This window comes from Thunnus thynnus, chromosome 24, assembly GCF_963924715.1.
Source record: "Thunnus thynnus chromosome 24, fThuThy2.1, whole genome shotgun sequence".
In the NCBI taxonomy this organism is placed as follows: domain Eukaryota; kingdom Metazoa; phylum Chordata; class Actinopteri; order Scombriformes; family Scombridae; genus Thunnus; species Thunnus thynnus.
The window spans coordinates 15,170,290-15,414,786 of NC_089540.1; the positions used below are offsets into that span (position 1 = coordinate 15,170,290).

General features: G+C 34.9%; 3 protein-coding genes and 4 long non-coding RNA genes across 8 annotated transcripts; 6 read left to right on the plus strand and 1 right to left on the minus strand.

Moving 5' to 3' along the window:
• Window positions 1-1,486: 1,486 nt before the first annotated feature.
• LOC137177281 (uncharacterized) lies at window positions 1,487-229,080 on the plus strand. Of its 2 annotated transcripts, XM_067583468.1 has the most exons (16): window positions 1,487-1,641; window positions 1,874-1,961; window positions 3,458-3,607; window positions 5,630-5,755; window positions 28,395-28,549; window positions 29,683-29,776; window positions 50,545-50,637; window positions 59,868-59,954; window positions 60,115-60,198; window positions 104,668-104,754; window positions 141,997-142,074; window positions 151,259-151,345; window positions 217,069-217,155; window positions 217,773-217,859; window positions 228,079-228,140; window positions 228,250-229,080. In XM_067583468.1, the coding sequence occupies exons 1-16, from the start codon at window positions 1,525-1,527 to the stop codon at window positions 228,370-228,372; spliced, it is 1,605 nt and encodes a 534-aa protein (XP_067439569.1). In that variant the 5' UTR covers window positions 1,487-1,524; the 3' UTR covers window positions 228,373-229,080. The 2 variants fall into 2 exon arrangements, 1 of the variants encoding a protein (XP_067439569.1); XR_010926048.1 differs by lacking the exons at window positions 1,487-1,641; window positions 1,874-1,961; window positions 5,630-5,755; ... (8 more) ...; window positions 228,079-228,140; window positions 228,250-229,080 and adding exons at window positions 24,640-25,018; window positions 25,251-25,338; window positions 26,839-26,988; ... (6 more) ...; window positions 34,413-34,517; window positions 35,004-35,027 and having other exon boundaries at window positions 3,490-3,607.
• LOC137177284 (uncharacterized) lies at window positions 81,577-97,571 on the plus strand. The gene is made up of 10 exons (XM_067583471.1): window positions 81,577-81,731; window positions 88,341-88,434; window positions 88,725-88,829; window positions 89,403-89,498; window positions 89,626-89,835; window positions 95,138-95,236; window positions 96,187-96,273; window positions 96,931-97,029; window positions 97,154-97,174; window positions 97,456-97,571. The coding sequence occupies exons 1-10, from the start codon at window positions 81,615-81,617 to the stop codon at window positions 97,554-97,556; spliced, it is 1,029 nt and encodes a 342-aa protein (XP_067439572.1). The 5' UTR covers window positions 81,577-81,614; the 3' UTR covers window positions 97,557-97,571.
• On the plus strand, window positions 126,402-135,553 carry LOC137177293 (uncharacterized). The gene is made up of 3 exons (XR_010926055.1): window positions 126,402-126,426; window positions 130,265-130,288; window positions 135,207-135,553. It is a non-coding gene; the product is annotated as an uncharacterized lncRNA (long non-coding RNA).
• On the plus strand, window positions 147,276-149,859 carry LOC137177289 (uncharacterized). Its single transcript, XR_010926051.1, has 3 exons — window positions 147,276-147,739; window positions 148,205-148,274; window positions 148,365-149,859. It is a non-coding gene; the product is annotated as an uncharacterized lncRNA (long non-coding RNA).
• On the plus strand, window positions 161,497-173,240 carry LOC137177452 (V-set and immunoglobulin domain-containing protein 1-like). Its single transcript, XM_067583791.1, has 11 exons — window positions 161,497-161,826; window positions 162,113-162,245; window positions 164,790-164,854; window positions 169,835-169,990; window positions 170,706-170,831; window positions 170,924-171,078; window positions 172,175-172,268; window positions 172,558-172,662; window positions 172,761-172,856; window positions 172,983-173,075; window positions 173,230-173,240. The coding sequence occupies exons 3-11, from the start codon at window positions 164,809-164,811 to the stop codon at window positions 173,238-173,240; spliced, it is 882 nt and encodes a 293-aa protein (XP_067439892.1). The 5' UTR covers window positions 161,497-161,826; window positions 162,113-162,245; window positions 164,790-164,808.
• On the minus strand, window positions 181,128-182,584 carry LOC137177292 (uncharacterized). The gene is made up of 3 exons (XR_010926054.1): window positions 182,196-182,584; window positions 182,056-182,117; window positions 181,128-181,261 (listed from the first exon to the last, which is right to left on the minus strand). It is a non-coding gene; the product is annotated as an uncharacterized lncRNA (long non-coding RNA).
• Window positions 223,111-225,517, plus strand: LOC137176992 (uncharacterized). Its single transcript, XR_010925918.1, has 3 exons — window positions 223,111-223,462; window positions 223,861-223,930; window positions 224,021-225,517. It is a non-coding gene; the product is annotated as an uncharacterized lncRNA (long non-coding RNA).
• Window positions 229,081-244,497: the final 15,417 nt, after the last annotated feature.

Consider the following 244,497-nt stretch of genomic DNA (forward strand, 5'->3'; position numbering starts at 1 on the left):
GACACCCTCAGGTTAGATAGAGTCTAGTTTCTGTTTACCACATGTACACATTTACATGAACTGTGACAACAGAAATGTATATTTGAACAAACACTTATATTTGCTAAAAAAACAACATTATAGTGTGTTAAATGTTAAATACTGCTATAAATGCTAAACAGGAGGCTTTAAGTAAAGTTTTACTGCTTATTATTTTGAGTATTTCTATTTTATGTTACTTTATGCTCCACTACATTTTAGAGGTAAATATTGTCCTTTGTACTTTACTTTTTACTTAGTTTTTACTAAAACTAGAACAGGACACACTTGATTAAAGAAAAAATACATTTCAGTGATTAAACAGAGAAATTTGCACTCACTTGTATTTATTTTATTTTGCAGGAGAACCACTCTACGGGAAAATAGGTGACAAAGCTGTTCTCACACCAGCCTCTGTAGTGAATCCTATCACCAGTATAGAGTGGAAACATGGACCTGATCTTGCCATGGAGTGGTATGGAGGCGAGACTTTCTCCTACCGACACTTCAAAGGTACCACTTTAATCTAAATCAAGCTGTTTGGTAGCCAGAGATCAATGATTTTATACATTAGTTTGAAGTTTTTGACAAATAGTTTGAAGATTTTAACAAATTTAGGTTGAGATTTTGGTTTAAATTAGGATTCTTAATATTTTCTGTTGTAAATTAATTACATTTTAAGGAATTCTTTTACAGTATTTAATAGGTTTATCCCAGATTTTGGCTAAATTAATGGATTATATTATAATAGAGGGGTTTTGAATGTGTTTTCTGCATGAATTGAGTTTTTTAAAGGAGTATAACCCATTAAACCTGACAAATTAATACTGACCCTGAATTTTCACCTTTAGTAAAGTATTGAGGCCCTTTAAAGATATACTGTTAAATAAGGTTCACTTTCATGTGTTTTGGTAAAAAAAAAAAAGCCCTTAAATTGTGCAGATTATCCCCAAATATCTGAATATTTTGCAATCCAAAGATTTATTCATTAATTATCCCTGTAAAACCCAATTGAATACCTTAATTACATAATTATCAATGGGTAAATGAATGGAATTATGGTTATAAAAAAGGGATTCACTTGCTTTTTCAGTGAGAAAGTATGAAATTATGAGTTGTATGAAAATCAACTGTTCTACAAACATTTTTAGTGTTTTAAAGTGCATATTTCTCCAGCTGCCCACTCTTAAGTGACCAATGACTAAAAATCCCTGTTTAGAAGCTAAACCTGTGCGTTTTCGCAGATCGTGGTTTGCTGAACATTTCAAATGGAGCGCTGACGATCACAGGACTGACTCCAGACGACAGCGGCAACTACACAGTAGAGATCAACAACAAAGTCACCAGCAAGACTCAACTCCTGGTTATCTGTAAGTGGAGGAATTGTGTATGAAGTTTGTCTTAGTTTATCAAAACGGCCCTAAATTCAAAGGAAATATCTTTTTGTTTTGTTTTCTATCAGCTCCTGTCTCTAAACCCACCCTCTCCTTATGGTGTGAACCTGAGATGACCTACTGTGTCCTCACCTGTAATGGCAACACCACAGGTGCTGAACCAGTCACCTACAGGTGGACGTCAGGTGATATAACGTGGTCTTCAACCAAGGAGCAGAATATAACAAAGGTAAACACAGGATAATGATGTTTGTGTGTCTCATCAGTAACAGATAAATCATGTTGCAAGAATAAACCAGAATCTAGTCTTTAAATTGATTCACATATTCAGGCATCAGTTGGTGACCAGCTTATTGTTGATAATCTGGACAAACTGTAAAAAGACAAAGTGAGCTCCTCAAACAATCTGTATGTTTGGTTTATGAACTTTCAGCTAATATTGTTTTTCTCCCAATTTCTAGGAAGACAATGAGCTGTGGTTCAGCTGTGGGTTTGAAAAACCAGTCAGCTCAAGCAGCAGTGAAATAGTCTTCAACCCCTTCATGGAAAGTGAGTTTATCACACCAACAAATATCTGCTGTAACACATTTAATGTATTAATGTATCTTACTGTTTTTCCTAAACATGACAATGTACAATGTACACATTTACATGAACTGTGAAACCAGGAAATGTATATTTGAAGTCTATCATAACTGTGAATATTTGGCTGTGAACAGTTTTATAAATCCGGTTTAAGGAATAGTGATGTGATGAGGGGTCATAAGGTATTTGTAAAGAGTTTTAAAGAGATATTTGTCCCCTAAATTTAGAAATGGACTAGAATCAGTGGTGGATATTAGCTGAGGTGCTTGGGTAACACTTAAAGTCCCCCTATTTAGCATTAATTAGATGTATATGAACATTTATAAACATTTAATAAATGTTCATAACACACTATAATGTAGTTGTAAGTATATGTTAAAAGGACGGGTTCACATTTCAAGTCTGTCTTAAAACAACAGTCAGGAGCCCAAATGAACATTGACACATGTTTTTCTTGCTGTAATCATTCCTCCTGTTCATACTGACCATTAGAAGATCCCTTCATAATGCACTTACAATGGAAGTAATGGGGACAAAATCCACAGTCCTCCTTCTGTGCAAAAATGTATTTAAAAGTTTATCTGAAGCTAATATGAAGCTTCAGCGTCCAAATGAGTCAAATCAAGTAGATATCTTTCAACGTTTCAGTCTTTTTAGTGCCAAAGTTCCTCTTTTTGTTACTATACTTCCACCACAGCTCAACAGGGAAACACTGTCTGAGGAAACACAAAGAGGGAATTTTTAGCTAAAAAGACTGTAAATGTGTCAGATATCCACTTGATATGACTAACTCAGACTGCTGAAGCCTCATATAAGCTTCACATCAACTTTTAAATGACTGTGTGGACACACTGTGGATTTTGGTCTCCATCACTTACATTGAAAGCACATTTGAAGGATCTTTTAATATCCAGTATGAACAGGAGGAATGATTACAGCGAGGAAAACCTCTTTCACTGTTCATATGGACACCTGACTGTTGTTTTAAGACACACTCGAAAAACTGTTAACCTGTCCTTTAAATGTTTATTAATGTACAATATTTGTCAGCAATTATAACTTCTCCTATGAAGGCATATTTTATATTATTATAACTGTTTTACTAAATTGTCTTTATCTGACCACAGTTATAGATCCCACATGAGGAGTTACAATCATTAACAAACACTTATATTTGCTAAAAAACAACATCATAGTGTGTTAAATGTTAAATACTGCTGTAAATGCTAAACAGGAGGCTTTAAGTAAAGTTTTACTGCTTGTTATTTTGAGTATTTCTATTTTATTCTACTTTATGCTCCACTACATTTTAGAGGAAAATATTGTTCTTTGTACTTTACTTTTTACTTAGTTTTTACTAAAACTAGAGCAGGACACACTTGATTAAAGAAAAAAATACATTTCAGTAATTAAACAGAGAAATTTGAATTCACTTGTATTTAATTTATTTTATTTTGCAGAAGAACCACTCTATGTGGAAATAGATGAGAAAGCTGTTCTCACAGCAGACTCTGAAGAGTATGTCATCACCAGCATAGTGTGGAAACATGGAGCTGATCTTGCCATGGAGTGGGATGGAGGCGAGACTTTCTCCTACCGACAATTCAAAGGTACCACTTTAATCTGAATCAAGCTGTTTGGTAGCCAGAGATCAATGATTTTATACATTAGTTTGAAGTTTTTGATACATTTAGGTTGAGATTTGGTTTAAATCAGTAGTCTAAATATTTTCTGTTGTAAATTAATTATATTTCAAAGAATTCTTATACAGTATTTAATAGGTTTATCCCAGATTTTGGCTAAATTAATTAATTTTATTACAATACAGTATTTTAATGTATTTTCTGCATGGATTGAGTTTTTTTTTTTTTTTAAAGAAGTATAAGACATTAAGTTTGACAAATACAATCACTGTAATGTAATCCTTAAATTTACACCTTTAAATTAAAATATTAAGGCCTACTAAAGGTGTACTGTTAAGTAAGGTTCACTTTGTGCAGATAATCCCAAATTATCTGAATATGTTGCAATCTATAGATTTATTCATTCATTATCCCTGTGAAACCCAATTAAATACCTTAATTACATAATAATCAGTGGGTAAATTAATGCAATTAAGGTTACTAGTGCAGTGCTTGTTCAAAATGTGCATGTTCAGAACAGGCTGATTTCTCAATACCTAGACAGAGTTGTGACCGACTACTAAACACCTCTCATGCAGGCTATTGGTAGATGCTACAATTTACCGAGGCTCCCTAAATGCCTCACATGCAGAATATCTGGAGACTGAAGTTGATTTGATGAACTGTAGTGCCCGTTCAAAACGTGCCTTAGACATCCTGCACTATGTCTTGAACATACATACAAAGTTTCCGTGTGTGAAGAACAGGAATAAAAAAATAAAAACTTTTTCAATTCATTCTCTATGGTAGCAAATGCAATTGTGCCCATCTGAGCGTCCATGGGCATGTTGGTCCTAAAATAAGGTGTGGTCAGGTGCATTGCTATCTTGAGGCAGCAGAAAGCAATTGACCAACAAAAACTTGGTCTGAAGTCAATGGCGCAGTGTTTCACTGTTATTTTAAGTGTTATCAGGATAGTAATATGCGCCTGCAGGCGGGTGCACAATGTACACTCTGCTTGTTACACACATGGACGCGCAGCAGTGCATAAACATGCAAAAGATAACAAATAAAAGGATTACAATGTGAAAGATTATTATTGTGTACATCAACATATTTTAAAAAATGCACGTGATACTGGCTAGTCAGAGCATTTATCAGAATTAGCAGAATCACAGTAATGACGGATGAAACGATTTTAAAGAAACCAAAGCTGTAACTAAAATAATAAACCTTTTCAAAAAACAAACTTTGCTTTTGAAATTTAAACTGGTGGTCTGGGGCCACGGGAGGGTCCATGAGCAGCAGGGGTCAGTGTGCTCGTTATGAATCATGCGCTTTCACTTCACGCACAAGCAGATCCGTTTTCTCTGCAGAAAAACGCTCATTCTTACTACTTAGCAAATGCACCATTATAATAGCAATCCACCAAGCTGCAAGTGCACCAGGCTTTTAAAGGCAATCAAAGATGACACTCTGGTTTATTGCATGTTACACCCAAAATGCACCCATGATTAATTAAGAGACTAAGTACAACACTAAATGCACCTGCGCCATGCAATTCAGGCTGTGCGCTTAGAACATTAAAATAGGGCCGTAAGTCTCTTAAACATTTTCAAGTCATTATCACTACTGATGTAATACCACCTCCGACCACAATGTGGGTTGCAATGGCAGAGTGGTGTTGTCGGTATTTCTGCTCGTTGACTCCATGGGCAGAAGAAGAAGCAAATCAACGTTATCAGCATTATTTATGAGGTATTTTTGTATATTTCTCGCGAAGGACAAACCCACGTACATACATACAGAAATTCCTTGCTTTATATAGAGAGATAAAGACTTGTATTAAAATCAGCTGTTCTACAAACATTTTTAGTGTTTTAAAGTGCATATTTTTCCAGCTGCCCACTCTTAAGTGACCAACACTGGAAATAAGTGGCTCTAGCTGACAACATACTGTAAGACGACGAAAAATCCCTGTTTAGAAGCTAAACCTGTGCATTTTTGCAGATCGTGGTTCGCTGGACACTTCAAATGGAGCGCTGACGATCACAGGACTGACTCCAGACGACAGCGGCAACTACACAGTAGAGATCAACAACAAAGTCACCAGCAAGACTGAACTCCTGGTTATCTGTAAGTGGAGGAATTGTGTATGAAGTTTGTCTTAGTTTATCAAAACGGCCCTAAATTCAAAGGAAATGTCTTTTTGTTTTGTTTTCTATCAGCTCCTGTCTCTACACCCACCCTCTCCGAATGGTGTTCGATGACTTACTGTGTCCTCACCTGTAATGGCGACACCGCAGGCGCTGAACCAGTCACCTACTGGTGGACGTCAGGTGACATGAAGTGGTCTTCAACCAAGGAGCACAAAATAACAATGGTATACACAGGATAATGATGTTTGTGTGTCTCATCAGTAACAGATAAATCATGTTGAAAGAATAAACCAGAATCTAGTCTTTAAATTGATTCACATATTCAGGCATCAGTTGGTGACCAGCTGAGGCAGAATCCAGGCTGTGCAGTTTAGGATATTCAGACAGTTTAGAATATTTCTGAAATTAGCTTTAACTATATCTGGTATATTAAATATGTTTTGCATTGTCCCTGGCAAATAAACAATATATAACTAAATAAACTGAACAGCAACATGAACAAACCTGCAGAAAATAAAGATGTCAGATCATGGAAAGGGCCAGACTTGTCTCTGTAAAGTCATAAAAAGTGACAACAAGAGCTGCATTTGGATACAAGGTTGGACATTTTTATTTTTATCCAATTAACAGGCAACTGTTGAGATAATCTAATATTTTATATGAATGTCGTAGTTTCACAAAACATTCAAAGATATTTCGTTACAAGTTTAAACCTTCAGCATTCAGACATTTTTAAAACTCTGAATATCTCCACATGTGTCATGGCAATAGTAATAAAGCATCACATTAATTAACTTATAAATTAACTTATTAATCCCTATATTTATTGTACAGTTAGATATTACTATTTCGGTGACACTTTTGGTCCTCTATACACCAGATGTGGCAATTACAGTGTTTTTGTCTCTCTTTTGTTTCCCATACAGTCTTGCATGTGATAAACATGTGATATTAGAAAACTTGACAGGTTTCTCTGTTAATTACTTTATATCTATTTGTGATACAGAGAAAAAAATCAAAAAGATGTTAGAGATTGCCCAAATAATGTTTTAGTATTCTACCAAATCATACTAGTATACTATAATTTATACTGGATAAATCAGTGTTGCTGATGTGCTAAATAGCGGATTACAGCATATATAGTGAAAAACTGATGACTAAATGATTAAGTGGCCACATCATTGTGTTGTCTCTGATGTTATTGTTGGTAATCTGGACATACTGTAAAAAGACAAAGTGAGCTCCTCAAAAGATTTGTATGTTTGGATTATGAGATTTCAGCTAATATTGTTTTTCTTCCATTTTCTAGCTGGAAAAGGAGCTGTGGTTCAGCTGGTTCAGCTGTGCGTTTGAAAACCCAGTCAGCAACATCATCAACAGTGAAGAAGTCTTCAACCCCTTCATAAGTGAGTTATCACACCAACAAATATCTGCTGTAACACATTAAATATATTAATGCATCTTACTGTTTTTACTAAACATGACAATGTACTCAATGCCCTCATAGGAGTTACAAAACATATTCTAACAGCATTAAATGACTAAATGACGAGCTTTGAGCTCATTATTTTTCTGTATTGGGTCACCTCAGAGTGCATTATCAAAGATGGGATCAGCTAACGACATTAGAATATAATACAGTGTCCTTGTAAACCATTTGTTGTTTTAATTATTTATTCTTTCATTTTTTTTGTAGGGAATCAGCTCATCGCCATAGCAATATTATTTCTGGCTGTGTGCATCATCATCATCACTTTCAGTCACAAAGGCATCATCAATTTCAGTGTGAAATGGATAAAACGTAAGAAGTCACAAAACATTGTATTTATTTGATACACTAAATATACTGTATTTTAGTGGTTTGATATAAATCAAATCTTTGACTTGAATTTACATTCTTTATATTTCTTTAGGTGTGGTATATTAATATTTCTGTAAATTTGACTGATAATGTTAATCTAGTTGTGCATCATACATATTCAAGTTCTTTCAAGAGTGTGATTCTACCAACAATATTAGTCCTGATGATGTATTTTCATGCTAAGAGACAGGAAGTTTCTATCCTCATTCAAACATCCACAACTACAACCAACACCAAGAGATTCTCTCCAGATGTTTCATCAATCTGCATAAAAGGATGTTTCAGGGTCGACTTGTTGTCTTAGTGATAAAAGCTCATAACAAATAACTGCAACATCACTACTATTATGCACTATTAATGCATCTTACTGTTTTTACTAAACATGACAATGTACTCGATGTCCTCATAGGAGTTACAAAACATGATCTAACAGCATTAAATGACTAAATGACGAGCTTTGAGTTTATTATTTTTCTGTATTGGGTCACCTCAGAGTGCATTATCAAAGATGTGATCAGCTAACAACATTAGAATACAATACAGTGTCCTTGTAAACCATTTGTTGTTTTAATTATTTATTCTTTCATTTTTTTCGTAGAGAATCTGACATGGATGTACATCCTGATAGCAGTATTATTATTTATTCCGACTGTGTGCATCATCATCATCTTCTTTTTAAATTATAAAGACAAAGAAGGTAAGAAGTCACAAAATATTGTATTTATTTTGATGCATTAAATAAACTGTATTTTGGTGGTTTGATATAAATCAAATCTTTGACTTGAATTTACATTCTTTATATTTCTTTAGGTGTGGTATATTAATATTTATGTAAATTTGACTGATAATGTTAATCTAGTTGTGCATCATACATATTCAAGTTCTTTCAAGAGTGTGATTCTACCAACAATATTAGTCCTGATGATGTATTTTCATGCTAAGAGACAGGAAGTTTCTATCCTCATGCAAACATCCACAACCACAACCAATACCAAGAGATTCTCTCCAGATGTTTGATGAATCTGCATAAAAGGATGTTTCAGGGTCGACTTGTTGTCTTAGTGGTTAAAGCTCATAACAAATAACTGCAACATCACTACTATTATGCACTATTAATGCATCTCACTGTTTTTACTAAACATGACAATGTACTCGATGTCCTCATAGGAGTTACAAAACATGATCTAACAGCATTAAATGACTAAATGACGAGCTTTGAGTTTATTATTTTTCTGTATTGGGTCACCTCAGAGTGCATTATCAAAGATGGGATCAGCTAACGACATTAGAATACAATACAGTGTCCTTGTAAACCATTTGTTGTTTTAATTATTTATTCTTTAATTTTTTGTAGTGGATCTGACATGGATGTACATCCTGATAGCAGTATTATTATTTATTCCAACTGTGTGCATCATCATCACCATCTATTTTAAATACAAACGCAGAAAAGGTAAGAAGTCACAAATATTGTATTTATTGTGATGCATTAAATATACTGTATTTTGGTCTGATATAAATCAAATCTTTGACTTGAATTTACATTCTTTATATTTCTTTAGGTGTGGTATATTAATATTTATGTAATTTAGACTGATAATGTTAATCTAGTTGTGCATCATACATATTCAAGTTCTTTCAAGAGTGTGATTCTACCAACAATATTAGTCCTGATGATGTATTTTCATGCTAAGAGACAGGAAGTTTCTATCCTCATGCAAACATCCACAACCACAACCAACACCAAGAGATTCTCTCCAGATGTTTGATGAATCTGCATAAAAGGATGTTTCAGGGTCGACTTGTTGTCTTAGTGGTTAAAGCTCATAACAAATAACTGCAACATCACTACTATTATGCACTATTAATGCATCTTACTGTTTTTACTAAACATGACAATGTACTAAATGTCCTCATAGGAGTTACAAAACATGTTCTAACAGCATTAAATGACTAAATGACGAGCTTTGAGTTTATTATTTTTCTGTATTGGGTCACCTCAGAGTGCATTATCAAAGATGGGATCAGCTAACGACATTAGAATACAATACAGTGTCCTTGTAAACCATTTGTTGTTTTAATTATTTATTCTTTCATTTTTTGTAGAGGATCTGACAATGATGATGAACTTCATATCAATATGTATGCTGGTTGGGTGCATCATCCTCATCTGTATCATATTAAAAGGCAGAAAAGGTATAGTCACAAAACATTGTATTTATTTTGATGCACTAAATATACTGTATTTTGGTCTGATATAAATCAAATCTTTGACTTGAATTTACATTCTTTATATTTCTTTAGGTGTGGTATATTAATATTTCTGTAAATGTGACTGATAATGTTAATCTAGTTGTGCATCATACATATTTAAGTTCTTTCAAGAGTGTGATTCTACCAACAATATTAGTCCTGATGATGTATTTTCATGCTAAGAGACAGGAAGTTTCTATCCTCATGCAAACATCCACAACCACAACCAACACCAAGAGATTCTCTCCAGATGTTTGATGAATCTGCATAAAAGGATGTTTCAGGGTCGACTTGTTGTCTTAGTGGTTAAAGCTCATAACAAATAACTGCAACATCACTACTATTATGCACTATTAATGCATCTTACTGTTTTTTACTAAATATGACAATGTACTCGTGTCCTCATAGGAGTTACAAAACATGTTCTAACAGCATTAAATGACTAAATGAAGAGCTTTGAGTTTATTATTTTTCTGTATTGGGTCACCTCAGAGTGCATTATCAAAGATGGGATCAACTAACGACATTAGAATACAATACAGTGTCTTTGTAAACCATTTGTTGTTTTAATTATTTATTCTTTCATTTTTTTTGTAGAGGACCTGACATGGATGTTCAACTTCATACCACTATGTATGCTGGTTGGGTTCACCATCATCATCATCTATTTAATCATCTTTTTCAGACGCAAAAGGAGAGAACGTAAGAAGTCACAAAATATATTTATTTTGATGCACTAAATATTCTGTATTTTGGTGGTTTGATATAAATCAAATCTGTCTCAGGATGTTTCAGGGTCGACTTGTTGCCTTAGTGGTTAAAGCTCATAACAAATAACTGCAACATCACTACCTTTCATGTCTCCATCTGCACTACTGAAGGCAAAAATGTTAATTAAGTGAGCTTACTTTGACTGTAAAATCACTTAGTGTCTCAAAACGCTTTACAAACAAAAAAAGCATTTCATGGCTTTTTTTTTTTACAGAAAGCTGTAAATAAGGAACAAAAATCTGAAACAAGGTAGCAATTACACAATTAAATTGTTGTAAAATAATAGTTTTCAGTCTGAATTTAATGGGTTAAGACGCTGACCATGAACCGCAGTATATCTCAGATCAGACACTTTTCATGTCTTCATATATTTAATGGAAATATGCCAACGATTAGTTTACTTTTTAGTGTAAAATCATAAAAAAAGAAAGAAGACAATTACAGAAAGAGAAAATAATAACAACATAAATTATATTAAACATACATGATACTATTCAGTTATAGGAGTGGCAAAAATTGGATTTAAGAGGTGATTGATTGATGTTCTCCATCTCTCTCTCCCCCCGTCCCTCATTTTCTGTCATCTCTTCACTGATACTAATCAATAATCAATAAAAGCATAGAATGTTCAAAAAATTAATACTTACATAAAATCTGAATGGTGTAATCTTTGGAATAATGAGATAACCTGCATCCTGTGATGTGAGTGTTCGTGGGGGAATGTGAGGTCTGAGAAGTTTTGACAGGTCAGGAGGTAATAGGTAGCAGTTTGTAGTTTGACTTGAATGAAACCGTAAACCAGTGAATCAGAAGAATTGTAGCAGCTGCATTTTGGACTTGTTGGATCTTTTTAATAATACAGAATACAAGACCTGAATGACCATGAATGAAAATTTCTGTGTTAGAAATGGGTGAACTTGGACGATGTGTCAGAGGTGGAAGAAAACTACTTTAGTGATGTTGCTGATGTGTCCCTCAAATCTAAGATAAATGAAATGATAGGACTTCTTTATCTCTTCTGCTTAGTGGCAACATCAGAAGACAACTTCCTAATCAGAGCTGAAAATGTAAAGTAGAGGTTCATTGATAAACACACTGAAAGGCACCAGAGACAGTCTGCCTTTCTGTATCTGTATGTCTGAAGTCTTTGAAGCCATAAAAAAGCCTTGAAGGTTCGATATTTAAAAGGTCAAGACCAGGCGAGTCTTCAGCTGTACTGCAGAGACTGTGTGTTGTCACTAAACTAAAACGTATGACTCATTACATTTTCTTTGGCTGATTCTTCCTCACCTCTGACAACATTGTCAGAGTATTAGGAAAACCCATCTCTCATGACTCTACACATATTGTCCACTCTGTTGATACTATTAATATTGTTATATTTGTTAATGAGAAGCTGTGTTTGTAAAGGCCACCTTCAACATCTGTAATTAATTCAGGTATTTAATCTCTACAACTTTCTCAACTAAACAAAACCACCAGATAAAAGAGCAGTTATGAATGTTACAAATGTATTATTAATACCCATGTTGCACAAGTTTGACATTCACAAAAGAAAATATAACTTATAAAACCTAATTATGAAACAAAACATGATTAATGAAGAATTCCAGTGAGTTAACACACATTTATTCATCTTCAATACAGGAGCTGCTGAAAGGAAATTGCAAGGTAAGATAGAACATTTTCACATTGTTCACGTATTTGTCTTTATTTACTCATTTTAGAGTATTTAACATGACAATATTTTAAATAATGTTCTGTTTTCATGCATCCAGCACTTAAAAGTAATTAATATCTAAACTTTTACAAGCAAAAACCAGTGTTTCAAATGCATTCAATGTACTTTTTAAAATAAATTGCTGAATTTGTTCATTTGTAGCATTAAAGATTATTTTTGCTGGTCATTAGTTTAATCAGTTATAACAGTTAAATAACTGTTTACATAACAGGTTAATTGTAGAGATTTGGAGATGTAGCAAATACACTCGATGAAGATGAATCTTCGGTTTACCTGGTTTAACTGTATTTTGGTAATGTCTGTCTGGTTTTATGATTATCTATTTTCTCCACAATTTTAACCAACAGTGTTTCACATAGGTGTGTCCACATGCAGTTTCACTATATGTGATTGTAACTAGAACTTACACTGTGTGACAGATTATTATTTTCTATTTATAAAGCAGAGCAGGGGAATGACAGACATATTTTTTGCACATACATAGCAGTTCCACAGTCAAATTATAAGTCAGTAACAATATAACAAGATAGATCGTGTAACTAATAATACCAATAAATAAATAAAATTTTACAAAAATATACATTTTTTTCCAGAAGAGAAGTCGTTTTTGTGCTTTTTGAAAAATTGATGCAAAATGAGTGATTAACATGAAGACACATGACACAGGACAAGACAAGAGGGACAAACAACAAAACAACAACAAAAAACTGGATTAAAACTCTTAGATTTTCTTATTGTAATACACACACATATGTGTGTTTTTTGTGCTTTTTCAATTTCGTAGATCACTAAGGGATGTATAAAAGTTTTCCACATCAATTGAAAAAAAATCTCAAATTGGACACATTGTTAGTTGTTGTTGATTTAGTAATGTGATGTTTTCCTAACAGACAAATGAAGTTTTACAGTCATCAATCATACTGCTGTTAGTTTTAACAGATAAAATTAAAACATGTATTCTGACAAATAGATTTATTTGCAACTAAATACTGACAAAGACATATCTGACCAACATTTGTTTGAAGAGCAGCAGTTAAAAAACTTCTAATATGGATTCACTGTGTGATAGATGCATCATGGTTGTAACAATTCTTTATTTATTTCACAGAGGCGACAGAAATGCTTCCACCTGTCCAGCAACCATCCCCCCAGGACCCGACATCTGTTGTGGTCCAAGATACCAGCAATGGAAGTGGTGAGTAAAATATTATCATACCAAATATAAATGATAGCCAAAACCCTGAGAGTAAGAACAACTGATTTTTTTTCAAGAGAAAGGTATTGATTTCCATATTGAGGGTTATGAGTTAGCTTCATTATATCAATAGAACCAACAAGAGGGGACGGGGTGCAGCTCTGTATGTGAACAGTGACCTGAAAGTTCAAGAAAATGTATAAAAGAATAATTAGACAATATGAAGTTGTCAGGTTATGGGTTTCCTTAATTCATGGTGAATTATTGTGTTTGGCTTTTGATTCTTTTTTTCTCATGTTACTGTTAAGTATTGGTTGTTAAGTAACTGTAATTGACAGACCATCTACTTCTGTTGTTTATTTATATTTTGAGTAAGGGGCAGGAAAAAATATTTTCCTCTCCGTGCTCCTTAGTGTCTGTGTCCCTTCTGGCCAAAGCTGTGTTCAACTTGTTTGGATAAACAAATATACAATACAATGTGTGCCCTCTCACGAAAATCAAATGCCCGTCCTATTGATTTGCTCTAGTGCTGCATCTGAACATATATATAACAAATATAGAGTTTTATGCAGGGATCTCCCCACAGCTGCGTCTCCCCATTGAGAGTTGCTGTGTGCATTTACGCACGAGGCACAGCAGCATAATTTCATTGATTATTTAAATTACTGACACGCTGACAGGATCGGTCAGGATCTAATGTTAGTTCTGTGTTCTTCTACACATCCAAAAGGTGAGCTGTTACACACACAGTCCAGGTTAATAGAGTGAAAGTGTTCCTGAGCTCATTATGTTTAGCAGCGCAGTAAAACTAAAAACTGTAGTTATCAACTTGACAGGAAAGAAGAAATTATTCAGCAACTTTTAGCTTCTGAAATATTTTTCTAGACAGACAAGTGAAAAACAAGTTAGTTTCTGGTTTTGGTTTAATTTCTATTCCAATTTTTGATTTGATGAGGAAAACAGGAAAAAATGGGAGGTGGATTACGTTTTTTTAATTCACATGAAAAATGGAAAAACAAAGTAATGCATTTATCCTGTTATCAAACGAGTTGAACTCAGCTTTGGACCAGGAGGCAGCAATGCATGTCCCCTTAGCGTTTACACTGCTAAACTGCCCAGGCCATGGATGTATAAAGAGAACTGGATACAGCGTCGGAGGCATTCAGCCCATTCATTCCTATGAAAGTTGCTCAGTGGCGCATGAAGCCAAAAAAAATCGAAATATGAAAGTACCTGGATCTTCCGCATTGTGCGGCCCATAGAGCATGCGCACTAGTGACTTTCGCCGGCCAAGCCGGCCACTTCCGGTTTAGCCCTCCGGCTGACTTGAATGGGGATAAAACAATTCAATCATGCGGCTCTTCTAGGCTTTTGAAATGTGATCAGACTGAACGGATTTAATTCTGATAGTGAGACAAGTCATTTCGCGGGGGTTGTGACGATCAGAAAAAATGTATTCGCTGATTTACCGACGTCTCTTTCACAATGTAAGTCTGTGGGAAAAAGTCTTTTTGTGCCAGTGTGCATCACGTGACGTTGTAATTACACGGTTTGGCCGCTTTGTCAAATTGGCTTCAAAGCCCTGCGCTCTTCCTGTATCCAGTTCTCTTTATACATCCATGGCCCAGACCCTCTAAATGTAGTCTGAGTGATCGGACCTCAATGCATCCTGGGTGCGTTCACACCTGTACTTAGGGCTGTCCACTTGTGATCGGATCATCTGAGACACATGTGAACTCCAGGTGTAAACAGGGCCTTAGTGTCTCAATACATTTTACAAACAAAAAAAAGTACATGTTCGACAAAACAAAAACTAACATATTTTTATGGCTTTTGTAGCCTACAGAAAACTGTAAATAAGGAACAAAAATCCAGGATTAATCCACTATTTCCTGCGGCGGGAGGAACAGACTAACAAGTTACCTGTGAAAACACCCCCGTTGTTTTCACAACTTTGAACTCGCCCAACATAATGGAGACTGCTGGGTCTAACTGCACTCAACGTTTACCGAACGTTTACTGAATCAGTGTTTCTCCTATAATTATGAAAACGAGAACCCCCGCCAGGCCAAAAAAAAAATTTTTAATGTCAAAAATAACGCCAAATATCCATTAATTTGTTTGGGAGTCTCTGTGCAGCACTTTTCTGAAACGTGAGTCAACCTCTGCGTCGTTACCTGGGAAACTGTTGGTAGTGTAACTCCATTTAGGAATAGGATAGACAGGCGTCGTATATTTGCTCAGCGAGTGGGAAAGAGCGAGAGGCAGGAAAGTGACGGTGGATGCAAGTGGAGCAGAGGAAAATGTTAGCAGTAAAACTTTTAGATTTTCTTATTGTAATATGTACCAATGTGTGTGTGTTTTTTTTGTGTTTTTTCTATTTTGGAGATCACCAAGGGATGCATAAAAGTTTTTCACATCAACTGAAAAAAGTGGACACATTGTTAGTTATTCTTGATTTAGTAATGTGATGTTTTCCTAACAGACAAATGAAGTTATAAAACCTCCTAGACTGTAAAACAAATACATTTTCCTGAACTATTTTAATAATTTATGAACAGTTATGAACGAGAGTTTGTGTGACTGTGTGACAGGTGTATTGTAGTCATGACAATTCTTTTATCATTTGACAGAGAGGTGAACAACAAGTCCAGAAAACCAGGACAGAAGTTCAGGGTTTCATCACTGAATGTAACTGCTTTGGGCTGATCCTTCCCAACAGATGTGATTACAAGCACTTTTAAATGCTGACAGCTGTGAGCAGGACTGTGTGAAATACCTGCAGCCAGGTGGAGGTTTGTGGTTGTGCATCTATAAATCAATTCATTAAGTTGGCAATGGTTATATATCAATATAATATCAGTACCAACTGAGCATTTGGTGGCACAATATTAAGACTCAGGCCTTGTCACTGTAAAGATGTCAGTTTTTTTTGTAGAGAAATACACTCGAAAATACAGAACAATTTTATTCCTATGATGTAAAATGTCAGGTTTTTAGATGTAACATGCTGCTGCTGCTGACGATGATGATGATGATGATAATGATGTTGATGATGATGTCAGCACTTGTGTTTTGTTTCTCCTTATAAAGTGTCTGTCTTTGCTTTCTATGGGCCTTACTATTCTTTATCTGCCCACCAGAGGTCCCCACACAGCCACACACTTTGTGGATCTTGTATTGTTTCTATGAACTTTTCTATGAAAAGATCTGAATACTTCTTCCACCACTGGGAGAGGCTGAGAAGGTAAAAGGCCAGTCACTGGTCTGTAGTGGGAGGAGGAGAGGGAGATTAGGTGGCAGCTCGATGTGAGGCTGCACATTTTCTTTGTGTTTTCTTTTGCTTCAACTCAAGTTATTTTTGTAGAATTTCCTGGGGTTCATTTTTGACTTCATTCATTAATAGTTTTGTCCATAAACACAGTGGTTTGAGATGAGCTGTTGCTCAAATAGCCTAAAGTCTGATCTTACAATATGACAAAAGTGACACCACACCTACAGTATAGATGTTCCACAGTTCTTTGTCACAGCGTCACTCAATACACTGTCACATAACAGCACGGCTGTGTTTCAGAGCCTTTTTCTCACTTAAAGGTCATCGTCTGCAGCTGTTGTATCTGTTCGTACTGTTAAAACACCTTCTATACATACTGTGTATTAGCTGGTTAGAACAGTGGATCTGTTCAGGTTCAGCCAATAATAACTCTGTGAACAGTCAAAATAAGATGTGAGTGACAAAGTAGTGCACTATATTGACTCCTGAATCATTTCTCACTATTGTAAAGTCTTAATTGGAATTACTTGTATATTTGTATAGTATATAATTACTTGTATAATTCACGTGAATTATTTTAGGTTTAATGTTTTTCATTGCTTGATCATAGTTTGAGCTTCATGGATACAAAGATTGTATAATGAGGGTAATTGGTTTTCATCCAAGTTATTTATGTCTCCAAGTGGTTTATTTGTGGGAAAATTTGATCTTTTCTTTTTTAAGTTATGAAAAATGTGTTAACCTCTTTTTCTAATTTTTTCCCATTTTTTATAAATTCAACGTTCAGTTCAGTAGAGGCAAGACAACAGTTGCTATGACTAAATGAAAATATATGTATAGATAATAAACCTGTATGCTGGCCTCTATTTTTATTTAATCACTTTTATATATATCACTGAATGATTTATTGGATGTTTAAAAAAATGGGGCTATATGTACAAGCCATTGCTATATGCAGCTATTATCCACAATCTCTTCAAAAACTCTCAGGATAATTTAGGTCTTTGTTGTTTGTTTGTTTTTGTAAAATAAAATAAAATTTTAAAAAGTCTGTTCTCAGTGTTTGTGCACTGGAGTCTTCAAGTTTCTACATCACGCTTGTTCAGAGAAACTTTCCTCCTTCAGCAGATGAATGTGAAAACAAACTCTGTACAGAGAAGAAAGCAACATCCAACTGAAGGAACAAGAAGAAAAACTTTTTTTGAGTGGAGGAAGACTTTTTAACAAATTAGTCAAAGTGCTTCAGAAATTTATTTTTATTCAGAGCACATTTTCTTTTACAGTAAATACAAACATAAAAAGGCATCTAAGCAGCTTCAGATGTTGGATCTCAACTTGGTGTGATGATGAAATGTAATTTGGTCAGATACAAGTGACAGTAAGTAGCCTAGCGCTAAAAGTTAAATAAATCTAAGGTTTTTAAAATTTCATGACATATTCTGTGATCTTGTTTAACCCATCATGAAAAGTTAGTAAAATGTAGGATGTGATATGAATATGAATATGTGCTTGATCAAGATGATAGCCTACTTGAAAGAGTAGTAACATGGAAACTAAACATCAGTGACATCACTCCTCTAATGTGAATATGACGACATGCATGGATGTTCAAAGAGATTACTAGCAACTTCAAAATTTACAACATCTTCATTCAAATGCTGCAGACAGTGGATGTTATATACAGGAAAGGTCTCCACGTAGAATTGCACAGCATTGTCGACAAAGGGTTTCAGCAAATCCCTGGCATAGTTGAGGTATGCTTCTCTCTGATCTGGATCTGACTGTAATAATATTGACATACCAACTGTCAGACACATGTAATTGGTCAAGTTGGCCTTCAGGGAGTCTCAAAGGATAACTGGGCCTGTGAACAGAAGGAATTGATGAAATCCTGTAGCACTTGTTTCAGAAACTCTACCAGTTATATTTATTTTGTTTTTTAATTTTTAGTCCCAGTAGCACTCCACTAAGAACAGATCACTGCTTTTGTTGACATGTTTATCATCTAATTTAGAAATGTTCTACTGTGTGGGGATTATTGTAGGATTCCAGCACGCAGTGGAGGCAAATATATCAAAAATGAAACGTAGCGCACACATATTACACTTCATTTGAATTGTTCTCTCCATGCATACACGGTGGGAGGGACTAAGACGCGAGGAAAAGACGCAAATGAGGGAAATGTCGATGGAATTTCAGAAATTCGGGATGTACCAAGGGCAACTTCCTGCGGGAGAGAGGACTGATGGAAAAAGTTAAATAGTCGGGACCTTGGAGGAGCTGACCGACTCCAGAGGATGACCGTAATGCAACTACATGGATGCCAACTACCGTTAAACGTCGAAGAAGAAGAAGAAGACGAAGAAGACGACTTCCTGTTTTCTCAACAAGTTCCGTTGTTGAATGGATAAACCCAAGTCAACAAAAAACTAACTCATGGTAAGGTCTCCAATACGTTAACGTTAGTTCACTCTTGCCGTTAACGTTACCCTTTTTAAAGTCCGTGTTTATTTTATTAGCAACTAGCCTGCATGTTTAACTTTATTTTAGTAATCTGTACCAGACTACATAACCTTACAGAACATATCAATTGTAACTTTATGACACTGAGAAGAGGATAGTTACATGAATTTCCGCTTTTCAGGCTGCCTTCATAGATGTGAACACTGCCTCATAAGCAACTTTGTATAGCATTTTGCAAGAGTAGTTTGTATTAAACACATCTTGTAAACCCAGAGATTCACATGGTTCACTGACATCTCCAAGAATCTACTGTGAACTACCTTCAAACACAGGATGACCAACTCATGGACAGCCAGATATTTAATTAAACACATGGAGTGTGTTAGCCTTATTCCTTCTGTCATATAGCTAGACTGTCTGCATCTTCTTTTTTAAATTGTCATAATTAATATATCTGCACGGTCAAACAAGGGGGACACACAGGCAAAAGTGACTTTGTATATTTGTAGTGTGTTCTAAGTTGTACTCAAAGGAAAGAAGGACTACACTCATAACTCCTATGCAGTCTTTTTATTTTAAGATCAGCATTTCAACACATCGTACTTTGTTCAGGAGGTTTGAGCTGAGAAAATAAATAAACTGAGACCAACAAATGTCTGTTTAAATGGAATGTGTTTGTTTTTAGCAGGAACATTGAAAATATCATTGATGGTATTACAGTTCATGCAAAAGATCTCAACTAATGAGAGAACATGAACGTCAGCCAGTAGAGTTCACTGTTAATCCAACATTCAGACCAACTCTACAACATGAATATAAAACATTAATGACAGAGTTTTAAAGTGAAATTGTGGTCAACAGGGCTGATGTCAGATAAGCTATGATCATTTTAACAGGATGGAAATATATTTGGCTGCTCACTCTGAAGACACCTCAAAACCTCTTCTTGAGATAGCAGCTATGTTTGATGATGCAAATAATGAAACACAGTGTTTAATATCTTATTGTTATGTGTTACCAAATCAGGTTTAGTGATCTTTCTAAGAGTAAGAGACATTATTTATGCCAGCCTGTTGACCAAAATACTTGATATCCGACAGTCAGTTGCTGTGACCTTGTTGGTTTTTCTGTCTTGTGGGACACTGCAGAGTTCAGAGTTGTGATTGGACACACAACCGTTGTTGTGGTGGAAAACAGAAGAAGTCACTTTCAATCTCATACACTGCAGTGTTTAGCAGAGCCCCGTCCACACAAGTTTAGTTCACCTCTGGGTCACAATATTCTGGTGATTATTTCAACTATTGTAGGAACTTAATTCTTTGTGGTTCAGAATTCACAGCCAAGTTTATTTATCAACATTATTTATAGATTTTATTCTATATTTTATTTGGAGTATTTATGTGTTTGTATGGTTTTTTTTTTATGTCAACAAACAAAATTGTTTGCCCCTAGTGGGATTAATAAAGTTGATTGATTGATTGATTGATTTAATGTTACTTCACAGTCTCCTCAGTGGTTCATGTATTGGACTCAGTGTGAGTAGTGACAGCACAATGAACACCAGAAACGGTTGAGCCAGTCTATGGGTTGATCATAAAAACGAAATCATTTGAAAAAATAAGTATCAATATAGCAGAAATAATGAGGTTAAACTATGAGTTGTGTTAGTCGAACTGCTAAAAATATATTTATATATAAATGTTGATATTTATGAACATCATGTAGTTTTAATACGTTTTATAATGTTAATAATTGAATAACTTTTGCACATCATGGGATCATTCAAGTTTCAAACACGTGCATTTACTATAACATGAAAACATTACTGAATCTCACATTAGCCTGTGCAGTTTGGTATGTTATTGATATGGGCTGAACACACCTCCACAATGATTATAATTAATAACTGTCTGTTTTTACACCACATTAGGGGCCCACTAATGCGCTATCATTCACATTTATTACTTTATGATATTTCTGATGAGTCAACAGCACTAGGGGTCCATTACAAACCCTTTACTGGAATCTTCATGAGTGTAAACTATAGGATGTTAATTAATTAAGCATATTTTATTGAAGTTTGGCATTCATCTTTTCTTTTACTGCGTCAACACTGGCTGAGTGGCCGAGATAAACGTTATCATGTTTTGGTCGTGGTGTCCTCTGTGACCCTACGAGCCCACAAACTCCCACAAACTTTCCTCAAGATCATGCTGCGGCTGCAGCTGGATATACTCTCAGCGGAAAGCTTTCCTACTTTCTAAATACATTTTTAATCTCTATATACTTTAAATATTTTAAAATATCAACAGAATCACCGTCAATTTACGTGTCTTACTTCTACTTGAGCCTAACTGATAAACTGGAAAATGTTCTCAGTTAGGTTTCACTTTCTGTTCTGGATCTTAGTGACAGCCAACGGTAAGTTTTGGATAATTAAACTATTATTATTGTTATAACATGTTGAGAAAGTTATAATATCATGGTATATTTCTGTGCATGTGTTATATTTTTCGGCTTCAATTTAAATTTTGTGACCACACCCTCACCACCAGGTTACACAGATAAGTGATTCTCAAAGTGTGGTCCGGGGATCCCCAACGGTCCTTGAGGAGGTTTCAGGGGGTTCACAGCAAAAAGTGCAATCATTTATTTTCACTATAAATACATCCATTAGGTGACAGTGACAGCATGTATGACTATTTTGGTAATGGGTTTCATACACTTTCTGTAATAAAAAATCTAAAAGCAAAAATCTTATCAAATGAGAGTTTGTGGTCTAATTTGTGTCAGTTTAGGGCTCCCTGATGTAAGAAAGTTTAAGAAACACTGACAGTCTAATTTCTGTTTACCAACACATGCCCACATCTACATTAACTGATAATAAATGTATATTTGTTGTTAAATTTGGTTTTTAACAGTTTTATAAGTCTTTTTAATTTATACATATACAAACTAAGGAGTAGTGAAGTGATGAGGGGTCAAAAGGCATTTGTAAAGAGATTTAAAAGAGATATTTGTCCCCTAAAATTGGAAGTGGACTAGAATCAGTGATAAAAAAAAAAAAAAGATCTGAGGCGCTTGGGTAACACTGTAAGTCACCCTATTTAGCATTAATAAGATGTATATAAACATTTAATAAATGTTTATAACACACTATAATGTAGTTGTAAGTATATGTTAAAAGAATGGATTCACATTTCAAGTCTATCTTAAAACAACAGTCAGGAGCCCAAATGAACATGTAAACATGTTTTTCTTGCTGTAATCATTCCTCCTAACTTCCTATGACTAACTCAGACTGCTGAAGCCTCATATAAGCTTCACATCAACTTTTAAATGACTGTGTGGACACACTGTGGATTTTGGCCTCCATCACTTAAAATGAAAGCACATTTAAAGATCTTTTAATATCCAGTATGAACAGGAGGAATGATTACAGCGAGGAAAACCTCTTTCACTGTTCATATGGACACCTGACTGTTGTTTTAACACAGAGTTGAAAAACTGTTAACCTATCCTTTAAGTGTTTATTAATGTACAATATTTGTCAGCAATCATAATTTCTCCTATGAAGACATATTTTATATTATTATAACTGTTTTATTAAATTGTCTTTATCTGATTACATTATGGATCCCACATGAGGAGTTACAATCATTAACAAACACTTATATTTGCTAAAAATGACATCATAGTGTGTTAAATGTTAAATACTGCTGTAAATGCTAAACAGGAGGCTTTAAGTAAAGTTTTACTGCTTGTTATTTTGAGTATTTCTATTTTATGTTACTTTATGCTCCACTACATTTTAGAGGAAAATATTGTACTTTGTACTTTACTTTTTACTTAGTTTTTACTAAAACTGGAGCAGGACACATTTGATTAAAGAAAAAATACATTTCAGTAATTAAACAGAGAAATTTTCACTCGCTTGTATTTATTTGATTTTATTTTGCAGGAGAACCACTCTACGGGAGAATAGGTGACGAAGCTGTTCTCACACCAGCCTCTGTAGTGAATCCCATCACCAGTATAGAGTGGAAACATGGACCTGATCTTGCCATGGAGTGGTATGGAGGCGAGACTACCGCCTACCGACACTTCAAAGGTACCACTTTAATCTAAATCAAACTGTTGGGTAGCGAGAGATCAAGTTTAAAGATTTTGACAAATTTAGGTTAGGATTTTGGTTTAAATTAGGGGTCTTTAATATTTTCTGTTGTAAATTAATTATATTTCAAGGAATTCGTATATAGTATTTAAAAGGTTTATCCCAGGTCCGGGTATCATCGGATAATTCGTAATTCATTTGTAATTCAAAAATCAAAAAACGGTAAATCTGTTATTTGTTTCAAAACAAAATCAAAAAACCGTTTTTGGTGGTGAATACGCCAGCAACGGTCGCTGAGGATCATGGGTAGGCTAATGTAGTCGCTTCCGCTATCATACAAAACTGACAAAAATACTTGATTTCTAAACCAAAATCGTACGGTCTTTTGAATGTGGTTTTCTGGATTTTCGTTGGGAAACAAAAAAGGAATAGATCACGTGATTTCGTTTTTCCTTTTTGGTTTAAAATGAAAAAAGGAAAAACCCCTGTGACTTCTGTTTTTGGTTTCAAACGCAAAAACAAATTAGCTTGATGTCCGCAGACCTGCCTGATATTCAATCCAAAAAGGAATAACGATAAAACGAATCGGCAAAAACCAAAAACGGGCCGGGTTAGACTGGTTTTTCGTTATTTGATTCTGACACCAAAAACATTTTTTTGTTTTTTGTTTTGAAACAAATAACAGATTTACCGTTTTTTGGTTTTTGAAATGAATTACGAATTATCCGATGATACCCGGACCTATAATCCATTAAATTTGACAAATACAACTAATACTGACCCTGAATTTTCACCTTTAATACAGTATTGAGGCCCTTTAAAGAAAAAGCCCTTACATTATGCAAATTAGCCCCAAATATCTGAATATGTTGCAATCCAAAGATTTATTCATTCATTATCCCTGTAAAACCCAATTAAATACCTTAATTACATAATTATCAAAGGGTTAATGAATGGAATTAGCATTACAAAAAGGGATTCACTTGCTTTTTTTGTGGGAAATCAAAACTAGAGATTTTTTGTATGAAAATCAGCTGTTCTACAAACATTTTTAGTTTTTTTAAGTGCATATTTCTCCAGCTGCCCACTCTTAAGTGACCAACACTGGAAATAAGTGGCTCTAGCTGACAACATACTGTAAGACAACTAAAAATCCCTGTTTAGAAGCTAAACCTGTGCGTTTTTGCAGATCGTGGTAGGCTGAACACTTTAACTGGAGCGCTGACGATCACAGGACTGACTCCAGATGACAGCGGCAACTACACAGTAGAGATCAACAACAAAGTCACCAGCAAGACTCAACTCCTGGTTATCTGTAATTGGAGGAATTGTGTATGAAGTTTCTCTTAGTTTATCAAAACGGCCCTAAATTCAACGGAAATATCTTTTTCTTTTGTTTTCTATCAGCTCCTGTCTCTAAACCCACCCTCTCCGTATGGTGTGAACCTGAGATGACCTACTGTGTCCTCACTTGTAATGGCGACACCACAGACGCTGAACTGATCACCTACAGGTGGACGTCAGGTGATATAACGTGGTCTTCAAACAAGGAGCACAATATAACAATGGTAAACACAGGATAATGATGTTTGTGTGTCTGATCAGTAACAGATAAATCATGTTGCAAGAATAAACCAGAATCTAGTCTTTAAATTGATTCACATATTCAGGCATCAGTTGGTGACCAGTTTATTGTTGATAATCTGGACAAACCATAAAAATGCAAAGTGAGTTCCTTAAAAAATCTGTATGTTTGGTTTATGAACTTTCAGCTAATATTGTTTTTCTCCCAATTTTTAGGAAGATGATGAGCTGTGGTTCAGCTGTGCGTTTGAAAACCCAGTCAGCTCAAGCAGCAGTGAAAAAGTCTTCAACCCCTTCATGGAAAGTGAGTTATCACACCAACAAATATCTGCTGTAACACATTTAATGTATTAATGTATCTTACTGTTTTTCCTAAACATGACAATTTACACTGTACACATTTACATGAACTGTGGAACCAGGAAATGTATATTTGAAGTCTATCATAACTGTGAATATTTGGCTGTGAACAGTTTTATAAATCTGGTTTAAGGAATAGTGATGTGATGAGGGGTCATAAGGTATTTGTAAAGAGTTTTAAAGAGATATTTGTCCCCTAAATTTAGAAATAGATTAGAATCGGTGAAAATTAGTTGAGGTTGGGTAACACTTTAAGTCCCCCTATTTAGCATTAATTAGATATATATGAAAATTTATAAATATAAACTTTAATAAATGTTTATACACATCATAATGTAGTTGTAAGTATATGTTAAAAGGACGGATTCACATTTCAAGTCTGTTTTAAAACAACAGTCAGGAGCCCAAATGAAACGTGTATTTCTTGCTGTAATCATTCCTCCTGTTCATACTGACCATTAGAAGATCCCTTCATAATGCACTTACAATGGAAGTGATGGAGGACAAAATCCACAGACCTCCATCTGTGCAAAAATGTATTTAAAAGTTTATCTGAAGCTAATATGAAGCTTCAGCGTCCAAATGAGTCAAATCAAATAGATATCTTTCAACGTTACAGTCTTTTTAGTGCCAAAGTTCCTCTTTTTGTTACTATACTTCCACCACAGCTCAACAGGGAAACACTGTCTGAGGAAACACAAAGAGGGAATCTGATGTTAAAAAGACTGTAAATGTGTCAGATATCCACTTGATATGACTAACTCAGACTGCTGAAGCCTCATATAAGCTTCACATCAACTTTTAAATGCATTTTTGCACAAAATAACACTGTGGATTTTGGTCTCCATCACTTACACTGAAAGCACATTTGAAGGATCTTTTAATATCCAGTATGAACAGGAGGAATGATTACAGCAAGGAAAACCTCTTTCACTGTTCATGTGGACACCTGACTGTTGTTTGAAGACACAGTTGAAAAATTGTGAACCTGTCCTTTAAGTGTTTATTAATGTACAATATTTGTCAGCAATCATAACTTCTCCTATGAAGACATATTTTATATTATTATAATTGTTTTACTAAATTGTCTTTATCTGACTACAGTTATGGATTCCACATGAGGAGTTACAATCATTGACAAATACATTAACAAACACTTATATTTGCTAAAAATGACATCATAGTGTGTTAAATGTTAAATACTGCTGTAAATGCTAAACAGGAGGCTTTAAATAAAGTTTTACTGCTTGTTATTTTGAGTATTTCTATTTTATGTTACTTTATGCTGCACTACATTTTAGAGGTAAATTTTGTACTTTGTACTTTACTTTCTACTTAACTTTTACTAAAACTGGAGCAGGACACACTTGATTAAAAAAATACATTTCAGTAATTAAACAGAGAAATTTGCATTCAGTTGTGTTTACTTTATTTTATTTTACAGAAGAACCACTCTACAGGAAAATAGGTGATGAAGCTGTTCTCACACCAGACTCTGTAGAGAATCCCATCACCAGCATAGTGTGGAAACATGGACCTGATCTTGCCATGGAGTGGTATGGAGGCGAGACTTTCTCCTACCGACACTTCAAAGGTTTAAGGTTTAACTTTAATCTAAATCAAGCTGTTTGGTAGCCAGAGATCAATGATTTTATACATTAGTTTGAAGTTTTTGATACATTTAGGTTGAGATTTTGGTTTAAATTAGGGGTCTAAATATTTTCTGTTGTAAATTAATTATATTTTAAGGAATTCTTTTACAGTATTTAATAGTTTTATCCCAGATTTTGGCTAAATTATTGAATTGTATTATAATAGAGGGGTTTTAATGTATTTTCTGCTTTTTTAAAAAGAAAAATTGTATTTGACAAGTACAATTACTGTAATGTAATCCTTTAAATTAAAATATGTTAAATAAGGTTCACTTTCATGTGTTTTGGTCAAAATAACTAAATATCTGAGCATGTTACAATCTATAGATTTATTCATTCATTATCCCTGTGAAACCCAATTAAATATCTTAATTACATAATAATCAATGGGTAAATTAATGGAATTAGGTTACTAGTGCAGTGCCTGTTCAAAATGTGCATGTTTGGAATGGGTTGATTCTCAATACCTAGAGAAGTTGTACCTGTCCCCTGAACGGTAATTGGTATACACTACAATTTACAGACGCTCCCTAAATGCCTAAGGTGCAGGCTATTGGTAGACTCTACAGTTTGTCAATGTTCCCTAAATGGCTCACACACAGGCTATCAGTAGGTGCTATAATTTACCCATGTTGCCTAAACACCTCACATGCAGCCTATTGGTAGACTCTACAATTTACTGATGCTCCCTTAACACCTCACACAAAGAATATTTGGAGACTGAAGTTGATCATATGAACTGTAGTAATCATTCAACACGTGCCTGAGACATCCTGCATTATGTCTTGAACACACATACAGTTCTCGCATGTTAGGAACAGGAATAGAACTTAACTTTCTAAACTTTTTCAATTCATTCTCTGGTGGTTCTTATCACTACTGATGTAATCCCACCTCAGACCACAATGTGGGTTGCAAAGGCAGAGTGGCGCTGTCCTAGACTTAAAACTAGACCTTTTATTGTATGAAAATCAGCTGTTCTACAAACATTTTTAGTGTTTTAAAGTGCATAACTCTCCAGCTGCCCACTCTTAAGTGACCAACACTGGAAATAAGTGATTCTTACTGACAACATACTGTAAGATGACGAAAAATCCCTGTTTAGAAGCTAAACTTGTGTATTTTTGCAGATCGTGGTAGGCTGAGCACTTTAACTGGAGCGTTGACAATCACAGGATTGACTTCAGATGACAGCGACAACTACACAGTAGAGATCAACAACAAAGTCACCAGCAAGACTAAACTCCTGGTTATCTGTAAGTGGAAGAATTGTGTATGAAGTTTGTCCTACTTTATCAAAACGGCCCTAAATTCAAAGGAAATGTCTTTTTGTTTCGTTTTCTATCAGCTCCTGTCTCTAAACCCACCGTCTCCGATTGGTGTGCGATGACCTACTGTGTCCTCACCTGTAATGGCGACACCACCGGTGCTGAACCAGTCACCTACTGGTGGACATCAGGTGACACGACGTGGTCTTCAACCAAGGAGCAGAAAATAACAATGGTATGCACAGAATAATGATGTTTGTGTGTTTGTCATCAGTAACAGATAAATCATGTTGCAAGAATAAACCAGAATCTAGTCTTTAAATTGATTCACATATTCAGGCATCAGTTGGTGACCAGCTGAGGCAGAATCCAGGCTGTGCAGTTTAGGATATTCAGACAGTTTAGAATATTTCTGAAATTAGCTTAAATTATATCTGGTATATTAAATATGTTTTGCATTGTCTCTGGTAAATAAACAATATATAATTAAATAAACTGAACAAAAACATGAACAAACCTGCAGAAAATAAAGATGTCAGATCATGGAAAGGGCCAGACTTGTCTCTGTAAAGTCATAAAAAGTGACAACAAGAGCTGCATTTGGATACAAGGTTGAACATTTTTATTTTTATCCAATTAACAGGCAACTGTTGAGATAATCTAATATTTTATATGAATGTCGTAGTTTCACAAAACATTCAAAGATATTTCACTACAAGTTTAAACCTTCAGTGTTCAAACATTTTTAAAACTCTTTTAAATTTTTTTAGTATCTCCACAAGTGTCATGGCAATAATAATAAAGCATCACATTAAGTCATTTGTAAATTGATTTATTAATTCCTGTAGTTATTGATACAATTCGATATTAATAAATGAAATGATTTATTACTTTTTATGTGACACTTTTGGTCCTCTATACACCAGATGTGGCTATTTCATCATTTTTGTATCTTTTTTGTTTCCCATACAGTTTTGTGTGCGTAAAAAATGTGATATTAGAAAACTTGACAGGTTTCTCTGTTAATTACTTTATAGCTATTTGTGATACAGAGAAAAATTTAAAAAGATGTTAGAGATTGCCCAAATAAGGTTTTAGTATTGTACCAAAGCATACTAGTATACTATAATTTTTACTGGATAATTCAGTCCTGCAGATGTGCTAAATCGTGGATTACAGCGTATATAGTGAAAGCTAATGACTGAATGACTAAGTGGCCACATCACTTTTTTATTACCAACAATAACATCCCTGATGTTATTGTTGGTAATCTGGACATACTGTAAAAAGACAAAGTGAGCTCCTCAAAAGATCTGTATGTTTGGACTATGAGTTTTTAGCTAATAATGTTTTTCTCCCAATTTCTAGGTGGAAAAGGAGCTGTGGTTGAGCTGGTTCAGCTGTGCATTTGAAAACCCAGTCAGCATCAACAGCAGTGAAAAAGTCTTCAACCCCTTTATAAGTGAGTTATCACACCAACAAATATCTGCTGTAACACATTTAATGTATTAATGCATCTTACTGTTTTTACTAAACATGACAATGTACTCAATGTCCTCATAGGAGTTACAAAACATGTTCTAACAGGCATTAAATGACTAAATGATGAGCTTTGAGTTTATTATTTTTCTGTATTGGGTCACCTCAGAGTGCATTATCAAAGATGGGATCAGCTAACCACATTAGAATACAATACAGTGTCCTTGTAAACCATTTTTTGTTTTAATTATTTATTCATTCATTTTTTTGTAGGGAATCAGCTCATCTTCATGGCAATATTATTACTGGTTGTCTGCATCATCATCATCACTTTCAGACACAAAGGCATCATCAATTTCAGTTGCAAATGGATAGATGGTAAGAAGTCACAAAATATTGTATTTATTTTGATGCACTAAATAAACTGTATTTTTGTGGTTTGATATAAATCAAAGCTTTGACTTGAATTTACATTCTTTAACTTAAATGACTAAATGACGAACTTTGAGTTTATTATTTTTCTGTATTGGGTCACCTCAGAGTGCATTATCAAAGATGGGATCAGCTAACGGCATTAGAATACAATACAGTGTCCTTATAAACCATTTGTTGTTTTAATTATTTATTCTTTCATTTTTTTGTAGGAGTTTTGAAATGGACGTTCATCTACATATTAGTGTGTATTCTGGTTGTATTCAACATCATCCTAATCTTTGATTTTAACTACAAAGGCAGAAAAGGTAAGAAGTCACAAAATATTGTATTTATTTTGATACACTAAATAAACTGTATTTTGGTGGTCTGATATAAATCAAATCTTTGACTTGAATTTACATTCTTTATATTTCTTTAGGTGTGGTATATTAATATTTCTGTAAATTTGACTGATAATGTTAATCTAGTTGTGCATCATACATATTCAAGTTCTTTCAAGAGTGTGATTCTACCAACAATATTAGTCCTGATGATGTATTTTCATGCTAAGAGACAGGAAGTTTCTATCCTCATGCAAACATCCACAACCACAACCAACACCAAGAGATTCTCTCCAGATGTTTGATGAATCTGCATAAAAGGATGTTTCAGGGTCGACTTGTTGTCTTAGTGGTTAAAGCTCATAACAAGTATCTGCAACATCACTACTATTATGCATTATTAATGCATCTTACTGTTTTTCCTAAACATGACAGTGTACTCAGTGCCCTCATCGGAGTTACAAAACATGTTCTAACAGCATTAAATGACTAAATGATGAGTTTTGAGTTTATTATTTTTCTGTATTGGGTCACCTCAGAGTGCATTATCAAAGATGGGATCAGCTAAAGACATTGAAATACAATACAGTGTCCTTGTAAACCATTTGTTGTTTTAATATTTAGTCCTTCATTTTTTGTAGAGGATCTGACAGTGATTATCATCGTAACAGCAGTATTTGGAGTGATTCTGGTTGGATGCATCATGATCATCATCTATTTGAGATACAAAGCCGGAGACTATTTTGCACAGACATTTATAAAAGGTAAGAAGTCACAAAATATTGTATTTATTTTGATGTACTAAATAAACGGTCTTTTGGTGGTTTGATATAAATTAAATCTTTGACTTGAATTTACATTCTTTATATGTCTTTAGGTGTGGTATATTAATATTTATGTAAATTTGACTGATAATGTTAATCTAGTTGTGCATCATACATATTCAAGTTCTTTCAAGAGTGTGATTCTGCCAACAATATTAGTCCTGATGATGTATTTTCATGCTAAGAGACAGGAAGTTTCTATCCTCATGCAAACATCCACAACCAATACCAAGAGATTCTCTCCAGATGTTTGATGAATCTGCATAAAAGAATGTGTTGTGGGAAATCTTCAGATGGGCCAATAAATCTTCAGGTCACCCATAACTTAGTATTAAACTCGAAACTTATAAGAGAAAGACTCAAAGAAATACACTGGAAACTGGTAGAGTTCAATGTGAATAGGTTTACTCTGCATAAAGAAAAATACAAAGCAAACCGAGGCCTTGATCCCGAGATAAAGAACCTAATGAATAATCATAAAACATTAAATTATATACCTCTCATAACCCCTCCTAATGTGGAGCTTATTTTCTAAACCCCACCTTGCTTGATCTTAACACTTTGATAATAATCCAGACATGACTCAGCTTCAGAAAACAATGGTGTCTCACAATTCTCTAACATGTATCAGTTGTACTTGGCCTCTTCCTCATTTGTCTCAATACATATGGCCTAGCAGCCTTCGCTCATTACACACAGGAGATTAAAATGGTATATTACTGATCCTCCCCTTTTGTATTACCTTGGGAACTATCTCTTATTGACGTAAATGTTATCTCTGCACAATTACTGGCCTATTCATGGAAGGGCAGTTTTCCACCACAGATGTTTCAGGGTCGACTTGTTGTCTTAGTGGCTAAAGCTCATAACAAATAACTGCAACATCACTACTATTATGCACTCTTAATGCATCTTACTGTTTTTACTAAACATGACAGTGTTCTCAGTGCCCTCATAGGAGTTACAAAACATGTTCTAATAGGCATTAAATGACTAAATGATGTGCTCTGAGTTTATTATTTTTCTGTATTGGGTCACCTCAGAGTGCATTATCAAAGATGAGATCAGCTAACAACATTGAAATACAATACAGTGTCCTTGTAAACATTTGTTGCTTTAATTATTTATTCTTTCATTTTTTTGTAGAGGATCTGAAAAGGATGTTCTTCTTAATACTAGTATTATTTCTGGATATATTCAACATTATCATCAATTTAATATATGAAGGCAGAAGAGGTAAGAAGTCACAAAATATTTCATTTATTTACTTTGATATAAATCAAATCTTTCACTTGAATTTACATTCTTTATATTTCATTAGGTGTGGTATATTCATATTTATGTAAATTTAACTGATAATGTTAATCTAGTTGTGCATCATACATATTCAAGTTCTTTCAAGAGTGTGATTCTACCAACAATATTAGTCCTGATGATGTATTTTCATGTTAAGAGACAGGAAGTTTCTATCCTCATGCAAACATCCACAACCACAACCAACACCAAGAGATTCTCTCCAGATGTTTCATGAATCTGCATAAAAGGATGTTTCAGGGTCGACTTGTTGTCTTAGTGGTTAAAGCTCATAACAAATAACTGCAACATCACTACTATTATGCACTATTAATGCATCTTACTGTTTTTACTAAACATGACAATGTGCTCAATGTCCTCATAGGAGTTACAAAACATGTTCTAACAGCATTAAATGACTAAATGACGAGCTTTGACTTTATTATTATCTGTATTGGGTCACCTCAGAGTGCATTATCAAAGATGGGATCAGCTAACGACATTAGAATACAATACAGTGTCTTTGTAAACCATTTTTTGTTTTAATTATTTATTCTTTCATCTTTTGTAGAGGATCTGACATGGATGATCATCTTAACAGCAGTATTTGAAGTGATTCTGGTTGTGTGCATCATCATCATCATCTATTTAATATACAAAGAAAGAAACTGTAAGAAGTCACAAAATATTTTTTTTATTTATTTTGGTTTGATATAAATCAAATCTTTGACTTGAATTTACATTCTTTATATTTCTTTAGGTGTGGTATATTAATATTTATGTAAATTTGACTGATAATGTTAATCTAGTTGTGCATCATACATATTCAAGTTCTTTCAAGAGTGTGATTCTACCAACAATATTAGTCCTGATGATGTATTTTCATGTTAAGAGACACGAAGTTTCTATCCTCATGCAAACATCCACATCCACAACCACAACCAATACCAAGAGATTCTCTCAAGATGTTTCATGAATCTGCAATCCTCTGCAGGCTCCACTTCACTCAGCTGCCCGTCTGCTTCTTCCCACTTTAACCTGAATAACAAACCGGGGCTCAGTGTTCTGGTTGGATCGACATAGAGAGCTGGGGCAAATATTAGTTGGGAGCAGCAGGTCTGAGTGAAATGGAGCCTGTGGAGGAAACACTGGAACCATCAGGGTGAAACAGTCCATTGAAGTGCTGCTATCTTTGGCTGCACAGACAGGAAAAAACTTGAAACTTTGTGGTGCATTACCGCCACCTTCTGCTCCGGAGTGTGGACCAGAGATTAAACCCTACACATTAATCCTGTCTGTCTAATAAACTCAAAGAAAACTCTACTGCTCCACCCACTTGGCAAGTTCATTAAAGTTTTAACGCTGAGCTCCTGAACTCCAGTCTTCTTGATCATACTTAATACAATCTATACTTGCATGCACAATAATCTCCTCAGCCAGCTGGAAAAAAATATGTTCTTATATCGATATCGGCAAAAAAATCTGATATCGTGCATCCCTACTATTAATGCATCTTACTGTTTTTACTAAACATGACAATGTACTCAATGTCCTCATAGGAGTTACAAAACATGTTCTAACAGCATTAAATGACTGAATGATGAGCTTTGAGTTTATTATTTTTCTGTATTGGGTCACCTCAGAGTGCATTATCAAAGATGGGATCAGCTAACGACATTAGAATACAATACAGTGTCTTTGTAAACCATTTGTTGTTTTAATTAATTATTCTTTCATTTTTTTGTAGAGGATCTGACATGGATGTTCAACTTCATACCAATATGTATGCTGGTTGGGTTCACCATCATCATCATCTATTTAATCATCTTTTTCAGACGCAAAAGGAGAGAACGTAAGAAGTCACAAAATATATTTATTTTGATGCACTAAATATTCTGTATTTTAGTGGTCTGATATAAATCAGATGTGTTTCTAGATGTTTCAGGGTCGATTTGTTGTCTTAGTGGTTAAATCTCATAACAAATAACTGCAACATCACTACCTTTCATGTCTCCATCTACACTACTGAAGGCAAAAATGTTAATTAAGTGAGCTTACTTTGACTGTAAAATCACTCAGCGTCTCAGTACATTTTGCAAACAAAAAAGTACATGTTCAACAACAACAAAAAATGATACATTTTATGGCTTTTTTACAAAAAGCTGTAAATAAGGGAAAAAAATGGAACAAGGTCGCAATTACACAATTAAATTGTAGAAAAATAACAGGTTTCAGTCTGGATTTAATGGATCAAGGCACCAACCGTGAGATCAGACAATTTTCATGTCTCAATCTATTTAATGGAAATATAACACACACTTATTTATTTTCAATACAGGAGCTGCTGAAAGGAGATGGCAAGGTAAGAACATTTTCAAATTGTTCACCTATTTGTCTTTAATAATTTTAGAGTTTGTAACATGACAATATTATATAATATATATAATATATAAGTCTCAAATTAGACACATTCTTAGTTGTTGTTGATTTAGTAATGTGATGTTTTCCTAACAGACAAATTAAGTTTTACAGTCATCAATCAGCAGCAGTTAAAAAACTTCTAATATGGATTCACTGTGTGATAGATGCATCATGGTTGTGACTATTCTTTATTTATTTCACAGAGTTCCTACAATGGTTGGATAAAGGTAATAACAACTTTTTCTTTTTTCTTGAACCGAAGAATTCTAGCAGCTGCATTTTGGACTTGTTGGATCTTTTTAATAGTACAGAATACAAGACCTGAATGACCATGAATGAGAATTTCTGCATCTGACTGTGTTAGAAATGGGTGAACTTGGACGATGTGTCAGAGGTGGAAGAAAGCTACTTTAGTGATGTTGCTGATGTGTCCCTCAAATCTAAGATAAATGAAATTACAGGACTTCTTTATCTCTTCTGCTTAGTGGCAACATCAGAAGACAACTTCCTAATCAGAGCTGAAAATGTAAAGTAGAGGTTCATTGATAAACACACTGAAAGGCACCAGAGACAGTCTGCCTTTCTGTATCTGTATGTCTGAAGTCTTTGAAGCCATAAAAAAGTCTTGAAGGTTCGATATTTAAAAGGTCAAGACCAGGCGAGTCTTCAGCTGTACTGCAGAGACTGTGTGTTGTCACTAAACTAAAACGTATGACTCATTACATTTTCTTTGGCTGATTCTTCCTCACCTCTGAGAACATTGTCAGAGTATTAGGAAAACCCATCTCTCATGACTCTACACATATTGTCCACTCTGTTAATACTATTAATATTGTTATATTTGTTAATGAGAACCTGTGTTTGTAAAGGTTTAATGAAGAATTCCAGTGAGTTAACACACACTTATTCATCTTCAATACAGGAGAAGCAGCTGAAAAGTCATGCCAAGGTAAGATAGAACATTTTCACATTGGTCACCTATTTGTCTTTAATAATTTTAGAGTTTTTAATATGACAATATTTTAAATAATCTTCTGTTTTCATGCATCCAGCACTTAAAAAGTAATTAATATCTAAACTTTTACAATCAAAAACAAAATGCATTCAATGTACTTTTTTTTAAATTGCTGAATTTTAAAAATGAATTAAATAAAAAAAGTCTCAAATTGGACACATTTTTAGTTGTTGTTGATTTAGTAATGTGATGTTTTCCTAACAGACAAATGAAGTTTTACAGTCATCAATCATACTGCTGTTAGTTTTAACAGATAAAAATAAAACATGTATTCTGACAAATTTTTGAAAGATTTATTTGCAACTAAATACTGACAAAGACATATCCGACCAACATTTGTTTGAATAGCAGCAGTTAAAAAACTTCTAATATTGACAATTCTTCATTTTATTTCACAGAGGTGCTGGAAAGGTTGAAAAAGGGTAAGAACAACAATTTTTGTTTTTTTTGTTAGTCTGACTTGAATGAAACCGTAAACCAGTGAATCAGAAGAATTGTAGCAGCTGCATTTTGGACTTGTTGGATCTTTTTAATAGTACAGAATACAAGACCTGAATGACCATGAATGAGAATTTCTGCATCTGACTGTGTTAGAAATGGGTGAACTTGTGTGATGTGTCAGAGGTGGAAGAAAGCTACTTTAGTGATGTTGCTGATGTGTCCCTCAAATCTAAGATAAATGAAATTACAGGACTTCTTTATCTCTTCTTGCACTGTGACAGATTATTATCTTCTATTTATAAAGCAGAGCAGGGGAATGACAGACACATTTTTTACACATACATAGCAGTTCCAAGTTTTAGAGTCATCAATCATACTGCTGTTAGTTTTAACAGATAAAATTAAAACATGTATTCTGACAAATAGGTTTATTTGCTACTAAATACTGGCAAAGACATATCTGACCAACATTTGTTTGAATAGCAGCAGTTAAAAAACTTCTAATATGGATTCACTGTGTGATAGATGCATCATGGTTGTGACAATTCTTTATTCATTTCACAGAGTTCCAAGAAAGGTTGAATAAAGGTAATAACAACTTTTTGTTTTTTCTTGAACTGTTATAACTGCAGTAAACTAGAAGTTTCACTGTCTGACAGATGTATTGTGGTTGTGACAATTCTTTTAACATTTAATACTGATCTCAACAATTTCTGAGGTCCATAAAACATCCACCCAGGACCTTTACTTTTTCACAAAAGTAAACGTAACTTATAAAAGCTAATTATGAAACAAAACATGATTAATGAAGAATTCCAGTGAGTTAACACACACTTATTCATCTTCAATACAGGAGAAACTACTGAAAGGAGATGGCAAGGTAAGATAGAACATTTTCACATTGGTCACCTATTTGTCTTTAATAATTTTAGAGTTTTTAACATGACAATATTTTAAATAATGTTCTGTTTTCATGCATCCATTTTAAAAATCAATTAAATAAAAAAGTCTCAAATTTGTTGTTGATTTAGTAATGTGATGTTTTCCTAACAGACAAATGAAGTTTTACAGTCATCAATCATACTGCTGTTAGTTTTAACAGAAAACTAACTATTCTTTATTCATTTCACAGAGTATCTTGAATGGATGAAAAAGAGTAAGAGGAACTATCTTTTCTCTTGAACCGTTATAACTGCAGTAAACTAGAAGTTTCACTGTCTGACAGATGTATTGTGGTTGTGACAATTCTTTTATCATTCAATAGTAAAGTCAACAATTTCTGAGGTCCATAAAACATCCACCCAGGACCCGACATCTGTTGTGACCCATGATACCAGCAATGAAACTGGTGAGTGAAACATCGATCACATAACAGCAACAAATGTTTCATTTGTGAGTAAGAAACATGAATGTATAATAAGAGCTGGATATGGCTGTGCCACTCAGCTTTGCATTTCGATATGGTCGAAATCTTATTATTATAATATTATTTGTTTATGTTCTGAATATTTAGGCTAAGGTTATGTTCTTCTCTTGAGAAAACTGTAAAATAACCTGAATTTCTATTAGGATTTGGCACTTAAAATTGGAGAAAAACAACTTGCTAGCATCTTGCTTGTTCATGTTTTTCTGTTGATGCTCTTCTCATTAAGAAATAGAAATAGGAGAATGAACAAAGGTCCACCTAGAAGGAGACGAAGCTCAGGAGGACGAGCTGGAAAAACTCTCATCAGCTTGATGCTGGTTCGATCCTCTTTAATGGACTGCTCTCAGTCGTTGCTCTTGATCTTCTTCCTGTTAGAATAAATAGTAGGACAAACTGTATATAACTGTACTGACAGGGAGCTCAGTAGGATGAGCAGAAACACCTGACTTGGTTCCATCCTTCAGTGTTGATCTTCTACTCAATAAACTAAAGAAACAGGAGAATGAACACTTGACCTCATAAAGAGGAATAGCTCAGGAGGAAGAGCAGGTTCCTAAATGAACACCTGAGTAATCAGATGTTGGTTTGATTCTTGATGCAGGATCTTTCTTAAAACAAATGAAACAGGAGGACGAACACACTGATGTTTGTCAGGAAGAATAGCTCAAAAGGATCAGCTGATTACATGATGGAGTCATGAAAGACTTAATGTTGGTTCAAATCCTTGTTTGTGCTGCTTTCATTCTTTACTGTTGATCTTCTTCTCAGAAGAAACACAAACAGGAGAACGAGCACACAGCTGTTTGTAGGTAGATATAGCTCAGTAGGATGAGTTCCTGCAAATACTGCATCAGTGTAATGTTGGTTCGATTCCCGTCTGAGGACAAATGTTGTTGTTGTCAAAACTAAAGCAAAGTCTTTAAAAAAGATTGCAGAGTCCATATACTGCCCCCTGCAGGCTGCTCTAAGTCAGTGTGTCAATAAAAACAATTGATCTCTGGCAAGTGGAATTGGCTGATAATCAATCAACAAAGTGACACACACATATAATAACATGTATGTTTCTAAACTGACTATAGTATGATTAAAAAGAACAACTAATTGAACAAGACAAAACCAATAAATACATTAAAAAAAAACCAAATTGAACAAGAACCAACACCCACCCCCCCAATTAAGAGAGCAGAAACAGAGAAGAAAGAAAGAAAGAAAAGAAAAGAAAAAAACCAACAACCCATAATTGTGTTTATAGGTAAACAGCTACTTACTGTTATTATGTATGTATGTGTGTGTTTAAGTAAGTAAGTTACTTGGCAAAACTCTTCCAACATTTTTAAAAACATTCGTCTCAACTTCAGTGAAATGTCAGCTGCTTGTGCTTTCCTGTCCCATAACCTCCTGTTGATCCAGGTCCTGGCAACGGGCAAAGACCTTAATGACGCCAGTGAAATGTCCCGCCTACAAACGTAAAAGAAAAATGACTTCTATTCAATTGTCATATATTTAATGCCTCTACCAAAATGGCCTGTGTTGAACAAAAATATTATAAATGTGCATATTATTATAACTATTTAGTTAATTACTTGTTTATTAAAATTATGATAGAATCAAAGCAGAAATTTGTAAGACATTCATTCAGAAATATTTTTGCTGGGAAGCCCTGCAGCCTGGTGGTTGAACCATTCTTCTAAAACCACATTACAAAGTGGATAAAATTAGGGATGTCACAAGAATCAATACATAGATACCATAAACACATAGGTATCAAATCAAACCAGCAGTTATTTTTTCAGCAGTAATTATACTAATACCAATGGTTTTAGTCATCATTTGTATCAACACTTCACTCTATAAGTCAGATATAGCCAGAGTGTGTTTGTTTAAATGTTGAAACACTTCAAGTTTCAGTCGTACTTACAAGATTGCAAACCAGAATGAGGGCACATAATCACACAGCTGTATTTGTTGTTACAGCATCACGTCATTTGAAATGACTGTTTTTGGGTTGCTTTGCTTTCTACTTGAAGGCTACAGGCATGCATGCGCGTTTTTAAAGGGACAGCCAGTGCCACCCCTACAATCTGATTGGCCACCTCCGATACCACCTCAAAATTTCTGCCACATCATTGGCTCCAAAAAGAGGTCCAATTGTATGGAAGTCTGAGATAATGACCCTACTTCTCTCTTGATTTATTACCTCAGTAAACAGTTTCCTAATGAGTCTGTGGTCTCTAGTTTCAAGTCTTCTTCAATACAACATGATGTTCATTTTGTAAATTATGGTCCGTTTAGTGTGAAATAGACAATAAAGCAGGGTATGCTTAAGGCCTAAATATGTTCTGAATAAATTTTGTGAATATGATATTGCTGCTTAGTATCATAGAGTAGCTATTTCTTATCTCTCCACAGGAACATTGGTGAAGTTCCTATCAACAAAAACAGGGAACCAGTCCCCCTCCAGGTCCTGATCCTGATGAATGTGAGTTCATTGCATCCTAATAATACTGATGACATATGCCTTATCCTCTAAAAATCATCATGACAATATGTTCCCTGTTGTTTATTTTTTCTTAACAGGTCCATCAACTTCCACCATCTCCAGCACTTTAGCAACAGCAACACCACCATCCATAACTAAGGAGTTTATTTTTTACTTTTTACATTTGGAACAACTAACTTAATCAGACACTGAAAAAATAATCACCCCGGTGAACATGCCCAATGTAAAGAAGAAAAATCTTTTTTATTATTAGTTATTTTAATAGTTAACATACATTTGAATTTCAATATTCCATTAAAAAAGTTGCAAAAACATTTGTGTATGCTGTCAATTATAGTTCTTGGAAAGAAAGTAAATATATAAAGAAAGAAAGAAAATCTTATTAAATTCTTATAAAGAAAGAAAATCAGAATCGGTAAAAATTGGAATTGGCAGGTCAGACTTTTGAAAAAAAAAAAATCAGAAATCTGAATCGGTGGAGAAAACTGCAATTAGTGCATCTCTACTTCAAATATACATTTCCTGTTGTCCCAGTTCATGTCAATGTGGGCATATAACGGAAACGAGACTCTATCTAACCTGGGGATGTCGTCACAAAAAGTGACTTCACCAAAAAATATATCACAAAACATGCACAGAAATATACCATGATATTATAATTTTCTCAACATGTCAGTTAAAAAAATTATAACAGTTATAACAGTTTAATTATCCAAAACTTACCCTTGGCTGTCACTGCGGTCCAGAACATAAAGTAAAACAGCAACATCGTCCTGCTCTCAGTTAGGTTTAAATAGAAGCATGACACGTAAATTCACGGTGAGTCTGTTCAGTTCAAGTATATAGAAATTTATAAATGTATTAAGAAGGTTAAAAGGTAGGAAATGTTGCCACTGACAACAGAAGTTAAGGAAGAAGAAGGAAGTGAAAGAAGCAGAAGAACAACAACAGGAAGTGGTTCACCTACATGACAAGCTTCTGACTGAGCGGCTGTCATTTTACTTAAATTTTATTAAATATTTCAGTCACTCTGTAAGTTGCTGTCATAAAGAGAAGTTCAATTTCCTTAAAAGAGACGTGCTTTGATTTACTGGTGCCACTAAAACAAAAACATGCAGAAAGGAAAAAAAAACTTCCTTTCGCATGTGGTTGCTTGGCAACTGGTCCCAGCCAATAAATCATCCGGTATATAACTCCCCATAAAATGGAGAATTGTCATTTTTACACTGTTTTTTTAACGGATTAAACAAACAACATATGTCATGTCAGTGAGTGAGCTTTACAGGTGTTTAGTAGGCAGAATAATAAAGACAAAATAATATCTGCCATGCTTTGGCAACTGACCAGGAATCATATGTAGGCGGACATTTCTGCCCGGAGCTTAAAGGGAAACTTTGCTGATTTTCAACCAGCGTTGTGTCATAACGATGTGGCTAGTATATGCAACAATGTTTAACTTCCCTCTTTGTCTTTGGTGCTCTGCCAGATGTAAACACACTGCTAGTAGAGTCAGTCAGTCTTGTTGGACAGAATAGCAATCAACACAACTCAATTTACATTTTCCATGTCTGAAAATGAGCAGGGAGAAGAAAAGCTTATTTTGTCTGCCCCTTACTCAAAACTTAAATGATAAATAAGAATAGATGGTCTGTCATTTACAGTTAACCACCAATACTTACAGTAACACGAGAAAAGAATCTAAAGCCAAACACAATAATTCACCATCAACTAAGGAAACCCATTACCTGACTTCATATAGTCTAATTATTCTTCATACATTTTCTTGAACTTTCAAGTCACTGTCCACACACAGAGCCGCACCCCGTCCTCTCTTGTTGGTTCAATTGATATAATGTAGCTAACTAATAACCCTCAATATGGAAATCAATACCTTTCTCTTGATTTAACCACGTCTCAGATAAGACTATCAATTTGAATTTACTTTTAAATATATTAAGATATTCATTGATCTTAGTGAAGTTCTACATTTGACATTTATTAATAAAAATGCATTATCCACTTCAACATTGTAATTAAATTGATCATCAGTATAATATTTACAAGTGTCATTGATAGAATTAAACACATGACTCTCTGGATCGACATCATATATTTTATGCTTTGTATAGTCAGATGTTTATATTTGTAAACCTGCGGAGAATCACACTCCCTGGACATTTGTCTCTGTTTTACAAATCCACACATACCTTTACAGTCCTTTGTTCTTTGATGCAGATCTAGAGAATCAATTAGTGTCTTCAGTGGTGGGTTGTTCGTGCAGTTTGTATGTTTCTTTCTGCTTTAACATTTTTTTGCTGTAATAGAGCCTTGAAATAGTTGATAAAGCTTTTTGTTGTCGGAATTCTTCCAAGATTCCTTAATTGTTTGTGGCGTGATGTATCTCAGTACCTTCTGGCAGCCATCTTGACATGTTAATCAAATTCAGTTAAACAATAATTAGTCTTTATGTATCCACATATATACCAATTCAATGTTTCTCTCTGTATGTAATAAATAGACTGGCTAACCTGATACTTTGAGATTAAACAGCATTGAATTTGTGAATTGAATCATGAAATATTTGACAATATGACAACAAGAGAGAGCAGAAAATCCTTTAAAGGGGCCAGAATTTAATAAGTTACATCTAAATTGCTTTACTTTGATGTAGCCTATCAAGCTAACATTTCAAAGCTTCTGGGGGCTCAACAGAGTTCATTTTTAACAGGAATGTTACCTGCAAGCACCTGTTCAGACTGCTGGTCTGTGGAGAACAGTAACTTCTTGTTGGTCTTCAGACTGGATCGCTCTGATGTTTTCCATGTGCTCTGAACTGGCAGCTTCTCCAGCTTTATACATGGGGCACACCGGCCCCGGAGTGTCCTATCCTGCTAATCAGCCTGTCCTCAGGTACCTGCCCCTAAATTTGGAGTGCACGCTATTCTCACCTTTATGGTAAATGCATTGAAGAGTCAGCGAATTTATTCTGTCAGATGTCTCACTTTCCAAAGACAAGTGTTGCAGTATGAAACTCTTACCTGAAGAGAGGCTCTGACATCTTTATTCTACCCGAGCACATCTAATACAGTACACAGGGTATATTGTACATCCATGGCATATACAGAAAATATATATGGAAATTAGATTAACTGGATTATATTTACTGGAAGCAAAAAGCATGTTATATGTCTCCCTTATAAATTAAAACGTACCATTAAATTATGAGGGATATTACTTTATTATTTGGTTTTGGTTTGCAAGAAAAAAATCCTGACAATGAACCCTGACTACACACTAACCTAAAATCAAGCATTTTCACATTTTCATATCATTCTAGAGACTTTACAGATTAAATGTCCCACATTTGTACCTTGAAACTGTTTCCTTTCTGAAACTGGTAAATGCAAATGATCTTATTACTTTTAATAGACTGTCTGTATATCTGTCAATCTATCTATCTATCTATCTATCTATCTGTCTGTCTGTCTGTCTGTCTGTCTATCTATCTATCTATCTATCTATCTATCTATCTATCTATCTATCTATCTATCTATCTGTTACACTGGCACAGACTGTAACACCTGCTGCGGGTCACTGTCCCACAGCAGCTTACTGATCATCAGGTCACCAAATGTGACAGGTGACAGAAAATAGTGTAACACCTCGTCTATCCCGCCTATTTCCTGGTGCCATTTGCCTAATTTACTTTCACTTTCTCTGACATCTTGACGCAGGTTCTTGAAGGTAAGGTAACTGACAGTTTCCAGCATTTGACACTTCAATGGCTCTTTGTTCATGTTGTTAGCCATATTAGCCTCTCTGGAAACAACACACATCTGCCGTTTGGTTGTTAAAAGTGTCGTTTGGTTGTTAAAAGTGAACTCACAACTAACGGCTGGAATTTCCGCCATCTTGTAGTTGAGTGTCCTTGGGTGGTGTGGCCGTTGAATTGAGTTGATCTTCAGTAATTAAACGCAGTGTTGTTGTTACTGTGTCCCTCCACTTACTGATGACTGACGGTAGGTTTTCCTGCCTGAATCAGCCTGTGGAGGAGGCGGAGATGAGCCGCTGCTCTCCCCGCTGTCTGAGACACTAAATGCGGCTCCGCTCGGCCGGACAGCCGCTGGAGAACAGCTTTGACTTCATGTGTCAACAGGTGAATATAGACCTGTTTATATTTATACTACAGGACTGATGTGGAGACAGAGGGGGAGATTTAACCTGTTAATTTATTACCGTGTTTCCACGTCGTCAAATATCAGAGAGTTAGAAAAAAAACATTTAGTCAAAATGACAGCCGGAAACTGCTGACCTCTCCTTCCTCTCAGGACATTAAAAGACACCATTTTTCAAATGTGTCTTAACACAGCCAGGAGCCCAAATGAACATTGAAATACTTTATTCTTGCCATAATCATCCCTCTTATTCATACTAATCTCTATAAATATCTATTAAATCGTCGATAGTCGATGGGTTCCCGAGATCAGTTCATACTGACCATTAGAAGATCCCTTCATAATGCACTTACGATGTAAGTGATGGGGGACAAAATCCACAGTCCTCCTTCTGTACAAAAATGTATTTAAAAGTTTATCTGAAACTAATATGAAGCTTCATTTGTCGAAATGAGTCAAATCCAGTAGATATCTTTCAACATTACAATGTTTTTGTGCCAAAGTTCCTCTTTTTGTTACTATTCTTCCACCACAGCTTAACAGGGAAACACTGTCCGAGGAAACACAAAGAGGGAATTTTTAGCTAAAAAGACTGTAAATGTGTCAGATATCCACTTGATATGACTAACTCAGACTGCTGAAGCCTCATATAAGCTTCACATCAACTTTTAAATGACTGTGTGGACACACTGTGGATTTTGGCCTCCATCACTTACATTGAAAACACATTTGAATTTGTCTGCTTTTTAAATTAACTGCAGACAAGACAAGCTATAAAGAAAACAGGGGAAATAGTCTATAAAAAGACACATGTAGGATTTCAAAAAAGTTTAAAATAGAAAACAATAAAGATATGAAAATGGAATAAACAGTGAAGATGACAGTAGGTGAAGTGAAAGATATCAATGAATCGTCCCAAATGTAATTTAAGAGAAAAGTTTTGAGCCGTGATTTAAAAGTGAGCAGACCTCCAGTTTTCTGGGAGTTTGTTCAGATATGTGGAGCATAAAAACTAAAGTCCTGTAATAAATTTAACTTTGACATGTTGGTCCGCTCTTTTTTATGATTTAATATTTGCAGTGATATTTGCTGTATAAACAACCACTAAGGGAGCTGCTTCTGGGACACCTCTGAAATGCGCTGCGACGTGTCTGGTGGGATCACCAGCACTGACTAGAGGAGACAGGATCAGCTCCGGCGGCCGCATCACAGCCGGGACGCAATGCAGACGCGCCCGCTGGGATCAAGCCGTCAGTCATAAGCACGTCATGTAGGTAAGATACTTCCTCACTCTCAGCTTCGGCTGTCAGCAGCAAACTTTCCTACTTTTTCACTGTCTGAATACATTTATAAATCTCTATATACTTGAAATATTTTTGAATATCAACAGAATCATCATGAATTTACGTGTTTTACTTCTATTTAAACCTAACCAGATCAGGAAAATGTGGCTGTTTTACTTCCTGTTCTGGACCGCAGTGAGAGCCAGGGGTAAGTTTTGGATAATTGAAACTGTATAATATGATGTTATATTTCTGTGCATGTTTTGTGTTATATTTTTTGGTTTCAATTTTAATTTTGTGACCCCACTCTCAGGTTGGATAGTCTAGTTTCTGTTTACCAATGCACATGCCCACATTTAAATGAAATGTGATAACAAATGTATATTTGAAGTCTATCATAACTGTGAATATTTGGCTGTGAACAGTTGAATAAATCTGGTTTAAGGAATAGTGATGTGATGAGGGGTCATAAGGTATTTGTAAAGAGGTTTTAAAAGGATATTTGTCCCCTAAAATTGAAAATAGAATAGAACCAGTGGTGGAAATTGGCTGAGGCGCTTAACTGTTTTACTATGTTGTTATTCTTTATGTGATTGCACACGAGCATCCAGTTATGGATGCCCACATGAGTAGTTACAACCATTTACAAAAACATTAACAAACACTTACATTTGCTAAAAAAAACGACACAAAGTGTGTTAAATGTTAAATACTGCTGTAAATGCTAAAATCAAGTAAAGTGTTACAACTTGTTATTTTTAGTATTTCTATTTCTTTTTACTTTATGGCTCCACTACATTTACTTGACATTGTTTATTGTAGTTAGTTTACAGATTGTGATGTTACATTTTGAAAAAGCATACTTATAAAATACAATGCATGATGATGGTTTTGAGGGCATCAACCAACTGTTTATTCACTGAATTAAAATGTGCTATACCATCATCGGTATATGAAACGACCTATATCGGGATATGAGATTTTGGTTATAACGCCAAGCGCTAGTGGCAGGCAAACTAGCAGATAAGGCAGGCAGGAGAATCAACTGAAATCAAAGCTAGAAGCATGCACATCGACAAACCATGAATCGATCCAGCAGGGACTGGCTGTCTGTGCAGTCTTCTTGTAGTGGAGTGGTGATCACTTGTTTACAGCCAGGTGTAACGAAGGATGAAGAGAGAGACAGAGCACAGACATGCCCACACCACACTGGGAGGCAGATGAAAAAACACAACAAAAAACAATGTTCCCCTTAAGCCCTAGACATTGAACCCTCACGGACTTAATTGACATCACCTGGTAAGTGCTTGAGTGTGAGAGGCTGCAAGGGCTTGAAAAGGTATAAATAGCAATGGGACAGCACTTTGTTACTGGATCACGTTACCTTGACGATACCAAAACATGTTACGTATAATTGTGGGTTTGAGATTTTTTATTTCACATTCTTTACTTTCTACATGGCCAAGGCACTTAAGATTCAATATTTATTGCCATATCAACGTGATTGATTGGATATTGTCTCAGTGAGTTCACATAAACGAAAACAGAAAATTACAAAAATTGTAAAATCACTCACTCATAAAGCACATAATACATTAAACAAAGTCTAAAACAGAAAGCTAATATCCAACCCATAAAATAATCATGTGCATGACAGTCAAGGAAGGGACCAACTTGAACATCTTCCAGGCTCCTGCTTTACTGAGTGAACGAGAAGTAATTCCCTCAGGCAAAGTCTGCAGAGATGCAGATTTACAGAAAGTGTGCATAAAGGGCTCAAAATGTCTGCCTGAGAGCCCTCATGCACTTGACAATTTGACAGTGGGACAGCCCCGAGCCCTCGCCAACTTAGTGGGAACATGCCTCAAAGTTTGTGAGTGTGGACATTGGGATTGGGCCCAGGGCTAGGCTGGGATCATGACAAGAACATTTAGTTTAGTTTTGTTTTTTCTTCTTTCCTTTCTTACCCTTTGGTTGGGTCTGACCCCTACAGTTTGGGATCCACTGGACTTAACTACCACCACCAATTATTTAATTAACTTAATTTGTTTTTAAAAAGTAATTTGATCCTTCTTTCCTTTCTTTTTTAAGGTGTGTGTGTGTTGTGTCTGGTTGGCACTTTTGCTCCTAGTAATTTAATAAAATTTAAAAATTCAGTTCAATATCAGACCACCATTTAAGTGAGGCCTTCTTACATGCTGACTGATATAAAATCATGTCATTACATTATAGCCTTGACTGTCTCCATCACCTTGTTTGACATATATTTACAAAATAATTGAATAATTTGCTGATAATACTTTTTGACTTAAGCTAAGAAAGTATCTTAATACTTCTTCTACAACTGAATAGAATAGATTATATAACAGTGCAGAAAAAAAGTTTAATAAAAAGAGCAGACGTACACTAAAACTAGAGCAGGACACACTTGATTAAAGAAAAAATACATTTCAGTAATTTAACTGAGAAAACTTGCATTAACTTGTATTTAATTTTATTTTATTTTTCAGAAGAACCACTCTACGGGGAAATAGGTGACAAAGCTGTTCTCACACCAGACTCTGTAGTGAATCCCATCACCAGCATAGTGTGGAAACATGGACCTAGTAATGCCATAGAGTGGCTTCAGTATGAAGACATGACTGTCTCCTACCAGCAATTCAAAGGTACCACTTTGATCTAAATCAAGCTGTTTGGTAGCCAGAGATCAATGATTTAGTGTGACATTTTTGATACATTTAGGTTGAGATTTTGGTTGAAATTAGGGGTCTAAAATATTTTCAGTTGTAAATTAATTATATTTTAAGGAATTCTTTTACAGTATTTAATAGGTTTATCCCAGATTTTGGCTAAATTAATGGATTATATTATAATACAGGCATTTTAAACATGGTTTCTCCATGAATTGAGTTTTTTAAGGAGTATAACCCATTACATCTGACAAATACAATTAATGCTAACCCTGAATTTTCACCTTTATTAAAATATTATGGTCTTATAAAGATATACTGTTAAAGAAGGTATCACTTTCATGTGTTTTTGATCAAAAAAGTCCTTAAATTGTGCAAATAATCCCCAAATATCTGAATATGTTGCAATCTATAGATTTATTCATTCATTATCCCTGTGAAACCCAATTAAATATCTTAATTACATAATAATCAATGGGTAAATGAATGGAATTAGGGTTACTAGTGCAGTGCCTGTTAAAAATGTGCATGTTCAGAACGAGCTGATTTCTCAATACCTAGACAGAGTTGTGCCCGTCCCCTAAATCCCTAACACGCAGCCCATTGGTCGACGCTACAATTTACTGATGCTCTCTAAACACTTCACACGCAGAATATCTGGAACCTGAAGTTGATCAGATGAACTATAGTGCCCATTCAAAACGTGCCTGGTTATAAAAAAGGGATTCACTTGCTTTTTCTGTGGGAAATCAAAACTAGACTTTTTATGTATGAAAATCAGCTGTTCCACAAACATTTTTAGTTTTTTAAAGAGCATATTTCTTCAGCTGCCCACTCTTAAGTGACCAACACTGGAAATAAGTGACTCTAGTTGACAACATACTGTAAGACAACTAAAAATCCCTGTTTAGAAGCTAAACCTGTGCGTTTTTGCAGATCGTGGTAGGCTGAACACTTTAACTGGAGCGCTGACGATCACAGGACTGACTCCAGATGACAGCGGCAACTACACAGTAGAGATCAACAACAAAGTCACCAGCAAGACTCAACTCCTGGTTATCTGTAAGTGGAGGAATTGTGTATGAAGTTTGTCTTAGTTTATCAAAATGGCCCTAAATTCAAAGGAAATATCTTTTTGTTTTGTTTTCTATCAGCTCCTGTCTCTAAACCCACCCTCTCCGTATGGTGTGAACCTGAGATGACCTACTGTGTCCTCACCTGTAATGGCAACACCACAGGTGCTGAACCAGTCACCTATAACTGGACATCAGGTGACATAACGTGGTCTTCAAACAAGGAGCACAAAATAACAAAGGTAAACACAGGATGATTGTGTAATGATGTTTGTGTGTCTCATCAGTAACAGATGAATCATGTTGCAAGAATAAACCAGAATCTAGTCTTTAAATTGATTCACATATTCAGGCATCAGTTGGTGACCAGCTTATTGTTGATAATCTGGACAAACTGTAAAAAGACAAAGTGAGCTCCTCAAAAAATCTGTATGTTTGATTTATGAACTTTCAGCTAATATGTTTTTCTCCCAATTTCTAGGAAGACAATGAGCCGTGGTTCAGCTGTGCATTTGAAAACCCAGTCAGCTTCAACAGCAGTGAAAAAGTCTTCAACCCCTTTATAAGTGAGTTATCACACCAACAAATATCTGCTGTAACACCTTTAATGTATTAATGTATCTTACTGTTTTTACTAAACATGACAATGTACTCAATGTCCTCATAGGAGTTACAAAACATGTTCTAACAGGCATTAAATGACTAAATGATGAGCTTTGAGTTTATTATTTTTCTGTATTGGGTCACCTCAGAGTGCATTATCAAAGATGGGATCAGCTAACGACATTGGAATACAATACAGTGTCCTTGTAAACCATTTGTTGTTTTAATTATTTATTCTTTCATTTTTTGTAGAGGATCTGACATGGATCTACATCATCATAGCAGTATTTACTCTGGTTATGTGCATCATCATCATGATCTATTTCAGATGCAGAAGGAGAACACGTAAGAAGTCACAAAATATTGTATTTATTTTGATGCATTAAATATACTGTATTTTGGTGGTTTGATATAAATCAAATCTTTGACTTGAATTTACATTCTTTATATGTCTTTAGGTGTGGTATATTAATATTTATGTAAATTTGACTGATAATGTTAATCTAGTTGTGCATCATACATATTCAAGTTCTTTCAAGAGTGTGATTCTACCAACAATATTAGTCCTGATGATGTATTTTCATGCTAAGAGACAGGAAGTTTCTATCCTCATGCAAACATCCACAACCACAACCAATACCAAGAGATTCTCTCCAGATGTTTGATGAATCTGCATAAAAGGATGTTTCAGGGTCGACTTGTTGTCTTAGTGGTTAAAGCTCATAACAAGTTACTGCAACATCACTACCTTTCATGTCTCCATCTACACTTCTGAAGGCAAAAATGGGAATTAAGTGAGCTTACTTTGACTGTAAAATCACTTAGTGTCTCAATACATTTTACAAACAAAAAATAATACATTTATGACTTTTGCACAGAAAGCTGTAAATAAGGACCAAAAATCAGTATAAGGTAGCAATTACACAATTAAATTGTAGAAAAATAATAGGTTTCAGTCTGGATTTAATGGGTTAAGACGCCGACCATGAACCACAGTATCTCTTAGATCAGACAATTTTCATGTCTCAATCTATTTAATTAAAATATGCCAATAATTGTACTCAATGCCCTCATAGGAGTTAAACAAAAAACAAGTTTATTTTTTAAGTGTAAAAACACAAAAAAAGAAAGAAGACAATTACAGAAAGAGAAAATAATAACAACATTCATTATATTAAACATACATGATACTATTCAGTTATAGGAGTGGCAAAAACTGGATTTAAGAGGTGAAGCGTCGACCATGAACCACAACGTCCCTGATTCATGTTTGATTAGGAACCTTTATTGATTGTTGTTCTCCATCTCTCTCTCCCCCCGTCCCTCATTTTCTGTCATCTCTCCACTGATACTAATCAATAATCAATAAAAGCAAATGGGTGAACTTTTGCGATGTGACAGAGGTGGAAGAAAACTACTTTAGTGATGTTGCTGATGTGTCCCTCGAATCTAAGATAAATGAAATTACAGGACTTCTTTATCTCTTCTGCTTAGTGGCAACATCAGAAGACAACTTCCTAATCAGAGCTGAAAATGTAAAGTAGAGGTTCATTGATAAACACACTGAAAGGCACCAGAGACAGTCTGCCTTTCTGTATCTGTATGTCTGAAGTCGTTGAAGCCATAAAAAAGCCTTGAAGGTTCGATATTTAAAAGATCAAGACCAGGCGAGTCTTCAGCTGTACTGCAGAGACTGTGTGTTGTCACTAAACTAAAACGTATGACTTATTACATTTTCTTTGGCTGATTCTTCCTCACCTCTGAGAACATTGTCAGAGTATTAGGAAAACCCATCTCTCATGACTCTACACATATTGTCCACTCTGTTAATACTATTAATATTGTTATATTTGTTAATGAGAAGCTGTGTTTGTAAAGGCCACCTTCAACATCTGTAATGAATTCAGGTATTTAATCTCTACAACTTTCTCAACTAAACAAAACCACCAGATAAAAGAGCAGTTATGAATGTTACAAATGTATTATTAATACCCATGTTGCACAAGTTTGACATTCACAAAAGAAAATGTAACTTATAAAAGCTAATTATGAAACAAAACATGATTAATGAAGAATTCCAGTGAGTTAACACACACTTATTCATCTTCAATACAGGAGAAGCTGTTGAAAGAGACTGGCAAGGTAAGATAGAACATTTTCACATTGGTCACCTATTTGTCTTTAATAATTTTAGAGTATTTAACATGACAATATTTTAAATAATGTTCTGTTTTCATGCATCCAGCACTTAAAAGTAATTAATATCTAAACTTTTACAAGCAAAAACCAGTGTTTCAAATGCATTCAATGTACTTTTTTTTTAATTGCTGAATTCTAAAAATCAATTAAATCAAAAAGTCTCAAATTGGACACATTGTTAGTTGTTGTTGATTAGTAATGTGATGTTTTCCTAACAAACAAATTAAGTTTTACAGTCATCAATCATACTGCTGTTAGTTTTAACAGATAAAATTAAAACATATATTCTGACAAAAAGATTTATTTACAACTAAATACTGAGAAAGACATATCTGACCAACATTTGTTTGAATAGCAGCAGTTAAAAAACTTCTAATATGGATTCACTGTGTGATAGATGCATCATGGTTGTGACAATTCTTTATTCATTTCACAGAGACGACAGGAATGCTTACATCTGTTGAAAAAACATCCACCCAGGACCTGACATCTGTTATGATCCAAGATACCAGCAATGGAACTGGTGAGTGATTCTGTGTGGGGGAAATTTTTTTCAGTTTCTCTTTTTGGTTTGTAAAAACTTTATAAAATTTGTTACCACTTTAATTGTTTTATCAGCAGTGTGTGACAGATGCATTGTGACTGTGAAAGTTCTTTTAACTTTTGAACATTTTAACAGAGAGACCAGCAAGTCTTGTAGTTGTGCAAGAAACATCCAACCAGGACACAACATCTACTGTGCCTCCAGAAACCAGTAATGAAACTGGTGAGTGAAATATTTTAATATCCAACAGGTTTGATGGCCAAAGCAATGAAAGCCATTCTCTCGAGTGTTTCCATTTAATGCTACTTTATATTTCATCTCCATTTCAGAGGGAAGTATTATACTTTTTACTCCACTACATTTATCTGACAGCTACAGTTACTGGGTACCTTGTAGATTCCACTTCTACATACAAAAATGTGATCATCTTATAAAATATTACTTATAAGTAGTTGAAATTAGCAGCATAGGGGCCATTTTTCTGCATAAGAAGTACTTTTACTTTTGATACTTTAAGTATATTTTTCTGTGAACATGTTTGTACTTTTACTTAAGTAAAATTTTGACTACAGACTTTTATTTACTGGACTAATGGAGCACTTTTAAAGTGTGATATTACCATGACTACTAAAACATAAGATAACTGAGACTTTCTTCAACTTGCCATCAGAGCTGTCAGGACATTTTTATTTTAATACCCAGAAGTCTAAGATAAACCTTAAACCCCAATGAAGAATTCCAGTGAGTTAACTCACACTTATTCATCTTCAATACAGGAAAAGCTGCAAACGGGACAGTGCAAGGTAAGATAGTACACCAATTTTCACACCAATTAGGCATATGTTATTTACATACAGTGCAGAGTCCAAAGTGTCACAGAAAATCTAAATGGAGGGGGTAAAGGAGAGGCAAAATGACTCAGCGAAGCCAATAGCAAAAGGAAAAGCAGCGAGGAAATGCAAATGGGAAAGGGAATTTCCCTTTTGAATACCTGATTACAAGCTGTATTCTTAATTCAGTTTGTAAATTCAGTTATTTAATTTTCATTTTAAAACTGCATACTCAAATTGATTTTTAAATTCCATTGTTTATTTGGGGATGCATTAATGTAATTTTAAATGTTGTACTTATTAACTGTTTTAAAGTTGAGTTTGTAAATCCCTTTTTAATTTGAACAATTTATTGATGGATAATTGCTTCATTTGTAAATTCTTTTTATAATTCCTCCTTTTATTGCCCACTAAAATGTAAAATAATGAATTACTTTGTAATTTAGTCTATTTATGGATTAATCATTAATTCATTAATTGATTTATAAACTTATTTATAAATTCCTGTTTTTATTTTACAAGTACTTATAATTAATTAATTAATTAAGTGCTTTATTACTATTTCTGTGACCTTTCTGGTCCTCCATATCACACAGTCATCAATCATACTGCTGTTTGTTTTAACAGATAAAAATAAAACATGTATTCTGACAAATAGATTTATTTGCAACTAAATACTGACAAAGACATATCTGACCAACATTTTTTTGAATAGCAGCAGTTAAAAAACTTCTAATATTGATTCACTGTGTGATAGATGCATCATGGTTGTGACAATTCTTTATTCGTTTCACAGAGATGTCAGAAATGCCTACACCTGTCGAAAAAACATCCACCCAGGACCTGGAAACTGCTGAGTCCCCAGATACCAGCAATGAAACTGGTGAGTGAAACATGATCATACTGACCCAGTAAGACCCAGATTATGAAACAACTTTAACTTTTGTTGAATCATTTTGTGTTTTCTTTTGGGTTTGTAAAAACTTTATAAAATTTGTTACCACTTTAACTGTTTTATCAGCAGTGTGTGACAGATTCATTGTGACTGTGACAGTTCTTTTAACTTTTGAACATTTTAACAGAGAGACCAGCAAGTCTTGTAGAAGGAACATCCTCCCAGGATAAAACATCTACTGGGCCTCCAGAAACCAGTAAAGAAACTGGTAAGTGAAATGTTTTAATATCCAACAGGTTTGATGGCCAAAGTCATGACAGTCAGATTTCACCCATTGAAAGCACCAATTATATTCCCCACAGTAACTGCATTTACATTCTTTCTGTACTTAAGCACCATTTTGAGGTACTTTAACTTCACTCGAGTGTTTCCATTTTATGCTACTTTATATTTCATCTCCATTTCAGAGGGAAGTATTGTACTTTTTACTCCACTACATTTATCCGACAGCTACAGTTACTGGGTACCTTGTAGATTCCACTTTTACATACAAAACTGTGATCATCATATAAATTATTTGTTTTAAGTAAATTAGTTGAAACAAGCAGAACTTTGATCCAGAGCAGTAAAATTTTAACACTCACAGGGGCCATTTTTCTGCATAACAAGTACTTTTACTTTTGATACTTTAAGTATATTTTTCTGCTAACATGTTTTTACTTTTACTTAAGTAAAATTTTGACTACAAACTTTTATTGATTGGACTAATGGAGTACTTTTAAAGTGTGATATTAGTATGACTACTGAAACAGAAGATAACTGAGACTTTCTTCAACTTGCTTCATGATGTATTCACTTGGCTCGACTGTAAATCCTCCTAAACTGTAAAACTAATACATTTATCTTGAACTATTTTGATAATTTATAAATGAGAGATTGCACTTTGTGACAGGTGTGTTGTAGTCATGACAATTCTTTATCATTTGACAGAGAGGTCAACAGCAAGTCCAGATGTCCCTGAAACATCCACCCAGGACCAGGAAACTGCTGAGTCACCAGATCCCAGCAATGAAACTGGTGAGAGAAATATTATTGTAACCAGTCGGAATCTATTAAAGGCAAAAATGCCAAGTAAGACAAAGACATTTTTTGAAAAGCAGCAGTTAAAAAACTCTTAATATAGATCCAATGTGTGATAGATGCATCATGGTTGTGATAATTCTTTCACAGAGATGTCAGAAATGCTTCCACCTCTCCAAAATGCATCCACCCAGGACCCGACATCTGTTGTGGTCCAAGATACCAGCAATGGAACTGGTGAGTAAAATATTTTCATAACAAATATAAATGATACCCAAAACCCTGAGAGTAAGAACAACTGATTTTTTTTTCTTGAACCGTTATAACTGCAGTAAACTAGAAGTTTCACTGTCTGACAGATGTATTGTGGTTGTGACAATTCTTTTATCATTAAATAGTGAACTCAACAATACCTGAGATCAATGAAACATCCACCCAGGACCTGGAAACTGCTGAGTCCCCAGATACCAGAAATGAAACTGGTGAGTGAAACATGATCATACTGACCCAGTAAGACCCAGAGTAATAAACAACTGGAACTTTTCTTCAACCATTGTGTGTGGGGGGAATTTTTCAGAGTTTTTTTTTTTTTTTTGGTTTGTAAAAATTTCTAAAATTTGTTACTGTGACAGTTCTTTTAACTTTTTTTAAACTTTTTAACAGAGAGGCCAGCAAGTCCTGTAGTTGTGCAAGAAACATCCTCTCAGGACACAACATCTACTGGGCCTCCAGAAACCAGTAATGAAACTGCTGAGTGAAATATTTTAATATCCAACAGGTTTGATGGCCAAAGCAATGAAAGCCATTCTCTCGAGTGTTTCCATTTAATGCTACTTTATATTTCATCTCCATTTCAGAGGGAAGTATTATACTTTTTACTCCACTACATTTATCTGACAGCTACAGTTACTGGGTACCTTGTAGATTCCACTTCTACATACAAAAATGTGATCATCTTATAAAATATTACTTATAAGTAGTTGAAATTAGCAGCATAGGGGCCATTTTTCTGCATAACAAGTATGACAGATGCATTGTGACTGTGACAGTTCTTTTAACTTTTTAACTTTTTAACAGAGAGGCCAGCAAGTCCTGTAGTTGTGCAAGAAACATCCTCTCAGGACACAACATCTACTGGGCCTCCAGAAACCAGTAAAGAAACTGGTAAGTGAAATGTTTTAATATCCAACAGGATTGATGGCCAAAGCCATGACAGTCAGATTTCACCCGTTGAAAGCACCAATTATATTCCCCACAGTAACTGCATTTACATTCTTTCTGTACTTAAGCACCATTTTGAGGTACTTTAACTTCACTCGAGTGTTTCCATTTTATGCTACTTTATATTTCATCTCCATTTCAGAGGGAAGTATTATACTTTTTACTCCACTACATTTATCTGACAGCTACAGTTACTGGGTACCTTGTAGATTCCACTTTTACGTACAAAAATGTGATCATCATATAAAATATTAGTTATAAGTAGTTGAAATTAGCAGCACTTTGATCCAGAGCAGTTAAATTTTTATTACACACAAATATAACACTCAGAGGGGCCATTTTTTCTGCATAACAAGTACTTTTACTTGTGATACTTTAAGTATATTTTTCTGTGAACATGTTTGTACTTTTATTTAAGTCAAATTTTGACTACAGACTTTTATTGATTGGACTAATGGAGCACTTTTAAAGTGTGATATTAACACAACTACTAAAACAGAAGATAACTGAGACTTTCTTCAACTTCCTTCATGCTGTATTCACTTGGCTTGACTATAAATCCTCCTAGACTGTAAAACAAATATTTTTCATGAACTATTTTAATAGTTTATGTACAGCTATGAACAAGAGATTGTGTGACTGTGTGACAGGTGTGTTGTAGTCATGACTGTTCTTTTATCATTTGACAGAGAGGTCAGCAACAAGTCCAGATGTCCCTGAAACATCCACCCAGGACCAGGAAACTGCTGAGTCACCAGATCCCAGCAATGAAACTGGTGAGAGAAATATTATTGCAACCAGTCGGAATCTATTAAAGGCAAAAATGCTAAATAAGTAAATTTATTTTGAATGTAAAATCACAAAGTATGTCACTTTACAAAAAAGGAAAACTTATAGAACAAACATTAACGTGATGTCAAATATTGGCATCATAACTCTCTGTAAGGCCACAGAGAGTTTGCCAAGTGCAAATCTACAAGCTGCTGCTGAGACAACACACACCGTAACCTCAGTAAAGGTGAGTTAGCTCAGCTGTTAGCATTGCCCCTGTATAACCTAACATTACTCAGCTAACTTTAATATCTAGCTGAAGTCATGCTATTATGAGACGTTTGTCAACAGTTTAATAAGCATGAACTCATTTTGAGATCGTACACAGAGGTGTTATGAAACTGAAGCAGGTTACGTTTAATTTTTGTTGTTGTTACTGTGTGTATTTGATTCATCACAGTTGTAGTCTATCTGGTTCGGGCTCAAGATAGAAGTTATTGTCCACTTGCAAGCCCTTTTCCTGTCAGACACTCTACCACAGGAAGTGAACCTCAGCAGGACTTCAGATGGTGTACAGAACCGCAGCAACATGCATGTTGAAGTCTGTTGTTATCAAGCAGTGACTAAACAGGATGTATGACCTGAGATATAAGTATAATAATGAAAAAGTGTTCATGATAAAACAGAACAAATGAAAACACACATGACGGTACACTAACTCTGAGCTGATCATATAACTCCATAGACAACAACTGTGATGAATCAAATACACACAGTAACAACAACAAAAATTAAACGTAACCTGCTTCAGTTTCATAACACCTCTGTGTACGATCTTGAAATGAGTTCATGCTTATTAAACTTTTGACAAACGTCTCATAATAGCATGACTTCAGCTAGATATTAAAGTTAGCTGAGTAATGTTAGATTATACAGGGGCAATGCTAACAGCTGAGCTAACTCACCTTTACTTGACAAGAACTGAGGACCACAAAGCAACGACTCAAATGCACAACTGAGACACAAAAACAGTTTTCAAAAATCAAAGTCTCTTTACTCGGGCAAAAGGTTTGGTACATGAGAAGGCAGTCAAACACAGGCAGACAAATCTAGAGGAGTAGCCTGAGGCAAGGTCAAAAACTAGCTTAAAGTAATACACTGAGCAAACTAAGTCTAGGAAATGTTGAAGGAAGACAAACTGGCATGAGGGGAATGGAAGAACCAGACTAAATACACTAGGAGACAATGAGACACAGTTGCAACACACCAGGACAGGACAGACGATCACAGTGGTGAGAAACACACAAGGGCAGGAAGTGAATCTCAAACGAGAGGGGGAGTTAGTGATTACAAAATAAAACAGGAAATGCATGAAATAAGAAAACATGACCCAGGAAGCGGAGCGGGACATGACATTACTGAGGTTACGGTGTGTGCTGTCTCTGTAGCAGCTTGTAGATTTGCACTTGGCAAACTCTCCGTGGCCTTATAGAGAGTTATGATGCCAGTATTTGACATCACGTTAATGTTTGTTCTGTAAGTTACTGTAAGTTAATGTTACACATTAAGGAGAGCTAGCACTAGGTAGCTAACGTCTCTGTTTTAGATTATGAGTTTGTGATTGGCGTTAATCATCAATTAGACATGTTATTTACACATATACAACATAGCCAGTCTACATTTGTTAGAATAAAACCCCAGTATCACTACAAACAATCAAACCACTGTCATAACGTGACAGCCTGTACTGACGAGACAGGAGCAGCTGAAAGGAAAAGTTAAAAGGAATAGAAAAAGTAAAAGCTGCAGAGAAATGGAAATGGGAAAGGGAAATGCTCTTTCAAATGCCTGATTAAAAGCTGTATTCTTAATAAAATGAAAACATGTATTCTGACAAATAGATTTATTTGCAACTAAATACTGACAAAGACAAATCTGACCAACATTTTTATGAATAGCAGCAATTAAAGAACTTCTAATATGGATTCACTGTGTGATAGATGCATCATGGTTGTGATAATTCTTTATTTCACAGAGATGTCAGTGTTGCTTCCACCTGTCGAAGTTACATCCACCCAGGACCCGACATCTGTTGTGGTCCAAGATACCAGCAATGGAACTGGTGAGTAAAATATTATCATACCAAATATAAATGATACCCAAAACCCTGAGAGTAAGAACAACTGATTATTTTTCTTGAACTGTTATAACTGCAGTAAACTAGAAGTTTCACTGTCTGACAGATTTAGTGTGGTTGTGACAATTCTTTTATCATTAAATAGTGAACTCAACAATACCTGAGGTCAATGAAACATCCACCCAGGACCTGGAAACTGCTGAGTCCCCAGATACCAGCAATGAAACTGGTGAGTGAAACATGATCATACTGACCCAGTAAGACCCAGAGTAATAAACAACTGGAACTTTTCTTCAACCATTTTGTGTGGGGAATTTTTTTCAGTTTTTCTTTTTGGTTTGTAAAAACTTTAAAAAATTTGTTACCACTTTAACTGTTTTATCAGCAGTGTGTGACAGATGCATTGTGACTGTGACAGTTCTTTTAACTTTTTTTTAACATTTTAACAGAGAGACCAGCAAGTCTTGTAGCTGTGCAAGAAACATCCCTCCAGGACACAACATCTACTGGGCCTCCAGAAACGAGTAATGAAACTGGTGAGTGAAATGTTTTAATATCCAACAGGTTTGATGGCCAAAGCCATGACAGTCAGATTTCACCTGTTGAAAGCACCAATTATATTCCCCACAGTAACTGCATTTACATTCTTTCTGTACTTAAGCACCATTTTGAGGTACTTTAACTTCACTCGAGTGTTTCCATTTAATGCTACTTTATATTTCATCTCCATTTCAGAGGGAAGTATTATACTTTTTACTCCACTACATTAACAAATACATTTTCTTTAACTATTTCATTATTCCACTGTGTTACAGGTGTATTGTAGTCATGATAGTTCCTTTATCGTTTGACAGAGAGGTCAGCAACAAGTCCAGATGTCCCTGAAACATCCACCCAGGACCAGGAAACTGCTGAGTCACCAGATCCCAGCAATGAAACTGGTGAGAGAAATATTATTGCAACCAGTCGGAATCTATTAAAAGCAAAAATGCTAAATAAGTACATTTATTTTGAATGTAAAATCACAAAGTAAAGAAAAAAAAAAGAAAATAATAACATGAAATAATAACAATACACATTTTTAAGATGCATTATACTATTCGCTTAGAGGAGTGGGAAAATCAGATTTAAGAGGTGAAGTGCCAACAGTGAACCTGTTTCGGCAATTTTGCAATTCCACTCTGACAAAGAGACAAAAATCTCTTACAGTATTGTCACACACACACATGGCTCCACCTGTGTTTTTTTCCGGGTTGTTTAAATGGAAACAACCACTCAGCCGTTAGCAAGAAGCAGTGACTTGGGTTTGGTTTAGCAAATTCTCTGCTCACACTCCCAAAGACTAAGATATCTTTGGTTGTACAGATCCCATGAACCTTCTGTTACATTGATAGTAGTTTAGTGTGTAATCAGGTAAGATTCAGAATGATCAAACAGTGGAAATGAAACATGATTACATGTACAGTAATTGTATTCAAACATGTGCAATGAAGATATTCAAACGTGATTATACATGTAGTGTATGTAATGTCCCTCACAATCCCCCCTTAAAATTGAACAACATAAAATTTAAAAGTTACAGTAATAATGAAATAGAGTGAAATAAAAACTAGATCAAAGATAAAACAATGAAAAAAACAAAGATAAATATAATTGATGTGAGATTAAAAAATATATAATATTAATAATAATGAAATAAAAAGACATAATTTTACAGCATTAATAAAATAAAATAAGTGAATAAAATAGTAAAGTAAATAATGTCTATAAATCATTCTTAATCTAAAGCCAGGCTAAAGAGCTTTTAAGTTATATCTGAAGATATCAACACCTCCATCATCTTTGTTAAATATCCACCAAACATCTGAACATGTGATATGTTTTCTTCTTTGTCTCCTTCTCATGTAGAAACCAACGATCAGGTGTGTTTCTGGACAGAGAAGATGCTGAGTCATGAGAAGTGGAGATTAAACCCACTTTAATACAGTACTTATACAAACTTTTTATCTTTCCACTGATAAAAAACTTCTGTATTTTTATTAAGTTGTATCTGTGTGTGTAGAGGAAGCCTTGCAGGAATTACAATGAAGGTGGCTGTTGGAAAGGTGACAGTTGCCACTACAGACATGTTTGCGAGTTCGCCCTGAAAGGAAACTGTCCCAACGGATCCAACTGTCGGCTGAAACACCCCGGAGGTGATTATGGGAAAATAGGAAAAATCCTTCCTATTGTAAAAATAAAGGTCTGGAAAGGGAATGGGTTATATAAGAGGCTTGTCCATTGGATAAAAAGAACAGAAGTTAATGAAATAAACATTTAGAGGTTTTAGACTCTTATTTATGAAGAAAGATAACTACAGTATTACATTCTTAATTCATTTTACAGCAGACAGCAGTGTTGCTGTACCTGAATGTTGTTCAGCAGTACAGAGCTGATAAATGTTAAGTTAGATTACTTAAAGCTGCTGTATGGATTATCTGCTGTTATTAGTGATTGTAAATACAATATTCACTCTCTATTTAACTTTTCTTTTGGTCTCCACCAACTAATAAGAAAAATATTCAGCTAAATGTTCCACTTTATTCACTGAGTCGTCACTAACTTTGTCTGCTGTTACAGTACCTGCTGGGCAGGTAACATATAGAAGGTTTATCAGAGCTTTTAAGAAAAAACAACAATGAGCTAAAAGAGGCGAAAAAAGCTCTAGAGCTGAGAGTAACTGCAGAATTCTTTATAGGTTTGTCATTATGATCGATATCTTTCACATCACACAGTCATTTGATACATTATTCATATAAAAATATAGATTAGTGCAGCTTTAATGCCCCTTAAAAATAAAATAATAATCACTGTTAGTGTTTTTAAATGTTTCATCTTGCTCTATTTCATCAAGCAGGCACCAAACCACAATGGCAGTTTGAGGGAGACAGTGGGACATGGTATGAGTTCATATTCAAGGTAAGTTATCTGCAGAGTGGACTTCATATTTAGCTGAGAAACTTTATTCGTCTGTGAATAATAAATACATTTCAGCATTATTATGATTTGAATGGCCTTTTTTCTGCAGAGGGGCACAACTGAATGTTCAGTAAACAGCGATGAAATCGAGAGGGAGTACCAGAAAAACCCCAAGAGCAAAATGCCCTTCACAGTGAACAGAAACTACTACGAGCTGGACTTTGAAGGTTGAGTTATGCTTTAAATATTGTGATAAGAGAGGGAGGAATTTCCTTGAAAGAACTGCTCTATTTAAACCCAATGAAATATTCATGAATTATTCATTTATCACTGGTAATGTTATTCCTACAAGATGGTGAATTGTATGCTAGCCTGTAGAGAAATTTCCCCTTTTTGCATCTTCAGCAGACCTGGTCTACGCTGTAAAAGACTCTATGTTACACTTAAAGGAATATAATTTCATATTTTTGGAAAATCGTTAGATGAGACGATTGATGTACTACCCTCGTATTAGTGGGGTAAATATGTTCAGCAAGCAGCCTGTTAGCTTAGCTTAGCATTAAGACAAGATGCAGGAAGAAACATTACATAATCACAACTTACACTTTGGGTTTTGTACAAATTAAACTAACAAAATATAATACGGTTTAATTAATGAGCTTTAGAAGTTCAAGTAGGCAGATTTTATCTTCAGACAGAGCCAGGCTAGTTTTATGCTAAGCTAAACTAAGCTAAGCTAGCTGTCTGCTGACTGTAGCTTTTCATTTAGCATACAGACAAGAATGATAACAAGCCTTTCATTTATCTTTCAGAAAGAAATCAAATAAGTGCATTTCCTAACATTTTGAATTATTCCTTGGAGTTAATCAATTGGATGGGGACAACAAACACTATGTCTACTCCACCTATAATAAGAGCCAAATTATCTAGTTCTTTCCATGCCCCTTCTTGTGGACAATGAACAACTAATAAAGAATCTTAGCTATAATATACTGTAACTTCATCTAAAAAGACTCCTGAAACATCACATGGAAAATTCAATTGTTTGATTTTCTTATTTTCCACAGCGAAGATCCAAATCAACCTGACGACAAAGACCAGACGCAGGGTCAGACATGTGTTGTTGTGAGCACCAAAGATTTCAAAGACTTCAAGAAGACAGTTGTGCAATACCTTACTTTAACTGGAAATTCATTTATTTTGTGTGTTTGGAGAATATTTTTTATTTTTGGATTTCAATAGGTTTGGCTCTACTTTGGCCTCTTTATGGGAAATCTAACATTGTGTTTATATAGAGGGGAGTAGACGATACGATTAAACCATCCAGTAGGCTTGGTTTCCATAGGGTTTATATCAAAAGCCTTTGAAGATTACTAAAAATATCCAAATACTGCAAACCTGCGCTGAGATATTGTACTGTACCACTTTGCTTTTTTTTTTTTTTTTTTTTTTTTACAAAATCTCAGTTTGAATTACCATTTCTAATAAGTGATGCCATCATAATTTGATTCGTCTCATAAGACACATACTTACTGCACACTGCCACAGCAGAAGGATGCAAATAATTTATGGTGCCACAGAATTTGAAGAAGAAAATACACAGACATAATATTTAATGTTACATTCATGCTGCAGCATATTTACATGCTGACAAACACATCCCATCAGAAGAGGAACGAGACAAAGATCTCTTACAGTATTAATGCTCAGGGCATGGTTCACAACACAAAGGCACACAGATGAAAAACTCTTCACACCTTTTATACCTCAGAACTCTTCCTTCTTGTCAAGGCTGCTGCTTCTTGTTTCGTTTCTATCTAAGGTACTGTGGCAATCTTGCTACCCTCTGATGCACTATTTTAACCTTGGTCTTTCTAAACAGTTAACAGCAAATTCTCTGCTCACACTCGCAAAGACTGAGATATCTTTGGTTATATACAGTCCATGAACCTTTCTGTTAATATTGAGTAGTTTAGTGTGTGTCAGTCAACATGATGCTGTTTGCTATGTTGATGAGGAAGGATTAACTTACTATGAAGTGAATGTATGATGCTGAAATGTTTTTCTGAATGGTTTAAAATATATGGTACAAAGTGATATGAAGTATTCAGACAGTGACTCTGAAGTGTGAATATTGCCTTTAAAACTAAATATTTCTCCAGTGTAAAAAAAGGTTATTTGCCATTTCAAGTCGAAGTCAAACCTCACCTTAAAAGTCCAGAACAAAGGAACTTGAATTCTTCAAGCTGAAGCGTTGTTTGGAAGCAGAGAGCGATGTTTGAAACTGGTCCTCGACCAGTTCGCTGACCAGTCTGCCAACTAGGAGTTAAACTGGAAAGTCTCTGTCCAGAGCAGCCTGAATGACTTGACTTCTCTTTAGCAGTAGTTACACACCGCTTCATCACCAAGACTCATCTGTAACACGGGCCAATCCGGGTCATAACGGATCACTGTATAATTGCAGTTTGACTCCAGCTGAACCCACATACCTGGACCTGCTGAGACGAAACTTCATGATTCAGGGTTGATGTCGAATAATGTTAAAATTAGAAGATAACTCCTTTAGAGAAGTTGAATTAGTTTTCCCTCCGCATTCCCCATTGTGATATGTTAGCCTCGAGTCACACTTCAAGCCACTATTTCTCAACAATATTGTTTTATTTTTATTATCATTTATTATTTTTATTTATTACTTTATGCTTTATTGTGTGTCAAGACGTTTAGCTTTTAATGAATAAAAATAAATAATGTTTTCATTTATCCCAAGATGATGTGTGATTTCTTTGAGCAACAGTAAACAGAGGTCACTGCTTGGAGAAGAAGCTTCAATTCAAGCTTTAATGTTTCCTCCGGACACTAAAGGTTATTTGTGGAAGGTGGTGCCCAGACGAGGTTTTATATTAATAAAAATATTAATGTTCCAACATGAACAGTGGAAATTAAACATGATTACATGTGTAGTAATTATATTCAAACATGTGCAATGTGGGAGGGGAACCCCAGTCTGTAGGGGCTTGACTGAGTGACGTCACTTCAGCTGTGCTCCAAGATCATAGTGGTTGTTCTGACACTGGCACTGAAATGGTTAGGAAAGAGTAGAGCAGCCAGACTAAATGCACACACAAGATAAACTCTTATATGAATATGTCATTTTGGAAGGAGTAGTAAATTCATGCACTGATCAACAACATCTGTCAACAGAATGTGAGAGAAAAAGTATTATGAAAGGCAAAACATGTCTTATTCCACCACCTGGTTCACACACACACAAAAAGGTGGAGCATAGAAAAACATCACATACAGTATGTACTGTATGAAGGATAACTCTCATCCTTAAAGTATTTTGGTTTAGTTTCTGTGTCTATTAGTGAACCTACATGAACTGAGAGCAGAGCGAGCTTAGTGCCAACACAAGAGGATGAACACCAGGGTTCAGGTAAAGCCTGAAATAATTATAACAAAACATTTCACCAACATTACCTGTGCCATGACACTATTAGGAAATATGTTTAAGTTAAAATGTGTTTCTCTCAAATACTTAGTATGGCTATCATCATTGAATATCTTCATCATCATCATCATCTGACCAGGGCTCAGTGGTCACAACTGTCAGAAGTACAAAATAAATGCAAATACTTAAACTTGAGAACTTGCTGCCAGTAGAAATGTCTCCTGGTCACTCAGTGTCTGAACAGTCCACTTACAAACTGTGGATTAATGGTTATAAATATATATCTGATGTTGGAGGACATCAATTAAAAACAAATTGTGCTGACAGTGGTAAACAACCCTGTTATTATTTGAACTGTAGATATATATATATATATATATATATATATATATATATATATATACAGGGATGACACAACGGCTTCATCAAAGTTTATCTGTAACACATCAAAAAATCAACAACTTGATAAAAACAAGACAGTTTTTGTAAAAAGCCTTTCGTAAAAGCACATTTCTCTTCTACATTGTATTTGTATTTGCTTCATCATACTGTAGACACAGTCAAACAAACATCATCAGCTGACATGTAAACACTTTAAACTGTTAACCTCTGTACCTCTCCCCGACAGAAACACAAGTTATTGTTATTCAATGCATTTACCATAGAGATGAGAATAGGTGTGCACTCAAAATTTAGGGGCGGTTACCTGAGGACAGGCTGATTAGCAGGATGAGACACACCTGGGCCCGGTGTGCCCCATGTATAAAGCCGGAGAAGTTGCCAGCTCAGAGCACGTGGAAAAGACAGGAGTTTGTTGAGAAATTTTTTGTCCTTCAAGAAAAGACAAAACAGTCTGTAGTAAGATAAGAAGTTACTGTTCTCTACAGGTGAGGAGTCTGAACAGGTGCTTGCAGGTAACGTTACTGTTAAAAATTAACTTTGTTGAGCCCTCACAAGCTTTGAAATGTTAGCTTTGTTTTTGATAGACTACATCAAAATAAAGCAGTTTGGATGTGATGAATTCTGGCCTCTGTGAAGGATTTCCTGCTCTCTAGCTGTATTATATCAATGGGACCAACAGGAGGGCTGTGGCTCTGTATGTGGACAATGACTTGAAAGTTCTTAAAATTTCTAAATGTATATTTCAATTTTTCTCATGTTACTGTTAGTATTGGTGGTTAAGTAATTGTAATTAACAGACCATCTATTTCTATTGTTTTATGTTTTCAGTAAGAGGCAGACAAAATAAGATTTTCTTCTAACAATCTGCTTTGTGAATTCTGTATAATGTTTGATAAATCTCTGCCAGTATATCAGGTCTGGACTTGGATTTGATTTCTCTTATTGTAGTTAAAGCTGCACCTGAATCACTGCATATGACTGAGTTGTCTGCTTTATTGTCCTCTATCCACCAAAGTGCACATTAATATTGCCAACATCTCTGCTGTGAATACTGACATCTGATACGTCTGTTTTTAATTCTTAATTCAGGAATGATTACTCCAAACTAACTTCATATGTCTTTATTCTGTAAATATGAACTCCATCCTTGTTGCAGATGAGACTTAACTTCCTTGACTATTTCTCCTGATCTCTATCTTTTGTTATTATTCAGTGAGCATAGATCGATTTCAGGTTCTGGGATTATCCATGATGGTTCAACTGACCAACAGACTGGATGGCACACATTAACATTAATAATACCAATTTCCTCCGCCTTAGACTTTTGCTTATTTCCAAAGTTTGTTTTGGCCTTTCTCTCTTTACTTCCGATTCAAGAGAGGCGATTGAATTTCTGTCCAATTGGTGTCGTCCACTGGGTGGCAGTGCAGGATGACTGGATAGGTGATGTAGGGTTTTGAATTAAAGGGCTCTCCATAAGTTATCACACCAACAAATACCTGCTGGAACACATTTAATGTATTAATGCATCTTACAAAACATGTTCTAACAGGCATTAAATGACTAAATGATGAGCTTTGAGTTTATTATTCTTCTGTATTGGGTCACCTCAGAGTGCATTATCGAAGATGGGATCATCTGCATTTTAATTGTGTGAAGTTTATTTTATCCCTGGAGTGACAGCTGCCAGTGTGGATGATTTTTAACCTCTGATTCCTTCACTGCAGCTCAGAATAACATGAGACAACCATATGATGATAGTTGGAAATAAAATGAATGCTTGTCTTTGACTAAAAAAAAAATCCACACACTGTTAATTGGCTCCATGATTATAAATGCAACATTTCAGTCAGATAGACCTCATCAGTCATTAACTACTTTCCCACTCTTTGCTTCAGTAACAGAAACAGTCTGGCTTTACTTTTTAATTTAAAAAAAAAAGTGTATATATACTTCATTCATGGTTCTGATGATGTTGCTTGTAATTAACAACCTGCTTCTTTCACATGAACGCGCTCGTAATTGGAAAACCCCGAGTTGACTGAGCTAGTTGATAGCAGCTCCTGGTTATCTGGAAGGACAATGTTAGGCTCAGTGAAGCCAGATAACGAAAAGATATCCTGAGTATGTTGAATTCTCTGTAGTACAGGGGCCTGTTTCAGAAAGCAGGTTTTAGGTTTGTTCACCCTGAGTTGAGGGAAACTCTGGGTTTTCAGTTTCAGAAAGAGGGCTAATTTAAACTTGGTGTCAGTTACCGCAGTAACTGACTCTGTGACGTTAACCTGCTCGCTGGCAGGTTTTCTTCAACAAACCCTGAGTTTCTCTCCGTCTCCTCCCTCTTACAGAACCAGACACACTGTTTCATTTCCTCATTCATTCAGTCCGTATCAAAGCGCATTCATTAGCAGAGGTTCACTATCTGTCAGAATCTAAATCCTGGTTGAATATTAGTTTAGTTACTCAAGGATTACCACTTTATATAACTATATATTTACATTTTATAGTATCATCACATCACCAGCACAGGTCCTCCGACAGCTGAAGAGTCCTTAAATCAAAATATATAGTGATTTCTTCTTCATGGTACAAATTGTTCAATAGAAATGGTACACTGCAGGATTCAGAGCGCCTTAAAAACCTCAGAGAAAATCCAGCTTGGTTATGTGTGAAATAGAATATCATTGGTTACTGGAATCATTAGGAATCTTTGTTATAAAAGATGCTAAAAATCAAACTTAAGATCCTTTGTGGTCAAGTTCAGTAACACGCAACAAAGCAAACTGTAGAAGAAATTTTAGAATCAAACTCCAGACTGCTGATTAAGAGGAAAATGTTAATACTTGAGTAACAGATCAGTACTGTCCATCTGGTTTTATACATGTACACATGTAAGGCACAATAGCTTAGGCAGTGCATGCAGTCCTTGGTGTATGTGATGTTTGTAAATCCTAAAATAGTCTGGAAATGCAATAAAAGGTACAGAAGCCTGAATAAGATGAAAGCAAATAAGCTTATGTGAACCATTTTCTTCCAGGATTTAAGGGGTGATTCTGATGAAACTAGCTCAAGGAATAAATTCCACTCGAGCCGTTCAATCACTCATGTTATGAACACAAAACGTTCCTGAATAAACTGAGTTGGGATTAATCTCAAACTGTGACATTTGCACTCCCAAGAATGTCAAGTACAAAACAACAGGAAACCTCCAGCATTTAAAGAACACAGCATAGAAGAAGAAGATCCCACCTCAACCTTTGGTCCTTCTGGTCAAGTAGAAATGGATCTCAGGTGCAGGTTAATTTACTGAGGCCCAGTGGCCCGCTGAATGTCAGCAAGTAAGAATTTAAATCAGGTCAGATTAAAAATACAGACAATAACAGGATATAATAAGATTTTAAATCGTTACTTTCAATCAGTGTCTTTTTTTTGAGAGAAATCAAGGCTCTTCTGTCCACAGTAATTAAAAGAATAAGACTGGTAAAACAATGTGCAGACTATATTTTGCATTCAAAAACAAATTCTCTGTTGTTTATAAGGCATTATATCATTATAGTCTATTTAAATTGGACTGTTGGATTTTTCATACATTTAAAAGTATGATTGTATATTTATACAAACCTTTTATAGGAAATGATGAACTCCTTTGACTTTAAAGGTCAAAACCACATACTTTCAAAAGTGCAACTTAAAGATAAGAGTAAGAAATACTTATTGAATATAACTTCATACTTCAACAGATGTGGAAGAAATACTATTTTGCTTACCTACAATATGTAAATGACACAATAAAACATATATCTTTAATTCAATATTTCACTGCATTTGTTAATAATAAACTTTAAACCATGGAGAGAAGACTGTTAAAATTAATCTAAATGTCAAAAGTTCTTTTAAATAATAGTTGTGTGAAATTACTGATGTGTTAACATGAAAGCAGTGTTTAAAGGTTGTAGCTGCTCAAAGTGAAGATTAGACCTTTACTGTTATTGATTTTACAGCAATGACTCTTATTGTTGTTGTTGTTGAGTGAAAATCTCACATGTCTCACATAACTTTGGGGATTAACCTTATTTGTTTCCCATCGTCACATTTCACTTTGTGGCAACTCAAAATTCGTAGTTAAAATGGTCCAATTTCATCACATCAAACAGCTGGTGTGACAATAATTCTTAAGGCCCGTATGTACATTGAAATAGTTGTTGGTCTCTAATTGTTCCTCCTGTTCATATTTGCCCTGAAATACTGTCAGACTTAAATGTAAATGATGGGAGTCAATTACTCAGTTCCTGAAAAAATGCGTTGTTAAATTCAACTTAGACTAAAATGAAGGTTCAATAGCCTGAGTTAGATAAAATCAAGAGGGTACCCTCCACATTTGCAGCTTTTCAATATGAAATCCCTAAAATGACGAACTTCAAAACACAAGACAAAACAAACCAAAATAATAAAGAAAATGTAAACAACACAAGTTAGACTTCCAGTATATTTTAGACATGGACTTTCAGAACTGTATGTTGGTTTTATGGTTGGTGGAGAGAAGCTGTGGTGCATCACTCTGAAAACTGAATACGTGATAATGCAAGCATATTAGAAATCCAACATGTATGTTTTGTCACGTACTTACCAGTGATACGTGCAGGACTAGTTCTTCTCAAACAAGCTCTAATTTCCTCTGTGGTTTAGTCAAACAGGAAGTCACACTTGACAACATGCCCTGAGAAAGCAAAGAAGAAATCTAGAGAAACAGAAGAAGCAAAGCAATAATCTTTATAAACATTATTACTGTATTTGTTTGTAGATTTCTTCACTCTGTCATTTTCCACTAAGTGAAGACTTATTGTATCTTTGATTTGTATAATCTTAATAAGTACAAATTTTTCTTTTCAATTTTCAGACTGTCAGGATGTTGCATCCACTCATCTTACTTCTCCTATTACAGTCACAGGGTAATTTCAATAAACCATGCTTGAGTAATACATGGATGTGTTTTCATGTGCTGGAAAGCAAAAACACAATTCAGCTTCTGACAAAAAAAGAAAAAAAATCCTTTTTATGTAAGTGCAATGAATGAGATGAGATTAAAAAAAATGTCATGAATGTAATACAGATATCAAAACTAATATTAAATTATAAGAAACTGATCATTAATTCAAGAAGGAAGGCTGGTTAGAGTCTACAGTTAAGCAGCTCTGTGAGGCTGCACTTCACAACACCAAGTGAGGTTTCCAGTGTGAATTCAGTTGAAATTTACAACAGAGATTATAGATCAAAAATATTTTTTGTGCACTTACTAACTGATTAAAAATGAAAATACACAGTTGACAGTTTACTTTAACTATGGCCAGATTAGTCTTGTAGGAGTATTAAAGAACAAGCTGTTGTCCTCCTACAACCTGCATTAGTTAGTACAATATTGACTAATTGAATATTATACTGTTCAGTAGCTTTAACTTGTGTAATTTTAAAATATCACCTGAATAAGTGGTACATGAATACACAACTTTCTTACCAGAACTCCAGAACAGCTCAACAGAGACTTAACATTTAAAAATTAAAGGGAAAAATGTTTAGTAGTGACAGGGTGAAACGGTCTCTTCAGAAAACTGTAATGTTTGAAATGTTGAAAATGTCAGAATCAGTCAATTCTACAATCAGAACAACATGAGAGAAACAGGAGTTCATTCTCACGCTCACTTTTCAAATTTAGTTTCTCTTTCTGTCCGTCTGCAGCTGCTGAGATAAAATGTCACACTGGTTGTTGTTAGAAAAACAGGAAGGTCAAAGATTGAGAAACAGCTTACTGACAGTCACTGACTTCACTTTGCAATGAGAAACTTATGACAGTCTTCAGTGTCTCCATATACAGCATGTTGGCTGAGGACTTTTTTATTCCTTATTCAATGATTACATATTTGTTAGTTTTCTTTTAACTTTTTTGGATTCACCTGACTGATGGACAGTCTTTCAGAGCTTTGATTTTCCATCACACCATTATTTATTAAGACCTGAGCACTGAGTAGTGTGAAGGCCCTGTTGTAATGCAAGGAATTATTGTTTTTTGTCCAAATTAACCACAATTTTCGAAACTTTCCACATGCATCAGAATTGTGAACATTTATATGTTTTATGGGTCTTGGACATGGGTGTTGCAAAATGGCTCGATAGCGCCCCCATGAAATGTTGAATCCCCCACATATAGGTTTCACCTAGATGCACCAAATTTGGAAGGTACATGTATCATGTCCAAACTTTCAAAGAACCTCTTGGAGCCATACCCTAAGCCCAACAGGAAGTCAGCCATTTTGAGTCAAAACGCCTTCAATTTTGGTAGGTTACATCTAAAGACCTTTGCGATACTAAATTGCGAAGCTTTTCGGTTTTCATTGAACACCATTGGCGTGGCGTGCTAATCAATTTGGCCCAAATCATGTTTGGGGCTTTGAACAGGAAGTTGTTGTAACTCAACTTTACATTGTCCAATCCGCCCCAAATTTCTCATGCTTGATAGGAGTCCAAGCCTGAACACATCTACATGTCAATATTGAGTCATAGTCCTAGCGCCACCTACTGACAACAGGAAGTCAGCCTTATGTGACAAACATCCTCCGATTTACATGAAATTTACATGGTGTGGTCTGCACATGATATACAGCAACATGACATATAATTAGTGGGTGTTCTTTAGAGTCACAGGAAGTGATAGTTATCTCCTACATGCAATGTCCAATTTTCATGAAAATGTATATTGATTATATTCTGGTAAATGTATTGCTGCATTAATATTTCACTTATGTAGTATACACAATTTCTAATATGTCATCTCCAGCGCCACAAACTGCACACAGTAAATAATATTTTACCCATTCACAAAGTGTCCGATAATTCTGAAAATTCAGCGCCATCTCAACGGACCTCCAGTAGCGATACGACAGCTGGCGCTCCGTCCGATGCATGTGAGGTGTGAGGGCCCGTTCATCGCTGTCTATGATCTGACTTCCTGGATATTAAATGTTCATGTGCAATTTTCTGTAGTTGTCCCAGTAATATTTGTTGTTAAAGTGTTCTGTAGTAGCATATTACATGACATGGTTAAGCTACATTTGAGTCAAGAAAAAGGTTATAAGTGCAGTTAAAAGAACAATACTTTCCACTTTTATTTTAAGATGTTTGATTTGAAAAAGAACTTAATTCTAATTATAACTATTCTAATTATCTGTTAACTCCTCTTACTCTTTTATCTGTTTCTATCTGCGGATGTATCTTGTTTTTCCCTCTGTATTGAGTGTTTTGTCAGTGATTGTGATTTAACTGTGTACACTCTCAATTTCGGGTGCAAATTCAAGAGGCTTATCTCTGCCCAGTTACCACAGTTGTCAAATCAAGCGCACCTGCAGAGCAGCCGCCTCACAATACACTGATATAACAGCTACATGAGTCTCATATTTTACCTGCAAAACTTGTATTTTAATGCTGTTGTTCATTGTTTGTGATGTAAAAACGTCAGAGAAAGTGCATAATCAGTTGTATTGGTCTCTGGTGCGTTGGTACCACGTCCAGAGTTTGCAGTGTTTTATGAATGTAGTTGTAGAGGTGTTCTACATTGAGTCACTCTAAACGGGTAGAGTTGGTTGCATGTAAGTGTAGTTTCAGTGTCTTGTTTTGTTGTTGACACTTGGAATGTTAATAGTGAGTGTTGAAGCACCGCTGTCTTAATGAAATCGAGCTTCTCCCTTTATGACAGTTACAGAGTGACTGAAACATACAGTAATAAAATATGAAATGACGGCGGCTCGTCAGGTGTCTAGACGGTAACCCTGGATTTGCGAAAGATCTCACGAGAGTGATCCCAAATTCTGATTTTTTTTTTTACTATCACTAACTAAATGTATTTTGTGCCTGAACCTAACCAGAAGTTAACCACAGCGTTGTCACAGCATAAAACATAATTATTTTCTACAATGCACACAATGAAGAAACAACACGTACAAATCTCGCGAGAGATTTGCAAATCTAAGGTAACCATCTAGACCTAGATTCGACCTTGCCCAAGGACACTATAAAACATTTATAGTTTCCTTGATCTTGCCATGGATGGATGTTGCTGTCAGCGGCAACCTTTCCAACTTTTCCACTTTCTGAATACATTTTTAATCTCTATATACTTGAAATATGTTTAAATATCAACAGAATCATTGTGAACTTATGTGTCTTACTTGTATTTAAGCCAAACTGAGAACAAGGAAAATGTGGCTGTTTTACTTTCTGTTCTGGATCACAGTGAGAGTCAGCGCCATTAAGTTTTGGATAATTTTAAATGTTTTTAACTGACATGTTGAGAAAATTTTAATATCATGGTATATTTCTGTGCATGTTTTGTGTTATATTTCAATTTTAATTTTGTGACCACATCCTCTGGTTAAATAGATAGTCCAGCTTCTGTTTATCAATGCACATGCCCACATTTACATTAACTGTGACAACAGCAAAATAGTTAAATATATAAATATTAAATTTATTTTTGAATGTATTTATTCATTTATATATATATTTATTTAGATATTCATGTATTTATTTATTCATTCATATATTAATTTATTTACTTAATTATTCACACATTTATTTATCTATTTATAATTTTTTTTTATTTATACCTTTATTTATCCATGGTGTAACTTGCTGCAGTGAAATAAATAAATTTTTAAAAAATTGACAAGGAAGAACTGAATTGGATATCTGCGATGCATATCCAGACTAGTTGTTAAATGTATCTTAAATTTATTTTTGACTTGTACAATCAACGTTGTCGGTATCTTGAAATACAATTTCTACTAGTAAGAATGTTATTGTGGATCTCTTTAATGATCATTCAGACTACTGAAAATACAGTTTTGACTAGGAAAAACACTATTATGGATATATAAAATGTAATTACAGATAGGAGTGTGGTTCGATTAAATGTTAACGACTTGCCATAACAGACTATAGTGTAGCCTACCTGCTGCGGGTCACTAAATGTGACAGAATATAGAGTTATGACCCGGCTCTTAGGCCATGACAAATAAAGGGAAATACCAACGGATGTACCCAAAATCAATCATTTATCTGTAACACTTCCTCTATTCCCTCATATTTCCTGGTGACATTTACTTTCACTTTTACTTTATCTGACATCGTGACGCAGATTCTTTTCTCCATCTTAAGGTAATGTAACCGACAGTTTCCAATGTTTTACACTTTAATGGCTCTTTGTTCATGTTATTATTAACTACTGTTAAATTAGCTCCTCTATAAACAACAGAAATCTGTCGTTTGGTTGTTAAAAGTGTCGTTTGGAGCTTAATTGTGAACTCACAATTAACGCCTGTAACATTTTCCGCCATTTTGCAGTTGAGTTTGAATGTGTGGAGTAACGTTAACAGTTGAAGTAAACTGATCGTCAGTAGTTCAGCACAGTGTTTTTATTACTGTGTCCCAACACTTTTCAGGTTTTCCTGCCTGAATCAGCCTGTGGAGGAGGCGGAGATGAGCCGCTGCTCTCCCCGCTGTCTGAGACCCTAAATGTGGCTCCGCTCAGCCGGACAGCCGCTGGAGAACAGCTTTGACTTCATGTGTCTACAGGTGAATATAGACCTGTTTATATTTATACTACAGGACTCATGTGGAGACAGAGGGGGAGATTTAACCTGATCATTTATTTCCGTTTTTTCACGTCGTCAAATATTAGACAGAAAAAACATTTAGTCAAAATCACAGATGGAAACCGCTGACCTCTCTCTCCTCTCAGGACAAGGACACAATTTAACAGATGTGTGTTAAAATAGTCCAAATGGAGCCCAAATGAACAGAGAAACCTATTTTTCTTGCTGTAATTATTCTTCCTGTTCATACTGACCATTAGAAGATCCCTTCATAATGACCTTACAATGGAAGTGATGGAGGACAAAATACACAGTCCTCCTTCTGTTCAAAAATGTATTTAAAAGTTTATCTGAAGCTAATATGAAGCTTCAGCGTCCAAATGAGTCAAATCAAGTAGATATCTTTCAACGTTACAGTCTTTTTAGTGCCAAAGTTCTTTTTGTTACTATACTTCCACCACAGCTCAACAGGGAAACACTGTCAGAGGAAACACAAAGAGGGAATCTGATGTTAAAAAGACTGTAAATGTGTCAGATATCCACTTGATATGACTAACTCAGACTGCTGAAGACTCATATAAGCTTCACATCAACTTTTAAATGCAGTTTTGCACAAAATGACTCCGTCACTTATGCTACTTTATGCTCCACTACATTTTACTCCAGTCCATTTATTTGATTGATTGATTTGTTTATTGTAGTTAGTTTACAGATTGTGATTTTACATTTTGAAAAAATCATACATATAAAATCCAATGCAGTGTTAAAGATCAAACCAGTGCTCCTCAACTTGTTTGGCTTGTGACCCCTGTGACCAAAAAGCAGCATCTAGTTGGGACCTCTTTACTTTTCAGATGGTTTCATTTATAGAATTGCTAGTGGGTCCAGAGAGGTAAAATTATACAATATTTCACTGAAAAGCAAATATGAAGCTAGAAAAAACAAATAAACACAGCAGCAGAACATTTAGTTTTTCTCTTTTCTTTCCTTTCTGACCCTTTGGGGGGTCTGAACCCTACAGGTTGGGAACCACTGGACTAAACACCAGCTACTTCATTTTTAAAAAAATATTATGTATTAATTTAATTAAAAGTAATTCTTCCATTGTTTCTTTTTTTAAGATGTGTGTGTTGTGTCTGGTTGACATGTTTTGCTCCTAGTTATGGAGGTTTTATATGGAGGGTTTTAAGGGCTGAAACTAAATATATAAATACATAAATAATATAATGCTTAAATAAATGAATGAATAAATAATTACTTAATAATAATTGTCACCATAAATAAATAAATTACAAATTAAATATGACTTTAAATATAAGTTAAATTTATGTTTGTTTATTTATTTATTTATTCACATGTATATTAATTACTTCATTCATTTATTCACACATTTATTTATCTATTTATAATCTAATTTCATCATTTATATATACTTTTATTTATCCATAGCGTAACTTGCTGCAGCAAAACAAATAAATGTGTCAACTTCATCCATCAAAAGTCAGGGGGCGGGTTAAAGACTCTGATTGGTGAATGAACAGTATTACAGACCAGCAGGATCTGAGATCCTGAATACAGCTTCATTCATTTCTGTGTCAGTCGGGTCAATATCATTCCAATTCATTCAGTGAAGCCGTCAATCTGATCTAATAAAGCACAGGAACTGTAATTTGCCTCCATCTGTTCAGCTACAGCCGACATATCTACTATTGTAACACACAAGATTTAATTTAAATCTGCACCAGGTGCTGCCATCTTGAATTAGGCAAAAGCAGCAGATTCAAGTTCAACCACCAATCACAGGGCAGAGTCCGACCCCCTGACTGCTGATGGATGAAGATGACGCATTTATTTATTTCACTGCAGCAAGTTACTCTATGGATAAATGGAAGTATATATACAGAAAGAAAGAAAGAAAGAAAGTTATAAATAGATAAATAACATTTATATATTTAATGTCTGATTTAATTTGTGATTTATTTGTGGTGATAATTAAGCACTGAATTACACAATTATTTATCTATTCATTTATTTAAGCATTTTGTTGTTATAATTATATATTTACTCATATATTTAAGAATTAGTTATGTAATTATTTATGTGTTTATATATTTAGTTTTGGCCCTTAAAACCCTCCACATCAAAATAGCAGAAGGAAATGTTTTTATTGATTTATTTCTTTTGTTTCACTCTTTCTTCATGTTTGTGTTTTAGAGGCAACAGTAAATCAACAGTTCTGTCTTAAGGAAACTGATCTTCTCTCTTTATGACACTAACTTACAGAGTGACTGAAACATTTAATGAAATATAAATAAAATGACAGCTGCTCAGTCAGAAGTTCGTCATGTATGTGAACCACTTCTTGTTGTTCTGCTGCTTTTACTTCCTCCTTCACTCTCAGCTACAGCTGTCAACAGAAGCCTTTCCTACTTTTTAACTTTCTGAATACATTTATAAATCTATATATACTTTATAAAAATGTTTTTATATGTTTTTAAATATCTTATCTTACTTCTATTGAAGCCCAACTGAGAACAAGAAGATGTTGCTGCTTTACTTTCTATTATGGACCGCAGTGGCAGCCAACAGTAAGTTTTAGATCATTTAAACTGTTTTAACTTTTATAATTTTTTAACTGACATGTTGAGAAAATTATGATATCATGTTATGATTCTGTGCATTGTTTGTGTTATATTTTTTGGTTTCAATTTTAATTTTGTGACGACACCCTCAGGTTAGATAGAGTCTAGTTTCTGTTTACCACATGTACACATTTACATGAACTGTGACAACAGAAATGTATATTTGAAGCCTTTTATAACTGTGAATATTTGGCTGTGAACAGTTTTATAAATCTGGTTTAAGGAATATTGATGTGATGAGGGGTCATAAGGCAGGTAAAGAGGTTTTAAAGGGATATTTGTCCCCTAAATTAGAAATAGACTAGAATCAGTGATGGAAATTAGCTGAGGTGCTTGGGTACCACCTTAAGTCCACCTATTTAGAATTAATAAGATGTATATAAACATTTACAAACATTAATATTTAATGAATGTTTATAACACACTATAATGTAGTTGTAAGTATATGTTAAAAGGACGGATTCACATTTCAAGTCTGTCTTAAAATAACAGTCAGGAGCCCAAATGAACATGTTTTTCTTGCTGTAATCATTCCTCCTGTTCATACTGACCATTAGAAGATCCCTTCATAATGCACTTACAATGGAAGTGATGGAGGACAAAATCCACAGTCCTCCTTCTGTGCAAAAATGTATTTAAAAGTTTATTTGAAGCTAATATGAAGCTTCAACGTCCAAATGAGTCAAATCATTGACTGTCACTGTCCGAGGAAACACAAAGAGGGAATTTGATGTTAAAGACTGTAAATGTGTCAGATATCCACTTGATATGACTAACTCAGACTGATGAAGCCTCATATAAGCTTCACATCAACTTTTAAATGACTGTGTGGACACACTGTGGATTTTGGCCTCCATCACTTACATTGAAAGAACATTTGAAGGATCTTTTAATATCCAGTATGAACAGGAGGAATGATTACAGCGAGGAAAACCTCTTTCACTGTTCATATGGACACCTGACTGTTGTTTTAAGACACAGTTGAAAAACTGTTAACCTGTCCTTTAAATGTTTATTAATGTACAGTATTTGTCAGCAATTATAACTTCTCCTATGAAGACATATTTTATATTATTATAACTGTTTTACTAAATTGTCTTTATCTGATTACAGTTATGGATCCCACATGAGGAGTTACAATCATTGACAAATACATTAACAAACACTTATATTTGCTTTAAAAATTGACATTATAGTGTGTTAAATGTTAAATACTGCTGTAAATGCTAAACAGGAGGCTTTAAATAAAGTTTTACTGCTTGTTATTTTGAATATTTCTATGTTATGTTACTTTATGCTCCACTACATTTTAGAGGAAAATATTGTACTTTGTACTTTACTTTTTATTTAGTTTTTACTAAAACTAGAGCAGGACACACTTGATTAAAGAAAAAATACATTTCAGTAATTAAACAGAGAAATTTGCATTCACTTGTATTTAATTTATTTTATTTTACAGAAGAACCACTCTACGGGAAAATAGGTGACAAAGCTGTTCTCACACCAACCTCTGTAGTGAATCCCATCACCAGTATAGAGTGGAAACATGGACCTGATCTTGCCATGGAGTGGTATGGAGACGAGACTTTCTCCTACCGACACTTCAAAGGTACCACTTTAATCTAAATCAAGCTGTTTGGTAGCCAGAGATCAATGATTTTATACATTAGTTTGAAGATTTTGATACATTTAGGTTGAGATTTTGGTTTAAATTAGGGTTGTTAATATTTTCTCAATTAATGGATTATATTATAATAGATGGGTTTTGAATGTGTTTTCTGCATGAATTGAGTTTTTTTTGAAGGAGTATAACCCATTCAATTTGACAAATACAACTAATACTGACCCTGAATTTTCACCTTTAGTAAAGTATTGAGGCCCTTTAAAGATATACTGTTAAATAAGGTTCACTTTAATGTGTTTTGGTCAGAAAAGCTCTTAAATTGTGCAGATTATCCCGAAATAACTGAATATGTTGCAATCCAAAGATTTATTCATTCATTATCCCTGTAAAACCCAATTAAATACCTTAATTACATAATTATCAATGGGTAAATTAATAGAATTATGGTTATAAAAAAGGGATTCACTTGCTTTTTTGTGGGAAATCAAAACTAGAGATTTTTTGTATGAAAATCAGCTGTTCTACAAACATTTTTAGTGTTTTAAAGTGCATATTTTTCCAGCTGCCCACTCTTAAATGACCAACACTGGAAATAAGTGACTCTAGTTGACAACATAGTGTAAAAAAAAAAATCCCTGTTTAGAAGCTAAACTTGTGCGTTTTTGCAGATCGTGGTTCGCTGAACATTTCAACTGGAGCGCTGACGATCACAGGACTGACTCCTGACGACAGCGGCAACTACACAGTAGAGATCAACAACAAAGTCACCAGCAAGACTCAACTCCTGGTTATCTGTAAGTGGAGGAATTGTGTATGAAGTTTGTCTTAGTTTATCAAAACGGCCCTAAATTCAAAGGAAATGTCTTTTTGTTTTGTTTTCTATCAGCTCCTGTCTCTAAACCCACCCTCTCCTTATGGTGTGAACCTGAGATGACCTACTGTGTCCTCACCTGTAATGGCAACACCACAGGTGTTGAACTGGTCACCTACTGGTGGACATCAGATGTCACAACATGGTCTTCAACCAAGGAGCACAATATAACAAAGGTAAACGCAGGATTATGATGTTTGTGTGTCTCATCAGTAACAGATAAATCATGTTGCAAGAATAAACCAGAATCTAGTCTTTAAATTGATTCACATATTCAGGCATCAGTTGGTGACCAGCTTATTGTTGATAATCTGGACAAACTGTAAAAAGACAAAGTGAGCTCCTCAAAAAATCTGTATGTTTGGTTTATAAACTTTCAGCTAATATTGTTTTTCTTCCAATTTTTAGGAAAACAATGAGCTGTGGTTCAGCTGTGCGTTTGAAAACCCAGTCAGCTTCATCAGCAGTGAAATAGTCTTCAACCCCTTCATGGAAAGTGAGTTATCACACCAACAAATATCTGCTGTAACACATTTAATGTATTAATGTATCTTACTGTTTTTCCTAAACATGACAATGTACAATGTACACATTTACATGAACTGTGGAACCAGGAAATGTATATTTGAAGTCTATCATAACTGTGAATATTTGGCTGTGAACAGTTTTATAAATCTGGTTTAAGGAATAGTGATGTGATGAGGGGTCATAAGGTATTTGTAAAGAGTTTTAAAGGGATATTTGTCCCCTAAATTTAGAAGTAGACTAGAATCAGTGGTGGACATTAGCTGAGGTGCTTGGGTAACACTTTAAGTCAAAGAGGAAAACCTCTTTCACTGTTCATATGGACACCTGACTGTTGTTTTAAGACACAGTGTAAAAACTGTTAACCTGTCCTTTAAGTGTTTATTAATGTACAGTATTTGTCAGCGATTATAACTTCTCCTATGAAGACATATTTTATATTATTATAACTGTTTTACTAAATTGTCTTTATCTGATTACAGTTATGGATCCCACATGAGGAGTTACAATCATTGACAAATACATTAACAAACACTTATATTTGCTAAAAAAAACAACATCATAGTGTGTTAAATGTTAAATACTGCTGTAAATGCTAAACAGGAGGCTTTAAGTAAAGTTTTACTGCTTGTTATTTTGAGTATTTCTATTTTATGTTACTTTATGCTCCACTACATTTTAGAGGAAAATATTGTCCTTTGTACTTTACTTTTTACTTAGTTTTTACTAAAACTAGAGCAGGACACACTTGATTAAAGAAAAAATACATTTTAGAAATTAAACAGAGAAATTTGCATTCACTTGTATTTAATTCATTTTATTTTGCTGAAGAACCACTCTATGTGGAAATAGGTGACGAAGCTGTTCTCACAGCAGACTCTGAAGAGTATGTCATCACCAGCATAGTGTGGAAACATGGACCTGATCTTGCCATGGCGTGGGATGGAGGCGAGACTTTCTCCTCCCAACACTTCAAAGGTACCACTTTAATCTGAATCAAGCTGTTTGGTAGCCAGAGATCAATGATTTTATACATTAGTTTGAAGATTTTGATACATTTAGGTTGAGATTTTGGTTTAAATTAGTAGTCTAAATATTTTCTGTTGTAAATTAATCATATTTTAAGGAATTCTTTTACAATATTTAATAGGTTTATCCCAGATTTTGGCTAAATTAATGAATTTTATTACAATACAGTATTTTCTGCATGGATTAAGTTTTTTTTTTTTTTAAAGAAGTATAAGACATTAAGTTTGACAAATACAATTACTGTAATGTAATCCTTAAATGTACACCTTAAAATTAAAATATTAAGGCCTAGTAAAGGTGTACTGTTAAGTAAGGTTCACTTTATGCAGATAATCCCAAAATATCTGAATATGATGCAATCTATAGATTTATTCATTCATTATCCCTGTGAAACCCAATTAAATACCTTAATTACATAATGGGCAAATGAATAGAATTAGGGTTACTAGTGCAGTGCCTGTTCAAAATGTGCATGTTCAGAACAGGCAGATTTCTCAATACCCAGAGAGAGTTATGCCCGACTACTAAACACCTCTGATGCAGGCTATTGGTAGATGCTACAATTTCCCAACGCTCCCTAAATGCCTCACATGAGGGATATCTGGAGACTGAAGCTGATTGGATGAACTGTAGTGCCTGTTCAAAACGTGCCTGAGACATCCTGCACTTTGTGTTGAACAAACATACAAAGTTTCCGTGTGTGAAGAACAGGAATAAAAAAATAAAAACTTTTTCAATTCATTCTCTGGTAGTTCTTATCACAACGGGTATAGCAAATGCACTTGTGCCCATCTGAGCGCCCATGGGTGTGTTGGTCCTAAAATAAGGTGTGGTCAGGTGCATTGCTATCTTGAGGCAGCAGAAAGCGATTGCGTGATTGACCAACAGAAACCTGGTCTGAAGTCAATGGCGCAGTGTTTCACTGTTATTTTAAGTGTTATCAGGATAGTAATATGCGCCTACAGGCGGGTGCACAATGTACACTCTGCTTGTTACACACATGGACGCGCAGCAGTGCATAAACATGCAAAAGATAACAAATAAAAGGATTACAATGTGAATGATTATTATTGTGTATATTAACATATTTTTAAAAAATACACGTGATACTGGCTAGTCAGAATATTTATCAGAATTAGCAGAATCACAGTAATGACAGATGAAATTGTCTAATTGTTTGACTAAATCGAGGCAATACATGGAGGTATTTAATCAGATCTGTCAGGTTGAAGGTGTCTGTCAAGACCCAGCAAACAGATATCAACAACAGATCAAACACAGATCGACTTTCCTGCTTCATCAATAAATGATGACATGAGGAACACATGAGGAAATAAATGAGGTGAAAACAATGATTCAACTAAAGAAGGAAATAAATCTGGACAGCTTCTAGCTGCTGCCAGCAGCAGGATCAGAACCTTAGAAAGTCCTGACAACTGTGTATGATGATTTTTTACATAATTAAAATGATTTAATTTCTGAACAATATTTAACAAATATTCTTTAACATTTTTGAGATTACAGTGATCAGGTTTCCATACTTTCAGCAGTTAAAACCCTGCTGATTTTATTTGTTACTCCATGACTGAACATAACGATTTTAAAGAAACCAAAGCTGTAACTAAAATAATAAACCTGGTTAAACTGGTGGTCTGGGGCCATGGGAGGGTCCATGAGCAGCAGGGGTCAGTGTGCTCGTTATGGATTGTGCACTTTCACTTCATGCACAAGCAGATCCGTTTCCTCTGCAGAGAAGTGCTCATTCTTACTACTTAGCAAATGCGCCATTATAATAGCAATTCGCCAAGCTGCAAGTGCACCAGGCTATTAAAGGGAATCAGAGATGACACTCTGATTGTACTAAGTACAACCCTAAATGCACTTGCGCCATGCGCTTCAGACTGTGCGCTTAGAACATTAAAATAGGGCCCTAAGTCTCTTAAACATTTTCAAGTCATTATCACTACTGATGTAATACCACCTCCGACCACAATGTGGTTTGCAATGGCAGAGTGGTGTTGTCTGTATTTCTGCTCGTTGACTCCATGGGTAGAAGAAGAAGCGAATCAACATTATCAGCATTATTTATGAGGTATTTTTATATATTTCTCGCGAAGGACAAACCCACATACATACATACAGAAGTTCCTTGCTTTATATAGAGAGATAAAGACTTGTATGAAAATCAGCTGTTCTACAAACATTTTTAGTATTTTAAAGTGCATATTTCTCCAGCTGCCCACTCTTAAGTGACCAACACTGGAAATAAGTGGCTCTAGCTGACAACATGCTGTAAGATGACTAAAAATCCCTGTTTAGAAGCTAAACCTGTGCATTTTTGCAGGTCGTGGTAGACTGAACACTTTAACTGGAGCGCTGACGATCACAGGACTGACTCCAGACGACAGCGGCAGCTACACAGTCGAGATCAACAACAAAGTCACCAGCAAGACTCAACTCCTGGTTATCTGTAAGTGGAGGAATTGTGTGTGAAGTTTGTCTTAGTTTATCAAAACGGCCCTAAATTCAAAGGAAATTTTTTTGGTTTCGTTTTCTATCAGCTCTTGTCTCGAAACCCACCGTCTCTGAATGGTGTACTGGGACCTACTGTGTCTTCACCTGTAATGGCGACACCACAGGTGCTGAACCAGTCACCTACAGGTGGACATCAGGTGCCACAACGTGGTCTTCAACCAAGCAGCACAAAATAACAATGGTAAACACAGGATAATGATGTTTGTGTGTCTCATCAGTAACAGATAAATCATGTTGAAAGAATAAACCAGAATCTAGTTTTTAACTTGATTCACATATTCAGGCATCAGTTGGTGACCAGCTGAGGCAGAATCCAGGCTGTGCAGTTTAGGATATTTAGACAGTTAAACAGACAAATATTTCTGAAATTAGCTTTAACTATATCTGGTATATTAAATGTGTTGTGCATTGTCTCTGGCAAATAAACAATATATAATTAAATAAACTGAACAGCAACATGAACAAACCTGCAGAAAATAAAGATATCAGATCATGGAAAGGGCCAGACTTGTCTCTGTAAAGTCATAAAAAGTGACAACAAGAGCTGCATTTGGATACAAGGTTGGACTTTTTTTTTTTATCCAATTAACAGGCAGCTGTTGAGATAATCTAATATTTTATATGAATGTTGTAGTTTCACAAAACATTCAAAGATATTTTGTTACAAGTTTAAACCTTCAGCATTCAGACATTTTTAAAACTATGTCCACATGTGTCATGGCAATAGTAATAAAGCATCACATTAATTAACTTATAAATTAACTTATTAATCCCTATATTTATTGTACAATTAGATATTAATTAATAAAATGCTTTATTACTATTTCGGTGACACTTTTGGTCCTCTATACACCAGATGTGGCAATTACAGTGTTTTTGTATCTCTTTTGTTTCCCATACAGTCTTACATGTGATAAAAATGTGATATTAGAAAACTTGACAGGTTTCTCTGTTAATTACTTTATATCTATTTGTGATACAAAGAAAAAATCAAAAAGATGTTAGAGATTGCCCAAACAAGGTTTAAGTCAGGGGTCTCAAACTCAAATGACCTGGGGGCCGCTGGAGGCAGAGTCTGGGTGAGTCTGGGCCGCATCAGGTATCCACAAAAAAAGCTTAGCAGGCGCAAAAAAGGCGACTACTACCAGGTTGTTCATTACCCGTCGTGCTTTTGTTGTTGTAAATGTCGTCATAGAAACAAGTGAAAGAAATGGCATCATAAAGAAATATCTTTATAATGTTTATTGTGCAAGGCATTTACTATGGAGTAAAATGTTTTGAAGAATAAATCTCTTTCCACAAATGATTCAGTACGTTTCATTCACCCAAAAGATTTTTTTGAATAATTTGTCTGTGAATGTCACATCATTGCAGAGCAAACGTGGAGAACATGAAGCAGGGACAGTGGGACACCATTATCCCATGATTTGCACCTCCATGGTTTGCAGCCATGGAGGCGTTATTTATTGGCTTTTATTTTCTATAATAACTCCATGGATGCAGCAGCGTTGTCAAATCAAATATGACATGTAGCACAGCAGCATCAGCTGTACGGTGTTTTGTTACACTCTGTATTTATGATCCATGTCGGATAAACATATGTGTGTTCATGAAAACGTATATATTAACTTTTAATTCACTTCACAACCTGGCATTATGTGACAGAAATATGCACATACATTATTATCTGCCAGACTTATAAAGACACAGATACACCTGGTTCTGTTTTTTTAATGTCACACATTGTGGAATCACATGCACGAGCCTCATTTACTGTCACAGTGAGCCAAAAATGGATGTAAAGGTCTTTAAACCTCTGTTTGTACGTCAACAGTTGTGTCCGTTCCGCTCATCAGACCTCAGTGAGAATTACGCACAGGCTCTCCAACAACTGATCATTACGCACGGCTGCTGTGGATGTTTGAAACGACTTTACCCCTAATTCATCACATTTTTCTGCAAACCGTCACCACTGTAAGGTGTCAGTCACCATTATTAAACATCAGAAGAATGATAAATGATTTATTGATAGAGCTCGTGTTGAAACGGACTTTACAAAGTGTTTCAAAACAAAATGAAGTGATCGTTAACAGAGAGATGATGCTGAAATAAACAGAATGATGCTTTCATAAGGTTTAATAATTCACCTTTGAATTTTACTGAAAGCTGTGTAGCAAAAATAACGACACAATCTAGCGTGAGGTGCGCACATTCTCAGTGCACATTCTTCCTGTATAAATAGCATAGTTGTTGTGAAACAGCCATATACCCCTGTGATTGGCAGGTTCGTTCAGCTCCAGCTTGTGCAATAAAGGGACCTTCCACACACAACACAGTAAAGTGCCATTCATATAAAACTCGCGGGCCGCACTAACATTAAACTTTCATATCAAGGTGGGGGCCACAAAATATCAGCCGAGATTGAGACTCATGGTTTAAGTATTCTACCAAATCATACTAGTATACTATAATTTATACTGGATAATTCAGTTTTGCAGACGTGCTAAATAGTGGATTACAGCGTATATAGTGAAAAGCTGATGACTAAATGACTAAGTAGCCACATCACTGTGTTGTCTCTGATGTTATTGTTGATAATCTGGACAGACTGTAAAAAGACAAAGTGAGCTCTTAAAAAAAATTGTATGTTTGGTTTATGAGTTTTCAGCTAATATTGTTTTTCTCCCAATTTCTAGGTGGAAAAGGAGCTGTGGTTGAGCTGGTTGAGCTGTGAGTTTGAAAACCCAGTCAGCAAAATCAGCAGTGAAAAAGTCTTCAACCCCTTTATAAGTGAGTTATCACACCAATAAATATCTGCTGTAACACATTAAATGTATTAATGCATCTTACTGTTTTTCCTAAATATGACAATGTACTCAATGTCCTCATAGGAGTTACAAAACATGTTCTAACAGCATTAAATGACTAAATGACGAGCTTTGAGTTTATTATTTTTCTGTATTGGGTCACCTCAGAGTGCATTATCAAAGATGGGATCAGCTAACGACATTAGAATACAATACAGTGTCCTTGTAAACCATTTGTTGTTTTAATTATTTATTCTTTCATTTTTTTTGTAGGGAATCAGCTCATCGCCATAGCAATATTATTTCTGGCTGTGTGCATCACCATCATCACTTTCAGACACAAAGGCATCATCAATTTCAGTCACATAAGGAGAACACGTAAGAAGTCACAAAATATTGTATTTTGATGCACTAAATATACTGTATTTTGGTGGTTTGATATAAATCAAATCTTTGACTTGAATTTACATTCTTTATATTTCTTTAGGTGTGGTATATTAATATTTATGTAAATTTGACTGATAATGTTAATCTAGTTGTGCATCATACATATTCAAGTTCTTTCAAGAGTGTGATTCTACCAACAATATTAGTCCTGATGATGTATTTTCATGCTAAGAGACAGGAAGTTTCTATCCTCATGCAAACATCCACAACCACAACCAATACCAAGAGATTCTCTCCAGATGTTTGATGAATCAGCATAAAAGGATGTTTCAGGGTCGACTTGTTGTCTTAGTGGTTAAAGCTCATAACAAATAACTGCAACATCACTACTATTATGCACTATTAATGCATCTTACTGTTTTTACTAAACATGACAATGTACTCAATTGAGTCACCTCAGAGTGCATTATCAAAGATGGGATCAGCTAACGACATTAGAATACAATACAGTGTCCTTGTAAACCATTTGTTGTTTTAATTATTTATTCTTTCATTTTTTTGTAGGGGTTTTGAAATGGACGTTCATCTACATATTAGTATGTATTCTGGTTGTATTCAACATCATCCTCATATCCGATTTAAACTTTGAAGGCAGAGAAGGTAAAAAGTCACAAAATATTTTATTTATTTATTTTGGTCTGATATAAATCAAATCTTTGACTTGAAAGAAAAACAGTAAGAATAAAACATTTGTTGTTTTAATTATTTATTCTTTCATTTTTTGTAGGGAATCTGACATGGATGTTCATCTTAATAGCAGTATTTGCAGTGATTCTGGTTGGGGGCATCATCGGCGTCATCTTCTTCTATTTGAAATACAAAGCCGCAGACTATTTCTCATATGCAGAGGAACTGAAAAAGATGTCCATGTTAATACCAGTATTATTTCTGGATATATTCAACATCATCATCAATTTAATATATGAAGGCGGAAAAGGTAAGAAGTCACTAAATATTTCATTTATTTATTTTGATCTGATGTAAATCAAATCTTGAATTTAAAATTCAATTCAATTTTATTTATATAGCACCAAATCACAGCAAACGTCACCTCAGGGCAGTTTTCACATAGAGCAGGTATAGACCATACTCTTTAACTTATAGAGAGAGATCCAACAATTCCCCCCATGATCAAGCACTTGGTGACAGCGGTGAGGAAAAACTCCCTTTTAACAGGAAGAAACCTCAAGCAGAACCCGGCTCTAGGTGGGCGGCCATCTGCTTTGACCGGTTGGGTTGAGAGAGAGAGAAGAGGATGGGGGGGGTGGGGACAGAGAAGCAGAACAACAACAACAACAATAACAATAGATATATGACTAGCAACAACAGCAGGAACAGCTGGAGAATGAGAGCAGAGTGAGAGGAGAATGACATCCCCACGTCAACATGGTCCATAGGGTTTCCTGCGGATGAAAAAGCACAAAGAACTCCAGGGAAGAAGTCAAGTTAGTAACATGCAGTAGTGGTAAAAGAATACATACAGAGGGAGAAGAGGAGAGAGGAGCTCAGTGCATCATGGGAAGTCCCCCGGCAGTCTAGGCCTATAGCACCATAACTATAAGCTTTATCAAAAAGGAGAGTTTTAAGCCCACTCTTAAACATAGAGAGGGTGTCTGCACCCCGGACCGAATCTGGAAGATGGTTCCACAGGAGAGGAGCCTGATAACTGAAGGCTCTGCCTCCCATTCTACTTTTAAAGACTGTAGGAACCACCAGTAAGCCTGCATTCTGGGAGCGCAGTGCTCTAGTGGGATAATACGGTATTATGAGCTCTTCAAGATATGATGGTGCCTGACCATTAAGGGCTTTGTATGTGAGGAGAAGGATTTTAAATTCTATTCTCGGTTTTACTTGAAGCCAGTGCAGCGAAGCTAAGACGGGAGAAATATGATGTCTTTTTCTAGTTTTAGTCAGAACACGTGCAGCTGCGTTCTGGACCAGCTGGAGAGTCTTTAGAGACTTGTTAGGGCAGCCTGATAATAATGAGTTGCAATAATCCAGCCTAGAAGTAACAAATGTGTGGACGAGTTTTTCTGCATCTTTTTGGGACAGGATGTGCCTGATTTTTGTGATATTACGTAAGTGAAAGAAGGCAGTCCTTGAAATGTGTGTTATGTGGGAGTTAAAGGACATATCCTGATCAAAGATAACTCCCAGATTCCTTACGGTGGTGCTGGAGGCCGGGGTAATGCCATCCAGAGTAGCTTTATCATTAGATAATGTGTTTCTAAGGTGTTTAGGGCCAAGCACAATAACTTCAGTTTTATCTGAGTTTAGTAGCAGAAAATTGCAGGTCATCCAGGTCTTTATGTCCTTAAGGCATGCTTGGAGTTTGTTTAACTGATTGGTTTCATCAGGCTTCATTGATAAATATATGTGGATATCATCTGCACAACAATGAAAATTTATGGAGTGTTTCCTAATAATATTACCTTAAGGAAGCATATATAAGGTGAAGAGTATTGGTCCAAACACACAACCTTGTGGAACTCCATGTCTAACTTTTGCCTTCACGGAGGATTCATCATTAACATGTAAAAACTAAAATCAATCTGATAAATAGGACTTAAACCAGCTTAATGCAGTTCCTTTAATGCCATTTAAATGTTCCAGTCTCTGTAATAGGACTTGATGATCAATTGTGACGAATGCAGCACTAAGATCTAACAGGACAAGTATAGAGACAAATCCTTTGTCTGATGCAGTAAGGAGGTCATTTGTGACTTTCACCAGTGCTGTCTCTGTGCTATGATGCGCTCTAAATCCTGACTGAAAATCTTCAAATACACTATGGTTATATAGAAAGTTACATAACTGATTAGAGACTGCTTTCTCAAGGATCTTAGAGAGAAATGGAAGGTTAGATATGGGTCTATTATTGGCTAAAATGCCTGAATCAAGAGTAGGCTTCTTAAGAAGAGGTTTAATTACAGCTACTTTAAAGGACTGTGGTACGTAGCCTGTTACTAAAGACAGATTGATCATATCTAGTAAAGAAGTGCTAACTAAGGGTAAGGCTTCCTTAAGCAGCTTAGTTGGGATGGGGTCTAAGAGACAGGTTGAAGGTTTGGATGAAGAAATCGTTGAAGTTAATTCAAAAAGGTCAATTTGAGAAAAACAGTCCAAATATATGTCAGGATTTACAGCTGTTTCTAAGGTTCCTGTGTTTGTGGATAAATCGGTGCCTGTTGAGGGCAGAGACTGTTGAATTTTGTCTCTGTTAGAATTTTATCATTAAAAAAGCTCATGAAGTCATTACTACTGAGAGCTATAGGAATACACAGATCAATAGAGTTGTGACTCTTTATCAGCTTGGCCAAAGTGCTGAAAAGGAACCTAGGGCTGTTTTTATTCTCTTCTATTAATGATGAGTAGGCGGCTCTGATATTACAGAGGGCCTTTCTATATGTTTTAAGACTATCCTGCCAGACTAAGCCAGATTCTTTTAGTTTGGTGGAACGCCAAATCCTTTCAATTTTTGTAATGTTTGCTTTAATTTGTGGGTTTGGGAGTTAAACCATGGAGCTAACCTCTTATGTTTTATTATTTTCCTTTTTAATGGGGTGATGGAGTCGAGTGTTATTCACAGTGAGCCTGCAGCATTATCAAGATAATCAATTTGGGAGGGACAAAAATAAGCATAGGAGTCCTCTGAAGTATTGAGACATAGCACTGAATTCAATAAAATTTAGCTACAGCACTATCAGATAGACATCTAGTGAAGACATTTTTGTCTAATGGTGTGTAATCCAGTAATAGGAATTCAAAAGTTATCAAGTAATGGTCTAATAAAATAGGATTTTATGGAAAAACTATCAAATGTTCAATTTCGATGCTGTAAATCAGCACAAGATCAAGGGTGTGATTAAGACAGCGAGTGGGTTTATTTACAGTCTGAGAGAAGCCAATTGAGTCTAATAATGAGTTAAACACAGTGATAAGACTATCATTATCAACATCCACATGAATATTAAAGTCACCCACTATAATTACTTTATCTGTATTAAGGACTAAGTTTGATAAAAACTCTGAGAATCCAGAGTATGAGCCAGGAGGACGGTACACTGTAACACATAGAAATAGCTATAAAGTTTTCTAGGTTGGGTGAGAGATATTAAGAACAAGGCTTTCGAATGAGTTATAATTAATTAAATGTAGGTCTAGAGTTGACAATAAGGATTGAGTTGATGATGGCTGCGACTCCTCCTCCTCGGCCAGTGTCTCGAGGAATGTGAGTATTAATATGACTGGGGGGAGTGGATTCATGTAGGCTGACATATTCTTCATGACAGCCAGGTTTCAGTTAGACAAAATAAATCAATATGATGATCTGAGATTAGATCGTTTACTAATACAGCTTTAGATGATAGTGATCTAATGTTTAAGAGTTCGCATTTAATTCTCCCTTTTTTTTTTTTTTTTTTAATTTCAGACGTGGTGTTAATTTGTTTTAGATTTTTATGAATGACTCTTCTTTTGTTTACTTTGGATTTAATTGATTTAAGTGGTCGGGGGACAGACACAGTCTCTATGTGGTTTTGGGTGGGTAACTGTTCTAATGGAAGCGCAGAGAAGCGTGTAGGACTGCAGCTCTGCTTCCTGGTCTCAACTCTGGGTTGTCATGGTTTTGGTCTACTAATAAACTCAGCCATATTTCTAGATATGAGAGGAGCTCCATCCAAAGTGGGATGTATGCCGTCTCTCCTAACCAGACCAGGTTTTCCCCAGAAAACTATCTATGAAGCCCACATCGTTTGCTGGACACCACCTCGACAGCCAGCGGTTGAATGATGACATGCGGCTGTACATGTCATCACCGGTCAGATTAGCGGCTCAGAGAAAACTACGGAGTCCGACATTATCTTCGCATACGTACACACCGACTCAATATTAATTTTGGTGACCTCTGATTGGCGTAATCGGGAGTCGTTATCGCCGACATGACTAACAATCTATACTTACGTTTATTCTTAACCAGCAGTTTTAAATGTGATTCTATGTCGCCCGCTCTGGCCCCAGGAATACATCTGACAATGGCTGTTGGTGTCGCTAACTTCATGTTTCTCACCATGGAGCTGCCAATAATCAGAGTTTGTTTCTCAGCGGGTGTGTCGCTGAGTGGGGAGAACCTGTTTGAAACGCGGACTGGTTGGTGGTGAACTGCGGGCTTCTGCTTAGGACTATGCTTCCTTCTGACAGTCACCCAGCCACCCTGGCATCCGAGCTGCTCAGGAACTACCGGGGGAGTAGGAGCTACGCTAGGTCGGCTCGCACTGGATACTGGGGGCTGGCTAACTACATTAGCTACTGATTAGTTTTCCATGGTGCGGAGTCGCGCTTCCAATTCACTGAGCCTCGTCTCCAGCACTGCAAATAAACTTAATTTATTACACTCACCGTTGTCACTAAAGGAGGCAGAGGAATAGCTAAACATAAGACACACCGAGCAAGAGAGAGCGGGAGAGGGAGAGAGAGACGCCATCGCGAACTGCTGAGCTTAAGTTAGCTGCTATATTAGCTCCTGAGCTAAAATAACCAACAATTGTGCGATTAGCGAGAAAGGTCGCTAAAAGAAAGAAAGAGCTAAGAGTGTTTGTACAGAACTAGCATTTATCCACAGTAATGAGAAATATAGCAAAATCAACTGAATTGAGAGCAGCAACAACGCTATCAGTGAATACAGTCGGCAACCGGAAATGACACATTACGCTTACCGTAGCACGTTAGTTACATTCTTTATATTTCTTTAGGTGTGGTATATTAATATTTAGACTGATAATGTTAATCTAGTTGTGCATCATACATATTCAAGTTCTTTCAAGTGATTCTACCAACAATATTAGTCCTGATGATGTATTTTCATGCTAAGAGACAGGAAGTTTCTATCCTCTTGCAAACATCCACAACCAACACCAAGAGATTCTCTCCAGATGTTTCATGGATCTGCATAAAAGGATGTTTCAGGGTCGACTTGTTGCCTCACTACTATTATGCACTATTAATGCATCTTACTGTTTTTACTAAACATGACAATGTACTCAATGCCCTCATAGGAGTTACAAAACATGTTCTAACAGCATTAAATGACTAAATGACGAGCTTTGAGTTTATTATTTTTCTGTATTGAGTCACCTCAGAGTGCATTATCAAAGATGGATCAGCTAACAACATTGGAATACAATACAATGTCTTTGTAAACTATTTGTTGTTTTAATTATTTATTCTTTCATTTTTTGTAGAGGATCTGACAATGATGATCATCGTAATAGCAGTAGTTGGAGTGATTCTGGTTGGGTTCATCATCATCTGCATCTATTTAATGAAGAAACTCAGACGGTGTAAGAAGTCACAAAATATTTTATTTATTTATTTTGGTTTGATATAAATGAAATCTTTGACTTGAATTTACATTCTTTATATTTCTTTAGGTGTGGTATATTAATATTTCTGTAAATTTAACTGATAATGTTAATCTAGTTGTGCATCATACATATTCAAGTTCTTTCAAGAGTGTGATTCTACCAACAATATTAGTCCTGATGATGTATTTTTATGCTAAGAGACAGGAAGTTTCTATCCTCATGCAAACATCCACAACCAACACCAAGAGATTCTCTCCAGATGTTTCATGAATCTGCATAAAAGGATGTTTCAGGGTCGATTTGTTGTCTTAGTGGTTAAAGCTCATAACAAATAACTGCAACATCACTACTATTATGCACTATTAATGCATCTTACTGTTTTTACTAAACATGACAATGTACTCAATGTCCTCATAGGAGTTACAAAACATGTTCTAACAGCATTAAATGACTAAATGGTAAATGTAAATGGACTGTACTTTTATAGCGCCTTCCTGGTCTTCCGACCACTTAAAGTACGTTTACACTACAAATCACATTCACTTATTCACACACATTCATATGCTGAATGGGTACAGGGGCTACCATGCAAGGTCCCAACCTGCCCATCAGAGGAAATCTTATCATTCACACACTGATGTAACAGCCATCAGGAGCAATTTGGGTTTAAGTATCTTGCCCAATGACACATCGGCATGGGGAATGGAGGAGCTGGGAATTGAACTGCTGATCTTCTGATTATTGGACGACCCGCTCTACCTCCTGAGCAACAGTCGCCCCAAATGATCAGCTTCAAGATTATTATTTTTCTGTATTGGGTCACCTCAGAGTGCATTGTCAAAGACAGGATCAGCTAATAACATTGGAATAAATGTCCTTGTAAACCATTTATTGTTTTAATTATTTATTCACTCATTTTTTTGTAGTCTATCTGATATTGGATCTCATCTATGTGGTTCCTTGTGTTTCGGGTTTGTTCAACATCATCATTTTGATGTACAAAGCCATAAATGGTAAGAAGTCACAAATATTGTATTTATTTTGCTGCATTAAATATTCTGTATTTTGGTGGTTTGATATGAATCAAATCTTTGACTTGAATTTACATTCTTTATATGTCTTTAGGTGTGGTATATTAATATTTCTGTAAATTTGACTGATAATGTTAATCTAGTTGTGCGTCATACATATTCAAGTTCTTTCAAGAGTGTGATTCTACCAACAATATTAGTCCTGATGATGTATTTTCATGCTAAGAGACAGGAAGTTTCTATCCTCATGCAAACATCCACAATCACAACCAACACCAAGAGATTCTCTCCAGATGTTTGATGAATCTGCATAAAAGGATGTTTCAGGGTCGACTTGTTGTCTTAGTGGTTAAAGCTCATAACAAATAACTGCAACATCACTACTATTATGCACTATTAATGCATCTTACTGTTTTTACTAAACATGACAATGTACTCAATGTCCTCATAGGAGTTACAAAACATGTTTTAACAGACATTAAATGACTAAATGACGAGCTTTGAGTTTATTATTTTTCTGTATTGGGTCACCTCAGAGTGCATTATCAAAGATGGGATCAGCTAACGACATTGGAATACAATACAGTGTCCTTGTAAACCATTTGTTGTTTTAATTATTTATTCTTTCATTTTTTGTAGGGTATCTGATATGGATGATCATCTTAACAGCAGTATTTGGAGTGATTCTGGTTGGGGGCATCATCAGCATCATCTATTTAACATACAAAGACATAAAATGTAAGAAGTCACAAGATATTGTATTTATTTTTGATGCATTAAATATACTGTATTCTGGTGGTTTGATATAAATCTAATCTTTGACTTGACTCTGCCTTTCATGTCTCCATCTACACTACTGAAGGTGTCCTCAACACCAAATTATGTGTTATCACACCAACAAATATCTGCTGTAACACATTTAATGTATTAATGCATCTTACTGTTTTTACTAAACATGACAATGTACTCAATGTCCTCATAGGAGTTACAAAACATGTTCTAACAGACATTAAATGACTAAATGACGAGCTTTGAATTTATTATTTTTCTGTATTGGGTCACCTCAGAGTTCATTATCAAAGATGGGATCAGCTAACGACATTAGAATACAATACAGTGTAACTATTTGTTGTTTTAATTATTTATTCTTTCATTTTTTTGTAGGGTATCTGAGATACACGCTCATCTTAATAGTAGTTTGTATTCCAGTTGTGTTCAACATCATCAATTCATTATACAGAGCCATAAGAGGTAAGAAATCTTAAAGTATTGTATTTATTTTGATACACTAAATATTAGGCGTACACAAAAAAATCGATTTACATAAGAATCACGATTCTATCTCTGCCAATTCAGAATCGATTCACATTTTTCAGTCTTGCCACAACGCTGTCTTCCATTTTTTCCTGACATGAGTTAGCTCGCTAAATCCCATAGATGGTGCAACGACGCTGCGCCGGTTTTCGCCCACAGATTTGTGCGGTTGTGGGTTTATTTATTTGTAACTGCTGTGAAACAATCAGAAAAAAACGTTTTATTCCTCTCATTCATCAGCTTTCTCACCACCACAGCTGCAGGGTTGAGCAGAGGTGTGTGGGGATGTTTGTGCTTTAGAACGTAACCGCTGTGAAACAATCAGAAAATAATGTTTTATTGATCTGATTCACCAGCTTCCTCACTAAGGTTACCAGCGCTCCCTCTCTTCATTCACTCTCTAGCTCGCTCGACCACTGCTTCTCTTTCTCTCTCTCTCATCTTTTTGAAATGAGTCGGGAAGCCGTCAGCAAAGACTAACTTTACTTTTAACGTTATCAAACAAAGAGAAGTTTTCTTCCTCTCTTCCCAGTAATGTTTTTGTCATAATGCAGGGTTGTGCAGCATTACAGGTTACTTTTCTCCAAAAGTTGGTTCTGGTTCAACTTTCTCGCTGCAGCCCCCCTGCAGCCCCCTCCCCCGCAGCCTCAGCGTACAACTCGTCAGACTGCCAGCTGGTTTTCTGAGGACGAGAATGAGAAAGTCATTTTATCTCAGTGAAAAACGTCTCCTTGAAATTTATGACAAACTGCCAAAAACAAGCCAACAAGATGCAGCAGTGAAACAAGCGTTTAAACAGCTGTTCTGTATTTTGAAACAGAAAATAAAATTCAGTAAATAGTGAAACTGCCCGTTTCATTACTTTATATTCATGTAATAAATATACAAACGTCAATTAGATGGTAATCTGCATGAGAAATTAAGAAAAAGAAACAAAATCAGTTATAATAATCATCATCTTATAGTGATCAATTTGACCAATTTTATCAGTTTTCTGGTTTACACTTTGCAGCTAAATGTAACAGGCAGCTATTGTTTATTTGATTTTGTTATTTGAAGTATGAATTTAAGTTATTATTTGAAGTTTTGCCCTCAGCAGTTTATCTTTGCAATCATTTTTATTTTTGTATTAAGTATTCATTTGACTCTTTGTCTCAGGGCTGCTTTGGTTTCCTGTTGACTGAGTGAACTAAAGGAAAATAAATGTGACTCAGGGTTGACATTGATAGCAAATGTTTATATTTTACATTGTTCTTTGAGACCTATGAAAGTGTCTCCTGCAGTCAAATGGAAAGAATAACTCAAAACATCAATCTAGAATCAAATCTATGAATGTATTGAATTGAGAATTGATTTTGAATCGAATCGTGAGATTTCCTGAATCATGCACTCATATTAAATAAACTGTATTTTGGTGGTTTGATATAAATCAAATCTTTGACTTGAATTTACATTCTTTATATTTCTTTAGGTGTGGTATATTAATATTTATGTAAATGTGACTGATAATGTTAATCTATCTATTAATGCATCTTACTGTTTTTACTAAACATGACAATGTACTCAATGCCCTCATAGGAGTTACAAAACATGTTCTAACAGCATTAAATGACTAAATGATGAGCTTTGAGTTTATTATTTTTCTGTATTGGGTCACCTCAGAGTGCATTATCAAAGATGGGATCAGCTAACGACATTAGAATACAATACAGTGTCCTTGTAAACAATTTGTTGTTTTAATTATTTATTCTTTCATTTTTTGTAGGGGATCTGAGATTCACGTTCATGTTAACAACAGTTTGTATTTCGGGTGTGTGCAACATCATCATCAATTTCATATACAAAGGCAGAAATGGTAAGAAGTCACAAAATATTGTATTTATTTTGATGCATTAAATAAACTATTTTGGTGGTTTGATATAAATCAAATCTTTGACTTGAATTTACATTCTTTATATTTCTTTAGGTGTGGTATATTAATATTTATGTAAATTTAACTGATAATGTTAATCTAGTTGTGCATCATACATATTCAAGTTCTTTCAAGAGTGTGATTCTACCAACAATATTAGTCCTGATGATGTATTTTCATGCTAAGAGACAGGAAGTTTCTATCCTCATGCAAACATCCACAACCACAACCAACACCAAGAGATTCTCTCCAGATGTTTCATGGATCTGCATAAAAGGATGTTTCAGGGTGGACTTGTTGTCTTAGTGGTTAAAGCTCATAACAAATAACTGCAACATCACTACTATTATGCACTATTAATTAGGGATGCATGATATTATCTTCACGTCATCGGTGTCGGCCCGAATTAAAACTTTTCTGCCGATTTGTTGCCTTCTCCTCCGCCGCCTGACTGTGCTTCCCTCCACGGGGTGTTTCACCCTGATGATCCCGGTGTTTCCTCCGCAGGCTCCACTTCAGTCAGCTGCCCGTCAGACCCGCTGCTTCTTCCCACTTTAACCTGAATAACAAACCGGGACTCGGTGCTCCGGTTGGATCCACATGGAGAGCCGGGGCTAACGTTAGCTGGGAGGCTAGCTGGCTGTGCTTCTCTCCGGCCATGCTAACGTTAGCCCCGGCTCTCCAACCGGAGCACCGAGCCCCGGTTTGTTATTCAGGTTAAAGTGGGATGAAGCAGCGGGTCTGACGGGCAGCTTGAGTGATGTGGAGCCTGCGGAGGAAACATTAGTACCGTCAGGATGTAATAGTCTGCGAAGGAGCTGCTATCTTCGGGTGCACAGATAAGAAAAGAACTTGGCTGAGAGGATGTACCACTCTGTTTGGAAAAAACAAACAAACAAAAACTTTTCTTTTTGGTTTATAATGGCAGTTGGCAACCAGCGTATTAGGCGCATTACTGCCACCCTCTGCCGGAGTGTGGACCAGAGATTAAACCCTACACATTAATCCTGTCTGTCTAATAAACTCAAAGAAAACTCTACTGCTGCACCCACTTGGCAAGTTCATTAAAGTTTTAACGCTGAGCTCCTGAACTCCAGTCTTCTTGATCATACTTAATACAATCTATACTTGCATGCACAATAATCTCCTCAGCCAGCTGGAAAAAAATATGTTCTTATATCGATATCTGCAAAAAAATCTGATATCGTGCATCCCTACTATTAATGCATCTTACTGTTTTTACTGAACATGACAATGTACTCAATGTCCTCATAGGAGTTACAAAACATGTTCTAACAGCATTAAATGACTAAATGATGAGCTTTGAGTTTATTATTTTTCTGTATTGGGTCACCTCAGAGTGCATTATCAAAGATGGGATCAGCTAACGGCATTAGAATACAATACAGTGTCCTTGTAAACCATTTGTTGTTTTAATTATTTATTCTTTCATTTTTTTGTAGAGGATCTCACATGGATGTTCAACTTCATACCACTATGTATGCTGGTTGGGTTCACCATCATCATCATCTATTTAATCATCTTTTTCAGACGCAAAAGGAGAGAACGTAAGAAGTCACAAAATATATTTATTTTGATGCACTAAATATTCTGTATTTTGGTGGTCTGATATGAATCAGATGTGTTTCTAGATGTTTCAGGGTCGACTTGTTGTCTTCATGGTTAAATCTCATAACAAATAACTGCAACATCACTACCTTTCATGTCTCCATCTACACTACTGAAGGCAAAAATGTTAATTAAGTTAGCTTACTTTGACTGTAAACAAAACAAGTACACATTCAACAACAACAAAAAAGCATTTTTATGACTTTTGTTTTTATAGAAAGCTGTAAATAAGGAACAAAAAACAGAACAACACAGCAATTACACAATTAAATTAAAAGGTTTCAGTTTGGATTTAATGGGTTAAGACGCCGTTATTTTTTTATTGTAAAATCACAATAAAAAGAAAAGACAATTACAGAAAGAGAAAATAATAACATGATACATTATATTAAACATACATGATACTATTCAGTTATAGGAGTGGCAAAAATTGGATTTAAGAGGTGAAGCGTCGACCATGAAGCACAACGTCCCTGACAGATATCTATATAAGATACTTAGAATTGCAGCTATGAAACAGATAACAAGGAACTGGCTAAAACCTACTCCACCTCTATTTAACAACTGGAAGGCAAATGTAAACAGTATGTTAGAAATGGAAAGAATAACTCTCAGAATCACAAATCAAGAACAGGAACATTTGAAACGGTGGCATAAATGGATTAATTATGTGAACCACAATTAAACAATACTGATGGTTTCAACCCTGAAGAGTTGGAAGAGTTAATGTCCTTCCTTTTCTTTTTTTCTTTTCTTTGTGTATGTATGTATTATTCAGTTATTTATTTCATTTTATTTCCCCCCTTTTTTCTTTAATATTAATATTTCACACTAAAAAACACATATATATTGTGGGAATGATGTAGGTATGAACAATATCATATGTATAACTCTTACACTCCTGCATAAAGTATAAAAAAGATGAGGTAATAGGTAGCAGTTTGTAGTCTTGACTTGAATGAAACTTTAAACCAGTGAATCAGGAGAATTGCAGCAGCTGCATTTTGGACTTGAAACAAAACATGATTAATGAAGAATTCAGTGAGTTAACACACACTTATTCATCTTCAATACAGGAGCTGCTGAAAGGAAATGGCAAGGTAAGATTTTAAGTATTTAACATGACAATATTTTAAATTATGTTCTATTTTCATGCATCCAGCACTTAAAAGTAATTAATATCTTAACTTTTACAAGCAAAAATCAGTGTTTCAAATGCATTCAATGTACTTTTTTTTTAAATGCTGAATTTTAAATTTTTTTTAAAAATGTTGTTGATTTAGTAATGTGATGTTTTCCTAACAAACAAATGAAGTTTTACAGTCATCAATCATACTGCTGTTAGTTTTAACAGATAAAGTTAAAACATGTATTCTGACAAATAGATTTATTTGCAACTAAATAATGACAAAGACATATCTGACCAACATTTGTTTGAATAGCAGCAGTTAAAAAACTTCTAATATGGATTCACTGTGTGATAGATGCATCATGGTTGTGACAATTCTTTATTCATTTCACAGAGTTCCTCGAGAAGTGGGATAAGAGTAAGAACAACTAATTTATTTTTTCTTGAACTGTTATAACGGCAGTAAACTAGAAGTTTGACTGTCTGACAGATGTATTGTGGTTGCGACAATTCTTTTATCATTTAATACTGATCTCAACAATTTCTGAGGTCCATAAAACATCCACCCAGGACCAGGAAACTCTGGAAACTCTCAATCTATTTGATGGAAATATGTCAATAATTAGTTTATTTCTTAGTATAAAATCACAAAAAAAGAAAGAAGACAATTACAGAAAGAGAAAATAATAACAACATACATTATATTAAACATACATGATACTATTCAGTTATAGGAGTGGCAAAAATTGGATTTAAGAGGTGAAGTGTCGACCATGAACCACAACGTCCCTGATTCATGTTTGATTAGGGACCTTTATTGATTATTGTTCTCCATCTCTCTCTCCCCCCGTCCCTCATTTTCTGTCATCTCTCAACTGATACTAATCAATAATCAATAAAAGCATAGAACAACCAATCAGTTATTAATTAAAATCTGAATGGTTTAATCTTTGGAATAATGAGATAACCTGCATCCTGTGATGTGAGTGTTCGTGGGGGAATGTGAGGTCTGAGAAGTTTTGACAGGTCAGGAGGTAATAGGTAGCAGTTTGTAGTTTGACTTGAATGAAACCGTAAACCAGTGAATCAGAAGAATTGTTGCAGCTGCATTTTGGACTTGTTGGATCTTTTTAATAGTACAGAATACAAGACCTGAATGAGCATGAATGAGAATTTCTGCATCTGACTGTGTTAGAAATGGGTGAACTTGGACGATGTGTCAGAGGTGGAAGAAAACTACTTTAGTGATGTTGCTGATGTTTCCCTCAAATCTAAGATAAATGAAATTACAGGATTTCTTGATCTCTTCTTGCACTGTGACAGATTATTATTTTCTATTTATAAAGCAGAGCAGGGGAATGACAGACATATTTTTTACACATACATAGCAGTTCCACAGTCAAATTATAAGTCAGTAACAATATAACAAGATAGATCATGTAACTAATAATACCAATAAATAAATACAATTTGACAAAACAATTAAAAAACTATTTTTTTTCCAGAAGAGAAGCTGTGTTTTGTGCTTTTTAAAAAACTGATAGAGCAAAATGAGTGATTAACATGAAGACACATGATACAGGACAAGACAAGAGGGACAAACAACAAAACAACAACAAAAAAATGAAACTTTTAGATTTTAGTATTGTAATACACACGCATGTGTGTCTTTTTTTGTGCTTTTTCCATTGGAGATCACTAAGGGATGCATAAAAGCTTCATCATCAATTTTTAAAAAAAAAAGTCTAATTGGACACATTGTTAGTTGTTGTTGATTTAGTAATGTGATGTTTTCCTAACAGACAAATGAAGTTTTACAGTCATCAATCATACTGCTGTTAGTTTTAACAGATAAAATTAAAACATGTATTCTGACAAATAGATTTATTTGCAACTAAATACTGACAAAGACATATCTGACCAACAGTTGTTTGAATAGCAGCAGTTAAAAAACTTCTAATATGGATTCACTGTGTGATAGATGCATCATGGTTGTGACAATTCTTTATTTATTTCACAGAGTATCTTGAAAGGAGGAGAAAGAGTAAGAACAACTAATTTTGTTTTTTCTTGAACCGTTATAACTGCAGTAAACTAGAAGTTTCACTGTCTGACAGATGTATTGTGGTTGTGACAATTCTTTTATCATTTAATAGTGAAGTCAAAAATCTCTGAGATCAATAAAACATCCACCCAGGACCTGGAAACTGCTCAGTCCCCAGATACCAGCAATGAAACTGGTGAGTGAAACATGACTTACTGACCCAGTAAGACCCAGTTTATGAAACAACTGGAACTTTTCTTGAATCGTTTTGTGTTGCATTTTATCAGCAGTGTGTGACAGATGCATTGTGACTGTGACAGTTCTTTTAACTTTGTAACATTTTAACAGAGAGACCAGCAAGTCTTGTAGTTGTGCAAGAAACATCCCCCCAGGACACAACATCTACTGGGCCTCCAGAAACCAGTAAAAAAACTGGTAAGTGAAATGTTTTAATATCCAACAGGTTTGATGGCCAAAGCCATGACAGTCAGATTTCACCCGTTGAAAGCACCAATTATATTCCCCACAGTAACTGCATTTACATTCTTTCTGTACTTAAGCACCATTTTGAGGTACTTTAACTTCACTCGAGTGTTTCCATTTTATGCTACTTTATATTTCATCTCCATTTCAGAGGAAAGTATTATACTTTTTACTCCACTATATTTATCTGACAGCTACAGTTACTGGGTACCTTGTAGATTCCGCTTTTACATACAAATCATGTGATCAGTCAGATCAGGCTATTCTCCTGTCTCAATGTATTTAATGGAAATATGTCAATAATCTGTTATTTTTTTAAGAGTAAAATCACAAAGTGTATAAAGAAAGAAGACAATTACAGAAGAATTATATTAAACATACATGATACTATTCAGTTATAGGAGTGGCAAAAATTGGATTTAAGAGGTGAAGCGTCGACCATGAACCACAACGTCCCTGATTCATGTTTAATTAGGGACCTTTATTGATTGTTGTTCTCCATCTCTCTCTAAATGTAAATGAAATTACAGGACTTCTTTATCTCTTCTGCTCAGTGGCAACATCAGAAGACAACTTCCTAATCAGAGCTGAAAATGTAAAGTAGAGGTTCATTGATAAACACACTGAAAGGCACCAGAGACAGTCTGCCTTTCTGTATCTGTATGTCTAAAGTCTTTGAAGCCATAAAAAAGCCTTGAAGGTTCGATATTTAAAAGGTCAAGACCAGGCGAGTCTTCAGCTGTACTGCACAGACTGTGTGTTGTCACTAAACTAAAACGTATGACTCATTACATTTTCTTTGGCTGATTCTTCCTCACCTCTGACAACATTGTCAGAGTATTAGGAAAACCCATCTCTCATGACTCTACACATATTGTCCACTCTGTTAATACTATTAATATTGTTATATTTGTTAATGAGAAGCTGTGTTTGTAAAGGCCACCTTCAACATCTGTAATTAATTCAGGTATTTAATCTCTACAACTTTCTCAACTAAACAAAACCACCAGATAAAAGAGCAGTTATGAATGTTACAAATGTATTATTAATACCCATGTTGCACAAGTTTGACATTTACAAAAGAAAATGTAACTTATAAAACCTAATTATGAAAGAAAATATGATTAATGAAGAATTCCAGTGAGTTAACACACACTTATTCATCTTCTATACAGGAGAAGGTCTTGAAAGGAAATGGCAAGGTAAGATAGAACATTTTCACATTGTTCACCTATTTGTCTTTAATGATTTTAGAGTATTTAATATGACAATATTTTAAATAATGTTCTGTTTTCATGCATCCAGCACTTAAAAGTAATTAATATCTAAACTTTTACAAGCAAAAACAAAATGCATTCAATGTACTTTTTTTTTTTTTTAATTGCTGAATTTTAAAAGTCAATTAAATAAAAAAGTCTCAAATTGGACACATTGTTAGTTGTTGTTGATTTAGTAATGTGATGTTTTCCTAACAGACAAATGAAGTATTACAGTCATCAATCATACTGCTGTTAGTTTTAACAGATAAAATTAAAACATGTATTCTGACAAATAGATTTATTTGCAACTAAATACTGACAAAGACATATCTGACCAACATTTGTTTGAAAAGCAGCAGTTAAAAAACTTCTACTATGGATTCACTGTGTGATAGATGCATCATGGTTGTGACAATTCTTTATTCATTTAACAGAGATGCTGAAAAAGTTAAAAGAGGGTAAGAACAACTTTTTTTTTTTCTTGAACTGTTATAACTGCAGTAAACTAGAAGTTTGACTGTCTGACAGATGTATTGTGGTTGTGACAATTCTTTTATCATTTAATACTGATCTCAACAATTTCTGAGGTCCATAAAACATCCACCCAGGACCTGGAAACTCTCAATCTATTTAATGGAAATAAGACAATAATTAGTTTATTTTTTAGTGTTAAATCACAAAAAAACAAAGAAGACAATTACAGAAAGAGAAAATAATAACAACATACATTATATTAAACATACATGATACTATTCAGTTATAGGAGTGACAAAAATTGGATTTAAGAGGTGAAGTGTCGACCATGAACCACAACGTCCCTGATTCATGTTTAAGTAGGGACCTTTATTGGTTGTTGTTCTCCATCTCTCTCTCCCCCCGTCCCTCATTTTCTGTCATCTCTTCACTGATACTAATCAATAATCAATAAAAACATAGAATGCCCAAAAAGTTATTACTTAAATAAAATCTGAATGGTTTAATCTTTGGAATAATGAGATAACCTGCATCCTGTGATGTGAGTGTTCGTGGGGGAATGTGAGGTCTGAGGAGTTTCAACAGGTCAGGAGGTAATAGGTAGCAGTTTGTAGTCTGTCACCAAATACAACATTGGGCCATATTCCACACCTTTACTTGAAGAGTTTACCAACTTTTATGTAAACGGTGTCAATCAGATGTATTTGTCTTTTTCTGTGTGGTGTTGTGGTGCACAGATCATTGATCAGTCGATGCATCAGCAGATAGTTTGGTCACACTGTCTAACCATCCTGCAGATAAGGTTTATTTTGAAGACACCACACAGACGGACAAAGCAAATATCAAGGTCAGGAAAATACCAAAGTATCTGTGTGCTGCTTGCGCTGGTCGTTTCACTGTCATGAAAAATAGGGCTCAATGTTGTATTTGGTGGTCAAATTATTTAAACTAGTCTGAACTGGCAACCATCATAGGCTACTCACAGTCCTCTGTGTTCTGATTAGAATTGGATTTAAAGGTCCAACATGTTAGAGTAGACATCATCGCTGTGACTGTAATACCTGGCTTTAGACGTCACCACTTTATTACCATAACACCTGAAAGTGGGGACACAAAGAGTCTCATTGTCCTCCCTGTTCTGGCGCCAGTGTGTTGAGCACTGGACAAGTTCAACTCAGGAGTACAAACTTCTGAGGACAGGAAGACGCTTAATAAAATAAAACAAAATTTAATATAGACTGATCTGTTTGTTTTAATACATTTATATTAATGTAAATGTGGTGATATCTGTACATATAGAGCCCCAGAGGCAGCGCTGCTGTTCTGTCCAGAAAGAACATGAAGCTTCACTGTATGCGGCACAATGCGGCAGCTACAATTAATCTGTGACTCCAACATTTATCTTCCAAGAGGATTATATCGTATATCAAAATGCTACGGAGACATTAGAAACAGCGGTGAATCACCAAAGAGCTGCACAGATCAGTTTTCTCCCCGGGATGACGACGCAGGACTCGGGCTGCCAGCAGCTGAGATGACCGGCTGCTTTCACCCGGCCAGCGGCTCCTCACATCTCCGAAAACGTTGCAGCAGATTTACAAACAGATGTTATTTGAATAAACTGACCACATATTTGGAGCCTACATGGATAATTTCTCGCCTGAAAAAATATTTAATCTTAATAAAGTGAGATATTAACAGTCCTTGATTGAGAATTACAACAGTCTGGCTCAAAATCTCCGCCATGACACCTCGCTCTGGGAAATCCAATCTGCGTCGCACCGCAAGGCACACTGGGTAATGTAGGCCCAGCAAGAGCCCGCCTCCCTACGACAAAACGATGAACTGAAAACTGAAAACTGAAAAAAACTGAAAAAAGAATAAGTAGAAACTGAAACAGGTGACACTTAAAAAATACTGATAGCGTAAAAAAAAAAAATCTGTCACTGAAGAAAGACAGACATGAAGAAAAATCTGAAGATTGACACTGAAAAACATCATCATGCAAAAAATATCAAAATAAAATAAGATAATAAAATTGTAAGATTGTAATTTTTTAATGTCTGTTTTATGTTTTCAGTGGAACTTGTTTCAGTGCCAATGTTTTCTTTTTCAGTTCAGGTTTTGTTTTGAATGCCAAATTATATTTTCAATGCCAAAATGTAAATGTCACTGTTCTGGCCCCATACAAAGACATATCTGACCAAGATTTGTTTGAAAAGCAGCAGTTAAAAAACTTGTAATATGGATTCACTGTGTGATAGATGCATAATGGTTGTGACAATTCTTTATTTATTTCACAGCGTTCCTAGAATGGTTGGATGAGGGTAAGAACAAACTTTTTTTTTTCTTGAACCGTTATAACTGCAGTAAACTAGAAGTTTGACTGTCTAACAGATGTATTGTGGTTGTGACAATTCTTTTATTTCTGAGGTCCATAAAACATCCACCCAGGACCTGGAAACTCTCAATCTACGGCTGAAAATCACAACAGAAAAAAAACAACTTTGCCATGTTCACATATCTCCGCAATTCAAATTAACCACCAGTCGTCTACCCAGAAATGACTGTTGTTGTTAGCGCGACGTCACGGTCTGCAGTTCTAATGACTGGCGGAGTAATATTTTTTAGTGATGAGGCTTTTTTTCATTTGAGCACGACGAGATGTGCTGTCATTCTGATCAGAGCACGTTCTAAATGTCTCGTTGACCAATCAGATTGTTCGGTCGGAGCGATGTGTTGTATAACTGTAATTAATTCAGGTATTTAATCTCTACAACTTTCTCAACCAAACGATAAAAGAATAGTTATGAATGTTACAAATGTATTATTAATACCCATGTTGTAGAAGTTTGACATTCACAAAAGAAAATGTAACTTATAAAACCTAATTATGAAACAAAACATGATTAATGAAGAATTCCAGTGAGTTAACACACACTTATTCATCTTCAATACAGGAGAAGCTGTTGACAGGACACGGCAAGGTAAGATAGAACATTTTCACATTGGTCACATATTTGTCATTAATAATTTTAGAGTATTTAACATGACAATATTTTTAAATAATGTTCTGTTTTCATGCATCCAGCACTTAAAAGTAATTAATATCTAAACTTTTACAAGCAAAAAACAGTGTTTCAAATATATTCAGTGTACTTTTTTTATTTAATTGCTGAATTTAAAAATCAATGTAATAAAAAAGTCTCAAATTGGACACATTGTTAGTTGTTGTTGATTTAGTAATGTGATGTTTTCAGTTAAAAAACTTCTAATATGGATTCACTGTGTGATAGATGCATCATGGTTGTAACAATTCTTTATTCATTTCACAGAGTATATTAAATTGTGGACTGAGGGTAAGACAACATTTTTTTTCTTGAACCGTTATAACTGCAGTAAACTAGAAGTTTGACTGTCTGACAGATGTATTGTGGTTGTGACAATTCTTTTATCATTTAATACTGATCTCAACAATTTCTGAGGTCCATAAAACATCCACCCAGGACCTGGAAACTCTGTTTGTTTGGTATTTAGTATTGATTTGGTATTTAATCTCTACAACTTTCTCAACTAAACAAAACCACCAGATAAAAGAGCAGTTATGAATGTTACAAATGTATTATTAATACCCATGTTGCACAAGTTTGACATTCACAAAAGAAAATGTTACTCAGAATGATTATGAACCAGCAGAATTTGCTGTCAGCTTTTGATGGTGGGTGTTAACCTGCTTCTGTGTTGAAACTGTAAACAACATCATCCTGATTCAGCACAAATATTCACAACATGGTGTGTTTGAGCTCATGATGTTCATTGTTGAGTAACACACAGTCTGTTTACTGGTAAATAAACACAAATTATGAAACAAAACATGATTAATGAAGAATTCCAGTGAGTTAACACACACTTATTCATCTTCAATACAGGCAATAATGATTACTGGAGAACGCAAGGTAAGATCGAACATTTTTCACATTGGTCACCTATTTGTCTTTAATAATATTAGAGTATTTAACATGACAATATTTGAAATAATGTTCTGTTTTCCTGCATCCAGCACTTAAAAGTAATTAATATCTAAACTTTTACAAACAAAAACCAGTGTTTCAAATGCATTCAATGTACTTTTTTAAATAAATTGCTGAATTTGTTCATTTGTAGCTTTCAAGATTCTTTTTAATTTGTCATCAGTTTAATCAGTTATAACAGTTAAATAACTGCTTACATAGCAGATTAATTGTGGAGATGTAGCAACTACACTCAGATTATGCTGAAGATGAATCTTTGGTTTAACTAAATTATATGAACCACTTCATTTAAAGTGAACATTATTAACATAACTGTATTTTGGAAACGTCTATTTGATTTTATGGAGCTACTTTCTCAAAAGTTTTAACCAAAGGTATGTTACATAGTTGTGTCCACATGCAGTTTTAATATATGTCATTATAAGTAGAACTTACACTGTCTGACAAATTCATATTCCTGTTTTTAAAGCAGAGCAGAGGAATGACAGACACATTTTTACACATACATAGCAGTTCCACAGTCAAATTATAAGTCAGTAACAATACAACAAGATAGATCATGTAACTAATAATACCAATAAATAAATAAAATTGAACAAAACGTAACATTTTTTATAGAAGAGAAGCCTTTTTGTGCTTTTTAAAAAATTGATAGTGCAAAATGAGCGATTAATACGAACACATATGACACAGGACAAGACAAGAGGGACAAACAACAAAAAACTGGATTAAAACTTAGATTTTCTTATTGTAATACACACGCATGTGTGTGTTTTTTGTGCTTTTTCAATTTCATAGATCACTAAGGGATGCATAAAAGTTTTCCACATCAATTGAAAAAAGTCTCAAATTGGACACATTGTTAGTTGTTGTTGATTTAGTAATGTGATGTTTTCCTAACAAACAAATGAAGTTTTACAGTCATCAATCATACTGCTGTTAGTTTTAACAGATCAAATTAAAACATGTATTCTGACAAATAGATTTATTTGCAACTAAATACTGACAAAGACACATCTGACCAACATTTGTTTGAATAACAGCAGTTAAAAAACTTCTAATATGGATTCACTGTGTGATAGATGCATCATGGTTGTGACAATTCTTTATTCATTTCACAGCACTGAAAGTAAGGAGGAGACAGGGTAAGAACAACTAATTTTTTTTTCTTTTTCTTAACTGCAGTAAACTAGAAGTTTGACTGTCTGACAGATGTATTGTGGTTGTGACAATTCTTTTATCATTTAATACTGATCTCAACAATTTCTGAGATCCATAAAACATCCACCCAGGACCTGGAAACTCTCAATCTATTTAATGGAAATATGACAATAATTAGTTTATTTTTTAGTGTCAAATCACAAAAAAAGAAAGAAGACAATTACAGAAAGAAAAAATAATAACAACATACATTATATTAAACATAAATGATACTATTCAGTTATAGGAGTGGCAAAAATTGGATTTAAGAGGTGAAGCGTCTACCATAAACCACAACGTCCCTGATTCATGTTTGATTAGGGACCTTTATTGATTGTTGTTCTCCATCTCTCTCTCCCCCCGTCCCTCATTTTCTGTCATCTCTCCACTGATACTAATCAATAATCAATAAAAACATAAATTGCTCAAAAAATTAATACTTACATAAAATGTGAATGGTCTAATCTTTGGAATAATGAGATAACCTGCATCCTGTGATGTGAGTGTACGTGGGGGAATGTGAGGTCTGAGAAGTTTTGACAGGTCAGGAGGTAATAGGTAGCAGTTTGTAGTTTGACTTGAATGAAACCGTAAACCAGTGAATCAGAAGAATTGTAGCAGCTGCATTTTGGACTTGTTGGATCTTTTTAATAGTACAGAATACAAGACCTGAATGAGCATGAATGAGAATTTCTGCATCTGACTGTGTTATAAATGGGTGAACTTGGATGATGTGTCAGAGGTGGAAGAAAACTACATCAGTGATGTTGCTGATGTGTCCCTCAAATCTAAGATAAATGAAATTACAGGACTTCTTTATCTCTTCTGCTTAGTGGCAACATCAGAAGACAACTTCCTAATCAGAGCTGAAAATGTAAAGTAGAGGTTCATTAATAAACACACTGAAAGGCACCAGAGACAGTCTGCCTTTCTGTATCTGTATGTCTGAAGTCTTTGAAGCCATAAAAAGCCTTGAAGGTTCGATATTTAAAAGGTCAAGACCAGGCGAGTCTTCAGCTGTACTGCAGAGACTGTGTGTTGTCACTAAACTAAAACGTATGACTCATTACATTTTCTTTGGCTGATTCTTCCTCACCTCTGACAACATTGTCAGAGTATTAGGAAAACCCATCTCTCATGACTCTACACATATTGTCCACTCTGTTAATACTATTAATATTGTTATATTTGTTAATGAGAAGCTGTGTTTGTAAAGGCCACCTTCAACATCTGTAATTAATTCAGGTATTTAATCTCTACAACTTTCTCAACTAAACAAAACCACCAGATAAAAGAGCAGTTATGAATGTTACAAATGTATTATTAATACCCATGTTGCACAAGTTTGACATTCACAAATGAAAATGTAACTTATAAAACATAATTATGAAACAAAACAAGATTAATGAAGAATTCCACACACTTATTCATCTTCAATACAGGAGCTGCTGAAAGGATATGGCAAGGTAAGATAGAACATTTTCACATTGGTCACCTATTTGTCTTGAATAATTTTAGAGTATTTAACATGACAATATTTGAAATAATGTTCTGTTTTCATGCATCCAGCACTTTAAAGTAATTCATATCTAAACTTTTACAAGCAAAAACCAGTGTTTCAAATGCATTCAATGTACTTTTTTTAATTGCTGAATTTTAAAAATCAATCAAATAAAAAAGTCTCAAATTGGACACATTGTTAGTTGTTGTTGATTTAGTAATGTGATGTTTTCCTAACAGACAAATGAAGTTTTACAGTCATCAATCATACTGCTGTTAGTTTTAACAGATAAAATTAAAACATGTATTCTGACAAATAGATTTATTTGCAACTAAATACTGACAAAGACATATCTGACCAACATTTGTTTGAATTGCAGCAGTTAAAAAACTTCTAATATGGATTCACTGTGTGATAGATGCATCATGGTTGTGACAATTCTTTATTTATTTCACAGAGTATCTAGAATGGAAGAAAAAGGGTAAGAACAACTCATTTTTTTCTTGAACTGTTATAACTGCAGTAAACTAGAAGTTTGACTGTCTGACAGATGTATTGTGGTTGTGACAATTCTTTTATCATTTAATACTGATCTCAACAATTTCTGAGGTCCATAAAACATCCACCCAGGACCTGGAAACTCTCAATATATTTAATGGAAATATGACAATAATTAGTTTATTTTTTAGTGTCAAATCACAAAAAAAGAAAGAAGACAATTCTAGAAAGAGAAAATAATAACAACATACATTATATTAAACATACATGATACTATTCAGTTATAGGAGTGGCAAAAATTGGATTTAAGAGGTGAAGCGTCGACCATGAACCACAACGTCCCTGATTCATGTTTGATTAGGGACCTTTATTGATTGTTGTTCTCCATCTCTCTCTCCCCCCGTCCCTCATTTTCTGTCATCTCTCCACTGATACTAATCAATAATCAATAAAGGCAGAAAACATCCATAAAATGTTTTACTTAAATAAAATGGATGTAATCTTTGGACTAATGAGATAACCTGCATCATGTGTAGCAGTTTTTAGTCTGACCTGAATGAAACCATAAACCAGTGAAACAAGTCAGTGTTACATGTTACAGTTTTTTGGTTATCAGAAGAATTGTAGCAGCTGCATTTTGGACTTGTTGGGTTTTTTTAATAGTACAGAATACAAGACCTGAATGACCATGAATGAGAATTTTTAAATCTGACTGTGTTAGAAATGGGTGAACTTGGACGATGTGTCAGAGGTGGAAGAAAACTACTTTAGTGATGTTGCTGATGTGTCCCTCAAATCTAAGATAAATGAAATTACAGGACGTCTTTATCTCTTCTGCTTAGTGGCAACATCAGTTCAATCAGGAGAGACTCAGTTTTTCATAGAAGTGAATGTTATTTATTGAACATTCATGATAGATGAAAGTGAGAGTCTTTGGTGATTAGACCCCATCGTGAATGTCAACATTTATGAAAGGGGGGAGGTGAAGGCGTGATTAGAATAGGATAACCCCCCAATGGAGTCTAGACACTGGTGGTGGTGATGAATAAAGGGTGCAGATCTTGATGGTGAAGGCAGCGATCTCCTGGTGAACTCAGCCCTGGTGCTGAAGCATGAAGTGGAGAAGATGAGGTGGTGATCAGGAATGAAGAGGAGAGGAGCGAGCTGCTGGAACGCAGCCGTGGAGTTGGATGGGGTGGAGGAGGAGCAACGATCACGCTGAAATGACAACTGACAGCAACAGAGAAGGGAACAGATTTAAAGTTTGACAGCTGAGTTGTGATTGGCAGTTAGAGATCTTGGAGGAATATGATTTGATGACTAGAGTAACGCCCCTAATCAGCTGATTGGACAGCAGGAGAAACAGGGAGAGAGAGAGGAGTTGGAATGAATGAATGGTTAAAGATAGTATTCCTGCCTGAATTTACGCTAAACTCCATTTCAATCAGAAGAGACTCAGTTTTTCATAGAAGTGAATGTTATTTATTGAACATGCATGATAGATTACAGTGAGAGTCTTTGGTGATTAGACCCCATCGTGAATGTCAGCAGATATGAAAGGAGGGAGGTGAAGGATTGATTAGAAAAGGATAATCCCCCAAAGAAAGAGAAATGAGGACATACAAACCTACTCAAATATTTGATCCTTACCTTACCGGCAGGGAAGGATTCTAGTGAGATATGCAAAAGGGAAAATTAGACAGAATGCAGTGATAATAAACGTTCATGACAATGTAAACATTACACTTGAATGAATGGAAGATAAAAGAGTTGATAGAAGAGAGTGAGTTAGTGATCACTAGAAGAGTGGTGGGTGGCGTGAGGTATGGAGACCATGTTCTGATGCACATTTCATAAGGAGGGAAGAGAGAGGATAGCCTGAAAGCAGAGTGAAATGACCCATAGATATGACATAGCACTTTACCATGCACAAGATTTGTTGTATGAGAGGAAGAACTGCTAGCATGATTAGCAATGATAGCAATGAGCTGCGACACCCATAACTCAGGACACCACCACCAGTTATATGTATGACTTACCAGATTATGGCCTAAGAGATCTTTGATTTGCGAGAACAGTGCTGACGTCTGGACGATGAGGATGTGTAGGCAGAGGGTGACCACCGACACAGTTGTAGCAGGGAGGCAGATGAAATACTTTGGATGGGGGTGGAAGTAACCACCACGACCTAAAAGAAAGCCCTGAATAATGCTAATTTAAATGAAAGACAGCGGCAGATGATAAGCTACGATGGAACTGTGTCGCTGCTGCTATTGGATAGATGTGACCAGCAGATGTGAGCAACTGATATCTCGATTGACGACCTTGGCAGGGCGACCAGGGAATAACGAGTAACAGATGCATGAGATGTGAATGCAGGATGATAACACACATGAGAAATAAAATAACAGCCTATGCATGCAAAGATAGTCCTCCTGACTGAACTTATCTAAAGCTCAATACATAGGACAACAAGTGAATGAAGTAAAGATAATGTTTATTCTACCAGATGATAGAGATAATTAAGTCTAAAAGTATTGCACTCAGACTCTACGGGAGATTTTGAGTTGAGGGAGTTGCCCTGAGCAGCAGCAATATAAATCCCCCCAAAATAAAGGGTGCAAGCCCCCACCACTAAAAGAATACACAGCCTGATGTTTTCCCCTAAATAATGCTTACTTACCAAGCAGGAATGAAACAGAACACAGAAACAACACAAACACAGAAATATGTTTTTGAACTAGAGAGATTAAAATCAACAGTGAACCGAACATAAACAGACAAACACCTCCTGTATTGACTAGGTTGGACTGACCTGAAAAGCTACAATATTGAGCTTTAAAATGTTAACATGAAACGTAGGACTGGAAAGGAGGCATGGTTTAATATATGAACAATACCTGATGTTTAAATTGCTTAGAGGCTGTAAAATATGAATTAAAGCATTTAACATCGCTACTGTTGAGACAATCAGAGTGAGCCGACGTCGGGTCGTATGAAGAATGATGCTTCCACTGCTGAAGAACATAATAAATACACTGACAGTGACACAGTGATGTACTGATGAACGTGCTGATACATTTGACTGATGAGTTTGCTTATTGAGAAACTAGTAGCTGTCCTCCTTAGTTGTAGTACCATGATAGCCAGCTAGTCAACATCCATAGTAAAACATATTAGGATGCTCCAAAAATATGCAGACTCGAGGTGTGAGAAGAATGAAAGATTACATGATGTAGGGAGAAGGGCCAACGTCCGCTATGATGGGAGAAGGCCAATGACGATGCAGAGGATAACCAGAAAGCAGGGAAATGATATAAAGGTGCAGATGAGCAAACCGTGATATGAGTAGGCAGTTATTCAGATCATAGTTTGTGGCTCACAGGTAGCATGAGGTGAGGAACTGACGTTACTGTGACGTCACCCACTGGTTTGGAACTGCCGTTTTGAAGCCTCGAGTTTAGAGATTTGACCGTCACCATCTTGGAGTTGACAGTCGCCATGATTGATTTGTGGAGCCAGGAGTGACCATATTTGGACGAGAGGTAGGAGCTGATCATAGCGCTAGCTGCTAGCTTGGTTAGCATGGTGCATACAATCTATGGATAACAGCGATAAACTAATGCTAATGCTAATTTCAGCTGGCGAAAAAAGGCGTATAACCATTGAAATAAGATGTACTCACCAGAGAAACTGAACGTCCGAGTCTTTCGATGGTCTTTTATCACAACCAAACGCTGAACAAAACTTTTTTTAGGGGATCAAATGTTACAATCGACCTTCATGAACTGAAACGCACTGTGAAATAGCAGCAGCTAAACCTATAATCTGTGAACTAGGGTTACGCCATGGTTACGTTACGTAATCAGCGTTGTCACTAGTGGCTACTTGTCAATCACAACGTGGCCACGCTCTAAAGCTGCTTTATCGTCCACTTACTTAAAATGAGACTAGGGCTGTACGATTAATCTAGTTTTATTTTCGATTACGATTTTGGCTTCCAACGATTATGAAAACAAAATAATTGACATAAAACGATTATTGTTTATTATTGTCATCTCGTAATGATGCTCTCGTTTTGTCTTGTGTTGCAAATCTAGCAAACCTCTTTCCTTTACAGCGGTGCGCTTTCGCCCCTAAACGCGTCCGACAGGCGTTGAGCGTCTCCGTCCACAGACTAACCTGCTTCACCAGGCTGACTGACAGCTGAAATTTACTGAACCAAAATAGTTTGCATGTGGGCTCCACGGGAAGAAATCAAGTGTTTGTACTTATCGATTCATTGGTTTTATTTCCTCGCTCACTGTAGCGAGTGAATCTGCCTGTAGTGAAACCGGGGCTAGCCGGTTCTTCCTCCGCAGGCTCCACTTCACTCATCTGCCCGACAGACCCGCTGCTTCTTCGCACTTTCACCTGAATAACAAACCGGGGCTCGGTGCTGCGGTTGGATCCAAACGGAGAGCCAGGGCAAGCTGGGAGGCTAGCGGAGCATTAGCCGCAGCATGATCGGAGGGAAGCACAGTCAGTTAGCCTCTGCTAGCCTCCCAGCTAATGTTAGCTCCGGCTCTCTGTGTGGATCCAACCGCAGCTTCGGGCTTTGAGTTGAAAGCTTGCATGAAAACAATACCTTCAAAAGTTACTACTGGTACACTTACAAGTTCCACATATGTGTTGTTGAACTGCTATTGATAAGTTCATCTGCTGCATCACGTTGCCGTGTGCAGGACTCTATGTGCTCTGTATGGGCTGATTTATATCCTGAGTGCTGTATGCTCTTTCCTCCTACTTCCTCCTGATTAAAGAATTAAGCAGAGATGCAATAGAGAGCGCAGGCACCACACAACAGTATAAAATGCCTGAAGGGCATGTTAGGAAGTTCTACTTTCCCTGCTATGACTATGTGCTGGACTTGTTCACGCAGAACCCGCTGCAGGTGATCGATCAGAATCACGCAGATGTCTTGAATTTGTATGGATTTATTGTCACCATCACAACCACAATCCTTGTACAACAGTCTGATGACTCAGTGGTGCTGTGTAAATTAATATAATAAATCAGAATAAACATGTCAGATATCCACATGAAAGTATAACAGGCTAATGTAGAAATGGTAAACTATATTACTTTCTGAATGTATAAATTTCCACTATACAAGCCAATACAACTGGCAAACAGCTGGTAAATAATGTGGCCATGTATTTAACAGGCATAGCTGAGGCTGAAGCAGCATATTCCCTCTAACAGTGAGTTAATGTCCATCAGCAGTGCAACACCGCCATCTATTGGCCAGTAGTAGACATACATGACATCAATCCGGGGGCTGAACGAGCTGCTAAACTGCACGGGTTGTGCGCGCCCGTTAATTAACGAGCGGACCTACAAGTAGCCGTTCAGTCCGCCATTCTATCGGTAATATAGTAAATATTACACAACAAAACCAAAACATAAAGGCCTAACCTTATGATGGAGGCATGATGTCTATTAACATCTAATAAATGTGGGTAACAGTAGCTGCTAATATGAGGCTACACAGTTGGCAGAATACATGAATATGAGCCCCTTTAGATCGGCTAACGTAGAAACAATTCACCAACGAACAGCAACTATAACAACATGCTCAAACTGGTCACTCACTGTTATTGACAGATGACTGTTAGTACAAAGCAAAGTCCTTAATCCCAAACAGCGTCTGATGTGAGTTCAGGTGGGGGGAGAGAGGGGGCATTATGTAGTGAGATTGTTGCTGCTAAAAAGGGCCTTTTGGACAGAGCAAATACATACTGCAATGCATACGTGACGCGATGCGTATGTACTGACCAATATGCTGAAATACATAACAGAGATGCATTAACTTACTGATGAGCGAGAGAGAAGCCTGTATGACTGAATGAGTTGAACGTGGTGTGTTCGCTTATTTTTTGAAATTCACTTCCTGATTCGCGTGCTGAAATGCCTTGACGGTGATACGTCCACTTGTTAAAAGTCTACATAACCTACTGAATACGCTTATAGCAACGTTGCAAGTTTAAAAGGGGAAAGAAATAAGGTAGTAGCATTATGAATGTTAGAGTTCTGTAGTTTACGAGCGTACCTGAAGTCCCCATACACTGACCAGGTGAAGGAGAGCCAGAGTAGGGGTGGTCTGGTTGAGATTTGACTGAAGTAGAGAGGTTGACTGAGAAACGCTGAAATGAAGCCGGACTCCGCTGGAGAAACTTTGCCGGTCCCTTGTCTTGCGGGGTTCGGAGTGTCGTCTTGAGGAGCTGCAGAGGACAAGCGAGCGGCTTTGAAGCCGCCGCTTGCGTGAGTAACAGAGTGACCTGCTGAATGGTGAATACAGAGTGAGTAGATGAGTGTAAAACGCTATAGCAAGACTGCACATAGTAGTCTGAGAACGTAACTCGCCGATACAACGACCTGCGTGACGACGGAAGCATACAGCAGCATGACCACTGAGTTGCGATGATTGCGCTAAAATGACAACTGACAGCAACAGAAAAGGGAAGTTAGAGATCGTGGAGGAATCTGATTTCATGACTAGAGTAAGCACCCTAATCAGCTGATGTGAAAGCGGGAGAAACAGGGGAGCAAAAGGAGTGGGAATGAGTAAATGGTTAAAGAGAGTCTTCCTGCCGGAGTTTACGCTAAACTCCATAAGACAACTTCCTGATCAGAGCTGAAAATGTAGGCTAAAGTAGAGGTTCATCGATAAACACACTGAAAGGCACCAGAGACAGTCTGCCTTTCTGTATCTGTATGTCTGAAGTCTTTGAAGCCATAAAAAAGTCTTGAAGGTTCGATATTTAAAAGATCAAGACCAGGCGAGTCTTCAGCTGTACTGCAGCGACTGTGTGTTGTCACTAAACTAAAACGTATGACTCATTACATTTTCTTTGGCTGATTCTTCCTCACCTCTGAGAACATTGTCAGAGTATTAGGAAAACCCATCTCTCATGACTCTACACATATTGTCCACTCTGTTAATACTATTAATATTGTTCTATTTGTTAATGAGAAGCTGTGTTTGTAAAGGCCACCTTCAACATCTGTAATTAATTCAGGTATTTAATCTCTACAACTTTCTCAACTAAACAAAACCACCAGATAAAAGAGCAGTTATGAATGTTACAAATGTATTATTAATACCCATGTTGCACAAGTTTGACATTCACAAAAGAAAATATAACTTATAAAACCTAATTATGAAACAAAACATGATTAATGAAGAATTCCAGTGAGTTAACACACACTTATTCATCTTCAATACAGGAGAAGCTGATGAAACAAGATGGCAAGGTAAGATAGAGCATTTTCACATTGGTCACCTATTTGTCTTTAATAATTTTAAAGACATATCTGACCAACATTTGTTTGAATAGCAGCAGTTAAAAAACTTCTAATATGGATTCACTGTGTGATAGATGCATCATGGTTGTGACAATTCTTTATTTATTTCACAGAGTATCTAGAAAGGTTGGATACAGGTAATAACAACTTTTTCTTTCTTGAACCGTTATAACTGCAGTAAACTAGAAGTTTGACTGTCTGACAGATGTATTGTGGTTGTGAGAATTCTTTTATCATTTAATACTGATCTCAACAATTTCTGAGGTCAATAAAACATCCACCCAGGACCTGGAAACTCTCAATCTATTTAATGGAAATATGACAATAATTAGTTTATTTTTCAGTGTCAAATCACAAAAAAACAAAGAAGACAATTACAGAAGAAAAAATAATAACAACATTCATTATATTAAACATACATGATACTATTCAGTTATAGGAGTGGCAAAAATTGGATTTAAGAGGTGAAGCGTCGACCATGAACCACAACGTCCCTGATTCATGTTTAATTAGGGACCTTTATTGATTGTTGTTCTCCATCTCTCTCTAAATGTAAATGAAACTACAGGACTTCTTTATCTCTTCTGCTTAGTGGCAACATCAGAAGACAACTTCCTAATCAGAGCTGAAAATGTAAAGTAGAGGTTCATTGATAAACACACTGAAAGGCACCAGAGACAGTCTGCCTTTCTGTATCTGTATGTCTGAAGTCTTTGAAGCCATAAAAAAAGTCTTGAAGGTTCGATATTTAAAAGGTCAAGACCAGGCGAGTCTTCAGCTGTACTGCAGAGACTGTGTGTTGTCACTAAACTAAAACGTATGACTCATTACATTTTCTTTGGCTGATTCTTCCTCACCTCTGAGAACATTGTCAGAGTATAAGGAAAACCCATCTCTCATGACTCTACACATATTGTCCACTCTGTTAATACTATTAATATTGTTCTATTTGTTAATGAGAAGCTGTGTTTGTAAAGGCCACCTTCAACATCTGTAATGAATTCAGGTATTTAATCTCTACAACTTTCTCAACTAAACAAAACCATCAGATAAAAGAGCAGTTATGAATGTTACAAATGTATTATTAATACCCATGTTGCACAAGTTTGACATTCACAAAAGAAAATGTAACTTATAAAACCTAATTATGAAACAAAACATGATTAATGAAGAATTCCAGTGAGTTAACTCACACTTATTCATCTTCTATACAGGAGAAGCTAAAGAAAGGAAATGGCAAGGTAAGATAGAACATTTTCACATTGGTCACCTATTTGTCTTTAATGATTTTAGAGTATTTAACATGACAATATTTTAAATAATGTTCTGTTTTCATGCATCCAGCATAATTAATATCTAAACTTTTACAAGCAAAAACCAGTGTTTCAAATGCATTCAATGTACTTTTTTTCTAATTGCTGATTTTAAAAGTCAATTAATTAAAAAAGCCTCAGAAGTTAAAAAACTTCTAATATTAGTCTATCTAGTATTTAACATGACAATATTTTAGATAATGTTCTGTTTTCATGCATCCAGCACTTAAAATTAATTAATATATAATCCTTTACAAGCAAAAACCAGTGTTACAAATGCATTCAATGTACTTTTTTTAATTGCTGAATTTTAAAAATCAATGAAATAAAAAAGTCTCAAATTGGACACATTGTTAGTTGTTGTTGATTTAGTAATGTGATGTTTTCCTAACAGACAAATGAAGTTTTACAGTCATCAATCATACTGCTGTTAGTTTTAACAGATAAAATTAAAACATGTTTTCTGACAAGGAGATTTATTTGCAACTAAATACTGACAAAGACATATCTGACCAACATTTGTTTGAATAACAGCAGTTAAAAAACTTCTAATATGGATTCACTGTGTGATAGATGCATCATGGTTGTGACAATTCTTTGTTTATTTCACAGAGTATCTAGAATGGAAGAGAAAGGGTAAGAACAACTAATTTTTTTTTCTTGAACTGTTATAACTGCAGTAAACTAGAAGTTTGACTGTCTGACAGATGTATTGTGGTTGTGACAATTCTTTTATTATTTAATGCTGATCTCAACAATTTCTGAGGTCCATAAAACATCCATCCAGGACCTGGAAACTCAATCTATTTAATGGAAATATGACAATAATTAGTTTATTTTTTAGTGTCAAATCACAAAAAAAGAAAGAAGACAATTACAGAAAGAGAAAATAATAACAACATTCATTATATTAAACATACATGATACTATTCAGTTATAGGAGTGGCAAAAATTGGATTTAAGAGGTGAAGCGTCGACCATGAACCACAACATCCCTGATTCATGTTTGATTAGGGACCTTTATTGATTGTTGTTCTCCATCTCTCTCTAAATGTAAATGAAATTACAGGACTTCTTTATCTCTTCTGCTTAGTGGCAACATCAGAAGACAACTTCCTAATCAGAGCTGAAAATGTAAAGTAGAGGTTCATTGATAAACACACTGAAAGGCACCAGAGACAGTCTGCCTTTCTGTATCTGTATGTCTGAAGTCTTTGAAGCCATAAAAAAGCCTTGAAGGTTCGATATTTAAAAGGTCAAGACCAGGCGAGTCTTCAGCTGTACTGCAGAGACTGTGTGTTGTCACTAAACTAAAACGTATGACTCATTACATTTTCTTTGGCTGATTCTTCCTCACCTCTGAGAACATTGTCAGAGTATTAGGAAAACCCATCTCTCATGACTCTACACATATTGTCCACTCTGTTAATACTATTAATATTGTTCTATTTGTTAATGAGAAGCTGTGTTTGTAAAGGCCACCTTCAACATCTGTAATGAATTCAGGTATTTAATCTCCACAACTTTCCCAACTAAACAAAACCACCAGATAAAAGAGCAGTTATGAATGTTACAAATGTATTATTAATACCCATGTTGCACAAGTTTGACATTCACAAAAGAAAATGTAACTTCTAAAACCTAATTATGAAACAAAACATGATTAATGAAGAATTCCAGTGAGTTAACACACACTTATTCATCTTCTATACAGGAGAAGCTGCTAAAAGGAGATGGAAAGGTAAGATATAACATTTTCACATTGGTCACCTATTTGTCTTTAATAATTTTAGAATATTTAACATGACAATATTTTAAATAATGTTCTGTTTTCATGCATCCAGCACTTAAAAGTAATTAATATCTAAACTTTTACAAGTACAAACCAGTGTTTCAAATGTATTCAATGTACTTTTTTTAATTGCTGAATTTTAAAAAAGCAATTAAATAAAAGAGTCTCAAATTGGACACATTGTTAGTTGTTGTTGATTTAGTAATGTGATGTTTTCTTAACAGACAAATGAAGTTTTACAGTCATCAATCATACTGCTGTTAGTTTTAACAGATAAAATTAAAACATGTATTCTGACAAATAGATTTATTTGCAACTAAATACTGACAAAGACATATCTGACCAACATTTGTTTGAATATCAGCAGTTAAAAAACTTCTAATATGGATTCACTGTGTGATAGATGCATCATGGTTGTGACAATTCTTTATTTATTTCACAGAGCATCTTGAATGGAGGAAAAAGGGTAAGAACAACTAATTTTTTCTTGAACCATTATAACTGCAGTAAACTAGAAGTTTGACTGTCTGACAGATGTATTGTGGTTGTGACAATTCTTTTATCATTTAATACTGATCTCAACTATTTCTGAGGTCCATAAAATATCCACCCAGGACCTGGAAACTCTCAATCTATTTAATGGAAATATGACAATAATTAATTTATTTTTTCGTATCAAATCACAAAAAAAGAAAGAATACAATTACAGAAAGAGAAAATAATAACAACATACATTATATTAAACATACATGATACTATTCAGTTATAGGAGTGGCAAAAATTGGATTTAAGAGGTGAAGCGTCGACCATGAACCACAACGTCCCTGATTCATGTTTGATTAGGGACCTTTATTGATTGTTGTTGTCCATCTCTCTCTAAATGTAAATGAAATTACAGGACTTCTTTATCTCTTCTGCTTAGTGGCAACATCAGAAGACAACTTCCTAATCAGAGCTGAAAATGTAAAGTAGAGGTTCATTGATAAACACACTGAAAGGCACCAGAGACAGTCTGCCTTTCTGTATCTGTATGTCTGAAGTCTTTGAAGCCATAAAAAAGTCTTGAAGGTTCGATATTTAAAAGGTCAAGACCAGGCGAGTCTTCAGCTGTACTGCAGAGACTGTGTGTTGTCACTAAACTAAAACGTATGACTCATTACATTTTCTTTGGCTGATTCTTCCTCACCTCTGAGAACATTGTCAGAGTATAAGGAAAACCCATCTCTCATGACTCTACACATATTGTCCACTCTGTTAATACTATTAATATTGTTCTATTTGTTAATGAGAAGCTGTGTTTGTAAAGGCCACCTTCAACATCTGTAATTAATTCAGGTATTTAATCTCTACAACTTTCTCAACTAAACAAAACCACCAGATAAAAGAGCAGTTATGAATGTTACAAATGTATTATTAATACCCATGTTGCAGAAGTTTGACATTCACAAAAGAAAATGTAACTTATAAAACCTAATTATGAAACAAAACATGATTAATGAAGAATTCCAGTGAGTTAACACACACTTATTCATCTTCAATACAGGAGAAGCTGCTAAAAGGAAATGGCAAGGTAAGATAGAACATTTTCACATTGGTCACCTATTTGTCTTTAATAATTTTAGAGTATTTAACATGACAATATTTTAAATAATGTTCTGTTTTCATGCATCCAGCACTTAAAAGTAATTAATATCTATACTTTTACAAACAAAATCCAGTGTTTCAAATGCATTCAATGCACTTTTTTTTAATTGCTGAATTTTAAAAATTAATTAAATAAAAAAATCCCAAATTGGACACATTGTTAGTTGTTGTTGATTTAGTAATGTGATGTTTTCCTAACAAACAAATGAAGTTTTACAGTCATCAATCATACTGCTGTTAGTTTTAACAGATCAAATTAAAACATGTATTCTAACAAATAGATTTATTTGCAACTAAATACTGACAAAGACATATCTGACCAACATTTGTTTGAATAGCAGCAGTTAAAAAACTTCTAATATGGATTCACTGTGTGATAGATGCATCATGGTTGTGACAATTCTATTATTAATACCCATGTTGCACAAGTTTGACATTCACAAAAGAAAATGTAACTTATAAAACCTAATTATGAAACAAAACATGATTAATGAAGAATTCCAGTGAGTTAACACACACTTATTCGTCTTCAATACAGGAGAAGCTGTTGTAAGATCATGGCAAGGTAAGATAGAACATTTTCACATTGGTCACCTATTTGTCTTTAATAATTTTAGAGTATTTAACATGACAATATTTTAGATAATGTTCTGTTTTCATGCATCCAGCACTTAAAAATAATTAATATATAATCCTTTACAAGCAAAAACCAGTGTTACAAATATATTCAATGTACTTTTTTTTTTTGAAGTTGCTGAATTTTAATAATCAATGAAATAAAAAAGTCTCAAATTGGACACATTGTTAGTTGTTGTTGATTTAGTAATGTGATGTTTTCCTAACAGACAAATGAAGTTTTACAGTCATCAATCATACTGCTGTTAGTTTTAACAGATAAAATTAAAACATGTTTTCTTACAAATAGATTTATTTGCAACTAAATATTGACAAAGACATATCTGACCAACATTTGTTTAAATAGCAGCAGTTAAAAAACTTCTAATATGGATTCACTGTGTGATAGATGCATCATGGTTGTGACAATTCTTTATTCATTTCACAGTGGTTCACAGAAGGTGGAATATGGGTAAGAACAACTAATTTTTTTTTCTTGAACTGTTATAACTGCAGTAAACTAGAAGTTTGACTGTCTGAAAAGAGCAGTTATGAATGTTACAAATGTATTATTAATACATTTGCACAAGTTTGACATTCACAAAAGAAAATGTAACTTATAAAACCTAATTATGAAACAAAACATGATTAATGAAGAATTCCAGTGAGATAACACACACTTATTCATCTTCTATACAGGAGAAGCTGCTGAATGGAGATGGCAAGGTAAGATAGAACATTTTCACATTGGTCACCTATTTGTCTTTAATAATTTTAGAGTATTTAACATGACAATATTTTAAATAATGTTCTGTTTTCATGCATCCAGCACTTCAAAGTAATTAATATCTAAACTTTTACAAGCAAAACCCAGTGTTTCACATGCATTCAATGTACTTTATTAAATTAAAGAAATTGCTGAATTTTAAAAGTCAATGAAATAAAAAGTCTCAAATTGGACACATTGTTAGTTGTTGATTTAGTAATGTGATGTTTTCCTAACAGACAAATGAAGTTTTACAGTCATCAATCATACTGCTGTTAGTTTTAACAGATAAAATTAAAACATGTATTCTGACAATTAGATTTATTTGCAACTAAATACTGACAAAGACATATCTGACCAACATTTGTTTGAATAGCAGCAGTTAAAAAACTTCTAATATGGATTCACTGTGTGATAGATGCATCATGGTTGTGACAATTCTTTATTCATTCTACAGAGTATCTTGAATGGAAGAAAAACGGTAAGAACAACTTTTTTTTTTCTTGAACCGTTATAACTACAGTAAACTAGAAGTTTGACTGTCTGACAGATGTATTGTGGTTGTGACAATTCTTTTATCATTTAATACTGATCTCAGCAATTTCTGAGGTCCATAAAACATCCACCCAGGACCTGGAAACTCTCAATCTATTTAATGGAAATATGACAATAATTAGTTTATTTTTTAATTTTAAACTTCTCAACTAAACAAAACCACCAGATAAAAGAGCAGTTATGAATGTTACAAATGTATTATTAATACCCATGTTGCACAAGTTTGACATTCACAAAAGAAAATGTAACTTATAAAACCTAATTATGAAACAAAACATGATTAATGAAGAATTCCAGTGAGTTAACACACACTTATTCATCTTCAATACAGGAGAAGCTGCTGAAAGGAAATGGCAAGGTAAGATAGAACATTTTCACATTGGTCACCTATTTGTCTTTAATAATTTTAGAGTATTTAACATGACAATATTTTAAATAATGTTCTGTTTTCAAGCATCCAGCACTTAAAAGTAATTAATATCTAAACTTTTACAAAAACCAGTGTTTCAAATGCATTCAGTGTACTTAAATTGCTGAATTTTAAAAGTCAATGAAATAAAAAAGTCTCAAATTGGACACATTGTTAGTTGTTGTTCATTTAATAATGTGATGTTTTCCTAACAGACAAACGAAGTTTTACAGTCATCAATCATACTGCTGTTAGTTTTAACAGATAAAATTAAAACATGTTTTCTGACAAGTAGATTTATTATCAACTAAATACTGACAAAGACATATCTGACCAACATTTGTTTGAATAGCAGCAGTTAAAAAACTTCTAATATGGATTCACTGTGTGATAGATGCATCATGGTTGTGACAATTCTTTATTCATTTCACAGAGTATCTAGAAAGGTTGGATATGGGTAAGAACAACTAATTTTTTCTTTCTTGAACCGTTATAACTGCAGTAAACTAGAAGTTTGACTGTCTGACAGATGTATTGTGGTTGTGACAATTCTTTTATCATTTAACACTGATCTCAATAATTTCTGAGGTCCATAAAACATCCACCCAGGACCTGGAAACTCTCAATCTATTTAATGGAAATATGACAATAATTAGTTTATTTTTTAGTGTCAAATCACAAAAAAAGAAAGAAGACAATTACAGAAAGAGAAAATAATAACAACATTCATTATATTAAACATACATGATACTATTCAGTTATAGGAGTGGCAAAAATTGGATTTAAGAGGTGAAGCGTCGACCATGAACCACAACGTCCCTGATTCATGTTTGATTAGGGACCTTTATTGATTGTTGTTCTCCATCTCTCTCTAAATGTAAATGAAATTACAGGACTTCTTTATCTCTTCTGCTTAGTGGCAACATCAGAAGACAACTTCCTAATCAGAGCTGAAAATGTAAAGTAGAGGTTCATTGATAAACACACTGAAAGGCACCAGAGACAGTCTGCCTTTCTGTATCTGTATGTCTGAAGTCTTTGAAGCCATAAAAAAGTCTTGAAGGTTCGATATTTAAAAGGTCAAGACCAGGCGAGTCTTCAGCTGTACTGCAGAGACTGTGTGTTGTCACTAAACTAAAACGTATGACTCATTACATTTTCTTTGGCTGATTCTTCCTCACCTCTGAGAACATTGTCAGAGTATTAGGAAAACCCATCTCTCATGACTCTACACATATTGTCCACTCTGTTAATACTATTAATATTGTTCTATTTGTTAATGAGAAGCTGTGTTTGTAAAGGCCACCTTCAACATCTGTAATGAATTCAGGTATTTAATCTCTACAACTTTCTCAACTAAACAAAACCACCAGATAAAAGAGCAGTTATGAATGTTACAAATGTATTATTAATACCCATGTTGCACAAGTTTGACATTCACAAAAGAAAATGTAACTTATAAAACCTAATTATGAAACAAAACATGATTAATGAAGAATTCCAGTGAGTTAACACACACTTATTCATCTTCAATACAGGAGAAGCTGCTAAAAGGAAATGGCAAGGTAAGATAGAACATTTTCACATTGGTCACCTATTTGTCTTTAATAATTTTAGAGTATTTAACATGACAATATTTTAAATAATGTTCTGTTTTCATGCATCCAGCACTTAAAAGTAATTAATATCTAAACTTTTACAAGCAAAAACCAGTGTTTCAAATGCATTCAATGTACTTTTTTTTAATTGCTGAATTTTACAAATTAATTAAATAAAAAAATCCCAAATTGGACACATTGTTAGTTGTTGTTGATTTAGTAATGTGATGTTTTCCTAACAAACAAATGAAGTTTTACAGTCATCAATCATACTGCTGTTAGTTTTAACAGATAAAATTAGAACATGTATTCTGACAAATAGATTTATTTGCAACTAAATACTGACAAAGACATATCTGACCAACATTTGTTTGAATAGCAGCAGTTAAAAAACTTGTAATATGGATTCACTGTGTGATAGATGCATCATGGTTGTGACAATTCTTTGTTTATTTCACAGAGTATCTTCAATGGAAGAAAAAGGGTAAGAACAATTTCTTTTTTTTTCTTGAACTGTTATAACTGCAGTAAACTAGAAGTTTGACTGTCTGACAGATGTATTGTGGTTGTGACAATTCTTTTATCATTTAATACTGATCTCAACAATTTCTGAGGTCCATAAAACATCCACCCAGGACCTGGAAACTCTCAATCTATTTAATGGAAATATGACAATAATTAGTTTAATTTTTAGTGTCAAATCACAAAAAAGAAAGAATACAATTACAGAAAGAGAAAATAACAACAACAAACATTATGTTAAACATACATGATACTATTCAGTTATAGGAGTGGCAAAAATTGGATTTAAGAGGTGAAGCGTCGACCATGAACCACAACGTCCCTGATTCATGTTTGATTAGGAACCTTTATTGATTGTTGTTCTCCATCTCTCTCTCCCCCCGTCCCTCATTTTCTGTCATCTCTTCACTGATACTAATCAATAATCAATAAAAGTATAGAACGCCCAAAAAGTTATTATATAAATAAAATCTGAATGGTGTAATCTTTGGAGTAATGAGATAACCTGCATCATGTGTATGCAGCAGTTTATAGTCTGACCCAACAGTCTCACTTCAAAATGTTTAATACCTTCGTTGGTCCACGGTCTAAAACGTATTAGATTCACAGTAACGAGCTTAAAATTGTGAGAGCCCTACGTTCTTTTTTTTGTCCTATTCTTTTTTATTGGACTGCGTCCACGTCACATGACTGTTGAGTTTCTGTCTGCAAAAGAAACAAAATGTCTGACATTTCTTTTATTCTCAGTGGAAAATGCAAGATTTTAGGATAGTTTTGGCATTAAAATGCATTTTGATGACATTTCTAGGAAGAAATATGCATTTTATTTTCATAATCTTTGTTCAGTGAATGTATATGATGTTTAGTTTGTTATTACGAAGGTTGTTTCAGGTCTCACCAGAAAATTTTCTACCGTTGCTATGGTGGTTGCTATGGACCCTGCTGCCACTGAAACCACGTAGTTGCATGTTGTTTGAACCATTGTCTTTGTGTTGTGTAGTTATCTGACCTGTTATGTTATTTGTGTTATGTTATGTAAGTGTTTGATGTTATTTCAATTTTAAAAAGCGTTGAGTCTAGATGGAGAAATGAATTCAATCTGAAATCAAGAATTTAAAGCTTTGCTATTGGCTGACCGGAGTACCAGCCGCCCGGAAGTATTTTCCTTACTGTCAACGTGTCAAGGTTTTCTTTGAATGATATTTTTAACATTTGTCAACAAAAAAAACACAAAAGTTTCCTTGATAACTCAGCAATATGATAGGTTCATGTTAAGGCCATCAGTTTTAATTATTTCTCGTTCGACTCTGAGAAATAAAGGTTTTTTAGTCAGTTTTCAATTGCGGAAGCGGCTTCATTACCCATGAGCCTCATCGACCGTTACCATGGAGACAAACATAGTCAATTTTGTGTTACGCTACAAAACTTTTATTTACCATTATATGCTATTTACTTTTAATTACTGAATTTGTTCCAAACTGATTAAGATTTTTATGTGCAGTTGGTTTATCGATTTCCCCCACCCCATTCTCTCTCACACACACACACACACACACACACACACACACACACACACACACACACACACACACACACTCTTAGTGTGTTTGACTCCTTTTTGGCTAAAATATCTGAAATAAAACAAAATCTTTTTGTTAACATAGATCATCTAGATGCAGTGTAATTACTAGTCTGGCTATACTAGATATTGAATATATTCAGTAGAAATATCTTGTCACGACCCTATTTCACAACTCTACTTTGCACACCGGATGACCTACAACTCTGGTGCTGATTTGTATCAAGCAGCATGGTGCAGCTCAAGGGAATTGTAGTTTTTAAAAAAATCTTAGTGTTTTTCCTAGAATCTGAAGTAATAAATACTGAATTGAGAGCATACTGAGGAATTTAAGGGGATGATAAACACATTTGTGTAAACATATATTAAATATCTCATTGTTAAATGGGTGAAACTTAATTCAAACCATATTTTACTCATATCTGACAGCATCTGTCTACTCACATGATAGCTGAGGTCAAGAGCTCTCTATAACAGGTGGTCCCATGCCTGAAGCCCCTTTTGTTGCTGAATTATACAAACATGCACCAAGGTCAAGGTTCAAAGGTCAGTATTTCAAAGCAGGAGCCATGTAGAATCTTCATACTGACATATGTTACTCTCCAGGTTGAGACCTTTCCAACGATGTCTTTGGTTTATCTCTACGACAAAGTTTTAATTTTCTCATTTCATGGACACAAGCCATCCCAGGCCTAGTTTCAGAGATCACGTTGAAGGCCCAATATGTAAAATAAAGCATTTTGTTTGTTTGTTTGTTTTTTCTTTTTTAGTGGAAATAGTGACCAAAATGAGTCACCTTCAGAGATAACAATACTGCTGACAATCTATTACATTTACTACAGGCTTGGAGGAAGGTCTGCAGTGCTTGGGTTAGGGCTGAAAAGACCAAACCGTTCTCATTCATGCATAGGTTACTAGTCACACAACCCTGGAGATTTTTTGTATCTTTATGATTCTTGGTTTTGGGATTTTATGTCAGCATGACATACAACAGCCCATTCAATCTGTTTTATTTGCCAATACAACTATACAAAGAATCAGTCCTAATGTTTGCTCCCAAAAACACGCAACACAGAAGAATGAAAATATACAAAAGTAAGGTAAAAATAGTAATAATGAAATAAACAAAGTAATATTAAAATTAAATTAAAGTTTTAGAATCTATTTTCAGAATGGAATAATAATAGTTTTGAAATGGGATATAAAACTTGAAATTAAATATTGACTACAAAGGAAATATGGACTGTGCTACATGGACAAAGAAATGAAGTGTATTAAATATATGAAAGTGACAAGAACAAAAATCAAACATGACGTCATAAATAATTAAGTTATGTAACAGTGGTGTTTGAATGCAACGCAGAATATAAAGTCCAGTTTCATAACCCTGTCTTCAATGTTGTACACACACACACACACACACAGACACACAGACACAGACACACACACACAATATGCATTGAAGAAGACTGTATTTTTTTTAAGAAAGATGATTTCATATTAAATATCATCAGCCACACATTCTTGAAAATATAAAATTAAATGAGCAACTTCACATTTTATAATCACAGGCTATAAAAAGCCTCATCTTAACACAGATAGTGGCGTTTCGATTTGGGTTGCGGCGGGAATTTGAAATGGAATGAAGCTTACTGACGGCAGACGGCAGGAGTGGAACGCACCACATCCGCCCACAACACAATGTTCTTCATTAGCCTTCTGCTATTAAAACCTGATAGAAAAATGTTATTTCTCTGAATTGAAGGAGAAATAATTCCAATGGATGGCCTTAAGATAAACCTATCATATTGTTAAGTTATCAAGGACACTTTTGTGTTTTTTGTGTTGATTAAAAATATCATTAAAAGAAAACCTCAACACGGTGACAGTGAGGAAATACTTCCAGGTGGCTGATACTCCAGTCAGCCGATCACAAAGCTTCAAATTCTGGATTTCATATTCAGTTCATTTCTGCGCTGTAAAATCTACGTTTCTATTGAAATAACATCATCAAACAGTAACATAAAATAACACAAATAACAGAACAGCTCAGATAACTACACAACGCAAAGGTTTTACGGGGCCAGAACAGTGACTTTTACATTTTAGCATCGAAAAATAAAATTTGGCATTCAAAACAAAACCTGAAATGAAAAAGAAAACATTGGCATTGAAACACTTGTATTGGAAAACGTTGTATTGGCACTGAAACAAGTTTCACCGCCAGAGCGCAGTGCCATTACGCACGTTGGTTCACTGTGTTTACCTTCATTAAATCGGCTGAAAACGACACCAGGCTCGTGGAACAAATCTCACTCCAAGCTGAAGTCAAAAGTAGCCAGCCCAAACGAGTCGGTGTTACGTGTTTCAATTCTTTGGTTATCAGAAGAATTGTAGCAGCTGCATTTTGGACTTGTTGGATCTTTTTAATAGTACAGAATACAAGACCTGAATGACCATGAATGAGAATTTCTGCATCTGACTGTGTTAGAAATGGGTGAACTTGGACGATGTGTCAGAGGTGGAAGAAAACTACTTTAGTGATGTTGCTGATGTGTCCCTCAAATCTAAGATAAATGAAATTACAGGACTTCTTTATCTCTTCTTGCACTGTGACAGATTATTATTTTCTATTTATAAAGCAGAGCAGGGGAATGACAGACACATTTTTACACATACATAGCAGTTCCACAGTCAAATTATAAGTCAGTAACAATATAACAAGATAGATCATGTAACTAGTAATACCAATAAATAAATAAAATTTGACAAAACATAACATTTTTTCCAGAAAAAGTCTTTTTGTGCTTTTTTTAAAAATTGTTGCAAAACGAGCGATTAATACAAAGACACATGACACAGAACAAGACAAGAGGGACAAACAACAAAACAACAACAAAAAACTGGATTAAAACTTTTAGATTTTCTTATTGCAAAACATACGCATGTGTGTTTTTTGTGCTTTTTCAATTTCGTAGATCACTAAGGGATGCATAAAAGTTTTCTACATCAATTGAAAAAAAAGTGAAATTGGACAGATTGTTAGTTGTTGTTGATTTAGTAATGTGATGTTTTCCTAACAGACAAATGAAGTTTTACAGTCATCAATCATACTGCTGTTAGTTTTAACAGATCAAATTAAAACATGTATTCTGACAAATAGATTTATTTGCAACTAAATACTGACAAAGACATATCTGACCAATATTTGTTTGAATTGCAGCAGTTAAAAAACTTCTAATATGGATTCACTGTGTGATAGATGCATCAAGGTTGTGACAATTCTTTATTCATTTCACAGCATTCCCAGAAAGGTTGGATAAGGGTAAGAACAACTCATTTTTTTTCTTGAACTGTTATAACTGCAGTAAACTAGAAGTTTGACTGTCTGACAGATGTATTGTGGTTGTGACAATTCTTTTATCGTTTAATACTGATCTCAACAATTTCTGAGGTCCATAAAACATCCACCCAGGACCTGGAAACTCTCAATCTATTTAATGGAAATATGACAATAATTAGTTTATTTTTTAGTGTCAAATCACAAAAAAAGAAAGAATACAATTACAGAAAGAGAAAATAATAACAACATACATTATATTAAACATACATGATACTATTCAGTTATAGGAGTGGCAAAAATTGGATTTAAGAGGTGAAGCGTCGACCATGAACCACAACGTCCCTGATTCATGTTTGATTAGGAACCTTTATTGATTGTTGTTCTCCATCTCTCTAAATGTAAATGAAACTACAGGACTTCTTTATCTCTTCTGCTTAGTGGCAACATCAGAAGACAACTTCCTAATCAGAGCTGAAAATGTAAAGTAGAGGTTCATTGATAAACACACTGAAAGGCACCAGAGACAGTCTGCCTTTCTGTATCTGTATGTCTGAAGTCTTTGAAGCCATAAAAAAGTCTTGAAGGTTCGATATTTAAAAGGTCAAGACCAGGCGAGTCTTCAGCTGTACTGCAGAGACTGTGTGTTGTCACTAAACTAAAACGTATGACTCATTACATTTTCTTCGGCTGATTCTTCCTCACCTCTGACAACATTGTCAGAGTATAAGGAAAACCCATCTCTCATGACTCTACACATATTGTCCACTCTGTTAATACTATTAATATTGTTCTATTTGTTAATGAGAAGCTGTGTTTGTAAAGGCCACCTTCAACATCTGTAATGAATTCAGGTATTTAATCTCTACAACTTTCTCAACTAAACAAAACCACCAGATAAAAGAGCAGTTATGAATGTTACAAATGTATTATTAATACCCATGTTGCACAAGTTTGACATTCACAAAAGAAAATGTAACTTATAAAACCTAATTATGAAACAAAACATGATTAATGAAGAATTCCAGTGAGTTAACACACACTTATTCATCTTCAACACAGGAGAAGCTGCTGAAAGGAAATGGCAAGGTAAGATAGAACATTTTCACATTGGTCATCTATTTGTCTTTAATAATTTTAGAGTATTTAACATGACAATATTTTAAATAATGTTCTGTTTTCATGCATCCAGCACTTAAAATTAATTAAAATCTAATCTTTTACATGCAAAAACCAGTGTTTCAAATGCATTCAATATACTTTATTTTTTAAATTGCTAAATTTTAAAAATCAATGAAATAAAAAAGTCTCAAATTGGACAGATTGTTAGTTGTTGTTGATTTAGTAATGTGATGTTTTCCTAACAGACAAATGAAGTTTTACAGTCATCAATCATACTGCTGTTAGTTTTAACAGATCAAATTAAAACATGTATTCTGACAAATAGATTTATTTGCAACTAAATACTGACAAAGACATATCTGACCAACATTTGTTTGAAGAGCAGCAGTTAAAAAACTTCTAATATGGATTCACTGTGTGATAGATGCATCATGGTTGTGACAATTCTTTATTTATTACACAGAGTTCCTAAAAAGGAAGGATCTGGGTAAGAACAACTCTTTTTTTCTTGAACTGTTATAACTGCAGTAAACTAGAAGTTTGATTGTCTGACAGATGTATTGTGGTTGTGACAATTCTTTTATCATTTAATACTGATCTCAACAATTTCTGAGGTCCATAAAACATCCACCCAGGACCTGGAAACTAATGGAAGTATGACAATAATTAGTTTAATTTTTAGTGTTAAATCACAAAAAAGAAAGAAAAACACAGAAAACAGAGGGATGGATGAGAAAAGATGGTTGAGCGGCCTTTGGTTATGGAGGGTAGAAGGGAGGGGCAGGCAAGCTGGAGAGGGGTTGTGTGGCAGTGAGAGGCAGGTGGCTGGGTGCCCTTGGCGTGGGGTGGCTGTAGAACAACAGATGACCAGGTAGACAGGTTGACACTGGGGACCTGAGGGGTGTCATCAAGCTGGCTAAGTGAGAGCTCTGCTTCATCACTGCGGCTTACATGAGTCCCAGCCCAGTAACCATGGTAACTTAGTCAGCAGAACTAGCTGCTCCATGGCAGGTTAATGGTGAAGCTAAATTTAGTTGTGTGTCAAAGAATGTCTGACGGACGGAAACAGACTCTTAAAAGACGGTTCCATCAAGTGTCTTTTCCAACTCGCATCACTTGTCCGTGTTCACAAACATAAAATAGAAGAAAACCCATCTCTCATGACTCTACACATATTGTCCACTCAGTTAATACTATTAATATTGTTATATTTGTTAATGAGAAGCTGTGTTTGTAAAGGCCACCTTCAACATCTGTAATTAATTCAGGTATTTAATCTCTACTCAACTAAACAAAACCACCAGATAAAAGAGCAGTTATGAATGTTACAAATGTATTATTAATACCCATGTTGCACAAGTTTGACATTCACAAAAGAAAATGTAACTTATAAAACCTAATTATGAAACAAAACATGATTAATGAAGAATTCCAGTGAGTTAACACACACTTATTCATCTTCAATACAGGAGAAGCTAAAGAAAGGGAATGGCAAGGTAAGATAGAACATTTTCACATTGGTCACCTATTTGTCTTTAATCATTTTAGAGACAATATTTTAAATAATGTTCTGTTTTCATGCATCCAGCACTTAAAAGTAATTAATATCTAAACTTTTACATAAACCAGTGTTTCAAATGCATTCAATGTACTTTATTTTTTAAATCGCTGAATTTTAAAAATCAATGAAATAAAAAGTCTGAAATTGGACACATTGTTAGTTGTTGTTGATTTAGTAATGTGATGTTTTCCTAACAAACAAATGAAGTTTTATAGTCATCAATCATACTGCTGTTAGTTTTAACAGATAAAATGAAAACATGTATTCTGACAAATAGATGTATTTGCAACTAAATACTGACAAAGACATATCTGACCAACATTTGTTTGAATAGCAGCAGTTAAAAAACTTCTAATATGGATTCACTGTGTGATAGATGCATCATGGTTGTGACAATTCTTTATTTATTTCACAGAGTATCTAGAAAGGAGGAGAAAGAGTAAGAACAACTAATGTTTTGCTTGAACCGTTATAACTGCAGTAAACTAGAAGTTTGACTGTCTGACAGATGTATTGTGGTTGTGACAATTCTTTTATCATTTAATACTGATCTCAGCAATTTCTGAGGTCCATAAAACATCCACCCAGGACCTGGAAACTCTCAATGTATTTAATGCAAATATGACAATAATTAGTTTATTTTTTAGTGTCAAATCACAAAAAAAGAAAGAATACAATTACAGAAAGAGAAAATAATTAGTTTATTTTTTAATTTTAAACTTCTCAACTAAACAAAACCACCAGATAAAAGAGCAGTTATGAATGTTACAAATGTATTATTAATACCCATGTTGCACAAGTTTGACATTCACAAAAGAAAATGTAACTTATAAAACCTAATTATGAAACAAAACATGATTAATGAAGAATTCCAGTGAGTTAACACACACTTATTCATCTTCAATACAGGAGAAGCTAAAGAAAGGAAATGGCAAGGTAAGATAGAACATTTTCACATTGGTCACCTATTTGTCTTTAATCATTTTAGAGTATTTAACATGACAATATTTTAAATAATGTTCTGTTTTCATGCATCCAGCACTTAAAAGTAATTAATATCTAAACTTTTACAAGTAAAAACCAGTGTTTCAAATGCATTCAATGTACTTTTTTTCTAATTGCTGAATTTTAAAAGTCAATTAAATAAAAAAGTCTCAGAAGTTAAAAAACTTCTAATATGGATTCACTGTGTGATAGATGCATCATGGTTGTGACAATTCTTTATTTATTTCACAGAGTATCTAGAAAGGTTGGATAAGGGTAAGAACAACTTTTTCTTCTTGAACTGTTATAACTGCAGTAAACTAGAAGTTTGACTGTCTGACAGATGTATTGTGGTTGTGACAATTCTTTTATCATTTAATACTGATCTCAACAATTTCTGAGGTCCATAAAACATCCACCCAGGACCTGGAAACTCTCAATCTATTTAATGGAAATATGACAATAATTAGTTTATTTTTTAGTGTCAAATCACAAAAAAAGAAAGACAATTACAGAAAGAGAAAATAATAACAAGATACATTATATTAAACATACATGATACTATTCAGTTGTAGGAGTGGCAAAAATTGGATTTAAGAGGTGAAGCGTCGACCATGAACCACAACGTCCCTGATTCATGTTTGATTAGGAACCTTTATTGATTGTTGTTCTCCATCTCTCGTTCCCCCCGTCCCTCATTTTCTGTCACCTCTTCACTGATACTAATCAATAATCAATAAAAGCATAGAACGCCTAAGAATGTATTTCTCAAATAAAATGTGAATGGTGTAATCTTTGGAATACTGAGAAAACCTGCATCCTGTGATGTGAGTGTTCGTGGGGGAATGTGAAGTCTGAGAAGTTTTGACAGGTCAGGAGGTAATAGGTAGCAGTTTGTAGTTTGACTTGAATGAAACCGTAAACCAGTGAATCAGAAGAATTGTAGCAGCTGCATTTTGGACTTGTTGGATCTTTTTAATAGTACAGAATACAAGACCTGAATGACCATGAATGAGAATTTCTGCATCTGACTGTGTTAGAAATGGGTGAACTTGGACGATGTGTCAGAGGTGGAAGAAAACTACTTTAGTGATGTTGCTGATGTGTCCCTCGAATCTAAGATAAATGAAATTACAGGACTTCTTTATCTCTTCTTGCACTGTGACAGATTATTATTTTCAATTTATAAACCAGAGCAGGGGAATGACAGACACAATTTTACACATATGTTACGATCCAGCTCACTAGGGGAAAAGGAAGCAACATAAAACCAGATGTTTTTGGTTTAACAGTTATTTATTGCCGGGAAGGCAGGTGGTTTACAGAAAACACATACACAAAAGGAAAGCTACTAACTGAGGAAGAGGGGCCTGCGGGTGCTGTTCAAATAAAAAAAACAATATAACCAAAAGAGAACTTCTAAATCAGAGCTAAACTAACCAACACAAAGAAAACAACAGAAATAATACCTCACTCTCTAGACCTAGTCTTCAGTGGTTTAGAAAACATAAACACAGTAAGAACAGAACCCCTGCTCCTGATGAGGCAAACAAAGAATCAACTAATGTGTGTGTGTGAGCAATCAGTGGTACATATAACTACACCTGGTCCAGTCCCCAAGCAACAGGCGAGTGTGTCATACTAGTTTCACTACAACTGAAGTCTACATCCACGAGAGGCACAGTTAAACAGCGGGTGCTTCATACTAGTATCACAACAGATATCACACAACAACAAAAGGGCAAAGTGGCGAGCTGTTCCCAGAGTCCCAGCCGCCCGACTGGCAGGCTGGCCAGACATTTATCAGTTCGCCCACGGATTGAAGCCTCGGGATTGGAAGGCTGGCTCCACCAGGGGCCGCTCCAATCAGGACCATTGGAGAGGGCAACCAGGAAGTGGGAGGAGCTTTGGAGACTGGAGACTGCTTGTCATGAAGAAAAAGACGCTAAAGAAAATGACTGCACACATATACACACACAAGGCGAGGATTTGTGGCAGTTGTAACAGCATACATAGCAGTTTCACAGTCAAACTATAAGTCAGTAACAATATAACAAGATAGATTATGTTGTTTATAATACCAATAAACAAATAAAATTTGACAAAACATAACATTTTTTTCCAGAAGAGTAAAAAAAAAAATTGATAGTACAAAATGAGTGATTAATACGAAGACACATGACACAGGACAAGACAAGAGGGACAAACAACAAAACAACAACAAAAAACTGGATTAAAACTTTTAGATTTTCTTATTGTAATACTCACACATGTGTTTTTTTTACTTTTTCAATTTCGTAGATCACTAAGGGATGCATAAAAGTTTTCCACATCAATTTAAATTCAAATTGGACACATTGTTAGTTGTTGTTGATTTAGTAATGTGATGTTTTCCTAACAGACAAATTAAGTTTTACAGTCATCAATCATACTGCTGTTAGTTTTAACAGATGAAATGAAAACATGTATTCTGACAAATAGATTTATTTACAACTAAATACTGACAAAGACATATCTGACCAACATTTGTTTGAATAACAGCAGTTAAAAAACTTCTAATATGGATTCACTGTGTGATAGATGCATCATGGTTGTGACAATTCTTTATTCATTTAACAGAGATGTCAGAAATGCTTCCACCCGTCCAAAATACACCCCCCCAGGACCCGACATCTGTTGTGGTCCAAGATACCAGCAATGGAACTGGTGAGTAAAATATTTTCATACCAAATATAAATGATAGTCAAAACCCTGAGAGTTAGAAGAACTGATTATTTTTTTCTTGAACCGTTATAACTGCAGTAAACTAGAAGTTTCACTGTCTGACAGATGTATTGTGGTTGTGACAATTCTTTTATCATTTGATAGTGATATTTCAATCAGTCAGTCATCAATCATACTGCTGTTAGTTTTAACAGATAATTAAAACATGTATTCTGACAAATAGATTTATTTGCAACTAAATACTGACAAAGACATATCTGACCAACATTTGTTTGAATAGCAGCAGTTAAAAACTTCTAATATGGATTCACTGTGTGATAGATGCATCATGGTTGTGACAATTCTTTATTTATTTCACAGAGATGCTAGAAATGCTTCCATTAACATCCCCCCAGGACACAACATCTACTGTGCCTCCAGAAACCAGTAAAGAAACTGGTAAGTGAAATGTTTTAATATCCAACAGGTTTGACGGCCAAAGCCATGACAGTCAGATTTCACCCGTTGAAAGCACCAATTATATTCCCCACAGTAACTGCATTTACATTCTTTCTGTACTTAAGCACCATTTTGAGGTACTTTAACTTCACTTGAGTGTTTCCATTTTATGCTACTTTATATTTCATCTCCATTTCAGAGGGAAGTATTATACTTTTTACTCCACTACATTTATCTGACAGCTACAGTTACTGGGTACATTGCCCAGATAGCAAAATTGTTGTGGCCCAGATCAGACCAACACCCGACACTTTCTGCACTTTCATCCGGCCCATGTAGTGCATGCAATGATGTCATTTGGGCGATCCGCTCCTGTTTCCCAGCTCTGGGCCATGAGCAAGCCAAATGTCAACCAAGAAAAAACCAGATAAACTAGAACTGGCCCATATCCAGAATACACATAACTGAGAGCACTGCATCTTTACCAAATCATCATCATCATCATCATTTGGGATATTTGGGCCATATTTGCTATTTTACATGTGGGCCATTTCAGGCTCACATTCATTTTGTCCAGGCCAGAAGAAGGCCAGCAGTGCAGCATCATTGCCTGAGATGGCCCACTCCTGTATGCTATCTGGGTGTAGATTTCAATTTTACATGTAAAACATGTGATCATCATATAGATATTTGTTATAAGTAGTTGAAATCAGCAGCACTTTCAACCAGAGCAATAAAATTTTAATTACACATGAATATAACACTCACAGGGGCCATTTTTCTACATAACAAGTACTTTTATTTTTGATAATTAAAGTACATTTTTCTGCTAACATGTTTTTACTTTTATTTAAGTAAGGTTTTGACTACAGACTTTTATTTACTGGACTAATGGAGCACTTTTAAAGTGTAATATGACCACGACTACTAAAAAAGAAGATAACTGAGACTTTCTTCAACTTGTTTCATGCTGTATTCTCTTGGCATTTTAATAGTTTATGAACAGTTTTGAATGAGAGATTGCACTTTGTGACAGGTGTATTGTTGTCATGACAATTGCTTTATCATTTGACAGAGAGGTCAACAAGAAGTCCAGATGTTGCTGAAACATCCACCCAGGACCTGGAAACTGCTGAGTCACCAGATCCCAGGAATGAAACTGGTGAGAGAAATATTATTGTAACCAGTCAGAATGATGCCAAAAGTTACAGCAGCAACAGCAGGAAACTAAAACTCTGTGTGACCTGCATGTCTTAGCTGCATTGTAATTTTGATAATTCTTTTATCATTTTACAGAGAAGTCAGCAATGATTCCTGATGTCCCGGAAACATGCAGGCTGCTGATAGATGAACAGACAGCAGATCCACAAGATGAGGCCCAAAGCTGAAGTACTTGGGGTACCAAAGAACAGATTTGTTGTCTGTCAGGACAGAAGTTCAGGGTTTCATCACTGAATGTAACTGCTTTGGGCTGATCCTTCCCAACAGATGTGACTACAAACAGTGTTAAATGTTGACAGCTATGAGCAGGACTGTGTGAAATACCTGCAGCCAGGTGGAGGTTTGTGGTTGTGCATCTCTAAATTAATTTATTAAGTTGACAGTGGTTACTGTATTTGAGTTATTTTGTTTTATTTCATCCAATTTTGCATTTGGATCTGTTTCATTGTCTCTTTCATGAGCTGTAATTTAGATTTTGAGTGTCTTTAACTTAGATTTAAGTCTAAAAAAGAAAAGAAGAAACTTTAGTTATTTTGTGATGCCTTTGAACTTATATCAATACCAACATGAGCATTTGGTGGCACAATATTAAGACTCAGTGTCACTGTAAAGATGTAATTTTTTATTGTAGAGAAATACACTCGACTATGCAGGATGTGTTAAAACAGCCCAGAAACAAAATAGTTTACAAATGGAAACTGATGTTGTTGTGTGTTGCAGCCTAAACATTTTATCAGATATAATTTATTCTTTGGTCAATCCTTACTTGAAAAGGCTGATTTTTTTTATACTTACTGTATTTTTCATACTTCCAAATGAACTCATACTTCCAAGTAACTCTCGTTACTCTAAGCTTAAGAAAGCTTAGAGCAATGAGAATCCTCTAACCTTCACCAGAGCCAAATTAAATACAGTACATATCCAGCTCATGAGGGTCAGATGATTACTGGCTTCTACAGGAACTTCTGAGGTCAGAGGAACATTTTTAAACTGCTAAGATGTCAAAGAGAAGAAACAAGTTATTGATTGTGGAGGTAAAAACTTCTGCAGATGATCCAGAACATGGCGGCACGTCTGGTCTTCAACCAGCCCAAAACAGCACGTCACCCTGCTGTTCATGTCCCTCCACTGGCTCCCAGTTGCTTCTCACATCAAATTCAAAACCCTGACACTCGCTTATAAAACAGCAACTAAACGGCTCCCACCTACCTGAACTCTCTCATTCAGGTCTACACTCCCTCCTGCTCACTACGCTCTGCCAATGAAAGGCGCCTGGTACCACAACAGGGCTCTAAGTCGCTACTAGACTCTTCTCTTCTGTAGTTCCTCTGTGGTGGAACGAGATACCAAACTCTGTTCAATCTGCAGAGTCCCTCTCAATCTTTAAGAAAAGACTGAAGACCCAGCTCTTTCACAAACACCTCTGCACTTGATGGACTGAAGGAAGAGAGAAAACAAAATAATTAAACAAAAACAAAACAAATCTGCTTCTATGCACTCTATGTCTTGCCTCTGTGCACTGCCTGTTGGCATCTACATCCTATTGGACTCAAACTTAGTTTCATGGTACTTAACTGGTGTTGTTCTCTCCTGACTAGATCCTTGTTTGTGTTGTATCAGCTCTCAGATGTACGTCACTTTGGATTAAAGTGTCTGCTAAATGAAATTGTAAATTGTAAAAAAAAACAGGATGTGTTGAGTCTCTGGAAGGGAACAATTTTATTCCTATAATGTAAAATGTCTCAGGTTTTTAGATGTTGTCACAAGCTGCTGCCCCGGCTGATGATGATGATGATGATGATGTCAGCACTTGTGTTTTGTTTCTTTTCTTGATGCCTTTTATGTTCTGTGTAAAAAACTTTGAATTGTCTTGTTGTTGAAATGTGCTGTACAAATAAACTTGCCTTGTTCTCACAGTATGACATCTTTATTTATGTTTTTTGGTTACAAACAGAGGTAAGTGTACTGTAAGAATATGGGGATCATATTTTGATATTCTATTATAACTAAACATCTTTATTTAAGATTTCAGGGGCAGCGTATTTTAATAGACCAACATCCTCTATCAAATAATGCTCCCACTACAGAATCATTTTATATTACATCACTACTCACTCCATGTATACTGTAAGAATAAGGGGAGAAAGTTGAAATACTCTATTATAACATCTTTATTATTATGACCCCAAAGACAGTAAAATGTTCTATAAATTTTAATTTCATGTGGAGAAATAAAACCTACTATATTTTAAATCCCAGCTAGTTAAAAGGTGGTTTAAAAGCTTTAGATTTTGAGTTGCTTGTCAGAATAAACTGGATTAGGAAATATCTCTCTATGTGGTTTCACATAACAGCAACTCCACGCATTCTGTATGACTAAATAAATCATGATACACTACAAATGTTTGATTTATAAGAAAGCAAAACCTTTTACCAACTATTCACTCACATATAGTATATGTAATGTATAAATGTGTATAAAGTCTCGACAGCAAGGTTACATAGATTGACAGTGGTGCACTATATTGACTCCTGAATCATTTCTCACTATTGTAGTCTTACTTGGAATTATTTGTATATTTGTATAACATATAATTACTTATATTATACACATGAAAATGGTGGTTTAGGTTGAATGTCTTTCATTGCTTGATCATAGTTTGAAAGCTTCAGCGATACAAAGATTGTATAATAACGCTAATTGGTTTTCATCCAAGTTTTTATGTCTCCAAGTGGTTCATTTGTGGGAAAAATTTTATCTTTTTTTTTTTTAATGTTATCTCAACCTTCGGTGAAAAATGTGTTAACCTCTTGTTCTAATTTTTCCCCATTTTTTATAAATTCAGTGTTCAGCTTTGTGTATCAGAACTTTGTTTTTTCTTCTTTCCTCTCCCATTAATCATCTCACGACCCCTCAGATTTATCTGGTGACCCTTTGGAGGGGCCCCAGCCCCTAGGTTGGGAACCACTGGACTAAACTAGTTAACTGTATATAAAGTAGTTGAAACTAGCTCCACCTCCAGCAGCAACAACAGTAACATGCTGCTCTAACACTGATGCTTCACTATTAATTATCTAATGATGTCATATATAATAATATATCAGTCAGAGGGACCAAACCACTACTTTCACTGCAATACTTTAACTACATCAAGCTCATAATACTTATGTACTTTTACTGCAATACTTTAACTACATCAAGCTCATAATACTTATGTACTTTTACTGCAATACTTTAACTACATCAAGCTCATAATACTTATGTACTTTTACTTAAGTAGGATTTTTCATGCAGGACTTTTACTTGTAATGAAGTATTACTGTATAGTGTACTTAAGTAAAGGATCTGAGCACTTCTTCCACCGCTTGTGTCAGTTGAATATCTTTTGGACTGTACTCAGACTAAATAAACATGGCTGTCAACTCTGGGAACTAGTGACGGGCCTTTTTCATTAATTTCTAACATTTCATAGACTTGACACTTGTGTGATCAACTAAAACTAATCAATACATGAATCAGAAGTAGTTTATTGCTTGTTCTCATGGTCAGTCCAGCAGGAGAGGGAGAATCTATTTAAATAGAGAATTCTATTTTCTCAGTAAGATGTTACTGATCTTTTGGTTTAATTTCACAAAGGAGGATGAACAATGATTATATGATGTCGATGGTCGCATGTGGCTTCTGCCCCTCCATTACTGCAGCAGCGAAAATGAAAATACTGTATTTTACCATCAAATCTTACAGTAGCCTACTGTTAATGTCTGTTCTTGGTTTTGGCTTCAAAGCATCAAAATTTACAGTGTTTTACCGTATTTAGAAAGAACAGTACTTTACTGTTAGGATTTGGCCGTATTTTTACAGAAAGTTATTACAGTGAATGTGTGTGTATGTGTGTGCGCAGCAGCTGCCGCTGTGTGCGCGACGTGCATGTTGTGGTTAAAGCCTCTGATTGGTCAGCCTGCAGCTTCAGTTGCTGCAGTGTATCTGCAAGGATCGTGAATGCAGCTTCATTCATTTCTGTGCTGATATTATTCCAATTCATTCAGGGAAGCCCTCAATCTGATCTAACAAAGCACAGGAATTGTCATTTAAATGCGCAGTTTTAAAGGGGTGGCCGGGGTAGCCAGTGCCACCCCTACAATCTGACTGGACACCACAGATGCCACGCCAAAATGTCTGCCGCCTCACCGGCGTCCACCTTGCTGTGTGGCGGGTGTTTGGCTCTGTCTGTCACTGTCTCATTTAATGGGAATCACTTCATTGACAACCAGTACGAGGAAACTCAACCTAAGGGGCCCATCTCATCGGCGTTTCTGTGAGCAGCGTCACATCCAGGTGACTACTGTTTGCGTTTACTAACGTTACGCAAAATAGAGTGAAATAGAGGAATTATCCGTCCGGGAGTGAAGAAAGAGAAAGAAGAGAAAAGAAAGCAGGACAGTGGTAAGTGGATCATATAGTAATGAATGATGATAAATGATGATTGATAATAGTAAATGGGAAGCCAAAAAGTTAGTTAGCAAAGATATATAATGTCATGTAACATGCAAGCTAGCTAGCTAACGTTTTAGGAGTTGGTAAGAACTTGACTAATGCTATCTAGCGAGCTAACAGAGTTTAGCTTGCTAGCTATTTACCTTGAGATTACATGAGACTGATTAAAATCTAATGTAAACTAAATAAATAGTTTTAGCTTTGGAAAGGCTTGTGAAGCCAGCCTGTGAAACTGGTTAAAGTTAAGTAAATCAAATGGAATTAATAAAAAAACATGACAGGATAATATAAATTAATAAGGCCATAAGAAATATTTAAGATTAATTTCAGGAATTCCTATGAACTCATTCTGAATATACTTTGTGAATATTGCTGCTTAGTATCATAGAGTAGCCATTTCTTATCTCTCCACAGGAACATTGGTGAAGTTCCTATCAACAAAAACAGGGAACCAGTCCCCCTCCAGGTCCTGATCCTGATGAATGTGAGTTCATTGCATCCTAATGGTGTTGATGAGATACGTCATGCTTTTCTAAAAATCATCATGACAAAATGTTCCGCGTTATTTTTTCAGGTCCATCAACTTCCACCATCTCCAGCACTTTAGCAACAGCAACACCACCATCCATAACTAAATGTATTTATTACTGTTAGTAGTCAGATAAGAAGATTATTATATATGTTTTTTCTGCTAACATTAGTGTGAAAAATGTTTAAGCTAGATGTTGATGAGCGCTGATGTCATACTGTGGGAAGAGAAAGAACATTTAGAGTTAGCTTTGAATTCATTTGCACTTGTTATTTATATTTATTTGTTTACTTTTTTACTTTATACTTTTAAGTTGTTTACATTTCTTATTTCATCTTATTTCGTTAATATTAAACTATGTGTTTTTAGGAGTTTATTACGTTTGATTTTCGCTGTTAATATAAATGTGTCAAAATAAAAATGTTTAGATTCCATAAATGCTTTTTGATTAATATCTGATTATTTAACAGGTGTTCTGGGGAACATAATGCCAACAAAAGTTGGTCAGATGGGCCCCTTGGGATTTTCTGTCTGGGGCCCCATCAGTCCTCACCCCTTCCCCAAACAATCTGTAGCTGTTGGGTTATAATTATTACAGCTGCTGCTGATATGAACATGCCACTTGTTTAATCCAGATAAGAGATAAATACAAATACTGTAGAATATCTGCACTTGTTAATCACATGCCTATTACTTCCACATAGAAGTGCTGCTTGTGCTGTTGTTGACGTTGCACTGTTCTCTCATCTATGTTTCTGATATCTCTGATTGCACATCAACAAAACATTGTTTTCTTACTGCATCAGTCATCAACCTTGTTATCATCCCCAAATCATAACATACATTAGCTTATCATAATAATCATAATTATTTTTGCTGTTCTTATTTAATTTGAACATTTATGTGTAGCACACTTTTCTTGCAAACTTATTTAATTATAGCAGAGGTATAGCTTCCATGAAGTCAGTTTATTATTATTATTATTGTTATTTCAGAGTCGCCTACCTTTTGGTAAAAGGTCTCATCAGCTCTTTGAATGGCTTGTTATAGATCCATGACCACAAATACTTGCACAGGTTTAGTTACAGGTCAGAGCATTAATTATATAATAAAGGAACCTGAAGATGGAAATACAGAAGGTGGTAATGGTAATTCAATCAGGAGAGACTCAGTTTCTATGTAAGTGAATGTTATTTATTTAACATTGAAAGGTGGGCATGTCATAATGAATCTTAGCTCTGTGATGCTAAAAGTTGAAGATTGATGAGTGGATGTCATTATAATATCGGTTTAAACTGGTTGGTTCAAGGCTGGGTAAGCACACATCATATTTTGTTTTACAGGAAGAAATTGATTGGATTTTGATATAAGAATACAAATAAATTGATTATTTATTTATTTATTTATTTATTTGGTATATATTGTTAAATAGGTGTACAATATGACTGGGGATGTGATCTAAAAGGGTTAAAAAGACATTTTTCATTTAATCTCGACGTTAAACAGAGAAACTTGCATTGACTTGTTTTTATTTTATTTTATTTTACAGCAGAACCACTCTACAGGAAAATAGGTGACAAAGCTGTTCTCACACCAGCCTCTGTGGTGAATCCCATCAAGAGCATAGTGTGGAAACATGGACCCATTATTGCTGTGGGGTGGTACAGAGGCGGGACTTTCTCCTACCAACACTTCAAAGGTACCACTTTAATCTAAATCAAGGTGTTGTTAGCCAGAGATCAATGATTTTATACATTAGTTTGAAGTTTTTGATACATTTAGGTTGAAATTTTGGTTTAAATTGGGAGTCTGAAATATTTTTCAGTTGGACATTAATTATATTTTTAGGAATTCTTTCACAGTATTTAATGGGTTTATCCCAGATATTTTGGCTAAATTAATGGATTATATTATAATTGAGGGGTTTTGAATGTGTTTTCTGCATGAATTGAGTTTATTTTAAGGAGTAAAACCCATTAAATTTGAAATACAATTACTGCAGACCCTGAATATTCACCTTTATTAAAATGTTAAGGCCCATTAAAAATATACTGTTAAATAAGGTATCACTTTCATGTGTTTTGGTCAACAAGCCCTTAAATTGTGCAGATTATCCCTAAATATCTGAGGATGTTGCAATCCAAAGATTGATTAATTCATTATCTCTGTAAAACCCAATTAAATACCTTAATTACATAATTGTCAATGGATAAATGAAAAGAATTCAGGTTATAAAAAAGGGATTCACTTGCTTTTCTGTGGGAAATCAAAACTAGACTTTTTATGTATGAAAATCAGCTGTTTAGTGTTTTAAAGTGCATATTTCTCCAGCTGCCCACTCATAAGTGACCAACAAAATCCCTGTTTAGAAGCTAAAATTGTGCATTTTGCAGATCGTTGTATACTGAACACTTTAACTGGAGAGCTGACGATCACAGGACTGACTCCAGACGACAACGGCAGCTACACAGTAGAGATCAACAACAAAGTCACCAGCAAGACTGAACTCCTGGTTATCTGTAAGTGGAGGAATTGTGTGTGAAGTTTGTCTTAGTTTATAAAAAACTGCCCTAAATTCAAAGGAAATGTTTTTGTTTGATTGTCTATCAGCTCCTGTCTCTAAACCCACCATCTCCTTATCGTGTGAGTCTGAGATGACCTACTGTGTCCTCACCTGTAGTGGCAACACCACAGACGCTGAACCAGTCACCTACTTTTAAAGTGTGATATGACCACGACTACTAAAACAGAAGATAACTGAGACTTTCTTCAACTTGCTTCATGCTGTATTCACTTGGCACAACTATAAATCCTCCTGAAGTGTAAAACAAATACATTTTCTTTAACTATTTTAATAATTTATGAACAGTCATGAACAAGAGATTGCATGACTGTTACAGGTGTGTTGTAGTCATGATAGTTCCTTTATCGTTTGACAGAGAGGTCAACAACATGTCCAGATGTCCCTGAAACATCCACCCAGGACCAGGAAACTGCTGAGTCACCAGATCCCAGCAATGAAACTGGTGAGAGAAATATTATTGTAACCAGTTGTAATCTATTGAAGGCCAAATAAAGAAGTTTATTTTCAATGTTAAATCACAATGTCTCACTTTACAAAAAGTGCTCTCTGTATACGCGTCTGCTTGGGAGTATATTAAGGCCTTAAGGCAGACAGTGAACAGTAAAAACAATTGAGAATAATGCACACAAGAAATAAAAATTATTAACATGTAATAAAATAAAATAGATTTAAACATAATAATAATGAAATAGAGTGAAATAAAAAGTAGATCAAAGAAAAAACAATGAAAAAAACAAAGATAAATAAAATTGATGAAGGATTAAAAAATATATAATATTAATAATAATGAAATAAAAAGACAATATAATTTTACAGCATTAATACAATAAAATAAGTGAATAAAATAGTAAAGTAAATAATGTCTATAAATCAGTCTTAATCTAAAGCCAGGCTAAAGAGCTTTTAAGTTATATCTGAAGATATCAACACCTCCATCATCTTTGTTAAATATCCACCAAACATCTGAACATGTGATATGTTTTCTTCTTTGTCTCCTTCTCATGTAGAAACCAACGATCAGGTGTGTTTCTGGACAGAGAAGATGCTGAGTCATGAGAAGTGGAGATTAAACCCACTTTAATACAGTATTTATACAAACTTTTTATCTTTCCACTGATAAAAAACTTCTGTATTTTTATTAAGTTGTATCTGTGTGTGTAGAGGAAGCCTTGCAGGAATTACAATGAAGGTGGCTGTTGGAAAGGTGACAGTTGCCACTACAGACATGTTTGCGAGTTCGCCCTGAAAGGAAACTGTCCCAACGGATCCAACTGTCGGCTGAAACACCCCGGAGGTGATTATGGGAAAATAGGAAAAATCCTTCCTATTGTAAAAATAAAGGGTTGGAAAGGGAATGGGTTATATAAGAGGCTTGTCCATTGGATAAAAAGAACAGAAGTTAATGAAATAAACATTTAGAGGTTTTAGACTCTTATTTATGAAGCAAAATAACTACAGTATTACATTCTTAAATCATTTTACAGCAGACAGCAGTGTTGCTGTACCTGAATGTTGTTCAGCAGTACAGAGCTGATAAATGTTAAGTTAGATTACTTAAAGCTGCTGTATGGATTATCTGCTGTTGTTAGTGATTGTAAGTACAATATTCACTCTCTATTTAACTTTTCTTTTGGTCTCCACCAACTAATGAGAAAAATATTCAGCTAAATGTTCCACTTTATTCACTGAGTCGTCACTAACTTTGTCTGCTGTTACAGTACCTGCTGGGCAGGTAGCATATAGAAGGTTTATCAGAGCTTTTAAGAAAAAACAACAATGAACTAAAAGAGGCAAAAAAAGCTCTAGAGCTGAGAGTAACTGCAGAATTCTTTATAGGTTTGTCATTATGATCGATATCTTTCACATCACACAGTCATTTGATGCATTATTCATATAAAAATATAGATTAGTGCAGCTTTAATGCCCCTTAAAAATAAAATAATAATCACTGTTAGTGTTTTTAAATGTTTCATGTTTCATCAAACAGGCACCAAACCACAATGGCAGTTTGAGGGAGACAATAAAACATGGTTTGAGTTCATATACAAGGTAAGTTATCTGCAGAGTGGACTTCATATTTAGCTGAGAAACTTTATTTGTCTCTGAATAATAAATACATTTCAGCATTATTATGATTTGAATGGCCTTTTTTCTGCAGAGGGGCACAACTGAATGTTCAGTAAACAGCGATGAAATCGAGAGGAAGTACCAGCAAAACCCCAACAGCAAAATGCCCTTCACAGTGAACAGAAACTACTACGAACTGGACTTTGAAGGTTGAGTTATGCTTTAAATATTGTGATGAGAGAAAAAATGATAAACTTCAATTTCTTTAAGGTTGTCTGGAAAGAATTATGCAATTTGGAACTAATTGTGTGTGAAATAGAGACCGCTATCAGAGTTTAGTTAGTTGTGGTGAGTTTAAAGTAGCTGTTGATGCCCAGAGGAATTTCGTTGAAAGAACTGCTCTATTTAAACCCAACGAAATATTCATGAATTATTCATTTATCACTGGTAATGTTATTCCTACAAGATGGTGAATTGTATGCTAGCCTGTAGAGAAATTTCCCCTTTTTGCATCTTCAGCAGACCTGGTCTACACTGTAAAAGACTCTATGTTACACTAAAGGAATATAATTTCATATTTTTGGAAATTCATTTATTTGTTTTTTGCCAAGAGTTAGATGAGACAATTGATGTACTAGCCTCGTATTAGTGGAAAAAGTCGAAACATGGCTTTGTGATTCAGGGTTGATGTTGAATAATGTTAAAATTAGAAGATAACTCCTTTAGAGAAGTTGAATTAGTTTTCTCTCCGCATTCCCCATTGTGATACGTTAGCCTCGAGTCACACTTCAAGCCACTATTTCTCAACAATATTGTTTTATTTTTATTATCATTCATTATTTTTATTTATTACTTTATGCTTTATTGTGTGTCAAGACGTTTAGCTTTGAATAAATAAAAATAAATAATGTTTTCATTTATCCTAAGATGTTGTGTGATTTCTTTGAGCAACAGTAAACAGAGGTCACTGCTTGGAGAAGAAGCTTAAATTCAAGCTTTAATGTTTCCTCCGGACACTAAAGGTTATTTGTGGAAGGTGGTGCCCAGACGAGGTTTTATATTAATAAAAGTATTAATGTTCCAACATGAACAGTGGAAATTAAACATGATTACATGTGTAGTATTTATATTCAAACATGTGCAATGTGGGAGGGGAACCCCAGTCTGTAGGGGCTTGACTGAGTGACGTCAGCTGTGCTCCAAGATCATAGTGGTTGTACTGACACTGGCACTGTGATGGTTAGGAAAGAGTAGAGCAGCCAGACTAAATGCACACACAAGATAAACTCTTATATGAATATGTCATTTTGGAATGAGTAGTAAATTCATGCACTGATCAACAACATCTGTTATCAGGATGTGAGAGGAAAAAGTATTATGAAAGGCAAAACATGTCTTATTCCACCACCTGGTTCACACACACAAAAAGGTGGAGCATAGAAAAACATCACATACAGTATGTACTGTATGAAGGATAACTCTCATCCTTAAAGTATTTTGGTTTAGTTTCTGTGTCTATTAGTGAACCTACATGAACTGAGAGCAGAGCGAGCTTAGTGCCAACACAAGAGGATGAACACCAGGGTTCAGGTAAAAGTAATAGTAATAGTATGACTATCATCATTGAATATCTTCATCATCATCATCTGACCAGGGCTCAGTGGTCACAACTGTCTGAAGTACAAAAATAAATGCAAATACTTAAAAAATGAGAACTTGCTGCCAGTAGAAATGTCTCCTGGTCACTCAGTGTCTGAACAGTCCACTTACAAACTGTGGATTAATGGTTATAAATGTGTTGATGCTTGTCAAACAGCTCATTTTTAGCAGTAACATGCAGACACCAATATATCACATTCTGATATCTGATGTTGGAGGACATCAATTGAAATAAACTGATTGTGCTGACAGTGGTAAACAACCCTGTTATTATTTAGACTATAGAGCTGATCCAGCTGTGCCAACATATATATATATATATATATATATATATATATATATATATATATATATATATATATATATATATATATATATATATATATATATACAGGGATGACACAACGGCTTCATCAAAGTTTACAACACATCAAAAAATCAACAACTTGATAAAAATAAGACAGTTTTTGTAAAAAGCCTTTTGTTAAAACACATTTCTCTACTACATTGTATTTGTATTTGCTTCATCATACTGTAGACAGTCAAACAAACATGTTTCATCAGCTGACATGTAAACACTTTAAACTGTTAACCTCTGTACCTCTCCCTGACAGAAACACAAGTAATTGTTATTCAATGCATTTACCATAAAGATGAGAATAGGTGTGCACTCAAAATTTAGGGGCAGGTACCTGAGGACAGGCTGATTAGCAGGATGAGACACACCTGGGCCCGGTGTGCCCCATGTATGAAGCTGGAGAAGCTACCAGGTCAGAGCACATGGAAAAGACAGGAGTTTGTTGGGAAATGTTTTGTTTTTCAAGATAAGAAGTTACTGTTCTCGACAGGTGAGGAGTCTGAACTTGCAGGTAATGTTACTGTTAAAATTTTTTGTTTTGTTTGTTTGTTGAGCCCTCACAAGCTTTGAAATGTAAGCTTAGTTTTTGATAGACTACATCAAAATAAAGCAGTTTGGATATAATGAATTCTGGCTTCTGTGAAGGATTTCCTGCTCTCTAGCTGTATTATATCAATGGAACCAACAGGAGGGCTGTGGCTCTGTATGTGGACAATGACTTGAATGTTCTTAAAATTTCTAAATGTATATTTTGATTTTTCTCATGTTACTGTTAGTATTGGTGGTTAAGTAATTGTTATTAACAGACCATCTATTTCTATTGTTTTATGTTTTGAGTAAGGGGCAGACAAAATAAGATTTTCTTCTAACAATCTGCTTTGTGAATTCTGTATAATGTTTGATAAATCTCTGCCAGTATATCAGATCTGGACTTGGATTTGATTTCTCTTATTGTAGTTAAAGCTGCACCTGAATCACTGCGTATGACTGAGTTGTCTGCTTTATTGTCCTCTATCCACCAAAGTGCACATTAATATTGCCAACATCTCTGCTGTGAATACTGACATCTGATACGTCTGTTTTTAATTCTTAATTCAGGAATGATTACTCCAAAGTAACCAATTCTTTATTTATCTTTTATTCTGTAAATATGAACTCCATCTTTGTTGCAGATGAGACTTAACTTCCTTGACTATTTCTCCTGATTTCTATCTTTTGTTATTATTCAGTGAGCATAGATCGACTTCAGGTTCTGGGATTATCCATGATGGTTCAACTGACCAACAGACTGGAGGGCACACATTAATATTAATAATACCAATTTCCTCTGCCTTAGACTTTTGCTTATTTCCAAAGTTTGATTTGGCCTTTCTCTCTTTACTTCCGATTCAAGAGAGGCGATTGAATTTCTGTCCAATTGGTGTCATCCACTGGGTGGCAGTGCAGGATGACTGGATAGGTGATGTAGGGTTTTGAATTAAAGGGCTCTCCATAAGTTATCACGCCAACAAATACCTGCTGTAACACATTTAATGTATTAATGCATCTTACAAAACATGTTCTAACAGGCATTAAATGATGAGCTTTGAGTTTATTATTCTTCTGTATTGGGTCACCTCAGATTGTGTTATCAAAGATGGGATCATCTGCATTTTAATTGTGTGAAGTTTATTTTATCCCTGGAGTGACAGCTGACAGTGTGGATGATTTTTAACCTCTGATTCCTTCACTGCAGCTCAGAATAACATGAGACAACCGTGTGATGATAGTTGGAAATAAAATGAATGCTTGTCTTTGACTAAAAAAAAAAATCCACACACTGTTAATTGGCTCCATGATTATAAATGCAACATTTCAGTCATTAACTACTTTCCCACTCTTTGCTTTGGTAGCAGAAACGGTCTGGCTTTACTTTTTAATTTAAAAAAAAAAAAAAAAAAAAATTACTTCATTCATGGTTCTGATGATGTTGCTTGTAATTAACAACCCGCCTCTTTCACATGAACACGCTCATAGCTGGAAAACCCCGAGTTGACTGAGCTAGTTGATAGCAGCTACTGGTTATCTGGAAGGACAATGTTAGGCTCAGTGAAGCCAGATAACGAAAAGATATCCTGAGTATGTTGAACTTACTTTGTAGTACAGGGGCCTGTTTCAGAAAGCAGGTTTAGTGAAAACTCTGAGTTTGTTCACCCTGAGTTGAGGGAAACTGGGTTTTCAGTTTCAGAAAGAGAGCTAACTTAAACTTGGTGTCAGTTACCGCAGTAACTGACTGTGAAGCTAACCTGCTCGCTGGCAGGTTTTCTTCAACAAACCCTGAGTTTCTCTCCGTCTCCTCCCTCTTACAGAACCAGACACACTGTTTCATTTCCTCATTCATTCAGTCCGTATCAAAGCGCATTCATTAGTAGAGGTTCACTATCTGTCAGAATCTAAATCCTGGTTGAATATTAGTTTAGTTACTCAAGGACTTTCTAAAGTTACCACTTTATATAACTATATATTTACATTTTATAGTATCATCACATCACCAGCACAGGTCCTCTGACAGCTGAAGAGTCCTTAAATCAAAATATATAGTGATTTCTTCTTCATGGTACAAATTGTTTAATAGAAATAGTACACTGCAGGATTCAGAGCGCCTTAAAAACCTCAGAGAAAATCCAGCTTGGTTATGTGTGAAATAGAATATCATTGGTCACTGGAATCTTTGTTATAAAAGATGCTAAAAATCAAACTTTAGATCCTTTGTGGTCAAGTTCAGTAACACGCAACAAAGCAAACTGTAGAAGAAATTTTGGAAGCAAACTCGAGACTGCTGATTAAGAGGAAAATGTTAATGCTTGAGTAACAGATCAGTACTGTCCATCTGGTTTTATACATGTACACTTGTAAGGTACAATAACCTAGGCAGTGCATCAATTTTGACATGCAACAATCCTGAAATAGTCTGGAAATGCAATAAAAGGTACAGAAGGCTGAATAAGATGAAAGCAAATAAGCTGATGTGAACCGTTTTCTTCCAGGATTTAAGGGGTGATTCTGATGAAACTAGTTCAAGGAATAAAGTCCACTTGAGCCGTTCAATCACTCATGATATGAACACAAAACCTTCCTGAATAAACTGAGTTGGGATTAATCTCAAACTGTGACAATTGCACTCCAAGAATGTCGAGTACAAAACAATAGGAAACCTCCAGCATTTAAAGAACACAGCATAGAAGAAGAAGATCCCACCTCAACCTATGGTCCTTCTGGTCAGGTAGAAATGGATCTCAGGTGCAGGTTAAGTTGCTGAGGCCCAGTGGCCCGCTGAATGTCAGTAAATCAGAATTTAAACCAGGTCAGATTAAAAATACAGACAATAACAGGATATAATAAGATTTTAAATCTTTACTTTCAATCGGTGTCTTTTTTTGAGAGAAATCAAGGCTCTTCTGTCCACAATAATTTAAAAGAATAAGACTGGTAAAACAATGTGCAGACCATTTTTTGCATTCAAAAACAAATTCTCTGTTTTATAAGGCATTATATCATTATAGTCTATTTAAATTGGACTTAAAAATGTTGGATTATTTATACATTTAAAAGTATGATTGTATATTTATACAAACCTTTTATAGGAAATGATGAACTCCTTTTACTTTAAAAGTCAAAACCACCTTCAAAAGTGAAACTTAAAGATAAGAGTAAGAAATACTTATTGAATATAACTTCATACTTCAACAGATGTGGAAGAAATACTATTTTTCTTACCTACAATATGTAAATGACACAATAAAACATATACCTTAATTCAATATCTCACTGCATTTGTTAATAATAAACTTTAAACCATGGAGAGAAGACTGTTAAAATTAATCTAAATGTCATAAGTTATTTTAAATAATAGTTGTGTGAAATTACTGATGTGTTAACATGAAAGCAGTGTTTAAAGGTTGTAGCTGCTCAAAGTGAAGATTAGACCTTTACTGTTATTGATTTTACAGCAATGACTCTTATTGTTGTTGAGTGAAAATCTCACATGTCTCACATAACTTTGGGGATTACCCTTATTTGTTTCCCATTGTCACATTTCACTTTGTGGCAACTCAAAATTCGCAGTTAAAATGGTCCAATTTCATCACATCAAACAGCTGGTGTGACAATAATTCTTAAGGCCCGTATGTACATTGAAATAATTGTTGGTCTCTAATTGTTCCTCCTGTTCATATTTGCCCTGACATACTGTCAGACTTAAATGTAAATGATGGGAGTCAATTACTCAGTTCCTGTTTTGTGAAAAAATGCGTTGTTAAATTCAACTTAGACTAAAATGAAGGTTCAATAGCCTGAGTTAGATAAAATCAAGAGGGTACCCTCCACATTTGCAGCTTTTTCAATATGAAATCCCTAAAATGACGATCTTCAAAACACAGGACAAAACAAACCAAAATAATAGAAGAAAATGTAAACAACACAAGTTAGACTTGCATTATATTTCAGACATGGACTTTCAGAACTGTATGTTGGTTTTATGGTTGGTGGAGAGAAGCTGTGGCGCCTCACTCTGAAAACTGGATATGTAATAATGCAAGCATATCAGAATTCCAACATGCATGTATTGTCACGTACTTACCAGTGATGCTTGCAGGACTAGTTCTTCTCAAACAAGCTCTAATTTCCTCTGTGGTTTAGTCAAACAGGAAGTCACACTTGACAACACACCCTGCAAAGCTCTGAGAGACTCAGACACAAAGAAGAAATCTAGAGAAACAAAAGAAGCAAAGCAATAATCTTTATAAACATTATTACTGTATTTGTTTGTAGATTTCTTCACCCGTCATTTTCCACTAAGTGAAGACTTATTGTATCTTTGATTTGTATGATCTTAAGTACAAATCTTTCTTGAGTAATACATGGATGTGTTTGCATGTGCTGGAAAGCAAAAAACACAATTCAGCTTCTGACAAAAAAGAAAAAAAAATGAATGAGATGAGATTAAAAAAAATGTCATGAATGTAATACAGATATCAAAACTAATATTAAATTATAAGAAACTGATCATTAATTCAAGAAGGAAGGCTGGTTAGAGTCTACAGTTAAGCAGCTCTGTGAGGCTGCACTTCACAACACCAAGTGAGGTTTCTAGTGTGAATTCAGTTGAAATTTACAACAGTGATTATAGATCAAAAATATTTTTTGTGCACTTACTAACTGATTAAAAGTGAAAATACACAGTTGACAGTTTACTTTAACTATGTCCAGATTAGTCTTGTAGGAGTATTAAAGAACAAGCTGTTGTCCTCCTACAACCTGTGTGCATGAGTCAGGCTGTCACAAATGGGAGCTTGTACTAAAGGTCTTTGGAGGTATAGTGATAAGTTTGTTTGGTTTGGTTAAAGTTGCTGTCTCTTAAGCAAACAAGTAGACGTCATTGTTTGCAGGGTTTTGGTGAATTGTAGTAGCAAAGTTCCACTGTTTTATAAGACCTCTTATAATACATCCATGGGAGTTATGTGCCAGACGGTTTATCGGCTGGGACCAGTTGCCAGGCAACCACATGCAGAAGGAAGTTTTTTATTTATTTATTTTTTCTTCTGCTCCGCTCAAATTTCTGAATGTTTTTATTTTAAAGGCACCAGTAAATCGAAGCACCGCTGTCTTAAGGAAATCAAGCTTCTCCCTTTATGACAGTTACAGAGTGACTAAAACATACAGTAATAAAATATGAAATGACGGCGGCTCGTCAGGTGTGTAGACAGTAACCCTGGATTTGCGAAAGATCTCACGAGAGTGATCCCGAATCGTGATTTCGTGATTACTATCCCTAACCAAGTGTATTTTGTGCCTGAACCTAACCAGAAGTTAACCACAGCGTTGTCATATCATAAAACATAATTATTTTGTACAACGCACACAATGAAAAAACAACACGTACAAATCTCGCGAGAGATTTGCAAATCTAAGGTAACCATCTAGACCTAGATATGACCTTGCCCAAGGACACTATAAAACTTTTATAGTCTCCTTCATCTCGACGTGGATGTAATATAAGAGCTCTTATAAAAACATCCATGGACCTTGCCCTCATTTCACCTTTCATTGTCAGCTTTACTCTCAGTTGCTGTCAGCAGCAAACTTTCCAACTTTTCCACTTTCTGAATACATTTTAAATCTCTATATACTTGATATATGTTTAAATATCAACAGAATCATTGTGAACTTATGTGTCTTACTTGTATTTAAGCCAAACTGAGAACAAGGAAAATATGGCTGTTTTACTTTCTGTTCTGGATCACAGTGAGAGTCAGCGCCATTAAGTTTTGGATAATTTTAAATGTTTTTAACTGACATCTTGAGAAAATTTTAATATCATGGTATATTTCTGTGCATGTTTTGTGTTATATTTCAATTTTAATTTTGTGACCACATCCTCTGGTTAAATAGATAGTCCATATCTATTGGATAGCGAAGCCCTCAATCTGATCTAACAAAGCACAGGAACTGACATTTGTTGGCGGTAAAGGTTCTCAACCTTTTTTGGGCCAGTGCCTCCCCATCCATTATCCAGATGCCTTATTAATTGTTCCAACGGAAAACAAGAGCAGCCTACCAAGGAAAAAAGTCTGAGGCTACTGGGAAAAAGCAGAAGAATATGTATCCATAGTTAAGGTGTTCAATAGAAAACTGGCAGCATTTCTTCTTGTTCTGCGTCATTTTGCTGATATGATTGTTGTTGTTTTATGATGCTATTAATGATTAAACATTTGGACCTGCATTGGTCATATAAAATAACCAGGTTAATTTACTTTCACTTTCTTTTGCATCGTGACGCAGATTCTTTTCTCCATCTTAAGGTAATGTAACCGACAGTTTCCAATGTTTTACACATTAATGGCTCTTTGTTCATGTTGTTATTATTAACTACTGTTAAATTAGTTCCTCTACAAACAGCAGAAATCTGTCGTTTGGCTGTTAAAAGTGTCGTTTGGAGCCAAAAGTGAACTCACAACTAACGGCTGCAACATTTGCCGCCATTTTGCAGTTGAGTTTGAGTGTGTGGAGTAACGTTAACAGTTGAAGTAAACTGATCGTCAGTAGTTCAGCACAGTGTTTTTATTACTGTGTCCCAACACTTTTCAGGTTTTCCTGCCTGAATCAGCCTGTGGAGGAGGCGGAGATGAGCCGCTGCTCTCCCCGCTGTCTGAGACACTAAATACGGCTCCGCTCGGCCGGACAGCCGCTGGAGAACAGCTTTGACTTCATGTGTCTACAGGTGAATATAGACCTGTTTATATTTATACTACAGGACTGATGTGGAGACAGAGGGGGAGATTTAACCTGTTAATTTATTACCGTGTTTCCACGTTGTCAAATATTAGAGAGATAGAAAAAACATTTAGTCAAAGTCACAGCCGGAAACCGCTGACCTCCCTCCTCTCAGGACAAGGACACAATTTAACAGATGTGTGTTAAAATAGTCCAAATGGAGCCCAAATAAACAGTGAAACCTATTTTTCTTGCTGTAATCATCCCTCCTGTTCATACTGACCATTAGAAGATCCCTTCATAATGCACTTACAATGGAAGTGATGGAGGACAAAATCCACAGTCCTCCTTCTGTCCAAAAATATTTAAAAGTTTATCTGAAGCTAATATGAAGCTTCAGCATCCAAATGAGTCAAATCAAGTAGATATCTTTCAACATTACAGTCTTTTTAGTGCCAAAGTTCCTCTTTTTGTTACTATACTTCCACCACAGCTCAACAGGGAAACACTGTCTGAGGAAACACAAAGAGGGAATCTGATGCTAAAAAGACTGTAAATGTGTCAGATATCCACTTGATATGACTAACTCAGACTGCTGAAGCCTCATATAAGCTTCACATCAACTTTTAAACGCAGTTTTGCACAAAATGACTCCGTCACTTATGCTACTTTATGCTCCACTACATTTTACTCCAGTCCATTTATTTGATTGATTGATTTGTTTATTGTAGTTAGTTTACAGATTGTGATTTTACATTTTGAAAAAATCATACATATAAAATCCAATGCAGTGTTAAAGATCAAACCAGTGCTCCTCAACCTGTTTGGCTTGTGACCCCTGTGACCAAAAAGCAGCATCTAGTTGGGACCTCTTTACTTTTCAGATGGTTTCATTTATAGAATTGCTAGTGGGTCCAGAGAGGTAAAATTATACAATATTTCACTGAAAAGCAAATATGAAGCTAGAAAAAACAAATAAACACAGCAGCAGAACATTTAGTTTTTCTCTTTTCTTTCCTTTCTGATCCTTTGGGGGGTCTGAATCCTACAGGTTGGGAACCACTGGACTAAACACCAGCTACTTCATTTAAAAAAAAAATTATTATGTATTAATTTAATCCAAAAAGTAATTCTTCCATTGTTTCTTTTTTAAGATGTGTGTGTTGTGTCTGGTTGACATGTTTTGCTCCTAGTTATGGAGGTTTTATATGGAGGGTTTTAAGGGCTGAAACTAAATATATAAATACATAAATAATTATATAATGCTTAAATAAATGAATAATAATTGTCACCATAAATAAATGAATCACAAATTAAATGAGACATTAAATATAAGTTGAATTTATGTTTATTTATTTATTCACTTGTATATTAATTCATTTATTAGTTTATTCATACTTTTATTTATCTATTTATAATCTAATTTCATCATTTATATATACTTTTATTTATCCATAGCGTAACTTGCTGCAGCTAAACAAATAAATGTGTCAACTTCATCCATCAAAAGTCAGGGGGCGGGGTAAAGACTCTGATTGGTGAATGAACAGTATTACAGACCAGCAGGATCTGAGATCCTGAATACAGCTTCATTCATTTCTGTGTCAGTCGGGTCAATATCATTCCAATTCATTCAGTGAAGCCGTCAATCTGATCTAATAAAGCACAGGAACTGTAATTTGCCTCCATCTGTTCAGCTACAGCCGACATATCTACTATTGTAACACACAAGATTTAATTAAAATCTGCACCAGGTGCTGCCATCTTGAATTAGGCAAAAGCAGCAGATTCAAGTTCAACCACCAATCACAGGGCAGAGTCCGACCCCCTGACTGCTGATGGATGAAGATGACGCATTTATTTATTTCACTGCAGCAAGTTACACTATGGATAAATGGAAGTATATATACAGAAAGAAAGAAAGAAAGTTATAAATAGATAAATAACATTTATATATTTAATGTCTGATTTAATTTGTGATTTATTTGTGGTGATAATTAAGCACTGAATTACACAATTATTTATCTATTCATTTATTTAAGCATTTTGTTGTTATAATTATATATTTACTCATATATTTAAGAATTTAGTCATATAATTATTTATGTGTTTGTATATTTAGTTTTGGCCCTTAAAACCCTCCATATCAAAATAGCTGAAGGAAATGTTTTTATTGATTTATTTCTTTTGTTTCACTCTTCCTTCATGTTTTTGTTTTAGAGGCAACAGTAAATCAACAGTTCTGTCTTAAGGAAACTGATCTTCTCTCTTTATGACACTAACTTACAGAGTGACTGAAACATTTAATGAAATATAAATAAAATGACAGCTGCTCAGTCAGAAGTTCGTCATGTATGTGAACCACTTCTTGTTGTTCTGCTGCTTTTACTTCCTCCATTACTCTCAGCTACAGCTGTCAACAGATGCCTTTCCTACTTTTTAACTCTCTGAATACATTTATAAATCTATATATACTTTAAAAAAATGTTTTTATATGTTTTTAAATATCAACAGAATCACGGTGAATTTATGTGTCTTACTGCTATTGAAGCCCAACTGAGAACAAGAAGATGTTGCTGCTTTACTTTCTATTATGGACCGCAGTGGCAGCCAACAGTAAGTTTTGGATAATTTAAATTGTTTTAACTGTTATAATTTTTTAACTGACATGGTGAGAAAATTATAATATCATGTTATGATTCTGTGCATTGCTTGTGTTATATTTTTTGATTTTAATTTTAATTTTGTGACGACACCCTCAGGTTAGATAGAGTCTAGTTTCTGTTTACCACATGTACACATTTACATGAACTGTGATAACAGAAATGTATATTTGACGCCTTTTATAACTGTGAATATTTGGCTGTTTTATAAATCTGGAAATAGACTAGAATCAGTGTTGGAAATTAGCTGAGGCACTTGGGTAACACTTTAAGTCCCCCTATTTAGTATTAATAAGATGTATATAAACATTTATAAACATAAACATTTAATAAATGTTTATAACACACTATAATGTAGTTGTAAGTATATGTTAAAAGGATGGGTTCACGATTTTTCAAGTCTGTCTTAAAACAACAGTCAGGAGCCCAAATGAACATGTAAACATGTTTTTCTTGCTGTAATTATTCCTCCTGTTCATACTGACCATTAGAAGATCCCTTCATAATGCACTTACAATGGAAGTGATGGAGGACAAAGTCCACAGTCCTCCTTCTGTGCAAAAATGTATTTAAAAGTTTATCTGAAGCTAATATGAAGCTTCAGCAACCAAATGAGTCAAATCAAGTAGATATCTTTCAACGTTACAGTGTTTTTAGTGCCAAAGTTCCTCTTTTTGTTACTATACTTCCACCACAGCTCAACAGGGAAACACTGTCTGAGGAAACACAATGAGGGAATTTTTAGCTAAAAAGACTGTAAATGTGTCAGATATCCACTTGATATGACTAACTCAGACTGCTGAAGCCTCATATAAGCTTCACATCAACTTTTAAATGCATTTTTGCACAAAATGACTGTGTGGACTCACTGTGAATTTTGGCCCCCGTCATTTACGCTACTTTTTACTCTATTGTACTTATTTGACATATAGTTAATTGTAGTTAGTTTACAGATTGTGATTTTACATTTAAAAAAAAGAAGAGGATAAGAACAGCACACCTAGTCAACTGCTTTTAATTTGAATTGCCACATGGATGTTTCAGGCCAGGCTCCTTTCCTCAGCGTGTATGCTGGTAATCAACACAATCCAGGACAGGTGGACTTAGTTATAGACATCCACAACTGACACAACAGGGTCAAGTCTTTATGAATTTTAGGAAGAGTGTAATAACTGGTTGTATTGGATTATCTATTCTCTTTCTAACCACATATTTGTACTCCTCCTCATGGATTTGTCCCTCCTGTAGGGCTTGTTTTAAGACAGTCTTAATTTCAGCACCAAACTTTAAAGTGGGGTCTGTATGAAGAGGGATGTATACATCTCTATCACTTAATTGTCTTTCCAGTTCTTTAATGTATAAAGTTTTATCCTGAACCACAATGGCCCCACCTTTGTCTGCATGGTGTATAATGATGTCATCATTATTCAACAACTCAGCCAGTGCTTTTATCTCTGACTATAAAAGATTAGAGGGCAAAGTTTGTCGTTTACTGTCTGCACATAAGTCCATAACATTCCCTTCCACTAGTCGACAAAACTTTATACATTAAAGACTTTATACATTAGTTTCTACATTCAGTTCCATCTCCAAGCCACTCCAAAAAGTAATGAGTAAACACTGGCATATTTTTGAGAGCAACCCCCATATTGCGAGTGCATTCCAAATTCCACCCAGGTATTTTTATAAGAGGTCCTCCAATTTATGTGATCTCTTAGTGAAGACTGATTTACCTGAAAGTTACATGCACTTTTTTATCTCAGATTCCCAGTGGTAACTTTCCTTGTCATAATTGTGTACATTGTTATGCTATGATTCAGGGAAATCATTTCACCCACCTGATATCTGGTGTGGAGATTAAGGTAGGATTACATGCAATACCAAATATGTTGTTTATTTGTTAAGATGTCCATGTAATTTATATTACGTTGGTGAAACAAAACAAGAGTTAAAAACTAGGATCTGTGAGCATAAGTGTTCCGTCCACAATCATGACGATAAACCATCTGTGGCCAGGTGTTTTACCAGCCATAACCATAGTTTATCGGACTTACATTACATGAGCATTGAAACTGTGAATATGCCACGGAGAGGTGGCAGAGACAGAATCCTTCTACAGAGGGAGACGTACTGGATACACTCCCCGAATATCCTCATTCTCGAGGGGTTCAATGAAGAGATTTCATTGAATTGAAGATAATACTTCATCATTTGTTTCATTGGTTTTATGTGAAAAATCTGCCACATGATTGAGGTGTTTGCATTTTATTTTGTTTTGTTTTATTTTATTTTATTTTATTTATTTCGTTTATTTGTTTGATTTATTTTATTTCATTTTTTATTATTATTGTTTTTGATCATCTTTATTATTGTTATTATTATTATTATTATTATTAGTAGTAGTAGTATTTTTTATTTTTATTTGTTTTTCATGAACTGAACAGAATTTGGTTTTGGGTTTATTGGATTCCTGCGAGATGTTATAATTCTATGTTCTTAGAAACTGTGAATATTCCAAGGAGAGGTGGCTACAGGGACATAGTTATTGTGTAGAAGGAGACATATCGAACACACTCTCTGAATACCTTCACTCTCAATGGATTGAATAGGAGATTTCATCTTCCTTTTATGAACTCAAAATATTTTCTTCATATGATCTGTATATAATTTTCTATGATGTGCCACATGAATGAGATTTGATTTCTATTTGTCTTCTTATGAACTGGACATAAGTTATTTTTTATTTTAATTTATTTTTTTTATTATGATGACTCATATGTGTAGCTCCCTCTGCCGGGATGAACCCGTTGTGTCAGTTGTGGATGTCTATAACTAGATCCACCTGTCGTGGATTGTGTTGATTACCAGCATACACGCTGAGGAAAGGAGCCTGGCCAGAAACGTTTGTGTGGCAATTCAAAATTAAAATCAATTGACTAGGTGTGCTGTTTTCATCCCTTTCTTTATTCAATTTCAATACTTTAAGGATTCAGCACCCAGCTTTTTTGATCGTGAGTAGAGCACATTCTATTATACAACATTTTTTTTAAAAAGCGTATTTATGAAATCCAATGCAGTGTTAAAGATCAAACCAGTGCTCCCCAAACTTTTTGGCTTGTGACCCCTGTGACAAAAAAGCTGCATCTAGATGGGACATCTTGACTTTTCAGATGGTCTCATTTATAGAATTGCTAGTGGGTCCAGAGAGGTAAAATTATACAATATTTCACTGGAAAGCAAATATGAAGCTTGAAAAAACAAATAAACACAGCAGCAGAATATTCTCTCTTCTTTCCTTTCTGACCCTTTGGGGGTCTGAACCCTACAGGCTGGGAACCACTGAACTAAACTACCACCACCAGCGACTTCAATTTTTTAATTTTTTAAATTATTATTTATTAATTTGATTTAAAAAGTAATTGGATCCTTCCCTTGTTTCATTTTTTTTAGGCGTGTGTGTGTTGTGTCTGGTTTGCTCCGATGTATGGAGGTTTTATATGGAGGCTTTTAATGGCCAAAACTAAACATATAAATACATAAATAATTATATAATGAAATGCTTAAATTAATTAATAAATATATAATTAAATAATAAAATGCTTCAATAAATGAATAAATAAATGATTATGTAATTTAATGCTTAATTGTCACTATAAATAAATAAATCACAAATTAAATGAGACATTAAATATATAATGTTAAATTTATTTGTGTATTTATTTATTAATTTGTATATTAATGTATTTACTTAATTAATGTATTCACACGTTTGTGTATCTATTTATAGTTTTATTTGTTTATTTATATATATTTTTATTTATTCATAGTGTAATTTGCTGCAGTGAAATAAATCTGTAAACTTCATTCATCAAAAGTCAGGGGACAGTTTAAAGCCTCTGATTGGTCAGCCTGCAGCCTCAGTTGCTGCACTATCTCTGCAGGATCGTGAATACGGCATCATTAATTTCTGTGTCAGTTGAGGTTGATATCATTCTAACTCCTTCAGCGAAGCCGTCAAACTGATCTCACAAAGTACAGGAACTGCCGTTTGCCTCCATCTGTTCAGCTACAGCCGACATGTTTACCATTGTAACACACAAGATTTAATTTAAATCTGCACCAGGTGCTGCCATCTTGATTTAGGCAAAAGCAGCTGATTCAAGTTCAACCACCAATCACAGGGCAGAGTCCGACCCCCTGACTTTGGACATTTCACTGGAGCAAGTTTCACAATAGATAAATTAAAGTATATATATATAAATGTATAAATAAATAATAAAGTTATGAATAGATTAATAAATGTGTGAATAAATGAATAAGTAAATTATTATACAAATATGTAAATAAAAAAATAAATAGATAAACACACAAGTAAATTTAACATTTATATATTTAATCTCTCATTTAATTTGTGATTTATTTATTTATTGTGATAATTAAGCATTAAATTACATAATTAGTCATTAATTTAAGCATTTGATTATATAATTATTTATGTATTTATACATTTAGTTTCTGCCCTTAAAACCCTCTATATAAAACTAGAGCAGGACATACTTGATTAAAGAAAAAATACATTTCAGTGATTAAAGTTCAGATGAAATGGCATTTCGAGAGTATCTAACTTCCTTATCGTGACGTATTTCAGAGTGAAACAGGACAGACAGGCGGTACGTAACGTTGGGAGGAATTTGACTTGAACGTTGAAAAGATTATTGATGGCTGAATGTTATGAGACTATTGGATGAAATTGGTTGGCTCAAGCCTGCTTAAGTACATATAATACTTTGATACAATTTTTTGGCATATATTGTTAAATAGGTGCACAATATGATCAGCAATGTGATCTTAAGGTGTTAAAAAAGCATTTTTCATTTCATCTCGATTTTAAACAGAGAAATTTGCATTCACTTGTTTTTATTTTATTTTACAGAAGAACCACTCTACAGGAAAATAGGTGACAAAGCTGTTCTCACAACAGACTCTGTAGTGACTCCCATCAAGAGCATAGCATGGACACATGGACCCAGTATTGCCATAGAGTGGTTTCGGAATGGAGACGAGACTTTCGCCTACCGACAATTCAAAGGTACCACTTAAATCTAAATCAAGCTGTTTGGTAGCCAGAGATCAAGGATTTTACACATTAGTCTCAAATACATTTAGGTTGAGATTTTCGTTTGAATTTTATTTTAATTTATATTTTAAGGAATTATTTTACAGTATTTAATAGGTTTATCCCAGATTTTGGCTAAATTAATGGATTGTATAATAATACAGGGGTTTTAATGTGTTTTCTGCACAAATTGAGTTCTTTAAGGAGTATAGCCCAATAAATTTGACAAATACAATTAATACTAACCCTGAATTTTCACCTTTATTAAAATATTAAGGCCCTTTAAAGGTGTACTGTTAAATAAGATATCAATTTAAAGTGTTTTTGGTCAAAAAAGTCTGTAAATTGTGCAGATAATCCCCAAATATCTGAATATGTTGCAATCCATAGATTTATTATTTCATTATTCCTGTAAAACCCAATTAAATACTCTAATTATATAATTATCAATGAGTAAATGAATGGAATTAGGGTTATAAAAAGGGATTCACTTGCTTTTTCTGTGGGAAAAACTTTTTTTGTATGAAAATCAGCTGTTCTATAAACATTTTTAGTGTTTTAAAGTGCATATTTCTCCAGCTGCCCACTCTAATGTGACCAACACTGGAAATAAGTGACTCTAGCTGACAACATACTGTAAGATGACTAAAAATCCCTGTTTAGAAGCTAAACCTGTGCATTTTTGCAGATCGTGGTTCGCTGAACACTTTAACTGGAGCGCTGACGATCACAGGACTGACTCCAGACGACAGTGGCAGCTACACAGTAGAGATCAACAACAAAGTCACCAGCAAGACTCAACTCCTGGTTATCTGTAAGTGGAGGAATTGTGTATGAAGTTTGTCTTAGTTTATCAAAACGGCCCTAAATTCAAAGGAAATGTCTTTTTGTTTCTTTTTCTATCAGCTCCTGTCTCTAAACCCACCATCTCTGTTTGGTGTGTGATGACCTACTGTGTCCTCACCTGTACTGGTGACACCACAGGTGCTGAACCAGTCACCTACTGGTGGACGTCAGGTAACACGACGTGGTCTTCAACCAAGGAGCACAATATAACAATGGTAAACACAGGATAATGATGTTTGTGTGTCTCATCAGTAACAGATAAATCATGTTGAAGGAATAAACCAGAATCTAGTTTTTAAATTGATTCACATATTCAGGCATCAGTTGGTGACCAGCTGAGGCAGAATCCAGGCTGTGCAGTTAAGGATATTTAGACAGTTTAGAATATTTCTGAAATTAGCTTTAACCATATCTGGTATGTTAAATGTGTTTTGCATTGTCTCTGGCAAATAAACAATATATAATTAAATAAACTGAACAGCAACATGAACAAACCTGCAGAAAATAAAGATGTCAGATCATGGAAAGGGCCAGACTTGTCTCTGTAAAGTCATAAAAAGTGACAACAAGAGCTGCATTTGGATACAAGGTTGGACATTTTTATTTTTATCCAATTAACAGACAACTGTTGAGATAATCTAATATTTTATATGAATGTTGTAGTTTCACAAAACATTCAAAGATATGTCGTTACAAGTTTAAACCTTCAGTGTTCAGACAATTTTAAAACTCTTAATATCTCCACATGTGTCATGGCAATAGTAATAAAGCATCACATTAATTAACTTATAAATTAATTTATTAATTTCTGTATTTATTGTACAATTAGATATTCATAAATGAAATGATTTATTACTATTTATGTGACACTTTTGGTCCTCTATACACCAGATGTAGCAATTACAGTGTTTTTGTATCTCTTTTGTTTCCCATACAATCTTGCATGTGATAAAAATGTGATATTAGAAAACTTGACAGGTTTCTCTGTTAATTACTTTATATCTATTTGTGATACAGAGAAAAAATCAAAAAGATGTTAGAGATTGCCCAAATAAGGTTTTAGTATTCTACCAAATCATACTAGTATACTATAATTTATACTGGATAATTCAGTCTTGCTGACGTGCTAAATAGTCATCAGCTTTTCACTATATATGCTGTAATCCACTATTTAGCCACATCATTGTGTTGTCTCTGATGTTATTGTTGGTAATCTGGACATACTGTAAAAAGACAAAATGAGCTCCTCAAAAGATTTGTATGTTTGGTTTATGAGCTTTTAATTAATATTGTTTTTCTCCTAATTTCTAGGTGGAAAAGGAGCTGTGGTTCAGCTGGTTCAGCTGTGCATTTGAAAACCCAGTCAGCAACATCAGCAGTGAAGAAGTCTTCAACCCCTTCATAAGTGAGTTATCACACCAACAAATATCTGCTGTAACACATTAAATGTATTAATGCATCTTACTGTTTTTACTAAACATGACAATGTGCTCAATGTCCTCATAGGAGTTACAAAACATGTTCTAACAGCATTAAATGACTAAATGATGAGCATTGAGTTTATTATTTTTCTGTATTGGGTCACCTCAGAGTGCATTATCAAAGATGCGATCAGCTAACGACGTTAGAATATAATACAGTGTCCTTGTAAACCATTTGTTGTTTTAATTATTTATTCTTTCATTTTTTTGTAGGGAATCAGCTCATCTTCATGGCAATATTATTACTGGTTGTCTGCATCATCATCATCACTTTCAGACGAAAAGGCATCATCAATTTCAGTTGCGAATGGATAAAAGGTAAGAAGTCACAAAATATTGTATTTATTTTCACGTACTAAATAAACTGTATTTATACCATTTGTTGTTTTAATTATTTATTCTTTCATATTTTGTAGAGCTTCTGAAATGGACGTTCATCTACATGTTAGTATGTATTCTGGTTGTGTTCAACATCATGCTTATCTTCGATTCAAACTTCGAAGGCAGAAAAGGTAAGAAGCCTCACCCACCTCAGAGTGCATTATCAAAGATGGGATCAGCTAACAACATTGGAATACAATACAGTGTCCTTGTAAACTATTTGTTGTTTTAATTAATTATTCTTTGATTTTTTGTAGAGCTTCTGACAAGGATGTTCATCATGATAGCAGTATTTGGAGTGGTTCTGGTTGAGTTCATCATCTTCATCTGTATTCTATACAAAGCCAGATGTAAGAAGTCACAAAATATTTTATTTATTTATTTTGGTCTGCTATAAATCAAATCTTTGACTTGAATTTACATTCTTTATATTTCTTTAGGTGGGTCACCTCAGAGTGCATTATCAAAGATGGGATCAGCTAACGACATTGGAATACAATACAGTGTCCTTGTAAACTATTTGTTGTGTTAATTATTTATTCTTTCAGATGTCACAACTCTGAAATGGATGATCATCTTTATAGCTGTATTATTTATGGATATGTTCAACATCATCATCAATTTAATATACGAAGGCAGAACAGGTAAGAAGTCACAAAATATTGTATTTATTTTGATGCATTAAATATACTGTATTTTGGTGGTTTGATATAAACCAAATCTTTGACTTGAATTTACATTCTTTATATTTCTTTAGGTGTGGTATATTAATATTTATGTAAATGTGACTGATAATGTTAATCTAGTTGTGCATCATACATATTCAAGTTCTTTCAAGAGTGTGATTCTACCAACAATATTAGTCCTGATGATGTATTTTCATGTTAAGAGACAGGAAGTTTCTATCCTCATGCAAACATCCACAACCACAACCAATACCAAGAGATTCTCTCCAGGTGTTTCATGAATCTGCATAAAAGGATGTTTCAGGGTCGACTTGTTGTCTTAGTGGTTAAAGCTCATAACAAATAACTGCAACATCACTACTATTATGCACTATTAATGCATCTTACTGTTTTTACTAAACATGACAATGTACTCAATGTCCTCATAGGAGTTACAAAACATGTTTTAACAGCATTAAATGACTAAATGACGAGCTTTGAGTTCATTATTTTTCTGTATTGGGTCACCTCAGAGTGCATTATCAAAGATGGGATCAGCTAACGACATTAGAATACAATACAGTGTCCTTGTAAACCATTTGTTGTTTTAATTATTTATTCTTTCACTTTTTGTAGAGGATCTGACAATGATATACATACTGATAGCAGTATTTGGAATGATTCTGGTTGGGTTCATCATCACCATTTATTTTACATTCAAGCGCGGAAACGGTGAGAAGTCACAAAATATTTTATTTGTTTATTTTGGTTTGATATAAATCAAATCTTTGACTTGAATTTACATTCTTTATATTTCTTTAGGTGTGGTATATTAATATTTATGTAAATTTGACTGATAATGTTAATCTAGTTGTGCGTCATACATATTCAAGTTCTTTCAAGAGTGTGATTCTACCAACAATATTAGTCCTGATGATGTATTTTCATGCTAAGAGACAGGAAGTTTCTATCCTCATGCAAACATCCACAACCACAACCAACACCAAGAGATTCTCTCCAGATATTTCATGAATCTGCATAAAAGGATGTTTCAGGGTCGACTTGTTGTCTTAGTGGTTAAAGCTCATAACAAATAACTGCAACATCACTACTATTATGCACTATTAATGCATCTTACTGTTTTTACTAAACATGACAATGTACTTAATGTCCTCATAGGAGTTACAAAACATGATCTAACAGCATTAAATGACTAAATGACAAAGTTTGAGTTTATTATTTTTCTGTATTGGGTCACCTCAGAGTGCATTATCAAAGATGGGATCAGCTAACAACATTGGAATACAATACAGTGTCTTTGTAAACCATTTGTTGTTTTAATTATTTATTCTTTCACTCTTTTGTAGTGTTTCTCATATGGCGTGTCATGTACATGATGCCTTGTATGTCGGGTTTGTTCAACATCATCATTTTAATGTACAGAGCCATAAATGGTAAGAAGTCACAAATATTGTATTTATTTTGATGCATTAAATATACTGGATTCTGGTGGTTTGATATAAATCAAATCTTTGACTTGAATTTACATTCTTTATATGTCTTTAGGTGTGGTATATTAATATTTATGTAATTTAGACTGATAATGTTAATCTAGTTGTGCATCATACATATTCAAGTTCTTTCAAGAGTGTGATTCTACCAACAATATTAGTCCTGATGATGTATTTTCATGCTAAGAGACAGGAAGTTTCTATCCTCATGCAAACATCCACAACCACAACCAATACCAAGAGATTCTCTCCAGATGTTTCATGAATCTGCATAAAAGGATGTTTCAGGGCCGACTTGTTGTCTTAGTGGTTAAAGCTCATAACAAATAACTGCAACATCACTACTATTATGCACTATTAATGCATCTTACTGTTTTTACTAAAGATGACAATGTGCTCAATGTCCTCATAGGAGTTACAAAACATGTTCTAACAGCATTAAATGACTAAATGATGAGCTTTGAGTTTATCATTTTTCTGTATTGGGTCACCTCAGAGTGCATTATCAAAGATGGGATCAGCTAACAACATTGGAATACAATACAGTGTCCTTGTAAACCATTTGTGGTTTTAATTATTTATTCTTTCATTTTTTGTAGAGGATCTGACAATGATGATCATCGTAACAGCAGTATTTGGAGTGATTCTGGTTGGGTTCATCATCATCTTCATCTATTTAGTGTACAAACGTGGACGGTGTAAGAAGTCACAAAATATTTTATTTATTTATTTTGGTTTGATATAAATCAAATCTTTGACTTGAATTTACATTCTTTATATTTCTTTAGGTGTGGTATATTAATATTTATGTAAATTTGACTGATAATGTTAATCTAGTTGTGCATCATACATATTCAAGTTCTTTCAAGAGTGTGATTCTACCAACAATATTAGTCCTGATGATGTATTTTCATGCTAAGAGACAGGAAGTTTCTATCCTCATGCAAACATCCACAACCACAACCAACACCAAGAGATTCTCTCCAGATGTTTCATGAATCTGCATAAAAGGATGTTTCAGGGTCGACTTGTTGTCTTAGTGGTTAAAACTCATAACAAATAACTGCAACATCACTACTATTATGCACTATTAATGCATCTTACTGTTTTTACTGAACATGACAATGTACTCAATGTCCTCATAGGAGTTACAAAACATGTTCTAACAGCATTAAATGACTAAATGACGAGCTTTGAGTTCATTATTTTTCTGTATTGGGTCACCTCAGAGTGCATTATCAAAAATGGGATCAGCTAACGACATTAGAATACAATACAGTGTCCTTGTAAACCATTTGTTGTTTTAATTATTTATTCTTTCATTTTTTCGTAGGGCAACTGAGATGGATGCTCATGTTAATAGCAGTTTGTATTCCAGTTGTGTTCAACATCATCAATTCATTGTACAGAGCCATAAGAGGTAAGAAATCTTAAAATATTGTATTTATTTAGATGCACTAAATATTAGGCGTGCACAAAAAATCGATTCACGCAAGAATTGCGATTCTATTTCTGCCAATTCAGAATCGATTCACATTTTTCAGTCTTGCCACAACGCTGTTTTCCATTTTTTCCTGACATGAGTTAGCTCACTAAATCCCATAGATGGCACAACGACGCTGCGCTGGTTTCCACCCGGCCCCAACTCCAGGTGCTAGAAGGAAGAGAAGTGTGTATCATGGAGAGACCGCGAGCAATGGAGTACTTGACAGAAAAACAAATATAACCTGGTCCATCGGCTATGAAGGCAATCATTTGGACATATTTTGGTTTTTCTTATCTCGAAGGGAAGAGGGAGCTTGACAAGATTAATGCTGTTATCAGGCGTTGCAGCGCCGGTTTGTGCGGTTGTGGGCTTATTTATTTGTAACCACCGTGAAACAATCAGAAAATAACGTTTTATTGATCTGATTCACCAGCTTCATCACTAAGGTTACCAGCGCTCCCTCTCTTCATTCACTCTCTAGCTCGCTCGACCACTGCTTCTCTCTCTCTCTCTCGTCTTTTTTAAAATGAATCGGGAAGCTGTCAGCAAAGCCTAACTTTACTTTTAACGTTATCAAACGAAGAGAAATATCCTCTCCTCTTCCCAGTAATGTTTTTGTCATAATGCAGGGTTGTACAGTGTTACAGGTTACGTTTCTCCAAAAGTTGGTTCTGGTTCAACTTTCTCGCTGTGGCCCCCCTGCAGCCCCCTCCCCCGCAGATTAACACACAACAGACTGCCAGCTGGTTTTCTGAGGACGAGAATGAGAAAGTCATTTTATCTCAGTGAAAAACGTCTCCTTGAAGTTTATGACAAACTGCCAAAAACAAGCCAACAAGATGCAGCAGTGAAACAAGCGTTTAAACAGCTGTTCTGTATTTTGAAACAGAAAATAAAATTCAGTAAATAGTGAAACTGCCCGTTTCATTACTTTATATTCATGTAATAAATATACAAACGCCAATTAGATGATAATCTGCATGAGAAATTAAGAAAAAGAAACAACATTGGTTATAATAATCATCATCTTATAGTGATCAATTTGATCAATTTGACCAATTTTCTTGTTTGTACTTTGCAGCTAAATGTAACAGGCAGCTATTGTTTATTTGATTTTGTTATTTGAAGTATGAATTTAAGTTATTTGAAGTTTTGCACTCAGCAGTTTATCTTTGCAATCATTTTTATTTTTGTATTAAGTATTCATTTGACTCTTTGTCTCAGGGCTGCTTTGGTTTCCTGTTGACTGAGTGAACTAAAGGAACATAAATCTTAGTCAGGGTTGATGTTGATAGCAAATGTTTACACTTGATTCAGTGTGAGTTTTTTTTCTTTGAGACCTATGAAAGTGTCTCCTGCAGTCAAATGGAAAGTTACTCAAAACATCAATCTAGAATCAAATCTATGAATGTATTGAATTGAAAATTGATTCTGAATCGAATCGTGAGATCTCCTGAATCATGCACTCATATTAAATATACTGTATGTTGGTGGTTTGATCTAAATCAAATCATTGACTTGAATTAACATTCTTTATATTTCTTTAGGTGTGGTATATTAATATTTATGTAAATTTGACTGATAATGTTAATCTAGTTGTGCATCATACATATTCAAGTTCTTTCAAGAGTGTGATTCTACCAACAATATTAGTCCTGATGATGTATTTTCATGCTAAGAGACAGGAAGTTTCTATCCTCATGCAAACATCCACAACCACAACCAATACCAAGAGATTCTCTCCAGATGTTTCATGAATCTGCATAAAAGGATGTTTCAGGGTCGACTTGTTGTCTTAGTGGTTAAAGCTCATAACAAATAACTGCAACATCACTACTATTATGCACTATTAATGCATCTTACTGTTTTTACTAAACATGACAATGTACTCAATGTCCTCATAGGAGTTACAAAACATGTTCTAACAGCATTAAATGACTAAATAACAAAGTTTGAGTTTATAATTTTTCTGTATTGGGTCACCTCAGAGTGCATTATCAAAGATGGGATCAGCTAACGACATTGGAATACAATACAGTGTCCTTGTAAACTATTTGTTGTTTTAATTATTTATTCTTTCATTTTTTGTAGGGGGTCTGACCTGGATGATCATCGTATCAGCAATATTTGGAGTGATTATGGTTGGGTTCATCATCGTCATCATCATCATGTATTTGAAATACAGAGACAAATTATGTAAGAAGTCACAAAATATTGTATTTATTTTGATGCACTAAATATACTGTATTTTGGTCTGATATGAATCAAATCTTTGACTTGAATTTACATTCTTTATATTTCTTTAGGTGTGGTATATTAATATTTCTGTAAATTTGACTGATAATGTTAATCTAGTTGTGCATCATACATATTCAAGTTCTTTCAAGAGTGTGATTCTACCAACAATATTAGTCCTGATGATGTATTTTCATGTTAAGAGACAGGAAGTTTCTATCCTCATGCAAACATCCACAACCAACACCAAGAGATTCTCTCCAGATGTTTTATGAATCTACATAAAAGGATGTTTCAGGGGCGACTTGTTGTCTTAGTGGTTAAAGCTCATAACAAATAACTGCAACATCACTACTATTATGCACTATTAATGCATCTTACTGTTTTTCCTAAACATGACAATGTACTCAATGTCCTCATAGGAGTTACAAAACATGTTCTAACAGCCTTAAATGACTAAATGATGAGCTTTGAGTTTATTATTTTTCTGTATTGGGTCACCTCAGAGTGCATTATCAAAGATGGGATCAGCTAACGACATTAGAATACAATACAGTGTCCTTGTAAACCATTTGTTGTTTTAATTATTTATTCTTTCATTTTTTGTAGGGGCTCTGATATGGATGATCATCTTAACAGCAATTTGCATTTCGGGTGTGTGCAACATCATCATCAATTTAATATACAAAGGTAGAACAGGTAAGAAGTCACAAAATATTGTATTTATTTTGATGCACTAAATATACTGTATTTTGGTCTGATATGAATCAAATCTTTGACTTGAATTTACATTCTTTATATTTCTTTAGGTGTGGTATATTAATATTTATGTAAATGTGACTGATAATGTTAATCTAGTTGTGTATCATACATATTCAAGTTCTTTCAAGAGTGTGATTCTACCAACAATATTAGTCCTGATGATGTATTTTCATGCTAAGAGACAGGAAGTTTCTATCCTCATGCAAACATCCACAACCACAACCAACACCAAGAGATTCTCTCCAGATGTTTGATGAATCTGCATAAAAGGATGTTTCAGGGTCGACTTGTTGTCTTAGTGGTTAAAGCTCATCACAAATAACTGCAACATCACTACTATTATGCACTATTAATGCATCTTACTGTTTTTCCTAAACATGACAATGTACTCAGTGTCCTCATAGGAGTTACAAAACATGTTCTAACAACATTAAATGACTAAATGACAAAGTTTGAGTTTATTATTTTTCTGTATTGGGTCACCTCAGAGTGCATTATCAAAGATGGGATCAGCTAACAACATTAGAATACAATACAGTGTCCTTGTAAACCATTTGTTGTTTTAATTATTTATTCTTTCATTTATGTAGGGAATCTGACCTGGATGTTTAACTTCATACCAGTATGTATGCTGGTTGGGTTCATCATCATCATCATCTATTTAATATACAAAGGCATCACCTTTTTCAGACGCAAAAGGAGAGAACGTAAGAAGTCACAAAATATTTTATTTATTTCTACGCACTAAATATTCTGTATTTTGGTGGTTTAATATAAACCAGATGTGTTTCTAGATGTTTCAGGGTCGACTTGTTGTCTTAGTGATTAAATCTCATAACAAATAACTGCAACATCACTACTATTATGCACTATTAATGCATCTTACTGTTTTTACTAAACATGACAATGTACTCAATGCCCTCATAGGAGTTACAAAACATGTTCTAACAGCATTAAATGACTAAATGACGAGCTTTGAGTTTATTATTTTTCTGTATTGGGTCACCTCAGAGTGCATTATCAAAGATGGGATCAGCTAACGACATTGGAATACAATACAGTGTCCTTGTAAACCATTTGTTGTTTTAATTATTTATTCTTTCATTTTTGTAGAGGATCTGACATGGATGTACATCATGTCTCCGTCGACATTACTGAAGGCAAAAATGTTAATTAAGTAAACTTACTTTGACTTAAAATCACTTAGAGTCTCAATACATTTTACAAACAAAAAAAAGTACAACAATAACAAAAAAAGCATTTTTATGGCTTTTGTACAGAAACCTGTAAATAAGGAACAAAAGTCTGAACAAGACAGCAATTACACAATTAAATTGTAGTAAAATGTAGCATCCTCAGTGCTAACCAAAAGTAGTAATTAGACACTAACATCTAACTTGGTTCAATGAGCGGTTGTCTTGAATAATCCAGTGAGTAATTGCCTCAAAACTTATACAGAATAATATACAATTTTTAAAAGAATATAAAATAAAAAATCAAATAAATAAATCAAATAAGACAATCAATAGAAATAGTCCGTTTTGGAGGTGGAAAACCTCCAATGAAATGTTCTTTAGTTTACTGGTTGTTCCTTTAATCCACGGTTACTCCTTATGATTAAAGAGCTCAAGAGTTCAGTTCAAAGTTGTTTTGAGTTGTATCTGTTCCAAGTGTCTAATAGTGTCACTAATTTTACTACCCGGTAGGATAATTAGTGTGTGTGTCTTATCTGCAACCCAATGAAAATGAGTATCACTTTAAATCAGATGTCCTCTGTGGGCAGTTCCTACAGTTGACCAACACCGTTTCTACAACCGTCCACAGAGTCACAGGCTGGACTCACCATCTCTGATTCTATCTGGTCACAAAAAAACAACCTACACAGATACAGATAGTGCAGGATAATAAGTTATTCAGTTCTCTTTATGTGTCTAAGATGAGATCTCATTAAATTCTTTTCTCTCTCAGAATATCATACATCATATAACCAACAATTAAGGATACACTTGTACTACAATGACCATATATTAACAACTGGTAATTTTAACATGAACAATTTACCATGAATTTCTTTAAAACAGATGTCTTTTTAATAAATTATTTACAGTGAATTTTCCCTCTGTCACATCAACATTTGTATCTTACAGTAACAGATTGCTTATTATGAATTTCTTATGTCCAAACAATTAGCATTTTAACATTTATCTAAATTATTTGCTTTATTGTTATATTTTTATGCACCATTTTAACATACTGTTAATTTAATCATGAAAATAAACTAAATTATTCTTTATGATTCACTTAACATGTACATCTAGCAACCAAATTCAGTTAAATTACCATTTAATGGCATTATAAAACATTAAAGTACACAAATCCCATTAAAACATAACGATTTTAATATTAGAAAACAGTGTAATGTTCCTTTAAAGTGTTGACAAGGTGTCGGTCGCTCCATTAGCCAGAGCTAGCGATTAGCAGCTAGCGAACTTTTCAGACTATAAAAACAATGATACAGTTGCATCAAAGCATGTAATAAACATCAGACCACATTTTAACAATCACCGGTTGGTTTTTATGAAAAGTATCTTGACTCAACAGTAAGTTTAATGCAGCTTCCCTCCACAGTGGCTAACACAACAACAGACTAGCAGACAACATGGCAACTCACCGGAGTTTCTCAACATTAATAACTGGACAGAAGTTGTTTCCCTCTCGCTCACAGTTGGACCTCTATTGAAAGAGCAACTTATTAGCATTGTTACATGGACATTAATCTGACTTTTATGACTATTTTGCGGTGTTTCATACCAGGAAATGCTTGTTTTTTCTTTGTTTACATGCTCACACACGTCTGCTGTGTTGACAGTGCTGCTGCGGTAGAAAGAAGAGAGAGCACGTGTCTCCCTCAATATAACAGGCGCACTGTGTTTATGCGCCCAACAACATGTAATTACATCTCTAAATCACATATATGGGTTTTGTAGCCCTATAATCCATGTGGGATACAAAAATAATAGGTTTCAGTCTGGATTTAATGGGTTAAGGCTCCGACCATGAACCGCAGTATCTCTCAGATCAGACAATTTTCATGTCTCAATCTATTTTAGGGAAATATGCCAATAATTTGTTTGTTTTTTTAGTATAAAATCACAGTGTCTTGATACACTTGACAAAAAAGAAAGAAGACAATTAGAGAAAGAGAAAATAATAACATACATTATACTAAACATACATGATATTATTCAGTTATAGGAGTGGCAAAAATTGGATTCAAGAGGTGAAGTGTCGACCATGAACCACAACGTCCCTGATTCATGTTTGATTATCTTCACTGATAGTAATCAATAATCAGTAAAAGCATAGAACGCCCAATAAGTTATCACTTAAAATCTGAATGGTGTAATCTTTGGAATAATGAGATAACCTGCATCCTGTGATGTGAGTGTTCGTGGGGGAATGTGAGGTCTGAGAAGTTTTGACAGGTCAGGAGGTAATAGGTAGCAGTTTATAGTCTGACTTGAATGAAACCGTAAACCAGTGAATCAGAAGAATTGTAGCAGCTGCATTTTGGACTCGTTGGATCTTTTTAATAGTACAGAATACAAGACCTGAATGACCATGAATGAGAATTTCTGCATCTGACTGTGTTAGAAATGGGTGAACTTGGACAATGTGTCAGAGGTGGAAGAAAACTACTTTAGTGATGTTGCTGATGTGTCCCTCAAATCTAAGATAAATGAAATTACAGGACTTCTTTATCTCTTCTGCTTAGTGGCAACATCAGAAGACAACTTCCTAATCAGAGCTGAAAATGTAAAGTAGAGGTTCATTGATAAATACACTGAAAGGCACCAGAGACAGTCTGTCTTTCTGTATCTGTATGTCTGAAGTCTTTGAAGCCATAAAAAAGCCTTGAAGGTTCGATATTTAAAAGGTCAAGACCAGGCGAGTCTTCAGCTGTACTGCAGAGACTGTGTGTTGTCACTAAACTAAAACGTATGACTCATTACATTTTCTTCGGCTGATTCTTCCTCATCTCTGACAACATTGTCAGAGTATTAGGAAAACCCATCTCTCATGACTCTACACATATTGTCCACTCTGTTAATACTATTAATATTGTTCTATTTGTTAATGAGAAGCTGTGTTTGTAAAGGCCACCTTCAACATCTGTAATTAATTCAGGTATTTAATCTCTACAACTTTCTCAACTAAACAAAACCACCAGATAAAAGAGCAGTTATGAATGTTACAAATGTATTATTAATACCCATGTTGCACAAGTTTGACATTGACAAAAGAAAATGTAACTTATAAAACCTAATTATGAAACAAAACATGATTAATGAAGAATTCCAGTGAGTTAACACACATTTATTCATCTTCAATACAGGAGAAGCTGCTGAAAGGTCAAGGCAAGGTAAGATAGAACATTTTCACATTGGTCACCTATTTGTCTTTAATCATTTTAGAGTATTTAACATGACAATATTTGAAATAATGTTCTGTTTTCATGCATCCAGCACTTAAATGTAATTAATATCTAAACTTTTACAAGTAAAAACCAGTGTTTCAAATGCATTCAATGTACTTTTTTTAATTGCTGAATTTTAAGTCAATTCAATAAAAAAGTCTCAAATTGGACACATTGTTAGTTGTTGTTGATTTAGTAATGTGATGTTTTCCTAACAAACAAATGAAGTTTTACAGTCATCAATCATACTGCTGTTAGTTTTAACAGATAAAATTAAAACATGTATTCTGACAAATAGATTTATTTGCAACTAAATACTGACAAAGACATATCTGATCAACATTTGTTTGAATAGCAGCAGTTAAAAAACTTGTAATATGGATTCACTGTGTGATAGATGCATCATGGTTGTGACGATTCTTTGTTCATATTACAGAGTATCTTGAATGGAAGAAAAAGGGTAAGAACAACTTTTTTTTTTCTTGAACTGTTATAACTGCAGTAAACTAGAAGTTTGACTGTCTGACAGATGTATTGTGGTTGTGACAATTCTTTTATCATTTAATACTGATCTCAACAATTTCTGAGGTCCATAAAACATCCACCCAGGACCTGGAAACTCTCAATCTATTCAATGGAAATATGACAATAATTAGTTGATTTCTTAGTGTCAAATCACAACAAAAGAAAGAAGACAATTACAGAAAGAGAAAATAATAACAACATACATTATATTAAGCATACATGATACTATTCAGTTATAGGAGTGGCAAAAATTGGATTTAAGAGGTGAAGCGTCGACCATGAACCACAACGTCCCTGATTCATGTTTGATTAGGGACCTTTATTGATTATTGTTCTCCATCTCTCTCTCCCCCCGTCCCTCATTTTCTGTCATCTCTTCTTCTCATACTAATCAATAATCAATAAAAGCATAGAACATTCAAAAAATGATTACTTAAATAAAATGGATGTAATCTTTGGAATAATGAGATAACCTGCATCATGTGTAGCAGTTTGTAGTCTGACCTGAATGAAACTGTAAAGCAGTGAAACAAGTCAGTGTTACATGTTACAGTTTTTTGGTTATCAGAAGAATTGTAGCAGCTGCATTTTGGACTTGTTGGGTTTTTTTTAATAGTACAGAATACAAGACCTGAATGACCATGAATGAGAATTTCTGCATCTGACTGTGTTAGAAATGGGTGAACTTGGACGATGTGTCAGAGGTGGAAGAAAACTACTTTAGTGATGTTGCTGATGTTTCCCTCAAATCTAAGATAAATGAAATTACAGGACTTCTTTATCTCTTCTGCTTAGTGGCAACATCAGTTCAATCAGGAGAGACTCAGTTTTTCATATAAGTGAATGTTATTTATTGAACATGCATGATAGATGAAAGTGAGAGTCTTTGGCGATTAGACCCCATCGTGAATGTCAACATTTATGAAAGGGGGGAGGTGAAGGCGTGATTAGAATAGGATAACCCACCGATGGAGTCTAGACACTGGTGGTGGTGATGAATAAAGGGAGCAGATCTTGATGGTGAAGGCAGCGGGCTCCTGGTGAACTCAGACCTGGCGCTGAAGTATGAAGTGGAGAAGATGAGGTGGTGATCAGGAATGAAGAGGAGAGGAGCGAGCTGCTGGAACACGGCCGTGGAGTTGGATGGGGTGGAGGAGGAGCGACGGTCACGCTGAAATGACAACTGACAGCAACAGAGAAGGGAACAGATTTAAAGTTTGACAGCTGAGTTGTGATTGGCAGTAAGAGTCTGTGGAGGAATCTGATTTGATGACTAGAGTAACGCCCCTAATCAGCTGATTGGACAGCGGGAGAAACAGGGAGAGAGAGAGGAGTTGGAATGAATGAATGGTTAAAGATAGTATTCCTGCCTGAATTTACACTAAACTCCATTTCAATCAGAAGAGACTCAGTTTTTCATATAAGTGAATGTTATTTATTGAACATGCATGATAGATTACAGTGAGAGTCTTTGGTGATTAGACCCCATCGTGAATGTCAGCAGATATGAAAGGAGGGAGGTGAAGGATTGATTAGAAAAGGATAATCCCCCAAAGAAAGAGAAATGAGGACATACAAACCTACTCAAATATTTGATCCTTACCTTACCGGCAGGGAAGGATTCTAGTGAGATATGCAAAAGGGAAAATTAGACAGAATGCAGTGATAATAAACGTTCATGACAATGTAAACATTACACTTGAATGAACGGATGTTAAAAGAGTTGATAGAAGAGAGTGAGTTAGTGATCACTAGAAGAGTGGTGGGTGGCGTGAGGTATGGAGACCATGTTCTTATGCACATTTCATAAGGAGGGAAGAGAGAGGATAGCCTGAAAGCAGAGTGAAATGACCCATAGATATGACATAGCTCTTTACCATGCACAAGATTTGTTGTATGAGAGGAAGAACTGCTAGCATGATCAGCAATGATAGCAATGAGCTGCGACACCCATAACTCAGGACACCACCACCAGTTATATGTATGACTTACCAGATTATGGCCTAAGAGATCTTTGATTTGTGAGAACAGTGCTGACGTCTGGACGATGAGGATGTGTAGGCAGAGGGTGACCGCCGACACAGTTGTAGCAGGGAGGCAGATGAAATACCTTGGGTGGGGGTGGAAGTAACCACCACGACCTAAAAGAAAGCCCTGAATAACGCTAATTTAAATGAAAGACAGCAGCAGATGATAAACTACGATGGAACTGTGTCGCTGCTGCTATTGGATAGATGTGACCAGCGGATGTGAGCAACGGATATCTCGATTGACGACCTTGGCAGGGCAACCAGGGAATAACGAGTAACAGATGCATGAGATGTGAATGCAGGATGATAACACACATGAGAAATAAAATAACAGGCCTCATTTAGTTGTGAAGATGGCACGATCCGCTAGAGACGAGGCATAATATTGAGCTTGATACAGAAAATATGTTTTTGAACTAGAACTATAAGACAACTTCCTAATCAGTGCTGAAAATGTAAAGTAGAGGTTCATTGATAAACACACTGAAAGACACCAGAGACAGTCTGCCTTTCTGTATCTGTATGTCTGAAGTCTTTGAAGCCATAAAAAAGTCTTGAAGGTTCAATATTTAAAAGGTCAAGACCAGGCGAGTCTTCAGCTGTACTGCAGAGACTGTGTGTTGTCACTAAACTAAAACGTATGACTCATTACATTTTCTTTGGCTGATTCTTCCTCACCTCTGAGAACATTGTCAGAGTATTAGGAAAACCCATCTCTCATGACTCTACACATATTGTCCACTCTGTTAATACTATCAATATTGTTATATTTGTTAATGAGAAGCTGTGTTTGTAAAGGCCACCTTCAACATCTGTAATTAATTCAGGTATTTAATCTTTACAACTTTCTCAACTAAACAAAACCACCAGATAAAAGAGCAGTTATGAATGTTACAAATGTGTTATTAATACCCATGTTGCACAAGTTTGACATTCACAAAAGAAAATGTAACTTCTAAAACCTAAGTATGAAACAAAACATGATTAATGAAGAATTCCAGTGAGTTAACACACACTTATTCATCTTCAATACAGGAGAAGCTGCTGAAAGGAGATGGCAAGGTAAGATAGAACATTTTCACATTGGTCACCTATTTGTCTTTAATAATTTTAAAAACATATCTGACCAACATTTTCTTAAATAGCAGCAGTTAAAAAACTTGTAATATGGATTCACTGTGTGATAGATGCATCATGGTTGTGACAATTCTTTATTTATTTCACAGAGTATCTAGAAAGGTTGGATGAGGGTAAGAACAACTTTTTTTTTCTTGAACCATTATAACTGCAGTAAACTAGAAGTTTGACTGTCTGACAGATGTATTGTGGTTGTGACAATTCTTTCATCATTTAATACTGATCTCAACAATTTCTGAGGTCCATAAAACATCCACCCAGGACCTGGAAACTCTCAATCTATTTAATGCAAATATGACAATAATTAGTTTATTTTTTAGTGTCAAATCACAAAAAAGAAAGAAGACAATTACAGAAAGAGAAAATAATAACAACATACATTATATTAAACATACATGATACTATTCAGTTATAGGAGTGGCAAAAATTGGATTTAAGAGGTGAAGCGTCGACCATGAACCACAACGTCCCTGATTCATGTTTGATTAGGAACCTTTATTGATTGTTGTTCTCCATCTCTCTCTAAATGTAAATGAAATTACAGGACTTCTTTATCTCTTGTGCTTAGTGGCAACATCAGAAGACAACTTCCTAATCAGAGCTGAAAATGTAAAGTAGAGGTTCATTGATAAACACACTGAAAGGCACCAGAGACAGTCTGCCTTTCTGTATCTTTTTTTTTTTATTAGTTTATTTGTTAGGGACGATGCAAAAAAACATTGTAACAGGCTAAAGTAACATGAAACAGACGTATTGCATATAGCATTTCTAGCCAAGGCTAATTTGCAAATAGCATTTCTAGCCAAGGCTAATTTGTAACCCCTGTCCCTGGTTAAGCTTTTTTGTTAAAAATAGTCATAACATATTACCAGAAATACATTAATTAAATAAAGTTCATAATAAATAGTGGCATTCTCAATAACAACAGTATTTACATCACATAACAATCAATTTACATGTTTTGCATATGTGTGCACATGTGTATGTTCCCTAATTCATGGCAATGATGTATTTATGTGCATAATATTTATAGGTGTGTGTGTCCGTCTTCATACATGCATATTCTATATCAGTGTGCGAGTATGTTTATATGTATGTATCTGTTCCTCTATCTGTTTGTACATGTCCATGGACATGTGTACATGCACGTGGACATGATCATAGATCAATGATAGCAGATTTGGTTTTGTTTCAGCCAATGTTTCACCTTTTCATTAAATGTTTTCAGATCAGTTTGTATTTTTATTTCTGTTGGTAGGGCATTCCAAAGATTGATCTCTTTTATTGAAAAAGATGACTGACTGAAAGTAGTTTTGCTCTGTGCCACCCTGCAGTTGCCATTTGCTGATCCCCTTGTGGTTATTTTATTAGTGTTTATTTTTGTTACATATGGACAAAGTACAGCCGGGGCAAGATTATTCACACATTTAAAAATCAATTTGATAAAAGAAAACTTGATGAAGCTGTGATAACTAAGCAACTTGTACTTTTCTGGAATTATTTCATTTGTTTTTGATCCATTACTTTCAGTGCTGGTTTGTATACTGATGTAACGGGTTTAACAGTTGACTGTGAATTCTGGCTCCATACAGTAAAACAATAGGATAAATATGAAAATATCATGACATGACATGCATAAACAGTTGAGCTGTCTTAAAGGGTATGTAATGTCTGTAATCTGTATGTCTGAAGTCTTTGAAGCCATAAAAAAGTCTTGAAGGTTCGATATTTAAAAGGTCAAGACCAGGCGAGTCTTCATCTGTACTGCAGAGACTGTGTGTTGTCACTAAACTAAAACGTATGACTCATTACATTTTCTTTGGCTGATTCTTCCTCACCTCTGACAACATTGTCAGAGTATTAGGAAAACCCATCTCTCATGACTCTACACATATTGTCTACTCTGTTAATACTATTAATATTGTTCTATTTGTTAATGAGAAGCTATGTTTGTAAAGGCCACCTTCAACATCTGTAATTAATTCAAGTATTTAATCTCTACAACTTTCTCAACTAAACAAAACCACCAGATAAAAGAGCAGTTATGAATGTTACAAATGTATTATTAATACCCATGTTACACAAGTTTGACATTCACAAAAGAAAATGTAACTTATAAAACCTAATTATGAAACAAAACATGATTAATGAAGAATTCCAGTGAGTTAACACACTTATTCATCTTCAATACAGGAGAAGCTAAAGAAAGGGCAAGGCAAGGTAAGATAGAACATTTTCACATTGGTCACCTATTTGTCTTTAATCATTTTAGAGTTTTTAACATAAAATATTTGAAATAATGTTCTGTTTTCATGCATCCAGCACTTAAAAGTAATTAATATCTAAACTTTTACAAGCAAAAACCAGTGTTTCAAATGCATTCAATGTACTTTTTTTTAATTACTGAATTTTAAAAGTCAATTCAATAAAAAAGTCTCAAATTGGACACATTGTTAGTTGTTGTTGATTTAGTAATGTGATGTTTTCCTAACAAACAAATGAAGTTTTACAGTCATCAATCATACTGCTGTTAGTTTTAACAGATAAAATTAAAACATGTATTCTGACAAATAGATTTATTTGCAACTAAATACTGAGAAAGACATATCTGACCAACATTTGTTTGAATATCAGCAGTTAAAAAACTTGTAATATGGATTCACTGTGTGATAGATGCATCATGGTTGTGACAATTCTTTATTCATTTCACAGAGTATCTTGAATGGAGGAGAAAGGGTAAGAACAACTAATTTTTTTCCTTGAACTGTTATAACTGCAGTAAACTAGAAGTTTGACTGTCTGACAGATGTATTGTGGTTGTGACAAATCTTTTATCATTTAATACTGATCTCAACAATTTCTGACGTCCATAAAACATCCACCCAGGACCTGGAAACTCTCAATCTATTTAATGGAAATATGTCAATAATTAGTTTATTTTTTAACTTTAAACTTCTCAACTAAACAAAACCACCAGATAAAAGAGCAGTTATGAATGTTACAAATGTATTATTAATACCCATGTTGCACAAGTTTGACATTCACAAAAGAAAATGTAACTTATAAAACCTAATTATGAAACAAAACATGATTAATGAAGAATTCCAGTGAGTTAACACACACTTATTCATCTTCAATACAGGAGCTGTTGAAAGGAAATGGCAAGGTAAGATAGAACATTTTCACATTGGTCACCTATTTGTCTTTAATAATTTTAGAGTATTTAACATGACAATATTTGAAATAATGTTCTGTTTTCATGCATCCAGCACTTAAAAGTAATTAATATCTAAACTTTTACAAGCAAAAACCAGTGTTTCAAATGCATTCAATGTACTTTTTTTTTTAATTGCTGAATTTTAAAAAATCAATGAAATAAAAAAGTCTCAAATTGGACACATTGTTAGTTGTTGTTGATTTAGTAATGTGATGTTTTCCTAACAAACAAATGAAGTTTTACAGTCATCAATCATACTGCTGTTAGTTTTAACAGATAAAATTAAAACATGTATTCTGACAAATAGATTTATTTGCAACTAAATACTGACAAAGACATATCTGACCAACATTTGTTTGAATAGCAGCAGTTAAAAAACTTGTAATATGGATTCACTGTGTGATAGATGCATCATGGTTGTGACAATTCTTTATTCATTTCACAGAGTATCTTGAATGGAGGAGAAAGGGTAAGAACAACTATTTTTTTCTTGAACTGTTATAACTGCAGTAAACTAGAAGTTTCACTGTCTGACAGATGTATTCAATGTATTTTTTCTTTTCTTAAGTTGCCAATTAAAAAAAACAACAACAAATAATTAAAAAAGTCTCAAATTGGACACATTGTTAGTTGTTGTTGATTTAGTAATGTGCTGTTTTCTTAACAGACAAATGAAGTTTTACAGTCATCAATCATACTGCTGTTTAGGGCTGTAGTCTGCTGTCCGACTGGTTGATTAGTTGGTCGATATGCTCTTGTCCGACTAAATTCTCACTGGTCGAATAATCTCCGTGTTATTTACATAAGGAGAAAAGTGCTACATCAACAGCTTTCCAGGATTACTCCATTATTTCCTGCGGCGGGAGGGACAGACTAACAAATTACCTGAGAAAATGGGGGTGTATTCAAAACACCCCCATTGTTTTCACAATTTTGAACTCGCCCAACCTAATGGAGACCACTGGGTCTAACTGTAGTCAACGTTTATTGAACGTACTGAACGTTTACTGAATCTGTGTTTCTCCATAATGACACAACGAGAATCCCCGCCAGGCTAAAAAAAATGGAATATTTGATTTTGACTGGAGAGTCTCTGAGCAGCGCTGTCCCGGTACGTGAGTCAACCTCTGTGTCGTTGCCTGGGAAACTATTGGTAGCGTGGCTCCGTAAAGGAGTATGTTTGCGTAGCGAGTGGGAAAGAGCGAGGGGCAGAGAAGTGACGGTGGATGCGAGCGGGGCAGAGGAAAAGGTTAGTAGTAAGTTGTCAGTCTGGCAGTAGATGTACTGTACAAACTATAAATGCTAAAAAGTCACGTCTGTTGTTTCCCCAAATGCTGGAAAAGTGAAGGTGGTTAGCTCCAAAGTTAGCAACAATGGGTTAGCCTAGCCTGAAGACGCAAATCAGAGAAATACAGAACAGAGAAATGTGCGGCTGCCGAGTTTACTGTGCACTCAGTCCCATTACATCCCCCCACCACCCCACGCGACTAATCGATTAGTCGAAGATTATGTGCGATTTTAATCGACCAAGATTTTCTTTGGTTGACTACAGCCCTACTGCTGTTAGTTTTAACAGATAAAATTAAAACATGTATTCTGACAAATAGATTTATTTGCAACTAAATACTGACAAAGACATATCTGACCAACATTTGTTTGAATAGCAGCAGTTAAAAAACTTGTAATATGGATTCACTGTGTGATAGATGCATCATGGTTGTGACAATTCTTTATTTATTTCACAGAGTATCTTGAAAGGTTGGATAAGGGTAAGAACAACTTTTTTTTCTTGGACTGTTATAACTGCAGTAAACTAGAAGTTTGACTGTCTGACAGATGTATTGTGGTTGTGACAATTCTTTTATCATTTAATAGTTATCTCAACAATTTCTGAGGTCCATAAAACATCCACCCAGGACCTGGAAACTCTCAATCTATTTAATGGTATTATTACAATAATTAGTTTATTTTTTCAAATCACAAAAAAAGAAAGAAGACAATTACAGAAAGAGAAAATAATAACACCATTCATTATATTAAACATACATGATACTATTCAGTTATAGGAGTGGCAAAAATTGGATTTAAGAGGTGAAGTGTCGACCATGAACCACAACGTCCCTGATTCATGTTTGATTAGGGACCTTTATTGATTGTTATTCCCCATCTCTCTCTCCCCCCCGTCCCTCATTTTCTGTCATCTCTCCACTGATACTAATCAATAAAAGCATAGAACGCCCAAAAAAGTTATTACTTCAATAAAATCTGAATGGTTTAATCTTTGGAATAATGAGATAACCTGCATCCTGTGATGTGAGTGTACGTGGGGGAATGTGAGGTCTGAGAAGTTTTGACAGGTCAGGAGGTAATAGGTAGCAGTTTGTAGTTTGACTTGAATGAAACCGTAAACCAGTGAATCAGAAGAATTGTAGCAGCTGCATTTTGGACTTGTTGGATCTTTTTAATAGTAGAATACAAGACCTGAATGACCATGAATGAGAATTTCTGCATCTGACTGTGTTAGAAATGGGTGAACTTGGACGATGTGTCAGAGGTGGAAGAAAACTACTTTAGTGATGTTGCTGATGTGTCCCTCAAATCTAAGATAAATGAAATTACAGGACTTCTTTATCTCTTGTGCTTAGTGGCAACATCAGAAGACAACTTCCTAATCAGAGCTGAAAATGTAAAGTAGAGGTTCATTGATAAACACACTGAAAGGCACCAGAGACAGTCTGCCTTTCTGTATCTGTATGTCTGAAGTCTTTGAAGCCATAAAAAAGCCTTGAAGGTTCGATATTTAAAAGGTCAAGACCAGGCGAGTCTTCAGCTGTACTGCAGAGACTGTGTGTTGTCACTAAACTAAAACGTATGACTCATTACATTTTCTTTGGCTGATTCTTCCTCACCTCTGAGAACATTGTCAGAGTATTAGGAAAACCCATCTCTCATGACTCTACACATATTGTCCACTCTGTTAATACTATTAATATTGTTCTATTTGTTAATGAGAAGCTGTGTTTGTAAAGGCCACCTTCAACATCTGTAATTAATTCAGGTATTTAATCTCTACAACTTTCTCAACTAAACAAAACCACCAGATAAAAGAGCAGTTATGAATGTTACAAATGTATTATTAATACCCATGTTGCACAAGTTTGACATTGACAAAAGAAAATGTAACTTATAAAACCTAATTATGAAACAAAACATGATTAATGAATAATTCCAGTGAGTTAACACACACTTATTCATCTTCAATACAGGAGAAGCTGCTGTAAGATCATGGCAAGGTAAGATAGAACATTTTCACATTGGTCACCTATTTGTCTTTAATAATTTTAGAATATTTAACATGACAATATTTTAAATAATGTTCTGTTTTCATGCATCCAGCACTTAAAAGTAATTAATATCCAAACTTTAACAAGCAAAAACCAGTGTTTCAAATGCATTCAATTTAGTTTTTTAAATTAAAAAAATGCTGAATTTTAAAAATCAATGAAATAAAAAAGTCTCAAATTGGACACATTGTTAGTTGTTGTTGATTTAGTAATGTGATGTTTTCCTAACAAACAAATGAAGTTTTACAGTCATCAATCATACTGCTGTTAGTTTTAACAGATAAAATTAAAACATGTATTCTGACAAATAGACTTATTTGCAACTAAATACTGACAAAGACATATCTGACCAACATTTGTTTGAATAGCAGCAGTTAAAAAACTTGTAATATGGATTCACTGTGTGATAGATGCATCATGGTTGTGACAATTCTTTATTTATTTCACAGAGTTCCCAGAAAGGCACGATATGGGTAAGAACAACAAATATTTTTCTTGAACTGTTATAACTGCAGTAAACTAGAAGTTTCACTGTCTGACAGATGTTTTGTGGTTGTGACAATTCTTTTTTCATGTTGGGCCTCAAACCATGCGGTCACATAAAGAAGGCCTACATGTAAACCCTGAGGCCTGGCCAAGAGGTGCTTTTCCTTTGTTCCCCCTGAGACAAAGGAACAACGCCCAAAAACAGCTCACAGACTCCATTTCCACTGATGCTTTGCAAATTTGGTACCTAGGTGCTAAACAGGAAATAGTCTCAACAAACAGTCCCTGGCTGCAGTCAAAGTCTTTTTTGCTTAGGAAGGTTCCTAACTGAGTGAAATGACCCGGAAGTATCTAAGTGGCAGCCATGATAAGAGCTGGTTGAATTATCTAAATACTAAGGAAAGGTGCTTCAATGCTTCCTTTCTAATCTCCTTTATCATAGGGTACACTTGACCATCCTTTATGAAAGGAAAGGAGATCATTTTGTCCCACAATATCTTGCAGCAGCAAGCGACGCACCATTCACAAACTCAAACAATTACTCACATTACACATCCACAGTGGTCCGTGTATCCAAAGCTGTGTTCAGCTTGTTTGATAACAGGATAAAAATACATATAATGGATAGTACGTTTTTCATATGAATTAAAAAAACAGAAATTCAAGTGCTTTTCCTGTTTTCTTCTTCAAATCGCCATTGGAATAAAAATTAAACCAAAACCAGAAAACAACTTTTTTTCACTTTTATTGTTATATATGAATAAGATAGATAGATAGATAATCAATGAAGTTACACTGCTGACATCTTAATTAATGTCTTAATGGGGAAATGGGGAAACATGTTTGAAACTTAAGAATGATGATATATACAGTAGTAGATTTCTAGGCCTAACATGTGATGTCTATCTTGCATATATTTAACGTTTATTTTCATATAATAATTGGGATTCAGGAGTGTGAGTGTGAGCAACATTCTCAATGTGACAATTTCGTTCAGTTTTGTGACTAACAGCCTATATTCCTTTTTTAAATTCAATTCTGACCATTGTAATGAAGTTATTTTTCACCGTGTTGTCCACGTTTATATAGCCTGCATGAAACAACACAGAAAGAACGACCTGGGGTAACCAAGTATTTATGATGCGCTTTTTGAAGTCCATCTTCAGAACATTGTAGTTTCACCACCTCAATATCATCCACCGTCGCATAAATACGTAGCCCAGTGTGAGTGCAGTCGGATTCTCTCAGCACCGCAGTTGTCTTTTCCTAAGTCCTTATCACTTCTCCTTCACATCTTTCCTTGACCGTGTGACAATCTAAATATGGATCTTAAACAAAGTACATAAATCAACGGTTTTAGCAGCTTTCTTATTTTTAGAGTTAAATATAGTTTTAACGCATTGTTTGGTTTCATTTTCAAATATTATCATTAAAGATTTAGAATTGCTAAATTTAGATTTATGAATATGAAATTTTGCTAAGATAATGATCAAATTGATTATATATAATTCTTATATATAATTCATTATTTTTTTATTATTGTTATTGAAGAAACCAAACAATAAATTTTTCCAGTAGAGTGAAAAGTCAGAGTCAGTATTATCAACAATATATTGGGTTACATCTTTCCAGAATTTGACAGTGTAGGGACATTGCCAGAATAGGTGTTGCATTACACAAAATGAACAGTTAACACAGATGTCTTTTTTAAACTTAAGAAGATAATGACTTGCAGGATAATATCTATGTATGATTTTAAAAGAAACTTCCCTTATCTTATCAGTAAGAAGATATTTATATGGAAGATTCCAGACATATTTCCAATTCAGGTTTTTGACAAATCTAGACCAGTAAGATACAACATAAGGGGTTCTAGTAATATCTTTTTGAAACAATGACTGTATGCTACGATTATTATTTCTTAAAGTATTAGTCTGGTAGACACTACGTACAGAAGTTATCTTAGGGTCAAGTGTTGGTAAACAAACTGGTGTTTCTGTCCCCTTCAGGAGATGTAGAATCCCAGAAGGAATAGCATCCATAACCGTGGTGAACTCCTTTGGGGTGACAGGAATGCCAAACGTATCGAGAAATTCAGAATAGCTCAATAGCAGTCCATTAGTATTAATTAATTGGTTTACTAAAATTATATTATTATTAAACCAGTGTGGATAGAATAAGGATCTATTTTTGAACATAATATGCCGACTATTCCAAATAAAGCATCTATGGGGGGAGAAGTTATGTTTGTAAATTAAGGTCCATGCCAACAGCATTTGTCTGTGGAATTTAGATAAGGATAAGGGAAGTTTCTCAATTTTATAATCACACAGAAGAACAAATTCAAGACCTCCAATCTCAGAGAAAACATAATTAGGTATAAAGTTCCAAATATATGTGGGTTTGTTTAGAAACTGCTTTATCCAATTTATTTATTTTAAAGGTATTATCAAGAGTGGTAAAATCAAGAAAGTTGAGTCCACCAGAGTCATAAGTATTCATAACAACAGACTTTTTTACATAATGAGTCTTATTTTTCCATATAAAATCAAAGAGTAATTTATCAATTGTGTTACCAATCTTCTTATTGACAAACAGAGAGATTGCTGCATATGTGAGACGGTATAGACCTTCAGTTTTCGTTAGTAGCACTCCTCATTTTAAGGATAAGTCCCTTTGTAACCATTGGTTAAGCTTTTTCTTCATTTTATCAATAATTACATCAAAGTCCTCAGCACATCTTTTGTCTTCATCTTTCATGATGGTAATCACCAAATAAGTAACCTTTTCTTTAACCGGTATGTTACAGATGGAGGGTGAGTTACAGTCTTTGAGAGAGAGAAGTTCACATTTCTTCAAATTTAAACAAAGTCCAGATGCTGCAGAGAATGATTCAATTATTTTGATAGCAACAGGTACTTGACTAGAATTTTTTAGAAATAAAGTAGTGTCGTCAGCAAGTTGACTGATTATAATTTCTGTGTCTGCAATGGAAATTCCTCTTAAAATGCTTAATATGACTGGTAAGAAGTTGTGTACAAAGTAGGAATATGGGGAAGGCAGGCAACCCTGACGGATTCCACGTTTTCAATCAAACCTTGGTGATGTACCATTTCTCAACCTGATGGAGCTATTACCGTTTGTGTACCATGTTTTAACGGCTTTACAGAAGAACTCACCAAATCCAAATTTTTCCATGGAGTAAAATATGAAATTGTGCTCTACTGTGTCAAAGGCTTTATAGAAGTCTAAAAAAAGAATGAAATTATCTTCAGAACATAAAAAAGAATAATCAATTAAATCTAAAACGAGCCTGATATTATTGGAGATATGTCTTTTTGTCATGAAACCTGATTGAACCTCATCAATAATTGGATCCAACTCATTTTTAATACGCTTAGCAATTATTGAGGCAAAGATTTTGTAGTCACGATTCAATATGTAAATAGGCTGCCAGTTATCAATAAAAAGGAGATCCTTTTTGGGTTTTGGGATTAAAGAAATTAAGTCTTGTGTCATTGAAGGGGGAAGAGCTCCTTTTTCAGTGCTTTCTAAGAATACTTCAAACAGAAAGGGAGCTAAATGTTCTGTAAAGGCCTGATAAAATTCAGCAAAGAGTCCATCAACACCTGGAGATTTGTTAATTTTAAGATGATCAATTGCAAAAGTGACTTCATCTATGTTTACATTACCGTCACATAATTTTTTATCGTCTGGACTGATTTTGGTGACATTTTTGAGGGAATTCAAAAAAGTGGTTGTAGACTGCTGGCAGTGCTTTGAGTTATATAGATTACTATAGAAGTTAGAGCAACAATCAGCTATTCTTTTTGGGTCATCAGTTACCATTCCATTAATATTAAGTTGTTGGATTAAATTGATTTTCCCATGAAACCTTTCTAAATTGAAAACATAAGCAGAATTTTGTTCACCTTCTTCGTTCCATCTTTTTCTTGATCTTATAAAGGCACCTTTTGCTTTATTTGCGTATATTTCATTAAGATTAAGTTGTTCTGAGTTTAACTGTAATCTGTCCTCATCTGACATATTTGCAGGGCCTTTCTGTGACAGAGAAACTACTTTAGAAATCACCCTTTCTTCTTCTAATCTACAATTTTTTGCTAAGACACTACCATAATTTCTCAAGTATAGACTCGCTTTGAATTTAAATAATTGCCAGTTGCTACAAAATGAATTTTCAGATTTAGCTTTGTTCCAAAATTGTCTTATTAGTTTTTCAGTGTTAGTTTTGACTATCTCATGCTGTAACAGCAAGCTCTTGTTTCCAGTAAGCATTTCTATATATCTTAGTTTAAGCAGAATGTAAAGGAATAGAAATAAAGACTGCATTATGATCTGTTAATGGTGTTGTAATGATATTAACTGATACCTTATCAATGTTCATATTTTGAGGAATTAGCCAGAAGTCTAGTCGTGACTGTCTGGTGGCACTTCTATTACGCCAAGTGAAAGCATTTAGGTTAGGATTCTTATTCCTCCATATGTCAATGAAATTAAATCTTTGTGCCGTAGAATTTTGTCCTGCTATACTCCGAGGAGTATTTTAAGTTTGCTGCCTGTTTAGTTGTGTTCACCACAATAGACTGTTTTTGTGTTTGTCCTGCTCGGGTCTACTGCTGTGTTTGTGCCACCGTGAGTGAGAAAGTAAGTTGCTCTGGAGATCAGAAACCAGACAACGTGCGTTACAGACTGCCGTCTGTACACGCGCTCTCTGTGTGGACAAAGGAACTGCTTCTCTCCCTCTCACGATCGCTTTCCCTCCTCTTTCTTCCCTCTCTTGCGACTAACACACACACACACATACACGCACCGACATCTTTTTACACATCTGATGGTCAGATAACGTTGGACAAAGCAACGCTTTGTCTTTCCCTATCCGCCATCAGACACGTGTGTTTTTCATAGAATTGAGTGAGTGCAAGACGCCGATCACTAGGCGGCACCATCTTGCTGTAGTCTAACCAGGACACCGCCGTACTTCCGCCGTTTGGTTCTCATGTGACATGACTCCCTCCCATAGTTACGTCCCAGACCCACAACGTCATCATGCCAGGTCATGTCGCCATCTTGTCACACACACACACACACACACACACACACATGCATTCCCCTGCATGTGCTCAACCCTGTACATAGCTGTTTATGTTAGCTTTAGTAGAATTAGATTTTAGAATAGTAGTTTATTGAATGAAGCATTTGTTAACTTTGTTAATTCTGCTGAGTTTCTTAAACACTGCTATGTCTTAAAAGAGAAGTTCTTTTGTCATTGTGTATGTGTAACATATTGTGAAAAGTGGCTGATTGAAGGAGTCAGAGCTCAAAGTCACCCTTCTTTGTTCACCTGTGAATATTAATATCCTAGGTGAACTCTTTTATGAGACTACCTTGTTTTGGTTATTGGTCCCGGTTACTGGGTGGTGCCCCGTAACTGCTAATTTGTATTAATAATTCTATTTTATAATTAACTACTTGTCTCTGATAATTATTAATTATTGTTAATAACCAACCGTGCTCCTCACAGATCTGACAGTTTTGTCCCCCCATGTGAGGTTCTTCAACAGTTGGTGCCCGAATTATTGATTGATTTCATAATTTATAATTATCTGATAATTATGAATTATTACTAATAACCAAACGCACTCCTACCAGTCCCAACAATCATTTAATACTGATTATTAATACCCTTGTTGCACAAGTTTGACATTCACAAAAGAAAATGTAACTTATAAAACCTAATTATGAAACAAAACATGATTAATGAATAATTCCAGTGAGTTAACACACACTTATTCATCTTCAATACAGGAGAAGCTGCTGAAAGGAAATGGCAAGGTAAGATAGAACATTTTCACATTGGTCACCTATTTGTCTTTAATAATTTTAGAGTATTTAACATGACAATATTTTAAATAATGTTCTGTTTTAATGCATCCAGCACTTAAAAGTAATTAATATCTAAACTTTTACAAGTAAAAACCAGTGTTTCAAATGCATTCAATGTACTTTTTTTTAATTACTGAATTTTAAAAGTCAATTCAATAAAAAAGTCTCAAATTGGACACATTGTTAGTTGTTGTTGATTTAGTAATGTGATGTTTTCCTAACAAACAAATGAAGTTTTACAGTCATCAATCATACTGCTGTTAGTTTTAACAGATAAAATTAAAACATGTATTCTGACAAATAGATTTATTTGCAACTAAATACTGAGAAAGACATATCTGACCAACATTTGTTTGAATAGCAGCAGTTAAAAACTTGTAATATGGATTCACTGTGTGATAGATGCATCATGGTTGTAACAATTCTTTGTTCATTTCACAGAGTTCATAAAAAAGAGGAGAAGGGGTAAGAACAACTAATTCCTTTTTCTTGAACTGTTATAACTGCAGTAAACTAGAAGTTTGACTGTCTGACAGATATATTGTGGTTGTGACAAATCTTTTATCATTTAATACTGATCTCAACAATTTCTGAGGTCCATAAAACATCCACCCAGGACCTGGAAACTCTCAATCTATTAATGGAAATATGTCAATAATTAGTTTATTTTTTAACTTTAAACTTCTCAACTAAACAAAACCACCAGACAAAAGAGCAGTTATGAATGTTACAAATGTATTATTAATACCCATGTTGCACAAGTTTGACATTGACAAAAGAAAATGTAACTTATAAAACCTAATTATGAAACAAAACATGATTAATGAAGAATTCCAGTGAGTTAACACACACTTATTCATCTTCAATACAGGAGAAGCTGCTGTAAGATCATGGCAAGGTAAGATAGAACATTTTCACATTGGTCACCTATTTGTCTTTAATAATTTTAGAGTTTTTAACAAGACAATATTTTAAATAATGTTCTGTTTTCATGCATCCAGCACTTAAAAGTAATTAATATCTAAACCTTTACAAGCAAAAACCAGTGTTTCAAATGCATTCAATGTATTTTTTTTAATTGCTGAATTTTAAAAAATCAATGAAATAAAAAAGTCTCAAATTGGACACATTGTTAGTTGTTGATTTAGTAATGTGATGTTTTCCTAACAAACAAATGAAGTTTTACAGTCATCAATCATACTGCTGTTAGTTTTAACAGATAAGATTAAAACATGTATTCTGACAAATAGATTTATTTGCAACTAAATACTGACAAAGACATATCTGACCAACATTTGTTTGAATAGCAGCAGTTAAAAAACTTGTAATATGGATTCACTGTGTGATAGATGCATCATGGTTGTGACAATTTTTTATTTATTTCAGAGTACTTAAAAAGGTTCGATACGGGTAAGAACAACTTTTTTTTCCTGAACCGTTATAATTGCAGTAAACTAGAAGTTTGACTGTCTGACAGATGTATTGTGGTTGTGACGATTCTTTTATCATTTAATACTGATCTCAACAATTTCTGAGGTCCATAAAACATCCACCCAGGACCTGGAAACTCTCAATATATTTAATGGAAATATGACAATAATTAGTTTATTTTTTAGTGTCAAATCACAAAAAAAGAAAGAAGACAATTACAGAAAGAGAAAATAATAACATACATTATATTAAACATACATGATACTATTCAGTTATAGGAGTGGCAAAAATTGGATTTAAGAGGTGAAGTGTCGACCATGAACCACAACGTCCCTGATTCATGTTTGATTAGGGACCTTTATTGATTGTTGTTCTCCATCTCTCTCTAAATGTAAATGAAATTACAGGACTTCTTTATCTCTTGTGCTTAGTGGCAACATCAGAAGACAACTTCCTAATCAGAGCTCAAAATGTAAAGTAGAGGTTCATTGATAAACACACTGAAAGGCACCAGAGACAGTCTGCCTTTCTGTATCTGTATGTCTGAAGTCTTTGAAGCCATAAAAAAGTCTTGAAGGTTCGATATTTAAAAGGTCAAGACCAGGCGAGTCTTCAGCTGTACTGCAGAGACTGTGTGTTGTCACTAAACTAAAACGTATGACTCATTACATTTTCTTTGGCTGATTCTTCCTCACCTCTGAGAACATTGTCAGAGTATTGGGAAAACCCATCTCTCATGACTCTACACATATTGTCCACTCTGTTAATACTATTAATATTGTTATATTTGTTAATGAGAAGCTGTGTTTGTAAAGGCCACCTTCAACATCTGTAATTAATTCAGGTATTTAATCTCTACAACTTTCTCAACTAAACAAAACCACCAGATAAAAGAGCAGTTATGAATGTTACAAATGTATTATTAATACCCATGTTGCACAAGTTTTACATTCACAAAAGAAAATGTAACTTATAAAACCTAATTATGAAACAAAACATGATTAATGAAGAATTCCAGTGAGTTAACACACACTTATTCATCTTCAATACAGGAGAAGCTAAAGAAAGGGCAAGGCAAGGTAAGATAGAACATTTTCACATTGATCACCTATTTGTCTTTAATAATTTTAGAGTGTTTAACATGACAATATTTTGAATAATGTTCTGTTTTCATGCATCCAGCACTTAAAAGTAATTAATATCTAAACTTTTACAAGCAAAAACCAGTGTTTCAAATGCATTCAATGTACTTTTTTTTAATTGCTGAATTTTAAAAAATCAATGAAATAAAAAAGTCTCAAATTGGACACATTGTTAGTTGTTGTTGATTTAGTAATGTGATGTTTTCCTAACAGACAAATGAAGTTTTACAGTCATCAATCATACTGCTGTTAGTTTTAACAGATAAAATTAAAACATGTATTCTGACAAATAGATTTATTTGCAACTAAATACTGACAAAGACATATCTGACCAACATTTGTTTGAATATCAGCAGTTAAAAAACTTGTAATATGGATTCACTGTGTGATAGATGCATCATGGTTGTGACAATTCTTTATTTATTTCAGAGTACTTAAAAAGGTTCGATACGGGTAAGAACAACTTTTTTTTCTTGAACTGTTATAACTGCAGTAAACTAGAAGTTTCACTGTCTGACAGATGTATTGTGGTTGTGACAATTATTTTATTATTTAATACTGATCTCAACAATTTCTGAGGTCCATAAAACATCCACCCAGGACCTGGAAACTCTCAATCTATTTAATGGAAATATGACAATAATTAGTTTATTTTTTAGTGTCAAATCACAAAAAAAGAAAGAAGACAATTACAGAAAGAGAAAATAATAACAACATACATTATATTAAACATACATGATACTATTCAGTTATAGGAGTGGCAAAAATTGGATTTAAGAGGTGAAGCGTCAACCATGAACCACAACGTCCCTGATTCATGTTTGATTAGGGACCTTTATTGATTGTTGTTCTCCATCTCTCTCTCCCCTTGTCCCTCATTCTCTGTCATCTCTCCACTGATACTAATCAATAAAAGCATAGAACGCCCAAAAATGTATTTCTTAATTAAAAGCTGAATGGTGTAATCTTTGGAATAATGAGATAACCTGCATCCTGAGCAGGCAGCAGTTTGTAGTCTGACCCGACCCAGTCTCACATCAAAATGTATAATACCTTCATTGGTCCACGGTGCAAAACGTATTAGTTTCAAAACAACGGCTCTAAAATTGTGAGATGACTAAGTTTTTTCTTTAGCCTATTATTTTCTATTGGACTGTGTCCACGTCACATGACTGTTGAGTTTCTGCCTGCAAAAACAAACAAAATGGCTGACATTTCTTTTATTCTCATTGAATAATGCAAGATTTTTGGATAGTTTCGGCATTAAAATGCATTTTGATGACATTTCTATCAAGAAATATGCATTTTATTTTCATAATCTTTGTTCAGTGAATGTATATGATGTTTAGTTTGTTATTACGAAGGTTGTTTCAGGTTTCACCAGAAATCATTTTCTATCGTTGCTATGGTGGTTGCTATGGACCCTGCTGCCACTGAAACCACGTAGTTGCATGTTGTTTGAATCATTGTCTTTGTGTTGTGTAGTTATCTGATATCTGATGTTATTTGTGTTATGTAATGTAAGTGTTTGATGTTATTTCAATTTTAAAAAGCGTAGAGTTTAGATGGAGAAATGAATTGAATTTGAAAACCAGAATTTGAAGCTTTGTGATTGGCTGACTGGAGTATCAGCCGCCCGGAAGTATTTTCCTTACTGTCAATGCGTCAAGGTTTTCTTTGAATGATATTTTTACCATTTATCAACAAAAAAAACACAAAAGCTTCCTTGATAACTCAGCAATATGATAGGTCAATGTTAAGGCCATCAGTTTTAATTATTTCTCGTTCGACTCTGAGAAATAAAGGTTTTTTTGTCAGTTTTCAATTGCAGAAGCAGCTTCATTACCCATGAGACTCATCGACCGTTACCATGGAGAGAAACATGGTCAATTTTGTGTTACACGACAAAACTTCTATTTACTATTATATGTGCTATTTAATTTTAATTACTGAATTTATTCCAAACTGATTAAGATTTTTATGTGCAGTTGGTTCATTGAGTTCCCCCACCCCATTCTCACACACACACACACAAATACACACACATACATACACACTTAGTGCGTTTGACTCCTTTTTGGATAAAATATCTGAAATAAAACAAAATCTTTACTTTTTCTTAACAAAGATCATCTTGATGCAGTATAATTACTAGTCTGGCTATAATAGATATTTAATATATTCAGTAGAAATATCTTTTCACGACCCTATTTTACAACTCTACTTTGCACACCGGATGAACTACAACTCTGGTGCTGATTTGTATCAAGCAGCATGGTGCAGCTCGAGGGAATTGTAGTTTTTAAAAAATCTTAGTGTTTTTCCTAGAATTTGAAGTAATAAATACTGAATTGAGAGTACACTGAGGAATTTAAGAGGATGATAAACACATTTGTGTAAACAGATATTAAATATCTAATTGTTAAATGGATGAAACTTAATTCAAACCATATTTTACTCATATCTGACAGTGTCCCCAGTTGTTGACTCTACTCACATGATAGCTGAGGTCAAGAGCTCTCTATAACAGGTGGTCCCATGTCTGAAGCCCCTTTTGTTGCTGAATTATAAGCCTTGAAACATGCACCAAGGTCAAGGTTCAAAGGTCAGTATTTCAAAGCAGGAGCTATGTAGAATCTTCATATTGACATATGTTACTCTCCAGGTTGAGACCTTTCCAACAATGTCTTTGGTTTAGCTCTACGACAAAGTTTTAATTTTCTCATTTCATGGAGACAAGCCATCCCAGGCCTAGTTTCAGAGATCACTTTTGTCAGCGTGTTCATTGATTTGAGAAAGGACCAACTCCTAAGTACCGTTTAACCTTTTATTTCAAATTCTATCATTAAAAGCTTGTACAAGGACCTTTTCTGTTTGAAAAATCGCAGTCAGCCAGCGCTGTCACTCTGCAACCAATCACCCAGAAAAGGATAAGGAAATTTTACAATACACAGTATAAGAAGACACAGAATGAATATGATTGGTTGCTATAGTTGGGGAGGGGCCGTGGTTTAGACTTAGCTCTCCCTCCGTTGGTCAACAGGCTGGTCCCAGCCTCTTGGCACACGATTCCTCCAATCAGGTTGAGACAGTTTAAGGAAGAAGATTACACATCTGGATTTCACACCTGGGTTCAGCTCCCAGTTTCTATTCCAAATGTATGTCCTTCCTATCTCCTGCCCCCTGCTGATTTCTTCTTGATTGATCCTGCCTGTATGTAAATGTCCTTCTCTTCCTGCTCTGCTGGCCCTATGCAGACAATGCTTGATCTTCTTTGATCATGCCCTGAATGGTGAACCCCCTTCTCCCTGAGTGCATCACTATCTCCTTTGTTTTCCCCCATTTGCCCTTTGTTTTCTGATCACTGATGATCAGACAGTTAATGATGCTGTCAATACTTTCCATTGTGTCAACTCTTCACACCATGGAGTCAATGCTTTTGACCTGCATACCTTCACGTGACATACAACTCCATGATGTTGCCACATCAGCATTATGTGTAACCCTTCTAGATGATTAATTACAAAGAATATAGAAAAACAAGGTAATTATAAAAGTATTGAAATGTAATATAAACCATCTAATCATAAAATCTATCATAAAAGTATCAATATAAGACATCTAATTTCAAAACCTAACATTTCATCCTAACACTTTGAAGGCTCAATATGTAAAATAAAGCTTTTTGTTTGTTTGTTTGTTTTTTCTTTTTTAGTGGAAATGAGTCACCTTCAGAGATCACGATACTGCTGATAATCTAGTACATTAGTGCAGGCTTGGATGAAGGTCTGAAGTGCTTGGGTTAGGGCTGAAAAGACCAAACCGTTCTCATTCATGCATAGGTTACTATACATAACCCTGGAGATTTTTTATATCTTTATGATTCTTGTTTTTGGGATTTTATGTCAGCATGACATACAGTAGCCCATTCAATCTGTTTTATTAGCCAATACAACTATACAAAGAATCAGTCTTAATGTTTGCTCCCAAAAAACGTAACACAGGAGAATAAAAATAGACAAAAGTAAGATAAAAATGATCATAATGAAATAACCAAAGTAATATCAAAATTAAATTGAAGTTTTAGAATCTATTTACAGAATGGAATAGTAATAGTTTTGAAATGGGTTATAAAACTTGAAATTAAATATAGACTACAAAGGAAATATGGACTGTGCTACATGGACAAAGAAATGAAGTGTATTAAATATATGAAGGTGACAAGAACAAAAATTAAACATGACGTCATAAATAATTAAATTATGTAACAGTGGTGTTTGAATGCAACGCAGAATGTAAAGTCCAGTTTAATAAAATATATGAAAGTGACAAGTGCAGGAATTAAATGAGGGATTTGAGATGTAAAGTCCAGTTTGATAACCCCGTCTTCAATGTGGTACACACATACACACACACACACACACACACACACACACACACATGCACACACACACACACACATATGCACACTCTCAATATGCATTGAGGAAGACTGTATTTTTTAAGAAGGATAATTTCATATTAAATATCATCAGCCACATATTCTTGAAAATATAAAATTAAATGAGCAACTTCACATTTTACAATCACAGGCTATAAAACGCCTTTTCTTAACAGAGATGGTGGCGTTTGGATTCGGGTTGTGGCAGATGGCAGCCCAAAACAGTAGTCGAACGCGCCACATCCGCCCACAACACAATGCTCTTCATTAGCCGTCTGCTATTAAAACCTGACAGAAAAACGTTATTTCTCAGAATCAAAGGAGAAATAATTAAAGCGGATGGCCTTAAGATAAACCTATTATATTGTTAAATTATCAAGGACACTTTCGTGTTTTTGTGTTGATAAATGTTAAAAATATCATTAAAAGAAAACCTTAACATGTTGATAGTGAGGAAAAACTCCCGGGTGGCTGATACTCCGGTCAGCCAATCACAAAGCTTCAAATTCTGGATTTCAAATTCAATTCATTTCTGGGCTCTAAAATCTACATTTGTATTAAAATAACATCATCAAACAGTTTCATAAAATAATACAAATAGCTCAGATAAGTACACAACACAAAGGTTTTAGTGACAGCAATGTCCATAGCAACTACCATAGCAACCGCAATAGCAACAATAGACATTGTTGGATTTTCTAGCGAGACCTGAAACAACCTTCGTGATAACTAACAAAATAATCATATACATTCCCTGAACAAAGATTATGAAAATAAAGAAATGTCATCAAAACGCATTTTAATGCTGAAACTATCCTGAAATCTTGCATTTTCCACTGAGAATAAAAGAAATGTCAGCCATTTTGTTTGTTTTGCAGACAGAAACTCGAGAGTAACATGACGTGGATGCAGTCCAGTAGAAAAGAATAGGACAAAAACAATGTAGGGATCTCTCAATTTTAGAGCCGTTATTGTGAAACTAATACATTTTGCACTGTGGACCAACGTAGGAATTATATATTTTGATGTGAGACTGTGTTGTCTGACCCAAATGAAATCGTAAACCAGTGAAACGAGTCGGTGTTACGTGTTACAGTTTTTTGGTTATCAGAAGAATTGTAGCAGCTGAATTTTGGACTTGTTGGATCTTTTTAATAGTACAGAATACAAGACCTGAATGACCATGAATGAGAATTTCTGCATCTGACTGTGTTAGAAATGGGTGAACTTGGACGATGTGTCAGAGGTGGAAGAAAACTACTTTAGTGATGTTGCTGATGTGTCCCTCAAATCTAAGATAAATGAAATTACAGGACTTCTTTATCTCTTCTTTCACTGTGACAGATTATTATTTTCTATTTATAAAGCAGAGCAGGGGAATGACAGACACATTTTTTACACATACATAGCAGTTCCACAGTCAAATTATAAGTCAGTAACAATATAACAAGATAGATCATGTAACTAATAATACCAATGAATAAATACAATTTGACAAAACATAACAGTTTTTCCAGAAAAGTAGCCGTTTTTTGTGCTTTTTAAAAAATTGATGCACGAAGACACATGACACAGGACAAGACAAGAGGAACAAACAACAAAACAATTTTTCTTTTTCTTGAACTGTTATAACTAGGGATGCACGATATTGGATTTTTTGCCGATATCCGATATGCCGATATTTCCAGCTCATTGTGGCCGAATGCCGATACCGATATATGCATATATTTTTTTCCAACTGGCTGAGGAGACTTGAATGCATGCAATCATAGATTGTACTAAATATGATCAAGAAAGACAATATGTGATCTTTAAGAAAAGACTAAAGACCAAACTTCTAATATGGATTCACTGTGTGATAGATGCATCATGGTTGTGACAATTCTTTATCTATTTCACAGGGCATCTTGAACCGTTATAACTGCAGTAAACTAGAAGTTTCACTGTCTGACAGATGTATTGTGGTTGTGACAATTCTTTTATCATTTAATACTGATCTCAACAATTTCTGAGGTCCATAAAACATCAACTTATTCATCTTCAATACAGGAGCTGCTGAAAGGATATGGCAAGGTAAGATAGAACATTTTCACATTGGTCACCTATTTGTCTTTAATAATTTTAGAGTATTTAACATGACAATATTTTAAATAATGTTCTGTTTTCATGCATCCAGCACTTAAAAGTAATTAATATCTAAACTATTACAAGCAAAAACCAGTGTTTCAAATGCATTCAATGTACTTTGTTAAATAGAAAAATTGCTGAATTTTAAAAATCAATTGAGAAAAAAGTCTCAAATTGGACACATTGTTAGTTGTTGTTGATTTAGTAATGTGATGTTTTCTTAACAAATGAAGTTTTACAGTCATTAATCATACTGCTGTTAGTTTTAACAGATAAAATTAAAACATTTATTCTGAGAAATAGATTTATTTAACTAAATACTGACAAAGACATATCTGACCAACATTTGTTTGAATAGCAGCAGAAATAAAAAACTTCTAATATGGATTCACTGTGTGATAGATGCATCATGGTTGTGACAATTCTTTATTTATTTCACAGTGTTCCTAGAAAGGAAGGATGAGGGTAAGAACAACCTTTTTTTCTTTCTTGAACCATTATAACTGTTTAGCGCCGTAATGTAACCATGTGGTTTCGATTCCTTTTAAGGGCGGGGGGTGGGGTGGGGTGGCATTTGACGCATTGCGCATTTGACTCCTCCCCATTACACATTGTCACAGAGTGCAGGATTTAATAATCAAATACTCAGTACTACTTACAGAACTGTACTGTGAGGAAAGAACAAGCTTTTCCCTTTTAAAAACAATTTATTAATTCTAACAAAACATTTCAATACAGAGCAATAAAAATTGCGTCAACTGTGTATACATGTTATATGTGTATACATAAACGTCGGAGGTGCTACACGTCCATCCACTATCCCGACCTCCACAAACTTACTTCCTTCAATCCAAGGTCTGAGGAAAGAGGATGTTGTATTGCTGTACAGATTTTATAGTCACCTGTCCTGCTGAAACTGCGGGGTGCATGGGGCTCTCCCCCTGACTGGATGGTGAAGCTGAATTTTAACATTCCATTAACATTTTTATTGTAGCTTGTGTTTTTATTTATGAAATAGCCCATCCTGTATTTATGACACTTGTGTGGCAGTAGCTATATTTTTCTCTGTATGTTGGCTATAGCCGTTTTTGTGCCTAAAGACAAGTTCCCCGTAGGCTAGGCTATATGAAAGTCTTATAACATTATATTATTCTGAAAAAAAACCCAGCATAACATATAGGCTAACTAATTTCACACAATAAGGCTGTTTAATAACTGTTCATCTTGCCAAAATGGTCGATAACTGTATAGTAGCTAAACACTGTCAGCTATGCAGGAACCCACCTGTTAACATACTGCATCCTTCTTCACGTCTGACAGGATTTACAGTTCCAAATATAGTAGTGATTTTCCTAAGTTTGGCATAAAATTCCACAGATTTCTCTTTGTTGTGCCGTTTTTGGGCACCGCTTTGATATTTTCGTTTCATTTTCTAAGTGTCTCTGACAGCGGTGCCGATGCCGTCACTGAGCTGTATTGATTTGAATTTCCCGCCTAATGTATTAATTGGACCAAAAATCCCTGAAGTATCAAACAAAGAAAACTATGGACCAGTAAAGTTTTTATTTTAATTGAAATATTTGTTTTATTTTTATGTTCAAAATACAGACAATATCATGACCTGAACCCTATGTTACGGTAAAAAAAAAACTATACTATACTATACTACTACTAACTATACTTTACGGCCCAGTTCATGTTTGATTAGGGACCTTTATTGATTGTTGTTCTCCATCTCTCTCTAAATGTAAATGAAATTACAGGACTTCTTTATCTCTTCTGCTTAGTGGCAACATCAGAAGACAACTTCCTAATCAGAGCTGAAAATGTAAAGTAGAGGTTCATTGATAAACACACTGAAAGGCACCAGAGACAGTCTGCCTTTCTGTATCTGTATGTCTGAAGTCTTTGAAGCCATAAAAAAGTCTTGAAGGTTTGATATTTAAAAGGTCAAGACCAGGCGAGTCTTCAGCTGTACTGCAGAGACTGTGTGTTGTCACTAAACTAAAACGTATGACTCATTACATTTTCTTTGGCTGATTCTTCCTCACCTCTGACAACATTGTCAGAGTATTAGGAAAACCCATCTCTCATGACTCTACACATATTGTCCACTCTGTTAATACTATTAATATTGTTCTATTTGTTAATGAGAAGCTGTGTTTGTAAAGGCCACCTTCAACATCTGTAATTAATTCAGGTATTTAATCTCTACAACTTTCTCAACTAAACAAAACCACCAGATAAAAGAGCAGTTATGAATGTTACAAATGTATTATTAATACCCATGTTGCACAAGTTTGACATTCACAAAAGAAAATGCAACTTATAAAACCTAATTATGAAACAAAACATGATTAATGAAGAATTCCAGTGAGTTAACACACACTTATTCATCTTCAATACAGGAGAACATGATGAAAGGAAATGGCAAGGTAAGATAGAACATTTTCACATTGGTCACCTATTTGTCTTTAATAATTTTAGAGTATTTAACATGACAATATTTGAAATAATGTTCTGTTTTCATGCATCCAGCACTTAAAAGTAATTAATATCTAAACTTTTACAAGCAAAAACCAGTGTTTCAAATGCATTCAATGTACTTTTTTTAATTGCTGAATTTTAAAAATCAATGAAATCAAAAAGTCTCAAATTGGACACATTGTTAGTTGTTGTTGATTTAGTAATGTGATGTTTTCCTAACAAACAAATGAAGTTTTACAGTCATCAATCATACTGCTGTTAGTTTTAACAGATAAAATTAAAATATGTATTCCTAACAGACAAATAGATTTATTTGCAACTAAATACTGACAAAGACATATCTGACCAACATTTGTTTGAATAGCAGCAGTTAAAAAACTTGTAATATGGATTCACTGTGTGATAGATGCATCATGGTTGTGACAATTCTTTATTTATTTCACAGAGTATCTTGAATGGAGGAGAAAGGGTAAGAACAACAATTTTTCTTTTTCTTGAACTGTTATAACTAGGGATGCACGATATTGGATTTTTTGCCGATATCCGATATGCCGATATTTCCAGCTCATTGTGGCCGAATGCCGATACCGATATATGGACATATTTTTTTCCAACTGGCTGAGGAGACTTAAATGCATGCAATCATAGATTGTACTAAATATGATCAAGAAAGACAATATGTGATCTTTAAGAAAAGACTTAAGACCAAGCTCTTTCGCGAACATCTCTTCACTTGATGAACTGTAGGGAGAAAACAAACAAACAAAAAAAACAAACCAAAAAAAATAACAACAAACAAACAAACAAAAAAAAACATGCTTCTATGCGCGCTATGCACTCTAATCATTGCCTATTGGCATCTATGTCCTATCGGGCCCAAACTTAAGCTTTATGGCACTTACTCGTGTTGTTTCTCCTGACTAGATCCCTGCCTGTGTTGTATCAGTCTCATATGTATGTCACTTTGGATAAAAGCGTCTGCTAAATGAAAAATGTAAATGATCAAGAAAGACAATATATGAAGGAAGAATTTAGGAAGACTGGATTCATGAGCTCAGCGTTAAAACTTTAATGAACCTGCCAAGTGGGTGGAGCAGTAGAGTTTTCTTTGAGTTTATTAGACAGACAGGATTAATGTGTAGGATTTAATCTCTGGTCCACACTCCGGAGCAGAAGGTGGCGGTAATGCGCCTAATACGCTGGTTGCCAACCGCCGTTAAAAACCAAAAAGAAGAAGGTGAAGTTTTTTTATTTTTCAAATAGAGTGGTACATCCTGTCAGCAGAGGGATTTCTTATCTGTGCAGCCGAACACCTCAGCAGCTAGATGGACTGTTTCTCCCTGACGGTCCCGGTGTTTCCTCTGCAGGCTCCACTTCACTTCATCGGGGCTCAGTGGTCCAGTTGGATCCACATGGAGAGCCGGGGCTAACGTTAGTTGGGAGGCTAGCGGAGCGTTAGCCTCAGCATGACCGGAGTTTAATTTTTAGTGTCAAATCACAAAAAAAGAAAGAAGACAATTACAGAAAGAGAAAATAATAACAACATACATTATATTAAACATACATGATACTATTCAGTTATAGGAGTGGCAACAATTGGATTTAAGAGGTGAAGCGTCGACCATGAACCACAACGTCCCTGATTCATGTTTGATTAGGAACCTTTATTGATTGTTGTTCTCCATCTCTCTCTGAATGTAAATGAAATTACAGGACTTCTTTATCTCTTGTGCTTAGTGGCAACATCAGAAGACAACTTCCTAATCAGAGCTGAAAATGTAAAGTAGAGGTTCATTGATAAACACACTGAAAGGCACCAGAGACAGTCTGCCTTTCTCTATCTGTATGTCTGAAGTCTTTGAAGCCATAAAAAAGTCTTGAAGGTTCGATATTTAAAAGGTCAAGACCAGGCGAGTCTTCAGCTGTACTGCAGAGACTGTGTGTTGACATTGTCAGAGTATTAGGAAAACCCATCTCTCATGACTCTACACATATTGTCCACTCTGTTAATACTATTAATATTGTTCTATTTGTTAATGAGAAGCTGTGTTTGTAAAGGCCACCTTCAACATCTGTAATTAATTCAGGTATTTAATCTCTACAACTTTCTCAACTAAACAAAACCACCAGATAAAAGAGCAGTTATGAATGTTACAAATGTATTATTAATAGCCATGTTGCACAAGTTTGACATTCACAAAAGAAAATGTAACTTATAAAACCTAATTATGAAACAAAACATGATTAATGAGGAATTCCAGTGAGTTAACACACACTTATTCATCTTCAATACAGGAGAAGCTACTGAAAGGAGATGGCAAGGTAAGATAGAACATTTTCACATTGGTCACCTATTTGTCTTTAATAATTTTAGAGTATTTAACATGACAATATTTGAAATAATGTTCTGTTTTCATGCATCCAGCACTTAAATGTAATTAATATCTAAACTTTTACAAGCAAAAACCAGTGTTTCAAATGCATTCAATTTAGTTTTTTAAATTAAATAAATGCTGAATTTTAGAAATCAATGAAATAAAAAAGTCTCAAATTGGACACATTGTTAGTTGTTGTTGATTTAGTAATGTGATGTTTTCCTAACAGACAAATGAAGTTTTACAGTCATCAATCATACTGCTGTTAGTTTTAACAGATGAAATTAAAACATGTATTCTGACAAATAGATTTATTTGCAACTAAATACTGACAAAGACATATCTGACCAACATTTGTTTGAATAGCAGCAGTTAAAAAACTTCTAATATGGATTCACTGTGTGATAGATGCATCATGGTTGTGACAATTCTTTATTCATTTCACAGAGTTCCTAGAAAGGTTGGATACGGGTAAGAACAACTCATCTTTTTTCTTGAACTGTTATAACTGCAGTAAACTAGAAGTTTGACTGTCTGACAGATGTATTGTGGTTGTGACAATTCTTTTATCATTTAATACTGATCTCAATAATTTCTGAGGTCCATAAAACATCCACCCAGGACCTGGAAATTCTCAATCTGTTTAATAATAATTTGTTTATTTTTTAGTGTCAAATCACAAAAAAAGAAAGAAGACAATTACAGAAAGAGAAAATAATAACAACATACATTATATTAAACATACATGATACTATTCAGTTATAGGAGTGGCAAAAATTGGATTTAAGACGTGAAGCTTTTTATTACTTTTATCTGAATGGTGTATTCTTTGGAATAATGAGATAACCTGCATCCTGTGTAGGTAGCAGTTTTTAGTTTGACCCAAATGAAACCGTAAACCAGTGAAACGAGTCGGTGTTACGTGTTCAAATCTTTTGGTTATCAGAAGAATTGTAGCAGCTGAATTTTGGACTTGTTGGATCTTTTTAATAGTACAGAATACAAGACCTGAATGACCATGAATGAGAATTTCTGCATCTGACTGTGTTAGAAATGGGTGAACTTGGACGACGTGTCAGAGGTGGAAGAAAACTACTTTAGTGATGTTGCTGATGTGTCCTTCAAATCTAAGATAAATGAAATTACAGGACTTCTTTATCTCTTCTTGCACTGTGACAGATTATTATTTTCTATTTATAAACCAGAGCAGGGGTTTGACAGACACATTTTTTACACATACGTTACGATCCAGCTCACTAGGGGAAAGGGAATCAACATAAAACCAGATGTTTTTGGTTAAACAGTTATTTATTGCCGGGAAGGCAGGTGGTTTACAGAAAACACATACACAAAAGGAAAGCTACTAACTGAGGAAGAGGGGCCTGCGGGTGCTGTTCAAATAAAAAAACAATATAACCAAAAGAGAACTTCTAAATCAGAGCTAAACTAACCAACACAAAGAAAACAACAGAAATAATACCTCACTCTCTAGACCTAGTCTTCAGTGGTTTAGAAAACAAACACAGTAAGAACAGAACCCCTGCTCCTGATGAGGCAAACAAAGAATCAACTAATGTGTGTGTGTGAGCAATCAGTGGTACATATAACTACACCTGGTCCAGTCCCCAAGCAACAGGCGAGTGTGTCATACTAGTTTCACTACAACTGTAGTCTATATCCACGAGAGGCACAGCTAAACAGCGAGTGCTTCATACTAGTATCACAACAGATATCACACAACAACAAAACGGTAAAGTGGCGAGCTGTTCCCAGAGTCCCAGCCGCCCGACTGGCAGGCTGGCCAGACAGTTATCAGTTCGCCCACGGATTGAAGCCTCGGGATTGGAAGGCTGGCTCGACCAGGGGCCGCTCCAATCAGGACCATTGGAGAGACCAACCAGGAAGTGGGAGGAGCTTTGGAGACTGGAGACTGCTTGTCATGAAGAAAAAGACGCTAAAGAAAATGACTGCACACATACACACACAAGGCGAGGATTTGTGGCAGTTGTAACAACATACATAGCAGTTTACAGTCAAACTATAAGTCAGTAACAATATAACAAGATAGATTATGTTGTTTATAATACCAATAAACAAATAAAATTTGACAAAACATAACATTTTTTTTCCAGAAGAGTAAAAAAAAGTGATAGTACAAAATGAGTGATTAATATGAAGACACATGACACAGGACAAGACAAGAGGGACAAACAACAAAACAACAACAAAACTGGATTAAAACTTTTAGATTTTCTTATTGTAATACACACGCATGTGTGTGTGTTTTTTTTACTTTTTCAATATCATAGATCACTAAGGGATGCATTAAAATTTTCCACATCAATTGAAAAAAAGTCTCAAATTGGACACATTGTTAGTTGTTGTTGATTTAGTAATGTGATGTTTTCCTAACAGACAAATAGATTTATTTGCAACTAAATACTGACAAAGACATATCTGACCAACATTTGTTTGAATAGCAGCAGTTAAAAAACTTCTAATATGGATTCACTGTGTGATAGATGCATCATGGTTGTGACAATTCTGTATTTATTTCACAGAGATGTCAGTATTGCTTCCACCTGTCCAAAATACATCCACCCAGGACCCGACATCTGTTGTGGTCCAGGATACCAGTAATGGAACTGGTGAGTAAAATATCCTCATACCAAATATAAATGATAGTCAAACCCCTGAGAGTTAGAAGAACTGATTATTTTTCCTTGAACCGTTATAACTGCAGTAAACTAGAAGTTTCACTGTCTGACAGATGTATTGTGGTTGTGACAATTCTTTTATCATTTGATAGTGATATTTCAATCAGTCAGTCATCAATCATACTGCTGTTAGTTTTAACAGATAAAATTAAAACATGTATTCTGACAAATAGATTTATTTGCAACTAAATACTGACAAAGACATATCTGACCAACATTTGTTTGAATATCAGCAGCTAAAAAACTTCTAATATGGATTCACTGTGTGATAGATGCATCATGATTGTGACAATTCTTTATTTATTTCACAGAGATCCTAGAAATGCTTACATTAAAAAAACCATCTACCCAGGACACAAAGCTCATAAAGCTCATGACAAATAACTGCAACATCACTACCTTTCATGTTGTGACCCGAGATACCAGCAATGGAACTGGTGAGTAAAATATTATCATACCAAATATAAATGATAGCCAAAACCCTGAGAGTAAGAACAACTGATTCTTTTTTCTTGAACCTTTCTTTTAACTTTGTAACATTTTAACAGAGAGGCCGGCAAGTCTTGTAGTTGTGCAAGAAACATCCACCCAGGACACAACATCTACTGGGCCTCCAGAAACCAGTAATGAAACTGGTAAGTGAAATGTTGTAATATCCAACAGGTTTGATGGCCAAAGCCATGACAGTTGGATTTCACCCGTTGAAAGCACCAATTATATTCCCCACAGTAACTGCATTTACATTCTTTCTGTACTTAAGCACCATTTTGAGGTACTTTAACTTCACTCCAGTGTTTCCATTTTATGCTACTTTATATTTCATCTCCATTTCAGAGGGAAGTATTATACTTTTTACTCCACTACATTTATCTGACAGCTACAGTTACTAGGTACCTTGCCCAGATAGCAAAATTGCCAGCTCTGGGCCACAAGCAAGCCAAATGTCAGCCAAGAACAAACCAGATAAACCAGAACTGGCCCATATCCAAAATACACATAACTGAGAGCACCACATCTTTACCAAATCATCATCATCATTTGGGATATTTGGGCCATATTTGCTATTTTACATGTGGGCCATTTCAGGCTCACGTCCATTTTGTCCAGGCCAGAAGAAGGCCAGCAGTGCAGCATCATTGCCTGAGATGGCCCACTTCTGTATGCTATCTGGGTGTAGATTTCAATTTTACATGTAAAACATGTGATCATCATATAGATATTTGTTATAAGTAGTTGAAATTAGCAGCACTTTCAACCAGAGCAGTAAAATTTTAATTACACATGAACATAATACTCACAGGGGCCATTGTTCTGCATAACAAGTACTTTTATTTTTGATAATTTAAGTATATTTTTCTGCAAACACATTTTTATTTTTATTTACTGGACTAATGGAGTACTTTTAAAGTGTGATATTACTACAACTACTACAACAGAAGATAACTGAATAAAACATGAAGCAAGTTGAAGAAAGTCTCACTTAGCTCGACTGTAAATCCTCCTAGACTGTAAAACTAATACATTTATCTTGAACTATTTTGATAATTTATAAATGAGAGACTGCACTGTGTGACAGGTGTACTGTAGTCATGACAATTCTTTTATCATTTGACAGAGAGGTCAACAACAAGTCCAGATGTCCCTGAAACATCCACCCAGGACCAGGAAACTGCTGAGTCCTCAGATCCCAGCAATGAAACTGGTGAGAGAAATATTATTGTAACCAGTCAGAATGATGCCAAAAGTTACAGCAGCAACAGCAGTAAACTAAAACTCTGTGTGACCTGCATGTATTAGATGTATTGTAATTTTGATCATTCTTTTATCATTTTACAGAGGAGTCACCAATGATTCCTGATGACCTGGATACACGCTGCTGATGGATGAACAGACAGCAGATCCAGAAGATGAGGCCCAAAGCTGAAGTACTTTGGGTTTGTTTTTACTAAAAAAAACCTGCAGGATTATACCAAACAACAGATTTGTTGTCTGTCAGGACAGAAGTTCAGGGTTTCATCACTGAATGTAACTGCTTTGGGCTGATCCTTCCCAACAGATGTGACTACAAACAGTGTTAAATGTTGACAGCTGTGAGCAGGACTGTGTGAAATACCTGCAGCCAGGTGGAGGTTTGTGGTTGTGCATCTCTAAATCAATTCATTAAGTTGGCAGTGGTTACTGTATTTGAGTTATTTTGTTTTATTTCATCCAATTTTGCATTTTGCTCTGTTTCATTGTCTCTTTCATGAGCTGTAGTTTAGTTTTTAATGTCTCATTGTCTCATTTAGATTTAAGTCTAAAAAAGAAAAGAAGAAACTTGAGTTATTTTGTGATGCCTTTGAACTCATAATATTAATACCAACATGAGCATTTGGTGGCACAATATTAAGACTCAGTGTCACTGTAAAGATGTATTTTTTTATTGTAGAGAAATACACTTGACTATGCAGGATGTGTTAAAACAGCCCAGAAACAAAATAGTTTACAAATTGAAACTCATGTTGTTGTGTGTTGCAGCCTAAACATTTTATCAGATATAATTTATTCTTTGATCAATTCTTACTTGAAAAGGCTGATTTTTTTTCATACTTACTGTATTTTTCATACTTCCAAGTGAACTTCTTAAGAAATCATCTAACCTTCACCAGAGCCAAATTAAATACAGTACATATCCAGCTCATGAGGGTCAGATGATTACTGGCTTCTACAGGAAGTTCTGAGGTCAGAGGAACATTTTAAACTGCTAACATGCCAAAGAGAAGAAACAAGTTATTGATTGTGGAGGTAAAAACTTCTGCAGATGATCCAGAACGTGGCGGCACGTCTGGTCTTCAACCAGCCCAAAACAGCACACGTCACCCTGCTGTTCATGTCCCTCCACTGGCTCCCAGTTGCTGCTCACATCAAATTCAAAACCCTGACACTCGCTTACAAAACAGCAACTTAAACGGCTCCCACCTACCTGAACTCTCTCATTCAGGTCTACACTCCCTCCTGCTCACTACGCTCTGCCAATGAAAGGCGCCTGGTACCACAACAGGGCTCTAAGTCACTACTAGACTCTTCTCTTCTGTAGTTCCTCGGTGGTTGAACGAGTTACCAAACTCTGTTCAATCTGCAGAGTCCCTCAATCTTTAAGAAAAGACTGAAGACCCAGCTCTTTCATAAACACCTCTGCACTTGATGGACTGAAGGAAGAGAGAAAACAAAACAATTAAACAAAAAATCTGCTTCTATGCACTCTATGTATTGCCTCTGTGCACTGCCTGTTGGCATCTACATCCTATTGGACTCAAACTTAGTTTCATGGTACTTAACTGGTGTTGTTCTCTCCTGACTAGATCCTTGTTTGTGTTGTATCAGCTCTCAGATGTACGTCACTTTGGATTAAAACGTCTGCTAAATGAAATTGTAAATTGTAAAAAAACAGGATGTGTGTTGAGTCCCTGGAAGAGAACAGTTTTATTCCTATAATGTAAAATGTCTCAGGTTTTTAAATGTTGTCACAAGCTGCTGCTGCTGCTGCTGCTGATGATGATGATGATGTCGGCACTTGTTTTGTTTCTTTTCTTGATGCTTTTTATGTTCTATGTAAAAAAAAAAACAACTTTGAATTGTCTTTTTGTTGAAATGTACTGTACAAATAAACTCACCTTGTTCTCACAGTATGACATCTTTATTTATGTTTTTTGGTTACAAACAGAGGTAAGTGTACTGTAAGAATATGGGGATCATATTTTGATATTCTATTATAACTAAACATCTTTATTTAATTTTTCAGGGGCAGTGTATTTTAATAGACCAACATCCTCTATCAAATAATGCTCCCACTACAGAATCATTTTATATTACATCACTACTCACTCCATGTATACTGTAAGAATAAGGGGAGAAAGTTGAAATACTCTATTATAACATCTTTATTATTATGATCCCAAAGACAGTAAAATGTTCTATAAATTTTCATTTCATGTGGAGAAATAAAACCTACTATATTTTAAATCCCAGCTAGTTAAAAGGTGTTTTAAAAGCTTTAGATTTTTAGTTACTTGTCAGAATAAACTGGATTAGGAAATATCTCTCTATGTGGTTTCACATAACAGCAACTCCACACATTCTGTATGAGTAAATAAATCATGATACACTACAAATGTTTGATTTATAAGAAAGCAAAACCTTTTACCAACTATTCACTCACATATAGTATATGTAATGTATAAATGTGTATAAAGTCTCGACAGCAAGGTTACATAGATTGACAGTGGTGCACTATATTGACCCCTGAATCATTTCTCACTATTGTAGTCTTACTTGGAATTATTTGTATATTTGTATAATATATAATTACTTATATTATACACATGAAAATGGTGGTTTACGTTGAATGTCTTTCATTGCTTGATCATAGTTTGAAAGCTTCAGCGATACAAAGATTGTATAATAACGCTAATTGGTTTTCATCCAAGTTTTTATGTCTCCAAGTGGTTCATTTGTGGGAAAAATTGTATCTTTTCTTTTTTTTAATGTTATCTCAACCTTCGGCGAAAAATGTGTTAACCTCTTGTTCTAATTTTTCCCCATTTTTTATAAATTCAGTGTTCAGATTTGTGTATCAGAACTTTGTTTTTTCTTCTTTCCTCTCCCATTAATCATCTCACGACCCCTCGGATTTATCTGGTGACCCTTTGGAGGGGCCCCAGCCCCTAGGTTGGGAACCACTGGACTAAACTAGTTAACTGTATATAAAGTAGTTGAAACTAGCTCCACCTCCAGCAGCTACAACAGTAACATGCTGCTCTAACACTGATGCTTCACTATTAATAATCTAATGATGTCATATATAATAATATATCAGTCAGAGGGACCAAACCACTACTTTTACTGCAATACTTTAACTACATCAAGCTGATAATACTTATGTACTTTTACTGCAATACTTTAACTACATCAAGCTCATAATACTTATGTACTTTTACTGCAATACTTTAACTACATCAAGCTCATAATACTTATGTACTTTTACTGCAATACTTTAACTACATCAAGCTCATAATACTTATGTACTTTTACTTAAGTAGGATTTTTCATGCAGGACTTTTACTTGTAATGGAGTATTACTGTATAGTGTACTTAAGTAAAGGATCTGAGCACTTCTTCCACCGCTTGTGTCAGTTGAATATCTTTTGGACTGTACTCAGACTAAATAAACATGGCTGTCAACTCTGGGAACTAGTGACGGGCCTTTTTCATTCATTTCTAACATTTCATAGACTTGACACGTGTGATCAATTAAAACTAATCAATACATGAATCAGAAGTGGTTTATTGCTTGTTCTCATGGTCAGTCCAGCAGGAGAGGGAGAATCTATTTAAATAGAGAATTCTATTTTCTCAGTAAGATGTTACTGATCTTTTGGTTTAATTCCACAAAGGAGGATGAACAATGATTATATGATGTCGATGGTCACATGTGGCTTCTGCCCCTCCATTACTGCAGCAGCGAAAATGAAAATACTGTATTTTACCATCAAATCTTACAGTAGCCTACTGTTAATGTCTGTTCTTGGTTTTGGCTTCAGAAAGCATCAAAATTTACAGTGTTTTACCGTATTTAGAAAGAACAGTACTTTACTGTTAGGATCTGTATTTTTACAGAAAGTTATTACAGTGTATGTGTGTGTATGTGTGTGTGCAGCAGCTGCCGCTGTGTGCGCGACGTGCATGTTGTGGTTAAAGCCTCTGATTGGTCAGCCTGCAGCTTCAGTTGCTGCAGTGTATCTGCAAGGATCATGAATGCAGCTTCATTCATTTCTGTGCTGATATTATTCCAATTTATTCAGATAAGCCCTCAATCTGATCTAACAAAGCACAGGAAATTGTCTATTTAAATGCGCAGTTTTAAAGGGGTGGCCGGGGTAGCCAGTGCCACCCCTACAATCTGACTGGCCACCACAGATGCCACGCCAAAATGTCTGCCGCCTCACCGGCTTCCACCTTGCTGTGGGGCGGGTGTTTGGCTCTGTCTGTCACTGTCTCATTTAATGGGAATCACTTCATTGACAACCAGTACGAGGAAACTCAACCTAAGGGCCCATCTCATCGGCGTTTCTGTGAGCAGCGTCACATCCAGGTGACTACTGTTTGCGTTTACTAACGTTACGCAAAATAGAGTGAAATAGAGGAATTATCCGTCCGGGAGTGAAGAAAGAGAAAGAAGAGAAAAGAAAGCAGGACAGTGGTAAGTGGATCATATAGTAATGAATGATGATAAATGATGATTGATAATAGTAAATGGGAAGCCAAAAAGTTAGTTAGCAAAGATATATGATGTCATGTAACATGCAAGCTAGCTAGCTAACGTTTTAGGAGTTGGTAAGAACTTGACTAATGCTATCTAGCGAGCTAACAGAGTTTAGCTTGCTAGCTATTTACCTTGAGATTACATGAGCCTGATTAAAATCTAATGTAAATTAAATAAATGGTTTTAGCTTTGGAAAGGCTTGTGAAGCCAGCCTGTGAAACTGGTTAAGAAATATTTAAGATTAATTTCAGGAATTCCTATGAACTCATTCTGAATATACTTTGTGAATATTGCTGCTTAGTATCATAGAGTAGCCATTTCTTATCTCTCCACAGGAACATTGGTGAAGTTCCTATCAACAAAAACAGGGAACCAGTCCCCCTCCAGGTCCTGATCCTGATGAATGTGAGTTCATTGCATCCTAATGGTGTTGATGTGATACGTCATGCTTTTCTAAAAATCATCATGACAAAATGTTCGGCGTTATTTTTTCAGGTCCATCAACTTCCACCATCTCCAGCACTTTAGCAACAGCAACACCACCATCCATAACTAAATGTATTTATTACTGTTAGTAGTCAGATAAGAAGATTATTATATATGTTTTTACTGCTAACATTAGTGTGAAAAATGTTTAAGCTAGATGTTGATGAGCGCTGATGTCATACTGTGGGAAGAGAAAGAACATTTAGAGTTAGCTTTGAATTCATTTGCACTTGTTATTTATATTTATTTGTTTACTTTTTTACTTTATACTTTTAAGTTGTTTACATTTCTTATTTCATCTTATTTTGTTAATATTAAACTATGTGTTTTTAGGAATTTATTACGTTTGATTTTCGCTGTTAATATAAATGTGTCAAAATAAAAATGTTTAGATTCCATAAATGCTTTTTGATTAATATCTGATTATTTAACAGGTGTTCTGGGGAACATAATGGTAACAAAAGTTGGTCAGATGGGCCCCGTGGGATTTTCTGCCTGGGGCCCCATCAGTCCTCACCCCTTCCCCAAACAATCTGTAGCTGTTGGGTTATAATTATTACAGCTGCTGCTGATATGAACATGCCACTTGTTTAATCCAGATAAGAGATAAATACAAATACTGTAGAATATCTGCACTTGTTAATCACATGCCTATTACTTCCACATAGAAGTGCTGCTTGTGCTGTTGTTGACGTTGCACTGTTCTCTCATCTATGTTTCTGATATCTCTGATTGCACATCAACAAAACATTGTTTTCTTACTGCATCAGTCATCGGCCTTGTTATCATCCCCAAATCATAACATACATTAGCTTATCATAATAATCATAATTATTTTTGCTGTTCTTATTTAATTTGAACATTTCTGTGTAGCACACTTTTCTTGCAAACTTATTTAATTATAGCAGAGGTATAGCTTCCATGAAGTCAGTTTATTATTATTATTATTGTTATTTCAGAGTCGCCTACCTTTTGGTAAAAGGTCTCATCAGCTCTTTGAATGGCTTGTTATAGATCCATGACCACAAATACTTGCACAGGTTTAGTTACAGGTCAGAGCATTAATTATATAATAAAGGAACCTGAAGATGGAAATACAGAAGGTGGTAATGGTAATTCAATCAGGAGAGACTCAGTTTCTATGTAAGTGAATGTTATTTATTTCACATTGAAAGGTGGGCATGTCATAATGAATCTTAGCTCTGTGATGTTAAAAGTTGAAGATTGATGGGTGGATGTCATTATAATATCGGTTTAAACTGGTTGGTTCAAGGCTGCATAAGCACACATCATATTTTGTTTTACAGGAAGAAATTGATTGGATTTTGATATAAGAATACAAAAAAATTGATTTTTTATTTATTAATTTATTTATTTGGTATATATTGTTAAACAGGTGTACAATATGACCGGGGATGTGATCTAAAAGGGTAAAAAAGGCATTTTTCATTTCATCTCGACTTTAAACAGAGAAACTTGCATTCACTTGTTTTTATTTATTTTATTTTACAGCAGAACCACTCTACAGGAAAATAAGTGACAAAGCTGATCTCACACCAGCCTCTGTGGTGAATCCCATCAAGAGCATAGTGTGGAAACATGGACCCATTATTGCTGTGGGGTGGTACAGAGGCGGGACTTTCTCCTACCAACACTTCAAAGGTACCACTTTAATCTAAATCAAGGTGTTTGGTAGCCAGAGATCAATGATTTATTAAAGATTTATTAATTCATTATCTCTGTAAAACCCAATTAAATACCTTAATTACATAATTGTCAATGGATAAATGAAAAGAATTCAGGTTATAAAAAAGGGATTCACTTGCTTTTCTGTGGGAAATCAAAACTAGACTTTTTATGTATGAAAATCAGCTGTTTAGTGTTTTAAAGTGCATATTTCTCCAGCTGCCCACTCATAAGTGACCAACAAAATCCCTGTTTCGAAGCTAAAATTGTGCATTTTGCAGATCGTTGTATACTGAACACTTTAACTGGAGAGCTGACGATCACAGGACTGACTCCAGACGACAGCGGCAACTACACAGTAGAGATCAACAACAAAGTCACCAGCAAGACTCAACTCCTGGTTATCTGTAAGTGGAGGAATTGTGTGTGAAGTTTGTCTTAGTTTATAAAAAACTGCCCTAAATTCAAAGGAAATGTTTTTGTTTGATTGTCTATCAGTTCCTGTCTCTAAACCCACCATCTCCTTATCGTGTGAGTCTGAGATGACCTACTGTGTCCTCACCTGTAGTGGCAACACCACAGACGCTGAACCAGTCACCTACTTTTAAAGTGTGATATTAACACGACTACTAAAAAAGAAGATAACTGAGACTTTCTTCAACTTGCTTCATGCTGTATTCACTTGGCACAACTATAAATCCTCCTGAAGTGTAAAACAAATACATTTTCTTTAACTATTTTAATAATTTATGAACAGTCATGAACAAGAGATTGCATGACTGTTACAGGTGTGCTGTAGTCATGATAGTTCCTTTATCATTTGACAGAGAGGTCAACAACAAGTCCAGATGTCCCTGAAACATCCACCCAGGACCTGGAAACTGCTGAGTCACCAGATCCCAGCAATGAAACTGGTGAGAGAAATATTATTGTAAGCAGTTGTAATCTATTGAAGGCCAAATAAAGAAGTTTATTTTCAATGTTAAATCACAATGTCTCACTTTACAAAAAGTGCTCTCTGTATACTCGTCTGCTTGGGAGTATATTAAGGCCTTAAGGCAGACAGTGAACAGTAAAAACAATTGAGAATAATGCACACAAGAAAAAAAAAATATTAACATGTAATAAAATAAAATAGATTTAAAGTTATAATAATAATGAAATAGAATGAAATAAAAACTAGAATATAATTTTACAGCATTAATACAATAAAATAAGTGAATAAAATAGTAAAGTAAATAATGTCTATAAATCATTCTTAATCTAAAGCCAGGCTAAAGAGCTTTTAAGTTATATCTGAAGATATCAACACCTCCATCATCTTTGTTAAATATCCACCAAACATCTGAACATGTGATATGTTTTCTTCTTTGTCTCCTTCTCATGTAGAAACCAACGATCAGGTGTGTTTCTGGACAGAGAAGATGCTGAGTCATGAGAAGTGGAGATTAAACCCACTTTAATACAGTATTTATACAAACTTTTTATCTTTCCACTGATAAAAAAAAAACTTCTGTATTTTTATTAAGTTGTATCTGTGTGTGTAGAGGAAGCCTTGCAGGAATTACAATGAAGGTGGTTGTTGGAAAGGTGACAGTTGCCACTACAGACATGTTTGCGAGTTCGCCCTGAAAGGAAACTGTCCCAACGGATCCAACTGTCGGCTGAAACACCCCGGAGGTGATTATAGGAAAATAGGAAAAATCCTTCCTATTGTAAAAATAAAGGTTTGGAAAGGGAATGGGTTATATAAGAGGCTTGTCCGTTGGATAAAAAGAACAGAAGTTAATGAAATAAACATTTAGAGGTTTTAGACTCTTATTTATGAAGCAAAATAACTACAGTATTACATTCTTAATTCATTTTACAGCAGACAGCAGTGTTGCTGTAACTGAATGTTGTTCAGCAGTACAGAGCTGATAAATGTTAAGTTAGATTACTTAAAGCTGCTGTATGGATTATCTGCTGTTGTTAGTGATTGTAAATACAATATTCACTCTCTATTTAACTTTTCTTTTGGTCTCCACCAACTTCTGAGAAAAATATTCAGCTAAATGTTCCACTTTATTCACTGAGTCGTCACTAACTTTGTCTGCTGTTACAGTACCTGCTGGGCAGGTAACATATAGAAGGTTTATCAGAGCTTTTAAGAAAAAACAACAATGAACTAAAAGAGGCGAAGAAAGCTCTAGAGCTGAGAGTAACTGCAGAATTCTTTATTGGTTTGTCATTATGATCGATATCTTTCACATCACACAGTCATTTGATACATTATTCATATAAAAATATAGATTAGTGCAGCTTTAATGCCCCTTAAAAATAAAATAATAATCACTGTTAGTGTTTTTAAATGTTTCATCTTGCTCTATTTCATCAAACAGGCACCAAACCACAATGGCAGTTTGAGGGAGACAGTGGGACATGGTATGAGTTCATATACAAGGTAAGTTATCTGCAGAGTGGACTTCATATTTAGCTGAGAAACTTTATTCGTCTCTGAATAATAAATACATTTCAGCATTATTATGATTTGAATGGCCTTTTTTCTGCAGAGGGGCACAACTGAATGTTCAGTAAACAGCGATGAAATCGAGAGGAAGTACCAGCAAAACCCCAACAGCAAAATGCCCTTCACAGTGAACAGAAACTACTACGAGCTGGACTTTGAAGGTTGAGTTATGCTTTACATATTGTGATAAGAGAAAAAAATGGTAAACTTCAATTTCTTTAAGGTTGTCTGGAAAGAATTATGCAATTTGGAACTAATTGTGTGTGAAATAGAGACCGCTATCGGAGTTTAGTTAGTTGTGGTGAGTTTAAAGTAGCTGTTGATGCCCAGAGGAATTTCGTTGAAAGAACTGCTCTATTTAAACCCAACGAAATATACATGAATTATTCATTTATCACTGGTAATGTTATTCCTACAAGATGGTGAATTGTATGCTAGCCTGTAGAGAAATTTCCCCTTTTTGCATCTTCAGCAGACCTGGTCTACGCTGTAAAAGACTCTATGTTACACTTAAAGGAATATAATTTCATATTTTTGGAAATTCATTCATTTGTTTTTTGCCAAGAGTTAGATGAGACAATTGATGTACTAGCCTCGTATTAGTGGAAAAAGTCGAAACATGGCTTTGTGATTCAGGGTTGATGTCGAATAATGTTAAAATTAGAAGATAACTCCTTTAGAGAAGTTAAATTAGTTTTCCCTCCGCATTCCCCATTGTGATACATTAGCCTGGAGTCACACTTCAAGCCACTATTTCTCAACAATATTGTTTTATTTTTATTATCATTCATTATTTTTATTTATTACTTTATGCTTTATTGTGTGTCAAGACGTTTAGCTTTTAATCAATAAAAATAAATAATGTTTTCATTTATCCTAAGATGTTGTGTGATTTCTTTGAGCAACAGTAAACAGAGGTCACTGCTTGGAGAAGAAGCTTAAATTCAAGCTTTAATGTTTCCTCCGGACACTAAAGGTTATTTATGGAAGGTGGTGCCCAGACGAGGTTTTATATTAATAAAAGTATTAATGTTCCAACATGAACAGTGGAAATTAAACATGATTACATGTGTAGTAATTATATTCAAACATGTGCAATGTGGGAGGGGAACCCCAGACTGTAGGGGCTTGACTGAGTGACGTCAGCTGTGCTCCAAGATCATAGTGGTTGTACTGACACTGGCACTGTGATGGTCAGGAAAGAGTAGAGCAGCCAGACTAAATGCACACACAAGATAAACTCTTCAATGAATGAGTAGTAAATTCATGCACTGATCAACAACATCTGTCAACAGGATGTGAGAGAAAAAGTATTATGATTATTAAGTATTATTATTATAAGTATTATTAAGTCTTATTCCACCACCTGGTTCACACACACAAAAAGGTGGAGCATAGAAAACCATCACATACAGTATGTACTGTATGAAGGATAACTCTCATCCTTAAAGTATTTTGGTTTAGTTTCTGTGTCTATTAGTGAACCTACATGAACTGAGAGCAGAGCGAGCTTAGTGCCAACACAAGAGGATGAACACCAGGGTTCAGGTAAAAGTAATAGTAATAGTATGACTATCATCATTGAATATCTTCATCATCATCATCTGACCAGGGCTCAGTGGTCACAACTGTCTGAAGTACAAAAATAAATGCAAATACTTAAAAAATGCTTGCTTGCTTAACAACTTGCTGCCAGTAGAAATGTCTCCTGGTCACTCAGTGTCTGAACAGTCCACTTACAAACTGTGGATTAATAGTTATAAATATGTTGATGCTTGTCAAACAGCTCATTTTTAGCAGTAACATGCAGACACCAATATATCACATTCTGATATCTGATGTTGGAGGACAACAATTGAAAACTAATTGTGCTGGCAGTGGTAAACAACCCTGTTATTATTTAGACTGTAGAGCTGATCCAGCTGTGCCAACATAAATATATATATATATATATATATACAGGGATGACACAACGGCTTCATCAAAGTTTATCTGTAACACATCAAAAAATCAACAACTTGATAAAAATAAGACAGTTTTTGTAAAAAGCCTTTTGTTAAAACACATTTCTCTACTACATTGTATTTGTATTTGCTTCATCATACTGTAGACACAGTCAAACAAACATGTTTCATCAGCTGACATGTAAACACTTTAAACTGTTAACCTCTGTACCTCTCCCCGACAGAAACACAAGTTATTGTTATTCAATGCATTTACCATAAAGATGAGAATAGGTGTGCACTCAAAATTTAGGGGCAGGTACCTGAGGACAGGCTGATTAGCAGGATGAGACACACCTGGGCCCGGTGTGCCCCATGTATGAAGCCAAAGAAGCTGCCAGCTCAGAGCACATGGAAAAGACAGGAGTTTGTCAGGAAATGTTTTGTTTTTCAAGATAAGAAGTTACTGTTCTCTACAGACAAGGAGTCTGAACAGGTGCTTGCAGGTAACGTTACTGTTAAAAATTAACTTTGTTGAGTCCTCACAAGCTTTGAAATGTAAGCTTAGTTTTTGATAGATTACATCAAAATAAAGCAGTTTGGATGTGATGAATTCTGGCCTCTGTGAAGGATTTCCTGCTCTCTAGCTGTATTATATCAATGGGACCAATAGGAGGGCTGTGGCTCTGTATGTGGACAATGACTTGAAAGTTCTTAAAATTTCTAAATGTATATTCTGATTTTTCTTGTGTTACTGTTAGTATTGGTGGTTAAGTAATTGTAATTAACAGACCATCTATTTCTATTGTTTTATGTTTTGAGTAAGGGGCAGACAAAATAAGATTTTCTTCTAACAATCTGCTTTGTGAATTCTGTATAATGTTTGATAAATCTCTGCCAGTATATCAGGTCTGGACTTGGATTTGATTTCTCTTATTGTAGTTAAAGCTGCACCTGAATCACTGCATATGACTGAGTTGTCTGTTTTATTGTCCTCTATCCACCAAAGTGCACATTAATATTGCCAACATCTCTGCTGTGAATACTGACATCTGATACGTCTGTTTTTAATTCTTAATTCAGGAATGATTACTCCAAAGTAACTTCATATATCTTTATTCTGTAAATATGAACTCCATCCTTGTTGCAGATGAGACTTAACTTCCTTGACTATTTCTCCTGATCTCTATCTTTTGTTATTATTCAGTGAGCATAGATCGATTTCAGGTTCTGGGATTATCCATGATGGTTCAACTGACCAACAGACTGGATGGCACACATTAACATTAATAATACCAATTTCCTCTGCCTCAGACTTTTGCTTATTTCCAAAGTTTGTTTTGGCCTTTCTCTCTTTACTTCCGATTCAAGAGAGGCGATTGAATTTCTGTCCAATTGGTGTCATCCACTGGGTGGCAGTGCAGGATGACTGGATAGGTGATGTATGGTTTTGAATTAAAGGGCTCTCCATATGTTATCACACCAACAAATACCTGCTGGAACACATTTAATGTATTAATGCATCTTACAAAACATGTTCTAACAGCATTAAATGACTAAATGATGAGCTTTGAGTTTATTATTCTTCTGTATTGGGTCACCTCAGAGTGCATTATCAAAGATGGGATCATCTGCATTTTAATTGTGTGAAGTTTATTTTATCCCTGGAGTGACAGCTGACAGTGTGGATGATTTTTAACCTCTGATTCCTTCACTGCAGCTCAGAATAACATGAGACAACCATGTGATGATAGTTGGAAATAAAAATAAATGCTTGTCTTTGTTTAAAAAATAATAATAATCCACACACTGTTAATTGGCTCCATGATTATAAATGCAACATTTCAGTCAGATAGACCTCATCAGTCATTAACTACTTTCCCACTCTTTGCTTTGGTAGCAGAAATGGTCTGGCTTTACTTTTTAATTTAAAAAAAAAAAAAAAAAAAATTACTTCATTCATGGTTCTGATGATGTTGCTTGTAATTAACAACTCCGCCTCTTTCACATGAACGCGCTTGTAATTGGAAAACCCCGAGTTGACTGAGCTGGTTGATAGCAGCTACTGGTTATCTGGAAGGACAATGTTAGGCTCAGTGAAGCCAGATGACGAAAAGATATCCTGAATATGTTGAATTTACTTTGTAGTACAGGGGCCTGTTTCAGAAAGCAGATTTAGTGAAATGAGGGAAACTCTGGGTTTTCAGTTTCAGAAAGAGAGCTAACTTAAACTTGGTGTCAGTTACTGCAGTAACTGACTCTGTGAAGTTAACCTGCTCGCTGGCAACAAACCCTGAGTTTCTCTCCGTCTCCTCCATCTTACAGAACCAGACACACTGTTTCATTTCCTCATTCATTCAGTCCGTATCAAAGCGCATTCATTAGCAGAGGTTCACTATCTGTCAGAATCTAAATCCTGGTTGAATATTAGTTTAGTTACTCAAGGACTTTCTAAAGTTACCACTTTATATAACTATATATTTACATTTTATAGTATCATCACATCACCAGCACAGGTCCTCTGACAGCTGAAGAGTCCTTAAATCAAAATATATAGTGATTTCTTCTTCATGGTACAAATTGTTTAATAGAAATAGTACACTGCAGGATTCAGAGCGCCTTAAAAACCTCAGAAAATCCAGCTTGGTTATGTGTGAAATAGAATATCATTGGTCACTGGAATCTTTGTTATAAAAGATGCTAAAAATTCAACTTTAGATCCTTTGTGGTCAAGTTCAGTAACACGCAACAAAGCAAACTGTAGAAGAAATTTTAGAATCAAACTCCAGACTGCTGATTAAGAGGAAAATGTTAATGCTTGAGTAACAGATCAGTACTGTCCATCTGGTTTTATACATGTACACATGTAAGGTACAATAGCCTAGGCAGTGCATGCAGTCCTTGGTGTATGTGATGTTTGTTTTTAAGCCAACCTGTCATCACTTTATACATGCAACAATCCTGAAATAGTCTGGAAATGCAATAAAAGGTACAGAAGGCTGAATAAGATGAGAGCAAATAAGCTGATGTGAACCGTTTTCTTCCAGGATTTAAGGGGTGATTCTGATGAAACTAGCTCAAGGAATAAAGTCCACTCGAGCCGTTCAATCACTCATGATATGAACACAAAACCTTCCTGAATAAACTGAGTTGGGATTAATCTCAAACTGTGACATTTGCACTCCCAAGAATGTCAAGTACAAAACAATAGGAAACCTCCAGCATTTAAAGAACACAGCATAGAAGAAGATCCCACCTCAACCTTTGGTCCTTCTGGTCAAGTAGAAATGGATCTCAGGTGCAGGTTAATTTTCTGAGGCCCAGTGGCTCGCTGAATGTCAGCAAGTCAGAATTTAAACCGGGTCAGATTAAAAATACAGACAATAACAGGATATGATAGGATTTTAAATCTTTACATTCAATCAGTGTCTTTTTTTTTGAGAGAAATCAAGGCTCTTCTGTCCACAGTAATTAAAAGAATAAGACTGGTAAAACAATGTGCAGACTATATTTTGCATTCAAATCAAATTCTCTGTTTATAAGGCATTATATCATTACAGTCTATTTAAATTGGACTTAAAAATGTTGGATTTTCATACATTTAAAAGTATGATTGTATATTTATACAAACCTTTTATAGGAAATGATGAACTCCTTTGACCTTAAAAGTGAAAACCACCTTCAAAAGTGCAACTTAAAGATAAGAGTAAGAAATATTTAACAGATGTGGAAGAAATACTATTTTTCTTACCTACAATATGTAAATGACACAATAAAACATATACCTTAATACAATATTAAACTGCATTTGTTAATAATAAACTTTAAACCATGGAGAGAAGACTGTTAAAATTAATCTAAATGTCATAAGTTATTTTAAATAATAGTTGTGTGAAATTACTGATGTGTTAACATGAAAGCAGTGTTTAAAGGTTGTAGCTGCTCAAAGTGAAGATTAGACTCTTATTGTTGTTGTTGTTGAGTAAAAATCTCACATTTCCAACTTTGGGGATTACACTTATTTTTTTCCCATCGTCACATTTCACTTTGTAGCAACTCAAAATTCGTAGTTAAAATGGTCCAATTTCATCACATCAAACAGCTGGTGTGACAATAATTCTTAACAGAAAACTCACGAGGCCCGTATGTACATTGAAATAGTTGTTGGTCTCTAATTGTTCCTCCTGTTCATATTTGCCCTGAAATACTGTCAGACTTAAATGTAAATGATGGGAGTCAATTACTCAGTTCCTGTTTTATGAAAAAATGCGTTGTTAAATTCAACTTAGACTAAAATGAAGGTTCAATAGCCTGAGTTAGATAAAATCAAGAGGGTACCCTCAACATTTGCAGCTTTTTCAATATGAAATCCCTAAAATGACGATCTTCAAAACACAGGACAAAACAAACCAAAATAATAGAAGAAAATGTAAACAACACAAGTTAGACTTGCATTATATTTCAGACATGGACTTTCAGAACTGTATGTTGGTTTTATGGTTGGTGGAGAGAAGCTGTGGCGCCTCACTCTGAAAACTGGATATGTAATAATGCAAGCATATCAGAATTCCAACATGTATGTATTGTCACGTACTTACCAGTGATACTTGCAGGACTAGTTCTTCTCAAACAAGCTCTAATTTCCTCTGTGGTTTAGTCAACAGGAAGTCACACTTGACAGGAAGTCACACTTAACAACACACCCTGCAAAGCTCTGAGAGACTCAGACACAAAGAAGAAATCTAGAGAAACAGAAGAAGCAAAACAATAATCTTTATAAACATTATTACTGTATTTGTTTGTAGATTTCTTCACTCTGTCATTTTCCACTAAGTGAAGACTTATTGTATCTTTGATTTGTATAATCTTAATAAGTACAAATCTTTCTTGAGTAATACATGGATGTGTTTGCATGTGCTGGAAAGCAAAAAACACAATTCAGCTTCTGACAAAAAGAAAAAAATCCTTTTTATGTAAGTGCAATGAATGAGATGAGATTAAAAATAATGTCATGAATGTAATACAGATATCAAAACTAATATTAAATTATAAGAAACTGATCATTAATTCAAGAAGGAAGGCCGGTTAGAGTCTACAGTTAAGCAGCTCTGTGAGGCTGCACTTCACAACACCAAGTGAGGTTTCCAGTGTGAATTCAGTTGAAATTTACAACAGTGATTATAGATCAAAAATATTTTTTGTGCACTTGCTAACTGATTAAAAATGAAAATACACAGTTGACAGTTTACTTTAACTATGTCCAGATTAGTCTTGTAGGAGTATTAAAGAACAAGCTGTTGTCCTCCTACAACCTGCATTAGTTAGTACAGTATTGACTAATTGAATATTATACTGTTCAGTAGCTTTAACTTGTGTAATTTTAAAATATCACCTGAAGAAGTGGTACATGAATACACAACTTTTTTACCAGAACTCCAGAACAGCTCAACAGAGATTTAACATTTAAAAATTAAAGGAAAAAATGTTTAGTAGTGAAAAGGTGAAACTGAAGGTCTCTTCAGAAAACTGTAATGTTTAAAATGTTGAAAATGTCAGACTCAGTCAACCTTACAAACAGAACAACATGAGAGAGACAAGAGTTTACTCCCACGCTCACTTTTCAAATTTTGTTTCTCTTTCTGTCCGTCTGCAGCTGCTGAGATAAAATGTCACACTGGTTGTTGTTAGAAAAACAGGAAGGTCAAAGAGTGAGAAACAGCTTACTGACAGTCACTGACTTCACTTTGCAATGAGAAACTTATGACAGTCTTCAGTGTCTCAATATACAGCATGTTGGCTGAGGACTTTTTTATTCCTTATTCAATTATTACATTTTTGTTAGTTTTCTTTCAACTTTTTTGGATTCACCTGATTGATGGACAGTCTTTCAGAGCTTTGATTTTCCATCACACCACTATCTATTAAGACCTGTGCACTGAGTAGTGTGAAGGCCCTGTTGTAATGCAAGGAATTATTGTTTTTTGTCCAAATTAATCACAATTTTTTGAAACTTTCCACATGCATCAGAATTGTGAACATTTATATGTTTTATGGGTCTTGGACATGGGTGTTGCAAAATGGCTCGATAGCGCCCTCCATGAAATGTTGAATCCCCCACATATAGGTTTCACCTAGATGCACCAAATTTGGAAGGCACATGTATCATGTCCAGACTTCCTAAGAACCTCTTGGAGCCATACCCTAAGCCCAACAGGAAGTCAGCCATTTTGAGTCAAAATGCCTTCAATTTTGGTAGGTTACGTCTACAGACCTTTGTGATGCTAAATTGCAAAGCTTTTTGGTTTTCATTGATCACCATTGGCGTGGTTTGCCAATCAATTTAGCCCAAAACATGTTTGGGGCTTTGAACAGAAAGTTGTTGTAACTCAACTTTACATTGTCCAATCCGCCCCAAATTTCTCATGTTTGATAGGAGTCCAAGCCTGAACACAACTACATGTCAATATTGAGTCATAGTCATAGCGCCACCTACTGACAACAGGAAGTAGGCCTTATGTGACAAACATCCCCGATTTACATGAAATTTACATGGTGTGGTCTACACATGATATACAGCAACATGACATATAATTAGTAGGTGTTCTTTAGAGCCACAGGAAGTGATAGTTATCTCCTACATGCAATGTCCAATTTTCATGAAAATGCATATCGATTATATTCTGCTAAATGCATTGCTGCATTAATATTTCACTTATACACAATATATTTCTAATATGTCATCTCCAGCGCCACAAACTGCACAAAGTAAATAATATTTTACCCATTCACAAAGTGTCCGATAATTCTGAAAATTCAGAGCCATCTCAACGGACCTCCAGTAGCGATACGACAGCTGGCGCTCCCTCCGATGCACGTGAGGTGTGAGGGCCCGTTCATCACTGTCTATGATCCGACTTCCTGGATATTAAATGTTCATCTGCAATTTTCTGTAGTTGTCCCAGTAATATTTGTTGTTAAAGTGTTCTGTAGTAGCATATTACATGACATGGTGAAGCTACATTTGAGTCAAAAAAAGGTTATAAATGCAGTTAAAAGAACAATACTTTCCACTTATATTTTAAGATGTTTGATTTAAAAAAGAGCTGATTTTAATTCTAATTATAACTATTCTAATTATCTGTTAACTCCTCTTACTCTTTCATCTGTTTCTATCTGCGGATGTGTCTTGTTTTTCCCTCTGCATTGAGTGTTTTGTCAGAGTGATTGTTATTTGGGTGCTTGAACTGTGCGTTCTCCCTCATGCCTCTATGTGCCTTTTTTCTGCCTCTTTCCTGGTCAATAATCATGGAGACTGCAGCATTTCGGGTGCAAATTCAGGAGGCTTATCTCTGCCCGGTTACCACAGTTATCTAATCAAGCGCACCTGCAGAGCAGCTGCCTCACAATAAACTGATATAACAGCTACATGAGTGTCATATTTTACCTGCAAGACATGCTGTTAATGCTGTTGTTCATTGTTTGTGATGTAAAAACGTCAGAGAAATAAAAAGCTTGCGTCCTGGTATTAATTCAGTTATAAAAGCCAAACGCACCGCGGAGCGTCTCTCCTGCCGGCTGTTGACAGCGCTGCCAGCTGGAGAGTCGATCACACTGGATGGTAGAGGAGGAGACGCAGAGACGCTGATATTCGTCTGTTTAAACAGGAGTTTAGCCGACTTCACTGCATTTAACACCAGAGCTGAGAGCGTCAGAGGTGCATTGCAATGCTGTCCTCCACTCTCAAGTCACAATTTAAATCAGGTCAGATTAAAAATACAGACAATAACAGGATATGATAGGATTTTAAATCTTTACTTTCAATCAGTGTCTTTTTTTTTTTGAGAGAGAAATCAAGGCTCTTCTGTCCACAGTAATTAAAGAATCAGACTGGTAAAACAATGTGCAGACTATATTTTGCATTCAAAAACAAATTCTCTGTTGTTTATAAGGCAATATATCATTATAGTCTATTTAAATTGGACTGTTGGATTTTTCATACATTTAAAAGTATGATTGTATATTTATACAAAGCTTTTATAGGGAATGATGAACTCCTTTGACTTTAAAAGTGAAAACCACCTTCAAAAGTGAAACTTAAAGATAAGTAAGAAATATTTAACAGATGTGGAAGAAATACTATTTTTCTTACCTACAGTATGTAAATGACACAATAAAACATAAACCTTAATTCAATATTTCACTGCATTTGTTAATAATAAACTTTAAACCATGGAGAGAAGACTGTTAAAATTAATCTAAATGTCATAAGTTATTTTAAATAATAGTTGTGTGAAATTACTGATGTGTTAACATGAAAGCAGTGTTTAAAGGTTGTAGCTGCTCAAAGTGAAGATTAGACTCTTATTGTTGTTGTTGTTGAGTAAAAATCTCACATTTCCAACTTTGGGGATTACACTTATTTTTTTCCCATCGTCACATTTCACTTTGTGGAAACTCAAAATTCGTAGTTAAAATGGTCCAATTTCATCACATCAAACAGCTGGTGTGACAATAATTCTTAACAGAAAACTCACGAGGCCCGTATGTACATTGAAATAGTTGTTGGTCTCTAATTGTTCCTCCTGTTCATATTTGCCCTGAAATACTGTCAGACTTAAATGTAAATGATGGGAGTCAATTACTCAGTTCCTGTTTTATGAAAAAATGCGTTGTTAAATTCAACTTAGACTAAAATGAAGGTTCAGTAGCCTGAGTTAGATAAAATCAAGAGGGTACCCTCCACATTTGCAGCTTTTCAATATGAAATCCCTAAAATGATGATCTTCAAAACACAAGACAAAACAAACCAAAATAACAGAAGAAAATGTAAACAACACAAGTTAGACTTGCATTATATTTTAGACATGGACTTTCAGAACTGTATGTTGGTTTTATGGTTGGTGGAGAGAAGCTGTGGCGCCTCACTCTGAAAACTGGATATGTAACAATGCAAGCATATCAGAATTCCAACATGTATGTTTTGTCACGTACTTACCAGTGATACTTGCAGGACTAGTTCTTCTCAAACAAGCTCTAATTTCCTCTGTGGTTTAGTCAAACAGGAAGTCACACTTGACAGGAAGTCACACTTAACAACACGCCCTGCAAAGCTCTGAGAGACTCAGACACAAAGAAGAAATCTAGAGAAACAGAAGAAGCAAAGCAATAATCTTTATAAACATTATTACTGTATTTGTTTGTAGATTTCTTCACTCTGTCATTTTCCACTAAGTGAAGACTTATTGTATCTTTGATTTGTATAATCTTAATAAGTACAAATCTTTCTTGAGTAATACATGGATGTGTTTACATGTGCTGGAAAGCAAAAAACACAATTCAGCTTCTGACAAAAAGAAAAAAAAATCCTTTTCATGTAAGTGCAATGAATGAGATGAGATTTAAAAAAAGTCATGAATGTAATACAGATATCAAAACTACTATTAAATTATAAGAAACTGATCATTAATTCAAGAAGGAAGGCTGGTTAGAGTCTACAGTTAAGCAGCTCTGTGAGGCTGCACTTCACAACACCAAGTGAGGTTTCCAGTGTGAATTCAGTTGAAATTTACAACAGTGATTATAGATCAAAAATATTTTTTGTGCACTTACCAACTGATTAAAAATGAAAATACACAGTTGACAGTTTACTTTAACTATGTCCAGATTAGTCTTGTAGGAGTATTAAAGAACAAGCTGTTGTCCTCCTACAACCTGCATTAGTTAGTACAGTATTGACTAATTGAATATTATACTGTTCAGTAGCTTTAACTTGTGTAATTTTAAAATATCACTCCAGAACAGCTCAACAGAGATTTAACATTTAAAAATTAAAGGAAAAAATGTTTAGTAGTGACAGAGTGAAACATTTCAAACATGTTTGAAATGTTGAAAATGTCAGACTCAGTCAACCTTACAATCAGAACAACATGAGAGAAACAGGAGTTCATTCTCACGCTCACTTTTCAAATCTCATTTAGTTTCTCTTTATGTCCGTCTGCAGCTGCTGAGATAAAATGTCACTTTGTGAAAAAAAACAGGAAGGTCAAAGAGTGAGAAACAGCTTACTGACAGTCACTGACTTCACTTTGCAGTGAGAAACTTATGACAGTCTTCAGTGTCTCAATATACAGCATATTGGCTGAGGACTTTTGTTATTCCTTATTCAATTATTACATATTTGTTAGTTTTCTTTTTACTTTTTTGGATTCACCTGATTGATGGACAGTCTTTCAGAGCTTTGATTTTCCATCACACCATTATTTATTAAGACCTGAGCACTGAGTAGTGTGAAGGCCCTGTTGCAATGCAAGGAATTAATGTTTTTTGTCCAAATTAATCACAATTTTTGAAACTTTCCACATGCATCAGAATTGTGAACATTTATATGTTTTATGGGTCTTGGACATGGGTGTTGCAAAATGGCTCGATAGCGCCCCCATGAAATGTTGAATCCCCCACATATAGGTTTCACCTAGATGCACCAAATTTGGAAGGCACATGTATCGTCCAAACTTTCGAAGAACCTCTTGGAGCTAAGCCCTAAGCTCAACAGGAAGTCAGCCATTTTGAGTCAAAACGCCTTCAATTTTGGTAGGTTACATCTACAGACCTTTGCGATGCTAAATTGCAAAGCTTTTTGGTTTTCATTGATCACCATTGGCGTGGCGTGCTAATCAATTTAGCCCAAAACATGTTTGGGGCTTTGAACAGGAAGTTGTTGTAACTCAACTTTACATTGTCCAATCCGCCCCAAATTTCTCATGTTTGATAGGAGTCCAAGCCTGAACACAACTACATGTCAATATTGAGTCATAGTCATAGCGCCACCTACTGACAACAGGAAGTAGGCCTTATGTGACAAACATTCTCCGATTTACATGAAATTTACATGGTGTGGTCTGCACATGATATACAGCAACATGACATAATTAGTGGGTGTTCTCTAGAGACACAGGAAGTGATAGTTATCTCCTACATGCAATGTCCAAGCAAAATAGTTTTCAAATGGAAACTCTTGTCATTGTGTGTGTTACAACCAAATAATTTTATCAGATATAATTTATTCCTTGATCAAACCTTTCATGAAATGGCTGATTTTCAATAGATCCCACTCCCTTTATACTTACTGTGTTTTTCATACTTCCAAGTGAAGTCCTAAAGAAAACCTGAAGTAACAAGAATCATTTAACCTTTACCAGAGCCAAATTAAATACATGTATCTAATGTATGAGGGTCAGATGATTACTGGCTTTCTGTGGAGGTTTGATGATGGAAACAGGGAGTTCTGAAGTCAGAGGAACATTTTTAAATTATATTTTTATTATATGAACAATGTATTTTGATTATTTACACTCTCTACATTATTTGCATGATATTTAAGATCCTGCTCAGAAGTCCATGTCCAAAAAGTCTGCCGTGCTTTCTATGCCAATTTTTACTTAACTGTTACATCTGTATCATATTAACTATTATAGTTTGACATTTTAGGAAATACACTTATTCACTTTCCTGCCAAGAATTAGATGAGAAGCATCAGACGGCCACTTGTGACGGACCCTCTGTTTTATGCTCCTTGTTGCTGCTGTGTTCTTTGTTTGCAGGAGCAGGTTCCTGAGCAAACTGATCAGCAGGATGGGAAACACCTGGGCCCCGTGTGCCCCATATAAAAGTCAGAGAAGCTGCCAGTTCAGACCGTCTCTTCTCTCCCCCACATACTCCTGTGTTACTTTTTAGTTCATTTTCTTTTGTTTCACCACCCACACAGCATAAACTCATTCATCCACTCCCTGCATGACTGATTTTACTGACTGACCCTGCCTATTGTTATTTTTTGTTTGTTTTGAGTACTTTGTGCTAAATAAACTTAATTTCATACTGTTGAATACCCATGTGACCTCCCTTTTTATTGCTACAGTCTAGAGCCGGGCTCCGACAAATGGGAGCTTGTACTAAAAGTCTTTGGAGGTATAGTAATAAGTTTGTTTGGTTTGGTTAAAGTTATTGCCTGTTAAGCAAACAAGAAGATGTCATTGTTTGCAGGGTTTTTAGTGAATTATAGTAGCATAGTTCCACTGTTTTCCTCTCTCATGGTCTTCATGGGCAGAGTTTGAAAATTGTGAAGGTAGTGCATAATCAGTAGTATTGGTCTCTGGTGCGTTGGTACCATGTCCAGAGTTTGCAGTGTTTTGTGAATGAAGTTGTAGAGGTGTTCTACATTGGTTGCATGTAAGTGTAGTTTCAGTGTCTTGTTTTGTTTGACACTTGGAATGTTAATAGTGAGTGTTGAAGCACTGCTGTCTTAATGAAATCGAGCTTCTTACTTTATGACAGTTACAGAGTGACTAAAACATACAGTAATAAAATATGAAATGACGGCGGCTCATCAGGTGTCTAGACGGTAACCCTGGATTTGCAAAAGATCTCATGAGAGTGATCCCAAATCGTGATTTTTTTTTTTTTACTATCACTAAATGTATTTTGTGCCTGAACCTAACCAGAAGTTAACCACAGCGTTGTCATATCATAAAACATAATTATTTTGTACAACGCACACAATGAAGAAACAACACGTATAAATCTCGCGAGAGATTTGCAAATATAAGGTAACCATCTAGACCTAGATTCGACCTTGCCCAAAGACACTATAAAACTTTTATAGTTTCCTTGATCTTGCCATGGATGTAATATAAGAGCTCTTATAAAAACATCCGTGGACCTTGCCCTCACTTCACCTTTCACTCTCAGTTGCTGTCAGCAGCAAACTTTCCAACTTTTCCACTTTCTGAATACATTTTTAATCTCTATATACTTGAAATATGTTTAAATATCAACAGAATCATTGTGAACTTATGTGTCTTACTTGTATTTAAGCCAAACTGAGAACAAGGAAAATGTGGCTGTTTTACTTTCTGTTCTGGATCACAGTGAGAGTCAACACCATGAAGTTTTGGATAATTTTAAATGTTTTTAACTGACATCTTGAGAAAATTTTAATATCATGGTATATTTCTGTGCATGTTTTGTGTTATATTTCAATTTTAATTTTGTGACCACATCCTCTGGTTAAATAGATAGTCCAGCTTCTGTTTATCAATGCACATGCCCACATTTACATTAACTGTGACAACAGCAAAATAGTTAAATGTATAAATGTTAAATTTATTTCTGAATGTATTTATTCATTTATATATATATTTATTTAGATATTAATGTATTTATTTATTCATTCATATATTATAATTTATTTACTTAATTAACACATTTATTTATCTATTTATAATTTTATTTATTTATACCTTTATTTATCTATAGTGTAACTTGCTGCAATGAAATAAATAAATGTATCAACTTCATCATTCGTCAATAGTCAGGACCCAGGTTAAAGCCTCTGATTGGTCAGTCTGCAGCATCAGTTGCTGCATCATCTGTGAGGATTGTTAATACAGTTTCATTCATTTCTGTATCAGTCAGGGCCAGTGCCCCTCCTCCCCCATTCATTATCCAGATGCCTTATTAATTGTTCCAACAGAAAACAAGAGCAGCCTACCAAGGAAAAAAGTCTGAGGCTACTGGGAAAAAGCAGAAGGATATGTATCCATAGTTAAGGTGTTCAATAGAAAACTGGCAGCATTTCTTCTTGTTCTGCGTCATTTTGCTGATATGATTGTTGTTGTTTTATGATGCTATTAATGATTAAACATTTGGACCTGCAGTGGTCAAATAAAATAACCAGATTAAAGGTCCACAGGAGTTTTGGTTCGAGTGTTTCTTCCCCCAAGAAAATTTGATGTTATTTAATTAAAAAATATGCATTTTTTAGCACAATTTTGGACTATTATCTATGTGCCATAAAAAAATCACAAAACATTGGTAAAACAGGCTTATAGTGAATGGATTTGAACTGCGATTTTCTCATCATCCCATAATCAGGCTGTAGCCACCAGCCAGCTGTAGGGACGACTATGGTTAGAATTTTATCTTTATCTTACCCACAAACCATTTATTTGTCCCGTTTTGCACATATCACAGAGATACAACAGACTACATTAATGCCATCTCACCACTTGCCCCCTGTGTTGAATATCATGTTATGTGTGTATTAATGTCTGTGCTTGTGCAACATAGGAGTTGCAGGCCTGCAGTTCTTGGCAGCCAGGGAAGTCAGTCCTACACAAAGCATGAAACATAAATCAGCAGTCCCCCCCCATGATAGGTGTTATACACAATGATAACATCATGAAAACTGTTTACAACATGAAGAATATACGAAAATAATGTTAATTAAAATAAAGCTGATTATATTTCTTTATCTCAGGAGTGGGGACAGCTCATGGTTCATCTGGACAACA

What these genes read in the sequence shown, in the direction of transcription:
- LOC137177281 (XM_067583468.1), top strand. Translation starts at nt 1,525, where the DNA reads ATGACCTACTGTGTCCTCACCTGTAATGGCAACACCACAGGTGCTGAA. An exon ending in AGAAACCAGTAAAAAAACTG is followed by an intron (nt 104,755 to 141,996) that starts GTAAGTGAAATG and finishes TTTATTTCACAG; the next exon opens with AGATGCTAGAAATGCTTCCA. An exon ending in AGAAACCAGTAATGAAACTG is followed by an intron (nt 217,860 to 228,078) that starts GTAAGTGAAATG and finishes TTCATCAAACAG; the next exon opens with GCACCAAACCACAATGGCAG.
- LOC137177284 (XM_067583471.1), top strand. Translation starts at nt 81,615, where the DNA reads ATGACCTACTGTGTCCTCACCTGTAATGGCAACACCACAGGTGTTGAA. An exon ending in CAGTCACATAAGGAGAACAC is followed by an intron (nt 88,830 to 89,402) that starts GTAAGAAGTCAC and finishes ATTTTTTTGTAG; the next exon opens with GGGTTTTGAAATGGACGTTC. An exon ending in AATATATGAAGGCGGAAAAG is followed by an intron (nt 89,836 to 95,137) that starts GTAAGAAGTCAC and finishes CATTTTTTGTAG; the next exon opens with AGGATCTGACAATGATGATC.
- LOC137177452 (XM_067583791.1), top strand. Translation starts at nt 164,809, where the DNA reads ATGTTGCTGCTTTACTTTCTATTATGGACCGCAGTGGCAGCCAACA. An exon ending in GACCGCAGTGGCAGCCAACA is followed by an intron (nt 164,855 to 169,834) that starts GTAAGTTTTGGA and finishes TTTATTTTACAG; the next exon opens with AAGAACCACTCTACAGGAAA. An exon ending in CAGTTGCGAATGGATAAAAG is followed by an intron (nt 172,663 to 172,760) that starts GTAAGAAGTCAC and finishes CATATTTTGTAG; the next exon opens with AGCTTCTGAAATGGACGTTC.